Source organism: Rousettus aegyptiacus, unplaced genomic scaffold, assembly GCF_014176215.1.
Source record: "Rousettus aegyptiacus isolate mRouAeg1 unplaced genomic scaffold, mRouAeg1.p scaffold_m13_p_3, whole genome shotgun sequence".
Lineage (NCBI taxonomy): Eukaryota > Metazoa > Chordata > Mammalia > Chiroptera > Pteropodidae > Rousettus > Rousettus aegyptiacus.
Window position 1 is genome coordinate 139217700 of NW_023416306.1, and position 264916 is coordinate 139482615.

At 36.9% G+C, this 264916-nt stretch overlaps 6 protein-coding genes, 1 non-coding gene and 3 pseudogenes across 12 annotated transcripts; 5 read left to right on the top strand and 5 right to left on the bottom strand.

The window, feature by feature from the left end:
* Nucleotides 1–2984: 2984 nt before the first annotated feature.
* Nucleotides 2985–41595, bottom strand: GCH1 (GTP cyclohydrolase 1). Of its 3 annotated transcripts, none has more exons than XM_016132813.2 (6): nucleotides 41102–41594; nucleotides 19722–19831; nucleotides 17692–17747; nucleotides 6428–6459; nucleotides 5401–5480; nucleotides 2985–4116 (listed from the first exon to the last, which is right to left on the bottom strand). In XM_016132813.2, the coding sequence occupies exons 1-6, from the start codon at nucleotides 41439–41441 to the stop codon at nucleotides 3841–3843; spliced, it is 894 nt and encodes a 297-aa protein (XP_015988299.2). In that variant the 5' UTR covers nucleotides 41442–41594; the 3' UTR covers nucleotides 2985–3840. The 3 variants fall into 3 exon arrangements, with proteins under 3 accessions (XP_015988299.2, XP_015988297.2, XP_015988298.2); XM_016132811.2 differs by having other exon boundaries at nucleotides 2985–4386; nucleotides 5396–5480; nucleotides 41102–41591; XM_016132812.2 differs by lacking the exons at nucleotides 2985–4116; nucleotides 5401–5480; nucleotides 6428–6459 and adding an exon at nucleotides 9616–11519 and having other exon boundaries at nucleotides 41102–41595.
* Nucleotides 7139–7257, top strand: LOC118600560 (annotated as a pseudogene).
* LOC118601255 lies at nucleotides 37205–37323 on the top strand (annotated as a pseudogene).
* Nucleotides 41596–63262: 21667 nt separating the features above from the next.
* On the bottom strand, nucleotides 63263–111681 carry WDHD1 (WD repeat and HMG-box DNA binding protein 1). Of its 3 annotated transcripts, none has more exons than XM_016132819.2 (26): nucleotides 111572–111681; nucleotides 111257–111361; nucleotides 106213–106324; nucleotides 102096–102247; nucleotides 101328–101439; nucleotides 101118–101168; nucleotides 100098–100193; nucleotides 97531–97623; nucleotides 96602–96708; nucleotides 96229–96370; nucleotides 93233–93440; nucleotides 90760–90947; nucleotides 88886–89070; nucleotides 86650–86891; nucleotides 84359–84496; nucleotides 82674–82830; nucleotides 77393–77507; nucleotides 76619–76750; nucleotides 73764–73990; nucleotides 73546–73664; nucleotides 72990–73046; nucleotides 70281–70324; nucleotides 69711–69881; nucleotides 68960–69090; nucleotides 67136–67274; nucleotides 63263–65412 (listed from the first exon to the last, which is right to left on the bottom strand). In XM_016132819.2, exons 2-26 carry the CDS (start codon nucleotides 111331–111333, stop codon nucleotides 65215–65217), a joined length of 3393 nt encoding a protein of 1130 aa, XP_015988305.2. In that variant the 5' UTR covers nucleotides 111334–111361; nucleotides 111572–111681; the 3' UTR covers nucleotides 63263–65214. The 3 variants fall into 3 exon arrangements, with proteins under 3 accessions (XP_015988305.2, XP_015988307.2, XP_036074089.1); XM_016132821.2 differs by having other exon boundaries at nucleotides 111257–111345; nucleotides 111572–111672; XM_036218196.1 differs by lacking the exon at nucleotides 106213–106324 and having other exon boundaries at nucleotides 111257–111667.
* LOC118600600 lies at nucleotides 89642–89755 on the bottom strand (annotated as a pseudogene).
* Nucleotides 111682–111743: 62 nt separating the features above from the next.
* On the top strand, nucleotides 111744–128278 carry SOCS4 (suppressor of cytokine signaling 4). The gene is made up of 2 exons (XM_016132822.2): nucleotides 111744–112032; nucleotides 123251–128278. Exon 2 carries the CDS (start codon nucleotides 123343–123345, stop codon nucleotides 124666–124668), a length of 1326 nt encoding a protein of 441 aa, XP_015988308.1. The 5' UTR covers nucleotides 111744–112032; nucleotides 123251–123342; the 3' UTR covers nucleotides 124669–128278.
* A 2816-nt stretch (nucleotides 128279–131094) lies between these two features.
* MAPK1IP1L (mitogen-activated protein kinase 1 interacting protein 1 like) lies at nucleotides 131095–145089 on the top strand. The gene is made up of 4 exons (XM_016132810.2): nucleotides 131095–131296; nucleotides 137499–137520; nucleotides 138220–138924; nucleotides 139903–145089. The coding sequence occupies exons 2-4, from the start codon at nucleotides 137503–137505 to the stop codon at nucleotides 139912–139914; spliced, it is 735 nt and encodes a 244-aa protein (XP_015988296.1). The 5' UTR covers nucleotides 131095–131296; nucleotides 137499–137502; the 3' UTR covers nucleotides 139915–145089.
* A 47686-nt stretch (nucleotides 145090–192775) lies between these two features.
* On the top strand, nucleotides 192776–204904 carry LGALS3 (galectin 3). The gene is made up of 6 exons (XM_016144890.2): nucleotides 192776–192904; nucleotides 198604–198625; nucleotides 199264–199656; nucleotides 201460–201548; nucleotides 203061–203226; nucleotides 204577–204904. The coding sequence occupies exons 2-6, from the start codon at nucleotides 198608–198610 to the stop codon at nucleotides 204730–204732; spliced, it is 822 nt and encodes a 273-aa protein (XP_016000376.2). The 5' UTR covers nucleotides 192776–192904; nucleotides 198604–198607; the 3' UTR covers nucleotides 204733–204904.
* Nucleotides 204905–207234: 2330 nt separating this feature from the next.
* On the bottom strand, nucleotides 207235–243918 carry DLGAP5 (DLG associated protein 5). 2 transcript variants are annotated; one of them, XM_016144888.2, is made up of 19 exons: nucleotides 243772–243918; nucleotides 241678–241916; nucleotides 235715–235908; nucleotides 233438–233500; nucleotides 232263–232347; nucleotides 232055–232177; nucleotides 231211–231281; nucleotides 229003–229280; nucleotides 227984–228111; nucleotides 227452–227575; nucleotides 225834–225919; nucleotides 224948–225108; nucleotides 220685–220774; nucleotides 217844–218063; nucleotides 214971–215157; nucleotides 213191–213251; nucleotides 212359–212602; nucleotides 211552–211598; nucleotides 207235–207614 (listed from the first exon to the last, which is right to left on the bottom strand). In XM_016144888.2, the coding sequence occupies exons 2-19, from the start codon at nucleotides 241913–241915 to the stop codon at nucleotides 207468–207470; spliced, it is 2547 nt and encodes an 848-aa protein (XP_016000374.2). In that variant the 5' UTR covers nucleotide 241916; nucleotides 243772–243918; the 3' UTR covers nucleotides 207235–207467. The 2 variants fall into 2 exon arrangements, with proteins under 2 accessions (XP_016000374.2, XP_016000375.2); XM_016144889.2 differs by lacking the exons at nucleotides 241678–241916; nucleotides 243772–243918 and having other exon boundaries at nucleotides 232055–232179; nucleotides 232264–232347; nucleotides 235715–235792.
* On the bottom strand, nucleotides 230560–230633 carry TRNAG-UCC. Its single transcript has one exon. It is a non-coding gene; the product is annotated as a tRNA-Gly (tRNA).
* Nucleotides 243919–264916: the final 20998 nt, after the last annotated feature.

Sequence of the window (264916 nt, forward strand, 5' to 3'; positions counted from 1 at the left end):
ACTTGTAAATAAGTCATAACTACATCGTTAGGGAGAGAACAAAAGACACTCTTAAGACTTGGTGTGTCACTTCCCTCCCCACCCCAGGTCAGCCAGAGCCTCAAACACTTTTACCATCCAACCAAAACCTTGAAATTCCCCAGGGATAGGCCCTCAAATTGATGTCACATCCATGTGAGTCACTATTTCTAGTCCTATAATAATCCTTATACCTTAACCAAAATCTTGGCAGCCAAGAAACCCACCACACCGAAGCCAAGGAAGCCATGTGGCAGCCATTTTAAAACTGAAGCTTGTGCAGAAAGGACAAACCCTCCCCTCTTCCCCTGCCCCCACCTCAATAAAAAACTCTGTTGGTACCTGCATGGGTAACTCAGAGTTACAAAACAAAGAATTGCTGTGTCAAAGTTAAAGTCACAGCAGTACCAAGCCAACCTGAGCTGCCTCAGGAGTAGGAGTTCAAGGACATGGAGAAGTGTTGCAACAGAGAAGAAACCTTTTTCCTCTGCTTAGCTGAAGTTTCACTTCATTCAGACATCCACAGACATTCTGGTAGTTGGTATTTCTTGAGGTAAACATAAGGCTTCTCCAAAACCAAATGACTAAATAAATTTTAAAGAAAAGTTAGGGGAGAGGGAACGAGAAGTGACTCCAAAGCAATTTACGCATTCAATGTAATCTCTACCAAAATCCTAAAGGCATTGTCTGCAGGAACATATAAAAAAAAATCCTAAAATTCATACACAATCTCAAAGGACCCTGAATAACTAAAACAATCTTGAGAAAGAAAAGCACTTCCTGATTTCAAAACATATTACAAAGCTACAGTAATCAAAAAAGTGTATTACTGGCATAAAGATAGATATATAGACCAATGGAACAGATAGAGAGCCCGGAAAAAGATCCTCGTGTCTAATCAGGTGATCACTAACAAAGGTGCCAAGGTGACTCTATGAGGAAAGGACAGTCTCTTCAACAATGGTGTTAAGAAAACTGTATATACACATGCAAGAGGATGACACTGGACCCTTACCTTACACCATGTACTGACCAAAATTGACTCAACATGGATTACAAACCTAAATGTGAAAACTGAAACTATAAAACTCCTAGGAAAAAACATAGGGGACGTGGGCTGGGTAAAAAAAAGTGAAGAGACAAAAAGTACAAATCAGTCGCGACAGCATAGCCACGGGGATGTAGAGTCCAGCAGAGCGTATATGTCGATATTATTGTCATGGCTGTGTGTAGTGCCAGAGGGTAGACATTACATGGGATGTGTTCCTCGAGAAATTAAAAATGGATCTATCTTTTGACTCAGCAATTACATTTCTGGGTATTTATCCAAAGAAAACCAAAACACTAATTTGTAAAGATCTATGCACCCCTATGTTCATGGCAGCGCAATTTATGATAGCCAAGATATGAAAGCAACCTAAATGCCTGTCAACAAATAATTGGATAAAGAGGTTATGGTATATGGAATATTACTCAGTCATTAAAAAAATAAAATCCTACTATTCGCAACATTATGGATGGACCTAGAGGTTATTATACTAAGTGAAATAAGTCACACAATGATAAATACCATATGATTTCGCTTATATGCAGAATCTAAGGAACAAGAAGAACAAATCAATAGAAAACGGACTCACAAATATAGAGGACAATCTGGTGAGGCCAGAGGGGAAGGAGGTTGTGGGGCTGGGAGAAAGGAGTGAGGGGTTAAAGAAGTACAAATTAGTAGTTGAAAGATGGTGATGGGAATGAGGAGCACGGCATAGGGAATGCAATTAGCATTAATGTACTGGCTAGGTGGAGAGCCAGGGTGAGCTCTTCTCTAGAAGAGGGAGGGAAACTTTCTTCCACTTCCTGCTCTCCTGGCTCCCTGCCCTGGCCTTTCCTGTCCCAGCTGCTCCCACACAGAAAGCAGTGCCAGTTCTCAGGAGGCTACAGTTCCCCAAACTTAGGCTTGGGAAAACAGGAATGTGGGGACCTCACAAATTTCTCCCTCTTATCCCGGATCTCCCCTTCCCATTACCTCAGGAGGGTGAGGACAGTAATACCCAAACTAAATACTAAAAGAAAAAAAGAGAGCCTGGAGCTAATTTGTCCTGCCCCAATTCTAATGAATTGATGGCTAAAAGAAACCCTCAGTGAGGGTGCTTTTGCTAAAACAGAATACAAGGAAAATAGTCAAGTTAATTGCTATGTCTATTCTAATGGTTCAAAAAGAAACTGCTTTCACAAGAACAAAGTTATAACATTTTAATAATTTAAATAGTTCAGGAACTTACACACACATACATAAAATTCAAACAATTGAATGAATAGTGTATTTAAATGCACCAAATTCTTAAAAATTCCCAAAATAGACTCAAGGCCATGGATATGAAAAAGTTTTACCAGAGTCAAACAGACAAGGTAATTACTTTGCATTTACCAATAAGATGACAGCCTGCGGATACATTAGACTTTTATGAGAACATTTCTGTGAAATATTAAAGCAAAAATTCATTTAAAAAGGAATACAATTAATCTCAGAAAGATAAATTTATAGTTAACAATTTCTTTGGTCCTCCAAGACACACCTGTTTTTACTTTAAAATACCAAACATGAGTTGAGGGCTTAATTCTACCTCTAAATGTCTAAATATTAAGCAGGATCATGTTTATGTTAGCTTCAATTTTTAAAGGAACTCAAAAGTAACCACCATTGTACTTTGGAAACTCCAAATATAGAAAAATATAGGAAATAGAAGAAAGAATTTTTTAAAAAATATTGCCCCATCATAAGCCAAACAGCAACAGGAAGGCAGAGATGGGACTGCCAAAGTTAAAGGAAGCATTATAGTTAAGTCTTCTTAAGGTACTGCATGAAATACATTTGAAAATACTATTCAGCCAAATAAAATCCTCCATGGAATCACTAACAGTGTTTGCGTTTTTGCAGGAGAGTTGAGTTTTTTGGTTTTTTTTGTTTGTTTGTTTTAATTGGGCCTAAGTTGCCCCGGTAGAGGAAATTTTAAGATAATTATTAATAAGGCAATGGCTTCCTGGACTAGAAGACCTAGACCACTCGAACAGTTACACTGAAGACAAGACCCACGTGGACCACCAGGGAAACCAGCATGGGAGCTTCTGGCATTTTCCAGTAATTCCAGAAAATTACAGTGTATCTTCACAGACACCAAACATACAGGTGTCACTAGACTTTGGACATAGCTCGCAATGCAGTTCACAATTAGTTCATTCTGCATTCTTTCATGTTTGTGGAAACTATGGTTTTGTGGACCTGAAAGTGATGGATAGTCTCCAAAGTTTCTCAAATTCTTAGAAAAAATTTTTTGATAAGATTCAAAAAAGTTTTGAAGCCTCTGCAAGGAACACATAAAGTAAGCTCCCAAGAAACTTCAAATGGTAGAATTTTGAGGACTAGTTATTTGTAGTGTCAATGCTAAGTCTTATAAAATAATGGCTTTTAAATAAAGGCAAAGGTATCTACACTTTAAATGGTGTGATATTCTCATCAAGGCACAGAGAGTTAAACATCTAAATCCCTGTATGTTGACATGAGAATAACTCGTAAACAACTCCAGGAACTAATTCCCTATATGTGATTTTAAAAAGAAGGTAGAAATGTGCCTTTTTAACTCACAGTAAAATTAAAGACATGGATATTTCACCACCTTCCCTTGGTGACTAATGTTATAACTAGACAGTTAAAAAAATAAATAAAAAATGTCACTGGAAGTTTAATAAACATGATTAAAGTGAAGCCTGCTGGCCTTTGAATTTGCAAAGTAATGCTGCACGCTGTACGATAAATTATTTTAAACGCTAGAGCATTTTTGTTTGGGGAGTGATAAAAGCAGTGTCTAGGGCATAGTGTTCTCCCATTCCTAACACTTCTATGCTTGTGAACCAAATTAACATATTATTTGAAGAAAATACATGGGTCGTTTCCTTCCCCAGCACCCTCAGGTTATCTGAATGGCAGTGATTTTGTGCATTTAACTTAATGCTATTGGCAGTTTGCTTAAACGTTGCCACTAAAAGGTGGCAAGGAGAAAATAGAGGGCCCACCCCTTTATTAAATATTTTTATTTGAGTTGCAATAAATAATTATTAAACACAATTAGTGACAAGGAATAAGTTTCACATCTGTTACAATTGAGAATGGAATATACAAACAATTGAGACCAACAAACGATGCTACTAGAAGCATGATCTGCAAAGCACATGGCGCACGCTGAAGTTCAGCCCCTGATGAGAGTGAGAAACTCTTCTCGAGTCTTTGGATCTTCCCGGAACACACCCAACATTGTGCTGGTCACAGTTTTGCTGTTCATTTTCTGTACCCCTCGCATTACCATACACATGTGTCTACAAAACAAGCCAACAAAGGGGGTTGAAAGAAATAGTTGCTGGTTTGGTTTTTGAAATAAAAAGCAGACCAAAGACTTTATTTAACCTCTGTTCATAATGATCAAGTTTGTCACTTCTTAGACAAATTTTATTTAAAAAAATTTTTTAAGTTTCTTAGTCTTATACAGCTTTTATTTTTATTAATGGTCAAGTCCTTAATGCATCCAACAGGATGGCTGAAGGAATGGAATATTCTTCCTAGGTGAAAATAATACAAGGGTCTACAGAAGTACAATAATGTCTAGATAAAAAGAAATCCAGAGTTCATACTTGATCTATCTTTAGAACCAAGACAGCACTATGCTAGCTGAGGTGTTCAGAGAAATTCTGAAGTACGCTGGTCTCACCAGGCAGAATCCAGAGGGTGGGGACCACAGTGAGCTTAAGCAACCTGGTGAAGCTGGGCGCCATAAACAAGAGAGTCTGTGCCACTCCAGAGGAATGGATGAGAACTTTGCCCACAAAATACGTGCAATTCTCATAATGCATTCTAACTTAAAGAAGTGTCTTCCGTTGCCCTTCGTACCTATTCTTAGCTCTCATTTTTAAACGCGTGGCAAAATATTAGAAAAACTCTGCTTAGAGCAACAAAGAGCTGAAGAAACCAAGGGAAGACATAAAGCTTTACTTGTGCTAATTACTACCTCTGAGCTTATGACTCACTACTCTTCCACAACCCTTACTGATAGATAGATAGATAGATAGATAGATAGATAGATAGATAGATGATAGATAGATAGATAGATAGATGATAGATAGATAATAGATAAAAACAAAACCCATCTCCCACGCCTTGGTTCTCATACTGGCAACACGGTAAATGAAAGAAGTGAAAGGGCTTCAGGCTCAGAGATGGAAAATGTGACAGGGTCAATGTGTGGCATCATCTGGTACTAGAAAAAAGAGCAGCACTGAATTTCATTTTCATGCACCACTGTGACATTATTAAAGGCAAATATCAACTCACGTTGCTTCAACCACTACTCCAACTCCAGCAGGTCGCAAGGCTTCTGTGATTGCTACGGCAATCTGTTTCGTAAGACGTTCTTGAACTGTGGATGTGACAAGGAGCTCAGTTTAAGAGTCTGACACAAACACCTGAAAGCTTTTGCTGCCTTTATAATATGTGAAATCTTAAAAAGTAGACTTCTGTGATATTTAAAAGCCAAGATATACCAGCTTCTACCAGTTTGCTTTGTCGGCTGCCTGGGCCACCAGGGGCCCCAGTTCAATTCCCTCCCCTGCAGAACAGGTGCTGAGGAGAGCTCAGGAAGCCTTGGCCCCCACCTGCACCACTGGAGAGAACAATCTGATTAGAATGGCAACTCTCTCTCAGGTGTGCTGTTAAGAACAAAGAATATTGATAACAAGCACCTCCATGGAGCTAGAGCAGAGCAAATGAATGAGCAGAAAGGGGCTACCCTCTGATTACTGAATTGTACTTACAGCAATGATGAAAACCAACGATTTAGCCTAAATAACGCAGTTCCTGTGCTGAATACACAGCTAAACTTCGAATACATACATTCACTGCAGCATTACATCTATTTGAAAGCTGACAAAATTTCCAAATGTCTATCAGAGCAAGGATCGGTTGATTAACTCAAGCCAGCACAGCCATGCAATGAAATGCTGAACAGCTTGCAAAACTGATGAGATAGTTACGTGTATATGGGAAAAAATGGTCAGGATTTGCTAAGTAAAAAAAGAAAAAGTAGGGAAAAAAGATAAGTGAAGCCCATTACCTATAATACAAGCTCATTTTTAATGTAATAAAAATAAATTGATTTTTAAATGTTGGTATAATATAAAACTGTGAAGGAATGTACGAAAACAACAATGACTTCTGGAGGCTTGAAACAGCAGACTTTTTCTGTTTTATATTCCTATGAGGTTTTAATTTTTGTAAGTCATGTATTATACCTATAATAAGAACAAAAATACCTTTTCCTTTAGAAAAAAAAAGTTTTTCTGTAAAAATAATAGTTTTAAAATTTACCTTGTAATCTTCTACTATAGATTTCTACAATCCTAAAAAAAGAAAGAATTGTTTTAGTTAATCATAAATTATTTGAAGTGAAATTAGTGAGCCTTCCTCATAAGACTAAAAGGACTTTACTGAAGTAATTGTAGGGTGTGAGCAGGGGATTAAAGCTCGTAGGAGGATAGAAAGATACAAAAACTACAGGAAAGAAGAGAGAAGGCCTGAAGGAGACCACCAACTGTGACACAGTGAGCTTCCCTTTGTCCCCAAAGAGAGAAGGAGAATTAAGAGTACGGTTCACTTAGGAAAAAACACAATTAGAAATGAGTGATTTTAAAGATCCCAAGTCATCAATTGTGGGCCACGTCTCAAGTGTTCTAATTAATCATATTGTTTAATCAGAGCTTAAAGTTCAAGTTAAAAATAAAAAGACTTATTTGTTAAGTAATAGGCAGACCATAGTCAAGTAGCAACTAAACCTATTAGGATAATCAGATTAGCACTGAACGGACTTCTTCAGACATCTCTGTATAAGATGGATCTATATAAGCACTAAACATGATTAACTCCCTTCAAGCAAAAACCATAATGCAATCTGTCAAGTGATGATTTTCTCCCATCAACATCTTTCACTCTAGTTGTGAAATATAAAGATGGCCATGTGACTCACCCATTTTAGAATAACAAATCATATTAAGAATCTTTCCTTTAAAATTTGGCTTTTTAGTCTATGGCCATGCTACCCTGAACAAGCCTGATCCCATCTGATTTCGGAAACTAAGCAGAGTCAGGCCTGGTTAGTACTTGGATGGGAGACCACCTAGGAAGACCAGGTGCTGTAGGCTTAACAAATAAGGAGTTGTAAACTGACAAGGTCCTTGCAATCTGTGAGGCCAATTAAGGGTTGCCTCGCCTCCACAAATCCTCCTAAGAATGGGGAAGTAGGAACTGATCGGAGAACAATGCGGTGTTGAAATGCAAATGATTATAGCTGGGTGTGTGGAGTGGAGATAATCTATGGAAATGCAAAAGATTATAGTATGATGTGTAGTTTGGGTGGGGATAATCTTATTTGAGCCAGCAAATGTGTGCTCTTGTAAAAAAAAAAAAAAAAAGCAACTTGCAAAAGTAATATCGCTCTCTACTCCATCATCAGTGGATATTAGGCCTCCCAATCCCAACTTTCTGTCTTCTTTCTTTTCTCAATCTCCCACAGTTCCCACTCAGGATTATTTTCCAGGGCCATGCTGGACATGGCAGGATTTACCACTTGCTGGACGCAGCTCCTACTATTTATGATTATGTGGTGAATGGGGTCCCTATGCTCAGAGGGACCCTATTCCTAGTTTATCCGTTTTTGTTTTCAAGTAAGTAGGTGTTGAATTTCTATCTTCTCAACATTAAAGATATTTGTATAGCTTCCCTGGTTAAATATATTTATATTGTTCTTATTCTTGAAGACAATTCGTTGAGAAGTATTTGCTGGGAATAGAATTCTAGTTTGACATTGATATTTATCTATCTTTCGACATTGTCATTGACACACCAAAATTGTCAGTCTAATTGCTGTTACCTTATAGGCAATATTTTTTTATGTGGCTGCTTTTATGATACAAGTATGTGTGCTCTGCAGGTTTCCATATTGCATCTAGGTGGGGATTTAATTTAATTTGTTCTGCTTGGGATTTATTAGGCTTCCTGAATCTGAATGTTAAGGGGGGAAATTTTTCAAATGACCAACTTCTACTTGCTTGTTTAATGTTTAACCAGGGTGTAGTTCTAGAAGACATTCTGTGCAAAAATATGCTAATGTTAAGGGTGTAGTTATCGTGCAAAGATATGCTAATGTTAAAGCGTAATTATCATGTGCAAAGATATGCTAATGATAACTTCTGCTTCTGTAAACCTGCTTGCTTGTTTGATGTAGTTTTAGGCTTTATAAACTGCCTCCTCTGGAAGCTAGGGGCTGATTCTCTAGTGGGGAGAGTCAGTCGCCAGCCAGCTAATAAAAGTTCATAATTAATCTCAATTGGCTCCATGGGTCTTAGATTTGAATGCGCCACAATATGAAAGACTGATATTTTGCATATATTCTGGAAATATTTTCAGCTATTACCTTCTCTAGTATTGCACCTAGTATTGCCTCTATCATCTCCTAGAATTTTAATTAAGGGAATGTTAGACCTTCTCAGTCTTCCATGTCTCTTACATTCATTCTTTCCACCCATCTCTGTGTTGCATTCTGTACAGTTTCTTCAGAACTTTCTTTCAATTCACTGATTATTTTTGGCTATGCTGAACTGCTATTCAATGAAAGGGTTTTGGGCTCTGAGTTCAATCACTTTTTTTTTATTTAAACGATCTATTTTTAAGCAGGCTTCAAAAGTAAGTTCTTGATCCTTAAAATACAGCTATTTATAATGCAATTATGAGTAGTGAACATTCCTTGCACTTAACTATAATGCAACAGATGCAGTTTCCTAAACAATGGACAATACTCTTTATTCCACAGTACCACGCCTCACATATTTCAGCAAAAAAAAAAAAAAAAAAAACACTAATTCTGAATAGTAAAGACATCACCCAACTAATTAGGACAGTTAGTTTTCTTTAAATATTTTTTGGGAAAGGGGACACCTACTCCATTAGAGATCTTTTATTTCTTTACACCTATCATGCCATGAATTCGTAGGGAATGGTCCCAGCAGCGCAGGCTCTTTTCCGTTGGTTCTCACAGAGTGTGCTTCTCTGGGTGGAGCACACTTTTTCTTTAACTTTCTTCTTTTATCGATCATTTCCCCTCACACGTTTCAGGAAGCTGTCTTGGCTCTTCCATTGCTTAATATGCTCAATACGTACATTAATTCTCTGGGAAAAAATCTTGCCCTTGTTTGTTTACAAGAATGCCAACTGCATGCTGGGTAACATTGTAAAGTCTTCCAGTTTTGCCGTGGTAACATTTGTGGGACATCCCTGTTTGAACAGTGCCCGTTCCCTTGATGTCTACAATATCATCTTTCTTGTAGATTCGCATGTATGTGGCCAAAGGAACAACTTCATGTTTTCTAAAAGACCTAAAGAACATACAGCGGGTACCTCTCTCCTTTCCCTTTGTGTTGGTCATTTTGGCAAATTACTGATAGACAGTGGTTCCGTCTGAAAGGACTATCACTTTTTTTCAGAAGTTATATTTGGTCCTTTTCCCAATCCGCCTGGCTAATTAATTATTTCTCTGTCAAACTTTCAGTACTCTTATTTTCTAACATACTTGTTGTATATTCTGTATCTGTTAACTTCAGAATTTGCCCTCGTTGGCCATTTGTTTCAGCTGACTCTGACCTATGGTGGCTTGTTTTCTTTTACTTTTGATGAACTTATACTCCTTGGAACATCATTGATGGGGATTCTTTGAAGCATGGATGAAAGTGCATCAGAAAAGTGTTAAAAGTGCATCAGAAAAGTGTACTTGTTCCTGCTAGATATTGGAAGGCTACTTTTTTGGTGACATTTTAAATTATTGGCTTGGTTTTTTTGGGGACCACACAGGTCATGTGAATTCTGACCCCAAAGCCCTGTGAATGCATGCATATGGCCTCTTTTTCCTGTTCTCCCCAGAACAAAGCTAATAGGTAAGTATCTCTCCCAATTTGGGGTGGAATAAGTAGTACAAAACCCTGACTTTGGCTCCACTGCTGGCTAATTTCTGTGGATCCTCACTGAAATTGCCTTAGATTTTAACCAATGTGTGAAATGTTCATACACATTGTATCTTAGTATGGTACACCAAGAGGGATATCATTATAATATAGTTTACTCTGCTCCCAGAATCAGTAGTTCTCGATTTTAATCTAAACCATTTTTGTATTCTTGGAGTAAACCTCCCTGGGTTGTAATGAAAACAGTACTTATAGCCTGTTCATGTTTTTAAAAATATATTTAGGACTTTGACAACTACATTCATAAGTTAGTTTAGTCCATACCTTTTCAAATGCTAGTTTTATCAGGCTTCATTATCAGGGATAATGATAGAGCTTTTCAGGTTTTCCCATTTCTTGATTTATGTGTAAAGCACGGGAATTCGTGGTTACTTGAAAGTTTGAAAGAATGTCTATTAGATTGACTGGGTCCAGCCCCTTCCTCTCCCGCCACACTCCCAACATTAATTTGACTTTTTCTAATGGTTACTAGTTCATCCAGGTTTTCTAATGCTTGATTTATTCCTTTCTCTCTCGATCTTTGTTTTTTAACTTATTCTTAAAGATTTAAAGTTTTTTAAAGCACGTTTTAAGTTACCTAGTCTCTCATTCCAAGATATAAGTATTTATCCTCTCAATCCCACCTCCAAGCAGCTTTTTAACCCATTTCCTGTCTGCCCCAAGAATACTTGCTAGCTGCAGCATTGACCCTGAGATAACTCACAGATTACAGTCCTAACCTTACCCAAAAATTTGTCAAATATCTCTCATGCTTCTCAGATAATTACATCAAAACAGGACTGATGTAGTTAGGACAGCTCATTTCGACAGAAAACAGATGCCAAATGATCTGAAAAAAAGGGACTCTAAAGAGGATGACTATAGCCAGATTCTGTGGTAAACTTATGGTGCCGAAATGGTGTTGACAACAGCAGGTGACAGTGCTGTCAACATTCCACAATGATACTGTTACCAAAGTAGACAACAAAAATGGAAAGAAAACTAAGAAAACCACGTGTCATTGCGGATTAGAACAAGAATATGGGAGCAGTGGACTTGGCTGATCAGATGACCACTTCTTATTGAACTGAGCTCAAAAGGCACAAGTTTTAGTATAGGAAATTCTTTCACCACTTTCTAAACATTACAATGCTGAACTCCTACATCCTGTTCAAGAAAGACAATCCTGAGCACACAATCGGCCATGTAAACTTTCAGATTGAAAGAATGCTGGAAAAGCATCGCAATCCAGGGCAGCAACATCTTCGAGGTCATCCAAGCTCTGATGATGTCACACCACTTCGCCTGTCTGGAAGACATTTCCCCAAGAGCATACCACCAGCATCAGGGAAACGGAATCCAACTGGTCGCTGCAAAGTTTGCTGCTCGCACAGCAACGATGGCAAAAAGATCTGGAGAGAAACGGAACATGTTTGTGCGGAATGTGATGCTCCGCTTTGTGTTGTTCGGTACTTTGAAATTTACCAGGCGAAAAAATTATTAAATACCGATCATCATATACATATCTGTTACATTAGGATTAGAGACCAGTTATGTTTAGAAATACCTCCAGGAACAGTGTTTATGTTTTATTTTCCCATTGAAACCAGTCAGATTTGCTTTAGCTTCAAAGAGTGTGTTTATGTAAAATTAACACTGGCAGCGAGCTGCACTTTTTTTTCTAAATGGGAAATGAGTTTAAAATGTCAGCTTTGAGATAGAATCAATATAAAAATTGTAAGATTTAAAGTGTCCATCACAGTGATTTGAGATACACACACACACGTGTGTGTGTGCATATATATATATATATATATATATACACGCACACACATTGTGAAAGAATTCCACCTATCTAGTTAATTAACACACCCATCTCCTTACATTTTTTTTTTTATGAGAACAATGATCATGAGTACAGATATCTCTTTGATATCCTGTTTTCATTTCCTTTGGTTATACACCCAGAAGTGGGATTGCTGAGTCATGTGGAAGTTCTATTTTTAACTTTTTGAGTAACCTTCATACTGTTTTCTATAGTGGCTGCACCAATGTACATTCCCACAGTACATAAGGGTTCCCTTTTTCCAACACACTTGTCTTTTGGATGATAGCCATTCTAACAGGTGTAAGGTGATAGCCCATCATGGTTTTGATTTTCATTTCCCTGATGATTAGTAATTCTAGCACCTTTTCATGTTGGCCATTTTTATATCTTCTTTGGAGAAAGATCTATTCAGTTTCTCTATTTTTTTTATGGGATCATTTGTTTCTTTGCTTAAGAGTTGTATGAGTTCTTTACACATTATAAGATGTATGATTTGCAAATATTTTTCCCAATTCTGTAGGTTGCATTTTCATTTTGTTGATGGTTTTCTTTTCTGTGCACATATTTTTAGTTTGATATAGTCCTACTTGCTTATCTTTGCTTTTGTTGCCAAATCCAAAACTCATTGTCAAGATTGACGTCAAGGACCTTACCCCTATGTTTTCTTCTAGGAGTTTTATGATTTCAGGTCTTAATGTTCAAGTCCTCAATCCAATTGGAGTGAATTTTTTAAAGAATAAATGTTGAATTTTGTCAAATACTTTTCTATATCTATTGAGATGATCATGTGACTTTTATCCATTTTGTTAATGTGGTGTATCACATCAATTATTTTGCCGATGTTGAATCATCTAGGCATCTGTAGAATAAATCTCACTTGATCATGGTGTATGATCGTTTTACTGTACTGTTAAGTTTAGTTTGTTAATATTTTGTTGGGGATTTTTGCATCTATGTTCATCAAGGATATTGGCCTATAATTTTCTTTTCTTGCACGATCCTGTCTGATATAATATCTGGGTAATAGTGATCTTAAAAAATTAGTTGGGAAGTTTCCCTCTTCTTCTATTTTTTGGAAGACATTGAGGAGGATCGGTATTAATTACAAAATACAGCTTTGCACATATTGGTGTATAGTGTTTGCACCATTTTCTATCATGTCAAAAGAATTTAAAAGAATTTTAGCTTCCATAGCTGGGTTTGAAAAATAATTTTGTATTAATTTCTTGTTTTCTTTTTACACAATCAAGTTTAAGTTTGACCTCTGGAAAATTTTACTACTCTGTATTGTATGTGTTTTTTGTCCATCTCAATCAAAGATTGAGGGGTAATTGGTGTTCCCACTCACTCCTCTCAGGTTTGTCCGTTTCTCTATGCATTTCAGCCAGTTAAACTTCATCCAAATAAGAAGATCTGTTTTGTCCCCTTTGATACATTTTGTCTTGATTTATTCTAAATTTTTATGGGTTTTCTTTTTTTTTTTAATAAATGGAACATAGTTGGGTACTGGATTTAACCCAATGAACGTCTTATTTAAATAGCCTGCTGACTGGTCTTAATAACCTGTGCTAGGTCCTCTGTTTTCTCTTTTGCAGTAAGTTTTCTCTCATCTTCCTCTGGCAACTGGGAAAGTAACCTGGTGACATTTTTGCAGGAAGAACTAATGAATGGTATAATTTAACCCTTGTAAATCTTAAAATAATTTTTGATGCCTTCATATAACCTGATTTGACAACCTTGACTTAAAACCAGGCTGCAAATTCTCAGGTGTGGCTAGAACAAAGAGCAAACAGGAGACAGAGGCGGATCACAGTGGGACTTGTTAGCTAAAGTAAGGAATTTGAACTTTATCTTAAAAGCTATGGGGTGCTAGGAAGGAGCAGTATCATCAAATCCACACTTTAAAAAGAACACCCTAGCAGTATATGAGAGCAGATTTAAGGACCCTGAGAGATTAGAGGCTAAGAAGAGATAGGAATTTAATCTATAATCCAGGAGGAACAAAAGAAAAGCCCAACAGAGGAAGGCAGCAGATTAGCAAGAAGACAGCGAGGTAATGGGAGGGACATAGGGACTTGGCAGGAGGTCAGTAAGCATGCAACAGCAATGGATGGATTCCCCCTCACTCTTTGCCCTAAAATATAGTCCAGATGGTTTAAATATAAAAATAACCCAGAAAACATGAGTTTATGATTACATTAATGTTTTTAACTTCTTTACGAAAAAATATTATAAAACATATTATATTTTGTAATTATTACATAATTACAAATTATATATATACAAAATTATATACAATAAAATGGTACCATTTTTCACTTATCAGTTTGGCAAAGATTGAAAAATGTGATGAAAGTGTTGGCAAAGTGTGCAGAAATACACATCATTTATCTGTTATTAGAGTATAAATTGATAAAATCTTTTTTGGACAGTGATTTGGTAATATCAAAAATTCAGGTACCCTTAATCCAGCAAATTTATCCAAGTACTTTATCTTACAGGTAGGCTCAAAATATGCAAATATATAAGAATATATTCACCATTTTTTTTGACAATGGCTTCAAACTATAGACTATACTTAATTATAAAAAAAACTGGTTAAAAGAATTATATTAATCAAAGAATTACTGTGTAGCCATTAAAAGGAACTTGGACTTTTTGGTCTAAAAGATGTCCAAGGGATCTCAATGTAAATTAAATTAATTAAAAAAAAAAAAAGATGTAGTACAGAATGTAGGGTATGATTACCCTGCCTTTTTGTTGTTGTTTTTGCTTTGTTTTGTTTTGCTAGTTTTAAAGAGCTTTATGTTTGGGTTTGCATAGAAATTTTCTAGAAGAATGGTAAAAGAAATATCTAGTTTTAACTCTGGGGAATGGAAATAGGAAAGAAAAGCTTTCCCTTTACTCACTCATTTGTATTTGAATTTAACTGGGAAGTATGTTACTTTTACAATTGAGAACAAGGAAAAAAGAATGTTCACTTTGCAACCTAATGTCCACCCTTTTTAAACTATCTCTCCTTCAGCCCTACCTAAATCTCTTATTTCGATCAATCAAATCTGCTCCCTACCTCACTGGAATATATCTTGCTCCTACACTCCTATTTACCTTTGCCTATGCATTAACTATACCTATAGGAACTTCTCTTCCATTTAGAATTCTGCTCAGCCCCCCACCTCTGGGTCTCCTCAGCACTACCAGGCTACAGCCATCTTGGTTCCTCTGACCTGGGAGCTCCAACTCAGCCTTTCTCTGGCATCTGCTGCCTCATACTCTGGCCCTCCTTGAGGGCAGTGGCTATGTCTTACTTCTCTCTAGCCCGTTCACAGTTGGCGCTCAATAAATAGGTTAACCATGGCTACCTGAGGTGCTACAATTCAAAATTCAAGATTTAATTATGTTCGCTCAATTATTCTAAGGCAAGAAGATTAATACATGTTCAATGGATTCTCAGCAACAAAAGGAATCTCTATCCAAGCTAATTTTACTCTAGTATTCTACTAGAGTTGAACCAGATCAACTCACTTCTGGTATTTTCTTGTTACTTAAGGCTTTGCTGTTTGATATTTGACTTCTGTGGCACTGAAAGGTCATTCATTTAAAGGCAAGCATATAACAAACTCCACATACAAGAATAAAATGAACGGTGAAGTTTTGCAAAGACATTGAGCTTGCTTTATTACCCTTCATCCTCTAAATATTCCTACGTCTTACAAGGAATAAGCCGTTGTATTAAATCTTAGTCTTCTTTTCCATTTAAGAGACTGCATAGTCAAATTTTTTTTACAAAATATCAGAAAGTAACGAACTCATTCTTTGGCTTAGTGTTCCATTTTTCCCCTTAAATTTTAATCCTATTAGTGTAAGGACAAATCCCTAGGCTAATAATCAACTCCTTTGTATTGTTTCATCAAAGCTTAAATATTTGAGATCTTTCACTAGGCAAGGAAATAACCAAAGATTATTCCCTTCTACCCCCAAGTTACCATTTACTCTAAGATCTCACTAGATCATTCTAGAACCCATTTCCATAAAATGTTAACTATGGTCTAGCCAGAGTGGTCTTCTAGAGAAGGCTCCTTACCTTAAGACGAAGGCCCAGTGTGGTCTACCAAGCATTTTCACAATATGAAAACTACCCACTACACATCTTTCACAAACAATCTGTCACAGGCATCAGCAATACCAGATTTTCTATAGAGGAAAGGTCTATAGTTGGCAATAGAAATTATGGTAGTATTAATTACCCCCATCACTACCAATACTCTTTTCAGTCACCCCTTTGGCACTGGCACTGGGTACAGATCACTGAAAGGTGGCAAGATGCTTCCAGATTTGTGTTAAGAGCCTTATTGCAGTGAAGCAATTACAGTGATGCTATACTAACATCCTTTCATGGTGCCAAGTAGCCCTGCCTGGTGGCAAGGTTGCTGACCAGGAATAAGGTCAGAAACTAAGGGAGTTAAATTTTTCTCCTCTACTTACTTTCTCTTTAATCCCTAGAGGAAATGAATAAAAAAGTGGACATGAAAACAAAAGTAAAAAGAACAGCTATGGAGAGCCGCTAGCTGTCAAACTGTTGGGTGGTTTTTACAGATTCCAACGCAGAATTGAAAAATATCTAGACCACTATTTCATGACGTTGGTGAATCCCAGAGTCTAAGTGGAGAAGAAGCAGAAACACATCAGAGCCGCAGAACAATCAGTTGGTCAAAAAGATTCATTTACTCCAATTTTGATATGGTCACTATACCCTCAATCGAGCTATCCAAACTTGGCTTGGTTATTTTAAAAAGCTGGTGGTAGGGCACCTGACATATGATCATCACCTATTCCTTCATTCTGTTCTTAATTCACAACACACACACACACACACACACACACCCTCTCAGTATTTTACCAGGACTTACTAATTCTATACAAATTACAATAGGGGATATTTAGGGGTATCAAAATATTGGTGGATGGGTGTATCAGAGCTATATGAACACTAACCCTCAAGTTTACTTCCAGTTAAACATAGATTACCATGCTTGTATATCACCTCTCCTTTCTAAAACCCAAATAAAAATGGTAGCAAAGAAATTTTTTAAAAGGCATGACCCATGGGATAAAGAATGGAAACGAAAACTATAGCAGAAAGGAGAGAAATGTAAGACAGGGGAATAAGCATTATCTTGGAATAGAGCTGAGAAAGCCAAGGAAGGCACAGTCTTGTGTCTGCAGAGGCAAAGAACCCAAAAGTGGACTGGCCCTGCAGGACGCCAGAGAGATGACCGGAAGTACCCAGGTACAACAGAAGGCAGGACTGAGGCCCCAAAGAGTGGTTTGATTAAAAGTCTGAAAACGGTGAAGTATAGTTAAATCCCTGCCCACATTTCCTCTCTCGCATCTCTTTTTTAGCCAAATCTACCTTAAAGGACAGGGAATGAACTGAATACACCCTTGGGTGCTTTCTAGTCAGGGAAGGCTCTGTAGAGAAAGGTGTGAGCTAAAACTTTAAGGATGGTCAGTGGAAGAAGAGACAGGTGGTCAGGGGAAGAGTAGACAATGGTGGAGTGAGAAGAAAAGGACATTTGTGTTTCAGGTCCTCTAAGTCCTTTAAGTCTGTCTCTGTGGCTCTATAAACTTTAAGTTGCAATGTGATTTCCATGTTAGATTCATACTTGTCAAGAAAGAAAGCCTGATGAGATTCTCACTGTGTAGGAGCAAGTTCTATAAACCTGTTTTCCTACTCACCACACAGTCCCACTTACCTCGCAAGTTTGCTCAGGCCAAGGACTTGTTTGTTAGGAAGATAACCGATATGGACCTTCAGAAAAGAGACAGAGATCGTGAGCTAAGTAGTTACAAAATAATAACGGGGATGTGAAGTACAGCATATGGAATATAGTCGGTAACATTATAATAACTATGTATAGTACCAAGTGGATACTTGGCTCATTAAGAGGATCACTTCATAAATTATATAAATGTCTAACCAGGATGCTATACACCTGAAATTAATATAAAATAATATTGAATGTTAACTCTAATTGAAAAATAAAAAAATTTTTTAAAAAGTGAGCTAAGTGAAAATACAGTGCTTTCCCATGACAAAATAAGGAAATAAGGAAACATAATAAGTATACTTTTTATATAATTTGATACAATGAAAATACATCTTTAAGACATCTAGAAGACTTAATACAGAAAAACGAAGCCCTTATATAAGCATTTAAAAAATTACATAAATACAGTAAAATGAAAAAATTAAGAATGACACTATTAATAAAATAACAAATTTGAAGTATAGTCATGGTGAAGTTAAACTCTAGATATAATTCTTAAAATCTTTCCTCTATTGAGGGGAACCATTCTCAAGAAAGTACAAATTATCCTGTGGCAACATTAAAATGTTATTATAAAGCCTCCTTTATGATAAGGGTCAAAACTACAACTATAAATATTGCCATTCCACACAGCACTGCGGCCTTAAAAGCCCTCCCTGGTCGTGGAGCCCTACAGCACAGAAAGAGGGGCTCCGTGCCCTTAGTCGTGCGTGGCAGCCTCATTGCTAAGCTGCTGGAGCATACCATCTTCCCGACAGGGGAAAAAGGACACAGATACAAATGTGGCTCTGCAAGAACCTGGATCCTAAGTTCTTACAGAACCTCCTATAAGGCAAAGCCATTTTTATAATCTTAATAGGCAATGATTAACATCTAACATGTAAATGTTACCTCCCTTTGAGCCATGTATTAAGTATGAGAAAACATTAGTTCTCCAAAAAAGCCTAGTAAAATAAATGGTGATTTTGGGGCTAACAAGTAATATAAAATTATAGACTCATTTGCATCGTGGTTTGCCAGCATTTATTGCATGTGTTCACCTAATATTTACTGTACATTTGAATAACCGATCTAGTAGTACTTAGTGGTTTTTCACCTACTAGTGTTATGTTTTGGAGGTTTGAGAATACCAACTCATAGCCTTTCTTGTTGGCAGAGGGAGAAAGCTTCCAGGATACTAATAATGCTCTATTTCTTGACCTGTGAGGTGGTAAGGAATATCCATGTGACGAGTATATTTTCCTGTCTCCTATAAAAAATTTAAAAATAAAACACTTCAACAAAAAATGTGAAGCAAATGTTAACATATTAAATTTAGATGATGAGTATATAGGTATTCATAGCACTATTTCTCATAAATCTTCTGTTTGGAAATTATTTATAAAAAGTTTTTAAAAATTATGATGCAGGAGGAGAAGAGAACAGAAAACTCTTGTTTCTAAACCCACACGTTCTCAAAGGTATGTTTAACTAGAACACGCTAGATAAGATTATCTAGTTTGCATTAGATTCATTTTTCCTACTATAGAAGGGCTGGAAACAAACCCACTAATACTATAACCTGTATCACAAGAAATTCTGTAATCATTACTGCTCATGTTATATTTTACAAAAGTCTATTTTGGATCAAACATTATTTAGTCAAAATAAAGGGTAAAGGTTTTCAGAGCCTGCAGCAGCTATCTGAAAGAAAAAGAGACTTTAGTCTCATTAATTTAACCTACTAACATGGTATTTATAATGAAATGGTTATCCTGAGGGCCTTTTGCTTTGTTTTTATTTTGTTAATTTTAAGATGCTAGATTAGTCAGATTGATCAAGATTAAACATTTAAATGTAATTCTAAATATCCGGAATATTAGGAATTTGGTGACAATTATAAATATAATTATCCTAATTTTTAAAATTTCATTGTGCTTTTTTAAATTGTTAGGAAACAACAGAGAAAACCTTACCTTTCCAACAAATGGAACTAGATGATGTTCACACATGGAAAACATATCTATGTCCTTCACAATCACCATCTCATCATGATCTTCATCAAATATAGCATCGTTAAGGACATCTGAAATCAGAGGCTTGCTTTAATAACATTTCCAGTTTTATGGAAAGGTACAGAATAGAAAAACTAACAATCTCTACGGGCAAATATAAACTGACAGTCGACATAAAGAAGAACGTTAATCCTAACTAAAATATCAAGGGAATTCAAATAAAAACTAATTTTTTTCTCCTATCAAAGTAGTGACATTTTTTCCCTTAAATGATGGAAAAAATCCTTATGATATAGCATTACATAAAAAATACAGGATTACAAATGTATTTGTTGCATGAAAGGGAGACAGGAGAGCAAGAGAGGGAGAGAGAAATTACGTGAAACAAGAGTGCCTATTTCTGGTGATAAAAATGAATGCTTTCATTTTCTTTCTTACATTTTCTTGTACCTTATACTTGCTTTGTATTGAATAAATAGAAAACCATATCTGACGGTGAAAAAAATCCTTAACCCTCTGAGTTCTGAGGCCAGATCCAGAGAGCTGTAAACTTTACCTTTGTTATCGATCCCCAAATTATTTTCTTCTCTTAAAAAGTTTCTACTTATTACGTGTAAGCATCAGGTTTATCCTAAAAAGTTGCCTTCCTCCCTTCCTAAGGAAATAAATGCCACAGTTTTTATGTATATGCCCGCCCAGGTTGGCTTGGGTGAGGAGCAGTATCTTGTTTAACCTGTGGATTCTGGCATATATGGCCAGGCATACAACAGACATTTAAAAGAAGAAAAAAAAAAGTTTAATTTTTCAAAACTGCACTGATATCTAGATAGCTCGGCCAACTAGATACACTCAAGACGCCTAGCTGTGTGAGTTCAAGGACCTGGGAATTCCCAATCTACATAGTATGATGAGACAGAGAAGGAAGGGAGGGAGATGAGTAGTGCTTTGTGGCCACCTACAGCTATTTCCCCTGAGAAAGGCGGGCTGCAGAGTGAGTCACAGGGAAGATGTGCAAATGTCCACCTACACACCGTGACCTTCAGTGGCTCCATTGCTACTAGAATAGAGGCTTTCAGATACTGAGTCATCATTTAACCAGTTATCATCCTCTGAGTCAGGCTATTCAGAGACACATTTGACTGTGTAGTAGAAAACTCATTACTGGGGTGATCAAATAGTGAACATGTGGGGCTTTGACAAACAGACAAACACGACACCCTCGTTAAAAGAGGCTGATAAAATACAGCAAGGAGAAGGCTCAGTGCCATTCTTTAAGTAAATACTTCTTCTCCAAAAGCAATTTTCTATTCTGAATACTCTGCCCTAACCTTCAGTCATATTTCTGAAAGAAGTCCAAAAATAGATCCTTAGTGTTCCCCAGAGTATCTTGGATTTCTCCAAGACTTTAATGCAACATTATTGCCGTGCATAGCTTACTAAAAATCTTAGTCACACAAGGAACTTTCCTGAAAGTAAAATCAAACAAAAAATATTTCTTAAAGGACAAAAGGGAATCGTCAAATGTAGCAAGTATTCATTTGTTTTCTCTGGCAAAGAATGAGAGCATCCCCATTCTAAGTTCTAACAACAGCCATATGGCCCGTGTTAAAAGCTGACCCTCAAGTTAAGCTAACTTAGCATCTGGCTCCATCACTATCTGTTGGACCTTGGGCAAGGCACTCTGCGTCTCAGTCTTCTCATGCCTATAAAATGGGCCTGAAAAAAATATGTACTTCACAGGGCTATCCTGAGGATTAAATGAGATAATCCACATGTGTTTGAACTATCAGGTGGAGTCAGTAGTAGTTGATATTATTATTATAATTATGATTGAGCAAGTTACTAAATTATGTGTTATGCACATTAATCTACATAAGAATTTTTAAAGAAATAATTTTATTTTAAGAAACAGACTACAGAAAAGGAAAAAAATAGTAACTTTACTTGAGAAACCTGGCATACACTACCTTAACCAAGTAATCAAGGTTAGCTTCACCAGTAATAAGACATATTTGATACTGCGTAGCTCCCGATATGATATGATAAAGATACATCACCTCCATGGTATTCTTCCCCAAAACTGATAACTACAGTCTAATCACCAGACAGATTCACATACATTCTACTCAATACCTAAATGAGTACTCCAAAAAAGACATGGAAAGGCTGAGGAGCTGTCACAGATAAGAGGAGACTACAGAAACATGACAACTAAATGCATTGAAAAACCTAAAATCCCAGTAAAGTCTGACGTTTAGGTAACAGTACTGTACCAATATTAATTTTTTTAAAGTATAAATAACATTAAAGAAAGTTGGGAAAGGGTATATAGAAGCTCTCTGTACTAGCTCTGTAATTATTCTGTCAGTCTAAAATTATTTCAAAAAATAAAAATAAAATTACTTTGAAATAAAAGTTTAAACAAAAGCAATAGAACAATGTCCAACAACTGGAATGTATAAACAATGGAGCACTACTCAGCAATAAAATGGAATAACTACAGATATATGTATTAACATGATTGAATCTCTAAAGAATTATCTAAGTGAAAGCAGCCACATACATACAAAAAAAACTATGAGATTCTAAGAAAGGCAAATATAATGACAGCAAGCAAACAGATGGTTTGCCGGGGGCCAGAAAAGTAGGAGAGAGGACTGGCTGCAAAGGAAGCTCATTTGGGTGATGGAAACAGTATAAGCCTTCGTTTCACTGGTGGCTATGCAACTGTGTACACATTTGTCAAAACTCAAATAGCACCCGTAAAGTTGGTAAATTTTACTGCATTTAAGTTATACTTTACTAGGGCTAACTTTTAAAAATAAATTTTTTAAAGGAACTAGTACACAATGCAACCTTTCGTGTAAAGAAAGTAGAAAGGGGGAGATACAAACATATACACGCGTATATATCATTACCTTCAAAAAGAAACACTATAAGAATAAACCAAAAAGCTAACAAAAATAATTACCCATGAAGGATGAAGCAGACAGGAGAGAAGAGATACGGACGGAAAGAAGACGTCTTTAAATGTAATTTGTTTCTAAAGTTTTGACTTTGAAATCATGTAAATGTTTTACACACTCAAAATGTAACCAAAAAGAACAAAATTAGTGACCTTCATATGTCTTAATTAATGTTGTGTGTGGTAATGAAACACTAATATGTTCTTTACATCCCGTTTCGTTAAAATGAACTCAGACTATAAACTTGACCTAGCCAAATCATTTTTCTTCAATAATAACGTTTCCATATTATGTTTATTTATGTTTTGCTCCAACATATCTGAAAGCTACCATCTGTGGCTTAATAAAAACAAAACACTATCACAGATTGTTTTAATTTCCTGCCTGTTATCAGCAGCAAGAAGGTAACCCTGGAAACAAGAATTTATGGCATTCTATTTCCCACTGTTGGTCATAATCAGTGAAGGCAACCAAAGCAGCCTCTAAAAGCTAAAGGTTCACCTATAAGAATGCCACACACACAAAACGCCTAAAAATATACCTTTCACAAATAACCCCTCTGGGCTGCCATCTCTCAAGCATTTAGTTCCTTCCAGAAAGTAGAGTAAGGCAGGCCCACAATATAACCCCCAGTACCTATTTATACAACCTTTGAATCAGGGAGTCTCTTGTTAAAACACAAATCACTGGACTCCATCCCAGAGCATCTGATTTAGTAGGTCTGGGTGGGCCTGAGAATTTGCATTTCTAACACATCCCCAGAAGATGCTAATGCTCCTGGTCTGAGAACCACACTTTGAGAGTCCATATTGTGATGTATTTCATGTTTTATGCTGCTACATAGAATCTTCACACCTCCAAAACATTCCTATTCAAACAAAATACATAATAAGAAACAGAATTCTGCTAGAGTAAAGGGGTGGGGGAGGTAAAAGGAAACTCCTGGGAGATATTCCCCACCAAAAAAAAAAAAAAATTCTTATCTAATCGGAGTTTCTTTGGAATGAGTGGTAATAGCACTATCTAGGATGTTTGGGGATCTGCACCAAAAATTAGAGTTCTCCGAGGAAGCCAGAATTCCACACTAGGAGGACAGCATTAAAAAAGACTCAGAACATTGAATAGGCATCCATCCTAAGGGGTAGAAAAGAGAGAATGGAAACTGCCTGTTGGTTTTATAATCGGAGAGAACAAGACAGAGAAAGCAAGACCTAAAAAGGCACCTAGCCTCTTTTCTCTTGGCTGGAATCAAATCACCTCAAGGTGATAATGAAGATAAGCCCCCTTTGATTTAGTGGAGAAAGGTCTGAATCACGGGCCCAAATCCTGCCAACACCAGAGCCGCCTCTACCAGCATAAAGCACATATGTCATTCCACCTCCTGGCATCACTGTTTTGTGTGCTAATTTCTCCCAACCCTGGAAGTAAGCATTGTAGCTTAAGGCTTTGAAGTTTCCACACAGTGTCCTGTTTGTCATGCATGGCGCCAGAGTTAAACATAGATCCTCCATTTTATCCAATTAATATGTCAGTCTTTACCCTGTGATTTACTTCCTTAAAATAGATTTAAAGAAGGGACTCCAAAGATACTCATGTGGCCAAGGGAACATAAGAATTCTCAATGCAGCATTATTGGTAACAGCAAATATTAGAAAGTTAAAGTGCATCAGAAAAATAATTACATAGTTTGGGTAACGTCATACAATAAAACATGACCCAGCAGTGAAAGTGAGTGAAGCTCAGCTGCATTTATAATTTCTTGAAACGACGTCCAATGAAAACAGCAAATATCAAAAGCAGCAACAGATATATACAATATGACCCATTTAAACAAAGTAGAAACAATACTACGTGTTGTTTCTGGACATACACATAAAATGAAAGTATTAAAATAGGCAAAAGAGTTAGAGATCAAATTCAAGATAGCGGTTAGCTCTGTGAATGAAGGGTAACAGGATCAGAAAGTGATAACTCTGACTATGAAGCTTGATTTGTATTTTTGTAAAGCAATTTTAGCAAAATATTAAGATTGGTTAAAACTGGACGAATGTTGATTAAACTAGTTCTTCGTACTTTTTCTTGCATACTTCACATATTCTGTTAATAAAAAGATTTTTTTTTTAATTGAGGTGTCCTGGAAAAAAGCAAGAAACTGGGGTTACCTTTGTACAGAGGGACTGGAACTGAAGGAGAATGACACAGGAAAGACAGCCCGCTTCTTGCAACCCCACAAACTCCTTCAGAAGCCTTCCCAAATCACAACAAAAACAAAGCCTTCTGTCCTGAGGGGGGCATTAAAACTTTTTGCTTTGTACCTACTGTTTGAAAAATTTGTCCTACAAGAACAGCAGCAATGTTAAAACAAATTAAAAGAGGGAAGAAAATCATTATTTCTGCTTTCATTTCTATCATGAGGCTTCACCTCTTGTTAGCACTGCCAACACTCACAGCTTTTTGCACTTAATAAGAGAGAGCTAACATTTGTAAAACTTGGCCAAAATAAGCGTGAACCCAAACATTCCACAGACTGACATAATGGCAGAATCTAAGATGAGTTTCGACAACCATTCACACCATCTGCTGGAGCAGGCAAAGCTGCTGCACAGCTCCATGAACTGATTTCCTACACTGCAAATTTGTCAGCAGGAAAGATCCAACGCATTGTAAAGAAGGTAAAAGTTTGGTTATTTTGAAAAATGTCATTCCTGGCTGATAAATTCTCATGTTGCTTTTAAACAATTAAAATATAACTAAGACGACATAGATGGACCTAGAGGGCATTCTGCTAAGTGAAATAAGCCAGACAGAGAAAGACAAATACTGTATGATATCACTTCTATGTGGAATCGAACAAAGCCAAACTCATAGGAATGGAGTAGAGTGGGGGTTACAAGGAGCTGGGAGGGGGAGGGAGATGGGGAGATGTTGGTCGAAGAGTACAAACTTCAGTTAGAAGATGCACAGCTTTTTGATTATAGTTAATAATGTATTACATACTTGAAAGTTGCTGAGAGTAGATCTTAAATGTTTTCATCACAAAACATAAATGGTAATTATGTGATATGATGGGAGATGTTAGCTAATGCTATGGTGGTAACCGTTTTGTCATTTTGCCATAGGTAAGTGTATCAAATCAACACGTCATATACCTTAAACTTACCCGGTGTTGCATGTCAATTATATATCTCAACAAATCTGGAAAAAATATATAGCCAAGGCTATTAAAATAAATGTACTGGCTGCCCTCAAAATAGTAGTGATACTCATGTTTCATTTGGCAAATGTAGTACCCATGAGCTATTCCCATCCTTTCAGCTGGCCTTGTCATGGACATGACACCTATTGGTGAGGGACAGTTTTTTGCATATGAAATTGTATTTATTAAATAAGATGTTTTTTCCTAATTGTAGCAGTAATGTTCATTGTAATTTATATACAAGATACTAATATACTGAAATGAAAAAAAAAAAAATGGAAGCAAATCTACCCAGACACAATTAATTAACTGGTTTACTTAGGAAACCACATGCACAGTGGTTCAAGAAGTAGAATGGTAAAGTAGGAGGAATAACTTAAGAGAGGCCAGAGACCTGAGTTCTCACTCAAGTTTTGTGCAGAATGTGACCTGGGCTATGGAGTCCTCAAGGTAAGAGGATGGTTTTGGAGGAGGAGTTTATCCCACTGTTGGAAATCAATGCCAAGTTACAACAGAGTTACCCACTTGTCCCCGTTGGTCAGCTTTAAAGATGTGCATAGCAGTGGCTAGTGGCTTTTTGTACTGAGGTGGGGAAAAGTACTTGTTTTAAACTATTCAGATTTATTCATAGATGAACCTGAAGGCTGCCAATCACATATATTAACTCTGAAAGTTATCCAAGCCAAAGAACTCTCATTCTAGTCTTAATTTACTACTCTGAAAATTTGTGATAGACCAAAATTAGAGCCTTAGAAGGCTATCAAAGGAAGGAAACAGAGTGTATTCAAGCAGTAAAAAAAAAAAAAAAAAAAATGCACACTTGCCAAATTTAGTTTTTTAATTGGATCATTTCGTATATTTTTCACAATCCAGCTGTTAAACCGAAAATGGAATTTACAAAACAGATGGTGGTAACAAGGTCTGGATCACAGCAGTTCTAAAGAAAGAACATACCAATCTGATAAACTATCTATTTACTTCAAAAGCCTTTAATGGGTTCATCCCTTATCATCCTTCATTCGCTTATACCATGAGATTTCATATAGAGTGATGTTATGGAGCTATCTGTAATCCTATCCAATGAATAAATACCAACCGGGTGAGCAAGCCATTATCATTGGTGACAAATGATTAAGAGGCACAGAATCATCTTTTAGAATAGTGTCTTTCAAATACGGCCCATCATAGGGAGCTTTGGAAAATACAGCTTCCCAAGTCACCCTGAGAAAGTTTACTAGGTGTGTGGATGAACCCAGACCTATGACTTTTAAAAACCAATGTTATTCTGATGACCAATCAGGCTGGGAGCTTGGGCAATTCAGGAGAAGGAGAGAACGAGGATGGAAACAGACCTACTACTGGCCCTAATTTGCAAGGCTAAACATTGGGAAATATAATTCCTCACCATAAGTCCTCACTACAGTCACCAAGTCAGAGGGTGACAATTCCTGCAGAACACTGTGAGGTCTGCATACCAGCTAAAAAAGGAGGCTTGGAACAGAGACTGGGGCTGAGGGGTGGGATGGATGACAAGATTTTGACCCTTGCTCTCTGACTTCCAGATGAGAGCCCTGATCACCGGCCACCAGAAGTCTGAACGCGACCTTCCAGAAGGATGGACTGAAGTGGGAGAGCCCAGAGGGAGAAAATCCGAATCAGGAGCTGCTGCAGCCCTAAGCTGACAAGACCTAAAGTAAATGACAGCAAAGGAACTGAAGACAGCATACCTGATTTCTTAAAAGAAAAGGAAAATTAGTTATAAACATGGGAGTTAAAAGAGGAGAGGGTCAAGCTAACTGCCAGGCCAGGAGAGCAGGTAAAAGAGCAGCCTGACGCCCACAGGTTGTTAGAAGCCAGACTTGCCATATATCAGTAGCAAAATACTGTTTTATCAACTGTTTATTTGGTTTATACAAGGGAAACCAGTAATTTAATGCTACTTTGACCTTTGCTTTTTGAAATGAAACTTAAACTGTTTCGAGGGGGAAAAAATCCCATTAAATCTTCAAACTAATACAAGGCCTTTTTTTAAAAAAGGAACTTCTCTATAGAAGTTTATCCCAGGAAACCAGAATCACTTTTCAAACCAAATGGAGTCTTTAAGTCCTCAAGATCCAAACATTTTGTGTCTTCTGGCTGTTATACTGAATGAAAAAAACAGCGTTCGTTGCTAAAAATGTTTCCCTTGAATTTAATCACTTCTTTAGACCTAACTTCCAATTTCCAGGAATATGAGGGATAAACAAGTTACATGGAAACAAGAAGAAAATAATTAGACAAATCCCAAAGGTGGGTTACCTTAAAGGACAACTGACAATCTCTGATAAATCAGTGTCATGTAGCGGGGTAGGAGTAGAGGAAAGCAGGAACTCATCTAGATTAAAACCTAACAATCAAATGCAAATATATGGATATTGAGTGGTTCCTCATTTGAACAAATCATTAATAAAAAACATTTGGGACAACTAGGAAAGTTTGAATATAGATTAGTTATTAAATGATATGAAGGAATCAACATTTAATTTTACTAAGCATAGTATACATGGTTAAGAAGAAAAACACTTAAAAACATTTCACCTTTAAATACACATCTCTGATTTGCTCTCAGTGAAAGCATAGATCATGCTAATATGGCAAAATGTTAATTTTGAATCTAAATACCTCATATACAGCTGTCCATTACACAGTTTTGTCTATTTTTGTGTTCAAAGTTTTAAATAATAAAAAGTAAAAGCAAAATAAAATGTGATGATCCTAACAAAGAATGTTAATTTTCTTGGTATTACCAACTAATTCAACAATTTCTGTTCTAGTTGCTATGAAGCCTTACTAAAGCCTCAAGTGCTAGTATGACTAGCAACTGTTTATTCTTCTGGTACAGAGTGTCTGTAATCTCCGGAGAGGAAAGTCTTTAAATAAAGGCTTTGTATAATCAAAGGGGCAATAGGTTAGAAGACCATAGACCCCAAAGGGCATACAGATGAAGAACCTTTTCAAAAATCTGCGTCACAAGAAAAACAAGAGACCTGTTACCATAGAAACTACCTGAGCAGCGTGAATGTTTCCAAGGAAAGCAGCACCTCTACCAAGGAAAGAAGTCTGAGCTCCTTGCTAGGACCTCACCTGTCAGCTGCTGAAAGTCAACAGCATGAGCGATGAAACAATATCGACAAGCATGCCCATACTACAGCGGCCTCAGTGTGACAATTCAACTCCTCGTTCAACTGCTTCTCCTTGTAGACTAGATCCATAAGTCTTGAAGTGGCTTGTCTAAGCTTATAAACTAGTTAGCAGGGATGCTGTGACTAGTACAGACTAGTTGTTCTTTCCATTCTGCCAGGATGAACTTTGTTGACACACTAAAATAGTTCAAGAAACACCAAACAGACCTTAGGATTATATCAGTGAACAGAATTTCTAACACACTAAATATGAAGCTGAAAGACTTATGCCACCCTCTTCTAAACTACTTTACTTGTAAAGGACCCCACCCTCAAAAAGCTCAGTGTATTATGGTGGAGGAGGAATAGAAAGAAAGAGTAGGTTATTAAAATGAAAGAAAAAACAGTAGAGATAAGCATGGCTTCCACTGAGGCAAATCCCAAAGGCACTAGCAGCTGGAGGCGTCAGCTAACTACTCCTTGGGGCTGAAAGGCTAATTGTTTCTGATGGGCAGTCAGAGTGGGACGCCTACAGCAGTTCTACCTTAAGCTGAAGTTCAGCAAACTCCCCACCGAGTTCACAGCCTCTCAGTTGAGCTCTAGCACCCAGCACATTCATTACTGCTCAAGAATATCTTACTATAAATGCAGACACTACACAATAGGTATAACTGTATTTTAAGCTACTTCAGGGAGAAATGCCTTGTTTGGGTTGTCTGGTAATAGTCTCTGTTGAGCTGGGCTCTGATTTCTACTTAGAACAACAACAAAAACTGATGTATATACACAAAACACACCATTCCTTACAGCAAGGGTATGTGCACTTGGCAACATGCTTCAATAAAACAGCATTTAGACTAACTCAAAAAATTCAACCCAGAACTCAGCAAGAGCCAATTTCTTCACCTAAACCTGGTTGCTTATTCACCAAATTCTAGATAGGCAATAGCTACCTAGATAAGTGGGAGATGTGAGGGGGAACCCCTCAAGGTTAGCAAACAAACCCTGAAAAGATGGTAAAGAAAAATTAGAGAAAGGGAATAGATAATAAGGGCCAAATATTGCAGAAGAACAAGCCTCATATAGGACTTATGACTCAGTCTCCAGCTCCAACAGAGGAGTTTTTCAAGACACACTATGCACTAAACTGAAATACTAAACTGCCCTTCATAAAGAGATGGTGATGAAAGATTAGGGAAAAAACAGGCAAGAGACTAGAAAACAACAAAATGTCACAGCCATGGTAAGGAAAGACAAGAGAAAATCAGTCAAGTGTTTTCAGAAGGAAGAGACCTATTCAATGTTAATAAAATACTTTTGCCTTAATAGATTGGAGCCGGATAAGCTAGGAGGCAAGGCATGCAGTTAAGAAATTACTGTACTTCAGGGAAGAGATGACTAAACATCAGAACAAGAGAAGGTAAGTCGGTCTAAAGATACTCAAAAGTACATGTGTCAGGATTTAGAGCAAGAGTAATCAAGGGGATTAATGAGAAAGAAGAACGGTCAAATAAAACAAATGACCAAATTATAAAAGCCAGACCAACTAGCAATGTGTGTTCAAGTAAAGTTCATTAGGAAAAATGACTGGCCACGATGGACTTTAAAATATCAGAGAAAGGAATCAGCCCTTATGTCTTCCATGCTGATCTTTAAAAAGTTTAAAATAAACCTAATTGCTTTGAAAGCTTCATTTAATTTTAACTCTATGGTATAGTCAACTACGGATATTAGTGTATTCTTTTTATTCCAGAACACTTGGACCATAATCTTCTCCAACATGCACTTTATGTAAGAAAGAGAAGAGAGGAGAGGGAAGGGGAGGGAAGGGGAGGGGAGGGAAGGGGAGGGGAGGAGAGGAGAGGTGAAGGAAGGAAGGAAGGAAGGAAGGAAGGAAGGAAGGAAGGAAGGAAGGAAGGAAGGAAGGAAGGAAAAGGAAAGGAAGGATAAGTTTCCTTCTGGATTCAACTCAAAAGCTATCTCCTCCCTACTCATCTTTGGTTTTAAGTCTCTCTGCCTGAAGCATCAGTGTTCCTTCTGACCATACAGATCCCATTTGCTCCTCTTCACAGGAACTTAAGTGTCTAGGCCTTGCTAACACAGGCCATGGTTCCTTGACAGCCAAGACCAGGCCAACAGATTTTGCTGCCCCTTTAACAGTTAGTAATAGGGTCATTCATAGAGCTTATATTTGATAAATAAATATACACAGATAATACATCTTCAATTCTAAGTATTTCTTAAAATAAAGAAATAAAAAATGCAATGCATGTAAATTTAAGAATATACAACATTCTACAGAACGAGTTACTGGCTCAAACAAGGATTAAATTTGTCTCTTCAAACTCTGAATGATGCTCATGATGAACTCTGAACACATTATGCTAAGTGAAATAAGCCAGATATTAAAGACAAATATGGCATGTTCTACTCATCTGAGGTACCTACAATAGTCAAATGCATACAGAAATAGAATAGGAGTTGCCAAAGGCTAGGAGAAAAGAGGAATAGGGAGTTACTGGTTAATACATAGCATTTTGGTTTAGGATGATGAAAAAGTTCTGGAGATGGATGGTGGTGATGGCTGCACAACAATGTGAATATACTTAATGCCACAGAACCACACACTTAAAATTGGTCAAAACGGTAAATTTTATGTTATGTATATCTTACAATGATAAAAAGCAAACAAGTAGAAAAGACTATATCATTCAAATGAATGCACTTCGACAAAGTTGCAAATATGCAGTAGGGAACACAATTTGGATATGTTAGCACAGATGGAACATAATTATGTTGTATTAGGTTTGCCTAATTGTTCAAAAGGAATTAAAATAAATTTGTATCTCTGAAATTTATATGCCATTGTAGTTATATATAAAGTTACTTTAAATCAAAGGAAATATTAATAATTTATAACTGCATTTAACAAAAAAATATGAGCCCTAAAAACACTTATTTAAAAATACTTTTTTGGAAAAGTTTCCAAACAGTAAAACCGTTAAAACAGACTCACATTTATAAAGTATAAATGACCACAACATAGTTAAATGTGCTTAGACAAAATATGTAAAATTTTGGTTTTCAAATATTTCCCTCAAAAGAATAAATAGGGAAAACTATGTTAGTTATTAATTTACCTTACAATTGAATGTAATTTGGCTAATTTTTTTGCAATTACTCATGAATTCCCCTAGTCAAATACTTTATGAAATATCTTCACAGGATACAAACAAATGCCTCAAAACTAAAGCTACTTGGCTTTCTCTTTACTAGAATTCAGGAAGAAAAGCAGAATTCACATGTCTTACAATTCCTCATATATTAATTGATTCTTTATGTGAAATTCTAACATAGGCGCTTAAAACCTGAGGTGGCATGATGTCAATTAGAACAAAGTACTGCAGGCACACACATCTGAGTTCCACTCTGTGACCTATGACCTGAGCCTCCTCACCTTTCACTTCTTTAAAATGAGAATAATTTCCAAGTTGGCAGGAGGATTCTAAAGATCAGGTGTATGCAAGCTGGCCTGGCTTTCTTAATACTTGGTTCCTATGCTTTTCTCTCCAATGCCTAACGCTTTCATTCACCGGCACCAAGCACATCACTGCCTTTATAGACACCAAAGAGAAACTCACTTGATCCTGATAGTCAGGAAAAAAATACCTCAATTTTTTTTTTAGTTTTCTATAATTTGTTAAATTTAGATTTCTATAATTTATGAAATTATAGAAAACCCCTAACGTCCTACAATCTGACTTCTGATCACATTAAGCTATTAAAACTACTAACATCACCTACAAATCAAATTCCCGTACTCATTGCTAACATGTACAAAATGTCCATAGCGCTTCGTATATGCTGGGCATTTCTCTTAGAACTTTATGTGTATAAACTCATTTAATCCTTATGATAACGCTGTAAGATGGATGAGTATTAGTAAAAGTCCAGTTTTATTTATTTTTTATTTATTTTTTACTGCTAAAAAAAATATTTTAATTTTAAAAATGCATTTCATCTTAGTATCCATACTTAAAGATGAAACAGTAAACTTTTCAACTATTATCCATAAAATTTTACAGTGATATGATCCATCCATGAGAAATAAAGTCAAGTGTTTTTAAATGTTTTCAGCAAGGCATTGCTGAAATGCTAAAGCCCAGTTTTAAAAATGAGGCAATTGAGGCAGAGCTGTTAAGTAACAGAATCTGAAGCCAGGCATTCTGGCTTAAGTCTACTAAGTATCATGACCTCTTCCTTCTGCTCTTCGTTCCTTTTAAAACCATTTTCTGCCAACACTTGCACTCTTGAATGTCCTGCCTCTGATACCTCCCTGTAAGGCTGTCTCTGCTGCTTCCTCTCTCACTCTTCATACTATGTCAATGCAGACATCTCCTAATGTTTAGGCCACCCATCTCCTCCCTTCACTCATTTCAGTAGCTCAGACACTCTACTAGCTTCAACTGTCAACTTTATATTGATAATTCACAAATTTAAATCTCTAGCGTTAAGCCATCATGCCATCTCTTGGCCCTTTTCCTGTACATAAATGCAAATTCTAACTCTCCTTATCTCAAAATCTGTCCAGTTGCTTTCAGTCTATAATAAAACACTGTGGAATTTCATGGTGTACTATTTTATTATGTCCCTGGATTCTGTGGATCAGGAATTCAGGCAGGGCACAGAGGATATGCCTGGCCTCTACATCACAATGTCTGGGGCCTTAGTGAGGTTGACTAGTCAGCTGAAGACTGAAATCACCTGGAGGTGTCTTTACTCACATGTCTAGTGCTTGATGCTAGCTGTTGTGTGGGACCTTAGCTGGAGCCATCAGCCAGAACACCCACCTGTGGCCTCTCCACATGGCAGAGTTTCCTTACAGCATGGCAGCCTCAGAGTAACAGGACTTTTTACATGGTGGCTCAGGGCTCCAAAGTCTCCCACATTCTTAAAACACTTTCCAATTAACCAATCCCACAGTTCCTCCCGACCACAAAGGAAGCAATACATTAAGCATTGGGGGTTTTTTACATACCTTCTTATTTTTTATAAAAGCCAAGGCAAAGCAGGTATTACCACTCTTTACAAAAAAAGGAAAGATGACAGTTATGTTTAGAGGCATGCTGATAATTATACAGGTAAATGATAAGGTCCCATTCAAACTCAGGCTCTTTCTCTACATGATAAAGATTATAATGAAAATTAAGCTTGCAAAATATATATATACTATTTTTCTCTAATTTCAGGGTAAAAGTTTTCACTAACCAGATTTTTTTCTTGCTGGCTGCCCATTAGGAAGAGTTGTATTTATTTTACTCCTAGATTTCAAACGACTTTGTCAAAATATTTTTAATTTACCTATTTGAAAATACATGCACATATTTCAAAAATAAAAACTGAAAATACAGTGAAAAGTCTTGCTTTTACTCTTATCTGCCATCTTCCCAGTTCATATCCCTAATCAATATGCATATCCTCTAGTTCTTAATGTCAGTATAAACATTTTTGCCCCTACTCATCTTTTTCCTATAAAATATATATGGTGCCTCTGAGTCAGTTAGTCATTCCAAGGGACTAGACATTTAGGTTGCTTCCATTCAAGGCCTCAGTAAACAACCTTGAGCATACATCATTTCATGTAGTCAAGTATCTATACAACATAAATTCCCAAAGGCAGGATTTTCAAGTAGGAAATATACATTTGCATTTGATAGATGTTGCCAAATTATCCTCCATAAGGATAGTTACATTCTCAAAAGTGTATTTGTTTCTCTAGAACTTCAGTAACATAATGCAGTATCAAATTTCTGGACTTTTGCCAATCTAACAAGGAAAAAATGTAGCTTAGAGTGGTCTGTGTGCATTCTTATTGAGGGTGATGTTAAGTGTCATTCCATGTATTTCAGAGTCATTCATATTTCCTTTCCTGTGAACTGTCTTGCCAAGTTTTCAATTATGTTTTTGGCCTTTCTCTCACATTAATTTCTAGCATCTCTTTTTATATTAGTTTGATCATCCTGTTGTCTATGATATGAGTCGTATTTCTTCCCAGTCTATCACTGATTTCACTTGTGTTGGTGAAATGTCACATTTTCACATTTGACATGTGAAAATTCTTAGTTTTTAAATAGTGAAAGTTACAATTATTTTCTTTTATGGCTTCTGGATTGAGTCTTAATTAGGTAGATCTCCACTGTGGAATTAAAGAAATTAACAACCTCATTTCAAATACTTTTATTTACAACTTTTATTTTAATTAGATTTAAATTTATCAAATAGTTGCAAAGAAAACCTAAAGAGTTCCCACATACCTTTTTTCTAAAACTCCAGTTAATGAATTCAGAAGGAATTAAAGAACCAAGCGTCATCATTTTGCAACTTCTAATAAATACTGATCTAGGCAATCGTTAATGCCTACTGGAATCAGTAGGTGAAAGGCTGGTTAAACTGAAATGGTACAGCAATAGATTAGGATGAGCTGGTCCAAGGATCACCCGGTGATGTAGATTCAGAGGACAGCCTGTCCCTGGGAGAGGTAACAGTGCCTCTTCCAGCCCTCCCTCCTGCCTACAAGCTGCTGCTCAGTGGTGAACAGTAACCAGGAGAGTTGCGTACACTCATGACAAAGTAGGTACACCGTGGAAAGTAAGAGAAAGGTGTACAAGGCACCTTTGAAGAGAACCAACAAATTCTCCAGAACACAAGAAGTTAGTATCAATCCACTCAGGAAGAACCAAAAAAAATAATTTTGGGAACATAAAGTACCAACTTATTTTATATTTTACAACACTTAAGTCAACGCTATTAACAATAGTTAATATACAAAGATATACAGTATTCTGTTCACAATCATAGAAAAGTAATAGTTTCAAAGGAGTTTGTTTCTATCCAAAACAATCTAAGTACTCGCTGACATATGCTCTCTTCTAAAGAAATAAAGATTAGATAAAGGCCATATATGGCCAACCCTCAGCCAACATTATACTAAATGGTGAAAAACTAAAAAATCTTCCAAGATCAGGAACAAGGCAAGGCTACCCACTATCACCACTGTTATTCAATATAACATTGGAGGTCCTAGCAAGTGCAATCAGGCAAGAGAAAGATATAAAAAACATCCAAATAAGAAACGAAGAAGCCAAATTGTCACTATTTGTGGATAACATGATTCTCTATATAGAAAACCCTAAAGACTCCACAAAAACACTACTAGAAACAATAAGCAAATACAGTAAAGTCTCCAGCTACAAAATCAACGTTAAAAAATCCATAGCATTCCTATACGCTCATGAGGAAGCATCAGAAAAAGAAGGGGAAAAAGGAATTCCTTTTGAAATTGCAACAAAAAGAATAAAATACCTAGGAATAAATTTAACAAAACAAGTGAAGGACCTATATAATGAAAACTATAAGACTCTATTAAAAGAAATTGAATGAAATACAAAGAAATGGGAAAATATTCTGTGTTCTTGGATTGGAAGAATCAACATAGTTAAAATGACCATATTACCTAAAACATTATACAGATTTAATGCAATCCTCATCAAAATCTCATCAACATTTTTTAAAGAAATAGAAAAAAAAAATCATCAGATTTATATGGAAGCAGAACAGACTCCGAATTGCCAAGGCCATCCCGACAAAAAAGAACGAGGCTGGAGGCATTATTCTGCCCGACTTCAAATTAGACTACAAAGTGACAGTAATCAAAACGGCGTGGTATTGGCAGCAAAACAGACACATGGACCAGTGGAACAGAATCAAGAGTCCAGAAATAAATCCATATTTATATGGGAAAAAAAATTTTGACAAAGAAGGCAAAAATATACAGTGGAGAAAGGAAAGCCTCTTTAATAAATGGTGCTGGGAAAACTGGAAAGCCACCTGCAAAACAATGAAACTAGACTGCTGCCTATCACCACACACCAACATTTATTCAAAATGGATTAAGGACCTGAAACAATAAAATGCATAGAAGAAAACATAGGAACTTAACTCAAGGACCTCGGACTTAAAGGAGATTTTATGAATTTGACCTCAAAAGCAAGGGAAGTAAAAGCTGAAATAAATCAATAGGACTACATCAAACTAAAAAACTTCTGCTCGGCAAAAGAAATCATCAATGGCCATGCCACTCTGAACACACCTGATCCCGTCTGATCTCAGAAGCTAAGCAGAGTCAGGCCTGGTTAGTACTTGGATGGGAGACTACTTAGGAAGATACGGTGCTGTAGGCAGAAAAAATAATAATAATAAAACAAAATGAAATCATCAACAAGGTAAAGAGAGAGCCATCTGAATGGGAAAATAAATTTGCAAGCAACACCTCAGATAAAGGCCTAATATCCAAAATATTAAAGAACTCATGTAACTCAATAACGACAACACAAATGATCCAATCAAAAAATGGGCAGAGGATCTGAACAGACACTTCTCCCTAGTGGACAAAACAAATGGCCAACAAATATATGAAAAGATGCTCAACATCGCTAGCTATTAGGGAAATGAAAATCAAAACCACAGTGAGATATCATCTTACACCTTTTAGAATAGCTATAATCAACAGGACAAATAATAACAAACGTTGGAGAGGATGTGGAGAAAAAAGAACCCTCATGCACTGCTGGTGGGACTGCAAATTGGTACAGCCACTATGAAAAACAGTATGGAGGTTCCTCAAAAAACTAAGAATTGATCTACCATATGACCATACTGGGTATTTACCCCAAAGACTTGAAAACCCATATCCAAGAAGACATTAGCATACCAATGTTCATAGCAGCATTATTCACAGTGGCCAGGACATGGAAGCAACCGAAGTGTCCTACGATAGATGATTGGCTAAAGAAGCTGTGATACATATATACAGTGGAATATTACTCAGCTATAAGAAGAGATGAAATACTGCCATCTGCGCCAACATGGATGGACCTTGAGATAATCATGCTAAGCAAAATAAGCCAGACAGAAAAAGTTGAAAATCACATGATATCACTTATATGTGAGATATAAACCTAAAAACAACAAATGAGCAGGACAAACAGAGACTCATGGACATGAACTATATAGGCTAGTAGTTACCAGAGGACTATAAACTAGTAGTTACTAGTGGGATGGGGGAGGAGGGGTGAGGTAGATGGGGTAAAGGGAGTCAAATACAGGGTTCTAGGAGAGGGTGAAGTGGGTAAAGAGTATCAAATATATGATAGCTGAAGGAAACTGGACTTTGGGTGGTAAACACACAATAGAATACAGATGTTGAATGATAACGTACACCTGAAAATTATATAATTGTATTAACCAGTTACCTCAATAAACAATTAAAATTTTAAAAAAGATATAAAGATTAGAGATTGTGCAGGAATTTTTTCTCTACTGCTCTCTTGTATATTTTCTACAGATTTAAAGTATCCTTCCTTCTCTCTCCCACCCAGGTTGGAGCAAGGCCTAGACTACCACCATTTCAGGTCACTCATTGTTCTCTCCTCTCTGTCTTCTCTTTAACCAGGTACCATTTAAGAAATTGACATTAAATCCTTAAGTGTGATCCTCTAGAAGCTTTCAAACTTTTAACTGCAACCCAGAATAAGACATACATTTTACATCTGAAGCCAGCCAGCACACACCAGAAAAAGTCATACCTGTAAAACCTACACAGTTTCCTCAAAGCATTTACCCTTACTACACGCACTAGATGACTGATCTCCATTCTACTCCACATTGTTTTTTATCCTGGTGACCCAAGTTTTAGGTCACAACTCACAGTTTGAAATACTTAGTAGGTAAGATACATGGGTACATCTCTCTTGGTAGCAACCTAAGGAAGTGGATAAGAGCTCTACCTTCAGGCTGCTTGGAGTCAAACACCAGCTCTACCAGGAAGCTCTCAACCTTTCTGCCTCAGTTTCTTTGTCATGGGGATAAAAGAACAGTGTTACCTCAAAACTGAGCATTAACCAAGACCGTCCACACAAAGTACTTAAGAGTATAAAAATTATCCAATTAATGGCTATTAATAATTCTTAAATGGTCTGTGGACGTTTCGTTGTAAAACATACCTGAAATTCAATATTTTAACTATTTTAAAGTGTACAATTCAGTGGTGTTTAGTAAATACATGATGTTGTACAACCATCTCTCTAGTCCCAGAAAATTTTTTTTATCACCTCAGAATGACACTCCATACCCATTCCAACCTCCTTCCTAGTCCCAGGCAACAACTCATCTGCTTTCTGTCCCTAGGTCCACAGACTTTTTAAACAATAAGGTAACATTTGACAAGAAAAGTCTTCCAAGGTAGAATAAATAGAGTGTTCCCTGGAGTCACTGGTCCTATGGCTCACAAAACAAATTTCTGCTAACCATTTCTTAGGTAAGGGTACCTTACTAAGGGTAATTCTGTGACCTGTTTTGGGGTCAGAAATTCATCTCTCCTGTGAATTGTCACGGCAAAATTTCCAAAGTCTGACAGGTGTGGTGAAGAGACAGCTTTCAGTGTCCCCAAGAGACAGAACAAGCAAGCCTCATCTTTGAAGATGTTTCTTCATTATGTCGTGGAAAATCATCAAATGATTGAATATTTGCCAAATGAATGTTTACTCTTCATTCTTTGCATTTTGAAATGCTGCTTTTGAAGCTCTAAACTTTTACTGTCAACTCGCAAAAAAGTGAACTTGGACACATTTCTTGGCTTTAGATTGTAGTATCATTTCCTTTTTAGGTCCCACCCATCTTATACTCTGATTTCCCACCCTTCCTTTGGGGTGTGGAAGACTGGGCAAAAATAACTTTGTTCTTCCCAGGACTTACTCAGGAGTTACCCAATCAGGGAAATAACAGAGTCACCGAGGCTACCTTGCAAAGCAGCACTGTCGTTCTTTGAAAATTTGTTAAGACTTCTTAGGCCAAAGAAATAAGACACAGAAGATGTGAACTGGAGAACAACCTTGACGCTGGCTACAAAAGTCTTTCTCTCTTTTCTTCTTTCTCTCTCCTTCCTTCTTCTTGCGTTCTCTGTTTTTTAATTGAAGACCAACAGCGCTCGCTCAGAAAATAGTCAGCCCTCATTTTCCACTCCCTCTTCACCCGCCCACCTTAAGTCCCCCAGTCCTGAGTGAAAGCCTGACCCTGGGTGATGTCACTGGGCCAACCCGGCTTATTTGGAGTGTATGTGTCCGGAAGTGGGGCGGGGCGGTGGGGGGGGGGGGTTGGGAGCGGGTTATGAATAGAGAGTGGCAGGGAAGAGAGGAAATAGACTAAATAGTCCGAGTCCAGGGAGGCACTTTATTGCTTGGGGTTTTGGAGAGGGTGAAGGTGGAGGCTTTAGGTAGCAAACTAGCCCAAGAAATCTCATACCTCAAATTGCAGGGAAGCCCGTGCCTAGAAATGTACCAAATGCTGGAAAAGTCCCGAGCTAGAGTTAACTTGATATGGGCAAAAGAGAATTACAACTTTCTGAAGACACAGGTGCCCTGGCAAGTCAGTGAGAGTGCAAGTCTCCGGGTTTGCGGTAAGGATCACTCAGAGCGCTCCAAGCACAGGAAGCCAAGGCTTCACCCCGGGCCTGTCAAAAATGAGAACGTCAAAAGATGACCTGGGAAGCTGTCACTTCACAAGGGCTCAAGTGATCTTTATCGTGGGTCCAGAACGTGCCTCAAGCATCCTGTCCTGGGCTGCTCAGTGACCGCGGTCTCGTTGACCAGGCTCCGAGGGCTACACGAAGGGAGCAGGGAGGGAGGACCCCGCAAGGGCAGCTGCGGCGGGTCCCTGAGGGGAGAGGCTGCTGCCTCTCAAGGCGCCCGAAATGCGTCCCAGGCAGGGCCGTCTCCTTCGAGGACAGTCGAGCCAGCGACAAGAGCGGAGATCAGAAGGTGACAGCACTCGGCTCTCTCTGCCAAGAGTGAGGCAGCTCCGGAAAGTTCCCAGAGCCCGCGCGCGCTTCGCTCAACCATCCCCGACGTCCCGCGCCCCGGAGCGGCCCACGCCCGCGCGCGCGCGTCCGGTGGGCGCACTGACCTGAGATGGTCTCCTGGTAGCCCTTGGTAAAGAACTGCATGGCCATGGCCGCTCTCAAGGGCGTCTTGAGCAGCCCCTGCCGCTGGGGATCCTCGCCCAGAGAGCGCAGGATAGACGAGTAGGCGGCCGCCAGGTTGGGGAGGTTCAGCTCGTTATCCTCCTCGCTCCGGGGCCGCTCGCCCTTCCAGCCGTCCGCCGGCTGGGCGCTCTTGGTCTCCGGCCGCTGGGGCTTCTCTGCGGGGTGGCTCGGCCCCGGTCGCGGGGGCTCCCCGTCAAGGCACCCATTGCTGCACCGGGGGTCCCGCGGCTTCGCCAGCGCTCGCACCGGACCCTTCTCCATGGACCCGCCGCTACCCCTCGGGAGGCTCCCTGGGACGCTTCGGGGGCTGCGACTAAACTTGGCCAGCGGCCGCAGGCAATCGGTGGGGGCCGGCGTCACCTGAGGAAGGTAGGCGATCGGCCGGTGACACTGACAGGAACAACCAGTGGCTCATTTTTATGGGCCAGAGGCTCGGCCCGCGCCCCGCGGCGCCCTCATTGGTGGAAGCCGCTTCGCGTCACGGCGCCGGCCGGGTCCCTTCGCCCTGTCCTTGGCCGGGCGCCCGGGAGGGGGCGGTGCCGCGGGAGGCGGTGCTGCGGGGGCGGGCCGCGGCGGGACCTCGCGGGGTGCCCGCGGGACAGGCGGCGGGTCGCGGGCCGTGCCGTGGACGCGCGTGGGCTCTCCCGGCGCTAGCCGCGGGGAGCAGGTCGGACTCCTCCGGTTGTTGCGGATGAATGGAATCCCACAGGAGACAGGTGTCTGGAGCTGGAACCTCGGCGGGGGATGCGCCGTCTAGGCCCCTGGTCGACCCTCTCTCCTCTTAGGGTAAAGAGCACTCTGCATCAGCAGTGCTCTGATCCCTCCGCCCTGGGAGAGGTGAGCAAACAGGTGGCCTCGCGGGAGAAGAGACTCGGTTAAGCCGTGGGTGAAGAAACCAACTCTTACGCTTTTAGGGCCAGAGAATATTATGACTTGAAACTCTCGGGTTCGTTAGTTTAAAAGATGTGCAGTACACCTGCCACCTAGAAGAACCCTCTGGCCGCTTATGGGAGTCTTTCTATCTAGGAAGATTGCACTTGTGGTGGCCAAAACTTTGACCCTGGAGAAACTGATTTGCAAGCAAAGCTAAGCTCCTTTCTCTTGACGTCGATACAAATTGTGAAATGTTATTGATCAAATGGACCGACCCTTAACTAGTGACATCTGCTTTCTGGTTTAAGATTTAAAAATGAACTTTTTCCTCACTTGAGGGATTATTTCATAATGCCAAAGGTGAGTTTTAAAACACGTATCAAATTATCTTATGATTTGCTCCAGAGAGTTTCTAATGATGATTTTTTTGACGTATAGACAAGTACTAAAAGGCTTAGAGATCAGACATGACGGGAGGGAAGTCCCTGGAATTACTCCATACTAATAAAGTAGCTCAATTCTCAGAATTAGTAATTCATATTTATTGGATGTCTGTTCCAGGCATAGCCCTGTTCTAAACGTTAAGGAAAGAAATGTTGGAATGTTGGCCTCCTACACATCTTTAGGCTAAAAAAGAATATGTGTATCTGTGAGTTTTTAAAAGATAGTGAAATAATTTCTATATACATTAAATAAAAAATTATATAAATCAAGAAATATGAACATTCTCCGGAAAGCTTCTTTGTCACTCTCCTAATATTTATGTGAGTTTTTCCCTTTTGGCAAGCTCCTGCAACCTTTGTTCGCTTTAACGGCTCTGCCCACTGTCCACTGTCCACTGTTTCAAGCATAGTTGAAGACAACATTAAAGGATGGCCTTATATGTAACAAATGAAAATAAGATACCAAGTGAGATACTTTAAAAACCAAAGAGTAATGTAAGATATATCCACACAAAAATTTGTACATAAATTTTCATAGTACCATTATTCATAATAGCCAAAAAGTGGAAACAATTTAACTGTCCATCAGTTAATGAATGGATAAACAAGGTGTGATATATACATATACTGGGATATTATTCAGGCATAAAAATTGTTATATCCTATAACATGGATGAACCTTAAAAACATTATACTAAGAAGAAAAGGCCGAAGCAAAAGTCTACATATCATGTGATTCTATTGTATGAAATATTCGGAACAAGCAAATGCATAGAAACAGAAAGTAGATTAGTGGTTGCCAGAGCCTCAGGGAAATGGGGACTAGGGAGTGGCACTGATAGGTATGGGTTTCTTTTTGGGGTGATGAAAGATTTCCTGGAATTAGTGGCGGTGACTGTACAACTTTGTGAAAATACTAAAAGCCACTGAACTGTACTCTTTAAAAAGATTAATTTTATGGTGTATGAATTATCTCAGTAAAAAAGTTTCTCTTAAAAAGTAAAAATATAGTTTGCAATACACAGACACATGTAGTCTTCTAGAACAATATGTTGTAGACAAATTTAAAGCAATGTTTAATACCAAAATGGATACACTCCAAAGATAAAGACAGCTTCAAAAATAGAGTTTTTCAAGCATCCAGGCAAAAAAAAAAAAAAGTTGCCTAAAAGGGTTTGGGAGTGAGGACGTAGCCTCTAATTTTTCCATAGCAACATCCATTGCCCCCTCCCAAAAGGCAGGAGACTACTTGATAGCTTTAAGGAAAGTAAGTTATACTCATTCACAAAAGCATTCAGGTATAAGAATATACTATCTCAAACATGTGTGAACTTAGAAAACAAACTACTATAAGTCCTTAATGAGAAAACTTCTTGACATGAGATCCTGCTAATTAAGAGATAACCAAAATAAAGAACTTAAGAATGAAGAATTTTAAATATTTAAATATAAAAATAATAGTATAAAGTCAATACTAAATAACTTTGATAATCATTCCTACAAAACAGAACATGAACAGTATTCACCTGGACAATATAAGAATAACAATACAATTAAGCAAAACTAAGCATTGGGGAGAAGGAGATGGGCAGTCTTCACCTTTCATAAAAAGGAGTCAATAATATTTAAACTGAAATGTAGTGAAAAAAATCAAACAACTCAAACCTCTTCATGGTTTTCATAATTGCTTTTATTTTAACTTTAGAGAGGCTGTTAAAAAATATATATTATTGTTGGTGAAAAACAAATATTGTGATGGTTAATTTTATATGTCGACTTGTCTAAGAGATGACCAGATAGCTGGTAAACATTATTTCCCGGTGAGTCTCTGAGGGTGTTTCTGGAAGAGATTGGCATGTGATTTGGTGAATTGGGTAAAGAACACTGCCCTCCCCAATACAGGTAGACATCATCCAATCCATCGAGGACCTGACTAGAACAAAAAGGCAAAGGAAGAGCTTATTCCTTCTCCCATCTGCTTGAGCTGAGACATCCATCTTCTCCTGCCATCTGACATCAGACATCCAGTTCCTGGTTCTCAGACTTTCCGACTCTGGTCGGTACTTATACCATCAGCCCATCCCACTTTCTGCCCCCTACCTTCTTCTCAGGCCTTTGGACTCAGACTGAATTACACCATGGCTTTCTTGGTTCTCCAGCTTGCAGATGGCAAATGTTAAGACTTCTCAGCCTCCATAACCACATGATCCAATTCCTATGGTAAATCTCTCCATATATATCTATACAGAGTCAGCCGTCTTATCCACAGACTCCTCATCTGCAGGTTCAACCAACTGCAGATCAAAAATATTCAGGGAAAAAAAGTTTATGTTGTTGCTGAAGTGTACCATGTAGTTAGGCCTACAAGAGTTGCCTCTGCACTGACTTTTTTTCTGGTCATTATTTTCTAAATGATACAATATAACAACTACATAACATAATTTATAGAGCATTTACATTGCATTTAGTATTGCAAGTAACCTAGAGATGATTTAAAGTATATAGGCTGATGTGTGTAGGTTATATACAAAAACTATACCATTTTATATAAGGGCCTTCAGCATCTGTGATTTTGGTATCCTCAGGGATTCTGGACTCAATCCCCCATGAATACAGAGGGAAAACTGTGTATCCTATGGGTTCTGTTTCTCTGAGTAATACAGATTTTTCAAAATCAACCCTTCAGATCCCTTTTCTTCTGTTAAGTTCAAATAAAATCAATGTGTTTCTATTAAAAATAACATTTCTACTATGATGCTATTTGGCAAAGGGTTTCAACCAGCTTTTAGTGAAGAACTGGAATTTCACATTAGAATGCCACTACATGGTATTCATAGTTACCAATCCAAAAAACTGTATGTGGTTCATGCACTGGCTCCTTTATCAACATGGTGACCATGGGCAAGTTTCCCGACGACCTTAAGCCTCAGTTTCCTCTTCTGTAAAATGAGTATTATAACAATAGGATCTTTCTCATAGGCTTGTTGTGAGGGCTTAAGATAATCTGCGTAGAGAGTTTTGCAACTAGACACATAAAAATTGAGCAATAAATGTGAGCTGTTAATAATAGCAAAGGTGTTTATAATACAAAAAGAATATTTTAATTATAGAAAGAACTCTTGAAAAAGATGAATACTCAAGTGTTGATTTACTTAAGGGACCCTAAGTACAGACCAGAGATATTTAGTGTTATCTCTTATCATTAACTGAAAATCTGATTTGAAATAAAATATTTCTGAAATTATAATGTAAGTCAATAAGAATATGATTTGTTTCATGTTTTTCAGTACAAGTGGTTCCCAACTTACAATGGTTCAACTTATAATTTTTCAATTTAGTGATGGTGCAAAAGTGATACATGTTCAGTAGAAACTGTACTTCGAATTTTGAATTTTAATCTAGTGATATGCAGTACGATATTCTGTCACAATGCTGGGTGGCAGCAGCAGAGAGCCACAGCTCCTAGTCAGCCACGTGATCACGAGGCAACCAATGCTCTACAGTGTACTGGGTTGCCCATGTTTTTTGGGTATTGTGTTGTGAGCAAGTTTAAGGTAGGCTAGTCTAAGCTATGATGTTCAGTAGGTTATTAGGTATATTAAATGCATTTTCGACTCATAATATTTACAACTCATGATGGGATTATGGAGATATGACCCCATTGTAAGTCGAGGAGTATCTGTAATCGATTGTGTTAAGTGAGGCAAAACTGTATTGTAAATATTGTGAGTTTGGCACTTTTTTAAAGTACATTGTGCAACCCCTGATTGTGGAAGTACAGAATTATACCTCAGATGATGCATATTGCTGAACATTTCCTATTAAATGCCCACACTTTAAGTTCTCAACCAAGCATTGTGAAATGGCTCAATTCAACAAGAAAGGTTGTCAAACTCCTATATACTGAGAACACTGGACCAGTGCTCTGTCAACTGAGACAAAGATTATCTGGACACTAACCAACATATCTCTGCAAAGAGCACCATCTCCAACACAGCCATGTCTGACGACAAGACTGACCATCCCATCCACACATATCCATGGCTCGTGCCTTCTCCCTGATCTCCTCTGTAATTAGCATGGTAGTTATTTCCAGAGGAAGTCTAGTTTATCTAGAGTTCTGTAGAGGATTTGTTTTCTAGTCAGCCGATGCTTTCAAGTGATGATTTAACTGTCAATGAAAAATAAACAAAAGGTGTTGCAAATTCTTAAGATCTTAGCAATTCATGGAACCTCTGTTGTTACTGAATGTATCTCTCAGAGTTGCCTGTGGAACTGCATTCTAATGGCATACATCAATCAGGTCTTTCCTGAATGTAATTGTAGTTTTTCTGATGCCAAGATGCTGTTTAAATGTTTCCTAACATCATTCATGTCAGTGATGGAACTAAATACATCTTAAAATACATTTTAAAATCTCACTAACTTGTTAAATAACCAAAGAAAGAATCCTATATAAATAGAAAATATCTTTATTACCAGAAAAGGTGTCTAGGAAGACACATGTGAATCTGTAATGATCCAACGTTTCAAGACCATGGTCAGTCCTTTGCAGGATAGTGTCTTATAAGCCAGCTATGACCTGTCATCAAAGAAGTGCCATATAGCAAGAAGAAGCCCTGTACTGGACGGACCCTTGGTTTCTGGCAGTTACTGCTCAATGCCTACCCAATATTTTTCCTCTCCTTTTTTTACTGAAAGATCTTCAACTTACTTCAGAGAGACAGTATGCCTGGACTTGCCTAAAATCACATTTTTTAAGCTCCCTACAGCTACAATGTTCTTGTGACATAGTTCCGTCCAATGAGTTATCAGTTGCTGATTGGTAATTCTGGGAAAGGCCTTCAAAAGGGTGCAGATAGGTGCTCAGCTGCTGGGTGCCTTATGCCCTTCACCTGTTTCTCTTGCCAAGAGGGCAAGAAGGCCATGCTAGAAGTAGATTAGCTGTTTTGTGCCCAGGAGACTACAAACACATGACCAGGATGACTGAACAGAAAGATCGGAAGATCCCAAATCCCTGATGATACAGCAAAGCAGCCATTCCAGCCCTGGACCATCTTCCTCCAAGCTCTACATTACTTAAGAAAAATGAAACAACTTATTGAGCCACTAGTGTTTGAGTCCCTGTCATTGGCAGCCAAGCACAATTACTAAGTGATACACAATTTGCTACCTGTGAGTGGAATGCTACAAGTAAAATGGGAAACTAAGTATTTGGGCAGAGGGCTTTAAAGGTCGACCAGTTGAAGGCTAGCAAGCTAGTGGCCCCTGTTTGGGCAAGGCATGGCATTTGGTCAAACCGTTCTTTGCTGTAGCTTGCTTGCTATACCTCAGTCATCACTGTGATGAGAGAGTAGGAAGAGAGATGGAACCTGGGTCGAGTCATTCTAGAAGAGCCCTGCTACTGGTTAAGAAGAATGATCCTTTATCTTTTCTTTGCCTTTTACATTATAGAACACATTCTATTTAAGGCACATAAATGAGAAGAATAATTTCAAGTTATCTTGCATGGTGGCTGGCATATAAAAACCATTTAATTAGAATTTATTGAATAACTAAATGGGAAAAATCTTATCCTATCCACTTCAGAATGTACATAAATAAGCACCCTGCTTTTGTTGGTTTTACTATCACTTATCTGCCAATTTATTATGCCTTGTTCCAAGAAAGTAAACACTTGACAGATTGATTAAATAATTAGGTTGGGTTTTCTGATAGCAAACCCTAGACAAAACTATAAGACAATCATGATAACTAACATGTCTTTTTCCCACCAAGACTTACCAAATCCTGCACTTTTTTTTCTAATACTTTTTTAATGTTCTTTGTGTGCTAAGCACCGATCAAGGAGCTTTATTAACTGATTTAATCCTCACTACAACCTTATAACAGAGGATTATTTTTGTAATAGTTCCGTAGGTAGGAAACTATTATAATAGTTTTATGGGTGCAGAGAGCACGGAGAGGCTAGATAACTTGTCCAAGATCACACAATTAGAATCAGTTCGTGGCAGAGCCAGGATTAATCCAGATGTTGTAGCTCTTAACTACCATACTTTAATGTTGCTTTAGTATATATTTCTTCATTCTTCATTATCATTATCATTACCTGACCTTTAGGTTCTGTGATAGTTGCTTTTGCCTGATGAATATGGCTTTTTAAGGCTTTGCTCTGTTAAGCTGTGTATTTCTTCTTCCTGCCCGTGAGGAGGTAATTCTTGGGTTCAGGCCTTGTGGTCCCATAGAAGCAGGCTCTCTATAGGAATGATTAATTTATATTCAATGCTTTTTTAAAAATTGTAACTTTCTTTTTTATTATAACAGTGAGGCGTGAATATTTGCTTATTACTATATTGACTAGTGTGACAGAGAATTCTAGATTTTCATGTACCCATTTGTCCTAGGGTAGGAGACAAGGACCGTTATTCTCATTTTACAGAGTAAGAAACTGGTTTTTACTTGCTCAAATTGTTAACACACATTACGTAAATATGTAACTCTTAAAATTAAAAAAATGCTTGTCTCTCAGTGGCCCCCTGTGCTGCAGTCGTAACCATGCACTGGGAAACCCTGTCCTGAACCAAGCAACAGCAGTTTGGGGGAATTTCCTTGGGCAGCAGAAGCTTCTGGCCCATTCCTGAGCAGTGCTATCCTTGACCATCAAAAGACTGACCACCAAGAGCTGTGGCCCAGGAAGCAGCAATGAGGCAGAGTGGGATCTAAGCTTTGGAGGAGTGATGGAGCTGCCGGCCTTAGGGAGACCCAGTTAGCTGGACAATGAGCCTCTCAGTGGCAGTCAGATGGACTGAAGATATATTTTCCATATCTCCCCCAAAACAGCTCCTAATTCTCCATTCGAGTATAGTTCTCTGAGGAAAGTGTTCTACCTTGACAAACAGGGGTTGAAGTCAGGTTAAATTCGATTTAGAAAAATAATGTGATTCTTGCCTCCAGGATTGTGGAATAAAATTCATACCCCTCTAACACCTTTGCAACATGGGTACCACAATCCCCATATATAGATGAAGCTCAGATGGCCTAAGGGATGCCCCCACGCTCACATAGGTAGCAAGTAACACCGAGCTGGCTCCAACCCTGAAAGCCTCGTTATCCCCATTTGCTCCCATTTTGCAATAGGCATCACGACACAACAGAGATGTGGTGGTGCGCTCTACACACTTGTATTTTCCCCTAGTATGTGTTAGGAAAACAAAATTTTTTCACTGACAAGATTACATCCAATTCTATTTCCACAAACCGAATCTAAAGCCGTGTCCAGTATCTTTCTGGGCTCACCCAAAAAGAAGTTTCTTCTTGGTGTTTATTTTAATATTTTTCTCTGATCACAAGAAAATTATCATTTGGCAGCTATGGTGAAAAGAGTCCAGGCTGAATTCTGACAGACCTGGACCCCAAATCCTAATTCTATCTTTTACTGTGTTACCCTGGGGACATAGTTACCCTCTCTCAGTTGCAATTTCCTCACTTGCAAAAAGAGAGAAATTGTTTTGAGAATTAGATGTATGCAAAGGACCTTGTAAATAATAATTATGATGATGATGATGATAATGATGATTATAGAAAATAACCATTCCTTTTCCTTTCTTCAAAATCTTCCTTCAGCTTTAATACAAAATAAGATCAAGCCTTTCATCTTTAAAAGGGCAAAGAAAAAAAACTAAATGGTGTTTGTGTGGCTGCACCTGTCTGTTCACTTAGTGTCACCATTTCCTGGGAATCAATACGATAATTTGCCCCTGGACATAGTTTCCCAGCAACACACATCTTGAACCAATTCAGGGGAATTTCCTCTGTCATTATGGTCACCTGGCTCTTGCATCAAATGGCTCCTTGCAACCTTCCATAAATATTAGGATTATGCTTGCTCAAAGGCAATGACCAAATGTTATATTTGTACACTGGTTTTCTTGGGATTTTATAATACTAAGCAAAGAGCTGTCAGCTGAAGCCATCACACTATCTTTGAAGGAAGTTGGGTGTGTATTTTTGTGTCATGCAAAGAGAACAGAAAAAATTTATTCTCAGAGTTTTCTGACCCAAAGGAAAAGGAGTAAGCCCTCAGTGAATCCTCAATAACTACTGTTGATCAGGAGAGACCCTGGAAATAACCTGACTTTTCCTGCATAACAGTCGACTCTGACATTTTCTTTTCTGTCCACTGGGAGTAGGCTGGCAAGTACTGTCAAGGAAAAACTACAGTCAGGTTATTGCCAAACCATTTAGCAAACACTATATGAATTTTCCTTTTTGTATGTGTAAATATTCTTCACTTTAAATTCTTTTTATCCTTCCATGACTGCTTTTTTAAAAAAAAAAAAAAATTATGTCATTTTAATCCCTGCGGGCAAGACATTTACTTTGATATTCTTTAAGTATGTTTTTGTGATGGCTAAGCAAACACATTTTTAATAATGGTATACAGTTTTTTTAATTTAAAAAATGACAACAATTATTTTTGATAGGATTATAATCTCACCACAGTGTTATCGATTGCTGTATTTCTTTTTAATAGTTTTCCCTATGTACTGTCAACATAAGAAACATCTAAACCTGTAGAGAATTTTTATGAGTTTATTTGAGACAAAACTGGTGATAATTGGGAAGCAAAATCTCAAATGCTCTGGAGAATAACAGTTTTACAGTTTCTTTTATATATTTGGAATCAAGAAGGGAATGTAAGGAAGATTCCAGGAGTGTGGGAGAAAGCAAGGTGAAGAATAGTTAACAAAGTTGGTTACCGGAGGGTAGGGCGTGAGAGAGGAGGGGGGAGGTAGACGGGGTAAAGGGGGTCAAATATAGGGGAATGGGGGGAGGGTGAAGTGGCTAAAGGGGATCAGATATATGGTAGCTGAAGGAAACTGGACTTGGCGTGGTAAACACACAATAGAATATACAGATGTAAAATGATAATGTACACCTGAAAATTATATAATTGTATTAAGCAATGTTACCCCAATAAACTTAATTTAAAAAAAGATTGGTTATTGGCTCCTTCAAGGGGTCTTGAAAAGAGGATTACTTCTGGCATTTCAAAGGTGTGTTAACCTAGATGCGTAAGAACAAAGAACAGGGCTGGCTTAAAAATCTCTGAATAAAGAAATTGTAGGCCTTGGGCATGACTGCCCACCACAACCTGCCCAGTTAGGAACTTATGATTTATTATAGCACCGCTTTTTTGTCCACAGGATTTATTGTGTTAAACAGAAAACCATAGGCCCAAAATGGCATCACTTATGCTGAAAGCCCATGACACCAAACCTACATTTAATTTTTATTTTTTATTTTTTTAAATTTATTTATTTTAAAATTTTTTTTTATGGTGACATTGGTTAACGAAACCCAATGTTTCAGCTGTACACTTTAACAGTAAGGCATATATATATTTACACTGTGTGTTCACCTCCCATGGATTTCTTTCTGTCACCACATATTTGACCCCCTTTACCCCATCTTCTCCCCCCTCCCTCTGGTAGCCACTAATTTATAGTCCATGTCCATGAGTCTCTATTTGTTTGATTCATTTGTTGCTTTTAAAACCTACATTTAATACCTGATCTAGTTGAGGTTTCAATTTCTCCTAGAAACATGACCAGTCTGGAATTTCCGGAACAACACTAGTGAAATCATCTGCCTAGTGTCCTTGCCTAAAATAATTTACTCTTTTAATTTCTTAGCTGCTCCCTCTTCCTGTCCATAAAAACCTTCTTTTGTGCAACTCATGGAAGCTCCCTTCTAGCTGCTAGGTGGAATGCTGCCCAATCCATGAATTGCTTAATAAAGCCAACTAGATCTTCACATTTCCTCGGGTGAATTTTGTTTAACAACTGTAAACTATTTTTAAAAGTTTATAAAATATCTTGTATTGGGAAAGGGAAGAAAAATACTAGATTTTTTTTTAACATTTAATTTTTAAATAATTTTAGATTTAAAGAAAATTTGCTAAAATAGCACAAAAAATTCCAATATACCCTTCTACGAGATCCCATAAATGTTAATATTTTACCATGGTTGCTTCATCATTCTCTGTTTTCTTTACAGCCACTTCCTTCATGTGAACTGGGATATTCTCTATCATACTTATTTCCTATAATTTACAGCTCAGCATATGCTTTAACTATGCACATTTAAAATTAATCAAAATGATACACACATATGGTCAAAAAATCAAATAGAAAAGATGATCTTTTAACGGAAAGCCACGGTTCCACCCTCAGCTCAGCTCCTCAGACGCAATATCTTTTAAACAATCTTTTTTGCTTTGGGTTCTTCCCGAACCTACACATCTCTAAATAATAGGCTTCTACTGCTGTTTCTTACTAATTAACTTTAGACATTTAGTTTTAGCTTCTTTCTATGAAAGACAAGAATGTATCCCATTTTTTCCCTCTCTCCCATCGTGATATCACTATTAGTTCTTTCACTGGTCATCTCTGTGTCATCAGTCAACGTACTGAAGTCCCCATTTTTGTTCCAGCCACCATAGAAAGCAAACTGGTCTCCCATTTTGTAAGCAGAGGATATTAGCACTCCAATTCCTCACCCTCGTCTCTTTCTTAGATTGTTCCTTTGCTTTTACAATACCAACTTATAACATTTTCTTTCTGTTCTATATCCACCACTCAAATGCCCATCATTTGTTTATGAGTCATCTGACAAGGTGGAAAACTAGTAAGAATTTACCTTTCCAGGACAATGTAACCATGGGTCACTGCAGAGCAAGCAGCATGCTAGGAGTCCTTCCCCCCAGGGCCAGGATCATGACCAGCTGTCATTTAGTGAAGAATGTTCCCCCAGGTCAAATACGAATGGGGATTCTACCTTTTATCTCCACCAAATCCTTTAGTCAAATCTTTGTGTTTTTCTAACTTCTCACTATCCCCCGGGGTCAGGCACTCCTGGCATCTGTGTTTTGTCTCTAGCTTACTCCTTCCTTCTCAGGCTGTGTGAGCATGCAGGACCCCCTGAAGTGCTGGAATGTGCTAGCTACTCTGTTTGTCCTTAGAAAATTTTCTCACTTTCTTTACAGCAGCCTTCCTCTTTCATGAGCTGTCAAGAATGAAACGACTTCAGATTTCACATAAATTCTAGATTCCTGTCTACTGAAAATTTTTAGGATTGCTTAAGGCTGGACTGGAACACTGCAGAAATAGGCTATAGCGCAACTAGCTCTCTTCCTTTTACCTGTCTGGACCCTGTGGTAATAGGTTTCAGCCCTTGAAATAGACTTGCACTTATGCTCCTTGGTTCTGGCCCCATATCTGACTCCTGTCCTGACGCCTCTCTCAGACTCCATGGGGCAGAACTGTGCCTCTCTCCTCGTGTATTCTCCTTTGTTACTTTCTCAATGTGTGGTCCAGACCAGAACAGCCTCAGTGGCATCATCTGGGAGCTTGTTAGAGATGTAGTACCTCATGCTCCACCCTAGATGTACTGAATCATAATCTGCAGTTTGATGAGATTTCTTGGTGGTTCCTTTGCCAATTAAAAATTGGTCTATAGTTTTCCTGTCTTGCTTCATTAGGCATCTTCTTTTTTTTTTTTTTTTTTTGTCTTTCTGAATTTATTGAATTTTCTCATGCAGGGATGTCCCTCACCACCTTCACTTCATTATCAATTTTGTTATTTTATTTTCATTTCTTTTCCATTATTTAATGGGATCTCTAGTGGAAAAGGAAAAAAAAAATTTTGTGTGGTCAGTAAATCAGCAAGCTATTTGACAGTTTTCAGACACAGGTTTTAGGACATTAGAGTAAAAAAAAAAACAAACTTTGCTATACCCTGTTTTTATTTTGTTGTGTTTTACAGCTATCCTCTTAATAAAGGCACAGATGTGGAAGGGATAACAGATGTTTATGGTCTTGATGGAACAGTTCCTCATGTTGGAGTCTCCTGATGCCCTTGTACTAATTACTTTACACCTGGAAAGCTCAGAGACACTACTGTCTGTAAGACTGGCAGCCACCATTCTGCCAGAAATACCGGCATTAAAAGCATATTGGAAATCACAATTGTGGGGAAAGAAGAAACTTTCCTTTACCCTCGTTTCTTTTGACTGGTCCAATAATCAAATAAACATGAGACAGATTAGTAAGAGAAAACAAATTTACATACATATGTAAGGGGAAACTGAGTCAGAGACCTCTCATACATGAGAGGTTTAAAGACAAAAAAGGAAAATGAGGTATATATGACATTCTGATCTAAGAATAAGGTAAGGCACCTTGGGGCTTCAGAACTTAATTGCAGGGAGAGTGTATGTCCAATAATTAGTAGGTTAAGAAGGTTATCCCTGATAATACTCTATTATGAGCCAGGTCACTAACTCACATTCCTATAGACTGTTAAAAGGAGGAGGCAGAGTTTCTCTTGAGCTTGCAGGGTCAGTTGCCTTCAGATCAAAATACCCTGCATGCCACTGAGGTACATCTTGGGGTGGCTCATTTCAAAAACCTACACAATAAGGAAAGGGAAGGGAATAGCTCAGAAGAGACATGCAAAACTATATTTCTTTGTTGTTCTGAGCATATTTTTATTTTTAGCATCACACTGCTACTGTAAATTCATCCCAGCCAGTCATCCAAGTATTTGTGGAAATTAACTGCAATGTTATGAATGTTTTACAGATGGATGAACCAAAGCTGATGAGAAAACAAACTGGTTCTGATCTTTTCACCATTTTGGAGATGAGTTTTATCTGGCTGAAAATAAATGTTTTCAATCAGAAACTGTACCACATACAATTTTTTTTTTTCCTGCCAGAAACTGAACACTCAACTAAAAGTAGCTTAAACTGCTGGTTCTCAAAATTGGCTGCACATTGGAATTGCCTAGAAAACCTGGCTCCCACCTGGTTTCGTTGGTCTGGGGTATGACCTAGGCACTGAGAGTGATTCTCATGTGCAGCAGAGTTTGAGAACCATCGGCTTAAACAATAAGGACACTTACTGTTTCACTTAACCATGAAGCTGGTGGTGACATTGTTGCTATGGCTCAGGAACTCAGTAATGTCATCAGGTACTTCAATGTTCTCCTTAGTCATTTTCGGCATATTGTCTGACAGTGTCTCCACTCTCAGACACAAATGGCCATTCTAGCTCCAAGCATAGAGTGTTAAACACTTTAAACCACCTCATGCTCTCACTTGTCTTTGTCAGCAAGACAACTTTCTAGGAAGCCTCCCCACCCCCAAATTTCTCCTTTGTTTCATCATAGCCACCACAGACCGACTGCTGGCAAAGAAGAATGGCTTACATCAATTACCATATCGCTGTTAACAAAATAAGAGTTCCATTAAGTCAGGTGAGCAACCAACAGTATATGTCTCTGTAACCTCATTATCCAAAACAAATTAGCAATAACTCATCATTAACTTGCAGGATATCAACAGGCTCAATTGGACCCAATATTAGTTTTTTATTTTCTTTTTGGAGCAGTGCTATTTGTAAAAAGTAGTATTTCATGACCTTAATTCTTTCTTAGAGGTCTTCCAAAGAACAAAGAAAATTTAATTTTAAAAATAGAACAAAATCCTTTCTATCTTGGTGATTAACATAGGTCCATGGATACTTTTATAAATCTAAGATACATTATAGGAACTTACTGATCTTATTTTTCCTACTTCATGTATTGTCATTTTATCATTTAAGGAATTCTTTTATCATACTCTTCATACTTTTCCCAGCTATATTTTAAAAAGGAATTATGAGAAAATGAAAACATGATGAAATTGCCTAAACGGAATAATGCAATGGTTAAAAAAAATTGTTGCACTTCAGTTTTCTTATTGCATTGACTAAAGTATTGCTTCATTTTTCACGAAGGAATAGAAGAAGACTTGAAGAACTATCTTTATAGGTTGCTTTAAGATTTCATAGAACAAGAATTCAGAATTTTTCATTTTCCATCCATAATGGGAAGAAAAGGGAATTGACAGAGGATGAAGTTTCAAAATTAGCCGATGAATCAGAAAATAAATGCAGAGAAACAAATACAAACACTCTAGACTCTAGTGATGGTGGAATTGATCATATAAATGAAATCCAATTATGAGTTTTCAGATGATATAATAGAATATTCTCAAACTCAAGAATTAGTAAGTGGTCTATATATTTCTAAAGATGACAAGGCAGTATTTTTCATCCAGTTAATCATTCAACAGAAAGCATATCATCACCTAATATTTTTGAACAAGAACCTGGTCCATCTTGTTTTGCTAATAGGATGTATGATGGTATTCTTTAATCTTTTTTTTATTGTTTGTGTGTAAATATTTATTTGAAACAAAGGTTTGCTATGCTTAAATTCTTGTTAGCATTTCTAATGAAGTTTTTCTTGATATATTGACAAAAGTCACTCAGATTACCCAGTTGTGGGCTCAGAATCTTTTATCAGTGTCCACAAGAAAAACATATTATCTTGTTTGGGAAAGGCGCTGTGCCAGGCTATGAAGATACATAAAAAACAGGTCTGCTCTTGAAGAGCTTATAACCCTGCTGGGCGCCAGGAATATAAATTCTCTCCCATTAGCTACAAATGCCACATTAGAGATTTTTCATTGCCAGTCGTAGGATATAGCCTATTCCCTACCCCACCCCCAGCTTTCCCCAGTGTTAACATCTTACACAACTAGCAGAATATTGAAATCAAAAAACTGACATTGAAACAATGCGCACAACGTATTCAGATTTTACCAGTACAGACCTATATGTGTGTGTGTGTGTGTAGCTATATGCAGTTTTATCACTTGTAAAGCCTTGTGAAACCACCACCATAATCAAGATACTCAACTTCAACTGTACTATCACAAGACTTGCCCTCCTTACCCCTTTACAGTCATCTCTCCCTCCTCCCCATCTTTAACTCTGGCAACCATTATCTGTTCCCCGTCTTTATATTATTTCATGAGTTATATAAATGAAATTATGCAGTGAAATGGAATAAGAAATCCTTTTAAGAATGGCTTTTGTCATTCAGCATAAATCCCTTGAGGTTAATCCAAATCGTCGCATTTATCAATAGTTTGTTCCTTTTTACTGCTAAATCGTACACCGTGGTATAAATGTGCCATAGTTTAACCATTTGGCTATTGAGGGACATTTGGGTAGTTTCCAGTTTGGGGCTATTAAGAATAAAGCTGCTATGAACAGTCATATATAAGTTCATGTGTGAAAATGTTTTCATTTCTCTGGGATAAGTGCTTAAGAGGGCAATTGTTGGTCATATACTAAGTCCATTTTAGTTTTGAAAAAGACTGCTAAACTATTTTCTAGGGTGACTGTACCACTTTCAACTCCCACCAGCAATGTGATTGTTTCTCTGCATCCTCACTTGTATCTGGTATTATCATCACTAGTTTTTATTTTAGCTGTTTTGATAGATGTGTGTCGTATCTTATTGTAGTTAAGTTTGCATTTCTCTAATGGCAAATGGTACTGAACATCCTTCCATGTGCCATCTGTATATCCTCTTAGTGAAATGTGTGTCTTTTGCTCGTTTTCTAACTGAATATTTTGTTCTGAATGCTGAGTTCAAGAGTTCTTCATATATTCTAGATATATCCAATGACTATTTTTTAAAATTATAGTTTACATACCCAGCTATTTTTAATCAGCTGCTATAACATTTGAGGGAGCAATGATGTCATGAATAGTCTCTATCTCATTGAACCACATTAATACTCCTCCCTTTTTAGCAAAACCATCTGTATCAATTCCAATCCAGCTGTCTTCAGAGAGGAAGACTCTGTGGGGGCCAGGGTCCAACCCTGGGCAAAACATTTTGCCACTGATCTGTTCTACACTATTCTTTAAGAATTACACTTCCAGCTCTTCTTCCTTCTTTCTGTAGATTTTGTTATCAGAGACATGAAAGCAGCTGAGGTAATGCTGATGTGACAATTTTTGTTTATAGTTTTTCACCCTAACTTCCCACTTTCATTAGATGAGTTTCCTCTGCTCATTCATTTCTCTGCTTCCCCACTTTAGCTTTCCCCTGCTACGGCCATGGTACTCACCTCTACAATCCTATGCACCTCAGTTCCTCTGGTTAATTGATTCTGCTTCTGTGTCTAATTCCAAATTTCTGGGAGATTGGACCCCTGAATATTGGGGTCAGTTATGCATTTCTAGTGTAGCTGTGGCCTGGGGAAGGGATGGCAAGGGATGTGGGGGTATCCTTCTGGGAATGAGGCCCATGAGGTCCTCTGAAAAGGGGGCTAAGCAGAAAATTATTGTCATCTGTATTACAAGGACCATAGGAAACAGGAAGTCAAGTGATGTTAAGTAGTTCTCAGAGCCACAGATCCAGTGGTAGAGGCAGGATGCAAAGCTTGAACCTATCATGCTCCAAAGCTCGTGCTACACTGACTGTATCAACCACTCCACCAACATGGTTCCTGCCCTTGAAAAAACCTGGGTCTCTGGGTGAGATCAAGTATCCGCAGTAACAGTAGAGACACATACATTCCAACAGAAAACCATACCAGGAGAAAGCAATAGACAGATCGATTAATGAAATACAATTTACAATGAAAAGAACAATAGCATTATCCCCATTTTAAAAGTTTTGCAGTAGTTTAAATTTATGCTTATTTTATTATCCTCCTCATAAAAATACTTGTGTTTATGAGCCCTTGGGAGACATAGTTCAGTGACATACAAAGTCAATTCCATAAAGTGACAGAAAAAAACAGAATGGTACAAATCCCTCTGAACAAAATACATGCTTTAATTTTGTCCTTTACTCAGCATTAACTGATTTTCTAATGTTAAAACGGTATATTCTTAGGATTGAATCAATGGAGTAACAAGAGTGTCTTTTTTATACAATGTTGGATCTGGCCTACTCAAATTTTACTTAAGAGTTTTCATCTATGTTCATGAGTAAGACTAGCTTATAATTTTCCTTCCTGAACTAACCCTGTCAGTTTTTGATATCAAGATTATGACAGCTGCTCTATTCAATGTATATAAGCTTGGAATTTTTAATTGAGTGTTGACAGAACTTGACTCTAATTTCATCTAGCCTAGTGATTTGAGAATTTTAAATACAGACTTGTTAAAAATTGGTTATAACCTGTTCACATTTTCTATTCGAATCAGTTTTATAACAACTTTAGAAACATAATTCACATAACATACACTCACCCACTTACGTGTACAATTCAGCAGTTTTCAGGAAATTCAGAACTGTGCAACACCACCACTAATTCCAGGACATTTTCATGGCTCCAAAAAGAAACCCAAAACCCATGAGCAGTCATTCATTCTTTCCTCTTAACCCCTAGCCTTAGGCAACCACCACTCTACTTTGTCTCTTTAGATCTGCCTATTCTGGACATTTTATATAAATAGAATCACCATATACAGTCTTTTTGACTGGCTTTTTTCACTTAGCATGTTTTTATAGTTCATCCATGCTGTAACATGTTATCAGTACTTCATTTCTTCTTTTCGCCAAATAATCTCATTGTATGGATACACCACCTTGTTTATCCGTTCATCACCTGGACATTTTACTTTTGGGCTATTGTAAATCATGGTGCTCTAAATAGTCCTGTACAAGATTTTGTGTGGACATGTTTTCATTACTATTGAGTTTACACCTAGTTGTAGAAATGTTGGGTCATATGATAACTGTTTAACGTTTTGAGAAACCGCCAAACTACCAGTTTACATTCCTACCAACAATGCCTGAAGGTTCCAATTTCTCCACATCCTTACCAACGCCTGTTATTCTCCATCTTTTTCATTATATCCATCCCAGTGGGTGTAAAGTGATATCTTTGTGGTTTTGATTTGCATTTTCCAGATGGCTAAGATATTTAGCACCTTTTCCTGTGCTTATTGGCCATCTGTATATCACCTCTGAAGAAATGGCTATTCAAGTCCTTAGCCCATTTTTAAATTGGGTTATTTGTCCTTCTACTACTTTTAAGAGTTGTTTATATATTCTGGATACACATCCCTTACATGATTTGCAAAATTTTTCCCCATTCTGTGCTTCCTTTTTGTTGATGGTGTTCTTTGAAGCACAAGATTTTTAATTTTGATGTTGACTTCATCTATTTTTTCCTTTTGTCGCTTGTGTTTCTGGTGTTATATCTAGGAAACCACTGCTTAATCCAAGGTCACAAAAATTTATGCCTATTTTCTTTTAAGAATCTTAAAAGAAATTTAGTTTTAGCACTTACATTTAGGTCTTGATCCATTTGGGATTTTTTTTTATGTGGTGTGAGCCAGGTGTCTAATTTCATTCTTTTGCATATGCCTGGCCATCCCAGCACGATTTATGGAAAAGACTATCTTTCCTCCATTAAACTGTCCTCACAACTTTGTCAAACAAAAATCAGTTGACTATAAATGTGAGAATTTATTTCTGGACTCTCAATTCCATTCTATTGATCTACAGGTATATTCTAATGCCAGTACCACACCGTCTTAATTACTGTAGCTTCACAGTATGTTTTGAAATTGGCAAGTATGAATCCTCCAATTTGTTTTTCAAGATTGTTTTGGCTATTCTAGGTCCCTTTGAATTTCCATATGAATTTTAGGATCAGGTCGTCATTTTCTGCAAAGAAGCCAGCTGGGGTTTTGATATGGACTGCATTGAATCTATAGGTCAATTTCGGGAGTCTTGCCATCTCATCAGTATTAAAGCCTTCTATGAACACAGAATGTCTCTGCATTTATTTAGGTCTTCTTTTATCTCTTTCAGTATGTTAAGCAGTTCGAAGTATAAATTTTGCACTTATTTGTTAAGTTTATTCCTAAGTATTTTAGTCTTTTGGATGTTTTGAGTCAGTTTTAATAACCTTTAGTTTTTGTTAAGTACTTGGTTTATAAAAATTTATTGTAATAAAGTTATTTAAAAGTCTTGAATCAATCAGTGTTCAACTAGAGACACAACCAGTAGGTGATATATATATTAAGAGATTTATTGCAAGGAATTGACTCACACAATTGTGGAGGCTGGTAGGCAGGTCTAAAACCCTAAATCTGTAGGGTAGACTTCCAGGAAGGGCTGGCTGGGAATCTCAGGCATGAGCTGAAGCTGTCACTACAGGTATAATCTCTTCTCCCTTATAGAAGCCTGTTCTGCTCTTAAGGGCTTTCAGCTGATTAAATCAGGTCCACACATATTATCAAAAATAATCTCACTTAAAGTCAACTGACTATGGACTTTAATACAATCTATAAAATACCTTCATAGCAACACATAGGTTAATGTTTGAATAACTGCCAACTATAGCCTCTCCCATTGACACATAAAACTATCATAAGCCTCTCTCTTTTTAAAGTATGTACCATTTATAGTTAATAAATTCTTTTGCATTCCTAATATCAATTATTTGTATTTCTCTTTTCATCATGATTCATCTTGCCTTTTTATTTTTCTAATTTATTAGTCTGTCAAAGAATCAACTTTTGGCTTCTGATTCCATTATGTTTATTTTCTATTCCATCAGTCTCTGCCCTTTACGACACATTTCCAGAGTAGATAAAAATTAGTATCAACCACAGGACTACTACCAGCAAAAGGCCACATTTAAAATTTAGGCTTCAGTTGTTTTTTCTTTTTTAAACATCTCTATGGAGCATGAATTTGGACTGCATACCTATGTGGGGGCGGGGGGTGGAGAACACGCACAGAAAAAAGCCTAATGACACACACCCAAATGTGAACAGTGGTATCTCTGGTTATTAGGATCAGAGGTATGCTTTTCCTCATTCTTTCCCATATTAAAAAGTATTTATTTCTAGTAATTAAATGCAATGCAGGAATCTTGGTTGATCCTACATTGGGGGTAGAGGGAAAGCTAAAGGGCACTTTGGGAGAAACTCTAATATGAAACATATGTTAGGCAATAATATTCTTGTGGTAGGTTTCTTTGGTATAATGATAGAGTTCCACAGAAGAATGTCTTTGTTCTTAGGGAATACATGTAGTACTGAGGGGTGAAATGCCATGATGCTAATTTCAAATGGTTCAGGAAAAACCCTGTTTATAAAGCATAGAAGGCAAAATGTCAACAATAAGTCGATTTAGATAAAGGGTATATGTGTGTTCACTATCCTATTCCAAATTTTCTGTAGGTTTGAAATTTTTCAAAATAAAAACCTGGGGGAAAATTATATACTTCTATAATAAAAGAGCTGGAAAACAAAAAAAAGCCTGTAAAACAACCAGTCACTGATTAAGATGCTTTCAACATGATGGGCCTCATCCTTTTGTCTAAGGGCTCTGCGCCATGCTAGCGACAGTGGCTCACCAGGCTGTTGCACTGATAGGAGAGGCTGTAGATTACCACAGTCCCCACAGCTGGCAGGCGTAAGCCAGTGCTCTCTCGCTTACTCTCTGGAATAATTAGATAATGTCCTTTTCATGAGTGTAAAGCTATAAAATAACACTCTGATAAGTTTTTGCTATTGGAGACTAAAGTTAAGCACATTAACAACTTTCTACAGTACATAATAAGCTCAGAATAGGCAATATTATTGATACCATGATAGTGGTTTAGTATTTTAGTAAATAACAAACTAATATATTAGTTTACTTACCTTTTCATTGTCCTACCATTAAGCCTTAATTCTCTGAAAAAAAAAATTTTTCTTAAAGAGGTTTAACCTTATACAGCAAACGAATAAGGATAATGTTACTTGGTTTCAATGTTTTAATGCATAAGTTAAACCAAGTCAATACAAAAACTTTCCTTCAGCCAAATAAAACAGGAGACTAAAAAAAAAACGTTTGCAAATCCTTGGTATTACCAGGTTCCTAGGGATCTGAAACAGAACACTCAGGGAGTACACCCTCGAACATTATGAACTATGTACCACAGCAAGTTAAGGGAATAAAGGACATGTCTACAAACATGCTTTCCAAAGTATTACAAGTAAACTGTTACTTCAGGATCTTGAAATCAAAATTAATTCACTCTGAATCAAACTAAATGGCAAAGAAAGGTTCAATAGCCAATAGCATGATAGATGACATTTAAACATCACTATGTGCCAGGAACTAAGTGCTTTTATCTCATTTAAGTCTCACAACAACTCTATGAGGCAGATACTATTATTATACCCATTTTACAGATGAGTGGGCAAAGGCTAAACTTGTCCAAGGTTATTCAGCTGGTATCTATTGTGGTGGGTTTTCAAACCAGGGTGGTCTGGCTTTGAAATCTGTGCTCCTAATCACTGTGCTATAATCTCTCTCAATACCAACAACTAATTTAAAAATATGAAATGTATTTATTCCTTCCTAATCTTAATCATTATAAGGACTATCCGTCTAAATTTTCAACATTTTGTTCCTTTCAATCTATAAAACTATTCGATTTTGATTTTATTATACTATTCACCCGTCCCCGCCCCTGTATCTTGCCCTCATTAAGTCGCTGCATGTATGTTAAGCTCTGCTTAGAATAATAACCAAAAGTGTATGAAATAATTAAATCTTGTTTGCTCAAAATAAAAGAGGAGTTAAACACTTTTCGTAACACTTTTTTTTTTTTCTTGACTTCCAGAGTTTGGCTTTATTTTGCAGTACAGAAATCATTCAGAGCCATTTTGAGACAGACATCATTAAAGTAGAGGCTCTGTCAAATCAATACTGCATTACAGCTCAGTCTGTTGAAGAAGTCACACCTGAGACAAAAATGGCTTCTACATCTACCTGCTTTATGATAGGTTTTGTTCTCCTTTGCTCTCATCAATTTTATTAAGTTAAAATACTTCACACAGGCTTTCTCCAAAATGACTCTCAAAGTCTGGAGTTTGGTTAGAATTTTAGGCCCACGTAAAACCAAACTTGTGGCTATGCTACACGACAGAACACAAAATGTAAAACTTTTTCCCCTAACCCTTTACTAGTACTGATCAAGGCTTCAAAGACTTGCTCAGAAAAAGTACTATTGATGCTGATAGCCAGAGCACATTATCAGGAGCATTATGCCCTGGGCTGTGATCCTATCAAAACACTATCTTCGGTATATAATGCATAGCAGGATGGGGATGATGGAGGAAATTATAGATATAAATATAAAACACACTTTCTAGAAACATTCCCATTTCATGGAAATACAATGTTAAGGCCATATCAAGCTAAATATGGAAAAGCAAAAGTTTTATTTTTAAAAAACTAGGCTATACAATTGAAAGCCATATACAAAAAATTTCTAAAACAAAAATGTCTCATCTACAAAATTATGTACATAACTTAGGCCCCATATTAAAAAACATGGTCCCCTAGGTCCCAATTAGACAAAGAGAGCCATCTATGATAATGCTTGGGAAGAGATTACTGTATCTGACATAAACCAAAAGAGGAAATACCAACAAGGTATTTCAGTGCTTAGAGGTGTTAAGACCTTGGCTTTGATGATTTTGAAGGTAAGAAAATCAAACTGGCTTCCACTGGGACATGCTAGTCAAGTCGGTGACCACAACAATCACAATGCTTCTGGGTGGCCTCAATTTGGGGGCAGAGCAATCTGCAGAGGTGATAGTTTTTACATGTTCCCTGCTACCTATACCAGTATAATTACTACATTATAAAGACAAAAACTGTCTTTAAACTCTTTTTAAAATATACAGCATTTTCTAAAGATTTTTTAAAAGTCCAGATTTATCAAAGATGAGCAAAAAAAAAAAAAAAAAAAAAACCCATTACTTTCCTAAGGCCACTTCCTTACTCTATTCCTGCTTAAATGCAAAAGCTGACAGTTTCTGATTCGTAGAAAGATCTAAAGGTTTTTGCTTTTTAGGCAAATTCAGATTCTCCGTTGCTTTTTCTTTCTGGTTTTCAGTTTCTTGACTTTCATCCACAAATTTTCGCTTCTTTGTTTCAGCAACATCACTTGCAGTTTCTCCTTTCGCCTTGGTAGCCCATGCCTTTAGAAAAATATTGGAGAAAAGATCTTTATGCAATAACAAATAAATAGGAAAAAAATTATTTCTTTACTTTCCCAGGTAACATAAAAGTAGCATAATTAGCATTTGTTAAGCTAATCATTAAGGAGTCTCACTGTTAAATTTCTTACTACTTAATTGCAAAGCACATTAAAAAATTTACATTTTATCTCTAACATTTCAATCTATACTCAGCTTGTATTTAACCATATCAAGTGCAAAATACTAAACCTCCAGGTATTTTTTAAAAATGAAACTTTTCATTTTGAGATTGTAGATGCACAGGTAGTTGTAGGAAATAATACAGAAAGATTCTGTGTACCCTTTACTCACTTTCCCTCAATGGCAGAATCTTAAAAAATCAGGATATTGACATCAACACAATCCCCCTTTTTACTTCTACTCATTTGTGTGAGTCTGTATGTGCATATTTAATTCTATTGTAGGTTCTTGTATTTACCACCACATTCAAGATACAGAATAGTTACATCACCACAAGGATCCCTCATGCTGCTCCGACTCCTCACCCAGGCCCCAACTGCTGGCAATCAGAACTCTTCTTCATCCCTATCACTTTGTCATTTCAGGAATGTTATACACAGTATATATTCTTTTGGGATTGGCCTCTGTTCACTAACCAAGAACCTAACAAGTTTCACTCATTTCATGTCTTAAATCTCTCTTAATCTATAATATTTCCTCCTCCTCCTCCTACTTTATTTTCTTTCCAGTTTATTTATTGTAGAAAAGGGATTCTCTGGGCTGTAGAATTCTTCACATTAATAGACCGGATATAAGCAAATGTTTAAAGTTTATATATCTTAAAAATATTGATTACATTTCTAAGTATTCAAAAACACAATCACAACTTTTGCCAAGTTGTTTCTTCTGCTGTGTAAGGTCTGATGTATTCAGCTGCCACTTTAGTTAATTCTTTTAGAATTTCTATCCTTTTATAAATACTTACAAAAAATGAGAAACATAAAGTTGCTATGAGATTCTAGAGGAGGCTAAAAGTGGTCAGGCCAGTTTCTAGCTTCCTAATTTTTTAATACTTTTATTAATAGAACCCAGTTTATTGAGGCAAGAATCTATGTCACTAGGCCGCAATGCCACACACTGTCATTCCTAGGGAAGTGAAGTCTGAGATTTAATTAATATACCATCACACACATTGCTTTCCGTTGCAACAGAAAGCTGCTCCTAGCCTTCCTTCACATGGCAAATTTATATGAGAGGTAACAAGTACAGGCCACCAATTCTAATTTCCACAGAACACCAGCTCTCCCCCCAAAAGCAGTATTCTCATTTAGTATTCATTGTACAGTAAATAGTATTTAAAAGATTTCTGCTTACAAGGAACCTAATAGTCCAAAAAATGTGAATTAACTTCATTTTTACTTAATAATTGTGTTTTCAATTTATAAGTACTGCTTATTCTTGGTGTAGTCCACTAACTTGTAATATGTAGGAACTTATACAGATGTAAACAGTATACCTGCCCCCAAAATTAAATATTAGCACTAAATAATAACTATTACACATCCATATGTTCAGGGCTGACATTTCAGTTAATTTCTTCTCCACCAAGCTTCCTCTTCCTCAAAAATATTCAATTTTCAAAAAGAGAAAAAGGCATTTTCTATAAGGATTTTTAAAACTTGGGAATTCACTAAGATCTCAGTCTCAGCATAATTAACCTTACCTTCCTTTCTTCAGTTGACAATACTCTAAATAGAAGAATTCCTTTTTTTATTATGTCTGCTTCATCTGATAAGTCAGGATTGTCAGATAAAATATTACTTCTGTTTTCTTCTAGCCACATCTGGAACCCAGTCTTTGGCCTAATAGCACAATAATGTGAAAAAATTTTATACTTAACACATAGTTTAAAGTGCTATATAATTTTCCAGGTTAGTAATTAATCATTAGTGTTTGTATACCTAAAGAGACACAATTAATTACACTTGTTAATATTCATATTACATATTACTTAACCTGCCTGGAGACTGCAGGAATAATGAACCAAAATATTCTTTGTCAGGTCAATTCGAAGGGATTATTCACACTTGTATTTTCCAAGCGCAGCAACCATGATTTCTGCACTTTCAGTTCTTATAATGTTGACAGGCTCAAGGTCGCCAATCTCACTTAGCCCCTCTGGCCCAGTAAAATTCTACCATGTAGCCTTGGCAAGCTCTTTCTCCATTTCCCAAACCAGCTATTTGAAATTTTCAGAATTCTCTTGGGCTCCTTACCCATTCTCTTATCCTGGCTCTCACAGCTGGCCTGGGAGTGTGGGTACTTTGTTGTATCACCATTACATAAAACATGGACATAGCACATTGTCAATTTTATAAGATTTCACTTCTGATACGAACTGTCTTTAGGTCACAAGTGAAGGTTTAATGCAAGTATATTAATAATTACTGGGTGCTTTTTCTTTCCTGTATAACCAGTTCCTAGCATAAAAAAATGGAAGCACCTTAAATACAATTTTCACTGTTTAATTATCTAAATTGAATTCAGAATAAAACAGGAAAAATAAAATGCATAGCTACCCCCTCAGATCAAACTGGTTAACATGAGATATGATTATATGATACATAATGCTAAAAATGAAATGAAGACTTTTCAATTTAACTGATGCATTTTAAATAAATCTAGCAAAAGACATCAAAATATTTGGTAACATACTGTAAAGGTGGACAAATAGGATCTGGACGAACGGGAACTCTCATATTGCTAGGGTATATAAAATGATACGACATCAATGCTAAACAGTATGGCAGTATCTATTAGAATTATAAGTGCACATTAACTTTATCCATAGAAGAATCCATAGCTATAAGTACATATGAGAAATAACTTATATAAAGTTATTCATTGCAATACTATTTGTATTAGCAAACAATCTTTTTCCACTAGTGGAGACCTAAGCAATTATGATATATCCGTTCAATAAATATAAAAAGATTACAGAAACTCTGTGTAGTAATGAAATGAACTGCAAAAGCTATTAAGTGGAAAAAAAGCAAGAGATAAAACAATGTATATGGTACCATTCTTGTAAAACTAAAAAAACCCAAAAAACAAAAAAACAAAAAACAAAAAACAAAAACAAATAAATATAAGTGTGTGTCCGTGCATAGATTAATTCTGAAAGGCTCTGTAAGAAACTTGTTGCTGTGACTGTGGAGCGGGGAACTGGATAGATAGGAAAGATATTTATTCTTCATCACACATCTTTTTGTATCTTTTGACTATATTTCTCCCATGTAACTACATTAGCTATTTAAAAAATGGATTAATTATAAAATATAGTATTTAAATTTAAAACACACATATAATTTGCCAAAGCACACTTTAATAAATAATGTAAATAGACACTAATCAATATTTGTAGCTTCCTTCAATATATTATTTATAATAATGAATAACGAAGCTGAATAATTTTGTCTTGCTCCTTCAGTATGCCTTTTTTTGGGATACTGAATCTTGAGCATACTAAATTTCTTTATGTACTAACCTTTGATTTTCAGTGTCTTGATCACACATAGCTGAGGTTTCAGATGATGAATTTTTAGGATTTTCTTCTTTTACTTCCTCAGTCTTATCAGTTTCAGAAGTTTTTTTCTGAAAATAGGATGCTGCAGATGCCTATAAAAACAAATATCATGAAGCTGCAAGAAAGTATAGTATGATTTTACATGTTACAAGCAAGTTTTAAAAATGTGGGAAAATATAATTATTTAGAATTCTTATAACAATATGTGAAGTCTTGAGGTTCTTAACTGGAAATAAACATGCAGATACACATAAACTGCAAAAAAAACTATACTTCAAATTCCATGTTATCTAAATGAATAAAATTATATGAAATGGAACAAATAAACAATAATATATTTTACTGATGTTAACTTTGGGATAAAATACCAAATCTGACATAAAATCTGGGAGACGAAATCAAAATACAGAACAAGGAAAGATAAGAGCCAGGTCGTCTACCAGTGTCACCATTACACAGGGATATGCAACAGAAACATCTGGGAAATTTTCTTCAAAACACGGATAAATGCCAGAGTCCCTAGGGCCCAGGTATACATATTTTTAAAAAGTGATTCTGAAGCAAAACCAGAATAGAGAACCATTGCCCTCACTGGACAATTAGTTACATACAACTAGAGACTCCTGTCCCATACCTGAAACAGTGAACAAACTGCAGTTAGACAAACAGATCTCGTGCTGCTTACAGCAGATATGAGTAGTTGAAATAGTACCTGCTTAGACTTTGGCTTTGGAACTAGAGGCTTTATAACTGGAGACTTTTCATTATTTGTAGCTCGATTAAATGCAGTAGATTTCTTGTATGATTTGTTCATATTGTCTAAAATATTAGTAGAACGTGCTGAATTCACTGAGATGGTTGGCTCTTTGGAACTGGCTGATACCTAAAGAGCAAACTCGTGTTAGCATTTTATACTGAAAGAAAAAAATCCTAGGAGATTTCATTTTTCCTATAAATTTGTTAAATCTGTATTGTACTCTCATTTCTAGAAATGAATACATTTGGCACAATCCAAATTAAGACTTTTGATGCACATATTCTCAAATACCACATCCCCAAGAAAAACAGGGAGTATCTTTCAAAACTATAAGCACTTAAAAGACAAGGAGAAAATATAACTCTTAGCCCAGGTGTGAAGCAGTGCTGCTTTTGTCTTTGTTTTCACAAAGATCTGCTCCAGTCTTTAATGCCTCCAAGTCTGGGGAGGGTCATTGGGTGTTTTGAAAATATTATTCTGTATCAAAATGTATTTAAATAATAGAAAATATTAGAAAGAGTTTACCTTAAAGGGGTTTACTCGTCCTTGGTTGCTAGAGGTAACTGCACCTTTCAGAAGAAAGAAACCCTCACTTAACAGTGATAAAACACAGAAGACTTCTGACTTCTACAATAATAGATGAAATATTTTAATCTATATTGTATGAAAATGAATGTGCTTTGTAACTTTAAAACGTTTAACTACATATGACCTCCTTCCATTTCTAAGACAAAATAAAAGCTTTTAGATGGGAACTACCCCAACTTGCCACTATAAAATATACATAGTATATAAAGATCTAACCTTTTCTCTTGTTAGCATAGAAAAATGGTGTCTTATTTTAGCTAAGGCTAGTAATTAATTCCTCTCCTGTGCTCTCAATTCGACCCTTCCCGCTTTGTCAAGAAACTTGTGCTATCAATGGCTACAATATCTTTGACTTTACCCTTTTATTGATTGCTCAAGTTTCCAACTTGAACAAACAAAAAACCAAATCCTCTCTACCCCACAACCCCTCAGCCACCATCTTATTTTTTCCAAAGTATTTTATTTTTTTATTATTAGTTTCAAGTACATAATACATTGGTTAGACATTTATATGAAACAATCCCACTGATTACTTTTATCTTCCCTCTGGCTCTCCACCTAGCCATTACTGCTGACTGCATTCCCAGTGCTGTGCTCCCCATCCCCATGACCATCTATCGACTACTAATTTGTACTTCTTTAACCCTTCACTACTTTCTCCCACCCTCCCAACACCTCTCCCCTCTGGCAGTCACCAGCTGTCTTCTGTATTTGTGAGTCTGTTTTCAATTCGTTTGTTCTTTTTTGTTCCTTAGATTTCACGTATAAGTGAAATCATATGGTATTTGTCTTTCTCTGACTTATTTTGCTCAGCATAATAATTTCTAGGTCCATCAATGTCATTGCAAATGGTAGGATTTCATTATTTCTTATGGCTGAGTAATATTCTATTGTATATATGGACCATAACTTCTTTATCCAATTATCTGTCTATTGTTGGACATTTAGGTTGCTTCCATATCTCAACTACTGTGAATAGCACTGCCATGAACACAGGGATACATAAATCTTTACAAATTAGTGTTTTGGTTTTCTTTGGATAAATACCCAGAAGTGCAAGTGCTGGGTCAAAAGGTAGATTCATTTTTAATTTTTTGAGGAACCTCCAGACTGTTTTCCATAGTGGCTACACCAACAGCCACCATTTTTATCACCTCTCATATAAAGCCAAATTTCTCTAGTTCTGTCTACATGGCTATTCCTATTTCCTCACCGCTCTTATGTTCCAGTTCCAATATAATAATGGACTCTAGCCCTACTAACCTACAGAATCTGCTCTTGCTAAGAACCTGATAAAACTCCATCTGGCCAAATCTGGTGGATACTTTTCAGTCATCATCTTATTTGATCTTTCAACAGCATTCCACCTAGCGGATCCCTTTCTTCTTGGTACTGTCTTCGTCCTTGACTTCTGAGTTACCACGTCACCCTGGCTTACCTTCTTCCTCCTCTCTGGTCTCATTCCCTTTCGATGGTTCCCCTTCCCCATCTCTCTACTACCTGATGTTTAAATGCTGGGGATTCCCTGGGCATAAGCTCATTTTTCTTCTCACTTTACATCTTCCCCCAATGCTCCTTCACCCATGCCCATGGTTTAAATTGCTATACTTATGCCAGTAATTTTCACTTTATATTTCCATCCCAGAGATACTTCCCCAAGTTCCTGACCCAAATATCCAATAGTAATTCATCCTTCTGCTATCTAAACCTGTGTCTCCCTAGTTTTCCTGACTCAATAAATGGCACCATAATTCACTCCAGTACTCAAGCCAGAATCTGAGTCATTCTTCAAATCAAAACTTCCACACTCTCTACATCATCATCGGAAATACCTCTTCAATGCTTCCTATTCTTTCTACCATTACCACCGCTCCAGTCTGAGCCACTATTCAATCCCACTTGGACTGCCTGAGTGGTCTCTACGTGCTTTCCTTTTCTGAAGTGTGCCAGAAAAGGCTGTGCCCCCGCTTAGAACCTACAGCCTCCCAGCAACTCTAAAACGAAGATTAAAATCCTTACTACTGCCTATGTGGACCTGCACGATTTGGCTCCTGTCCATTGCTATAAACCTCAGCATCACTTCTTCTTTGCTCTCTGTGCTCTTCATACCACTGTTAGTCCTCACACACGCTGTTGCTTAAGACTGCATGCTTTTCCTCTGCTTTTGCTTCCATCCACCTCTGCCTTGCCGATTCATTCATCATTCAAGTCTCTGCTTTAAACACTCCGTAAGGCCTTCCTGGGGCCCCAACCCATCGCCCACCACTGAATTAAATGATAGCCACTGGTTATCTGCTCTTTTACTACTCCGTACATGTTTTTAAAGATAATTTTTTAATCAAAGTACTATATGTACATAGTCTGAAAAATCAACTGGTACCATAATTTTTATACAAGGATCAACCGTGCATATCTGCTTGACTTCTGTATCCCCATCTAATCAAATACCTGATACTCAAGAAGCATTTAATAAATACTTGTTAAATGACCATAGTTTCACAAAGAACATTTCTCATAAAAAATAACAACAAAAGAAAAAAAAAAAGAAACAGGCCTTAAAAGGTAAGGTGTATTTGAGTAGATGTATCACTTTAAAGACTACTTGTAAAATTTACTTGATATTACGAAATCATAAATTTTTCTTACCTGGCTTAATAGCTGGCACATCACAGGAATTTGCACTTTTTGAAAATGGGTTCTGTCCTATAGTATAATTATGATAATATAATGTAAACAGGAAGATAAACATATCCTCTATAATCAACAATCAGATGGCAAAGATGTCTTGAAAAAGTATGGATACGACAGTCTCCCTCTATCCACCAGGGATAGTTCCAAGCCCCTTCATGGATGCCTGAAACTAAGGATAGTACTGAACCCTATTTACACTATGTTTTTTCCTGTACATACATACCTATGATGAAATTCAATTAATAAATTAGACACAGTAAGAGATTAGCAACAATAACTAATAATAAAACAATTAAAACAATATCCTATAATAAAACTTATGAATTGTTTTCTTCTAGAATTCTCCATTTAATTTTTTGGACCGCAGTTGATCACAGGTAACTGAAACCATGGAAAGCAAAACCATGGATAAGGGAGGACTTATGTATTCAAATTTCCTAGCCAAGTAAATTGGGAAAAGCCCCACCCATCACATTTTTCACCTTTAAATTGTCTTAAAAATATACCTTACCATGCTTATGTATTTCTGATTTTTCTTCTATATCATCAGCTTCTCCAGTGTCCTCTGCTTCTTCTTCAACTTGATTTCTGAGCCCTGGCTGATTCCATTCTGTAGCAGTATTACTGTAACTAAAAGATGATAATACTATTCAATAAAGAACTCTATGCAAAGACCAACTTAATATTCAGAATAGTAAAGGAAAATTCAAACAACTGAATATTTCGTACCTAGCATTCAGCTTTTTTCTAAAATCTTCTTCTTCTTCTTCTTCTTCCTCTTCCACCTGAGTTGCTGCCAATTCCGCGGCCTTCTCTATAGCCACTTCACTAAGTCTTTGGGCCAATATTAATCTCCGAGAACGAGAAGCATATTTAATGGCTAAATTCACAGCATTTTGAGTCATCAGATCAGCAAGTTCCACGCAACGAAATTCCCTTTCCAGTTTACAGGAAAGCTAATCCAAAAAGGAAAAAAAAAAAAAAAAAAAAAAAAAAAACAATCAAATCACATTAAGTAAAACTTTTTTTAAAATAAAGGAATGAAACTACTAGTAAAACTGAGAAAACAGTATTCTAGATACCATATTTCACTGATTGTAAGATTACATATTTTAACATCTCCGAAATCAGAAAGTATCTTACAAATGATGGTGTGTCAGTTTAATTGGAAGCATTTTTTTTTGTCTCTGTGGCTTAAATGAAGAAACTAACGGTGCATTTTACAATTAATAGTAGTTTAGATTCAATGAGATATGGTATTATCACTTCAAGCTATTAGTTGCAAGGAAAGTAAGAGAATCATTTAAAATTCAGATGTGGTTCTCCTAACTTTGTTTTCCTACTCTAGGCAAACAGAGCTGCAAATGCAAAGAAGGAATGAATTGTAAATGACTTATTTATTACCTTGCCCAGACTTGGCACGCAAATGCTACTAAGTGAATTTGGATGGGGGTAAGTAGATTTATCCAATAGTTTTTAAGTGTGATTGCCTATGGTCTCCAACTACCAGAAAGTTATAAACTTCTAAATTAACAAACAACTTTCTTTTTCTTGCTTTATTTTTCATACTTAACATTTAAAAAAGGCATTTATTTATCATGTGTTAGAAAACACTGGCTAGTTTTCTTTTGGTATGAACTGTGACAACTCAAAGTAAGGCAATTCGAGTACAATGTGAGGAAAATTAATACTTTGAAAACTATTAAGGGCCTCATAATTCATAGGGTAGAAGGATTATTTTGTTATTTTTACATCCCATGTCTGATCCATCACCACAGAAGCTTTAGATATTCATCTGCATGTATTCCTCAAATTTTCTAATATCACTTATCTATAAGCCATTCTTCTCAATCAAAGTGGTACTCTGTCTCAAGCAACACTTAGAAATAAAAGGGAGTACACTAAGTCCTCACTTAATGTGGTTGAAAGATTCTAGGAAGCTGTGACTTTAAGCTAAAAAACATATCACAAACCAATTTCACCACAGGTTGATGTAAACGAATTAAGTTCCTACTGCATATTTCTAGTCACAGAAAACATCATTAGACTTCTAACTAAAAAATCCAAAACACTTCTAATATTAAACACTGAAATAAGTGTGTGCTATACATGTATTTAAGGAAGATTAATAAAAAGGTAATTGTTTTCAAACCTGCTTATTCCAGTTTAGGGTCAAGGGTGGCCAGCCTAGCCTAGCAACTCAGGGTACAAGGAAGGACCCTATCCTGGACAGGACACTCTTACGTCATAGGCTGTACTCACACACACACCCACATTTGAGCAGAGTGGGCCGATTCAGACATCCAGTTCATCTCATGGATGTGGGAGAAAATCGGAGTCTCCGGAGAAAACCCAAGCAGACATGGGGAAAACATGCAAACTCCACATGGGCAGTGGCCTCGGCCAGGAACTGATTTTTTTCCTTATCAGTTATAACATATTGGCACTGAATGAAACAGTAGTCAAGGATCTGCTGTAGTGTGGGTCTCACAAACTAGGCTGAACTAAAGGCATTTGCAGGGAGCCAAGCATGCTGAAGAGGACCGGTCCCCAAAGCCACCAGCGGCCTGCTCCAGAGGAAAAGCTCCTCTATGGCTAAATAGTAAATAAATCAAATATGTTTCCTTAAATGTGCTGTAGGAAGTAAAAAGGTCTAGTCCCCAGACCACAAATGACACCATATAAAAGGAACGAAACTTACTCTAAATAAACTAATTAAATTGCTTTAATACTAAACTCAAGGCAGTGTTGCATAGAGGTGACAATAGTGAACACGCCTTTTGGAGACTAGTTACAATTAGCTTTGCGGTCTTCAATATCACTTTTTCCTTCAGAACCCTTTACCCTCAACTTTTAAATGAAAAGTCTGGACCATTTACTCTCTCCATAAATACCAGGGTCCACTACATATCAGATACCATGTCAGTGCCTGGCATGGCCCACTGCCTTCAAGGGGCTTACAGTCTAGTGCATGATAAGCAGATAAGAAATCACATTACACTCTTCTTCATAAACCAACCTAGAATGAGGATGCAAGAATGAACCTTATGTTTCAAAAAGTTCATTTATCTCCAAAGATAAAAGTACTTACATATTCAAGGCACCAAACCTGGTCACTGGCTAGAGACAAACTTTTACCATACACTGTTGCCTTAGAGGATGACAAAAGGCAAGCATATCTAAAAAGTCTTCTTAACGTTCTTAAGACTGCCCACTCTTAGAGGTTTAAAAGTCCAGAAACTCTATTTATTGCACATAAGAGCAGGAGCTACAGCTCCTGGTTCCAAACTTTATTAAGCATCAAAATCACTTGGTGGTCCTGTTCAAACAGTGCAGTGGGCAAAAGCAAAAAGGGAGGTTGCCTTGGGACAGTTTATTACCACCTACAATCTTAGATACAAGGTAATGTTTTAAATATTTTAAATGCAACATTAACTGGAAAACAGAACTTTTAAGAAAAACACCACCAGATACAACTTAAGAATTGTATGTTGTAGAACTCAGTGCTAATTCACATACCTTTAAGAGATTCAACCTTAGAAAAGCATTTAACTTTATTTTTTTTGTGTATTTATTTTACTTACTGCAAGCATTTTCATTAAAAGTTCCTGTTGCTGTTTGATTGCTTGATTTTTAGTGCTCTCTTCATATTCATAATCATTTTTAGCTAAATAATCAAGGTGGTTGTGAAACAGAACTGAACGCCAATATTGTTCCTACAAAAGTAAGGAAAACACTGTTTAGAGTCAACTGTCAGCTTAAGACCAAGCAAATGTTAAATATTTATCTTAAGATACCAGTTTCTGAATAAAATATTTTCTGAAACACTCCTATCGTTTATTTTACAATTCAAATTCTAATGTGATACTATGCCTTGACTTTATCTTCTACCCTTAAAAAAGGGGGAGAAATATAGGGTTTTAAACAGTCTCTTAGCTCTTATAATTAATGCTCAGAGAATTTAGTAAGCTACTTTTTTAGAAGCCAATTTGCTTCTTTTTTGGAATAACTGACTGCAAGATTTCAAATGACTTTCGATGATGCAGGGCTAGGACTAGGTTGAAGCAAGCCAAGTGCCTACAGTACAAAATTTCTGGAAGCACGTCCTCTCAGGATTTGTGGGGCCCTGAGAATGAACGCTTTGCCCTAGTGAGGCACTGACGGGTCCTTGGAAGCAGTGATGGCAATCAGGTGCCCTGATGATCAATCAGTCCTCTTTCTTCCCTGCTACCTCTGTCTATTTCATTATAAAGTAATAAACACACAACACTGGCCACTGGGATAATTTTTAAATGCCTATGTCACAGGCAGTGAGCGCATTATCAAATTTAGAGTGTCAGGGTAAGATCTCCACATACCTCCATTTGTCCTTTTTCTGTTCCAATCTGACAGTAAGGAAGCTGAAAGGATAATATAGCTACAGCAGGGCGTGGAAGGGTGGGAGGAAACCGAGAACCTTTACAAGGAATGCACCTGTCAGTAAAGAAAAAGTCTCACCATAAAAACTGATATTTATAATATTAAATTAAATTTAAAATATGAAATTATTCATTGCAAATAAATGATTTCACATATCTCTTTAAAATAATGACATTCATATAAATGAAATAAATCATCTTACTCAAATAAACATTAGATGGAATAGTAAAAATCCTTATTAGGTTCAAAACTTAACCTCTAACATAAAATGTGAATTCTTTAATTCAAACTACTAAGTAACTTGATTCTTGGGAACAGGCATGCAAGAAATTCCTGAGAACAGCCTATATCCTAAGGAAGTTAAAAACTGTTAACTAATATATTCCATTTGATATTAAATCTGTCCATAATGGAATATTTGGAGATTCTAAAAAGACAAGATAAATAATAACCAGCGATCTCTACTGTTCCCTACTGAGTTTGATTTTGTATTCTCTAAGACCATGTCTTCTAAAAATCTCACACTGCCAACCACTATCTTTAAAAATACTCTCAACATTGTTATATATTCTGCCAAAAAAACTGAAGCCATCAGACAGGAATTCCTGTCACCTTTCAAATACCAAATCCATCTGCATTTGCCTATCTTCTTCCTTCTCACAATAACTGATGGAATGTCTTATCTTCCTATTTTAGACACATGGTCTAAAAAAATCTATCACTTTTTTTGAGGATATCATTCCTTTGTCTCTTTTTTTTACTGTAAATCTCAACCTGTTTACTGAATTTATTACCAAAAGATCACAAAATGCTCTAGAATTGCCCAAACTAAATAATTCATCCTCCTTTAGATTCCACCCCATCTCTGCTCTGCTTCAAAGCCAAACTTCTTGAAGCGTTGTCTACATATTATGCTTTCATTTCTTAATTTCCCATGCTCTCGGCACACCCCAGTCAAGAATTTAACATTTTGTCGTGTCACTAAAACCACTATTATAAGGGTTACCAATATCTGCCATGTATCCAACTTAAGAAGTCTTCTTGAACTTCACTTCTAGCCTTCTCTGATTCGAGTTACTGAACTGCCTCTTTCATTTAAAAAAAAAAAAAAAATTCAACTTACTTAATTTTTGAACATTTATATGCACAAACTACAAAAAAGAATACAGAGAAGGCTCCTATACTATCCACTGAGTTTCTTTCTACCAAACAACTATCATTAGTTTCCTTTTTATTCTTCCAAAAATTCTTTGGCATATATAAACAATACAATTATGCGTTCTCTCTCCCCTTTTACACAAGTGGTATTCATTCCACTTAACACATCTTGCACCTCGTTACACAGCACATCCTTACCCTTTTTAAATAAGAGCTTTATTAAGATATCATTCATATACCAAGAGTTCACATAGATGTACCACAGCCACATCATATTTGAATGTATAATTCCGTTTTTACTATACTCAAAGAGTTGTGCATCTATCACCACTAATTCCAAAACATTTCATCACTCCAAAGAGAAACCTCACGCCCACTGACAGTTTAATCCCTATTCTCCACTGCCCACTTCTCTGCAAGCCCCTGGCAATCCCTAATCTACTTTCTATCCCTATGGATCTGCCTCTGAACATTTCATATAAATGGAATCATAATATGTGGCTTTTTGTGTCTGGTTACTTTCACTTAGCATAACATTTTCGAGGTTTAGCCATGTTGTAACATGAATCAGTATTTCATCCTTTTTTACAGCCCAATAATATCCCATTGATGGATATACTACATTTTACTTATTCACTTCTCACCGGGTGGACATTTGCATTGTTTCTACTTTTTACCTAGTACAAAAAATCTACAATGCGCATTCAAGTACAAGTTTTTGTATGGATATGTTTTCAATTCTCTTGGTTAGAAACCTAGGAGAAGACCGCTGGATCATATGATAACTCAGTGTTTAACCTTTTGAGGAACTGCCAAACTGTACCATTTTACATCCCCACTCAGCAATGTCTGAGGGTTCCAATTTCTCTGCATCCTCACCACCACTTGTTTTTCTCCATTTTTTGGATTATAGCTATTGTAGTGTACGTGTAAAGTGGTATCTCTTTGGTTTTGATTTGCGTTTCCCTAATGACTAATAATACAGAATATCTTTTCATATGTTATTGGCTATATGTATATCTTTTCTGGATAAATGTCTATTTGAAATCCTTTGCCTATTTTTAATAGAGTTGTCTTTTGTTGAACTGTAAGAATTCTTTATATATTCTGGATACACATCACTTATCACATACATGATATGCTTCACCCTTTAAAAAAAAATTACATAGTATTCTAGTGTATAGGTGTACAGAATACATTTCTCTATTCTTCTATTGGAATTGAGGTTTCCAATCTTTTACTGTATTAACAATCACACAATGTAGGATATCTTTTACATATATCATTTCCCACATTTGCTAGCAGCACTATTTCCTAAACTTTAACATACACACAAATCACCAAATATCTTGTTAAAATGCAGGTTCTGATTCAGTAAGTCTGATGTGATACTAGAGATTCAGCATTTCTAAGAAGCTGCCTGGTTATGGTGATGTCCATGGACCATGCTTAAAAGTAATATTATTAGGTCAAAGGGCATATGCATTTCTAATTGTTTGTTCTTTACAAATTATCTTCCATAGGGATTTCAACCAATTTGTACTCCCATCAGCAATATGCAAATGTGATTATTTCCCCAACCTCATCAACTCTGAGTGTTAACAAATTTAAGTATTTTTTCAATATGATAGGTAAAAAGAGTTCTTTATAGTTTTGATTTGTATTTATCTTATTTTAAGTGAAACTAATTATCTTTTCATATATTGAAGAGCCATTTTTATTTCCCTTCTCACTATTGCCTCTTTCTTGAAACAGCCTCCATTTATAGTTTCTGTTATATGACCCTATTCAGGTGATGTTTCTCTGACATAGCTAATCCTCTTTTTTTTCTCATTCAAAAGCTCCTACTCCAATACCTGGCCTCTAAATGTTGGAATTTCTTAGGGCTGGATTCTGAGACCTTTTTTCCTCTCTTCTTGCTAAGTCATCTTATTTATTACAATGACTCTGAATATCTTCTATATTCTAGTGACTTCCAAATTTATATCTGTAGCCAAAATTTCTTCTCTGAATTCAAATTATATATCCAATACCTTCTTGATAGCTCCATTTGGATATTTTTTGCAGACATTTCAAACTTAACACAACCAAGAGAGAATTCATTTTCATCTCCCTTATTTCTATAAACGACATGACTATTCGCCTAGTTGCTTTAACCAGAAACATGGGTGCCATTATTGATTCTACCCTCTCATTCCCAATCCCCCGTCTAATGGCAAATCCTACTGTTTCTATCTTGAATCTGTTTCTCTTCATTTCCGCTGCCCCACATTAGTTCCAGCCATTGTTCTAGCTCAGCTAGATGACTGTAAAATCCTCCCCAGTGTTTCTCAATGACGGCACTAAAAGCATTCAGGAAAGAATAATCTGCAGTTGAGCAGGAGCATCCCACACATTATAAGATGTTTAATAACCCCCAGCTCTAGCTCTCTAAATGCCAGAGGAACCCCTATCATTGTAACAACTAAAAACAACACTCTACATTTCCAAACATCCTCAGATGAGGGGATAAATTCGCTTGCTAAAAACTGGTCTCCCTTCTTCCAGTCTTACCTCTGCCAATACACTTACCATAAATAATTGCCTTTTTCTAGTATAAATCAGATTACCCCATTCCTCTGAATAAAAACCTTGAATGGCTTCCTGATACCCATTCAAATAAAATCCAAACTTCTCCATCATGAACTATAATGCAACCTATATTTAACTTTTTGATATCACCTTGAACTTAGGCCTGCCACCATCCCTTGACTCTTAAACTCTAGACACATTTATATCCTTTCAATTCCCCAAATACATTAAGTTCTTTCTGACCTCAGGGCCTCTGTACATGCTGTTTACACTACATGGATTGCTTTTCACTCCATTCTTCCATAAGAGATTCTTTGGCCTCCGGGTCTCATTTTAAATACTACCTCAATTGGGAGTCTTTTGTGGTCACTCCACCTAGAACATGCCCTGTTATTCTCCATCATGGGTCTGGCTCAGATTAATTAATGGCATTTATCCCAAGTAGTAATAAATATTTACTTGTTTCTGTTATCTGTCTCCCCAGGCTAGAAGCTCTATGAAAGCACGGACCTCTTTAGTCACCAACTACCTACACAATGTCATTGACAATCTTTTAGACCATGAAGATATCGGATGTCCAAAAAGAGGAAAACCTTCAACACGACATTGAATAGAGACTGGACTGAGAATTCTGTGCTTGCAGTAAAATACTAAATTTCTACTAGTCCTCTCCCCTATTATAATGATTGAGCTAAAAATCTCAAAGAGCAGCTAAATTATGTAAATTCAACTCTAAATCATAATTAAACATAAAAGGCTGTAATAGAAGATAAAATGCCATGTTTAATTCCCCTCCCTGTCAGGATGAAATGATGCTATAGTCACACTAATAAACATAATTTCTATTTTGTTCAATAAGTTCAAAGTCAAGCAACTGGTTGAAAACTTTGAAGTGAATATAAAACAAATTCCTGATTTACCAAATGTGGAAAAAGCAAGTAAATGAACTAAGATGAAAACGAATAAAAAATACAATTTAAAAAGAATTTTCTCTACTCAGCCATAAAAAATGAAATCTTACCATTTGCAACAAATGGATGAACCTAGACAGTATTATGCTAAGTGAAACACATCAGACAGAGAAAGACAAATGCCATATGATTTCGCTCATATGTAGAATCTAAGGAACAAAATAAATGAACAAAGAAAACGAAAACAGACTCATAGATAAAGGGGAAAAACTGGTTATCGCGAGATGAGAAGGGGGGTTGAGAGGCTGGGTGTAAAAGGTGAAGGGATTAAGAAGTACAAATTGGTAGTTACAAAATGTCACAGGAATATAAAGTACAGAATAGGGAATATAGTCAATAATATGTTAAGAGCTAAGCATAGTGCCAGGTGGGCACTAGACTAATTGGGGGGATCGCTTCATAAATTATATAAATGTCTAACCACTATGCTGTACACTCAAAATTAACATAAAATAATATTTAATGTCAACTTTAGCTGAAAAATGTATTTAAAAAAAAAGCGCATTTTCTAATAGCCTACCTCAGTTGCTGGGGATTTTCATGGATACCAACAACCCAGTAGTGATCAGATTTTCCTTTGCAGTGTTCTCTTGTGTTACATACAGGAGTCCACAAATTGCCAAGCCCTCTGTTAAGCATTCGAACAATGCCTTCTGAATCCACAAAACATGGGGTACCTATACATCAACAAAGTAACAAACCACTTGGAGATATAGCTACATACTTGTTAAATAAATACTATTTTAAAAATATATACCCATCGTTTAACTTTCAATTCAAAAGTAAAAACAAAAGAAGGCAAATATTCCAAGTTAATTTCTCACAAAACTTTATAAACTACATAGAGTTAAGATCCAAGTAAAGAAAGCGGGGGGAAAAAAAGCCTTCTATGACTGAAATTTACCCAAGTGGAGAGAAAAAACTAATAGTTTCAGTGAAAACTATGCCACCTGCTGGAATAAAGCAATATTTTAAAAAGCCATTTTCAGCAAAAAAATTAAACTTGACTCTGAAGCCTCCCAGGTTAAGAGAGACTTGGAAAAAGACCAGACCCTGATACGAGGTGAGGATGCAGAACATCTGTCTTTTGTACTCTTCTTCTTCTATCTCTTTCTTGGCCTCATCACTGTTATGTTCCCCAACTCCGAGGGAAGCAATTCTTACTTAAGAAACAAGCAAGCAACCCTGTTTCCCACCTACTCTGCTCCTATCTCAGGAAATGCACCGCAAATTCCTTAATTACCCCTTTTCTTATCTCTGACTTTACAGCCCTCTCACTCTACAAATAAGTTTTCTCGGAGTCTAGATCTAATTGGTAATTAAAAAACTATATGATGGAAGTTATTGGTGGTCACATTATTAAAGCATAAATGGCTAATGATCTCCCAACAGAACATACATCCAGAAATGGTTGATATTTTTAAAGATAAAACTAGAGTTTCTAATGATGTAACTGAAGGTCACGAATCTCCAACAGAAATATTTAAGCCAGGACATACGGTTAACGGGCTCCTTAAAATGAAGTACTGAAGTGTCCTTCAAATCATCTGTCATATGCCACCGTTAAATTAGTTTACAACAGCACTGTCTGACAGAAATATGTGAGCCACAGAGGTAATATTTAATTTCCTAGTGCCACATGAGAAAAGGGGAAAAAAGTAAATTCTAATACTATATTTTATTAAATCTTATATATCCAAGATGTAATTTTAACATGTAATCAATGTAAAAGAATTATTGAGATTATTTTACGTTCTCTTTTTCATACTAAATCTTCAAAATTCGAAGAGTATTTCACACAGCGCATCTCGATTACAATTAGCCACATTTCAAGAGTTCAGTAGCCACACGTGGCCAGAGGTTACTGAAGCAGACAGTGCAGCAATAGAAAATTTCTGATTTTTGTGTAGAGTCTGCTGAAATAGCCACAACTTTATCATTGATTTGTATCTCTTTGCTATCTTAATAAACTTACAGGAAACTATATTTCCACATTGTAAGTTTTCTAGTCAAAATTCACATGAAGAGATCTTGTACATAGAACAATAGCTACCTTGCCTAACAATTCGTTTCCAGTTTTGCCAACATATTAAAATAAATTTAAACATAAAATATAGATAATATGTCTAAAAAGAAATTATTTAGGAAAAACAATGAAACAATTTTCTTCTTAAAAAAATGTATAAATAAATGAATTTGTCTTGCCTTCAGCTGAAAATCCAACCCATACAAGGTAGGATTTCCTTGTAAGAGGAAGAGGATCGCCATGCAAAATTTGTTTTTTCTTTTTCCCCAGCTCTAGCAGTTGAACGCCAAGGCACTGATCCCCATCAAATCCTATTCCTAGTGAAAAAATGTAAATATAAATCAGGTAGCAAAGGTTATTTAGCTATAATGCAGTCTAAATTATTTTCTGTGAATTGAATTGATTTTATTTCTTAGATTAACTAGCACCACTCTTTATTGATAACCTGCCTGAGGTACCATTCACATATCAGAACCAGAATACTATGTTACATGGACTATATAAAGTGGTTATAAGTGGTAATTGTTCACTCAAGGAATATTTACAGAGAGTTTACTTTGATAAGGCACTGGGGCTGCAATGGCAAACAAGACGAAGTCACTCTTCTTGTGAAATCCACATTTAAGTAAAAGAGGACAAAGAAATGAATTTAAAAACAAACAAGAAAAAACAAAAGCTTCTAAGTTTTATCGAAGAGTTAAAATAATAATGTGATACAGAGAGCCAGACTGTTTACTTTAGATTGGATAGTCAGAGATGGCCTAAGAAAGTAAAATTTAAGCTGAGATGTCAATTACAAGTTGGAGGCAGCGGTCCAAATGTTAGGAAGAGAAGCACTACAATAGACTGAGGGAATAGCTAAGGAAAAGGTCCTAAATGGGGAACAAACTTGAGTCTGAAGAACATAAAGAAGCCAGTATGGCCAGAATGAGTAATGAGAAAAATGGCAAGGGATGAGGCTGAAGAGGCAGGCAGAGGTAAGATCATGTAGAACCCTGTCAGCTGTGATAAGAAGTTTAATTTTTATTCTAAAAGCAACAGACATTCATCAGAGGAATCTGAGCAGAAGAGGTTCATGTTTTCATCAGATCACTAAAACTGCTCTGTGGAGAATGGATTATGGAATGCAAGAACCGAAGCTGAAAGACTAGTTAGGAGGCTTTTACAATAGCCTAAGAGATGTCATCTGGGTTAGACTGGTGGTTTAATGAAGGTGATAAAGAGACAGATTTAGAACGTGTTATTCCAAAGTACTGGTATGATTACGATCTTACTGATGGAGTTCATGGGGGTGAGGGAAAGAGAAGAATCAAGGATAACTCTTACATTCCTGGCTGGAGCGATAGCACACCATTTACCAAGACGGGGTAACTAAGTAAGAACCAAGTCTGAAGGGAAAAAATATATTAAAAGTTTTATTATGACCAAGTTAAGTTTGAGATGTGTATCAAAACTCTACATAGAAATTTAGGAAGAAAGTAGGCAAGTCTGGAGACACAAAAGAGTAGAGCTGGTGATATTAATTTAGAAATCACACACACACAATATAATTAAAGCCATGGGCCATGATAAGAGTCCCAAGGATAGTTCCTCAAACTGCATTTCTTGACCTATGAATCATGAAATTGACTTAGAGTTGCAACCAGCATTTAAAGAAAAATGAAATCAAAGAGTAAATATTTCCCATGACACTTTTACTTCAGTTACATTTGCAGATATGTTCACAACAGTGAGGTAGAACAATTTCTTACTAGAGCTAGGCAGTCAAAAGACTGAAAGTTCTTGACCTAGAGAGAATACTAGAGAAGAGAGGCTATGACTAGACTAAGTCCTGGAGCACACCAGCTAAGAGGTCAGCACAGGAGAAGGGGCCAGCAAAGAGTTGACGAAGTTAGCAGTGACAAAAAACCAGAAGAGTGATGTCACAGAAACCAAGAGAAAAGAGCATCTCCAGTAGAATTATTTTTTAAAAAAAAGAATAAAGAGAGCTTCAGTAACCGTGATAAAATCAGTCTGAGCATAGCGTGGGGACTAAAGAGAGAATATGAGATGAGGAAAAGAAGGCAACAACTTTTCAAAAAAAGTCAGATTCGAAGTTGTTTTGGCCCTTCACAGTAGAGTTAGCTTAGCTTCTGAGGCATTTAAACTCTGAAAAATCTTATACAGACATAAAAGTAATAACTGAACTCTACCTTGAAATTCTTTCTCTAATACAGTTCTTCCATAAATAGTTTTCATTTTCATTGCTATTAGTGAATGACAAAATTTGATACATTCAAAGATTATACTGATTCAAATGCTATAATAAATGCAAAAGGAGGTGTTATAATCCAAAATAAAAAAGAAGAAGGGAGAGAAGGAGGGAGGGAGGGAAGGGGAAAAGGAAGGAGGGAGGGAGAGAAAGAAGCTCAAGTAATTTCTATTTACTTCAAGTCATGGTAAAATTATACGCATGGAAAAAAATATCTACCTCTATGATAAACAATGAAAAGCTGTTCTCCATGTCCTGCCATTGAAACCACAGGCCCAGGAAGACTGAAGACCTCTTTCTGAACACCTCCAATAGTAAACAATCGAAGGAGCAGGGCGCTAGTGGAAGCAGCAGCCCATCCCTGACCAAGACATATGGCTTCAACATCTTCATTCTGAGGCATGTCTACTATCCACTCTTTGCTTGAATCCCAAGAACTAAAGTGCAGGCAGTGAAGCTTGCTAAAAATGAAAACAAAATAGAAACAATCAAACTTTCGTATTTGATATTTCATATATATAATCATGATATCCAGTAACAAAACCAAATAGTTCATTTTTCTGTTATATACAAATAGTATAAGAAATGGTTTTAAGGAATTATGAAATATACTTAAAATTAAGTACTTTAAAATCATTAAGTTATATTATTGAAGAATATTTAGAGATACAGGAAAATGTTTACAATATGTTAAATGAAAAAAAAAGGCTAAAATCTGCAAAGCAGAATCCTAGGTTGTAAATACACAAAATATCACAACCAAATTTTAAAAGGAAAGAAACTTCAAATTGGTAGGCAACATTGCCATAAAAAAAATACGAGAAAAAAAGAAAAAATCACATATAATCCCACCAGCAAGATTATCAACTACTGCCCACATTCTTACAAATAAAGACAGATACACATATATATGTAAATTATTAAACTTAGCTTCAAAATGCAGATAGCAAAAAACTGGTGATCTGAAGCAGTACTGACTTTCTGAACATAATTTAAAAATTCAACTTTAAGATGAAAAGGTAATATGGTACATGGCTATCGAATAATATATCTAAGAAAACCAAGAGAACAGTATCTGAAATCAAAATTGCTCACGGGAAGAAAAGTTCTAGTAAGATATGCTGAGTTTGAGACAGAGTTAACAGTGATTTATTCTAATAAACTGATTTAATAAACTGATTTATTTTAATAAACTACTAAATTGATTTTACAATGTATAAATTAGGAAACCAATTAAAATATTAAAATGACCTAATATATGAAACTAATATATATTATATGTCAACTATAATTGAAAGTAAAAATTTTTTTAAAAAATGACCTAATACAGTTTTTCTCAGGCTTGAATATGTGCTCAATCACATGATTCAAAAGGTCTGGGGTGGGCTCTGAGATTGTGTTTTCGACAGGCTCCCAGGTGACCCCGCAGCTTATGCACCACATTTGAGCAGCAAGGAGCTAATATATCCAATCAGAAGAATTTGAATTTCAAATCACCTAGGAGTTAGTGTATAAACATTATAATTGGCTGAAGAAAAGAGATCAGAAGAGAGCAATCTGGATGGAATACCTAAATACTAGTAAAATACTTTTCCTTTATTAAAAAAAATATGTACTCTGCATCCACTGGTTTTCCATATTTTTCATCTATTGATTTGTCTATCTACCTACCTAGCTACCAACAAAATATCTAAGAAGTCCAAAATATATTAAAACAAACAAAAAAAATCAAGCAGATGAATAGTACTGATAACACTTTTTGGTGTTTTTTTCTATTTTTAAAGAGAAGTTTCAAATCTAATATATAGTGACAAACAAAAAAACCCAGATAAGTAATTGTCCAACACTGGAACTGGGTTCATTGCAAAGGGATATGATAAAAAATATCAAATATTGTATCATATGGGGTGATAAAAAATATTTTGATTATAATGGTTACCTGAGTATATACACATTTGTCAAACTTATCAAACTAAAATAGGTGCATTTTATTGTATATAAATTATACCTCAATATGTAAATTTAAAAAGGAAGGTTGATACAAAAAGAAATCTGGAAGGACACATATCATATTGTTATCAGTAGTTATTTCTAAGTAGAATTCTGAGGGGAACTTTCATTTTCTAAAAATTTCTGTACTTGTTTGTTTAAAATTAATATATATTATTCTTATAATACTAATAAAAGCAATACAATGTAAAAAATAGTCCCGTTTGTTTTGCATTACAAATCATGTCATATCATTTTGACAAGTAGTTAGAGGATGTAATGAGGGGACAATTAGGCAAAAACACATGTTCTGAGGTATTACTGGTATTATTAGCAGTGAACTCTTCTTTCTGAGATTCCACACTACAAAAAGTATCTTTTGTTTTATTAACTTTTTGTATTGAATTTCAACAATTGTATCTAACATTCAATAGTAACAAATTCTTCCTACTAATCTCCAATTTACCTTGCTAGTTCATCAGTGCTTTTGCATGCCAACAAAATAGCTTCATGGGAAAGATCTGCTACTGTATAATTCAAAGTGTTCGATAAGTGTGTTGCGTGGTGTATGGAGGTATCATGAAACTCGACGTCTATGGCATTGTCTTGTTCATCATTATAGCAGCGAATAATTCCAATAGAGTTCCAAACCTATAAATATGTAAGGTTAAATACAAATCTGAGAAAAACTGAAGCTCCTAGAATCAGGCTTAAATGGTACAAATGAACAAATATTATAATTCAGTCTGTATCTAGTTTAAGTTATAGCAGCAACCACAGTTCATCTACTTTAAAACAGTTTCAAGTAACAGTAGTAACATCAGAGCTACAATGACTAATTATTCTTTTTTAATTATTCTTTTTTTAAATTAATTTGTTTTTATGGTGGCATTGGTTAACGAAATCTGGTAAGTTTCAGCTATACATTTTAACAATAAAGCATATATATATTTACATTGTGTTCACCTCCGGTAGTTAGATTTCTTTCTGTCATCACATATTTGACCCCCTTTTGCCCCATTTACCTCCCCCTCCACTCTCTAATTCCTTATGAGAAGATATATATATATATATATATATATATATATATTAGGAAATGAAATATTTCATTTAACATTTTTTAAAATTTTTGAAGAAATATTTTAGGAGAGGCAACCCTTAGTTGACCTCATATATTGCAAGAACCTTGTCAGCTTACAATCCTTTATTTTTTTATTTTTTATGCCTATAGCACCTGGTCTTCCTAGGTGGTCTCCCATCCAAGTACTAACCATGCCCGACCCTGCTTAGCTTCCGAGATCAGACGGGATCAGGCACGTTCAGGATAGCCGTAGACAACATTTATGTTTTTGAATTACATGTAAAAAATACTTTGTAATTGGCCTTTGAACAACCAAACTATTAAATCCCTCGAAAGGAGTATTTTGAAAATTTATTTACTTATAATTATGAATGTAAATGACAGCATATTTTTCTGTTCCAAATAACTGGTTTATATTACAGGAACAAATATATACATTTTAAGATAAAATAAATTGATACCATTTTGGAAAATTTATCTTCCACTAATGTACACTATAGGCTCACACTAGCCCCTTGCACTTCCTTTCCTCTACCACAAACATAACTTTATGTAAATAAAATAGGTGGCAATAATCAAAAATTGACTTATTACTTGATACTACCAATTACTGATTACAAAGTTTTAGTAAAATAAAAATCACCTTTAATATTTACACACAAATTTATGCTAGGCCTAGACCTTTCAAAAAGGAGAACAAGCAAAGTCCTCAGTGAAAAACCTCAATAACAAATAGAAATATTAAATTTTTTTAGCTCTCAAACTTAAGACAAAATGATAATATAGTTATTCATCCATTCAGGAAATATATATTTAATGCCTAACCTGCCATATCTTAGTCTATCAGTAAACAAAACAGAAAAATCTTCATTTTGGGGGAGCTTACATTCCATGGGATGGGGAAAGGAGCAGATAGCTTTTTTTTTTTCATAGCCTCTATCACCTATAGGAGCTGCCTTCTAAAAATCACCTTCTAACTAGTATTTTGGAGTCAGTATAATTTCCTACATAAAAACTAAAATAAGAAATAAGGTTTAGAGGTATAGCCAAGAGGTATTAATAAGGTTCAACTAAGACTAACACTGTGAATTAACCACAAAATAAATCAATCACAAAATTGAAATCGACCAAAGTGTTCCAGGCCAGTTAATAGAATTTTTTAAAAAATATTTTTTACCAAACAAATTAACTATAGTGAGATAAAATCCTTAAAACCAAGACAAAACTATTTAAAAGTTAAGTGTAAATCCAAGGCTTACCATGAATCTGTGAGTGAGATGCAAGGGTGTAGAACCTGACTGAAAAGGTTTTTGCCGGGGAGTTGGCAAAGGCCCATCATAAAATTGCCTTTGGGGTGTTGGGACTGGTAGATTGTGAATGCTGTCTGCTTGATCATCTTCCTCCTCTTCTTTAAGATGACTAGAACCAGTTTTTAGCATTGTAAGATCTAAAATACAATGGATTATAATTAGAGAATCATAATCAAAGACCTGGAAAAAGAAAAGCATTAGGAAATCTGATAACCTTTTCCATTCATACCTATTACTAATGTGCTATTTGCTCCTTTCACTGGGTTAACATTTGCAGTGATGGTGCAAAAGCAACGAAGAGTAAAACTACTGGTGCCTTTCCACTAATCAAGGCAGGGACACCAATCTGTATTAGTATTCAATGCATTGTCAACCACCACTCAATTGAAGTAAAAACATTAATTTTATTAAATCTTGATCCTTGCATACATTCTAAAAAAAAATGTTCTGTGTTGAAATGGAAAGTATACATAAAGAAGTATGATGGCTATCTCGAAAAAATAAAAAACACTGTGCAACTGAGTTGTAAGCTGGATTGATTTTTTTCATGAAACACCATTTTTACTTGAAAGGATGCCAGATAAACTATAATAATGTAGACTTGGCTATCTAGCAATCATTTTCTTGAAAATGAAACACTGATAGAATTTGTTGGCAATGATAAAATTTGAGTTTTCAAGCAACGTCAGAACACTGGAAAACTTGTGTCTGTCACCATGAGCTTGACTGCTTCCTAATACTTAAAAACTTCCCATGAGATTGGTAATGATATGAACAAATATAATTTTGGATGTTTCAATATTAGGAAGGTCTGCCAAGCTCAGCAAACCAGTATTTTCCAAATTACCAATGTATATGTTACAAAATCAAACACAGTAAAGATTCATTTGAAGTTCAAGTTAGATCAATAAATTTTAATGTAATAGAGTAGAAAACTTCATTGAATGTTTTCAGATTCTACATGGCAAGTAATCTTTAAGAAGCTTTCATCTATTGACTTTGGGTGCAGTATCATAGAATATACACAATTATTTAAATAGGCTATTAAAATGCTTCTTCCTCTTTGAACTACATATTTGTGTGAGGATGATTTTTCTCCATATACTTTCGGCAAAAACAATAATGGCAGTAGAATGAATACAGAAGCAGATGAGAGCATCTAGCTATCTCTACGCCAGACATTAAAAAGATTTGCAAAAAAGGTAAAATGCCACTTTCTATCATGTTGTTTTTCATTCAAAAATATTATTTCCTTACATGAGTTTACTAATGTTATTTTAAAGTAAATATTTTTAACATTTCTCAGTAAATAACAATAGTGATAACTCCATAAACACATGCTTTTTGGGGTCCTCAAAATTTTTGAGAGTATCAAGAGCTTTTGAGATCCAAACATTTGAAGACTTCCGTTCAATAAACCCTGTACGATTTAAATGCAGCACAATTTGCCACCATACACTGGCATTTTACTTAACATTCAAATGTGTCATTTCAGCATTTAAGCTGTTTCAATAGGCACTTTATTTGAATGTTTTGATTGCAATCTCAATTTAACAGATATAGTACTATTCAGGTTATCTATTTCTTCTTGAGCTAGCTTGGTAGTTTGTGCTCTTCAAGGAATTTGTCCACTTCATCTAAGTCTCTGAATTTATGGGCACAAAGTTTCTCCTAATATTCTACTATCCTTACAGTATTAACAGCAGTATTGTCTTACAGAAACATAACGTAAGCTACATAAGTAATATAAAAATTATCTACTACCTATATTTTATAATGTGAAAAGAAACAGGAGTAATTAATTTTAATAATATATTACACTGAAAATATATAATTTCAGCATATACTCAATTTAAAAAACAAGTAAGATATTACACATTCTTTTTTCAGTGTCTTCAAAATTTGGTTGCATTTTACACATACATTACTTCTTAATTTGAACTAGCCACATTTCAAGTGCTCAATAGCCACCGGTGGCTGCTAGTGTGGCTACAATATTGGATTGTGCGGGTCTGCAGGACCTATCTATGGTGATGACCTCTTTTTCATCACTTAAGTCATTTGTGTTCTTACTTCTTAATCAGTCAGGACAGAGGTTTATCAATTTTATTGATCTTTTCAAAGAAATAGCTTTTGGCTTCATTGACTTTTTAAATAGTTTTACTGTTATCATTTTCATTGAATCTGCTTTTTATTATTTCCTTTCTTCTGCTTCCTTGGGGTTTAATTTCCTCTTTCTAGTTTACTAAACCACAAACTTAGCTCATTGATTTGAAACCTTTTGTAATGCTATAATTTCCCTCTATATACTGCTTTACCTACATTCTACAAATTCAATAATGGCTTTAAATAATAGTTTTAACAAAAAATTGAAAATAGTAATCAACAATATAGATCATGGCATCCACAAGTCAATTCATACCAACTGAGTTTTCGTCATCTTCCAGGAAGTGACTTCGCTGTCTAGGACGACCTGAAGCCAGCATGATGTCATCATCCTCATCATCATGTATAATACCTTTTGAAAAAGAGGGGGTTTCGACTGCATTGTCATTTAGAAAATCACCAGCATTACTCGTATCATCTCCATCAAAAAGATCATTGTAATCCTTTTCCACTCTGCTAGACACCTTGAACAAATTAATACAAATTATAAAAGTATTAGTGAACTAAATGGATAGACTCAATTACTCAAAAGGCAACCTTTTACTATTTAGTTATAAACTCTATTAAGCAAATGCCCTGATAAAAATAATTAGTAAATGTATTTATGAGGATTGTATTTATATTTATATAAGACCTAGTCCTTACTTTAAAGGCCTTATAGTCTATGGATGGGGTAGGAGTATATAAAAGACACGTAAAGAAATACTAGATATACCCAAATATAAGGCAAGATTTTATTCTTCAAAAGTCATTCCCCAGAAAAAAAAAGTCTCCTACAATTCCCTAATTATAAGGTACTCTTGTGTTCTAGAAAACTGATGTTTAATAAAATGAAAGAACAGAAAAAAGATATTTCTAAATTCATATATTTAAACATGATTTCACATGAGTAATTAAGTTAATAACTACATGCTGTAAGATATACAACTATTTCATTTACATAAACTAAATGTTCATGTATTCAAGTTGGTTGACAAATATTTTTTTTGGATTTTCTTAATAGAAAATGAGAGTTTTGCCTTAATTGATGGTGAGGGCCATAAAGTGTTAGAATTGTTGTGACAGAAATAAGTACTATGAGGAAGAAGGAGAAAAGTGGACAATTCTGGATAAAAAAGAGTTAAAGGTTTTTATAAAAGGTGATCTTTGAACTAAAAATTATTTCTCAATTTACTTTTTGTTTTTTATCAGTTATACATGAATCTAAATTAGTCGAACACTATCACAAGGTTTATTATAAAAATGAAAATAGCCCTCTTAACAGGTTCTGCTTGTTTCTTTTGATACATTCCTCCATCTTTGTTAATAATATTCTAGGTTATTCTGGATTTTTCAGTTTAAATTATTAGTTATTTTATAGATCTAATTTCCCTCAATTAGGGAAGATGAGGATTCGGTGCCACATTCCAACGACCCTTAACTCTAAGTACACATGCCCACTATTTTCCTACCCCTATCTTCCCAATATAGCTATATCCCCATTTTGGTTAGATCAATATATAATATTTAGATAATTATGACCATGTAAATGCTATTCATGGCTGAAGAAAAATAATAAATGGTAATGCTTATAAAGTGCTGAGCTAGAGAACTTTCTAATTCTTTACACATAATTCATTTAATCCTCACAATAACTCCAGGTGGTCCGCATTATTCCTATCTTCATTTTATAGATGCAGTATATTATGGTCATTTTTCCTTTTTCTTTTACAACTTTCTATTTTCTTCTGAAATTAAGGTCTTTTTCTCTTAGACAAATTTCCAAAGATAACTCTTCCAATCTCCTGTCTGAAAAGCATAAGAGTAGCTAACAATGCTCTGAGAGTTAAATATGAAAAGTGAACTGGGAATTTCAACATTTAAGTATATATACTTTTATTCAACCCTTTCAGCACAGTATTCCCCCTTCATTCAATACCACTCAGCTGTACACAATGTCCCCTTACCTTTTCTAAAGAAGAAATCTCCAACATTCTGCCAGAATGTGGACGGGGGCGAGAGAAGAGTTACATAGCTGTGCACACTGATGTTGAGAATGGAGGGATCTGCTTGTTTATTAAACTAACCCTCTTGTTTTCAGCTCCACTTTCAGAAGAACTGAATGCTACCAAAATTGTGAATCTTTGAGGAGTCAGCCAGGCAGACAGAATTGCATCTCAGCTTTCCTCCATTGAGGTTTTAGGACTCAACTTTTTAAGAAAGTAAAGTTAGTTTCCAATCATCCTTCTGTTTCCAGCCTCCGAAATTTTGTTACCATCACCACTTCAACTGTCCTCCTTAGCCTTATGGGAATGTATATTTTTAAAAATTCCTTTAATGAAGTTTTGATGGAGATTTCAGGTTATTGGGTATCTGAGCAGAAATGAATATATAAAGTCTGTAATCTTTAACTGGACTTGAAATATGAACAGGTATATCTGCCAGGCAAGGGGGAATAGTGAACAAAACACAAGAAGGTATAAAACAAAGTGGCTTGTGTAACACAAGCCTTCAGTAAGGCAGCATAGCTAAGCATAAAAGGTATATGGGGAGCTCTAAGAGTTAAGGCTAATTCAGAGCCAAAAAAAGTTTGTGGTCTAACCTACGTTACGGTTATTAACTCTAATTTTTATCTATAAAACATTTTACAGGCATACCTCATTTTATTGTGCTCTGTAGATGTAGTGTTTTTAACAAATTAAAGGTAAAGACCTTCCATCCACAAAAAGATTATGACTCACTCAAGGCTCAGAAGATGGTTAGCATTTTTTTAACAATAAAGAATTTTTAAGTAAGGTATGTCCATTGTTTTTTAGACATAATGCTATTGCACACTTAATAGAATACTGTATAGTATAAATGTAACTTTCATATGAAGTAGGAAACGAAAAAATTTGTGTGACTCACTTTACTGTGATATTTGCTTTATTGCTGTGGTCTGGAACTGAACTTGGAATACGTCTGAGGTAGGCCTGTATTTAACTAATAATGCCCAGAACACCAGGATAGTAAAATAGTATTTCACAAAGGTATTCCTTGGAAAATCAAAGAATATTAATAGCCATTTTATGGAGGGGAAAAAGTTTCTTAGTAAAATATACTTGGGAAACATTAAGCTAAAAAAGTTTAAACAGTTTTCTTTACTATTATCATTACTGAGCATCTAATATAGTAATATAAATTATAATTTTCCAAGAAAGTAGTTTGTTGTGTTTTCCAAATCCATATGACCACAGAAAGACTTTGAAGAAACTGTTCTACATTACTCATTACCTTACTGCTTGATATTTCTCCACTGGGATTACAAACATTCTCTAGGAGCCCAAGGTTTCCTTCCGCATCAGTATAAGCTATGCGACTACAAGTAGGATGCCAGGCTAGGCCACAAATTGCATACCCTTTCTCATGTTTCACCCTAAAAATTAAAAAGTATGTTCTTAAAACACCATCAAGAAAAATATAAACTATACATTTCTTTAGGTAAATTTTAATTAGAAAAGGTTAAATGACTTTTGACAACTAATAGCTGTACGTTTGCATTTTCACAATCTAATAATTACAGATCTGTAATATTTCATAAGACAAACAAAAATCTAATTGAAATAAGCAAAAAAAAAAAAAAAAGACAAGATATATTGAATCATACCTTTCCAAGCAATCTTTGGTTTCCACATTCCAAACTATAATTAAACCATTAACACTCCCTGCAGCTAAATATTGCCCACAAGGAGACCAGGTTACTATATTGAGAGTCTATAAAGAAAAAAAATAAATAACAATTCTGTATAATTTGAAACTAAACATTTACGTTACTAATTCAAATTTTTATAACCCTTATTCTATATATTCTATGTGACTTATATAGATCTGACATACAAAAGACAACTAAGTTTGCTTATATCTTAACTTTCTTTTTCAGGAATTTTCAACTACCACTAGAAGCTATTATCTTATGAGAAAGTCATATTGACACAATTTTAAAAGCAAAATCTAAAAAATGCTATTATTCTGGAAAGAAAGATAGCACAGGGTATTCTCTTAGCAGTCACCATCAAGATGAAGAGAACTAGTAAATAAAATGAACCTTAGTAAGCCATTGATGAATTATGGGGCCTCTGTTTCCTTAACTGCAAAATGGGCATGTAAGTGAATAAGCGAGAGAGTGAGAGAGAGTAAAAGAGAAAGAGAGAATGAGAATATACACCAACCACCTTTTCTGCTCTAAAATTCTCAAGTCTATGATCACAAGTCTCAGTGAAACTTATTTAACAAGAATGGTTAATTACTCATAATTTGAGAATAACTTGTTCCAATACTATGCTAGGATTAAATTTGACTTCTTATAAATTAAGAGATTATCTTATCAAATTTCACAAAGAAGAAAGGTCAAATAGGACCTAGCAAAGACCTATCTACTGTTGAGTTATTCGCTAAATGAAGAAAGGCTGAGGACACAGCCTTAAACTATGTGGAGTTGTTCTCCATTTCCAAAAATATTAACTGCAACATTATTTGGGCAAAGTATACATTAAATATTCTCTTTAACTTACTAAAAGTGTCACTTACAAAACCTACCTGAGAGATAAAATTATCTGAAAGATCAAACTGATTACTCCAACTTTCTCTTCTATACAGTTTAACAGATTTTTCCACAGGAATTGCCAGTAACTAGTAGAAAAGATAAATGATTTAAACGAAAGTTTACATTAAATTAAATTTAAAGAGGGGAAAAAAGTGAACATTCATCCAAATAAGCTTACAAAACATAAGAGCAAATTTATATTTTAACTAGCAACTAACAAAACTTAGAATATTACTTAAAATTTTGATAAGCAAAGACTCTTTTTTTAATTGAAAATCAGTACTTGTAGTTACCAGTATTTTTAATACTACTTCTTAAGGAATCTAAGCCCTTTCGATTTAAAAATTCATCTCATTTATTGGAAGGAAAGAAATATAGAGCCAGAATACTTTGAAAATCTTACAAATAGGAAATTTATCTTCCTATGTGTTCTTCCAAAAACATAGATTAGTAGAAAAATAATTTTTTCCATTTTTATAAAAAATATTATTTACAAACAAGAAAACTATGTTAATTAATTTTAAATTAAATTAATGTTTATAATAAGCAAACAAAAAACCAAACTGGATTCCCCAACTATTACTTTAATGCATAATAAGGTACATGCTTAAAAAAGATAGTGTCACTTATGAAACTTACGAGACAAAAAGAGGTATCCCTCCCATACCTAAATTCTATTTTTACTTTCCTAAGGCAAATATAAGCACAGACTATATAAGAATGTATATGGACATATATGCAAGTTAACACACATACAGTTGATAAACAGCAGCATTCTTCTATATCTACTATTCTACAGCTTGGTTTTTTTTGCTTAACATATCTGAAGGTTATTCCATGTGAAAACATACAGGTATATCTCATTCTAGCAGTTATATAGAGTATTCTATTTCAGAAATACAGCAATTTATTTAACTTGCTCCCTATTAATGAACATTTTAGAAGTTTCCAATCTTTTGCTACTATAAACAATGGTGTAACATTTTTGTTATACATACCCTACAGTGCACATGTATAAATATGTTTATAAGATATATGCCTAGAAGTAGTACTATTGGTCTTTTATTCTGATAAGAATGACCACACCCTCTTCACATAGTATATAATCAGACTTTTGATCTTTGAGCAGCATCTGATGAATGAAAAATAGACTAACACTATAGCTTCGCTCTGTATTTTTTAGGGTGAAAAGTTACATACATGTTAAAAGCCATCTATGTATCTTTTTCTGTACACTGTCTTCTCATGTCTTGTCCCTCTTTCTACTGGAGCCCCACTGATTTGAAGGAACTTTGTATATTAATGAAATTAGCTCTGTCACATTGCTTCAAATATTTGTCTGTTTGTTATTCGTCCTTTGACTCTGAAATATATTTTATCATACAAAAATACTTTTTATACTGTTAAATTTATTAATCTTTTCTGAAAATTTTCACACATATAGAAAAGTTGAAAGAATGTAGCGGATATGTGCATCTCTATAAAGATATACCATGTGGTAGGAAGCCTCCAAGATGGTTCTCAATGATTCTCACCTCCAGGTACTTATGCCCTTTGCCAATATATTTACTAAATTTCCTTTTCCCAACCTTTACCATACACTAAATTTCCATATACATTGGATTCATTTCTCTGTTTAACAGATATGTCTATTCATGAGTCAGTAACAAAGTTTTAATTCCCATAGCATCATAATATGTTATATATATCTGTCTGGATTAGACTTCACTTTTTTTAAGACTTTTAGTTTTCCACATGGACTTTAGAATCAGCATTATTTGGTCTCCCCAAACATCTTACTAATATTTTATATTTGAATGTTGTCAAAACTAGATTAATTTGGGGAAGAACTAAACATTTATATCACAAATTCCTTTTAAAGCATGAGATATAGTTTTCTATTTAAGTTTTCTTGATAGTATGTTAATGTTTTCTTTATACACATCTTTCATATTTCTTACTAAGTTATCCCTAGTTATTTTATCTTTTTTGACAAAATTTTTTTAAAATAAAAGTAAATGTATCATTTTCTCCCACTACATTTTCTAAATGGCTATTGTTTGTACAGAGGATGGTTATTAGTTTCAAATATTAATTTGGCTTACAGCTAGCTGCCTTACTGAATTTTCTTATTATTTTCCCCTCAACTGATTTTCTTGGGATTTCCTCATACACAAACATTTCATTTGTAGATGAGCATTCTCCTTCCTCCATTCAAACCTCTCATGCCTTTCCATCATCTAACTGTATCAGCTAATACCTCCAAAATGTTAAATACCGGCAGTAAGAGTGGACATAACAAGACTGTTCCTGATTGTTCCACTAAACATGAATGTAAATATAAAATTAAATTCATTCATGTGAAATACATTCTTTAAAGAGAATCTTTAAAAAGTTTAAATGTTTGTTAAAGCATTTTGATATTAATTAGTTGGCTTGGGGCTCTAAAATTTATAATCTAAATGAAAGAATTATAATTTAAAAACTATCCTAACATTAAAAGTTGATAAGAACTGAAACAAATAATTTTTTAAAAGACTGAGAAATAAGAATCACTTACCTTCCCACTTTTTGGTTGCCAAGCAAGTCTGCAGATGGATTTTGCATTTATCACATCGTTGCATTTTTGCAGCAGTGGCCAACTAATAGCACATGTCTGATTTTTTAAAAAAGAAAATTTATTTCCTTTTTTGAAAATCCCCGCCCCCCAAATATGAGGAACTGAATACATTTAATAAGTGGATTCTTCAAATTGACATATAGTTCAGAAAAAAGCAACTTAATTCACTTTAATCTAATTATAATGTTTGAATTATCTAAGTTACTTTAAGTCCTTCAGAGGTATAGAGTACAAGTCTTAAATAATTAAATTAAGAGTATTTCCTATGTAGAATAGCAAATGACATACTCATTAAATAAACATTCACACACACACAAACACAAACCCAATATATTAAAATGTTAAAGTGCCTACTAAAATGAACTTCGGCAATCTCTAAAAAATTACAGTATCAAAGTCAAATCTTCTAAATAGTTCAATAATGAGGGGAAGGAACTGTGGCTACTGAGGCATATCAATGAGGGATATTTTTCTCATCGGCCACATCTTTAGAAATGCCAAGCCTCTCTGATTGCCTGAGGAAGAATTAATTGTTCCCTCAGCCAATTTGAAGAGCACTTTATTTATACCTCCTTTAAAACTTTCATCAGTCTCGATTAGAATAAGATGTTTTCGTGACTCTCTGAATCAAGCGTGGCCTATGCTTTATTTTTGTATCCCCAACAGATAGTAGTTTGTACATATATAATAACTGAATTTCCCCCATTGACTTACAAAACCTAAAAATGAAATATAAATCTATCATTTCCCTTGTGTTTGAGTGCAGTACAAAAGCAATTAATCTTCAGTCTATTTACTTTTATATTATTATGGAATTTGACCACAAAAACGATATCTAATGCTACTCGAAAAAAACTATAAAGAAAAATAATAATTAATTTGGCTAAATAATACAATATGTAATACTCAATATATGACAGAAATGGGCGAAAAGTTTTACATTCAAATTGATGAGATTACCTGATCTGAAATTTGCCATACTCTGACAGATCCATCACAACTAGCTGAGGCCTGCGGGAATAAAACAATAGATTTCTCTACAGTCACAGACATAACACTATATGATAACTGGTTCAATTAATAAATCAAACTGGGTGAAATTTTCTGCTAATTCTCTTATAATTTAAAACATTCAAGAAAAATGCAAAAAGAGAGGGAAAAAATTATTACCAGAAAGATGTCCTTAGGATCAAAGGAAAGACTTAAAATAGGGGCATCATGTCCTCGAAATGTTTTCTGTTGGCTGCAATCCATCACATCCACAACTTTGACTAGAAAGTCACTATGAACAGTAAGAGTAATGTACATGAACAAATGCTAATACAAAAGACTCTCCTAAAAGCTATGACCTAAATATTTCTAAATCACAAGAAGGTCATTTCTTTATAGCAACTTGTGAAACCTGATGCCCAAATTTAATAATTTACCTTTCAGTTTTGCTCTATAAAAATGCTAAAAACACAAGTCAAGATTTCTCATTATGTTAAAATACAAATATTTCCTAAATGGCTTCCTTAGTTACATCTTAGGTTTCTATTATTTGCCAATCTAATTATAATCACAACCATTTTTAAAAGCACTATACCTTTTACTCTACCTCAATAACTCACCAATTACATTTTTTTTCTATGACAAATAAACACCGAGGAAAACAGCAAAAATCCTGATTGTGCAGGCCAAGTTCACATGAAATAATTTTTAAAACTTTGTATCAAAGTATCATTTTTCCCAATCTTTTAAAACAAGGAATATACATATCTCAAGCCACATAAAGCAAAAGTTTGTCCTCAAAACCTTACTAGATTTGAATATAAAAATTAAATGAACAAAAAAATAAGAAGAATTAGAAGGGGAAATCGGAAAATGTTACCCTGAAACCAGTTAGTAAGGCCTCCCTGTTCTAACATTATTTCCTTTCCTGATATCAAAGAGCCTTACTTAGATCCAGCAGCAACTTTTGTACCATCCTTATTAAAGACCACATGGTTTGCATTCGTGGTAAAGCGAGTCAATATGCCATCTGGAACTCCTTCAGGAAATGTGTGGACTTGAATAGTATTATTAGATACTGCAGTGACCAATTTTCCATTCTAAAAGAAAAATAAAGGTAAAAAACATTGGCAAGACAAATCCAAATAGATTGGGAGTCTCTCCACAGTTAAAAATCCTTAAAACAAAAAGCTTACAAATGTAGTTCACATCAAGAGACAAGTTATCAATGTATAACTTTCCTGAAATATGTATTTACAAGAAAAATTTATTTGCTTCCTTTAGAAACCTTAATTCTCCCTTCACCAGCCAAACTTGTAGCCTCTGATTTTCTTTTACTTCTGGTGAGAAAAATATTTAATACTAATTTTTATGGATTCCCAAGTGTCATTAAAAAAGAAAGGCAGGAAAACTTTTCAGAGAAAACATAGCTAGTCTCAGTGACAGAAGAGTACCTTGGAAGGATGGCCACAATGGCCACACTATAGTTTGCACAACAAAATCATGTCTTTTTGGGTAGGGTAAAGTCTAAATGCAGAATCCACCGTGCCTTCTTAAAAACTCTAAATAAAAAGAAAGTTTTAGGCTCTGCAAATGATCAGCAGATACCACTACTTTGCAGAGCTTTTAGATAAGAATCAAAAAACCAAGGATTTGCACCAGCACTTTATCACTTCTCCAAAAGGGATTAAGTCCCAACGGATAAATTTGGTCTACCAACCCTATACAAGCTTTGATAAATCATATGGTCAATTTATTAATTTAGATTAAATGATAACTGCCAAGAGAAACTACTCAAATTCGTTTATGAATATGCTGTATCAAATTGCAATAGGTCTCAGCCATATTTGCACACTTAGGACCCTCAGCCCATTTATAGCAACTGTTCTCACTCCAATGGAAAAAGAATTTGGTAATAACAACATGTCATGATATAGCAAAACTTGGGAAAGTATATACATCTGTTCAAATTACAGATAATTCAAATTTGAACTGTAATATACATTTATCTTCAAGTCCAATTACTGGAAGACTGGTGAAAAATACTGTTTAGTAACTCCTGTAAGTAAACAGTACACAATAAACTAAATTCATAATGTTGAAGATAAGCTAATTTAAATATGATAACAAAAAACTATAACCAACTCAAAATACTGATGATGCTAAGTGTTCTTTGGCAAAACTGCAGAAAACACCAACTATTTGTGTGTGTACATGTACAGAAATTTTGCAACCTGGCTGTGCTTTTCTTGCAGATTCCATAGTAGAATACTGACTAAGCATCCTCACTTAGCTCTAGCAAAGAATTTTGGTTATTCTTTAATAACAAGTTGACTAGCCTTCTGTTCAAATTTAAGCATATAATGGTACTCACTCACCCAGGAGACCTGAATAAAGCGCTTGCTTCGAAGTCATTTTCCAACAAATGTACTGGGAAACCAAATCACTATCAGAACTTTGTCAACTGGTAAAATGTTTTTTCAAAAAAAGAATCCAAACAAAGGATCGGAGGTCTGATCAAGATCTGGTCAACCATTCTCCTTGGTAGGTTAGAAGTAATGGAACCCAGCACAGGATGACCTGAGACCCAGCCCACTGAGTTTCATACTATGTCATTTGACCTTTCTCGGGGCTTTGGTTTTCCTGAGAATAAAATAGGGATAATTCCACATATCTCTCCAAATCTTTGTTCAAAGATCTATACAATGTAAAATACCTTGCAAGCATTAACTATTACTACTCACAAATATATTGACTCATCCCAGTTTAATTGTTTTTGGAGAGTGATATTTTCTCTACTTTGTTCTGAAATAAAGTATCTAACTACACTTCCCAGTACTACTGAATCTAAAAACAGAAGTTAGTGTTTATAAGCATTTTTATTATACATTAAATACATTGCAAAATTGTCAACTTTGCATGGCTATTTGGTAATGCCAGTTCACTGAAGTCTCATAAACTCCATTCCTAAAGCCAAAGAAAACAATGTAGCACTGAGGGACTTACAGTGGGTTGAACAGTGCCCCACCAAAACCTGTGTAAGTCCTAAGCCCAGGCACCTTGAACATGACCTTATTTAGAAATAGGGTTTTTTCAGATGTAACAAGTTAAGGATCTAAATACAGTGATTGGTGTCCTTATAAGAAAAAGCAGGGAGAACTGAGATACAAAGACATGGAGAAAAAGGAAATGTGTGCATTCTAATATTGATATATAGTATCTATTTACTCTAAAAAATGTTCACACAACTGTGTATAATACTGTGAAATACAGAAAATATATATATTGGTCTCTGCCCCCAGTTTCTGGCACAGAGCTGCTAAAAGTGATAAGAGTGCTATGAACATCTTTTGTTCTAATATTTTGTCTTTGACCCTGGTTCCTGACACAGCTCCGAAACTTCTTGGAATTTCCGGAGTTACAGGAGTGTCTTTTGTTCTAAGAGGCATTCTTCTGGGCTCCTGGATAGTTTCTGGATAGGAGTTAGGCACCAAAATGATCAAGCCATATTAGAAAGCTGGACCATTCAACCCCACTCCCCATCCTCCCTAAGGGAGAGGGGTTGGAAATGGAGTTGATAATCAATTGATCATGCCCATGTGATAAACCTTCCATAACAATCCCAATAAGATGGGGTTTGAGGAACTTCCAGGTTTGTGAACACATCCATGTACCTATTTGGAGGATGGCATACCCCAGCTCCACAGGGACAAAAAAGCTCCTGTGCACCAAAGAAAGTCCTGTGCACCCTCCCAGACCTCTCCTCTATATCTCTTCATCTGGCTGTTCATCTGTATCCTTTATCATACCCTTATTTATATAATAAACTGGTAAACATAAGTATTTCTGAGTCTTGTGAGCTATTGCGGCAAATGAAATAATCCAAGGGGCGGAGGGTCACAGGAACCTGCAATTTGTAGCTAAGTTGAATGGAAATTGAGTGTCACCTGGAAACCTACTTGTGATTGGTGTCTGGAGTGGGGGATAGTTTCATGGGACTGAGCCCTTAACCTGTGGGATCTGCACTAACTCCAGTTAGTGTCAGAAGTGAAATGAATTTAGGACAGTCAGGTGGTGTTACAGAGAATTACTTGATGTGGGAAAAAATCAGCACATCTGGCGCAGAAGTGTTGTGAGCATGGTAGCAGTGTGAGTAACAAAAAAACAAAAAACAAACAAAAAACCAGAAACAAAAGAGAAAAAGAGTGTTTTTCCTTTACAAATACTTCTCCAAGCTCTCAATACCTCTAGGATTAGCAATATTTTTCATCCTTGCCAATCCTATAGAGAAAAAAAAATTGTTAATTTGAATTTCTTTGCTTATTGAGATCTAGCTTGAATTTAATATATGTTGCTCACTTATATTTCTGGTCGTTTTTTTCTCCTAAGAATGTATTTTCAATTATATATGATCATTTTAAAAAGCATATCTAAAGTATCAAAAGACCATTTCATCTACCTCAATGAGCCTAAATTTGAAAAAAAAAAATATGAGACCTATGGAAAGTTTTTCTGTATGAATACAATCCACACAACTTAAAATGCTTCACAAATAAAAAGCTTCATGGTTTTTAGTTGTCTGGTTTTTAAAGTCCTTCTGAAAACATTCTCCAAGTAACCTACATTTCGCTCCTATATTTACTTAACATAAAATATTAGAAAAGTGAAATTATGTAAATATCTTGAAAAAGTTAACAAAGCATTCCTCTTCTCTAGAACAATTTCTCAAATTATTTGAATTAGTGAACTAGAAACCTGAAAATGCCAGTTTTCCAACAAAGGGGAAAAAAAAGAACATTTAAACCTCTTAAAAGTACATTTTCTTGTATATTTTTTAATTGGTTCACCATTAATATCCATTAATCACCTTTAATAAACCATTCAGATTTTACCTGTAAAAATTTGGGGCAAGTTATAGCATTATTATAAATTTTAAAATAGTTCATGAGAAATAAACTAAAAGGTACATCTATATTCAAAGCTTACAAAAACACTTTTCATCCAAGCATAAAAATATCACGTGGTAGTACAATTTCAGATCAGTTGCTATAATTGTGTTTAATACCTTCAGAGCACATGAATATGCCTTTTCTCCAACATTAATGGACTTAGGATCATCATCATCCAAGTCTTCCCAAATCCTCACATCACCATCACTTCCACAAGTCACAATACAACTGTGAAGGAAAAACTCATTAAAAAAGTCATCTAGTTTCAGGCCTATTTTTGGGGGGGAATGCTAGTTATTGTTTTTTTTTCTTTGTTTTCAATAAAACCGAGGTATGTTTTATTTTACATTCATAAGCCTCAGTAACAAAAATTGCTAACCTCCTATGCTGTAAAATACAAGGTGAGTTTAATGTTTTCTACAGTTCTTCCTGACATGACAGTCTTTAAATTATTTGTAATAATGTAAGAAAGACGAATGTGTATCTCTTGGAACAGCAGGGACCAGGTCTACCTTGCTCACCATTGTGTCTCTAGCTCTAAACAGTCTCTGATAAATAGAAGCCTTGATAAATGTTTCTTGAATGAATGTGAGTTCAATTATGCAAAGCTAATTATGTAAATGGATATCTGTATCTCTTAAATCTTGTTTTAAACCTTGTCTTCCAAGTGCTTTTACTCATTTGGTATGTGTACTATCTAGACACATACAAAAACAAATAAAATATAAAAATAACTTGGAAAATGGCAAAGGGAAGCCACAAAAAAAACTATGGGTGTTCAGAAGAAAAAGATTAATTCCCACTTGGAAAATCAGAAAGGTGGTATTTACACTGGGAAGTTAATGGACAAGTAGGAATGGCTATACTGAGACAGATGAAAAGGACAGTTTTAAACAGTCAAAACATGAACCAAAATGTGTAGTAAGGCACGGGGGACAGGGAGGGAGGAGGTGTTACCTGGGGCACAGTCCAGGAAATTGAGAAAGAAAGTGTAGATTGGGGTCATTCTATTTAGGATAACCTTAATGCCAGAGTAAGGAGCTTGGATTCTCCTCTACAGGAAATAAATAGGAGGACATAAGTCTAAGTTTGCTGAGGACATTTCTGTACTATGTAACAGCTGGTTTCCTGTTTCTCTTTGATTTTTCACTTTAAAACATTATTTGTATTAGTTGTATCAAAATTGGTTGGAGTGGGTTTGATAGAGCCCTTCTTTGCACTTCCTGCTTCTGTTATGATCTTGTTCAGTAACATAACACATGCAACGAAGAGATCTCACTTTAGGTAAATTTGAAAGACAATCGGTGATAACACATCTCCCCTTTCCATTCTTTTCTTGATGCAACATAACCCATCCTTCCAAAGACAACAGGTATTAACTGATAACCAAAGTGAAGTCAGATGTGAGACCCTAAGGAAAGTGTTTTCTTTCAGTATCCAATGGTGATAGGAGAAGTATTTCATTACTGCCATCTCTACTAACTATTTGGTGTATCAGGCAGATGCACCACAGGAGATGTACAGAGGTACGGGTGCCAGTTGGTAGGGCAGTGGAAAATTATAGTGAAATATAGTGGAATTAATGAGAACTATATATAAGAAATAGTTAAGCAGTCCTTTGAAGAACTTTTAGAGTAGTATGAACATTCTTCCTGCAGTATTATTGCCATTTACTAATACTAATTTTATTATAGGCTATGCTTTTTAAATTGTGCAAAAAAAAAAAAAACTTTCAGTAGCAATGAAAAATACATCAAGTAAATACTAAAAAAAGTAATACTAAATTTCTGCTTCTCAAGCAGTTGATAGTGAAAGTGTAACTTGAACAAAATATTAATTGACATTTACTAAAGCTATAGCAACGCTAACCACAGGAAAGTCAGAAGACGCAGGACTCCTAAAGAAGCATTTGCAACTACTTCCTAAGTTAATAATTATCTTGAGATTGCTTGAAAATTATGCTTCTACAAATTCAGAAAGTGAGCCTGCATTTTGTCAAGCTTGACTTTTCATAATAATTCAGTGTTGTCCAATAGAAATCTCTGAGATGACAGAAATGGTCTACATCTGGCTACTGAGCAATTGAAATATAGTTAGTTTGACTGAGGAAGCGAATTTTTAATTTAGTTAATTTTAATTAATTTAGATCTAAATAGCCACACATGGCTAGTGGCTACTATGCTGGACAGTGCAGCATTAAAACAAATGACAGCTGTTCTATATTAATTTTGTTCATCTTTCATTCCAAATTTTCTAGTGCAAGTATAAAGAAATGAAATGATAGTTATTAATGTGTTCTTTCCATTAGTAAAAGAACTTTTCAAACACTTAAATGATACTGGTTTCATATCAATGTCATCAGAGGTTTTATATAGAAAGTCAGCAGGTTAATTCCAATAATGGTTTAGTTTTCTCTTCAGTTAATGGAAACAAAACTTCTGGAAGTTCTGTTGAAACTGAAATATCGGACATTATTGGGAATTCCAACTTCATTTGAAAAGTGCAATGCCAATGATAAAATCCTTAATTTTTACAGTCATACAGTGTTATAGAGCACAATACTGTAGCAAAAACAATGTTCGTACTGATATATAAAACACAAATGTACTTGGAATTGTAATTACAATTCATAATTGTGCTCAAATGAACTGTAATAATGTACCAATCAAAACAGTTGTCATATCTCATACATTCCTCTTTCTGCAGATCTCCATCTCCTCCCCACTCTCAACTAATGACTTCACTTCCTATGTCACTGAGAAAACAAAAGCCATTTACAGAAATTGTCCACATGTTCTCCCCAATCTTCCTAGGTGCTCCTTCCCTCCACCTATGAATCTGACCATGTTCCTCTTGTCTTTGGCCCATCTCTCCTTATGCACTATATACTAGCCCCTCACACCTACTCAATGACATCACTCCAGTAAGTCTCCCTCATTCTGCTAAAACATCAACTTATCCCACTCTATTGGATCATCTCCACTCATACATATGCTATAATCTCTCTCACCTTAAAACAAAGCATTCCCACACTCCTATCCGACTACTCTCATCTTTTGAGTGTCATATTAACTCTAATTCCTCCTTTTCCATTCTCTTGAATCCACTAAAACAAGCTTTTCAATCTTACCACTCCATAAAAAAAGCTCAAGATCTCCATGGCCTCTATATCACTAAAGCTCATGGTGAATTTTCAGTCCTTGACTTGAACCACCAGCAACATTTGACATACCTAATTATTTCCTCCTCAAAATGCTTACTTCATTTGGCTACTAAACAGTATTCTTGTATCTTGGTTTTCTACCTTTTTAGCCACTCCTTAGTCTCCTTAACTGGTTCCTCCTTTTCTAACTCGTTCTCTAAGTATTTTGGAATGTCCCAGGGCTTAGTCCTTGAACCGTTTTTTCTTAACTACATTCCTTCTCTCCCTAGGTGATTTCATCCAAGTTCATAGTATTAAATATCTCTATAATGACAACTCCCCCATTTAGATTTCCAACCTGGACCTCAATCCTGAATTCCAGGAGACATCAACTAAAGATGTAGATTTCTCTCTCTAGTTCACATTTCTTCTCTGAGCTTTCGATCCATTTATCTAGCTATCTATGTCTCTAGTTGGATACTCAAGAAATCCTACACTAACCATGTCCGAATGCGAACTCATAATTTCCATTCGCATTCCACCTCTGAAGTATGCTCTCCTCCAAGCTTTTTGGATACCTGAAATGACACCTTCATTTCCCAAAATTTAACATAATCACAGATGTTATCATGGACATCTCTCTCTCCTTCATTCTTTTTATGTAATTCATGCTGTTGATTTTACCTTTTAAATATTTCCTGAATGCATCCTACTTTCTCCATACTTGTCTAATTTAGTCTAAGCTTCCATCACTCAGTCAGATTAATACAGATACCTTCTAAACGTCTCTCTGCATCCACTCCCATTCCTTACCAATTCATCCTGCATGTATCTTCTCAAAAACAAGAGTCTGATCATATGTCCTCTCCACCTCAAACCTTTGATACCTTCCTACTGATTTTATTATAAAATCAAGGTTCCTCAATAAAGCCCAAAAGGCCTTGGGTACGATGCTCACTGCCTACCTTCCCAGATTCATCGCTTGCCAATCTCTGCATCTCTCTCCACATTTTTAGCATTCCTAGCTTTCTTTCAGTCCTTTGAGCATACCACAGTCCCTATTCCCTCTGGGCCTCTGCACCTGGTGTTCTGCCTTCCTCAAAAGCCAATACAACTACTCCATTGCCATCGCCATCTATCTCTTTATACTTCTTAATGCCTACGCAGTCTTCAGAACTCATTTCAAGAAACACTTCCTCAGAGAAGCCTTGCCGGCCTCTTGAAACTAGATCAACTTTCCCTCATATAGGCTTATCATTGCATATATCACTTAATATTTCTAAGCATAATTCTAAATGTACATTTATTTTTATGATTTATTTGTGCTCAATGTCTGTCAATCTAAAAAGACCTCAAAGTCAATGAAGGAAAAGGTTGCTTTTTTGCAAAACTGTATCTCTAGCCCTCAGCAGAACAGACATGCAAATACTTTTAAATGAATGAATCAACACAGACGTGTTGGTGGAAGCCACGCAATTCCACACAATTGGACAGTGCTGCATACAAATGGGACTTAGAAAGATAAAAGAGACCAGAATAACTCCGGGAAAACATCGCTATTTAGGAATCAAGCAGAGGAAATAAATGAGAAAATAAGCCATCAGAAAATTAAAAACAAAGAAGGTAAATAGTATTACGAAAATCAAGGAAGGCTAAAACACCAGAAAGGCAGAACGGGCCACTTAATTTGGCATTGATCTGACAAAATAACTAACGATCTGACAAAATAATAATGTGAGATGCAGAGAGAAAGCGGACAAAGGGAAACTGTCGGAAAGCTCACATCTTTCCAACTCCCCTAGAAGCAAGATTTTACACTGGTTAACTTTTTCGATATCCTTAAACTACCATGTCGGTCCGAATCAAACGATAAATCTAAAGAAAATATATGCGTCATTTTCAAATAAGATTTAATCTTATTTTTCTATATTTGTATGAGTCATTTTAGGCTGACCTATAAGAAAAAATGTTCTAATATTTGCACCTGAAATGTTTTTTTGTTTCTCGAAATATCTTACCTCCCAGAATCATCAAAACAGACATCCGTGTGTCCCTCTGTATGTCCGTATCTCATCGGCTTCTGTGTGGCAGGCATCTTTTCCTTTACCTACCCGCAAAATGTTCTATAAAAGCCAGTGTTATTTTAAAGGAGAGGAAAGCCAGGGGCTGAAGCGTAAGAAAGGGGGTTAGTCTCCTCCCGGGCACGCTCTCAACAGCCCTTTCCTCTCCCCACCCGAGTGGCCCAAACCAGAAAAAGCGGACAGTCTGTGGGACAACAAGCGAGGAAGAGGACACGCTTCTCTTTGGCACGGGCAGCGGGAGGAAGGACTCACTAGGGTGACCGAGCATCCGAGACAGAAACAGAGGGTAGGCAAGCGCCCGCGCAGCACCGCTTCCCGCGCTCAGGCGTGCTCGCCACACTGCGCCTGCACCGGCCCGCCCACGCTCAGCGCAGGTCTGGACCTGGGTCTGGTCGCGGGCTGGTGACGTCAGCTTCGCGCCGGCTGCAAGGAAAAAAGCCGGTTGCTGGGAGAGTGAGGAAGAAAGGGTGGAAGCCGAACACGGAAGTGGTGGCAGCGCCTGGGAAGCAAGTGGAGGCGGTGACCGCGACGTCTGAGACGAAAACCCAGCGCCAACGGGTGGGGGCTTGCAGAGAGGTATCCGCCTTTTAAGACCTACATGAGGTACAGAGGTGGCCGGGCCTCTCCTATCCACCTCAGCGAGCACCCAGACTGATGGCGATGGTGATGGCGGCAGTTACTCGGACAGCCCCAGTTAAACTGCTCTCGGAGAGGTGAGTGGGGGAAGGGTGGTTGCTGCCTGGCCTCGCCGATTGTGGTCCGCTTCTGGCTTCCAGGCTCTTGTCACATGCAACCATATCGGGGTCTCTGAACGGGTCCAAGCCCCTTCTTGGGGCCCGGCTGCAAAACGAGATCTTTGGGCATCTTCTCTAGAGAAGAGGAAGAAGAGGCAGAGTGGTAAGACTATCTCAGATGAGAAGGCAAAAAACCTAAGGGTTTTATTTGTAGCTCTGACATTTGGTAGGAGTGTGACCTTGGACAAATCACCACCTTTCTGAATCTTGTTTTTTTCATCGCTAAAACAGTGATGATAGCTGTCTTGCTCTGGTAAGGTTCCAGTGTTAATGTAAACAACACAAGACTCAAATCCTGGCTGTTTTTAGGGTAGGGGAGCATCACGAGACCCTTCTAAAGCCTTTAATTTTGGCGTCCCTCGCGGACTCACCTCATTTCTACTCAGTTTGCGGTCCCTTAAGATATGGTGTGTACATTAATGCTTAATCTTTGGAACTCTTTGTATATATCCCTTAAGAAGAAAGTAACTTGGGTTTCCCTGTTCAGACCCCACTCAAAGTTCATTGAAGTGCGTATTGGGATCTAAAAGAGAAGCTAGAACTAAAGTATATTGTTGAATACTTCGGTCCTTGCGATCTGTGCTAGGGTCTTAGCTGTTAAATTTATGCTTTGCTTGTCTTCATGTTCTCCATATTGGTAGACTGGTCTCTGATGAAAACCTTCACAATAATTGTGTGTGTGTGGTACCCACCACCTAGTCTCAGTTATACCTAAGTTTTGACGTGTGACATTTTCCCATTGTAGAGATTTCCCCATTTTTTAATTTTGTTCCATTATGAAAGGTTCTTTGCAAACGCAATTAAGACAAACAGGTATTCTTACCGTGGTGGCGTTGCGTAAAGGGGTTGTTCTGAGTACTGGGGCTCCAAATAGGTCTGCTAGACACTGAGGTTTGGTATGTTAATAAAGAGGAGGAGTGATTGGCTGAAAATGAACTTGGGATTTGTGGGAAAATAACCAACCTATTGTTGATTTCCCACTAGAGCAAAAGATAGTTGAGACAGTTTATTCCGAATGACTTAATGTCATTTGGAGATCATTCTTTTTTTAGATAGACTGATTTATAATTTATTTATCCTAGTAAATATTAGATAGACTGTAGAGTTCAAGCTGAAGTCTAATAATCGTCTCTGTATTAAATAAATCATGAGATTTCAGTGTAGTACTATTCAGAGCTTAGCATAAGAAGAATCTGCAAATTGGAACAAGAGTTATAACAATAAAATACCCTAACTATAATATCTAATACCATGTGACTTTAAAATTGTGAATGGTGTCCACACTATTGCCCTTTCACTCTGCCTTAGCAATCAAGCCATTTGATTCATAGGTTAAAGAAAAATTTCCTTTACAAATTTCACATGTATGGAAAGAGCTTAGCCTTAGAGTCAAGCAGCTCCAGGTTTTAATTTTGACTGACAGTTACTTGTGTGACCTTGAATATGCTTCTTTACTTTATCTGAATGTCAGGTTCCTCATCTCTGAAATGTAATACCTAACTCCATCAAATTGCTAAAGTAGATAGAATATACTCATTAATGTATAAAACTAATTATTATTGTCTCATGTTAACGAGGTACTGTGGGTGGGCATTTAGATTTCATTTAAAACGTAGTTGGTTTAAATCATTTTTCAGTAACATTTTTCAAATATTAAAAGATGTAGTCTTTTGCCTGTATGTTTCACAATTTTGTTTGTTTCAGTCAAATGCTTGCATATTTTAATGTCTTCAGTGAGTTCATGGTCTTTTGAGGAAAACAAACATTGAATAAGATGTAAAAGATGATAGTGCAGTAATGAAACTTGTGTAACATAAATGATAGTGAAATTGGTTATTTAAGATCACATAGTTTTTTTAAAAAAAAAAACAACAACAATATAGTTGCCACTGATGTGGCTGTCAAAATTTTCCAAATGGATTTATTTATTATTAATAGTGCATGTCTCGTAGGGGTGGGGAGCTGAATGAACTCATTGAAAATGATGCCAAGGTCGCAGATTCAATTGCAGTGAAGGTTAGTAGGCTTCGCTCTATTGTGACCACTCATAGCTCCCTTAGACTCACAAATATCGATGTTCTCAAGAGCAATAGAATGAGAAAACATGATAACCATCCCACTGATGGTGGTGTTATCTATATAAATAATATGTAGAGAGTTCATTTATCTAGGAGGCATGTCAGTGTTTCCTTATGGAAGGAATTTTAAAAATACCTTTCCAATAAAATATGTACTTGAAACAAAAATCATTAATCCTGTGAAAGACAAGGCTGGAAGAGAGTATAACAATAACAGAGGAGAACAGAGTATTAGAAAAATAACATTGAAAGCAGTTTAGAAATCTGAAGGTTTTTTTAATCTCTGAAATGTTCCGAAACTTACCTGTCTTAAATTTATTCGTGAGGTAAATAATATTTGCGCATGCGTAAACCTCCTAAGGTACCTTGATTCTCTACCCTAAAAACAGCCAGGATTTAAGTCTTGTGTTGTTACATTAATACTGGATCCTTACCATAGCAAGACAGCTATCATCACTGTTTTAGCGATGAAAAAAACAAGATTCAGAAAGGTGGTGATTTATCCAAAGTCACACTCCTACCAAATGTCAGAGCTACAAATAAAACTCATAGGTCTTTTGCCTTCTAATCCGAGATAGTCTTACCACTCTGCCTCTCCAACTCATAACTGTTGGCCATGAAACTTAGACTTCAATAAAATGTACCAGAACATAAAAGCAATTTTATTTAAGTCTAGAGGCACTTTATGCTAGTTTGTAGGTAAAACTTGTTCCCAAGCTTAAATGTAAACATGTATAATTATTATAAAGTAATGAAAAGAATAATCTTTAATCAGTTAAAATTTTTGGCTACTGTTTCTGTTGAAATCTATTTATTTACTAAGCTTGCAAAAAAACTACAAATATTTTATAAAGATCAGTTATATATACCCATGTTTTTAAAGAATTTAAAATGTTTAATAAAGTTTTTTAAAAGATCATGTTTATTATCAGTAATATAAAGTGCTTTGTGATAGTTTTGGAAATGCTAAAGCTTTTTTAGCCTCTGTTTTTTGATGTTTTTGTGCAGATTTTCTAGCCTTATATGTAGCCTTTGTTTTATCTCTTTCCTTTTAATCCTAATTTTGCCACTTTCTCACCTCATTTTTAGAAATTAGCTTCTACATAAAAAATTATGAGTAGGCAACAAATACGTATTTTCATTCATTAAGTTCAGTGTGTGCTGTCTTCCTACATTTTAATCCTGGCAGTGATAACATGAGGCAGCTGGCATTATCCAGATTTTTCAATGGAAATACTGAAGATAAATGAGATTTTTAAAAATGAGGTTACTAGTAAGAGACAAACTTTTAACTTTAGCCCATGTTTGATGATTTAGCAGCTCATGCTATTTCATCTGTAATGTGCTTTATTTTTAAACATGATATAGTGAAAAACCGTTGGTTGTCATTTTTTTATGGATCTTTACAATTGAAAATTTTTCTCTTTAAACTAAATTGCTCTTATAGGAAAATAAAGACTGCAAGGAAATAAGCCATAATGTCTAAATTGATTGCCTAATTGAATTATAGTTGACCCTTGAACAGCTCAGGGGTTAGGGGCCACATTCCCCACCCCCAGCCCCCGTGTACACATTTGAAAATTCGCACATAGCTTTTGACTCCCCAAAACCTTAACTGCCAAATAGCCTACTGTTGATGGCAAAGCCTATTGATAACATAAATAATCTATTAATACATATTTTGTATGTTATATGTAAACTAGAGAAAAGAAAAAGTTATTTAGAAAATCATAAGAAAGAAAAAATACGTTTATAGTAGTGTCCACATTTATTGGAAAAAATCCACGTATAAGTGAATCCATGCAGTTCAAACATGTGTTGCTCAACTGTCAACTGTATAGTTTTTTCCTCTTTTTTAAACTTTTCTGAATGTTCCATGTATTTTATAATGAGTATGTATTATATTTCTAATAAAAATTATAAATCAGGGGAAAAATACTTTTTATGATCTAAGGTGTTATAATAATATACCTTAAATATTCTGGTTTCTAAGATTCTCTTAAGATCCTTCCACTTGTAGAAGTCTGTTTTCTGCCTGCCAGCTCTTAGTTTTTACTCTTTCTTCATTCTAGATTAACCTCTTTCAGTTACAGAATACTAGACATTTCTCTTTAGCATGCTCAAAAAATATACATTCATTTTAATATTAGCCAAAGTTAAATGTTTCTCAAAATTTGTTCCACAATAAGGATTTGTGGTAAGTTAAATATAGAAAACTGGCTTAAATAGGTTTCTTAACTAAAGGACCTGTTGGAACCTTTCGCTAAATATTCACTGTAATCTTTCAGAGGGGAAGCCTTTCCCAAACTTGTTTGACAAGAAAACTCCTTTTTCTCTGGAACATGTATTAACATTTTTTAGAACTAGTGTCCACAAGACTATAGATTGGGGAACACTGCCATAAGCAAACTATTATTAGGAAAGTAAATGGAAAAAGTGGAGAGAAAAGGAGCACTAATCAATGATTCCTTTTATTTTAATCCAATTAATACCCATGAGCCCTGGCTTGGTAGCATGAAAAAAGGAGATACAGTTGACTCTTGAGCAACACAAGTTTGAACGGCACAGTTCCATTTATATGCAAATTTTTTTCTGTTATATGGGAAATTCTTTTGGAGTTTGTAACAATTTGAAAAAACTCACAAACCTGTATCCTGGAAATATCGAAAAATTAAGAAAAAGTCAGGGATGTCATGAATGCATAAAATATATGTAGATACTAGTTTATTTTATCATTTACTACTGTAAAATATATGCAAATATTATAAAAGTTAAAATGTTATCAAAACTTGCACACACAAACACAGATCACACATGATGCCATCCACAGTGGATAGAAATGTAAACAAACATAAAGATGCAGTATTAAGTCATAACTGCATGCAATTCACTGTAGTACATACTGTATCACTGTAATAATTTCATTGCTATTGTGGTGAACTCAAGTGTGGTAAGAATCCTCTTAAAACACTGTGTGATGCTAATTTTGCTAATTTCTGCATCAGTAATTCATCTCTCCAGTAAATTGTGTACCACAGTAAAAAGTGATCTTGTGTTCACAAATATTTTTTATCGTATTTAGTGTAATACCATATATCACGATGGGACCCATACGAAGTGCCACTTAGTGACCTTGGAAGTGCTCCTAAGAAGCAGAGAAAAGTCATGATAGTACAAGAAAAAGTTGAATTCTTGATATGTACTGTAGATTGAGGTGTGCAGCTGTGGTTGCCCATCATTTCAAGATAAATGAATCTAGGGTAAGGACCATTGTAGAAAAAAGAAAAGAAAAGAAAGAAATCCATGAAGCTGCTATGCCAGTGGGCACAAAAACCTTGCGCTTTTTGCAAGATACCTTTTTACCTTGTATTGTAAATGCAGCTTTTTTTGTGGATGTAAGATTGCTATAAGGCATACCTATAGACTGTAATATGATCCAAGAAAAACCTGTCATTATATGACAACTTAAAGCAAAAGGAAGGTGAAGGACCTAAAGCCTGGGAATTTCATGTCAGCAAAGGATGGTTTGATAATTTTTAGAAAGAGTTTTGGCTTAAACAATGTCAAGATAACAGGAAAAGCAGTTTCTGCCAACCAAGAAACAGCAGATAAGTTCCTAGACACCATTAAGAAAATCATTGGGAAAGGCTATCTGCTTGAACAGGTTTCTAATGTGGAGGTAAATAGACAGCACACCAGAGGAATTAACAGAAGACAACTTGATGGAGATGAGTGCTTCCAAACCAGTGCCAGATGATGAGGAAGGAGACATAGAAGCAGTGCCAGAAAATAAATTGACATTAGACAATCTGGCAGAAGGGTTCCAATTATTCAAGGTAGCTTTTGACTTCTTTTACAACATGGACCCTTCTCTAATAACAGGCACTGAAACTGAAGCAAACAGTGGAAGGATTGGTACCTCATAGAAACATTTTTAGAGAAATGAAAAAGCAAATGTATCAGACAGAAATTACAATGTATTTTTGTAAAGTCACATCAGAAATGCCTGCCCCCTCTCACCTCCTCATCTGCCTCCTCCACTTCCAACTGTGCCACCCTTGGGATAACAAGACCAATTCTCCTTCCTCTGCCTCTGCAGCCTACCCATCATGAAAATGACAGAGTTGAAAACCTTTATTATTATCCAGTTTCATTCAATGAATACTAAATAATCATGCTGTATAATTAATAAGCTTACCTGTTGTATATGTGTGTCTTTGTGTGAAACTCTAATAACTGTACAGCAAGAACTGTATGAACCATTTTTTGTGTCATCATCATGATCTTTATCACCTAACTATTCATCGTGTAGAACATCATGTACAAAACTTGTATTATAAAGTGGATAGCCTGTCCTTATATTGGTGATGTTTAATATAAAATTGGTAATGTGTTAGTTTTCTTACTGTTTTATATCTTTACTTTCAAAGAATTACATTGTCATATAGTATGCCTCTCTCATAATTGGAGAAACAGTTTATTAGCCTATCTTCACAGATAAATGGTTTTTAAAAATATATAACATTGTTTTCAATACTGTATTATGAATATGACTGTAATACTGTATGCCATAAAATTTTTATAACCATTCATTAGAATATAGGCTAAGCTACTATAAAGCAATCATATTGGTTATACAAGGCTACCATAAAGCAATGGTATTGTTGCTTCTATGTTATCAGTGCATGAATCTTTATATCTGTAAATAAGTATGAATTTCTTTTACACATTATCTTTTCATTTTTGTTGTCTAGTGTTAGAAATATATATAACATCTACATTTACAGTGTTTTGTGTCAAGTATTGATGGAAGTACTGACAGACAATTCACCTTGTAAACAGTATTGATAAATATAGCATAGTACTGTAAATGTATTTTCTTTTCCTTATGATTTTCCTTTACATTTCTCTAGCTTACTTTACATGTACAGTATATAATACATAAGATTTATAAAATATATGTTAAATGACTATTGATGTTATCCGTAAGGCTGCTGGTCAGCAGTAGGCTACTAACTAGTTAACAATAATTAAGTTTTTGGAGGAGTCTAAAGTTATACATGAATTTTCAACTGTGTAGGGAGTCAATGCCCCTATCCCCTACATTGTTCAAGGGTCAACTGTACTTTAAAATATGTACTGGAAAATAAACCTGTATTGCTTTTATAATGAGAAAAACCATTATTTTAGTTCATAGATTTTTCTCATACAAACAAACCCATTTTTCATATTTTTTCTTTAACATTACAAGGAATTCATCTGTTGTCTACTATCCAATATATTCCATTTGTGGAGCATAAACTCAATCCAACTCAAATATCAGACTGTGATCAAATATCAACAACTGTGACCCACAGAATTTAATTCAAATAATCACAGACTTTTTTAAGAATGCTTCAACAAGTTTGAGGACACATAATGGCAAGTAAACTTTGGAATCATGGATTTGGTAAGGAAATTCTGAGGACTGCATTACAATGAGAATAATAATTTATTCATGAGTTCTTTATATAGTATAGTGAAGTATTTATAGGATCAAATTTATTTTAATACAGTATTTACATGAATTTTGGTCTTAGATATACATTACCATTATAGGCATAGTAGTTATTCAATGAATAATAAATACAAAAATGATCTATCCATCATAGAGAATATAAAAAATTTTCCAAATAAGTGAAGTTATTTTAATTGTGGGCTTTTTAACTATTTCTATAAAAATCTTGAATTAAAATCACCTTCCAGGCCTTATTTGGTAGAAATAACTGAATGTTATTTAGATCTTTCATTAGTGTACAATGGCCTTGTTGGGTAGTCATACCATTAACACTGTTATTACAATTGGTAGTAGAACCAGGAACTAAATGAATTTGGGAACTGAATTTGGGAACTTACTTTTTTGAAAAAAAAGGCTTTTATATAAACTTGCTTTTTAAATATTTGCCTCTGGCTTATTAAGAATAGTATTTTTTTAAAGATGTCATTGTGTATTCCACAGAGCAATGTAACTTAGCTAGCTGCCTTCATTAAAAATTAATTCTTGAATCAAAGGCCAAAGCAACCATCTCCCAAGGAATACTTTCACCTTCTTTAAATAAAAAGCAAGGGGGCAGGGGGCGAGCTTCTTTGCAGCTACCAACCAAAATCTTTTATTTGTCTGCACCTTTCAAAGCATCATCTTTGATTTCTATACTACATAAAAATGGTAGTAAAGCCATCTTATTATTTTGTATCTCTTCTATACCTCATTTATACAAAGTTTCTATAAAATTCCAGAAATACCTGAAACTAAAACATTGTATGTCACTTGTACCTCAGTTTAAGAAAAAAGAATTGATGATAGGCTATTTGAATTTTGGTTTAATGAAACTTCGGGAGGAAATGAAAAAATTCTTTTTCCATGTATTTAAGTGTAAAGATGTGAGGTTTGTGTACCTGTTTGTCATCTCATAACAAAATTATGTAATAAAGGAAATTCTGACTTCTTTTTCTAAAAAGATCTCTCCATAGCTTAATTTTTATTATGCAGTTTTTCAGTATTTGTTAAGATGTTGCCCATACCATCAAGTGTGACCAGTTTTGTTTTGTTTTGCCTTTCTTAATTTATCTGCTAAGTAGCTTCTGAGAGCCACTTGTTATCCCAGGAGTCCCAGATAGCAGCATCTACATGTCTTTTCTCTTTGGCCATTATACTCCTCCAGCAAAGTATCTTCCAGTCTCCTATTAGGCAGTCTAAGGCTGATCGCTGGAGTTCTGGGAAGAAAGGGAGCAGGAAACTTTCATTCTGGTTTAGTCTGAAGCTTTCCCCTCTACCTTTGATATGCCTATTATCCGAGGTCCTAAACCTCTCTTGTTCAGTTTCTCCAAATAATAAATATCTCATCTACTGTTTAAGTGTGGGAGTAAAAACCAGAGAGATCTAACTGCTCTTTTGGAGATTTTCCACATACCTTCCCGTTTTCCACCCTGCTTTCCACCCACACTTTCTGTAGCACCTAGTATCTCTGGTTCTGGACTTTGCCTGCTTCAGCTTGTTTCTCATCCATGTTGCCTCTGTGCTTGATGTCACCTACCTCTCCACTGCTGAGACAGTTATTGCTCCTCTATTTTCTGTCCTCGTGTTTTATGACCCAGGTTATAGATACCCACCATTTTCGTTGAAGTTTGTGTTTTTATTTCTCATTTTTTTCTTGTTTTGGACTGACTGCTGAGAAAGTGGAACAAAAGATTTTCACTGGTCCATTTTCAAACCAGACGATTATTTCTTCTATAATCAGAAAAAAAGCAGTTTTTATTTTGAGGGGAAATAAGTGACACTACTCATTAAGAAATTTAGTAATGGAAAGTGGCAGTTATAACTAAAGGAAGGATTAGAACTGCTAAACGATTTTATAGGAGATTTGGTTGTGTTTGAAGACAGAAATTGAGAGAAAAACTGAAGTGTGCCCTGGTAAAGGTGGGAAATGTTGTTATTAAGAATAGAGGTGGAGAGCTTAGCTGTAGTATAGAAATTAAGATAATGATTCAATTTCCAAAAACTGCTATTTTGATATTTTTTTAGTAAGTAAAAGTGCCAGGTATTTCAAACCTTAGATGATAATGTTCACATTTTGGAACTGAGTAAAAACGCTGAAATTATGTAATATTAAAAAATATCTGCTTGGGGCTTCCTTATTATTTTTTTTATCTTAAGAAAATAAAGTATAAGCTCTTAGGCAGTAACAGGTTCGTGTCTTCTAATCTATCACTCTTTGTTTTCTTCAGCCTACTTTGTTGCTTCTGCTTGTTTATTTTTGTTCAGTAGAATTTAGCCAATGAACAACTATAGCATACTGTTGAGTGTAATTTTAATGTATTAAATAATGTTTCTTTCAAAATTAGATTTTAAAATATACCAGTGAGCTCACTAAATTAAAATAATTAGTGTAATCATTAGAAATTGAGTACTTTTATCTATATTATTAGTTCACATTTTTGAGCCTATGACAGTCCTATTTGCTACTGCAGATGTTCATTTCAAACCCTACTGTTTTAAAAATAGATTCAGGTGTCTCTAAACATTTACTTGACTGTTGGGATTGTTAATGTTCCTCTGACATAATCAGAAACTTATAATCAGAATGTTTAGTGCAATTGATTTTCTTAGTCACAGAATTCAACGTTAATTTTAAAACATTTAAAATTATAGAACTTCTTTACCAAATTCTGGACTTAAATCTTAATCTACCTAAGAATAGTTAATTCCATCTACAACCAATTATTTCTCTTAGTCTTAATAAAACTCATCATTTTATATTGTAAATTTTAGTATACCAAACCAATTTCATAAAGGCATTGCATTATAAAAACTTATCTGTTTTTCAAAGTTATTAAGACAGATGGAAGAAAGTGTGTGTATATGGGTGTATGTATGAAGTAACAAAATTTACCCAATTCTATATTTCCTAAAACCTGCTTAGACTGATAATGAAGTTTACCAGTTATTGAAATGAGTTGACAAAACTACATTGGGAATGCTTGCATGGCATTTGTACTATTCAGTGGTGATTGTTTATTTAATAAATTTGTGATAGCTTTTATAACTTAAAGTTTCATATTTTCAATTAATAAGAATAAAAACCAGGAGAGGGAAGTGAAGGAACTATAGGGTGGTGGTCCTCAAACACTAGATTATAGATTTCTCACTTTCTTACAAAGAATTCACTGGTCTGCTATGAAATAAAAAATAGATAATAATAATAATAAAGGGAGAAGAGATTAGCACAAGATGTACCTCAAGACTAGAAATTATTCACATTTTAAACATGTATGTTAGCTGAGAGGAAGCTTGGCTTTTACTGACCCACATGGAAAATTAGCTGTGGGAAAGGAACTCTGATTCCTGATTTCATGACACTATGAAATTATTAGTTTATGGTAAAGCAGATTATATAAGTACTCTTTCATGTACTAATTACACTTTTTTATCTTTTGTCTAATTGGGGCTTAACATGTAAACTATTATATAAGATGCAAACAATGTGAACAGCAGATGATTCATGATTTTTTTCCCCCCTTAGGTATATCCAGAAAGTGCCCAGAAGAAACTTCCTTCCAGAAAAACTGAAAAAACAATATTTATAACACTGGAATTTGTGGCTAATTTGTTAAAATGGCAGAAAATAGTGAAAATAATAGTAAAGATTTAGATGTAAGGCCCAAAACTAGTCGGAGTAGAAGTGCTGACAGAAAGGATGGATATGTGTGGAGTGGAAAGAAGTTATCTTGGTCAAAAAAAAGTGAAAGTTATTCAGATGCTGAAACAGTGAATGCTATAGAGAAAACTGAAGTTCCTTTAAGGAGCCAAGAAAGAAAGCACAGCTGTTCATCCATCGAGTTGGATTTAGATCATTCCTGTGGGCATAGATTTTTAGGCCGATCTCTTAAACAGAAATTGCAAGATGCTGTGGGACAATGTTTTCCAATAAAGAATTGTAGTAGTCGGCACTCTTCAGGGCTTCCATCTAAAAGAAAAATTCATATCAGTGAACTCATGTTAGATAAGTGTCCTTTCCCACCTCGATCAGACTTAGCCTTTAGGTGGCATTTTATTAAACAACATACTGCTCCTATAAATTCCAAATCAGATGAATTGGTAAGCACAGACTTGTCTCAGAGTGAATTGAGGGATGATCAGCTAAAACAAAGAAGAAACATGGAAGAAGAGGTGACCTGTTTCTCACATCCCAATGTTCAGCCCTGTGTCATAACTACCAACAATGCTTCATGTAGAAGTGGTCCTATGACTGGCTCTGTGATGAACTTGGTTTCAAATAACCATATAGAAGATAGTGATATGGATTCAGATGATGAAATTATAACACTTTGCACAAGTTCCAGGAAAAGAAATAAACCCAAATGGGAAATGGATGAAGAAATCCTGCAATTGGAAACACCTCCTAAGTACCACACCCAGATTGATTATGTCCACTGTCTTGTACCAGACCTCCTTCAGATCAATAACAATCCATGTTACTGGGGAGTTATGGATAAATATGCAGCCGAAGCTCTACTAGAAGGAAAACCAGAGGGTACCTTTTTACTTCGAGACTCAGCACAGGAAGACTATTTATTCTCTGTTAGTTTCAGACGCTATAGTCGTTCTCTTCATGCTAGAATTGAACAGTGGAATCACAACTTTAGCTTTGATGCACATGATCCTTGTGTCTTCCATTCTCCTGACATAACTGGGCTCCTAGAACACTATAAGGACCCAAGTGCCTGTATGTTCTTCGAACCACTTTTATCCACTCCTTTAATTCGGACTTTCCCCTTTTCCCTGCAGCATATATGCAGAACAGTTATTTGTAACTGTACAACTTACGATGGCATTGATGCCCTTCCAATTCCTACTTCTATGAAATTATATCTGAAGGAATATCACTATAAATCTAAAGTTAGAGTACTCAGGATTGATGCACCAGAACAACAATGCTAGATCAAGGGTAGGAACATGGAGATTTCATATTTTATTTTTCTTATGCCACTTTGAACTTTTCTACAAGGGCAGAGTTCAAAATAAACCTCTGCCCTAAATTTTGCTCCCAGATCAGTTTATTTTTCTTATGATACACTAATTGTTTAAACTTACACACTAGGGGTTAATGGATGTTTTTGACCAGGTGTTTGGTTTTTGTTTTTTCTTTTCTTAACTATAATTTGCATATGATCCAGGGATATTTGAAATTTGGTAGCATTGTACAAGCAGTAACCTATTTTCATACTTTGCTTTAAAAATAATTCTGTATCCTTTTCTATATGTAAAATACTTTGTGAAGCGTTGGCATTCCTATACATAAAACATAGTTTTCCCATCTCCCTTTTCAGAGTTTTAAAATTCTTTAGTAGAGTTAAATGTGTTATAATTCACAATCCATACTAATGTAATTGCTCGTAATTTACTAATAAGGATGTTAAAGGTAACTAAATGGCTTAAAATGACACTTGTGTTTCTATTTTAAATATTAACTATGAAGCAGGATTACGAAGTTTGGTTAATCTGGTCAGTAAGAATCAAATGAGAGCATTTTAGAGGTGAATTTATTCCCCTACAATGTGGCGCGGTCATTTGTTATTCCTTGAATAGATTTTTCTCGCAACTTGGATGAGTTACCATCTTCAGAACATAAATGTTGTTCCTTTTTCACTGGAAACTTTAATGATAACACTGTTAGTAACTAGTAGTTACTGAAGTACTAAAGCAACTGTGGGGTTTTTCTGTATTTGCTTATGAACTATTGTTTCTACTTAGCCCTTTCATAGGAATTCTGAGCCTGTTATTTGGAGAGATGCTACAGTTTAAAAATAGCCACAAATTTCCATTGGTAACCAAAGAGAACCTAAGTAGTTTTTCATTATTTTAAATAAAGATTCAAGAAATAAACATAGAGCTTAGTATTCAGAAACCTTAATATTGTTTTTGGTCTTCAGGTTTCAAATAATTATTCCTATCTTCAGAATTAATGTCATTATTATGAGAGCATTTTGAGAGCTAAATGGCCTGTACCATACTGAACAGTACTGGGCACCACCAGGTGTAATTTTTTAAATTTACTATCCCCAGAACAGAAAAGGATTTTTAGAAACATTATCCCAATAAAATAAGTGGAGTGATATCTGAATCATCCCCTTTTTAAAAAAACCGATGAATAATAAATTTCCTAGACAGTTATTTCTTCTCATGAGCTGTATCCCCCTTTGTAAATTGGCATTTTTAATATCATAATAATCGATTTCTTGATGCTATTTTAGCTCTAGTAGGAAGCTACTTTTACCTGGGTCAAAAGAAATTTGACTCAAATTTCTGAGTTAGAACAGATGTTTCTTAAGTGCCATTGCTTTTATGTTGAAATAGCAATTCCCTTTCCTGCAGTTCTGCTGCTAACATAAATTTGGCATTTTTTAATTATAGTGTTAAAATAAATTATTAACAATCGCAAAATTAAACCAAGAAAATCTATTACTATTATCTTCTAGCATTTTTTTCTCGGTGATCTCAAGATTGTCTTAGTTCCAGTGAAGGGTAGCTACTAAATAACACGTCTCTTCGCAGTGATGAGGCTCTGATATCATATCAATGTCAGGATAAATATCTCTTCTAAAGGTGGTATTTCCATTTTACAAAAGAAAAGTTTCTTACTACCTCATCTTTATCGTGGCACTTTTGTAGATCACTGAGAAGCTTATCTTATTTACTAATATAACACTTCCTAAATATTTATCTTTGGTGAAAGAAAATAGTATGGTAACACTCTACCCATGGTTATAATTTTTTATCAGAATTTTATAATGGGACTTTCTGTTTCTGTGAAACAATTATTATTTTAAATATTTTTCTTTTAAAAATAACTTTTTATCAGTACAGAAAAACCTAAGGGATGATAAGCTAACAAATATTCTGTTAAAGGGTAATTTTATAAAGAAAAATGAAGCATAATTATGTTGTCTTTTATAAAATGGTAAAAACTAGTGTTTATATAAAAAGATCTAAGTAGCTTTTCATATAGTCAAACTGGTTGTGATATATTTTCTTTGGCTTTCTGATTTTTTCAACTTCAAGGTATTAATAGCTATTAACATTTTCAAAATAACTGCCATATATATAGCTTTGAAGTAGACGATCTAATAAGAGCACGGTAGAGACTCATTTACTCTGAATGGTTTGTATTTTTCTGTTGGTATTTGCTACAGTGAAAAGAAATCTGGAAAGTAGAAATATAAAGACTTGAGAAGGGAGTTGTTCACCATGAAGGAAAAAGAAAAGTAATAATAATTTAATTTTTAAAGCTTTAAGAGATTGGAATTTAGAAAGGTTAAGCCGTTTCTCAGTTATTTTGTGAGGACACATTTGGTAGAGCAATATTCAGAAAATAACTTGTTAAAAAGTGTAATTATTGGAATATATAAGTAAAATGAGTATTGAGAGGAACAATGTGGGAAGATATGTCTAAGTATCCGTTTTGTAACTCTAAGACATTGTGAGCATTTGAAAAGTGTCAATTCTAAAGAAAGCATTCAGCATAGTGGAAATGTGTAGAGCTCATTGTTAAGAGGATGAGGCTAAAAGAAACAAGATAAAATATTAAAATTAAGAATTTAGGCATTACCTCGGGGAAAAGCCTTGACAGTGAAAGGAAACTACTTAATTGCTAATAGCTAGTCTGGACCAGACACAACTGCGCTTGGGGAATCATCCTGCACTAATCAGGAAATAAACTTGACTTTTCTATTTCTCTCTGAAGCTCTTTAAGACATTACCCCGCCCTCTTTTTTAAAGCTACAGCATCTAACTTCATACTATAATTCCTGAAATATGCTGATGTATTTTTTAAAGTTCCTTGAGCATTTTTTTTTTTTACGAAGAATCATACGTAATCTTTCCATAACCATGCCATTCACTTAAATAATTCATAGAGGGATGGTTTAATTTAAAAGAAGACCTAATAGGAAGAAGATTAAAGGAAGCTTTTAGTCAGCCTGTGGCTAGATTTATTGATTGAGCAGACCTGTGTTCTTTCCTCAATTTCAGCTAATGGCAAACTGTGGTTAAAGAATGACTTTCAGTTAAAGTTTTGACTTCTTAAATATAAAGAATGTTTTTGGAATTAGAAATCCTTTAAAAAGTAGAGCAAATGTGGCAAATAAGACTCATACAAATTCCATTTCTTTTTATAAGAAAAACATAAACCGTTATCATTTATTCATGAACCAAAGCCATTAAGATAAATCAAGTTGTCAGCTTCCTGTCTCTCTGAAGTTTGGATCATTTTATAGATCGACATAATAGAGCACTTCCTTCCTGTGAAACAAAAACCTTAAGACCTAACTCATAAATATACTCTTAGTTTTCATTAAAAATATTTTTGTCACTTTTAGCTATCATCAGAGTCAAGTTGGTTATGTATTTTGGTAGAGCAAATGTCACAGGAAAGTAGACATAATAATTGTATGACATCCTGGAGACAACACAAGGAAAACAATGTTTTAAATTTAAAATAGCCTGTGTTAGGTAATTTAATGCCCAAATGAATAAAAGATTTTTAAGTCAAGCAGATCATTGTTTCTACGTTGGGGAAAAAAGATCTTTACAATTGGTTTTATTATGAATTTTACATTTGTTTTTATGTCTAAAGAATGAACAAAAAGCACAAAACGTTTTCTTTTTTAATAGCCTACTAGAAATGAGCACCACTACAAGAATCTGTACTACTCTAATACCTTAAGATATTGGACACCAAATAGAGTTAACTTTGAAATGGATTGGCTTCTTGGTAGAAAGACACACTAATGACTATAACCCAACAAATTATTTCAAATAAAGCCAGAATGTTTTTGATTAGCTTTTTTATTTTGAATACTCAATCCTAAATCCTTTGCCTTAATTTCTTAGCACATAAAATGTGTATAATAATACTTGTCACTTGACTTCTGAAGGTTTATTCTTCAGTTCAGAGGTGACCCTTGGAGTATACTTGAAAATAATTTCGACACAGCTGTTAAGTACTAATGTGGTAATAGGTTTTCAAAAGTATCCCCTTAATGGACCCTCCAGATTCACATTCACTTCTTTCAGTCTGTAGTAGGCTTTCTTGACCTGATAAGACGATAGAGAGAGCAATACAATTTGAATTTATGGTTTAGACTCCACAATTAGATGAAGAGTTGCAATTTCCTCCAACTTCTAATAAGGTTTATGTAAAATTGATTGATGTTTGCCTAAGCTATTTTAAAAATGGATTACATTTGCAGGAAGTAAAGATACAGGCATACCCATTTTATTGCACTTTGCAGATACTGGGTTTTTTAGAAATCGGAGGTTTGTGGCAACCCTGTGTCAAGCAAGGCTATTAGCACCTTTTTTTCCAGCAGCATTTGTTTGCCTTATGTCTCTGGTCACATCTTGGTAATTCTCAGAATATTTCAAACTTTTACATTATGTTTGTTAGGGTGCTATCTGATCCGTGATCTTTGTCAAAGCTCAGATGATGGTCAGCAGTTTTAGCAACACTGTACCTTTTCATTAAGCTATATACTTTTTTTTTTAGACCTAATGCTATTGCAGACAATATAGTACAGTGTAAACATAACTGAGCCTGAGAACCCAAAACATTTGTATAATTCTCTTTATTGCAGTGGTCTGAAACCGAACCTGCAATATCTCTGAGGTATGCCTGTAATCATTTTGCAGTGGTTGTAACCAAATCTAAGCTTTCAGACCTGAGAAAGTGTAAAACTCAAGGAAGTTTACTTAAATTATGCTAACTTTGCTAGAATTGGATAAATTCCAAGTATGATCTTGATATATACTTGAATATACAGTTTAGTAAATTCACAAAGCTATTAGTACCCTTGTCAGTGAGGCTTGTATGATCCACTCCTTACCCAAAATCAAGACCGTTTCCATTTTTATTTTTAACCCTGAATTGATTGTTGTTAGGTATGAGTTCAAATAAATTGATCCAAATAAATTTATTTCTTCTTAATTAAAACTTCATGTACAAAATCCAAAGTCTTTGTATTTTGTTTTAAAACATTGTATGTCCTTACCTCACACATGGAACTTAGAATCTGAAGAATTTAATTCTATAACCTTACACATTTTCTAATTTATAATAAATGCCTTTTAGTTTTTAGTCATGTCAGTTTGGATCTTCCAGAAGCAGATGCCAAGATGTGATTAAATGTGAAAGAGATTTATTGGGGGGAGGGGGGAGGTACGTCTATGAAGGATAAAGGGGAAGAGAGCAGAAGGTGGGGAAGTCTTCATATCACATTGCAGGTATGACTTCTGTGAAAGAAATGGGAGGATTGGGTAAGGTGGGCTTCATTCGGCAGTGCAGTTCTGAAAAAGCTAGGTGGGGATTTAGTTCCCAAGCAAAGATCCTACATGGGATAGAAATGACCTAGCTCTAGAATTCCCACCATGCTCAGTTAATGGCTGGGAGCATGGGAAAAGCTGGAGGATGTCATTCACTCACACCCATGACCAGACTTAGGGTGATGTGAATGAGACATTCAATTTCGGCACAAAAAATTTTGGCCAAAACCTCGGTAATGGAAATATTTTGGTGCAACATTTTAAAATCAGGATGATCAAAATAGCAAAATTTTAAAGATAGCACTATTTTACTGACTTTTCCCGTTGCCTCAGACTTCGTGGCTCAACACACTGCTGATTCACTGCCTCCTCAAAAGGTAGGTTTTTCACACTAGTATATAAGAATATTGCGTACTTTTACATATAAAACGTGCTTATATGTAATTTTTTTTGCATATCATATAATATGACATTACTCGCTAGCAGGTTCCTTGATCTCGGGGGCCATGTCACAATCTTTTGGGCCTGACACTGTAGGTACTTAAAGGTTTATTGAAAAATAAACGTGGGGAGAAGAGGCGTTGAACAGGAAAAAGCCGCAGATAGCTGTTCCTTCAGTTAATTTCAATTTGTCGAGCCATTCGCAAACACCTTCCTTGTCCTGAATTAGCTGGCCCCAATTTTGGCCTGAGGGTCCGTGTCCCCAAGTTGGGCCGCATCCACACCCAGCCAGCTTTGAGGTCTGGCTGTAGAAACCGCTGAGCGTTAGGGCATCTCTAGAACCTGCCCTCGGGCCACTCCAGGACACAAATTAGTAATTTCCGCCAGGCTGCGCAGAACGTCACCAGCCACAGGCGCTTCCTGTGAGTGCTCAGAACTCCGGAACATCGGGGAGCTTTCCTCTCGTCCACGGGAGAAAACCAACACGGCGACCGCGTCGCTGGGCCGCATAGGGCGCAGTGCCGCCGAGGGCCTGCGGGGGGCGCGCGCGGCCCGGCCCAAAGAGGGCGGGGAACGTGGGGGAGGGTGGTGCGCTCGGCGCTGGGCGCTTCCTGTTCCGGCGCCAAGCGGAGCCGCGCGCTGCTGGTGCTGCTGCTGCTGGTGGTGGTACTGCCGCCGCTGCTGCTGCCGCCGCCGCCTCCGCCGCCACCGTCGCCACTACTGTCGGGCTCCGGTCGGCTCTTCAGCGCCCGGTTCTCTTGGATCCCTCGCCGCTTCTAGACCTTGCTGCGGGCTCAGGTCTTGCCGGGTGAGGCGTCTTCAGCGTTAACTGGGGTCGTGGAGGAGGGCGAGAGGAGCGTGCCCGAGCAGGAGGCGGGCGCACTAACGGAGGTCTCTCGAGTTGCCTTGCGGACGCCGGGGTTAAGCGGTTTTCTCGGTCATCTTCCCCGGAGCTGTCGGCTGGCCCCGAATCGCCCCCGGGGAGAAGGCGTCGGAGGCGAGTGACGTCGCGCCCGACGGGTTTCTCCGCGCTTGACGTCAGGCGTGGCCGGGGGGGGGCGGGGCGGCAGGGAGCGGGCCCGGCCCTTCCCCCCACCCCTGCCAGGGCGGGCGCGACCCGCTCGGAGGCCGGTTCGCTCCGGTTGATCCCGGACTCCCTTTGTTCCTTTGGCCCCGAAGGGGTGAGAGCCGCTCACCCTGTGGCCCCGACCTCCCCCATTAATTTCTTATAAAAGGGAAGAGCTAGGCCTCGATGGATTCTTGGAGGAATCTTTGACCCTCAAGATTATCTGCGGTGTCACAACGTTCTGATCTTTAGTAGGGGAGTTGCTGACAAATCCGTTACATGAATATCCATGACAGAAACTGCTGAGTTCTATAATCGGTTTTCTAAGATTTAGGGGCGCACATTATGCATGATAGGTTATAAATAGCTGGACCGTTTTCCTAATTGAAAACTAAGAATAGTGCTTTTTGATATTCTAATGTCGAGGCATTGCATCATACCTGACCAGAAAATAGTTTTTACAGCATTAATACTAAAGAAATACACACACGGTACTCTTGGTGGTTTCGAAGGCCTGTTTTGAAAACGAACCCTCATTTCGTTCGAAGGTAGCGTTCATAAGTCTTTCAGAAGTTCTTTGTTCAGTAGTGTTCATTGGGCAGGAAAAACAAATTTTTCTTGTTGCTGATGTTTCTGAACCTCCTCTTCAAAACTAGTCTGTCTTAGAAATTTGAATCGAGTTACGGATATCGGCATGTTCTTTTCCTCCAAGAGTAATGGAGAGCATTCTCTTAACCGAAATCCTTGGGGTCAGTGTGTTTTGGAATTGAGAAATCTTTGAATTTTATCTTTAGATTTTAGAATAGTGTGCGTAGACTAGAGATAACACCCCCAGTGTCGGGCAACATCCCCTAATCCAACGTTAATATTCGTGCAGCGATAGGTGTGAATTAATGGAAACTATAAATAGCCTCAGATCAGGTTTTGCCACCAAATAAGTTTTATGCCAAACTTGAGAACGGTTCTTTCATTTTCAGAGGTTTCTGAGTTGTGAACCGCAGATAAAGGTTTGTGGGTCTATAACAGCAGTTGTAAATCTAACATTTGTTGAGTTTTTGCTGTGTGCCAGGCAGTGACCAAGAGACTTGTTTATGTTAAGTCTCACAGCAAACCTCTGAGGTGGATACTATTCCTGTCTGCTTTAACTTCTAAAGTTTGGAGAGCTCAGCTCTTCCAGAGCTAGTCAGTAAAAAGCTGCAGTTTACCTAGTCATACTTTTTCTCATGTTTACTCTTCTAACCATATACTGAATGCCCACCCACTGTTTTCCAAGCGCTATTATTATAGGTACTTGATTGAGGAGTCCCATTTAGTCCCTCACACTACTGGCTGGTTCTTTATAGTTAAAGAAACTAAGATTCATTCAGGTGAGCTGACTAAGACATTCAAACCTTGGTCTAAAGGCTCTCTGCTAAGATTTTCATATTCTTCCCCTTTCTGTAGTACAACCAATCTGACCTACTTGCACTATTATTCACAGATCCTCTCTTGCTTCCCTTTCAGCTTTTACACAGATTGCTCTTCTTTCCCTAAGTCCTTTCTATCCTACCATCCACTACTCCCAGCTTTTTACTCATTGTTCTTCTAGACTCCAAAGGCACTACTTCTCAGGATTCCTCCCCTGATACCTTCCTTGATTGCTTTAGGAGCTCTTTGAGGTACTCCCTTAGTGCCTTCTGCTTACCTCAGGTAACTATTTAAATAGAAGTTCACCAGACACTGTCACCTCCTTATTTGTTCCATACAATACTATTCATTTCCCCAAAACCCAACACAGTGCCTAGCACATATGTCCCAAGAAGTAGCTGAATAAATACAGAAAATATTTCTGAAGTGAGGTGGTTCAAAAGTGATTTTTTAATTATCTTTTAAAGAAATTTAAAATGTTCAAAAACTTTCAAATTCCCAATTTCTTGAGTTGCCCACATGTAAGATAGAATGTATCTGATAAGAGCCAATACTAAAAACGCATATATTTTAATTCAAAATTTATATTTTAGTACCATCCTCCGCCCCAATCAAAGCAATGCAGAAATCTTGATTTCTCTTGGTTTCTCTTAAACATCTTACATATCTATAACACTTTATAGGTTATTAAATATGTTATTTTCAACTGTCTCTGCGCTAGCAGGAATTATAACTGGCAGTTGAGAAAATGGTCTCTGGCTAAGCTTGCCTTTGTCAAAAGAGTCAGGATTGATGTCTACGTTTCATAACCAAGCAGTCACTCCACCACAGTTCAAAATATTTCTTGTCCAATCATCACAAATTTATGAAGTTCAACTTTCTTAAACCTCCCTGAGATTGAATTACTGTTTTGACTCTAAAGGACATGGAAGTTACGGAATTATTTTACTTTTCTAGTGTATGTCAAAAGAAATTTTGTACTCTCTTTAAATTACTATTTTGCTGCTCAGTTAAATGAATGTCTTTCAGATGATGCATAGATCCTGCCATGAAGTGGTAGTGGAAAGTTTTGGAAGGAACAGCTTTGGATAATTCCAGAAAGAAAATGAAAACCAGGGAGGGAGGTGGGGCATTCAAAGTTACATTAATCTCATCTTAATTAGCATAATCCAGATGTTTTAGAATAGTTTTGTAGAAAATCTAGATTTTTTTTTTTACATTCTGCAACTCTTCTCATTGAAACACTAATATTCTGCTTGTTTTTTGTTGTTTTTTTTTTTTTTACCTTTTTATGATGAAAGTATCCCCCAAAATGTAAATTGGAATGTTTCCAGTTAATATGCACACTGTTCATTCTAGGCATGGTGGGAAAGTTACTTTACTATGTAGTGTCATAGAACAGGAAGTAACCTATTGCTAATACTTTTGGTTAGGGCTTTGTTATTTTAATCATAAGATTCTAGTACTTCTTCTATCTTCCAGGATTTGATTTTGAACCTAAATTTTTGAAAGACAGAATTGTGGGTCTGTTTAAGACTCTAACTTACATGTGATAACATATTCTATGACCAGTTAACTTTATATATGGTTTTGGAAAAACTTAAGAAGAAAAAGAGTAATTCTGAAAATCTGAACAGCAAGACCATGTAAAATTGAATGGATTGCTTTGTTAATTCTCAGCTCCAGAATTAATGTGAACTTTGATCTAGAATCATTTTCTGTTTCAGAAAGGCTCACCTTGTTTGAAAATCATATTAATCTTAAGTGTACTTTAAACTCATCATTCACTGATTTCTTAAGGTGTTAGTCCTAAAAATTTACTATTATGCGGTGTAACATTTTAGTATAAAACAAACCTTAACATGGAGTTGAAAGGATAATTATATTTGCTGTGGTTTTTTTCACATTTGAATAAAATGTTTTTTCACATTTGAATAAAAAGCAAGGTTTAGCAGTTGACTTAGTAGGCCTTATGTTCTGTTTCATCATCATGCCTCATGATAACTAAGTCATCCTTAAAAATAAACTCTTATGAAAGGATTGCTCAATATTAAATAATCTGTACATGTAATTAATTGTGTCGGATCAAAAGAGGAAAATCTGAGATCAATTCATTAGATGCCAGAAGAGCTTCTGAAGGAACTTACTGTCTTCTTTGATTTGTTTTAACTAGCAAAATAGGGATAAAGCAACAGACATATATAGAAACTTCCCTAGTGTGATTTTTTAAAATCTCAAACTAAAAATGTGAATTACATTAAACATTAGAAATATTCCCAGGAGAGTTGAGAACAAGACTACTGTGCTTACCACTTAACATTTCATTGTTTAAGTCCTAGTTGATGCAAAAAAAAAAAAAAAAGTTGTGTGTGTGTGTGTGTGTGTGTGTGTGTGTGTGTAAATGGGGAAAAGAAGACAAAATTACTTTTTGGCAAATGCCATACTTTACCTGGAAATCCCAGAGAATTAACTGAAAAACTATCAAGAATAAAATAGTTCAATAACGTCATTGCTTAAAAAATTAATACACTAAAATTTTTAAAAGCCTTTTCCACATATGAACCACTAGTTAGAAAATACAACGTAAGAAAAGAGCCAATTTACAACCACAGGAAAAAGTTTACCAGTTGGAAATCTCAGAAGAAATGTGTAGGAGACCTGTTTTTTTTTTTAAAAAAAAAACAAAAAAAAACTACCAAGTGATAATAAATGACATTTATGGGAGCTAGGAAGACATACCTTGTTCTTGAATGAGAACATTTGATATTTTAAATATATCGAATGTTTTATAAATTTAATGCAGCTCCAACCAGAATACCAAGAGATTTTATTTTATTTTTTTACCAAATGATGCGGAAAAAAGAAATGAGAATGTTCGGGAAAATGTGAGGAAAAGGTAGTAATCATAGGGCAACTGACATTTAAATATATCGAAAATATAAAGCTACCATAATTGAAATAGGATTCGATGATGCTAATTAGTAGAGAAGCATAGAGTCAGCAATACCTGTGGGAAATTATAGAGACCTGTTGGTTAAGAGGCTTGGCACTAGAGTCGGACTGCCTGGGTTTGAACCCCTTCTCTACTGGTCACTAGCTCTGTGACTTTAAACAGGTTAACTTGATAAGTTTCCTTTTCTCCAGTTATAAACTGGAGGTTATAATAGAATTTGCATCTGTAGGGCTCTGGGGCAGTTAAAGGAGATTGTGCACTTAACACTGTGCCTATTCCATAGTAAATGTGCAATAAGTATTACTTGTTAATAGCAGTGGAATGTGTTAAGTGTAGTTTATCAGTTAAGAAAAGATAGGTTATTCAGTAATTATTGTTTGGAAGAAGAACAGAAAGAGTTTAAACAAGTTAAACCATAAAAATACTTAAAGAAAACATAGAGTGAGTTTGGGTTTTTTTCTTAATCTTGGAGTAGACAAGGCCACATGTAGTTCGGAAAGATAGATATATTTGACTACACAAAATTAAAAACATTTAAAGTGCCCCAAAATACCATTTAAAAGATCTACAGATAAAAGGAACTTGGGATAAAACTTTTTCTCTCGTGTATGACAGCTCATTTCCTTACTGTCTTACAAAGCATTTTTTTAAAGATGTGTGCTACTAATTGGTAAAATAATCAAAAGCAAAAAGTACTTACTGTCTTATTCTATTTATATGAAGTCAAAAAACAAGCAAAAACTAAGAAAGTGATTGCTGGTGGGATAGGGAGTTGATTGGAAAGGAGCGTGAGTAAACCTTCTAGAATAAGGGAAAGGTTCAATATCTTGGACAGATACAGTTATCAGAGCTTGTTGACCTGAGCACATAAGATCCTTACATTTTATTTAGTGCCAATTACATTTCAATTTTAAAGGTGATACAGGTAGTCCAAGGACATGAGTAAATTCACAGAAAAAGAAGTGTAAATAGTGTATTAAATTTAAAAGATGCTCTACTTTCTACTTAAATCTAAGTTAAAACAAGATGCTAATTATTAATTTATCATAATTGAAAATGTTTATAAATTTAAAAATAAGTAATGCCCAGTACTAGAAGAGAAGTTAGGGAAAAAGTAGGCAGTGTAAATTGGCCAAGATCCTTTAAATTGGCATGGACTTTAGAGATGGAGTTTAGATGACTACTATTGCTACCTGTTGACTGGAAATTTTATGTCTGGTATTTTTTCCTGGTAGTAGACTCACACGCGAGCAAAAGATATGTTTTCAGACATGTTCACATTATCATTGTTTCAACAACACAAAATGCAAACAGACTTAAACTTGCCATCTGAATGTGTAAACTAAATTATGGATCACTTTTGTATGGTATGCAGCCAGTAAAAAGGGATGAAATTGATAGAGCTGTATGAACTGTTATGGAAATGTTTCCTATATAAAGAAAAACCCTTTACATGAATAACCAAGATTCCATTTAAGTAAAAATAATGTATGCATAGAAAGTTTATTAAAGAATATAAGAAATGGTAAACACTGGTTTTGAAATGTTCCATCTTCCTTTCTTTCTTTCTGTTTTTGTTTTTAGGAAAATGTCTGATGAATTTTCGGTAAGTTGATGCATTTATTCTTTGTAAGATTTTTGACCCTTAAGAAAACAAAATAGTCCTCACCGTGGGGCCATACATCTTTCAGTTTAAGAGAGATGCTTTTTGTGATTCTTGGATTTTGGTGGGGGGGGGTAGTATGTGATTTTGATAGGTTATTTGCCTTAATTTACTTAGCTATAACATTTGAAAATGCATTCTGTAGTATTTATTTCTTTATGAATCCTTACGTAAAAAAAAATGTAAAAATTATTCTATTCTCTTTTAACCTGATATTAATAGTAGCCAACATTTATTGAAAATTAAATACTACATACTACATTAAATGCATTATATGAATTATCTCATTTAAGCCTCAAGTTAATTCTAAAACTGTTTTTCAGGAATGCGGTAACTAAAAGTTCAGAGTATATAACCTGTTTATGGTAAAGCCAGGATTTAAATCCACAGTACATTGATTAGTTGTATTTAGAAAACTTGAGCCTCTGAGGAATTTGCATTGTAAAGTTGATATTTGAGGTAACCCCACAAGTTTTGTTTTAAATGAATTGTTTTTAAACTGCACAGCTTGACTTTTGAAGTTGTTATAGAGGTATATAATCCCTGACCCTATAGCTTACTATCCTTTATGGGTTTTTAATCATGTTTGGCATGACTTGTCCCTAAATAAAATCAGTAAGACATGCCTGTTTTGTATTCCAGTTGGCAGATGCGCTACCTGAACACTCCCCTGCCAAAACCTCTGCTGTGAGCAATACAAAACCTGGCCAACCTCCTCAAGGCTGGCCAGGTTCCAACCCTTGGAATAACCCAAGTGCTCCACCTTCTGTGCCATCTGGACTCCCACCAAGTGCAACACCCTCCACTGTGCCTTACGGACAAGCACCAACAGGAATGTATCCCTCCGTGCCTCCCACTGGACCACCTCCAGGACCCCCAGCACCCTTTCCTCCTTCTGGACCATCATGCCCCCCACCTGGTGGTCCTTATCCTGCCCCAACTGTGCCAGGCCCTGGCCCCACAGGGCCATATCCTACACCAAATATGCCCTTTCCAGAGCTTCCACGACCATATGGTGCACCCACTGATCCAGCTGCAGCTGGTCCTTTAGGTCCATGGGGATCCATGTCTTCTGGACCTTGGGCACCAGGAATGGGAGGGCAATATCCTACCCCTAACATGCCATACCCATCTCCGGGGCCATATCCTGCACCTCCTCCCCAAGCACCAGGGGCAGCACCACCTGTTCCATGGGGTACTGTTCCACCGGGAGCTTGGGGACCACCAGCACCGTATCCTGCACCTGCAGGATCATATCCCACACCTGGACTCTACCCCACTCCCAGTAATCCTTTTCAAGTGCCTTCAGGACCTTCTGGTGCTCCACCAATGCCTGGTGGCCCCCATGTAAGTATTTAATTTGTTATTTAATATGTACTAATAGTCATATAAGCATAACTGAACAATCGTCTCCAGTTTGGGATGGAAGATTAGCAAGCTTTTAAAACTTTAAAAGAAGGGGAATGTGTGTGGGATTGTGTAAAGAGTAAATATCAGATTTCAGGTAAAGCATTTAAAGGGATAAAAACACAAATTAGGTGCTCCCAGTACTAAAACTGGAAAGAGAAATTTCCCAAAGATCCTTGAAGCCTTTGTAAGGTAGTAAGCATCGACCTCATCAGCATCCTTGAGGTAAACTCAGAGATGTGTTACATTGGACTTCTTAAAAACATTCCTCAAGGTTTTATAGCATCATACCAAAGCACAGTTAAATAAAAGCAATTTCTGCCTATCCGGCTTGATATAGAGGTAGATTTTTGGGGCATCTAGGGCCGTGAGTATGTAATATTGCCCAACTCTCATGCAACTTTCTGTAGTGTCTTCCAGCCATGGTTTGGTTAGATCCTTAGCAGCATTCAGCTTAAGATTATACCATTCTTCTGCATTTGTCAGTTATGTGTGTAATGCTTCATGCTTTATTGTCAGCCATGCTCTAGTAGGGTGTACATCTTAATTGAGGAGCCTGTCTTGGACATAGGATCAAATAGAAAAGCACCCCACTTCTGTGAAGTAAGCCAAGTAAGTAGTCAAACACAGTCAAGCTTCTCCTTGAGGAAAAATGTCTCTTTACTATTAAAGTAATTAAATCAGACATCCCACCTCAACTGTTAAGGGAAGGAAATCTTCACAAAGTGCCCCCTGGGGCTTCCTTTCATTAGTGTAACTTCCTGTTGTATATATTCTCTAAAAATTTCATAAAGTGCCAAAATAAGTGAGATGACTTGCTCTTTGGCTTTATTAAGCAATAAGTCTAAGCCGCAGCCAGGAGTTAGTAAACTCCATTTACAAAATCTAGAAGTTTACTTTTTTTTTTTTCTATTGCAGTCTTACCATTAAGTTAACAGTGGATGAAGAGATGACGCTTTGCTTTTTGAAGTACATATATATGCACACGAATGCATATATAAAAATTGCTGGTTTCACTATTCTTAGAGGGCATTCATGAAAGAACAACTCTTGCACCTCTCAGAGAAGATATCTGCCTCTTGTACTTGGATGTATAGTATATCAGATGGATACAATCAGATAAAAATGTAAAGTAAATCAAATGTGATTTTTATTCGGTTTTTATGGAAAGTTAAAGTAATTATATTAACTAGCTCTTTGATACAATTTGTTTAAAACAAATTTTGGATCTGTTTAAATTATGAAACTGCATATTTAAAAATCTAGGATGATGTGGATTATTGTTAGAATCTGCAACCTTATGGGCAAATTATTTCAAATATTTTTCTATAATCACTTTTCCCCCTAAACACACTTTGGAAACATTCATATTGTTGTAATTTAAACAAATGATGATGCCTCAAAGATCTTGAGCTGCTCTGTAGGATAAATAAGCCTGATCCTCTTGTTTTGGATATACATTTTAAAAGTAATTACTGTCAGATGTTGAGTTCATTAGCCTGGCAGTATTCGTTTTTACCCTTGAGATTTTGGTAGAAATGTTTCATTTTGAGTTCATCTAATTTGTTTTATTTTTAACCAAGTGGGTCATACAGCTCTAAAATCTGCCATTTATGGAAACTTTTTTCTTTTTAATACAGGCCAATACATATGTAAATTATGTTCTTAGAGAATTGGTGATCTCTTTGTATTGCTTTAGAATAGATTATGAGATGTCCATATTGCTTTGGGAAGAGCTCAAGGAAGGTAAATAATTCTCTCCTTTGTTTTGAACCCCAAACTAGAGGAAACCCTAGGAGTTGCTTCATAGTGACAAGTAATTGCATTCCCACAAAACACTCTTCTACCCAGACTCTTCCATATAGCCCCCTCTCCCTCAGTTCTTTAGGAACGTATCCCTTAATTCCTCCCTGATACGGAAAACTGGCACGCTAGGGGTCTGTCGTAAACACATATAGCAGTTATGTTAGAGAACTTTAGTCACACAGGCATAACTGTTCACTCTGTACAAGTGAGATCAAAATATGTATCTGTCTTTCAGAGTCCAGTTAAGCTGTCATTGTCTTCTTGCACAGTTCTCTGGATCTGTAAAGTGCTTATGGCTAACAGTTCAGTTCTGTATTTGTTGACAGGTAAATAGGTAGAATTAAATGCCATCTTTAAAAATTGTCCTCTAGCTCAAACACTGAAAATAATAAAGTGTAGATCTCTGCAATTGAATTTGAAGAAGTGTGATTGTATTACTTAAATAAGTTTTGTTTGTAACCACTAAAATAGCCCCTGTAATTTTTTGGCTCCTTATCTTTAAATCAGATTCTTAGATTTGGGATAGAACTGACCACATTATTTGTGAAATAACATTTTGAAACTTCGAATATATCCATTGGGTTACTTAAAATGTGTTGTGAATTTCTTGACCAGTATAGGAGAGATTTATGCCGGAGCTCTTGTTTTTGCTTAGAAATAAAATATATAGTGGTTTATTTTTCTTATAGTTAAAATGTCAAGAATGCCAAATGCTGCCAGTTTAATGGTTTGATAGCTACCTCCTTTTAAGAAAGCAAGATGGCCACCTTTGAGAGGAACATCTCTTTTATGTAGATGATAGTCAAGCTTTGATAATTGAAACTAATTTGTTTAGATATTTGCTTACTGGTAAATGTTGTTAGATGGCTCTTACATAGTGGCACAAGTGGTCTTTTATTTACTTCCTTGCAAGGACAAGTGGCAGCTATCTACAATACTTTAGAATCTGTCATCCAAGTAGCCTCCAATTTACAAGGCAGATAGCCTTGGAAGTTGTCATAAATTATCAGTCATTATCCTGTCAGCTAACTCTGGAGGGATAAGATGATAGGAAAAGTAAGATAGCAAAGATCTCTCTCCTTATGGTTATTTTGGTTGTGCTTCATTGGGATAACTTGACAACTCTGGCTTTAGATGCATTATGTAACATAACACTAGAAAAGATAAGGTTTGACTAAAAGAAAAGGTAGCAAGTTTAGGAATCTATATCGTGTCCATTTATTATCAAAGAAAATCTTTTACCTAAAGGATTTGTAGGACTATAAACACAAGATTTGGAATTGCTGTTACCAATAAGTATATCAACTTTGCTAGTGATCCATACTGCTCAGTGTGCCCTAGACAGTACTGCTTTTTTAACTTTTGCTTTTCAAGGACTTTCCAGGTGGTATTAGGAATTTTTTTTTTTTTAACATAAGAATTGAAAGCAAAGGGAACAGAATTTGCTTTTATATTTGTAATTCTTTAGAGAAGGTTCTTAATCCTCTTGGGTACTCTGGGGCAAAAGTATTGTTAGGGGTGGAATTATGGAGGAATGGGGAAAGCATCTAAGGAAGATTTTTTTCTCTTTACAAGGGAATAATTCACTTTCAAAATAAGTCATGCTAGGCTAAGATCAGTTTACGGAAGACCTCATTACAAAATATGTTTGGTCTGAAAGAAATATGAAGTGTGGAATATGCTGGTATTTGGACTTTCACAGCAAGAATTTTAAAATAAATTTGATATAGTTGAGATATGTTGAAGAATAGTGTTTTTGGAGTTAGAATGTTAGACTTTGAAATGTTGAACTCAAAAATGACAACGAAGAATTAAAATGTAGACCTTAGTTCCTCATTCACACTCTTGGTTCTCAAGAGTCAAGGCTCCTTAAAGGAATATTTAAAATACCTTGGCTTGTTTTTACTAAACTCTGCCTGACACCTTGTCATGCTTTGAAGGTAACTATTGACAACTCTGACTCCACAGCCCTGTTTTGTTTAAAGTGATATATTGATTATTTAGAAATAGACATTTTTTAATTACCCAAGGGAATCCTTTCTTCTTTGTTCATTTTATTGTTTATTGTTTTCAGGAGAAAATAATAAATAATAGGGTAGAAAAGAAAAGGAGTAAATATTTGGCCTTAGTGTGTCACACCACTACAATGGAATGTTGGAATATTTTCTGTAAAAGGAAGTCAGTTGTGCCCATGATATTTTACCTCATAAATAATTAGTGCTACCTGTATGTACTCAGATGTATAGCTTTTGAAACTGTGTAGATGAACATAGCTCTACTCAGTTTCAATTAAAATATCTTACCTAGTTTGCATTATTGATCAGTTGCTATACTTCTAAATAATTAATGCCATGTCTTCCTTCCTCACCTGAATAATCTAGTGCTAACTTTATAAAATGCAAGGGTTACAAACCCTGGAAATTAAACCTAAACACAGAGTTAAAGTTTTTGAAAAGCAGAAGGCTAAATTCAGATGAATCACACTGATGCAGTGCACTATGCATAGAAAGTGGTGGGTGGCTTTCAGGGAAGACTATAATTTAATCTTAATAGAGCAATATTTAGTACTGAAGACAGACACTGTTCTTTTTATTTTCAGAATTCTGCCAAGAAAAAAACAAATGCCAATAAAATAATCAGTGTTAAAGAAATGACATGCAATCTTTTGGCTGTAGACTACATCTGAGAATTGCATTTACTCAACAGACACTTAAATTTCTGTGATCCAGATGCTTTCCCCAGATGCCAGAGATAGAGAGATGAAGAGAACGCCTGTCTTTGGGAGGCTCACAGTCTAAGGGTGGTGTTACAGAATTCATTAGTACACCCATGATTAGTTTACATAGATAAACATTTTGGAATTGCTGCTGGTAGAAAGTATTGACCAGCCTTTGGGCATTTTAAAGAGCAAAGTATGGTATACCCTTTTTTTTTTTTTTTTTTTAAGTAAGAAATTAATGTGTTACAAGATTGTACTTTCGTCTGTGCAACTTTTCAAGTATGCAAAATAATGGGATGTTTTTCCCCTTCACTTTTCCCCTGGTAAAGGCACTTGCACTGCCTGTCACTGATTAGCAGATACTGATTTGTTGCCATTAAGTAAACTTGACTTCTGCGTGCTCTGTAAAGGTTTTTTGTATTCTTTTTCTTGATATTGTGATTTTTTCATTGACAGTAATGACAAATTTAATGTATGTAATTGTCTATGCATTTTAAGTTAAACTGCCTAAAATGTGATTTGAGACATATACATTTTTTTTTGTATTATGAACTATAAGCAATCTGTTTGAGACGTTAGGTTTTATCACCTGCTGCTGTATTTGTAAACAAAGACAAATGTTGCTTTAAGAAGTAATTATAATTAGGAATAGTCTATGGATGTAATACTTGATATTTTTTAAGATAAACTTGTTTGCCTTTGTGTATTATACCTGAAAACGTTTTTTAAAATGTATTTTCATGGTTTCACAGTTTTTCTATGTATTTTATTGTTTAGGCCCAATTCTGGGCTTTCCTGAGCAACTCCAGAGCCTAATTAACTGCACATTTGTCATAAAGAATGGAAAGAGGGCCTGAGATGCCCCTCTATGTATGACCCACGTTCACTAAGGCATTTATTTAAATATGCTGTCTGGGAACGGCCCTTCTTCCACAAACCGTCTTTCAGCAACATGATGTCCAATGTGAGGGTTTCCTCTTCTTCCTTCAAGGCCAGGCTATTCTTTGTAACCAGGTTATCTGTATATACAAAGTTAGGGACCGTCCCTTATCTGCCCCTGCTGCCACCACCCACACTTTCTTTTATGAAAGATGGTTCTGCTCTTGCCTTAACTGCTATGCCTTTAGTGAGGGTTACGTTATTAAATTTGGTATAGTTTGCCATTTCCTTTCCATAGGAATTTGCTAGCCTTTCTTCAACCCCAGTGCCAGGAGGACTATGAATAAGTGTATTTGTAGTACTTCCTACTTTGGAAAGGGAGTTCTGTTTTTTGGCTTATAATTGGACAAAATGCAACTATAAATTTTTAAATTGCATTGAGTGTCTTATTTCATATCCCCTAAAAGTACCCATCCAAAATGGAGCAGTGAAATACAAGACCATTCTGGAGCAGAGCTGTTTGTTCCCCACATCATTAAATGACATTTGCTTTAACAAACATGTCCTTCCCTGGGTATTTGACCCAAGCAGGTTCTTTTTTTTTTTTTTAACCACCATTTTGAAACTTAACAATCTTTTTACAACAGCTCTCTAAAGCAGTATAGAATCCTACCTAGTAGTTCACTTATTTTAAATAAGAATACAACAGAATTTCAATACCAGAAGAAAATTTGGTCCATCCCAGAGAGTTTGTTTCTATAGCATGTGAACGTTATTCTCATTTGGGCAGCTTTTTATATCGATACATTAAACAGTTTACTTTCATGCTGTTTTTCCAGTGCCCTGGGGTTTCAGCTGAGGCAGGGACCAAGCAGGTAGGGCTTATTCCCTCTCTCCTCCCTTCTTTCACTAGAACAATTCCACTCACTTTATGTATTTTCCTCCCTGTCTTAGCTATTTAGGGTTGCCATAACAATATCACACACTGGGTAATTTTAAACAAAAGCAATTTCTCACTGTTCTGGAGGCTAGGAAGTCCCAAAATAAAGACGCTGGCCAATCGATTCCCCAGTAAGGGTACTTCTTGGTTTGCAGATGGCTACCTTCTCACTGTGTCCTCATCTGGTAGAAAAAGAGGAAACAAGTTCTCTGTTCTAATAAGGGTACTAATCCCACATGAGGGCACCTCCCTTATAAACTTGTCTAACCTAACTACCTTCCAAAGGCCGCATCTCCAAAAAGTCGTTGAGATGAAAAGGTTTGTTGCTTTTAAGTTGTAAAAACTGAGTAGATGATCATGTTTCCTAGTTGAGGTTTGCTAGAATAATCATATTCACAGTAGAACAGAATCTTGAGCCATCTAGAATTCTAAGCCATGTTTAAAGTGTTAATGTCACATAAGCAGTGAGGAAATTTAACATTTTAAGTGTTTACTGTGGTCATGTTTTTTGTTAGGCCTCATTTTTTAAAATGGTCGTTTAGACTAGCATTCCTGAAAAGTTAGGTTAAAAATTTTTTCTCTTACAGAAATAAGGAAACCTTTAAAGAGGTTAAGTAAATTCCGAAGGTCATACCACATCAGTGATGGCATCTACTCTTTTGTCATCAGGACTTAAGGTTTCTCCACTAGATTATATTTTGCTCAGGCCTCCAATACCCTTTTTATGCAGTTCCTTGATTCCCAATCCAGACCCTTGCTTTCTCTCTTACACAAGACATTCTAATTTGTTCTTATCCTCTTAAGAAGCCACTGCCCCAAAGCAATGGGAAAACTCTCTTTCCTAAGATAACACTTAACTGGTTAACTTTTTAAACTTGAGCTCATGTATTGTCCTAATTGTCATCTAGCTTCATTTCCTGGAAGCTAGTAATGAGAGTTCTGTACACTCTTTGTACTTCAATTCTAAACACCCCTGCTTTTGAGATGCAATCCCGAAGAAGACAGAATTTATCTAGTTGACAATAATAAACATGCTGTCTCAGTTATGCCTCTCGGCAAACCTCTAAGACAGGCAGTTCTTACCCCATTCTATAGATGATGAAACTAAAGATAAGAGGTTCTAGATTTTATGTTGCGCAACAATCCCAGGCGTGACTGATAGCAGAGCTTTTGCTCTACGCCACTGCACCACAGAATTGCTGCTTTCCTAAAAACAGGTTCTCAGTATTAAATATGTGTTTCTGCCATGGTTGCCGTAGTGCTGTAGTTCTGCTTCCGAAATTATATACCTTGAAAGTCAAATCCTGCTAACATTTGAATGTTATATAGCGAATTTTTCACACGTTTTGTCATTGAATGAGTTTCGTTGGATATTCACTTTAAAAAGCTAGTGTTTATGTTTGGATTGTGTATCTGTCGTTTAGTGAATAAGCATAGTTCTTAAACTGCTAACTTAAGTTATATTTTCATAAAGGCAAAGGGGTAGCAGTTAAAAGTAGATATAAGATATGAATGAGAGAATTATTATAAAAGGTACTGAATGATCACACCACTAGTTCCAGTCGTACTGAAGACACACGTTGGGTCTCCAGCTGCCTTTCAGTGGGAAAGGTTCACACAAGGCTGTCAGAATGGCTGAGACAGAAGAGGTCTCTGCTGGCGGTGGAGGAGCAGCCAAGATGTACAGGAACTGTACAGAGGGATGGGAGAGTCCATGGGGGATTGTGCCACGTAAGGTTCGACAGTTCTTTTTTTAAACTTGCCAATGCAGGACATGCTAAGTTAAAGCATCTTAACTGTTGCTTAGTTACTGCCAACATACAAAAATCCCAAGTACTATACTTAATGAATACCTGGATCCCTTGAATGCCCAAAGAAATCTTTACAAAAGAGACCAAACCACATAACTAATGATCAGGACTTGAACTTGGGATTTTTACAGAAGGGGTATGAAGAGGATTACAGTAATGTGAAAGGGAGAGCCTCATTACAAATTGCACAAGATTTCTTATCTGTAAGGTGGTAATAAGTCTCCATCTCTGGCGAATCTGTAATAGAATTTGGATCAAAATTCTAGAAGGCAGCCCTTCATGGTCCAGTGAGCAACACAGTTGCTGGGGATTTAGGAGACAGAATTTGTAGCTTTGAGCTCAGCTGTGCAGTGTCATTTGGTGCAGTTGGCTGGCTTCCTGTGCTCATTTACTTTATCTGTAAAACAGATGATATTGTTCCAAGTACCACAAGGGGAAAAAGTGGAACATTCTTCTCTCTAGACAAAGAGATCTATTTAGTGTTAATAGCATAACTAAAAAAAACACGCATCTAATATCTATATGAATGTTCCTTTTTACCAAATTGTCAAGCTTGAGGGCTAAAAGTTACACAGCATGATAATACATTAATATTTACTGAACACCGAGCTTGCACTGTAAGTGGTCATATATTTCAGTTTGCTTGGAACAATTTTGGTTTATGTTGTCTAGATGTAATTATTAATAGCACTCTCATTGCATTCTCAAAAGTTGCCTGGTTTTAAGGATAAATTATTTGGTTATTCTAATTATAACAGAAAAGAATACAAGTGAGGATTTTCTGTGTTTATCTCCTGAAATAAAAAAATCATCCTAAAAAACATGTTTTTAGCATAAAAGTTAACCTTTGATTCACATATATTGTTTAAGGTGCTGATTATACTGCATCTTTTAAATGTGAAGAAAAATACCCATATCACTTAATTGCAGCCATATTATAGTCTTCAGCAAATCCAAAAAGCAAGAAGGGAGCACATTCCAGTCAGAACAGGAAGCCAGGCCTTTTTTGAGTTAGAGAAGCTAGATAGAGAAGGAAAGATGGAAATAAGATTTCCTACTTCTCTGGGCATCTCTGCAAGAGTCTCTGCTTCATGGCATAATTGTCTCTTCCCTCCTCTTCCCCTATTCCGAAAGCAATTTCCCTTAAAGCTCCAAGTTTTTTCCTAGCTTAATCCTCATAAACTAAGTAGCACCAAAAATTGTGTCCAGTTTGGGGGAATCTTTTAGCTGCTGTGTACAAACACTATGAAATCCGTGATGGAGCTGCATTTCATTTCCTCCAGCCCTGGGCAGACGTGAGTGTTTCTAAATCACGGTGATGGTGGAGGGGAAGAGACAGTGAAATTATTTCATAGGGTACATTAGCACAGGGAATAAATGATGAAAACTTGTTAAACCACTTGAGAAATGCCTTGGTGTCTGGGGTACGTTTTTAAATACTAGAACCTATAGCTCTCCTGTAAGACTTAAATGCTTCATGAGTTAGCACACTTGTATTCATCAGGCTGTTTGAGTAGAGTATCTACTGCCATGACCAAGTTCTCTCATGTAGTTACACAATAGATTTCTTGCATGTTGCAGGAAACTTTTTCTTTGGTGCTGTCGTAATGACCTACTCCCTCTTTCTGCAGTTTGAATTCTGCCCATCACCATCTGTAGCACCCGCTCAGCTTAACATTGTGACGGCCATGGCCATAAAAATACATATCTCCAGCTGTGGCAAAAATTCTTTTTGCACATTCACCACAGTTTCGTGACACATCTGTCTTCAGCACACTGTTATGCTGCAGCGGTTATGAAGTTAGAATCGGAAACGGCTCACTTGAAAACCTCAGTTTGAATAGAGAGTGAAACCTCAGAGTACCTCATTTGGTTATCCATTTGCCGCTAGTACCTTTTATAACAGGACTCAGGAATCACATCTAACTTTTTCATCAGAAAATTATCACTCAAACAACTCATACTTTTTTGTGTAATGAAAAACAAGTTAGCATTCCCAGGGAAGGGCTGGAAGAGGGATGCACTTGGGTAGGGGTATGTGGAGGGCCCCATACAGTCTGATGATATGTTGAGTTGGATGATGGCCATACATGAGTATTCCTTGTATTTCTTTAACTCCAAAGACATGTAATACTCTTTCAAAAGTATAATTTATTTATAATTTTTTTTAATATACAAAGTCTGAGCAACTAGTATTGAAAAGAAACCTCCTTTTCACCCAGACTCTTTGAAAAAGGTAGACAGGCCTAACTTCAGTGGTGACTGATTCCTGAAATGTGTGGCAGTGTGAGGTCATGCCTCCAGTCAGCGTATTTCCTTTATGGTAATAACTGAAGATTTCAATCGCTTTAGGAAACAGATGGTTGTCACTAAGAACACAGAAGCATAAAGGGTCTGCCCAGTGCTCCACTCAGTCTAGTGTGGAGTCTGACAATGGCACCAAGAGATTTTTGTGAGAGCATTATTGTAACATAATCCCAGCATGCCGAACCCAGCACTAGACAAATGGAGAGGGGATTGTAAAGCTTTCCGTTATATAACGCATTGTGTTGAGCCAGCGCGAAGAAATCACAGAATGAATTGAACCTCCCAAACAGGCGGCGACAGGAGGGGTGATATGTTTTATGGTTTTTGCACAATTTTTCCCCTTAGGAAAACAAAGTGCGGTGCAGTGGCAAAGAGCACAGGTTCCGGAACCTGACCAGCTGCATTTAATTCCTGGCTCCACTACTTACAGATAGATCACAGTGAGTGAGATATTTAACCTGTCGGTGCCTCCATTTCTTTAGCTATAAAGTGAAGATAACAGTAATTCCTAACTCCATAAGGTTTTGAGAATATAATGAAATCATCCATGTAAAGCACTTAGTGCTTGACATCATAAGCTCTCCACAGAGGGAAGGCGTTTTTCTAGGTGTTGGTCCTGCAAGGGCGTCACAGCTGAGCAGAAGAAAAAGTGGGCAGGCTGTTTTCATCCGGTGTGATGGGACCGGTGCAGGAGGCACAGGGGACCCTGAGAACACCCAAGGATCACCTAATAGTTAAACAACTGTTATGTTTTGAGCACTAAGGATGTACCATATGGTGTCCTAAGGGATTTAATCACTCTGCCTCAGTCATCGCAACAGCTTAAAGCCAGGAGTAAAATTCAGCTCTGTCAAGGCAGGGACCATTCTTTCTGATGCAGGTCTACATTCGTGCTTCAAAGTACTTTGCGCTTCAGTAAAAGCCCTGTCTCAGAGTTTACTAGAAGGAGACTGCCCTCCCCTCCAGCTACTTGGCTCCTAGCCATGTTTTCCTAATCACATCCATAGGCTGTTTGGCTTTGGAGAAGGGCTAGAGAAATCTCAAGCCCAAGTTCTGAGTATGTGAATGAGTTCTGAAAAGAAACTAATTGAAGGTGTGAAGCGTAACTATTCTACCTCTGAATGGTATGTTCCCAGCATTCCAGAGAATGGCCCCACACTAGAACAGCTTCCTGTGCATTATCCCCAGTGACGTCAGCAGCATACTTGGGAACACAACTTGCTTCAAGGCTGCCCGCAGCCACACCATTCCTTCTTGGGTTCTGGAGAACACATGAGCTATTCATTAGAGTCTCAACCCCACTAAAAACTCTGAAAACCTCATTTTTAAAAAATTAAATTTATTGACATGACATCGGTTAATAACATTACATAAAGTTCAGGTGTACAACAATTCGACATCCGTATACACTATTGCGTGCTCACCACATGAAGTCTAGTGTCCTTTCATTGCCATATATTTAACCCCCTTTACCCATTTTTTCCTTACCCCTCCTCCCCCGTACCCCAACACCTTATATTTAAAAGGAGAGTGCTGCTTTTCCCAGGCTCTTTTGCTCCAGATTACATGAGAGACTTTAGCCTTGTGCAGTGATGTTAACTACTATTCTGATCAGTGAATAGATAACAGGCATTTCTTGGAATGAAAGGATAGGAAGATCTGAACCTAGGACAAAGGGAATTAAGAAGACTTTGACCTAGGACAAAGGAAGACAGAACGGCCTTAAATTAAATGAGCAAGAATAGATCAGCATCAAGAGTTTTCAACCATTCAGCAGGTATTTATTGACCACTTTATGCCATGTGTTAGTAATTCAACAGTGAACTAGCCAAGCTATTTCTGCCCTCATGCAGCACACGAGCTCGTGGGAGAGACAATCATTAAATAATATTAATTATACTTTGTGATAAGTGATGGGGGAAAAATAGTATATAGGAGTCAAGTAAAGCTCGCCAGAGAAATGACATTTGCGCTTCAATCTGGAGGCGGAGCAGGGTTTAGGCAAGAGACAAGTTGGGAGAAGGACACCAAGAAGAGAATGCAAAAGGGGCAAGAAAAAGGCATCTCTTGTGTGCAGGAAGGAACGGGCCAGGTGTGGAGGTGCCTGCCTACATGTTGATGTAGAATGGAACATAATAGGGTAGGAGACCTATGATTGGCTGTACTTCTTTTCCTTCGTTTTGTCTACTAGATTAGGTTAGCTGTCCTCCCATTGGCAAATGCAGAGAGCTCCAGTAAACTCAGTTTCAAGTTTTTAGAATCCTCAGCCCTGCAGGGTAACCTTATCAGGGAGATCTTTGCACAGAGCTCTGGATTCCATGAGGTCTCATTTTCCCAGCCTAGTGTAAGAGGAAGTCTCTTTTTTATCATCTCAATATCTTTCAAAGTGCCCGATTATGCAGCAGTCTATAAAGCATTTGTGGAAGAATCAACACATGTCTGCACTGTGCCAATTAGAGGATTGGGCATCACCCCTGGATTTGCCCCAAAAGGGAAATTAGAGAAACCCTTGAATGAATAATTTGGTCAGGTCACACCCTGAGTAACTTCGAGGTCTCTGTCTGGATTCTTGCAGTTTTCTTTCTAACCCAGAAAAGCGGTATGTTCATACTTGAAAAGGTACATATATGCATGTACATGAAGGTATGTCTATGGCTGCTTTCATCAACATCTACATTTCTCAGCTGTCTTTAAGGCCACGCACAGAGCAATCTCCAACACGGATTGCCCAAGATGTTCTGCAGAACACTAATTGCTAAAGATGTACCTCAAATAAAGGGTTCCATGGGTCAGTAAGTTTGAGGACGCTGCTCATGATATCCAATCCTGGAAAGGCACCAACCACCACATTAGTGCATTAAGGTGCTAACACGTCCTACAGTAAAAAACAAATAAATAAATAAAAATTCCCATGTGTGTATACAGGAACTCTGAATAACAATGGGGTATTCCTGTTGTTGAGGATATGGAGGAATGAACACTCACACACTGCTGGTGGGAATGCAAAATAGTACAAACAGTTGGAAAACAATTTGGCAGTTTCTTGTAAATGTATACATATGACCCATCCATTTCACTCCCAGGAGAAATGCAAGTATACGTATATGCAAAGACTTATGCACAGATCTTCATAGAATTTTTATTTCCAATACCTCAAAACTGAGAGCAACCCAAATACTCATCAGTAAGTGAATAGATAAACAAATTATGATATATCTGCTGGCAATTGATACACTCAGCGACGTGGATAAATCTCAAAATAATGCTGGGTAAAAGAAGCCAAAAAAAAAAAAAAAGCATACTATATGATTCCATTCATATAATATTCTAGAAAGTGTAAGCTAACAATGTGTAGAGGTGGAGAGTAAATAGTGATTGCCGGAGGACAGGGAAAGGGGTGACAAAAAGATCCAAGGAAACTGGGAGTTTATGAATATGTTCATTAACTTGGTTATAGTGATGGTTTCACAGGTGTATACATGTCAAAACTTGTGATACTGTATACTTTTAATATTCACAGTATATTATATGTCAGTTACCTCAATAAAATTGTTAAAAAGATAGAATAGCATTTTCCAAAATAAACAGAGTACCTAATATTAAAAAAAAATATTTTTAAAAAATAGCTAACATTTATTTAATATTTTTTATAGCTAAGAATTATTACTCTTTTTCAGCCTCCCAGTACCCCTATAAGGGAGGTATTATTATTTGCATTAAGTAACACACTCGAATCACACCAGCCAGTGAGAGGCAAGCCAGAACTCAAACCCCAGATCATCTGATTTCATTACCCACAATTATAACCACTGTATAACCTGTTTCCAAGAGGCCTCTGAGGAATTTGCAGTCCAGTGGAGAGGCAGACACCACCCTCCAACTTACAAGAGAGTAAACGAAAGGAAAAGAAGGGGAAATATTAGTGAAGATAAAACTAATCTCTTGCTGGGTTCCAAACTGGACCACTGACCCAACAGCACAGCATGGGCAGTGCTCTAGAGTCCTGATACTTCTGTCAGGCTCCTGGAGAAGGGCGGGGATGGGGAAGGATGGGAGGCCTCTTCCAAGAACAAAGGAGATGGGGCTGTGCACACTTGGTTCAGGCAGCTCCACCAGCAAAGGCTTCTCCAGTTTCTGCCCACGTTAAAGACAAAACAACTAAGCAGGCATTCATTGCCTTATCCCCTTTCAGGAGTCCTGAGAGAAATCTTAAGTGGAAAGCCCTGAGATTTAGAACCTTGAGTGAGTCTTCTCACAGCTCAGTAGTTCCATTTCCTCATGCTCTCTCCTTGCCTGTTTTTATGGTTTTCCCAAAGAGTCTAAAGGTTCTGGTGGGCATTCATGACATGTCTAGTTAGGGTGACTTTACTTCTCTCAGCAGTTCTCTCAACTACAAGGAAATAAAATGAGATTATAAAGCAACATCACTAAATCACTAAAAAAAATCATTAACTTTGGATGCCTTTATATTATGTTACATTTCTGATTATAAAAGTAACTGGTTAATTATAGTTATTTTAGAAAACACAGACTGTAAGGAAAGAGTTTACACAGCAGGTCTGGTTGCTTACTCCTTGCGTGTCTCCAAGGGACCCATGATTTACCCTTGACTACCTACTGGGAATGTGGCCCGTAGACATACCTGCTTGTTAGGTTGCTTTGCACAAACATCGAGATCAAGGATGTATAACTGGTTTCATTGTTAGGGTCCTGAGTTTTATTTGCTATAGCCAATTACATAGCAGAATATACCTATTCCTATAACAGCCTTGGACTCTGAGACTCGAACAGGCTTCCATGGGCAAATACATTGCACACATGTCCCCATATTTAACAGAAACACAAAGACCATCCTATGTGGCCTTGGAAAAGGAAGGATATCAGAAGCCTGTGTTGAACCTCTCTGGACCCAATTAATGCATACCATTTTCCTGCTGCTTTTGCTCTGTATCTTTTGCTATAATAGATCTCAGTGAGTATATAACCTGATACTGAGTCTTGTGAGTCCTTCTGGTGAATCACTGAATGAAACACAAATATTAAAAAAAGAAAATCTAAATTAAACAAAGACCTTCCACCTAGAGATAATCATTGGCTAGCTTCAAAAACAGGTTTTGACCAACCAAATCTTGCAAAAGTCATTCCAAATTGTGAGAAGACAAACCTTCTAACTAAACCAATAGGTTGTATTGTAGAGAAAAGACTAAATTTTATGGAGGCCTCATATGGTCTTAAAAAAATAACTTGACTGTTTTAAATGATTACCAAGATTTACTGAACTTCTGTGGCATAACAACGGTTTCACCTATCACTTATTCCTTAATTTAGAATCTAACTTTTAATCTCGATCGGGTTCCTATGACACTTAACAAATAGCTTTATAATGTCCCCAGGAACAGGCAATAAAAAGCAAAGGCTGCCTGTACATCAGAATTTGGGGAGACAAGGGGCAGAGGAGTGAACAAGACTAGCTACCCTTCCGTGGACCCCTCCCTCTTCTCTGACAGCTTTTCAGTAACCTTAATAATTACGAGTAACATTTATTGAGTACTTACTCTGAGCCAGACACTATTCTAAGTTTTTTCTAATCTTCACAGCAAACTATTCAGTAAATATTACAATTTTATTCTCTATACAAATGAAGAAACCAAGGCTAAGTATGATATGTAGCTAGTTCATGAAGCTAGTAAGTAAGGTAGGAGTAGGACTTAAACCTGAACTCAGAAGGTCAACTGCTATACTTAAGTTCACTGATATAAAATGGGATTTGGACCAGGTTTTTGTATTAGGGTTCTCCAGGGAAACAAAACCAATGGGATATATGAATGCGTGTGTGTTATTTTAATATCTATTTTAAGGAATTGGCTCACGCGATTGTGGAAGCTGACAAGTCTAGAATTTGTAGATCAGGCTGGCAGGCTAGAAATTCAAGGGAAAGTAGATATTGAAGTTTAGAACACGAAATCCGCAGGCTGGAAACTCAGGCAGGGTTTCTGTGTTGCAGTCTTCAAGCAGAATCTCTTCTTTGGGAAACCTCAGTTTTTGCTCTTAAGAATAAAGGCCCGCTCACATTGTGAAAGGTAGAGAAAGTCTACCAATTTAAATGTTAATCACACAGAAAATTAACTATCACAGTTTTGATTTTTCTTTTTTAAAGAGGAGAGGGAGGGGTGGATCCCCAAAATTGATTTACTCAAGATTAAGCCCACGATGAGCCAGCTCCCCAGTGAAAAACCAGCCGCATGAGTTGGCAGTCCATGCAAGTGTGGCATTGGCCAGAAGAGGGCACTGCCTTCTCCTAGCGTAACAATCTGCATGAGGATCAATAGGATGGAAGAAATTTTGACACTACTTTCAACTAATTATTATTTTTTTACAGCCCCAAAGTTCACCTTTTTGTTTCACTGTGAAACCAAAGCACCTCACCGACAACAGTCAAACTTCACGTTCAACAAGACAGGGAGTGATCTCCTTTGTCTTTCTTGGTGCATGATAATGATAGTCAGGCAGAGTCCGACTGGTTTTTCCAGATCAGGCCAACTCTCACTGATGCTGGGGGAAGGAGGAAGCTGGACCATTTGGTGATTGAAAGAACTGAGAGGACCCCTGGGGCTCCAGGCATTTGAGGAATCTTCTGGTAAAATATGGAGGACAGGCTTGGGAGGTTACTCGTTGTGTCCGCTGGGTTCAAAAGAATAATATACTACTGGGCCCTTTGGCAATACACGGTCTGTCTAGCAGAGCAATTAATCTAATCTCTGGATTCTGAATTTAAAATGGAAATTCACATAAGTATAGTTATTCTTTAGTTCTCATTAATAATTAAAAATCTCCCTCTTCTGCTTCCATTTTAATGACAGTTTACATTCATACAGCTTGAGACTTTACAGAGGGCTTTCCCTTCCCATGGCAAGTAAGAGCAGGTACTAATTATTTCCAATTTACAGCTGAGGAAACACAGAGGGTAAGTGGTTTGCTCTGGCTCCCCTGTAATCCAAGCCTGGGAGGGGACCAGAAGCCTGGGGCCTGATTTTAGCTCTGCATTCTGTCACCTGTCAAAAATACATTCCTAACTCTCATTCGCTGTGTTTCCAAAGCTCATTAAAGCTGAATGTATGCAAACACTGTGACCCAGCAATTCTACTTGTAGGAATGTTTGCTACAGAAATGACTGCGCTGAAAGATATGTGCAAAACTGCTAGAGCAGCATAATTTGAAATATCCCGAAACTGAAAACAACCCCAAAATCCCGTTAGCATAAAATAGGCATATTTCTGTCATGGGATATTGTATAATATTGGGAATAAGTGAATAAGATCTACACAAAACATGAATAAATTTCACATATATATAGTTCAAAACCGGCATAATTAATATAAAATATTGAAAGTCAGCTTGTGCTTATACTTCAGAGGACTAGGAACTGGGAGGGAGGATATGGGAGCCTTCTGGGGTGCCACTAATATTCTACTTCTTGGCCTAGGTAGTGGTTACCTGGGTGACATAGTTGAGTGTATTCACTTTGTACATTGTTCATCGATCTGTACCTTTATGATGCATGCACTTTTTTGTATGTGTGTTACACTTCAATAAAGAGTTTAAAAATCCTGATTTGTCTAAATAAATTACTTTTCCATGAGCAAACTTTGTTTTTGCTTAAACATCCCAAATGTAGCTTATCCCTGATTAAAGTGGATTTGTTTATTCTGCTCTGACAGTGACCACACCACCATTCCCTGAAGAGTTTCTAAAGGGTTGAGAGAGCAGGTCACCATCTGCCTTCACATTTGTGTGTGCAAGAACATTTCAGGATGGCTGCCACACAGGAAATTCATCCCCTGCCTCCAACACCACAAACATATGTTCTTTCTTTGCGTCCAGAAAGTAAGGAAGAAGGAAACATTCAAGCAGAGTATGCCAAACACAGCAAACATCTCACCCAAATGACAAAGCTCCCCTGCATGTCCCATTTTTAACAGTCAGTGACACTCGCACTATTTTGTAGGAAAAGCGAGAAATCTAACCCTTGGATCTAAAACGTTCAGATGGCACCTCTAGATGAGAGAGACCAAGAGCATGGGGTAGCAACCCGATGCTCAAAATTCCATGGCAGGCCCTGGTGAAGTCATAAATGAAACCAGATTTCCTGTTTCCCAGAGTACAGCCTGCTTCTCATTAGCCGTTATTGCTTCTTGCAGGACCAGGGTGCTCGAAAACCTTAAAGGACAAAAAGTACAACGACACATTAAATCAAGGGTTGGCTCTCTCCATCTGTGGGCCAAGGACATTTGGTTCAGAGCTAAAACACACATACACACGCACATGCACACGCACGCACGCGTGCGCACACACACACGCACACATGCACACACTCTCCCTCACGCCCTCTGCTGCTTTGGAAAGCTGCGAGCACCACTTCAGCTCCTGTATCTTCTACGTCAGTGATTCACTGTCGTTTCGGTCCCACACTCCATCATCCCAGGGTCAAAAGAGGAAGAATCTTAAAAGCCACTTTTATCGATACTCTCACACTTTCTCCAGCTGGATTGCATTTGGAGGAGCTAGCGCTCTTCCTTTTCTCCAAATGCCCAGAGGGACACTAGCTGTACTTTTTGCACCTTTCCATATTATGGTCGGGTTATCAGAACTCCGGCGCCTGGGCTGTAAGATATGCTGTGACTCCCACAGCAGAATGATGGGGTGGATGAGAGCAGAGGCCAGGAATGAGCCAAGGTGGCGTTCTTCCAGGGTCTAAACGAGTTCTGGAGGTGGCAGAGATACTCAAGGTAGGCATAGTTGGAGCCCAACAACAGGAGTTTACTAGCAGTGGCAATAGTCAAAGCCAGGTAGATGGCACACAGACATATACACAAAGGAGTTCATTGCAGTGTTGTTGTTACAGAGGAAAAACGAGAAGCAACTAAAACATCCAGCAATAAAAGTGTTAAATCATATGATATCCTCATATACTGTGGGTTATCATGCAGCCATGAAAAAAAATGAGACAGCTCTATATTAACTAACACAAAGTGGGCTGTCCTATAACATTAAATGATAAAGACAAGTTGGAGTAAACTATATAGAGCATGATTCCATTTATGGGTTTTAAAAATCCTGTACATATGCACAGTTTTACACACACTAGCATTGGTAAATGGACAGAAAAAGGTCAAGAGTACACAATAACTATTATCAGTTTACCCCTGGAGAAGGGAATGGAAGTAGGGAGTGAGGGGATCTTTTCAACTTTGCACATTTGTTTATGGTATATCAATAGTTCTTTTGTAATTTAAAAAGATTTCGGAAACTAAGGCCATAGTAGTGGGGTAAGGAGAAGGCACATTTAGGTGGGTCCTGGGCAGCACAGCCGGAGGCTTCTGTGAATCAGGACTGAGGGCTGGGAAGTGGACTCGGAGTTAAGGGAGAGGCTCCAAGCTCCTGGTGATGCATGACAGGCCCATTTTTCTCTTGTTTTCCCTCTTTGGGGCCGTGTGCTTTCGTTCTCTGAGTCACGTCCAGCCCTGGCAGCCAGAGGAGCAGGGCCCCTCCCTAGGAAGGCCCAGGGAGAATGGCTTGGGTCAGCTTGGCCCTAAGCCTTAGGAAGAAACCTTATTTTTTTTCCCCAGTGCCCTCTTTCTTGTTTTTGTTTTTGTTTTTTGTTTTTTTTTTTTTTCCTGAGCTTTTGCTATCACATCACAAGATCTCCAGAGGCTGAAAAAAAGGGACCACAGCACGTGGCCAACTTTGAGTCTAGCTTACTATTGTTCTCCACCCAGACTCTACCTTAGAATTGTCTGGGGAGCTTTAAACACACACACACACACACACACACACACACACACACACACACGCCTCAAATATAGACATACACATTGAAATATGAAATAAATGTCTTGGTATAGTAGCAGTTGACCAGTGCTGGGTAAAATCAAAATTTTCATCCATTCTGGAATGACTGTAAATTGATTAAGAGCCTTTTGGAAACAGTTGGACCAATAATAAAACTTCTGAGAATTTTTCTTAATGAAATACAAAACACCTTCAATAAGGAAAATTTATGTGAAGATTGCTCTCATCGTATTTCCTTTTAGAGTACATAAAAATGGGAAATGAACTAAATGTTTAACAAATGGCAGGGGAATGGTTAAATGTGTGTACGCCATGGAACATTTCATAACAATTAAAATTGTAATGAAAATTTGTAATGATAAGTAAAACTGTACTAATGACAGACTTGTAACTTTTTTAGACAAAAGTACTTTTGTACTTTTATAAAAGTTCATTTCAAAAGAAAAAAATAAACATACTCAGGCATCATCCCAGCCTAATTAAATCAGAAGGTCAGAGGGTTGGGCCTGGACATCAGAATTTTTGTTTTCCTAGTTGATTCTAATTGAAGCCAAGGCTGAGATAGAACCAATGGCCTTGGATTCAGATGAGACCTCCCAGTTCATCTGTGGCCCAGTTCAGCCCCTCTGGATGGAGTTCCGCATGAGGTACTAAATTTCCCTGGCCTTGTCTTTGCATATAGCGACTCGTGGGTCAGGTAGTAGCTCCAGTAAGAAGCTAATCATAAATTTGGAATCACGACCAAATATATTTACATTTTATCACAACTTGAAGGTACACTCATTAGAAAGTAGATGGTTAAAATAATCTAGTTAAGAATAGAGGTTCTAACTGGGTCAGGACAGCAGTGAGAGTCAAAGCAGAGGCAGATCCTATATAGCTGGGCCCCTGAGCAAATGTAGGAAGCTAAGGAGTTGGAATCAAATTCTGGAATGTATGTGGTCTGTTGAGGAGGGAATCTAGCCATGCAGAGCCCCTGTTTGGCTGCCTGCTGGTGTCAAATTCCAGTCTCGTTAGTAGGGATAAAAGCAGAAAGTTTAGAAAGTTTGTCACTAGGAGATTCTGACAAGAGATACTTGTCTACGGGGCTCTTTACAAGAAGGTGCTACAACCGATTTGCTGTTGGTCTGAAGAAAATAAATGAAAATTTAATAGGAGAGAGAAAACTCAGGAAAGGCAGACAGCAAAAGGGATCCATCAGCAGAATATAATGATTCCATTAAGGCTCAACATTCTGAGGACCTCAGGGAAAGAGTAACACAGCGATGTGGCATAATTGGTGGGGTCATCAAAGACCCTCCTGCTCATGAATGTCCTCCTCACTCAGGTTCTTTATTGTCTGCAATTCCACTAGTAGGTTAATTCCACTAGGATTATTAAGCATTGCACATTCGTTGTTGTTCTAAAACACAGACTCCTGAAGGGGATAGTAACGTTTTGACTTTGCAACAACTTGGTGGAATTAGTTTATGATTTATGCAACCAATTTGAGTGCCTACTCTGTGCTTGGTGCTGCACTAGGAACTGGGATACAGCTGAAAGAAGATCTTTGTCAAGTAGCTAAGAAGACTTGATTCATTTCAGGAGTATCTACCGGACACCTGTCACCTGACAGGGAGCTGATGCCGAGGAAGGAGGAAAACAGAAAAATGCATGACACTGTCGCTTCTCTTAAGGAGCTTTAAGCCTTTTGGGGGGAAATCCAAGCACACAAAAGACAGAGCATGCAACTGCTTATTAAACTGCTAATATAATCAAAGGCCAGCATGAAGAGCGGGGCCAAGTGCCTGCATGTCAAAGAGTCTTTTCAGATGCTTCTCATGATCAAACCACACTAACCCTTTTTATTAAGGAGCCTGGAAAAGCTTTTGGAAAAGAAGCTATTATAACACCACTTTTTCTAAATATTAACATGGGCGTGACTTCCTGGTTCTGCGGCCTCATCTTAGTTTCTGCCTTAAACCATATAGCTCCGCCTAGGCTGAGCTCTACTAAAAGGGAGTTATTCATTAAGCACTTGAAGAGTGTATAGGGGCCCACCCACCTTCTCTGCCTGTGCCCCCAACTCTGCCCACTTGCCATGTCTTGGTAGTAGACTGAGTGATTTCACATTTACTAAACACCCACAAGTTACATGACGTCTGTCCATCGTAGTCATGTTCACAAGACACCCTCATGAGAAAAGCCTCACCACTGCTGGCTCCAGCTGTCACTAGGAAGGGAGGACTGTGACAGTCACCCAACAGGAGTAAGGAGCAAGATTTAGTATCAGAGGAACAGATGTAACTCAGAATCCAGGCATCAAGAAGGGCCAGACAGGGTGTTATTGTGAAATCTTGAGGAACTGTGACTTTTTATGAAACCATCATTGGTAAATTATGTTATCCTTGAAGCACATTCCAGGCTAGAGATCCTTTGAGGCTGGATTAAAAGCCCAGGAAAAACGAGGAATGTAGACTAGTGCAGGAACCAAATCATCTAGCCTGGAAGAGAGGCAGACTCCCCGGCATCAGGAATGGGAAGAGACTGAAGGCCGAACTGGAAATCGAATTTGGGAAATCAAAGAACAGACAAAACACAGCTTAAAGCCAGACACTGAGGTGGCACAAGTTTCAGTGTGGGGAAAGCACAGAGTAGGGCACAGAATGAAGATGGAGGTTCAAAACTAGGGGAGCTAACTGAGACTACAGACTAAGCAAAATATTGGAATAGTGATTACCTCTGGTGGTGGAGGGACTGACTTGGAAGAAACACAAGGGTACTTTTTGAAAAGATACAGAGATGAATATTCCATATCTTGAAAGAAGTGTGGGTTACACAGGCGTTTCTATTTGTCAAAAGTTATTGAATTGAGTACTTAAGATTTGTGCATTTTAATGTATGTAAATTTTACATTAAAAGTTGTGAACAAATTGAACTCTCATTAGGTTAACTTTAGCACTGCTATGGATTAGCAATTCTGAAACTATATTCTGTGTATTAGTCAGCTAGAGGCTAATGGGAGCTGGATTTCTCACTGTTGGAGAAGTTACAAATGTGGAAAGGGTGTTTTTGCATGGGAGTTATCAGCACAACTATATACCTATGTCTAATCAAAATCTCTCTGTCTCTCTGTCTCTCTCTTTACATATATATAGATACACACACATATACACACACACATATATATGTATATATATATTTCTAATACATATCTATGTCTTTATATTTATCTATATCTCTATATGTGTTTGCGTGTATAATATTACCCAACTCTGTCTGCTAAGAGGACCTAGAAGCAATGACACACCAGTAGGAATGAGCATATTTAGCATTTAGATGGTGGTTTCTAAATACCATTTCCTACTAAAGGAACCAGGGATCCTTGAGAAATTATTTATCCCAGGGCTAGGGCAGGGAAAGCAGGGGTTGAACCTAGAACACCTTGATTTATGCCAAAAAATAAGGAAGTGTTAATAAAATGCATCATGAGAATATGTTGAAAACCCTCAGAAGCCAGCTAGAAGGGGCTCCTACTGGCCAAATTGGAGACTATTTGAGCATGAAAATAAATAGTATTTGTAATGAATTATACCCCACTGAATAAAATAACAATCCATATAGACATAAGCAAATAAACACATAATAAATGGAGGTAAAGGGAAATGTCTTTAGTACAGTAGAATGCCAACAAATAAATATAAAGGGAGTGACAGGTAGAAAGTCATCAACGGATGACTAAAACTGATGAGTAAAGTTTGATAAGAAATAGATAATTACAGAGTTGCAAAGCCTGCTCCCACAAATTACTTATTAATTACAAAGAAAAAAATAATAACTTCATAGTGGCAGACACCTTAATCAACTCATCAAACCTAACATCACTATATTGATATAAACTGATACTCAATATCATGCGCCTCTGGTTAGAATGCTTAGCGGAGGACACACTTTCAGTTCTGTGATATTCCACCCAAATGCATAACCTGAATCTAATCATGAGGAAACATGAAGCAAACCCAGATTGAAAACCATTCTACAAAATAATTGGCATGTAGTCTTTTAAAATGTTGGGGTCAAGAAATGCAAAGAAAGGCTGGAGAAAAGTTCCAGAATAAAGGAAAATAAATAGGCATGACAACTAAATGCTGTGCATTATCTTGAATTTCATCCTAGACTTAGCTGAAGGGAAAAAAGTAAGGACATTTTGAGGCAATTGATGAAATAGATAGTAGTATTGTATGGATGCTTAATTTTGTGATTGTGTTAATTCTGTTGTGAATGTCCTTCTGGAAAATACACACTGGAGTATTTAGGGGTAAAGGGGCTAGACATCTCTAACTTACTCTTAAAAGGGAGAGAGAATAATAAAGCAAATAAAGCAAAAATGCAAATAAAAATGCAAACAAATAGATCCAAGTTTGTTGGAGTTATTTGCACTAGTCATGTAATTTTTCTGAAAAATGGAAATTATATCAAAACAAAACAAAGCAAATGAACCTACAGCTGTGGTCAGGAACCAGGCAGCACCAGGCACACCACAGCAAGGAGGCCTGTGCTTCCTGCTGGGGCCAGAGCCAACCCAAAGTATGGCCATTCCAGGGCCTGCAGCAGGAGACAGATAGTTACCATTCCTGGTAGGCTTAGTTAGCTGTTTCACGTAGTATGTAAATTATGTCAGGGAGTAGACTACAAACTGGGATGCAGTCCCTGGCAGAGCCGTCATGTCCTTACAGCAGAGAGACCTTACAGCTGTTTTGTGTCAGGTGATTCACAGATGGCATGCAGCAGAGAAGAATCATTGGTAAATGTGTGAACTGTGTTCAGATGTTATCTCTTTTCATAAAACTAATCATTGTTTAAGTCCTCTGCTTTTGTTATAATCCATTAATAAATAAACGTGTGTTGGCATTTTTGCAAGGAGGGCTAATTTTTAAAAATCTGGCAAAAGAAATCAAGATGAAAAGAGTTTAAGGTGAAATCAGTTAACGTTTTCCCATTTAGTAACAGTATAATTAAGACAGTTTCCCAAAGAGAAGCATACATTTACAAGCAAACATAATTCACTAGCTTCTCTTCCGCGGAACTCTACTACAGCACAGTGATCTCCTTTTCTCTGGCCTCTCTTTTTCGTGTCCAGATTCTGAAAATCTCTGAATTGCTAATTATGTGATTTTCTCCAGTTTGCCCCCAGAGGTTTAACAGTCAGAGAGTTTTTTCCAGCAAACTAAATGTCTCACAAATCAAAGACCAATTAGCTAAAAGTAAAACAGACTTCTTCACACAATCCCTAGTAACTGTCTTTTTCTCTGAGAGGAAGCTGCTTTACCAGCTCCTTTCAAAGTTGATCCCACTAAGTTCTTCCTAACATCTAACTTATACTTCCTAGGCTGGGCTGGGAAAGGGCCGAGAGTGATTGCACTGTTAGAAAGTGGAACAAATCAGAATTTGCCTTCTTTTTCCCCCTGCCTGCCTGACTTTTAACTCCCATCTCGGCTCACTTCAGGGCAGTGCCCTGGCCTGGGAAGTACCTGGACAACATTGGCGGGGGCGCTGCCCCATGAAGGCCTGGAAAACACAGCTCATTAAAGCGAGGTTGAGTCATCAGGGTGTGGAGGCTGTTAGGTCACATTCTTGCAACATAACAAGCAAACAGAGTACAGACAGAGATTCTATAAAACTTTTTCAAGGCCAGTTCAGGAAAGCACACACCTGCTCTGCGAGAGGGAAATCAAAGATGAGCTGAGCCACAGCTCCAAATTCGGGCCAGCCCGAACTACATGAGGTCAGGTTAGCCCGTGGCTGAACCAAAAGAGCAACTACAAAAGAGACCACCTGAAAATCAAATACTTTCTGGGGTCTAAAGGCTTCCGCAGAGGTAAGGCATGAAACTTAAGTCATAAAAAAGGCTTCCCATTCGGCAGTAACCTCACATAGGGCATCTCAGCAAGTCTCTTACCAGACTCTGGTCTCCAGCTTTAACTATTCTTGGTTTTGAACTCTTAACTGTACAGAATTCACCAGAACAGAAGGTATCCCTTCACATCCCTGAGGACCCAAGCCCAGGCAGAGAGGAGTGCTTTGGAACTGAGACTGTTTACAAGGTATAATCATTCAGAGCTCTGAAACTGGAAGATGAAAATCCAGTTTATCAGGGATCAACAGCATCTGAGAGGCAGGTTTATTGGAACCTGAAGGCTCACACAGACAAGTCGAGGCAGGCCTGACTTGTACTCCTCATAGACTGACACCATTTCTTTGAGGTAACGATCTGAAGTGAGACACCTAGCCCTGAGACCGAACTAAATGTTCATCCTTATGAGTAAATGCTTCTGATAGATCAAATGGTGGGAACCCACAAGAGGCAAAGAATGCCAAGACCAATACACTGGTATGATGGTCACACCCGTCTCCAGTGAGGACAACACTTCCGCAACAGGACGTCTCAAACCTAGCTTTTAATAAGCCCTCTTGACCGAAGTATGGGAAATTCTGCCTTCTTGCCTTTGGGTGTTTTTTTCCTCCTACTTCTTGAGCTGGGCTGGGGAGAAACAAATAAAGGAGAAACTCAGGAGGATGGAGCAACTCCTTCCGTCCTTTGACACATTTCTGTTCTGCTCCCGTGGTGGTGGAGCCAGGACCTAGACTGACTGGCCTGATTCACTCACATCCCGGTCATTTTCTCTCTAAAATAAGCACATCCGCTTGTATTGACTCTTTCCATCCGGGCCTGTGGACCTTTTGGCAAATGTGTCATTGGCAGCAAGAAGGGCCAGGTATGATTGTGGATGGTGAGAGGCAGGTTCATTTTTGCTTCTGGAAAAATAAGTCAATAAGCGTGGCTCCCTGCAGGAAGTCAGATCCTCTCTAAAACCAGTATACTTTACTGCATTATGGGATACGGAGGAGATGAGAACTAACATTTATAAGTGCAGTAGACACCTTGGTTATGTTCTCACTTAATCTCCCAACAACTCTGAGGCTGATGGCATTCTACCCATTTTATAGACTATGAAACTTGGGCTGTGTTTTTGACAACATACTAGCTGTAGGACCTTAGGTAGCTGGCAGAGTTAGGATTTTTAAGTCACATTGGTACACCCTGCTCTCCAAAGATCATATATACTGTGTTATGGTCATCTCCGGTCATCCAGCACTTCTAAATTGTCCATGAGTTTTCAAAGATTGCCAGGAGTGAGAGTGTGAGGTTACTAGTGATTTGAATTTCATCTTTTAAATATGTTTTATTTGAATTTTGGATTTTAAATATACTTGGATTTCATTTTAAAATATATATTTAAAACTGTTTTTTAAAACTATAATTAAAAACACAAACACATTACTGTATTATTAGCTACCAAATTACAACACAATGGAAACCAATGACACATAAACTTGTGCTGCCAGATTCTTGAGCAAATCTTGGGATAAAACTTTCTGGGCCCTCCCTCCTTTCCTCTATTCTCCCTTTATCATCTCCTTTCCCCTCTCCTTCCCTCCCCTTTCTCTTTTCTTCTCTTTTATCTCTCTCTCTCTCAGGACTTTGAAGTGTATGTTACCTACTGTTAAATGCGCAGTTCTTAAGTGTACAGCTCAGGAATGTCCACACATCTACACTCCATATAACCACTACACATATCAAGATATACACAATGTCCAGCTCTCCATAAAGTTAGTTCCCTTGTGTCTCTTTCAAGTCACTACCACCCCTCCCCCATCATTAGTCTGATTCTATAACCACAGACTAAATTAGTCGCGTGCCATTAAATGGGAAGGTTATGGGTCCATACTGGCCCTTTATGTCCTTTCCAAGAATGCTGAGCTCAGTTAACTGACTCACAGGGCTCAGAAACATGCATTTGGTCCATGAGGCTCTTCTCGGGCCTCAATGAGTTTACACAAGCCAACATGTAAGCTGCCACGTGGCTCTACTGCTTATAAAAAGTGTTTTGTATTTCATATCTGACTTTTGCATCTAGGACAAGAGATTCAATGGTCTTAATGATGATTTGATTTGGAAATTTAAAAATATTCTGGTATTCCTTTTTCGAACTTCCGAATCAGTTTAAAGAATAGACAGATGCTAAATATGGTATCGGGTTGGTACTAGGCTTATTGTGATCCATTTGTAAGTTATATAAAAGCCTAATCGCTATGTCGCACACCTGAAACTAATATAATATTGTATGTCAACTGTAATTGAAAAACAAAATTAAAAAAAATGCAACACCTGTGAAATGTCTGTTAAAAAATGACAAGGCAAGCTGTTTTTAAAAAATATTTGTTTATTCTTTGCAACTAAAATAATAAACGGAAGTAAATTAAATGCTGAGCTTGATATAAGGTTGCAATGGTTATACCTACATTAATTATTTCAAATTTTGGTATTCATCAAAACAGTAATTTTTCCTCATAGATTAACTTTATAAGACTCAAATGCTAAACAAATTTTAAATTAATATATACAAATAAATTATTTTTAAAATATTTTAAAATTAGGGTTCATATAAGATTTGTCTGAAAAAGTTATACTACTAATGATTTGCAACCCACATCCTAGGTAGGACATAATTTGGACATATGGATGCGATGGCCCTTCAAGTAGCTGGATTTTTCTCTTCTTAACACGCAACTTATCTCAGGCTTACATTCTTCTGGACTGCCCATGTTCTTTTTCAATCCAGTTTGAAGCACTTTCTCTATTTGTGGGTGCAATGGAAACAAAGTAGTTAACACTCCACCACCTTCACCTGGCAGGCCTACTAAGTCAGGGTTTAAAAAGCCGCTTTCTACGTGAAAACCCATATCCAAAAAGATAATCGCACACCGATGTTCATAGCAGCATTATTCACAGTGGCCGGGACATGGAAGCAACCGAAGTGTCCTACAATAGATGATTGGCTAAAGAAGCTGTGGTACATATATACAATGGAATATTACTCGGCTATAAGAAGACATGAAATACTGCCATTTGCGACAACACGGATGGATCTCGAGATAATCATGCTAAGTGAAATAAGTCAGACAAAAATGTTGAAAACTACATGATATCACTTATATGTGGGATATAAACCTGAACAGAAAAAGCGAACAGAGACTCATGGACATGGACAATGAACTAGTGGTTATCAGAGGGAAGGGTGTAGGGGAAGAGGGAGGAGGTAGACAGGGTAAAAGGGATCGAATAAGTATATGGTAGCTGAAGGAAACTGGACTTTGTGTGCCCAATAGAAATACAGATGTCAAATGATAATGTACACCTGAAAATTATATAATTGTATTAACCAATGTTACCCCAAGAAACTTAATAAAAAATTTTAAAAAATTAAATTAAAAACTTCTTTTTGCAAGGGCTCGCGTGCATGCGTGTGTGTGTGCTATTAACAGCATTGGGAATTGCCTGTTCTTGTTCCCTGCAGGTGAAAAGTATTTTATTTTTGTTTAAAAAATGAGACCATTCTCAAAAAAGTCAGTTTCCTGAAATAAAAGCGAGGGAGGAAGCCATGGGCCTAAGGGCAGTGAGTCATCAGAAGGCAACTTGGAGAGAGCACAGGGTGCTGGCTCCTGATGGGAGAAGCCTTGTTAATTCCTGTAGGGCTCAGGTCAATGGGCTGAGCTGGACATAGGGCCCTTCTGACGTGGGAAGAGAGCCTACTGAAAGGTCCAGGGGGCGGATGTACAGGACAGTGGTCAGTGGGGGCTGTTGGAGGTACATCTAGAAGGCAGACAGGTCTGAGGATGTTGGCTAGGGGCACTACGCTGCTGGAAAAAGGAGGTCTGAAAGTTGTTTGAACTGTGTGAAGTTGGACTTAGGCTAGAACCCACCCCAACACTTGGTTAGGTGACACACCACAGACACGGTGAACAGGGGCCTGAACTGGACCATGGAAACAGGCAGGACTTCCAAGATGCAAAGTGGGAGAGGAGAGTGGGAGCAGATGGGGCAAAACTCTACAGTCACCACAGGAACCTGAGGCCCCAAGAGGATCACAGGCTTCCGACCTGGATTAGATTCAAGTAATTGCTTAGTAGAGGGGCCGAGAGACAACCCAGGGGGTCTAACCAGAGTGAAAACTGAGAAAAAGATTCTGAAAGAGGCTGCACAGCCCATAGTCAGATGACGAGGGCAACACAATCCTACCCCCTGCCCCCGCTAAAATTGGAGAGCGTGACTCTAGCATCCAATCCTGTAGGCAGTGGGTGTGTGGGAGGATGTTTTTTCTAGATAAAACTTAAACTAACAAGGAATTAGGAAAGCAGGACCATGAGATACCTGATCCCACTCGTGACATCTCCAGTGACTTGCTCTAGGCTTTGCTGTGCTCAACTGACCCCTCACTTGCTACCTTTGTTGCCTTCTGTTTCTCAGTAGTTAGCAGTCTCCAGCAGTGACTAATACTGGTTAAGAAATCAGACTGCTTAGCTTCATAATACAATTGGCCACTTATCAACTGTGTGAACTCAGCCAACTCTTTAAATATCCCTGAGTTTTTATTTCTTAATCTGTTAAGTTGGAATAATGATAGGACTAACTCACGAGATAAATATTATTAAATGAAATCATGCATGTAAAGACTTAGGCATAGAGTAAGGGTTCAGTACACGTTTGCCTGGTGATAGTGAGGGTAGCAATAATAGTAGCAGTAGAAGTGATAATAGTGACAAAGCAAGTGGTGATTGTGTACTTGTTTCAGGGAAGAGAGAGTAGAAGAGAAGCAGTAAATGGTGCCCTACTGGCTTGGGGCCCCGAGGAATCTTAGAGGAACGGCTTCCTACCGTGGTTAATCTCTGGGCATCTCCTCATTCCAGGTGGTTCCCTTAAGCCTGCCCACAGCTTTCAATGTCCTTTCTTCCTTCAGGTCTCTGCACTGAAACCATCTCAATGGGTTTTTTCTCTTGCTGGGAACCTGACTGATCTGGTACCTGATGATGTTATGTTGTGTGTCTTTCCATCAGTCCTTTGTGCTGTCCTCAAAACAGCCCCTTCTCCCTCCTTGGCTATGGGCACTAGCATTCTCCCAAGCACCTGAGCGTGAATTTTAGTCATCCCCGAGTGGTTCTTCCCTCTCCCTGAGCCCCCTCTATCCACGTCTTCACATTCTGAGGCTCATACCCCTCTTGGTTGTCTCTCAGCCCCTCTACTGAAAGGTTCTCATGTTCTCCCCCTATTTTCCCTTCCCACAGTATCTCCTTCCCATTTGGGTCCTTCTTACTGCCTACTTGGACTATTACAAGAGCATTCTAGACTTCCACCCTCCAGATTCCTCCTCTGCATTCCCAATTCAGCCTATGATTTGCCAGATTAATCTTCCTAAAACTGGAGTTTTCAAACTCTTTGGCTATGACTCACAATAAGAAATATCTTTTACTTCTTAACCCAATATATACATACAAAACTTACAAAGCAATGCTGCACTTTGATATTTTTTGATTCTTGACCTATGAAATTGTCTTTGTAACCCACTGATGGATCATATTCCACAGTTTGAAATCACCGACTCATTGTAGCTCTAATTATGTCACTACCCCAGTGAGAGCTTTCAATAGTCCCCATCTTTGACTGAATTTGCTACAAGCTGTTTAATCTGGCATTAGAGGCTTTTATAGGATGATCCCAAATTTTTATCTAAACATTTCTGTCCCTTCCTCCATTTATATCATTTAACCTTTATGAGCCTTAGTGATCTAATATATCAAATGGGAAAAATATTTCCCCAACTATAAGGCCAAAAGTAGATCAGATGATTCATTTGGTTTCTACAGAGGAAGAAGGCTATGATTCTAGGTTTGTAAGTGCCCAAGATCCAGTAAGCAAACATATCTCCTCTCTGATCTTTATACACTCCCATATCTGTCTTGGCTCATGTCGCTCTCTTTAGCCATCTTCCTCTAACTCCCTCTGTCTTCCTGTGCTGAGATTCCATCAAAATTCAGCAAGAGCAAAGGGCGCAGGAAGAAAAGGGCATACTCCAGGAGTGCAATTAGTCCACTAATGGTGGAGCTACTGAAGCTAGTATGTTACACATAGGTGGGAAAAAAGATGAATCTAAAGAGGTAGGCTAAGCTACGTCATGCCAAACTGACACTCTCAGACTGAGATTTCATCTTAATTTAGAGGTCATGGGGAATCATTAATAGTTTCTGAGCAGGTACAACATGAGCAAAAGTGAGGTTTAAGAAGACTAATTTGCCTGGAGCCGGGCACATAGGCGGTTATTTCAATAGTAAAATTGGCATAGCCTAGATATAGTTGATATCAGGACAAGCCAGACCAGGAATTACATTGAAGCAGGCAGCATCTATCAGGTTCAGCTTTGCCCACAGGTGAACATCCTGACGAGCAGAAGGAACAGAGTGTTGAGCTCTGAGGGGCAGACTTGAACAGAGGGCCAAGGAGGTGCCGGGTTTGTGCCAGCTCTGGCAACACAGCACAGGGACACACAGCCAGGACCTGGGACTCGGGGCCGGGAGACTAGTCTTTGAGAGGGCTAGTGAGAGTAAAGCATCTGGCGGAAAAGAAAAGGAACCACCTTTTACTCAGGCACTTGATGGGACAGTTTCTCTGCCAAGCACGTTTGCACACTGATCTATCTGCCTTCGAAGCTTAAAGTCCAAATGACACCAAACTGCTGCCAAGGGCTCAAAGGACTAAAAGCAAATTCTCTCTTCTCCTTGGACCTAGCACACTGCTCATGCAGAGTAAGCCTAGATAAATTTTTATTGGGTTGAATTGAAAAGGGATTATGGTTCCTAGCACCCCACAGATATCACTGCCTGTTTGTCCACCTTCTCTGGTGATTCTTGGTGTCCTGGGTGTAACACTGTTTACCTGAAAAAGCCTGAATACGAAAACTCTGTGGTGGATTATGTCGATACTCTGAATTCATTAACCTAAATGCATTTCTAGGCGAAAGGCTTAAGGTGCAGCTGCAACGACGACCGTGTGTTGAATGGCCAAGGAAGAAATGGCCATTAGTGTCATCATATTTGTTTCCTCTAATACAGAGAGAGAAACCAGTACTATTATTACTTCTCTTTTCAAATGCTTTTTTTCCAGATGTGTCACAACCGTCTTGATCTCCCACCACCCAGGGTGCTCGGGAGGTGGATAGAGCCACTCGAGAATTAGCCAGTGTTGGGAGGAAGCAGGGTCTTATGCTGGAGATGCTGGAGTTTGTGAGGGTTCCATCATAGTTCTGGCAGTCCCGCCATGGATGGGAGAAGCTGGCTGTGGTCCCTTTGGAGCAGCACACTCCTGGGGGTGAACAGGGGGCACCTGACTGCCAGGAAAAATGCATAAAACTCTTTCTCTTGGTAAACTTTCCATAAGCATGCATTAGTCAGAATCCATGGCTCCTAGTTACTCAGTCAACACTTACTAACAGTTCCTCTGCCAGCAAGAAAGCAGAGGGAAGGCAGATCCATTCCATTTTTGAGGCTCCTAGTCTACTTTTTTAAAATGTACAAATGGCAAAACAAGATTGAAAAATCATAATATATTTCAACATTTGTGGTTTTAAAATCAAAATTGTATGATGACTATTGTCTTCTTTCCCTTCTGTAAGTACGACTTGTGTCGGAATTCACAACTTCATTTACAGAAAATGCAAAAGTCTAAACTTGAGGCTTTTTATGAATATGAGATCTGGATCTCTTGCCCCCCAATCCCACCCAGGGCTCCCCTACCAGGCCCTAGTGCACAGAGGACTGAACTACTTCTCATTATGGCTTTGATTAATGCCAGACTGTCCACTGCTTCTATTCAACCACAGAGGCTCTTTTTGAATTTAAATCAAACCTAGAGCTTTGATTTGCCTCAATGGGCTACACCCAAATGCAAGACTCTGTCATTCTCTGAAGCAAGTCTCCTGGGCCTTGAGAGCCTTTACTGCCAATTCAGGCAGTAAACCATGCTACTTGGCTTACATGTATCTATGATTTCTCTACACGCGCTAAAATTGTGAGAACGCCCTATTTCTAAATGCGTGAGCACGCTCACCTGTCACAACAGGAAAAGAAGGGATTCCCCAGAGAATGCCTCTAAACTCACTAAGCCAGGAATAGGAGGTGCCCTGATGTTCAAACGCAGAAGCACATGATTTAATTTCCACTGTGATAATATGAGGAACTGCCAGCATTCTCCTTTAAAAAACAGCCAAGAGAATATAACTCCAAACACTAACCCATCTACTCTATAAGATTTTGGCTATAGGGAGCAGTGGCCAGAAGGAACCATTTTTGGGGAATTCACTTCTTCGCCAGCATAGGGACACAAACTGGGGGCTCCTGCAAGGCCAGCAGACCTCTGAGTCAAAAACCTTGCTGGATTTTCCTTCCTCAGACCTTACCTCTAAGAATTTTAAACCTGTTTTGAGAGAATTAAGGAGTTAGTACTCAACTCTTACAACCCCCTTGAAAAACAGGGGCACTGATTCTTCTAGAAATGGGGAGTCAGAGGCCCTGGGGTCTGTTCTGTGTCCTTGAGTGGTGGACCTGATTCCTGCCCCAGACTTCACTGACAGTTAGAAATTTAAAGAGATGGTGAGGAATGGGGAGTGACACAGTTACAGAGCTGTCTAAAGAACTCGGTAACCTGGAAAGTATTGACGTAGAAAAGTGCCCACTCTTCAGAAAAAGCAGATAATCAGACAAGAAAGAGCAGAAGGAATAACATGGAATCTATAATATTATTAAAGGCATAAACATATATATTTTTTCATATCAATCTCATCTTAATTACAAAGAGGTACAAATATGATGATGTAGCTGCCACCATTGTTGTTCTTGGCAAACAGCTATGTAATTTTGTTTCCTCACAGGCTGTGGCAAAGTGAAAACATTTTTTTTTTTTTTAATTTTAATCCCAAGGGGTAAAAAAGACACAAGTGGAAGGAAGTATTTTTCCTAAACCTGATCATACTTACATTTGAAAAAGTAGAGCACCTCCAAACATGCTTACTTCACAAAGTTTCTGCCCACCAGAGAAATGTGAGAAAACAGAGCCGGTTACTCTGTGTTTATCCTGGTGTGAGCTCTTAAAAGAAGAGAACATTATAAAGGAAGTACCACATTCATGATTAATTACTGAGCTTTGGAAATCCTCAGTCACACGACTTTTAGTGTGTGTTTCTAGAGGAAGTAGGGACCGTTGCCTTCCCTTTGTTTGCCTTGAAGAGTGAAAATTTTGGTATAGATTTTATATGAATTCTAGTAAATTTGATCATAACTAGTTCTCCATCTCCTATTAGCAAGAACATTGGCACTTCGTGAAAAGAGATTCTATTCAGCTACTTATTCACTTTATTCAGCATGTATTCATTCAGTGTCTGGTGTTTTACTGGGCACTAGGGATAAAATAGTGACCTCCAAAAGACAAAGTTCTGAAAACAGTACGGAGAGTACGGAGATTCCTCAAAAAATTAAAAATAGTGTTCCCGTATAACCCAGCAATTCCACTTATGGGTATTTATCTGAAGAAAACAAAAACACTAATTCAAAAAGATCTATGCACCCTTTGTCCACTGAAACATTATTTACAACAGCCAAGATAGAAAGCAACCTAGGTGTCCATTGATAGATTAATGGATAAAGAAGATTTACACACACATGTATACAATGGACTATTACTCAGAAATAAAAAGAATGAAATCTTGCCATTTGCGACAACCTGGATGGGCCTAGAGGGTATTATGCTAAGTGAAATAAGTCAGAGAAAGGCAAATACTGTATGATTCCATTTGTGTGTAGAATATGGGGGAAAAAAAATAAATGAGTAAATGAAACAAAACAGAAACAGACCTGTAGATATAGAGAACAAGCTGATTGTTGCCAAAGGGTGAAGTGTAGAAGTTTGGGTAAAATAAAAGAGATTGCTCTTTGGTCTAGTGGTAAGAATCACACCAACATATATAAAATTATACTCGGTGCTAAGTGCTTATTTTTTCCCAGGAAGAAATTTTCCTCGTTCTTATTTTTTGAGGGAATTATTAAATTTATTGAGGTGACATTGGTTAATAATTTATTCCCTCTTGCCTCCTTGTATATCACCCGCTTCTCCTCTTCAACTTCAACCTCCTCCTGTTCACCTGACCCTTCTTCCTGTCAGCAACATGCTCTGGTTTCTCTCCTTAATCTTGCCTCCAAACATCTTAAAAGAATAATTATAAATTCTTCACCTTCTTTTCAGTCACAAAAACATGTGAGTTGGTTCCCATCCACACTATATTCCTTAAAATGCTCTCTCAAGACTGGCAACAAGGATATCCCCACTGCTGAATCCTCATCGCAGCCTTCATTGTTGCTCTCAGCCTCTCCACAGTATCTAACACCCCTGACTACCTCCATCTGCTGATGTTCACTCCCTATCAGAGAGCACTCTCCTCTTTCTCTTTATACCGCTGAGGGACCACTATTTCCAGGGGTCCATCCTCAGACCTCTCTGTCTTCTATCCATTCTAGGAGATGGCATTCACTTTCCAGGCCTCAAAGGCACCCTTTCTAATCATAGCTCCAGTTTGAGTCTCTGCTGAGCTCAGACCCATACTCCATCTCAACCTGTACTCTTGGATGTCCTGCTGGTCTTCAGATCTGAGGATATGCAGAACAAAACTCATGGTTTTCCCTTCCACTCTTTCTCTGTTCTCTGTCACAATCAATAATGTCATTTTCCATTCTGACACCCAAGTCAGAAGCCTCAAGTTAGCTGTGACCACAGTTTTTCCCTTCTTTCAGACATTCTATGTGCCATTGAGTCCTGTCTATCTGAACGAGGGAGGGATGGCAAATAGATTTCATCTAATGTACTGATTCTGCATGATTGGTGGCTGCCTGGAGCATTGTGTTGAGAAAGATTCTGAGGAAGCATCTGACCTCACCAAGAAAAAGTAGCGTGATCAGTTATCAGTTCTGCTTTGTGGTGATACACATACCAAGTATTTGCCATCCAGCTCTAAACCTTCCCCAGTGAACAAACGGAGCCCACCCCTTCCTGTTTCCCATTGCCATTGCTCTGGATACTCCCGTAGAATATATAATAACCTCTCCTTTCATTCTCTCTCTTCTCCAATTCATCATTCACCCAGCCCTTGCTTCATCCTCTAAAGCAAAGATCTATCTAATCATGTTTGTTTAAAAAGCTTCTTACTACTAGGATAAAGTATATGGCATTAAAGTCCATTCCAAATATCACTACAGCACACCTACCCACTGCCATATGCCTGTGTGCTCCCAGATTAGTCAGTATAGCATTGTGGGTCACAGCATGGACTTGAGTCTTCCTAGCCTGGTTTCAAATCCCAAATCTGCCACTTACTAGTTGTATGAGCCCAATCAAGTTAGTTGAGTCTCTGTGCCTCAGTTTCCTCATCAGCAAAAGGAGGAGAATAATCATACCTAGCTCATAGGGTTGTTGTGGGGATTAAATGAGCTAAAAGATAAAAAATGCCTAGAAGACCTCCTGGCTTGTAATAAACCCAATTGAACGTTTGCTGCTATCTTGCTACCATCCCTGGCACACTGAGCCCCACAGACTTAGGTCAAGCTGTTTCCACTGGCACTGCCCCACCTTTCCCCACCCCCAGGAAGAATAAATTGTGCCTTGCTCTGTCCTCTCATAGCATGTGTCATACTCCTCTGCTCCAGGAGTTGCCACATTGTACTGTAGTTAGTAGTTTACGTGTGAGTCTGACCCAGTAGTACAGGGCTCCTTGAGGGCAGGGAACACGTCTTACTTTTCTGTCCTCTACTTCTACCATGGTGTAGAGACTAAATAATAAATAATAGTGGTCAAGATGGCATAGAAGGTAGAGGCTGTGCACGCCTCCTCTCATGACCTCACCAATATTATAACAAAACTATACAACAGCCTGAGGTCTGACTGAACAGAAGCCCTATACCTAGGGACAAAAACAACAGGTCACCTCAAACTGGTAGGTGGAAGAGAGACACTAAACAGCCCGGTCCCACAACCACGTGTGGCAATGGAGAATCGGGAAGGCTATTTTGGCTGCAGAGCCCCTTCCCCCACCAGAGGAGCAAGGGGTCTTGGCCACACACTGAGCTGCCCAGCCCAGGGTTCCAGGGCCAGGAAGAGAAGTCCCCACAACCTCTGGGGGTGGAAACCAGTGGAAGTTGCAGCCAAGTGAGATGGAGGGCTGCGGAAGCTGCAGATGTTCCTCTTAAAGAGCCCACGCCTGGCCTTACTAGCTGATGGACTCGCTAACTCTGAGTGCTGGGGCAGCTGCTCCAGGAGCACCAAGGACATACGCGGGGGCTGGAGGGGTGGCTTTCTCCCAGAGAGAAGTGCTGGCAATATCCATTGTTCCTTTGTTGAGCTCTTCCTCCTTCCAGCCTGCAAACATAAACACCATCATGTCTGAGTTGCCAACAACCCAGGTGATTCCCTAAGGCTCTGCCTCTCCCAACTTGTGGGCCCACCTAAACCACCTCCAGTGATTTATTCCATACAAATGGACTGTCTCGGCTCCTGCTGTGAATCTTCATAAAAGCTTGCAAAGCCCACAAAGCGTGCCCTGTACCTTTCGCTGAGCCCTGCACTAGTGGCAATGGGCCTTGGTTTCTGGCTTGGTCCCTTGAAGCACCTTTAAGCCCAGCACAGTGGCAGTCATCTATGGATTGCTTGGTGACTCTTACCAGGTGGTCCAGGCTGTGGCTGAACTTGGCCTGTAGCTAGAACGCCCAGGACTGTGCCACTGGACCCCATAGCACACCTAATACATAAAGCCATTCTACAAACATCAGGAGAATTAGAAGTCCTACCTAATATATAGAAACAGAAACAAGGAGGCGGCCAAAATGGGGAGACAAATGAAAGAACAGAACAAAACTTCAGAAAAAGAATTCATCAAAATGGAGACAAGCAATACACCAGACGCAGAGTTCAAAACACTGGTTATAAAGATACTCAATGAATATAAAGGAAGAGTAGATGAACTCAGTGAGAACTTTAACAAAGAAATAGAAAACATTTAAAAAGGCGATGGAAAGCATAATAGGGAACCAGTCGGAAACAAAGACTACGATATCTGAGATAAAGAGTACATTAAAGGAAATCAACAGAGTGGATGAAGCAGAGGATCGAATCAGCAACACAGAGGACCGGGTAGTGGAGGACACCCGATCAGAACAGCAACAAGAAAAAAGAATCCAAAATATGAGGACAGTTTAAAGGGCCTCTGAGACAACAGCAAGCATAACAACATTTGCATCATAGGGGTGCAAGAAGATGAACGGCGAGGGCAAGGAATTTAAAACCTATTTGAAGAGATAATGACAAAAGCTTCCCTAACCTAGTGAAGAAAATAGACATTCAAGCCCAGGAAGTGAAGAGTCTCAAATAAGATGAACCCAAAGAGGCCCATATCAAGGCACATCATAATTAAAATACTAAAGGTTAAAGACAAAGGCAGAATCTTAAAAGTAGCAAGAGAACAGCATCTCGTTACCTACAAATGAGTTCCCATAAGACTCTTTGCTGATTTCTTAACAGAAACTTTGTAGGCCAGAAGGCACAAAATATGCAAAGAGATGAAAACCCAGGACCTATAAGGAAGGTTACTTTACCCAGCAAAGTTATCATTTAGAATCAAAGGACAGATAGTTTCCCAGACAAGAAAAAGCTAAAGGAGTTCATCATCATCAAGCCAGTATTACAGAAAATGTTTGAGGAATTTCTTTAAGAAGAAGAAAAAAATATGTATCAAAAATATAAATAAAGAATGGCAATAACTACACATCTATCAAGAAGTACTTCAAGTGAGAAAGAATGAAATGCTCTGATCAAAAGATAAGGTGGCTGAATGAATAGGAAAAAAGACCCTTACACATGCTGCCTACAAGAGACTCACTTCAGATTAAAAGACACACACAGAAAATAAAGAGATGAAAAAAAATATTTCATGATGGACCTAGAGAATATTATGCCGAGTGGAGTAAGTCAGACAGAGAAAGACAAATGTCAAATGATTTCACGTATATGTGGAATCTTAAGAACAAAACAAACAAACAGAAACAAACTCATAGATACAGAGAACATTTTGAGGGTTACCAGAGGGGAAGGAAGTTGGGGCTGGGTGTCAGTGAAAAAAGGGGATGAGATTAAGAAGTACAAATGCGTAGTTACAAAATAATCAGGAGATACAAAGTATAGCATAAGGACTATAGCCGATAATATTGTAATAACTATGTATAATGTCAGAGGGGCACTATTTATTGGGCTGATCATTTTGTAAGTTATATAGATGTTATATAATCACCATGGTGTACACCTGAAACTAATATATTATCGTATGCCAACTATACTGAAAAATAAAAACTATTATTAATAAATAAATAATTTATCTCCCGAAATACAATACCAATAGCAAGTAAATTTTCTTTTGATCTTTTACTGCTACATCACCAGGAATCAATTATGTAGCTCTGACTTTTTCTTTGCCCCCAGGAACGGCTTTTGTTACCTTAAATGTTATAGTGCTCATTCTCATCTCCATAAACATAAACTGCACTTTTCATGACCTAATTCCATCCCCCACCAATTCTATGCTAGATTTAGAGCAAACAAACCAAAACTTGTTATTCGATTTAAGACCCTGACCTTTACTCTCGATGGGACCATTGGCAAATAGGTCTGAGGGTCCTGCAATCGAAAATGTCATCGCAGCTAATAACAATAACAAGGCACTTGGAGAACTTTGACTTACAACTTGGAATACGAAGCATTAGCCCTCTTCTGAAAAATACCTACCACTTTTCACTGCCTCATACTCTGGATGTGATTTAGAGTGTGTTATTGTGGGCAACAGGCTTCCATAGTTTATAGCAAACAGCCAGGCATAACCACATGTCTCTTTGCTTCTCTCAAGGTTTATGACCTTGGTTCTGCCCTTGTGGGTTTAGAGGGGTAATCCTCCTCCACGTTTTTCTTTTTTCCGCACAAACCAGATCTGCCAGTTCATTTCACAGAGACATTTACAGTTGCTGACTATGATGCACTGAAAATAAGGACAGCATGATCTGGAAGGATCTCTGAGCAAGAACCTGTCAGTCTTGTTCTGCCCCGCCCTGTCACTGCACTGGATTCTGTAGTTCTGTTTGCACAGAGAGCTCTGGGGCTCCACCAAGGCTAGAGATGCTTATCAATAGCTAGCGGCAGACACATTTTTCCAGCTGACCTCCCCTCTTCTATTTTCCCTAACAGACTGGCAGACTGGAAAAGATGCACCCAGTTTTAGTGAAAGGCTGAAGGAAACCCATAGAAAGGAAGCCTATGTGATTTGGAAGTGGGGAATATGATTTAAGGGGAGAGAAAAGAAGAGATAGAGTCTCCTGAGGGATAAGTGGGAAGCAGAATGACAGCGCTGGAGAATGCAGCAAGGTGGAAGCCAAACTCAGGAGGATTTGTTAAGGATGAAGACCAGAAAATTGTGAATCTGAGCAAGCCTAAGCTGAGAAAGGACAGGCTATCTGGCAGAGACGGTCCAGTCCAATGCAAAGTTCCCAGAACAGCCTTCCTGGGAGCAGGGAGTCTCTCAGGCCCCTGAGCCATGAGCACTGTGGGATCCAGAGGGGGAAATCCTGAAACATGAGTCAAATACCAGTAACTATGGCAATGGTACTGAAAGCCAGTTCTGTCTGGCTCTAGTCTGGAGCAGCACACACGGAAGACCCAGCCTCCCACAAGTCACATGGGCCCCAGTGAGGCCTCGTGAGGGCGTATGTACTGTTTAAGGGCTCACTAGTGGCAAGTGACAGAAACCAGCTTCAGCAAGCCTAAGCAGAAAAGGGATATTAAAAGGCAGGGGGTGAGTGGGGCAAGAGTGACATATAAAATCCAAATGCAGAAATGAGGCTAAGGCTTTGAAAGGGCCTAGAATCAGGAATCGAAATGCTTCAGGACCTCTGTGTGTCTCATCTCCCCTTCGTTTAGATTCTCAGTTCATCTCTGCACACCAGCTTTCTCTGCTCTTCATTTTGTGTGGTAGAATATTTCATGTTGTTCCCAAATTTCCATGATACAGATATAGCCACACATACTGACTGATGGATGGTCTCTCAGGAACCCAAATCCAAGCTCCCAGGTGAAAGAATCCAAATGTTGAGCATGTTTCATTCCCGGTTCCTGGTTCTAGCAATTCCGGCTGGAGTGAAAGGTCATGAAGTGCCAACATGGCTGCCGGGGGCCACTCCTGTGAGGATGACAGGGAGGGGAATTCTAAGCGAGGTAGGCAGGAGAAGATGTCCAATAGATGTCCATTCTATCACTTGTCTCTCTTGCCACTCAGTATTTTTCTTGTCCCCCCCTTCGCATTATTTAGGTCTCAGCTCAAATATCACCTCCTTGGAGAAATGTTCTCTGACCACACTAGCTAAATAACAATCATCTTCTCGCCACTCCTTCCCGTTCTCCATCTGTTATGGGCTAAATTGTGTCCCCTTGCCCCAAAATCTATATGTTAAAGTTTTAACCCCCAGTACCTCAGAATGTGACTGTTTGGAGATCAGGTCTTTAAAAAGGTAATTAAGTTAAAACTGAGTCATTAGCGTGGGCCCTAATCCAATATGACTGGTATTCTCATAAGAAGAGGAAATTTGGACAAAGAAATGTGCAAAGGAAAGACCATGTGAAGATACAAGGAGAAGGCAGCCAGCCATCTGCAAGCCAAGGAAAGAGGCCTCTGAAAACACCGATCCTGATTGCCACCTAGATTTCCAGAACTCTGAGAAAATAAATTTCTGTTGTTCAAGCCATGCAGTCTGTGGTACTTTGTTACAGGAGCTCTAGCAAACTAATATACTCTCTATCCCTTTCGTTTGTTTTACATGTCCTCAGAGAGGCAGTTTGTGCAGTTGTTGAATGCACAGACCCTGGATCTGGGCTCTGTCAACAGTAATGGCAGCAGCTGTGACAGGGCCTAGTGGGTATGCCAGAAGTTCTGTGGACGTGAAGAAGTGGCTGTGGTAGGAATGTGGGTTTTGGTAGTAGCTAATGTAGAAGGCAAGCCTGGAGTCAGGCTCGAGTGACAGACAAGGAAGGGCTCAGATAACCAGGGCTCGGGGCCTTTCCACCTGCTGTAGCATGAGAGAGATCTTTTACTCCCTGATGCTGCTGGCTCCCCATCTAAGAAGAGTGTGGAGGGTCTCCCTGCAAAGAAGGTTATGACCTCTACTGCATCACTAAGGGGCTCTACTTGCAGTGTGGTGGGGGACCTTGGAAACCAGCATTTGGCATGTCACTGTAACCAACCCCATTTCATTTGCTGACCAGGTTTTGATGAACCTGTTCATTTGGTGAGCTGGAAAGGGTGGATTTTGTGGAATGACTGTTAGGACCCCCACAAAATGCCTCTGAAATGAAGAGAGTACGTGCAGATAGCTGGGAATAGAAACAGCACACAGGCCTAATTGTTTTGTTCTGAATTTGGAGATGGCTCTCTCCTTAAAGCATAAATTGGATGCCCAGGGCATCCAGAATCTCCTTCCATCCCTCAGTCTGCCAGCCACATGTTCTACATGTTTCCAACTCAGACTGGAAACATGTTTCTAGCTGCTGTCGTCGGATAGATCCAACTTATCCAACGCCTGTCCCCTTGCCCCACTCAAGGTCTCACTTGTCACCTGGAAGTGTTGACACGATGTGGACACAGAAGGACTTGCCAGACTTGCCATCAGTCCCCCGGGGTCCAAATGTGAAAACTGGAAAGATCTGTTTGTTTTTCCTTTTCTGGCCGTTCTGTTTTCTGCTGTCACACTAGCATCTTCTGGGTCGCTTCTCATCTCTTTTCTGGTTTGTTCCAGGTTCACTTGTACTTTTATATCTCCAATGGTTCTATTCTTTCTCTATCTTTCCTTTCCAATTTTAATTTCTTATTAAAAATCGGCTCTGCTCTCTCCTCTAAAAAAGCCTATGTGACAGATAAACACATATATATATATATATTTTTTCACTCGCCCTTTGAGATCCTCGCTTTGCTCTCATTATTATCGCCTACTTTCTCCTGGCTTACTCTGACTCAAGTTCCCCTCACCCGGATGCCCTCTGGACCTTCTGGAATGCCACCATGCCATTAAGCTCCTCCTACTCCTCCTGGAGAGATGCTTATTCTAGGGCCCTGGATTTTTATCGAGGTCCCAGAATGTCTGTATTAATAGGAAGCAGCCAACCTATTGTTTGAGGGTTAACAGTGGGTTTGTCCCTTATTTTAAACAGCACAGGAATCCGTATATAGAAGTCACTTCACTCAATGATATTTTTCTTGATTTTATTAAGTTGCTCTTTACACTTATCTTGGAAGAGTTTATATAGGCTTTGGGTTGAGTACTAATGAGTCATTTACTGCATGTGTACCGATTTAAATTCCCAGGCACACCCTGATCTCGGCAAAACCCCTTGTTAACCTTAAGGGACATTGAAGTTGACACCAAGGGGTACATGGGGATATGCAAGTAAGAAAAAGGCAAAAAAGATGTCTGAGGCCAATACAGTAGCTTTATCTATTCCTGAAATCACCCAAGATTACCAGAAAGAAACGCTAGAGGGTGTTTTACCTTTTATTCTCATAACAGCCTATTAGCTATCTTTCTTTTTTTCTTATCAGCAACAGATAATCCTCTGAGGACATTGGTGCCACACCTCTTTATATGGTTACCTGACTCAAAGTCTTAAGATTTAAGGCATTTTCCTAAGAGACAAAGGCCATTCCTGTGACTAACTCCTTTTCAACACCCGCAGCTTAGTCATTTACTATGGGTAAATCCATTCAAGCAAACTGGTTGCTAGGTTCCCTCTTCAGAGAAGAGGTTATGTTTTCATAATTAGTCCCCAGCTATATACAGTGATTCATCCCAACTACATGGTGACTTTTGTGTAAATACAAGCCTAGAAGGGACAATGATGCAAGAACAGTATTGATGCAGGACAGGGCAAATTCTCCTGAGTCGGGGGGATTCAAGTCCTGCACCAAGAGAGAAAAAGGTTCTTGGCAGAGCATAACAAAGGGGTCAAACACACACCAAAGTGAGAGTCAAAAGGAAAGTTTATTGGAGAAAGGTTAACGCTCCATAGACAGAGAGTGCTCTCCTCTCAGAGGCAGAGCGAGAGCCCAAGAAAGACTCAGAGGGACAGAGACAATAGAGAGAAACCAGGACAGTGAGAGAGACAAAGTAAAGGCACTGAGAGGGACCCTGAGTGTTCCGGGAATTCAGCTTATATATCATTCCTTAGTTTCTATGAGTTATAGTTTAAAGACTTTGTTTACCCATTTTCCTTTGATATGGACATACAGTAGTTGGAAAAAGTAAGAATACTGTACCACGAAAGGTTTGCTGGCAGTTCTCAGCCTTCAATTCATAGGTTCCTCCTGGTTTTAGTAATAGGGAATGAATGATTTTATTTCATGTAGGGCACCACTTAAAGACTCTGTTTTTCCTGTTTCCCCTTACCAGGTGTGGGAAATGGGCCATCAGCAATCCCAGCAGAAATATTCCTCTGTTCTGCAGGTGTCCTCCTGGCCTGGCTGCAGGGCTGGCCAGCATATTGCCAGTCTCTGAATACAGCTTGATTTAACATTTTAGTTCTCTTGCCTCCTCTCTACATTATTCCCCTTATAGATTTTATTTCCTTATTCTTCAGGGGATGTTGAGGAATGAAGGTCTGCCTTCTGTAACTTCTTCAAAGCTGAGATAGGGCTGTAGTCCCTGCCTACTGGGAATAAAAATCTCTGGAAACCTATTCGAAGGACCCTGGAGGCAAAGAACGTGAGGTTGTTCCATCATCTGGAAGTGGCAGGAAGCCTTGCAGCTCAGAAGATATAAATTTAGCAAAAAGATGGAAAAGACAAAGGTCAAAAATGAAGAGCAGCTCCAATGAACTTTCCTGGGACTCTAACTCTGGCGTGTGTTTCGGATTTTTCCTTACGTTCCGCCAAGAATCCTCTTCTCTCTCAGTGCAAGACTTGAATCCCCCCGACTCAGGGGAATTTGCTCTGTCCTGCAGCAATACTGTTCTTGCATCATTTTCTTCTCTAGGCTTGTACAGACATAGAAGTTACTGTGTGCTGGGGATGAATCACTGTACAGCTGGGGGCTAAATATGAAAACATCAGTACCAGCCACTAAGGCACTCTCAAATTTATCCTAGAGGATGCCAAGGCACCTTCTCAATTCCATGGAGCCAGTCCTTTGTGTGCACATTTCCCTCCTATGGTGGAAAACTGGGTGAAATAATTTCTCTTTCCACAGTTTATTAATTATTTGGTTATTTTAGGGAGTACTGAAATTATTTAGGAAGGAACCACATTATACCTGGTTTTCTCTGTATTTTACATAAGCTGGTCCTTGTAAAGATTCTTTGTTCAGTGTTTTCCTAGGTGAGTTGCAAAAATCAGGACTTTTAGATTCTAATTCTAGATAAGCTTGGATAAGTAAAATCATTTTCCCTGACAGTAAAAATGAGATGATAATATTAATCTATTTCTTCCAACAAAAAGATATGATGAAGTTAAAAAGAGAGTATACATAACTGGAATTTCCTGTGCAGAAGGTATTAAAGAGGTGGCTGATAATTGCTTCTTAATGAAGTCACTTTGACTCTAGGTCTATTTATTCAAAATAAGTGGTCAATCTTTAGACAGTTCCCTGGAAAATAGACATTAAATTTTGTGTGTGTGTATTTTACAAACATAGTAACCTATTAATTGAATTCTTCGCTCTTAAAATTTTTTATTATTTTTAAAGGGCATTAAATAGTTAACTAGAGGGAAGAGCATTGAAAGAGATAAAATCAAACAGCCACAGAAATTTTTTCCAGTTCCCACACTACAAAATATGAAGTGCCTGCTTGTACCACTCGGAATCCTTAACACAGCAAAGAACTCTGCAGACAGGGAGGGGAGTAGATAAAAAGCAGGGGGAACCAACAATAAACAGTAGACCTAAGAAATAGTAAAGTTTATAACATGCTGGAAATTGATAAATATATGGAAAAAAAGAAAAGGGAGATCAGCAGCATGAAGAACTAGGGAAGGTTCATGCTACGAGTTTTAAACAGATGGTAAAATAGTAAACTCATGAAGAGGGTGACAGCTGAGCAAAGATTTGATAGAGGTGAGTTAGTCAGGAGATAATAGGAGAAGAGAATTCCATATACAGGGAACAGCCTGTGCAAGGATGCCTAGCGGGGAGTGAGTCTTGTGTGCAACGAGGAACAGCTGACGGAGGGCCCTCGTGGCCAGGATGGGGTGAGAGAGGGTGAGGGTGATAGGAAGGAAGTTCCAAGTTAAACCCCAAATTTAAATGTTTGTTTCCTCTCATTTCCTTAGTAGCAATACAGCTTTATGTATCACATACCCATTGTTCTCTGATATCACAGGATTCCAAGTAGCCAACATTATAAGACTACTCAGATCACCTTGATATAGGGAAGAGGCACAAGAAACTACACAAACCGACAAAATATTAAACCAGGTTGTATTCAGAGCCTACGACATGTTGATTGGCCCTGCAGTCAGACCACAAGAAACCTGCAGAACAAAGATTCCTGCAGATATTACTAACAACTATTTACCCATGCCAATAATGCTGCATACCCATCCCATAAAAGAAAAACAAAATCTTTAAGTCGTACACTACACAAAATAGAGCCGGCCATTCATTCGTTATGGCCAGACCAAGGGGAACCTACAAAACAAAGGCCAAGATTACTAGCATGCCTTTTACTCTGCATAAGCATACCTTGAAAGGAAAACACATATGAACTGAATCCCTTAAACACTCAGGCTCCCATTCTTTGTCTTTGGGAGGAAACCACGCTCTGTCTTTGAAGCGTTATTTCTTCTCTAATAAATTTTCCTTTTATCCCTAACTCTGGCTCCCACTTGCATTCTTTCCAGGGAGGAGTCAAGGCCCCTCCCTCTCTTGGTGTAGGACTTGAATCCCCACTTGGGGTGGAGGAGGGGCGTCCTGCATCAACTTACATAATTTCTAAGTTCAAAGGAACACTGCAGGCCATTATGAAACACATTATATTAATATTAATGTATCTTATTTGTTAGAGTTATTTATGGATAGATGGATAGATACAGATCTATATACCTAAATACATATTTTTTCTGGTAAAGTATAATTTTGGATTTTACTAATTTCTACCCTTCGATTACATTGTATCAGTGAGATTATTCCGCAATAACACTTCCAGTTATCCATTTTGGTTTCCATTTTGGTTTGGTTTCATTTTGGTGAAGTCATCATCCAAAACATAGAACACTTGTAGCTTTATCACTAAGCTACATCACACCACTGGCTGACCAGTTCTAGACAGGCCTCCACTGAGGTTATTTATAGGCTCCCACAGTGAGTAAGGTCCCTTACCCAGCCCCTCCCCCGCTTAGTGCACCCTGGCCCCACAGTTTAACCAGACCCCTCTCATGCTAACAAAGCCAGTGTACCAGCTGGGACTCAGCTATGAGATCTGCCCCTTGAGAAATGTCCACTACCTAGTTGAGGGAACTCCCAGTGACACAGTGGTTGTCCCTGGTGAGAACATTAATGTCTGTCCCAGGAGCCTGCTCTGGAAGTCTGCAAAGAGCCAGCACCGCCCTGGGATGAGTGAAGAAGAGGGAAGAATGGCTGCCTCGCACCCATTTCTTTGTCACTTGGGCCTCTGTGTAGCTTCTCTCAAAGCTTTCACAAAGAGAGCCCCATTCTTCTCTCCCTGGGCCTCCAATCCAGCAAAAGAGGCTGGACTGAGATTGGTTCTGATATTCCCTCCTTAGTCCTTTGCCCTTAGTCTACTCTCTAACACTGAATCCCTTCTTCTAGCCCCAACTCCAAAAGCTCCCAGACAGAGGTTGAGCAGATACAGAGGCTTTCTCACACATGCTATCAGCTGGACACGGAATCCCAGTGTGGGATGGGAAACTGTTCCTTATAATTGAAACTTTGGAATGGAGATAGTGACTCCTCTGTTGTCTCAGAGATAATTTCACTTTGTGGTTAATTATTCTTTCCATTTCTGAAAGACCCTTTCCAGTTTCTAAATCTACTGAATCTGATGGCAAGTTAGTGCTTTTTCTCTTTCTTTCTTCCTCCCCTCCCCTACTCTTCTTCCCTCCCTCCCTCCCTCCTTCCCTTTCTTCCTCCCTTCCTTCCTTCCTTCCTTTCTTCCTTTCTTCCAGTTTTGCTCTTTGCCTCAACCTGTTGAATGGTAAATATCCCATTTTCAAACACTGATTTCTCAGACCTCGATATACTCTCAACTTGATCTATGTTGTGATTTTGGTTCTATTTAGTCCTCTGTGCCTCAGCTTTTTCATCTTTAAAATGAGGATGAAAATACCTACCCACATATAGGTACATAAAGCACTAGGTATAGTACAAGGCACATAATAGGTTCTTCATGACTATTAGCTGTTATTAATACCTAACCTAACTTTCTTTTTTGATTTATATAGTAAAATATTTACCACAATAAAGTTAGTTAATGCATGCATCACCTTGCATAATTACGTGTGTGTGTGTGTGACATTTTCTTTATCCATTCATCCATCAACAGACACTTAGGTTGTTTCCATGTCTTGGTTATTGTAAATAATACTGTGATGAACATGGTGCAGATATCTCTTCGCAATAGTAATTTCACTTCCTTTGGATATATATCCAGAAGTAGAATTGCTGAATCATATAATAGTTCTACTTTTAACTTTCTAAGGAACCTCCATACTGTTTTCCATAATGGCATAATTTACATTCCCACCAGTAGTACACAAGGGTTACCTTTCTCCACTTCCTCACTAACATTTATTTCTTATCTTTTTGATGATAGTGATTCTGACAAGTGTGAAATGATATCTATCTCATTGTGGTTTTGATTTACATTCTCCTGATGATGACTACTGTTGAGCATGTTTTTGTGCACCTGTTGGCAATTTGCATGTCTTCTTTGGAAAAATGTCCATTCAGGTCCCTAGCCCATTTTTTAATTGGATTATTATTTGTCTATTGAGCTTATGAGTTCCTTATATATTTTGGAGATTAACCTCTATAGATATATAGTTTCCACATTTCTTTCTCATTCTGTAGGTTGGCTTTTCATTCTGTCATGTAGCTTTTTAGTTTTATGTAGTCCCACTTATTTGTTTTTGCTTTTGTTGCTTACGCTTTGGCGTCATATCCAAAAAAAAAAAAAAACCATTGCTAAGACCAATCTCAATGACATTTCTCCCTGCTTTCTTCTAGGAATTTTATGCAAGGCTTACATTGAAGTCTTTAATCCACTTCAAGGTAATTTTCATGAATGGATATCTGAACTTTAAAAAAAAAAATCTGTTTTGGACATCCTTGACCATTTTACTCAGCTGTTACCCAGACAAATTATACCAAATACAAAATACAACCTCTCTCGCAACCATCGATATTTGTTTTAACAGCCTTTCCTAGAGGGGTAGCTTTGTCCTATTCCTGTCTTTGCCAAAGTTACTTTTGTATTTAACTGTTCCCTCCATCAGGATTCTCCCCAGTCTTTGTGAAAACATACTTAGACTTTCTAAAAAGTAACTCATTATTTTATTTATTCATGAAGCAAATATTTGCTGAGAACCTACTACACACCAAACACTGGGTAGATGCTGGGGATGCAGAGGGAGCAAACAGCAAAATAATTTAGCTCTCAGTCTGCGAGGTATGCATCCACATCATAGTTCAGAAAGGGAATGAAGGCAAGGCCAATAACATAGAAGCATTTCACCCAGCATCTCAGAAAACTGGACAGGGTCCTCCCAGTGACACAAGTCACTGTGCACTTCCTGGGAAGGCTCTGATGCTGATGTTGCCGCTGGAGGGTGCTGAAAGAGCTCTGTTCTTTCCACCAATGCAGTAAAGAATTACGGATCAGCGAAACTTAGGAAAAGTAAGATTCATTAAAGTACGTTTCAAAAGAAAAATGGGCTATGCCAGAGATGGCCAAAGCCCTGGAGAATTTGGGAAGTGTACCTTATATTGGCCCTTGATGGGTGATTACAGGGGTAGCACTAGATGATAGGCATGTGAGGTCAATTGATTGACATTTAGCTGCTATATGACCCCTTGTCTATTGTGCATGCAGTTACCCAGAGATCAGTCTGTTTTAATTAATTAATGAACTTCCGGGCATATGTATGCTATTACAAAGATGGTATAATGAGACTAAAGAAGTTCAGTATATGTACTAACTGCACAAGCGCTTGTGGTTGGACTAAACAGGCAGTTATTTTTGTGGTTTTTACTTGTCTGTATTCTAGGATGTAATGGTAATTTATAACTGTAAAATGGGTGTTTCAGGGAGATCCTAAGGGTGGTCTCTGGATTGGGTCTTCATTCTGCCATCGCTCATGTCTCTCTGCCTAACATTTCCCTCCTCAAGTATTAGGAGACCTAAATAATTGGGGTTTTGAGGTGATGACCGCTCTAGCTACTTCAGGCTGAGAAGGGGTGAAGGTAGAGGATTGGGTCCCTATACTTGCTCTCTGTCCACTGGGGATGAAGGTTGTCAATAATCGTCTAAGGTTCTCAGTATGTTATAGGATTCGTTGACTATTCAGATTGGGTGATATCGTCTTTGGAAGGCCATCTGGAGATGAATTGCCTGGATTCTAGAAGATACAAATTGGACAAGGTGGTTTAGAAGGAGTGGTCCCAGGAGGAGGAGAATAAAAAGTAACATTAGAAGAATGACGAGCAGTAGAAGAAGGGATTGTAACCACCATTGTCATTTGTTGGCAAGAGTGCCAACACCAATGTGTTCTATCTTTTCCATGGATCTGAGGATGTTTTAGGATAGATGTAGACACTTGGCCTGACCAGCTGACATAGAAACAGCATTCCTCTTTGAGATAAACACGTTCCCCTTGTCCAGCTGTCAGAAGATCTAAGGCCCTCCTCTTACCATCAGCCATAAAGCTACTCCTGTCTCTGAAGCAGATGTTATCGAGACTTTCTAGAGGTTGATCAGTTAAGTCAGCCCTGGGGCTGGAGGAGAGGAAAGAGTTTCTTAACAGGAATGGAAAGGAGTATCCTCATCAGGAGATGGCAATAAGGTTGCCGGGTTCAAGCTTCCACAGGTAGATATAGTTAAACCAGGATTTTCTAAAAGTAAGGCCTAGTGTTTGAAAGGGCTACTGTCAGATAACCAAAGGTGGCTCTTACCTTGTTATAAACTTGAGACTTGATGGTTTCTATAAACTTGGTTGGGAGCCCCTGGAGTGAATTTAAATTTGTCTTTTCAAGAAGAAGAGAAAGAGTTCCCAGAATTCTTAGATGATGAGATCGAATTGCTTCAATAGTAACCTGTAGGTTGATATGTGGGCCCTAACAATTGGGTGAGGACTCCTATAGCAATGCTGTTCCTTTCATGCATATATAGTTGGTATGGCTTGGATGGGTTAGAGAATCCTAGGGCAGGAGCTATAATGAGTAAATCTTTAAGTTTCTAAATAGCCACCTGCTGTGATCACCCGCATGGAACAAAGTCTGAGTCATTCTTAACCTTTAAGCTGCCATATACGGATTGGACCATTAGCCCATAGTTGGGAATCCATAGCCTACAGTACCCAGTGAGTCCCCAAAATGCTCTTAGCTGTTTTTGAGTGGTCAGGTTCGGTAATTGTATAATTCCTTGAATTCTGGGTGTGGGGGGTCAGTATGACCTCCACACAGGAGAGTTTCTGCTGGACTACTTGGGCCTTGGATTAAGAAGCCTTATAGCCTCTGGTGGCTAAGAAATTTCAAGTCTGAATGGCATATTCTACAGCGTTGTCACAAGTAGAACAGAGAAGATCTTCCACATACTGTAAAATGGATCCCTCCGTAAGTTGTGAGTATTGTAAATCTTGAGCTAAGGCTTAGTCAAAGAAGTGGGTGCTGTCCTGAATCCCTGGGGAAGTATTGTCCAGGTCAGTTGCTGGTGGATCCCATTGGGGGAGTCCCATTCAAAAGCAAAAAGAAATTGGACTGTAATCTGAGAGGGATGAAAAAGAATGGATCTTTTAGTCTAGAGTAGTGAACCAATTAGTCACCAGGGGTATGGATCCCAGGAGGATATAAGGGTTGGGGACTACTGCCTAGTTAATTATTCGTAAGTCTTGTTATAAAACGGTAGGTCTGAGAGAGGATTTGAGTAAAGTAAATGCAGAAGTCACGAGAGCGCCCGCAATTCAGGCAGAAAATAAGGAAACACCGTTAAAGCAAGCAAAACTCCCTGAAGACGCACACACTACAAGCTTCGCAGACTCTCCCTATCTCCCTATCTCTGTCCGAGGAAAAGCATGGTGAACGCGGCCACCTTCCAGGTCCCGGAGGTTCGGGGCGGAGGGGCAACTGGAAGTGGCGTGGGTAGGGGCCGCCCTTCAGGGTGCCACCCACCTTCTGTTGAGTCCGGAGGGTGTCTTTTGCGCCCAGCGGCGCCCTGGGCTCGCCCAGCCGGTGCCGCAGGGAGAGGCCGGGTGGGCAGGGTGGCGCCCCGCCCCGGAGAGGCGGGCCGGCAGGGCGTATTTGAGGCACCGAGCCGCCGCCCCATCAGGAGCAGCGAGATCTCGCCAGGAGCCAGCCACACCCGGAGCGAGCGAGCGAGTGTCGAGGCGTGGGGTGAGTGGTGCTGGGACCCGGGGACCGGGCACGGAGACCCGACCTGCTGGCAGCTCGGGCCGGGCAGGGGCCAGGGCGCCGGGGCGGTGCTCGGTGCGCGGCCCCATTCGGAGGGCTCGGGCGGGCCTGAGCAGGGGCTTGACTTTCCCCGGGCCGGGGCGATGGGACGGACAACTGGGCAGGGGTCCATAGTCTTTGACCCTTCGAGAGAGGCACCTCAGGTAAAGTTAGCAACGTCCCACAGAGCCTTCACACACACTTCCTGGGGGAGGATGGGTGTGTCCGCGGACACCGGGCGTGGGCACGGGGCACCCCTGTGGCGTCTAGGAGGCTGAGCCACGCGTCCCGCCCTCCCGCCACTGGGCCGCCTCGGAATCGGTCGAATCCTCCTGCAAGAGAGTGGTGGAGGTGCGCGCTCAAGCTTGGTGTTAGAAACCAGGTACCCTAACCAAGCACACGGGGTGTACCGCCCAGGGACTCTAGGAAGGCGCCTTGGACTCATGACTTGGCTGTCCGGCCACTTGACCTTGCTGTGGGGCGCGAATGAATTCGTCTACCAGGCCGAGGAGCGTCCGAGGCTGCGGCTTCTCTCTGGGTGCTGATCCAACAGAAAAGGGTGCTGCCCCAAGGCCTGGTGGACACGTGCCTGGCTTGGCAAAGACCTCAAACCCTAAACTTCTGTGAATCAGTGACTCATCCCTGATCAGACTGGCTCATTTGGTCGTCGACGATCTCAGATCTGTACTGAGGATGTGTGGGATGTGGCATAATGTTGGCCTATGAGTGCAGAGCCCGTGTGTGTGTGTGTGTGTGTGTGTGTGTGTGTGTGTGTGTGTGTGTGTGTGAGAGAGAGAGAGAGAGAGAGAGAGAGAGAGAGAGAGAGTGTGTGTGTGTGTGTGTGTAAAACACGTTTGAGGATTTATTCTGAATTATCAGTTGTGCAAATAAAAACACTAAAGTGCATGCACTGGGAGGAGTAGGAGCTCCATTCCAGGGAGTCAGGGACACTTAGATAGGTTGGGCTGTTACTTAGGTTTTAGGCCAGCCCCTTAAAGTTAGTGATGCCTGTTCTAGATATTGTGGAATACTTGTAAAGCGACTCCTGGGAGTTGGGTTGCTGGACAATGAGGACAGTTGGCCCTTAGTGGCCCAGTCTGTTTTCTAGGATTCCGGTAACGGAATGGAAGACAAGCTCAGTTAATTCTGAAGAAAATGACAGCAATAAAAACTGACCACTTGGGCACAAGGCATGAGAAAAAAATTTTCACCAACTTCCAGAATTCTGAGTCATTTGCCTCAAGTTTATAATGTTTATCTTTCATACTAGGAAATTATTTCCCTAAAAGTTAAAATTAATAATAAAAATTAATTTGTCCACAGTGGTCTCCTTTTTAGACATTGACATTGACTTTGAATCCCTAGATTTTCTCATTTCTTTGATCTTTATCCTTGATCTTTGGTGATGCTCCCTAAATTCATGTTGGGGTGTTACACTTAGAATCAGCACTACTCCATATTTTGGGGATACTTTGATGATGGTCCTTGAGTGTACTTGAGACTCATACTAACTGATCTAAAACAGGCTCTCTTTCCTGTGATGGTTTGGGTCACAGACTCCTGCTGAGGATAGTTAGGTAACATTTTATCTGGTGCCTGAACTAGTTCTCATTAAATTCTGAGTGGTAAACCTAACAGGGTAGTAGTGCTTGCTGTACGCTTACAATTTGCTGCTAAGTATCATATGTTATCTCTTGACTGATGTTCAGCTTTTCCATAGATGTGGAAAAAAATCAGTAACTGAGAGGCACAAAGTAACTTTACCTTTCTTGATGCTGAGAAACTGATGAGAAAGAAATACTAGTAAAGGACCAGTTTCCTTTATTCCAACTCAGCATCGTTGAATTTGACTTTGGAAAGTGGACTTTCTCCCAGTCCTGCTCCAGGCTTAAGCAGGGGCAGGAAGTAGACTAACTCACCTGTGTTCTTTGGGGAGAAGTGTGGGCATTGCCTTGGGGTTCTGAGGAAATACATTCACGATCTGTTTCCCTTACGGCTTTGTGTAAAGATTGGAGGCCCTTTGTAAGCATAAATTGCACAAATGCTCCTGGGAACCTGGGCAACTGTATTAATTGCTAGGTGGGCCTGGAATAGCATAATAGAATAGATAACCACTATTCATTAATGGGAAAGCTACAATTAGCACAAGCTTAAAATGATCAGCCAGAAAGGAAGGAAGGAAAGAAGGAAGGAAGGAAGGAAGGAAGGAAGGAAGGAAGGAAGGAAGGAAGGAAGGAAGGAAAGAAGGAAATGGTCAGCCTTCAGACTCATGTTTAAGTTTCTTATTCCAAAGCAAACTCAACTACTTCCTGTAGGTTTTTCCAAATGTGAAGACCCAGGTAGTATTTCCTTTATTTTTGTTTGTTTGTTTTTTGTCTCTGATATAGTGCTTCTTTTCTGGCTCTTCAAAATTCTCTAATTCTGGGAATGCCAGAAAGGAGTTCATATATCTGTAGCATTTACAGAATGGGAAGACTCATCTAAAATAATAAAGAACTTTTCCAGGCAAGTAAGGAATATATTTATCCAAGTAGATGTTTTTTGTTGTTGTCTTTATTTAGTTTTTAAGTTCTAAGGTTACTAACCTTGATTTCAAAAGAGCGTTGGTTCTAACTCTTTTCGAAAAAGAGATCCAGTTTTGGGGAAGTACACTTTATTGGTTTAAATGTGGTTATAATTAGCAAAATGACTGTGCAAAATGGCATCCTCGTGTTCAATATCACTGCACACTGGATGAGTCACCCAGCTAGTTTTCTGACAAAAACATGATCTCTCTTGAAAGTTGTTTACAATTTTAGCATGTTATATAGTTCTGAAAGAATCAGATAAAACATATCTCAATAAAGGAATTAACACTTTTGAAAGACTATACTTTAAAATTTCAAAGTGTGAGGTTTTATATTAGTGTAAAATGAGCCCGAATTAGAAGTCAGGATGCTTGGACCCCGTTCCTTGGCCTGCAAATAACAAAATGACTTTGGGCCATCACGTTAGCTCTATAAGCCCCGGTTTCTTCACCTCTGAAGTGGGAATATTAACTTTCTGCTGTCAGTATTGTAAGATTATTATCAGAATCAGAATAGGTAAGGAATGTGAAAGTGCTTTGTAAACTGAAAAGCACCACGAATGCAGGGCGTAATTATTCTAATTGGCTTGTATAATGTGTCACAACACAATCCAAACTGTCATCCAAAGAATTATGTGAAACACAGTGGAAATAAAGTAAAATCTGCCTTGTTTCTCAAATATTTTTGGTTGGGTTGGAAAATAAATTGAATATGCTTCAGCAGAGACTTTGAGAAGAATAAATGTCAAATTTTGGAAATGTGCTCTTTTTGTGAGTTTCCAATTGGAATCAGCCGTTAAACACATCTTAGTTTGATTGGAGTTATGTCAACAGATTTAGCTAGTTTTAACAATCGAAACTATGTATTTTTTTATTGACCTGTGTATGTACATATATGTAGGAATACACATGCTAATTAGCCTAGACCAGTGGTTCTCAACCAGGCATATTTTGCCCTTTCCCCTACTTCCCCTAGGGATATTTGGAAATGTCTGAAGACATTTCCCGTTGTCACAACTGGTTGGGGGAAGAGAGGGTGTGCTACTGACATCCTGTGTATGGAAGCTAGGAATGCTGCTAAACATTCTACAGTGCACAGGACAGCTGCCCCCACAACAAAGCGTCTGACCTGCAATGTCAGTGGTGCCGAGGCTGGGAATAAGCGCCTATACCACAGGGATATTCGAAAGAAGTCAGAATACCGATAAAGTTATTGATGGGTCTGTTGTACGTTGCCCCGGAATGGAAGACAAGTTTGTGTAACCAAAGGAACTAGGCTCTCTGCCCACCATCAAGTTCAAAATTGTTTTCTACTGGCATTCAAAATGAAAGAGGTTTTATTTTCTTGATTTACGAAATGTCCTTTCTTTTCTTTTTCTGTAACAGCTCTTTCACGTTCCTCCTGTGATAGCGTTTTGAGGAAGGTATCACAAGTGGAGAAGTATCCAACTCTTGCTTTAAAAGGTCAAATACTAATAGGAAACGCAGTGAACGTAAGCCCTGGGAAAGTCACTGTGACTACCCAGTAAAATTTCCAGCAGTTTCCCACCTTGGAAGATGATCGCAGTGATAACCTAATTGCTTCCAAATATCTTTGAGAATGCCCATGTTAAAAGTGTGCCAAAAATAAATTTTTCCTGTGTATGTAAATGAAGTACACATTAAGTTCTCAGAAGAGCTCTGATTTAATTTTTATTAGAAAATTTAATATTTTACATTTTTAGGACTTATCAAGTTGTCACCATTTACTGACTCTTTTGGGACAGTGCTTTTTCTTGAAATGATTCAGTTAATATCACAAGTGGGCAATTCAAGGAAAAGGAGATTCTGATTATTTAAAGTCCAGGTAATTCTGGCCACAGCACAGGTAACCCTGAGCTGAGAAAACTCGCCCAGGCCTCAGGAGTCTGAAGCAGTCCTCCTTTCACTTGCTGGAGTGTCTGCGGGAGGAGCAGGTATCAAACACCCTGAACAGCTGAGGACGTGGTACAAGTGGAGGAGCAGCAGAAAGCAGGGATGATGTCTCAAGGCCATCCCTTGGGGCGGCTTTAGGCAAGGCAAATCATCTTTGCTCTACCCAAAAGATTTTCTTTCACATTGCCAAACTTTTTTTTTTTTTTTTTTTGATTTTAACAATAGTTATACTGCCAAAGATTTCATTTGGAATAGCAAGTATCTTAAAAAAAGAAAAAAAAAAAGAAAGAAAAAAGGGCACTTTAGCGCCTTTCTTTCTTCTTCATTGCTTCACATTCCAATTTCACTCTCTTTCAAGACTTAGCTCAAACAACATCTCCCCTCTTAGAAGTAATTGTTCTCGTTGTGACTTCCCACCACACAAGTCTAGCTCAATGGTGTCCATCAGTTGGGGTCCCTGCTAGCCTGTGGACCCTGTAACCATACAGATGTTTGCCTATCCGCCTTCTTACCCAGACAGGAACCTACACGGTACCTGTGCAGAGCAGGCATAAATGTGTGCAAATGAAGGAATAATCGACTGGTAGCAACTATATTTGGAGGGCATTGTCTTTTAGATCTCAGTGAGAAGCAACCAATTCTGTTTTTCTCCTAACAATGAGAAGAAGGCATGGGCTGTTAGTGTGAACGGAGGGGGACGTAGGTGATATTAACAGGCAGAACCTTTCGTAAGAGGTGGTAGAAAAAGAGCACAGGAAGGAAAATGAAGAAGAACCAAAGGTAAACCAGGACTGTTTACATTTGTTACCTAATAAAGGGGCAGACCCTTTTCTTCATTGTTCTTCTCCCTTTTGCATTGTATATAGCCTGTTTGTCCCTGGATACAGAACACGTGCTAGTGTGATTAGAGTTTAAAGTTATGAGTTACATAGGGTTTGGTAATCTAGCTGGAGTGCATCCCCGCCCTTGGATGAGACATTTCTGTGGTTCCACACTATTGCTTAAGTGTATTTTGGAAATAGACTGGCTTGTGCTAGAACATCTGTAAATTGACTAGAATCACACAGTGAACTATTTGTAATGTGAAATTTAAATGGAAACCTGTGAAATCTTTTTGGATCAAATGATAACTTCTCTCTTTTGGTTTTTTTTCTCCTCTCAGGAAAATGGCAGACAGTTTTTCGGTAAGCGTTTTATGTTTTCTTTCATTCTAATTCCACATAGGTCGAGAGTTTAGTTTCTACCATCGGACTTTCTCCTCCAACGCTCCTACCACATGGCTTCCTGTGGCTTCACCTGACCAGTGAAGGCTTGTTAGCTGGAGCCTTGTTTTCTAGCAACAGATTTGGAAAGAAAGCCAGGCAGAGCGAGGCCTGGGACATGCTAAGGGTAACTCATTGACCGAAAGGCCTAGGACAGAAATGGTAGATGCCATGGGCCAGGAGCTGAGCAATAAGCTGAGAAAAGTGCAGTGCAGTTTGAGCATCCTGACTTTGTGATTGTTTTTCTTATGTCAATTAGAAAATTATGCACTTTTATATAGAGGATGGATAGCTTCCGACTTTAGCAAATTACAAAAAATGCAACCCTCCACAATCTGAGAAGATGAGAGAGATGTACCAATAAAGCATATATAATCCCAAAGTCTAATTTAAGTCTTTGGAACTCAAAACTATTTGATGGATGGGAAATTTTTTGTCGATATGTATTTCATACCTTCACCATATCCCTCCTACTTTTTAGATCACATATTCCTGTTTTCTTGAAAAATCTGTTTTTGTGAATGTTTTCATCCAAGAATTGTTTATATTTTTCTTTCCAGCTTAATGATGCCTTATCTGGGTCTGGGAACCCAAACCCTCAGGGGTGGCCTGGTCCATGGGGAAACCAGCCCGCTGGGGCAGGGGGCTACCCAGGGGCCGCCTACCCTGGTCAGGGCCCTCCTGGCTCCTGCCCGGGACAAGCCCCTCCTGGCGCGTACCCTGGACAGGCCCCGCCTGGAGCCTACCCCGGACAGGCCCCGCCTGGAGCCTACCCCGGACAGGCCCCGCCTGGCGCGTACCCTGGACAGGCTCCTGGCGCTTACCCTGCTTATCCTGGCCCCACGGCACCTGCTTACCCAGGCCCAACTGCACCAGGACCCTACCCAGGGCAACCAGGTGGGCCTGGGGCCTACCCTGGTGCCGGCCCCACTGGCGCCCCTGCTGGACCACTGGTAAGATGGAGTCAGTCATTTCATGTACTTGATTGTGGCCAGGACAAAGCTAATGAAGAACATGGCAGTTGTCTAGGGCAGTTATGCCATCATTTTGCAGTGCTCTGGTTAGGAGCCAGTTCTGGGTATTGCCCTGCAGAGGGCCTCAGGGAGATCTGAAGCTTTAAACTCACTGCTTACAGACACTTTTCAAGGACCAGCCATGGTGTAAGTTGGTGCAACAACAAAAAAATAGTTATATTGAGTTTAGTACATGTACTGTTAAGAGACGCTAATGCATCTTTTGAAGGTAAAGCAGCTTTAATATATATCAAGTTAAGATCATAGTAATGGGGAAAAGTTTGGTTATTATTATTAATAAATACTGAGTAAGTAACATGTGCCAGCAGTGTGCTTCTAAATGGATGATCTCATTTAACCCCATAACCACCCTATAAGATACTGTTATTAGCCCCACTTTACATATGAGGAAATGGGGCAATAGAATTATGTAACTTGCCCAGGATCATAGAAGATGTGGGGGAACAAAAGTAACATAGTTTTGAAAAAGTTTCTAAAAATAGTTTTGTGATCAAAGTATTGTATTTTCATTTATATTAAAACACATTTTAGTAAATAAATTCTAAGCGTAAAACCTTAGACACAGGTCCTTCCCTTCTACACTTTAGATGAGCCAATAAATGAACAGATATGAGGAAAAAGTTCAGTAATAGCCTGAGGTCAGACCCTTTCAGGACTGTGTAGAATAAGGTACAGGTAGCATCTGACCTGCTTTTAGGTCAGCTTAAAGTACAGAGAAAAACTTTTGAGGCAGGCATGGCATTGGGCAGGACTTAGACCACAGAAAGTCAGTCAGTCCACTGCAGACGGAGGGGGCCACGGAGGCTGTGGAAAGGAAGAGGCAGATGGGAGAGAGATTACAGAAGAACCTTGGGATCTACTGGTTAGGTCTTAGGAGTCAGAGATGACTCTGACTTTCCAAGACAACTAGAGCACCAGCCAAGAGTCAGCCCTAACCAGGAACTCAGGAAGGAGAGTGATGGGGACAGGAGAGACAATTCCAGTTAATACCTGTTGGATTTGCAGTACCAGTAGCAAATTCAGAAGAAGGAAGTATGGAACTAGTACAGATTAGGGCTAGAGATAAAAGACTTGGATGATAGATGGTAGATGAACTCAGGGGGAAAATTGTGAAGGGAAAAGAGAAGAGGCCAGAGATAGAGCTTTGGGAATACTTACGGCACCTTGAACGTAGATGGCCAATAAATATTTGTGGAATGAACCAGGTAATGAATTAACTGGAAGGTCTTCATTCCCCAATATTGAGTATCTGCCATTTATAAAGTACTCTGCTGGTGCTGTGAGTAGAATGTATGAGAGAACCCAGAAGTTCCAGAATGTGATATGATGAAGTTATTATATTATGTGACAAGGGTCTTAAGAGTGGCACAAAAATGTTAATGTTGATTGCAAGGTCTAGTTTAAGCCCTTTCAAAATACGGTCTTAAGTGAATGAGCTGTAGACTGGGATGACCCTAATAATATGAGCTACTGTGCTCCCAAAAGGACTATGTTATTCCCTTGGCACCTATTAACCGATAGCTTTATTCTAGATTATAAATTATGCATGTAGGGAGCTTTATTTCTTCAGACTCTGGGCAAGGTGGCCCAAGAGTCTGCAGAGATGGCTTAAGTTAGAGTTATGTGTTATTCACACATATTAATAGTGATTGAACTTTAGCAATGTCTTTTTCTTTCTTTTCCCAAGATCTTTACTGATACACATTATTTTCTCATCCCCAGGCTGTGCCTTATGACCTGGCTTTCCCTGGTGGAGTGATGCCTCGCATGCTGATAACAATTCTTGGCACAGTAAAGCCCAATGCAAACAAGTAAAGAACAAAATTTTAAAGTCTAATATATTTGTTAATTGGTTTTTGAATAAATGCTGATCTATTCTGGAACCTAATAGGATTTTAAAAACTACACATTTAGAATCTTAGCTATACCATAGTATGGGATGGGATATCCCAGAAATCAATACGTTCCCACCAAGGGAACAAAGTTTCCCTCGCCAAATCTTCTTGTTCTCTCAGAACATGAATAAAACAGAGTTCTACTTTGTGAGGACAAAGAGGAAGAGCAGCAAAACCCATGCTGTTGGTTCTTCCTGACAGTGAAAAAAGCCTTAGAATTAAAGGCGAGTAGTCTTTGTAGAGTCCTTCTCCACAAGTCCTATCACACAGAACCATGCTGGTATCTTTGCCTTATTTAGGATTATTGCACTAGAAACTTCAGCTCCAATTATACTAGAGATGTAGATCGAGGCTATGGCAGATCAAAACTAATTTTGGCTGAAATGGTTAAAGTGGTAGTAAGCTGAAAAATTTGTTGCTTTGTCCTGCAAATTTTATGAGGAATTACAAGAAAAAAAGAGTGCGTAAGGTGGTAGACATCACATTATTTTTCTTCCTTTTTAATGCAGAGGAAATACAGCCAATGGCTATTTAGGCAAATATAATTTCTATTGCCATTGACTATGTTGGTCCTTTCCCTGTGAATTTAATCACTGGAAGATACATTTGTGGTTATACCTGTTACTGGTTGAATCTTAATATCCAGGGAATTGTTATGAGTCTAGAGTGCAGATCTTGCTTTAAAACAAGAGCAGCAGCTGATTCTGATGTTAGTGCTCTAGGGAGCACACATTGAGAACTGAGGTAGGGGGTTAGTACTTTGACACTCAGAGGACTCGTGTTTGCATTAACATCCAAGGAGATGGAACAGGGTCAGAAAATTAACCCAGTACTTTCATTAATTCTACTTCACATCATAGAAAGTTGAACACATTTATTGTCATGATTTTACAATTTAGCAACAGGATCCTGATCATTAGCTGTGTAATCTCATTCTTTCAGTTTTAGGAGGACTAGGTTTCGATTTAGGAGGAAGCCAGGAATTTGATACCTCTTATTTATGTGACTGGCTTGTCTTCAATAGGTATTAAAAGCAACTTGGCAGGGCAGGAAGGAGGTAACCATTATTATCTGCAATGTAATGCATAAAGTCCCTCAAACCTTAAACCTCTATAAGGTATCCTTGAAGAGTTTTTGTGAGTAGAGGGAGTAAAGAGGGAATTATATCTGAATAAAATGATGTAACCAAAGACAACGAGGCAAAAAAGTTTAACGGATTGTCTTGCTTAATTTTAGATAGTATGGTAGTACATCGAATACTTGGCCTAGTATACTTTCCAGTTCAAATCCATTTTCTGCTTTGTTTTGTTTAGAAAATTTTCCTGTATTTTATAAAATGATATGCTCTTTAGAAAATTACATGTTCCTCACTTGCTACAAATAGGCAATTTGAATCATTTTTCTAACTCTGGTCTTTGGTTTAAACAGAATCACTCTTGATTTCAAGAGAGGGAATGATGTTGCCTTCCACTTTAACCCACGCTTCAATGAGAACAACAGGAGAGTCATTGTTTGCAATACAAAGACGAATAATACCTGGGGACCAGAAGAAAGACAGATGGTTTTCCCATTTGAAAGTGGCAAACCATTCAAAGTAAGTTATTGCTCTTAATATGTATTGATAATGCATATTGCTCATGGGGAATCGCTCTAAAACCATGATGCACTTGAAATGGATTTTTATCGGCTACCCTGGGACATCCAAGCCAGTACATCTCCCCATCCAAGGGGACCAGGCTCAGCAGACTGGAACATGGCCGGGAGTGGCACACTCCCCAACTCCACTCAGGCCCCTCACCATCGTTGCTGTTATCACCCGAGTTTAAGCTTTTCTAGAGATGAGGAAAACAACATATTTTATTTAAAAAAAAAAAAAAAAAAAGGCTATTTTTTAACTTTATGGTACAGTTGGACTGAGACTTAGTTCCTTAAAACAACATAATTGGCATGGCAATTGAAACTAAATTTTTTTAATTCTAAATTTAATACATGCTTATTTTATAAAAAAAAATGTGTAGATTTTTAAATTAACTAAAAAGTCCTCTGTCCTTTGCCCCTTCCCTATCCTCACAAAGTCTGCGACTTGGTGAATACCTTTCCAGTATTTTCTATGACATAAGCATACTTTGTCCTTTTAAGCACTGCTTCAACAAGCATTAGGTTCAGTGCTGGGTTAGAATTGACTGTAGAGTGGGCAAAAAACCCAGCTGGACTTTCAGCTACTCAAGGGCAGAGACTAACAGGAACCATATTCTACATATGGTACACATCTTTCAGAGTCAGAACAATGTTACCTAATGTTATTTCATTGTTTAGGTATGTGATAATTCAACCGGTACCCTATGGATGAAATTTTTGAGTACTGAAAGATTTCAAACAAATGAAATCTGGAAAGGTTTATTACTATACTATATTATACTATAATAACTATCCTTTTAAATCTTGGCTTCATAGAATTTTAAAGAATGTGCATGCTTAACATTTAGACATTGCCAAAGTGCTCCTTCCAAAAGGATGTGAGGATCAACAACACATCCACTAACTACTGGAAGAGTCCGTTTCCCCTGCTCTTGCCAAAACTGGTTATTACCCATCTTCGTAATACTTGCCACTTTATTAGGGGATTCCTATTTCAGTGTTTATTTTTATTTTTGCTTTTAGGTGCTTTAGGCCATACAAAAACTTTAAGTTTTTATGTAGACACTTTATTAATCCTTTCCTTTATGGCTTCAACTACATATCCTTTTAACAATTTTATCATTTTGTCTTTGTTTAAATCTTTCAATAATCTGGAGTTTACTTTTGCTGTAAAGTTGCCTTTTCTGGGCTTTAATCAGTTCCACAAATGATCATAAAGATGAAATGTTGGACATCCTGAGCTTAGGCAAAACTGGTTTTGAAATTAATGGGCATTCCTAACAGTTTTGTATATGTGCCATTTCAGATACAAGTACTGGTTGAACCTGACCACTTCAAAGTTGCAGTCAATGATGCTCACTTGTTGCAGTACAATCATCGGATGAAAAATCTCAAGGAAATCAGTGCAGTGGGAATTGCTGGTGACATCATTCTCACCAGTGCTTCGCATGTAATGATATAATCTCAAAAGGGCAGATATTTTTTAAAAGAAAAAAAAATGAAATTGAATGTAAACCTTATACTTTTCAATTTCATGTTCACTATGAGTGAAAAATTTTATCTTTATTCATCAATGTCCTTCTTGTAAATCATTCATATAATAAATATTCTAAGAGTTACCTGTTTACATGTAATTTAATTGGGGCAGTTTATTCTTGATAATGCACAGTGAACTCAATGGAAAAAGAAATATGTAGCACTATTAATACTGGATTAGTCTCCCAAAATTGTATATGCTTCCTAAATTATTTTTTAAGATAGCAGATAGGAGTAAGTACTACCACCAAATTAACTTTTCTCTTCCTGAGCTTCATATCAATCAGGAGATGCTACAAAGAAATCATTCTCCTGTTTTCTTAAGGACATGAGAAAAAGCAGAAAGCATTTACATATAAATGAACTATGACTGATAGGCAATTGCTATTAGCATTCTGGTATATTTCTTTTGATTTCTCTTAAATCCTATTTTCTCTAAACTATACTTCGCTGCTTTCAAATCGGTTTTGGATACTAATATGAGACCACTTCCCCATAGGTTTTCTTGGTTTTTATGAAACCTCGATTTAGAGAGGGAAAAAGTTGTTTATTAGATATATAATCAGCTTAAAAAATTTAAAGCTCCCATTGTCGACATTCTTAACCATGTCTTTCTGCCCTTCCCATCATCAGTAAAACCAAAGAATAAAATCTCAAAACCAGGATGTAGTTATACAACTTCATTCTAGAAAAGACCAAAATAGTTTCTATAATACGGTCTTCTCAAATACTGTAATTGTCAGAAGTTGGGTTCCTCAGGAAGCAAAGAAATTAGAATACAAGAAGTCGAGGGAATACTCTTGCAAACAACAGCCATAGGAACAAGAAGGAACATGACTGGAAGGAGGGAGTTCAGCATTGATGGCTTAGCCCATGATACACGGGTTCTAAAGCTGAGATGATCCTTGAGAGTAGGCAAGAGGGGGATAGATCCTTATACCTACATTTCAGTCAGTGAATACAGGCCACCTGGGAGACAGGGCATGAATTTGGGTGAAGTGGCTCTCTTCACCTGAGGGGGTTCTCATATGGCGTGAGCTGAGGGCTACCTGCGCGCTTCCAGCAACTGATGGAGTACATCCTTCATTCCTCTAGAGGGATTTGAGCGACACATCACAGCATACTTCTAAAACTGTAAATTCCCCACCTAACATTCTGCTCTTGGTTGTTCTACACCTATGATTGAAGGAAAGAACATAAGCTTTGGAAAAAAAGAGAGAACTTGGTTTATATAAAATTACATAAACTCTCTGAGCCTTGGTTTCTTTGTCTATAAAATGGGTGGGGTATGATAATCATTTGTAGGGTTACTGTGATCACTGAATAAACTTTCTTTGCAAAGGGGCTATCATATGTAGGTCCTCAATATATGGAAATTCCCTTTCAATTTTGGAAAGCCTCTTGTTTTATCCAAGGAGCTTTTCTTCATTTCATCTTTAAAGATTTTCATAATTCCTCATAATTCTGTAGTCTAATAGTCTAAGAACAGACTATCTAGTTGTAGGGGACATTGATGGCTGCCTACCCACAATCCATTCCGTGTGTCATAATAATTGTGGTTTTATTCAGGTATAATCCCAGATTCAGTAGGGAATCATTAGTTTAAGCCAACCCCCTGCCGTTATTGATCTGCAGATGGAGATGTGGCATTAGTTGGCCTAACCAGACCACAGAGAAGGACATAGCTCTGATTACCATCAGCGGTCATATTATGATCCCCAAAGGACCTAGCCTTAGAGGAGTCCCAACATCAAGGATGACAGGAATAAACTATGACAGAATGTTGGACCTTGATGCCATCATTGAACTGTTGATTATAAAGTACCCGGAATCACTTTGATGACTTGTGAAACTAATTCTTACTGCTAAGCCAGTTTGAGTTCATTTTACAATTATATAGCAGCTTAAACTTAGGGAAGTTATCTATAAAGTTCCTACTTCTTGGTCAACTCATTTGTAGAAATAATTGTACCTGGGTCTGATTAAAAGCTTCAGCTACTCTGAAAGTCCTTGGTGTCTTCTAAAAGCTCTATAGGTAAGAGTTTCATAAAAGTATTTCGAACACACTAAATGATTGATGGAATTTTCTTCAAAGGAAGAAGGCATTTCCTTCAGAGGCTGTCAGTTATATCAAGGGGAAAATGAAAAAGTCAAGAATTTAATGAGCACTTACAATAATTTGACGATTTGAAACTATAGCACATAAAATGACATCAGGAGCCGGAAAGCTCAGCTAAAGAAACTCAGTACATTCAGGAAAATGCAATATGCAAAGCTGTTCAACAAATTTAAAAGTTCAAACTTAAAGTATAAAAGGATACAAATATTTCTATCAAAATCTAGTGTTATATTTCGATTAAGCTGAAGTGTTCATTAGCTCTGAATACATATTCTTAGCTTTAAGCTTATAACACTTTAAATAAGAGAGTCAAGGCATAGTACATTTTTTATTCTGCATGGTTAATGTACAAAATATCCCCACTTCCCTTGAGAAATAGTATTATATCTAAAACACATTTCAATGAATACTGAACATTAAAACATTACATGGCACTATATAAATGAACAGAAGTGAACAAAAATACATACTCTTCAACTTTTCGAAAATCTGAGAATATACCACAGCATTGATAATTTGTATGAAAATGTTTGGAATTATTTTTAAATTAAAAATTCTTCAGGTTGTTCTCCACTGAGGGGCCTTAGAGGTGAAAAGGTAATCAGGTTACCACCAAAGGAAATGTGTCTGGCATGTTCTCCGAGTCTCCTCTCCACGTGAGTAAACGGATTACTGCAGGTTAGGCCTGGCTAGAGAGTCAATTCAGAGAAGTCACTTAAGGAACCATCAAGAATTTTACCAATTAAGTCTTCAACATTGTAAATTAATAGTAAATTAATAAGATAACATTTTTCTACATAACAAATAACATGATTGCTCCACTTTCCAGCAGATCTAATTTCAAATATATAGCATTTTTAAATTGAAAAGGTATATTAGGACTACATGCCTAAAAACGATTAGTACCACGTAAATGGACTTGAGCGGCATTTGCAGGATGAATAAAATCGAGGCCACATATGCAGATTTCACAAACCCACCCTAATCCTCATATATAATAGCACTTAATAGGCCTTTCACTAAAATGTGATCCTGCTGGGATCCTTTTTATTGTTCTTCTTCAAGCCCTACTTCAGGTTCAAATGATGCCAGCATAAGTAATATTTTGGTCTAAAATAGGTGAACCTATTAAAAATATATATATATATATAAAAAATTCTAATATTTATGGAAGAGTTCATAAAGAGACTAAATTATAAAGTACAAAAGTTTATCAGCAAGATACTATATAACTGTGAAACACTTTTAATCATATTACTAATATATTAAAAACATTATGATTCATTAATTTCCAAATTTAGTTATAAATATCCTATATTATCAGAACCATTCATTCAGAGTTTAGATCTGAGAACAGGATTAAATCAGGTGTATATAAATTGGCCTTATACTAAAGTCCATACTAAAGTCCCTGGCTGTGCAGGTCTCAGTCTATGATTAAAGAAGGCTAAGATCAAGAAAGAACAGAGTGTGGGTCACAATAACCCACTTCATTCTTCTCTGGAGACAAAGAGAGCCCAGAAGCCTGAATGCAAAGAAACTATCTCTGAAAGGTAACGAAAGTCACGATATACAGAGGTCCTGAAGGAATTAGTGGCTTAAGGAAGTCAGGCATTTGCCAGTCTTCATGAGGTTAACAATGGTTGTTTGATCCTACACTTGCCTTAATAAATTTATTTTCTGAGATCAAAGATTAGCAAAACCAAGGCCATTCCCTGACCAGTTTTGAGATTTTTCTTGTCTTGAGTGAGGCCTGTGTTGCTAATGAATGCCCCTCTTAGAACCACTTTTGCTGCATCCCACAGACTTTGGTATGTCATATTTCTGTTTTCATAAATCTCTAGGTATTTTTTCAATTCTATTTTGATTTCTTTGATGACCCAGTTTGTTCAGTAACATGTTGTTTAATCTTCATGTTTTCTGTGGTTTTTCTAGTTTTATTCTTGTGATTTTAAATTTCATATCACTGTGGTTGGAAAAGATGCTTGATTTGATTTCAATCTTGAATTTACTGAGATTTGGAAACATGTGGTCAAACCTGGCGAATGGTCCATGCAAACTTGAGATATCTATTAAGTTCACCTGGTCTAATACATCACTTAAGTCTGATATTTCCTTACTGATTTTTCTGTCTGGATGATCTATCCATTGCTATAAATCTCCCATACTGTTTTGTATTGCTTTCATTTTCACCTTTTAAGTCTGTTAATATTAGCTTTATACATTTTGGTGCTCCTGTGCTGGGTTCATATATGTTTATAAATGTTATAGCTTCTTGCTAGATTAACCCCTTTATCATTTCATAGTACCCTTCTTTGTCTTTTATTACGATTTTTGTTTCAATGTCTATTTTTGTTGTTTTTGATAGGAGTATGGGTTCGCCAGTTTTCTTTGTTTCCAGCTGCATGGAATATCTTTTTCCATCCCTTCACATTCAGTCTTTGTGTGTCCTTATTTCTGAAGTCTCTTGTAGGCAGTAATATAGATGGGCCTTGTCTTTTTATCCACTCGGCCCCTCTGTATCTTTTGCTTGGTGAATTTAATCCATTTACATTTAAAGTAATTGTTGATAAGTATGTACTTATTGCCATTTTGTTAATTGTTTTCTGGCTGTTTTTATAGATCCTCTCTGTTCCTCTCTTCCCTTGTGGCTTAATGGCTTTCTTTAGTATTATGTTTATATTTCTTTCTCATTTTTTTTTGTGTGTGTGTTGACTCTAAGTTTTTTCTTTGTGATTACCAGCAGGTTCACATATAACATCCTAAGTATATAACAGTCTCTTTTAAGTAGATAGCAACTTAAATTTATACACATTCCAAAGCTTCACATTTTTGATCCTCTCACAGGTTTTATGCTTTTGATAACACATTTGACAACTTTTTATTTTATGATTCCCTTAACTAAATATAATAATTTTAGTTAATTTTACTAGTTTTGTCTTTTAACCTTCACACTTGGTTTTTAAGTGGTTGATCTACTACCTTTCCTATACATTTACATTTTCCAGTGAGATTTTTACTTTCATGTTTTTCTTTTATTAATTAGCACCTTTTCTTTTCAGCTTAAAGAAATCCCTTTAACATTTTTTGCAGGATCTTTTTAGCTGGAAAACTTAATCTCTTCTTCAATTCTGAATGACAACCCTGCTTAGTAGAAACTTATTGGTTGTAAATTATTTTCCTTGCAGTACTTCGAATATATCATGCCATACCCTTCTAGGTAATAACGTTTCTGCTTTATCTGTTTTCCTTGTGTGTAATAAGTTGTTCATCTCTTGCTGCTTTTAAGATTCTCGCTTTACCTTTAACTTTTGTCATTTTAATTATAATGTGTCTTGGTGTAGTTCTCTTTGCATTCATCTTATTTATTTGTCTTATTCTCTGGGCTTCCTGGACCTAAATGTCCTTTTCCTTTCTTCCCAGATTAGGGATATTGTCAGCCATTAATTCTTCAAATATTTTTTCTGGTTCTTTTTCTTCTTTTGGGACCCCTACGATGTGAATATCATTCTACCTGATGTTGTCCCAGAGGTCCATAACGTATCCTCACTTTTTAAAATTATTTTAACTTCAGTTATAACTTTTGTTTGGCATTTTTTAATATTTTCTACCACCCTGTTGAAATTCCCACTGAATTCATTGATTCTTCTCCTGAGTTTGGTGAGCATCTTTATGATGATTACTTTGAACTCTTTATCAGGTAGGTTGCTTAGCTCCATTTCATTGAGTTCCCTGACTCATTTTGGCAGTGGGCCCTTGAAAATCTCAAGGTAAGGCTTTACACTAGAGTTGTTGACCCTGGCTAAACATTAAAATCACCTGATGAAGGTCCTACTCCAGATCATTAAAAAAAAAAAAATCTGGGGGCAGGGCTAAAACCAGTGCTATCAACACTTAGTAGGCATTCATGCTACAGTGCCAGCACTCATGAGTATGAATCAGACAGCTCGGCCTACAGAAAAATGTACAGTTGATAAGGCAAATAGATTACTGAAATTATGTTTTAGGACTATATTCATATTATTCTCTTAATAAGATATTGAATATGTACATTGTATGCACTGTATGCCTATGTGCACCTGCGTCTCTATATAAAGTAACATGCACGAGATGAGAGCTTTTACGGGATGGTTTCACAGAAAGGCTAATATTTGAAATAGACTTAGAAGAAAGAGGTCACTGAAAGTAAAGGCTGGGGAGCTTCCAAATAAGTAATCTAAAAGGAAGAGAATGAAAATAACCAATGATGGGTAAGACAGACATTATCTCCCCAATTGTATGCTTCAGATGAGCAGAAGCCCTGCATTATATTTTTCTTATATCACTTAGAAATACCTAACATAATTCAAACCACATATTAGATATTCGAGTGTTCAATTTGTCATAACAAATTTGATAAATAAATCAGAGGGAAATAAATCTTCAGAGTTTACTACTAAAACACACTATATTTTAGAGTATATATATGTGAAATTTTGTTCCCATTTTGATAAAAATAATGGACTTCAGAGTAAACAAAACAATGACAAATTTTAAACTTTGCACACAAATTAAAAAGTAATATTCATTTTATATAAAAAAAAATCTAGACCAAAGAAACTTTTCAAATTAACTTGGAAAACTTACTGAATCAAGAAGATGGCATTCAGTAGTGAGGCTTTTATCAAATAATACTGAAAAACAAAAAAGAATTATTTTTAACTTTTTAAAGACAAAAATATAGCTCATCTTATGCTATACCATTTTTTTAAATGTGATTGAATTTAACAAAACCCTCATCTTAATTTCAGTATAAAAAAAGTTTTCTATAAACAAATCTCATGCTTGTAACAGTAAAGGTACCCAAAGGATGCTAGATGAAGAACACAGCTGGAGTACGTTAAATGTCTGGCTAAGGTAAAATTTATTTTGCCTTAGGCCCCAGCCAGAATAGCACCATAGAGTAACAGATGAAAATACGTGAAACTATCAGACATTATAACAAAACTGCAACAGTCATTTCTTATTGCAGAACAATCATAACAAAGTAGGTAGGAACAAGCATTAGGGAAGAAAAATAGGGCATTTTGAAGAAAGGTTTGAGGACATAATATTGAAAGGAGGAGGACCAAAAACACTTCAAGGAATTTTTTTAATTTTGAGTTTTCACAAATGATGCAGGATCCCAAGTAGTTAGTTCTCATGTAAAATGTTGCTTATATCCAGCACAGATCAGTATCTGTTGTTGATTTTTAATAAGTCTACCTCAAATGGTTTGGGGTGGAGAATGAGGTACTACGACATAAACTAATTCTCAGAAATATTTACTGTGACTGTCCAATTTTTCAACCTTTATTCTTAGAAACTGATACCAAGTTATTTAAGATAAACTAGACATTAGTCCCAGTCCATTATTTAACAAAGGCTTATGTAAATATATTTTTAAAATCTCACCTGATTGAGAAGTTTTAGTTTCTTCTTCCTGTGAGATATTATGTGAGGACATACTTTTTTCAGGGCTACCCATCAAAACATCCTGTGCTGTAATTGAAGAATTTAGTTCCATTCCCTCTACAACATCTGAAATTTCTTCCTTTTTGTTAGTATTAATATCATATGCCACTTCACCAGCATGTAGAGGCAAACTCGTTCCTTCGCTGGGTAAATAATACATTTCAAAGTTTATCTTATTTATGTCCTAGAAGTAAAAATGATTATTATGTTTAATTAGCAAACATTGGAACAAATAGAAAAAGTCTTGTTGCTATTACAAATAATAAATACAAAAGAATGACATTCTGAACACAGGCTAAAGAGCATTGTAAATCCTACTATCTTGCTTCTTAAACAATTAGTTCAGATAATATGATAGCAATAGTATGATTGAAGGAAAGTTTCTCAGCTTGAACCTGTACTCCGCCTCAGAAATTGGCAAACATTTTCTTTGAAGGGTCAGATAGTAAATATTTTAGGCTTTTTGAGCCATAGAGTCTCTGCCCCAACTAGTCAACTCTATTGCATTGTAAAAACAACCAAATATAATACATAAACAAAGAATGTGGCTGTTATAATAAAAGTTTAAAGAAATAATCTTGATGTGAGTTGAAGAATACAAAATGGCAGTATAGTGTCAAACAAGCTAAAGGCCTTTGAAACAAGAACTGTCATTTTATATGACCAATATAGATTGCCAGCGGAAATTCTGGGGACGTTCATGAAGTTACTGTACATAATGACAAAAATAGATAATATACTGGGCTATCTAGTACACTAGAATAGGACTTACAGGGTTTACTTCAATTAAATCTTGTAATCTAGGACAATGAACATCTTCTATTAAGCAGTTCCTGAAAAAAAAAACAAAAACAAAAAAACAGCATTGTACTCAGAAAATCAAACATATTGCTTTCTTTTGATGTGCATTTTGAGATTATCCTTTATGGGTCAAAGATGGAGCTTGGTCTAAGACCAGGTCTGATCTGAATAGATTAGTGTAAAACTATAGCTACTACAGGATATATTTGTTGGCCTTAGACAACAAATATATTCTTTCTCCAAAATCTCACAAGCCTGTTTCCAGGCTGGTCAGTTCACCAGCAATCTTTTGAACCTCCCCTAAATCCAGAGTTACATACTCGAGAATGGTTAGGAGACAGCTGACTTCTGGGGGGTGTTGAAGCAACAACTCCATTACTGTATACTAGAGCTGGCTATATTTACTTGTTAGTTACAGCACATATTCTAATCCTGAAGTTCTTAATTGGTATTTTATGTAAAATATCTGCCTCAACTTCTTGCAAGTCATGGTGTATGTGTGTGTGTGTGTGTGTGTGTGTGTGTGTGTGTGTACACACACACTCAATTTTTCTAGTTTTCAGCTTCACTCTGTCTTCATTGAACGAAGTTGTTCATTTGTAAGATGCTCTCTTTCAGGACTATTTTTGGGAATTAAGTAAAAAAAATTTTTAAAGACTACCTGTAATAGCACTTAAATACAACTATGGATCTTCTTAGTAAAAGATACTAAATACAAGATACTAAACTACAAGATATATAAAGTAAAATAACCTACATTTAAGAAATGACAATAAATCGGTATTTTATAATCCATGGATTTCTAGAATATTTAAAATATTTCAATCCCTATAAAGGCTAAAGATACTTTGGTTTACACGAAAAATTAAAAATTCTTATTCCATGAAGTATTTAAGAATAACTTTTGTTTCCCCGATTTCAACTTATAGGGTGTTCTTCATATTTTTGACAGCCTTGTTTTCTGCGATGACTGAGCATTCAATGTTGTCCCATCTCCAAAATGATAACAAATCTAACAGTCCCCTCTTGGCTCCAGACTACAATTTTATTTCCTACTTATTTTAAAGTAATATTTTTCTTATATTTCTGGCAGAGGCAGTACTGTGTAGTAGAAAGAATTTAAGCAGCATTCAGTTTCACTGATTATAAGCTGAATCTGGGTAGTTTGTAATTTTTCCAGTTTTCTCACTTGAAGAATGGGGATATAGTACCTCCCAGGGTTGCTACAAGGAGTAAATGAGGTGACACATGCTAAGAACCTAGAACCACAGCTAGCCCATAAAAATTATTCGGTATGCATAAGCTCCCCCTTCTCTACGCTCTGCCACCTGTCGAGACACCAATCTCAAGGTATCCTTCATCAAGGCAGGTAAAAAAGTGCCTGCCTCTCGATGACCTTGTAGAGCGGCATCGGCACTGCTGTTGGTAGATGATTTAACTGAGGTTAAGTGATTTAATTAACTTGTCCCTATATTTCAAATCTGGTATGTCATACAGCTGGTTTTGAGCTCAGATCTGTCAAACACCAAAGTTGCAGTATATTTAGCACTGAAGGACACTATATTGTTTCCTCTTAGTTCTGCAGAATTAACTATGGCTATCTAAATATGACTATTACCAATCTGAACTCTTAAGTCTCAGTTTCTTCATTTATAAAATAGAAGTATTGCCTATATGTTACAGGGTAATTGTGAAGTTAAGTAGAACTCAATGTCACCTATTAAACTCTTGATGACACATTAAAGAAATACCTGTTTTCAGGAATATTTGAAAGTGAAGTCTTCTTATCACCATGTTCACTTCCGGTACTCTGAGGAGTCTCTGGTGATGTAGTTTTTCTTAGAGGGCCCACCTCAGCCTTGATCTCAGACACAGCTTTGCTTACAGACTTAGGTGTTCTAAGCCTTTGGGAAAGATGTTCAGAAGAGACAGAAAGTCCTAGAAGACGGAGAAATCACCTCAATCCCAAAAAGTTCTTTCATTCACTTTTCATCGTAACTTGGAAAACAGTACAAATTCTTATTCCCCTACCAACTACCCTATTTCTACTGCAAAATGATGTTTGTTAAAGTCAAACACCCAGTTAGATAGTACTGAACACACACGTTAGACTCTGCTTCCTCTCAACATCCCACCACTATAAGCAGTAAGAGATAATCTTGAAAGGCAGAATGCTACAAGGACAAAGGAAACTAAAAAAGAGACAATAACCAGAAAATTTTGGAAGCTGTAATGTAGATAGGTGAGTGGAATCTTACTTGGTGAACTTGAGAAAATAAATCCTAACTAACCAGTGAGGGAAGATGAGAGTCAACCCAATTTATACCACAGCACTCCTCAAAAAAATAAATGGTCTCAAGTATCTCTGGAAGTGGAGATGAAAATGGAGCTAAAAATAAGAAGATTGGTTCAGTCACTTTAAAGAACAGTTAGAACCCAGGTTTTTTTCCTCATTCTGCACAGCTGGGCAAATGTAACCTTCCCCTTTCCACCACCAAAATCAGAAAACTTAGAGGCTTATTTCCCAATAAAGGTGAAACAGAGGGTGTCTGGTTTAGGTGATACCGGGTAAGATTGATAGATGGGTACTATATGGAAAACAAGCGGATTAAATGACTATTTGCAAATAAACTGTGGAGACACTCAGATTCCCCCACCCCAACATGGCTCCTGAAAGACTAACAGCCAGAATTAACCCTCCAGGCAACAGATTGAAAGAATGTTCTCTGGGGAATCTAGCCCATGAGAAAAGACAAACAGTGATATGCAAGTTCCCTGCCTAATGTTGCAGTTAAACCACCCCACAGTGAAGACCATACCCACTGCTGCATGCAGAGCCCTGCTCTTAACCATGAGCAGGCAAGGAAAGTCTTCAATGAGAGAGAGAGAAGCCAAAACCAAACAGATGAAACTACCTTGGAACAACAAATAGTGATTACGTAGGGGGAAGAAAACATAAAAACAATCATTACTGTCCTCAGAAAGATAAGACTGTGTAGTTATGAAACAAGTACAGACAGTAATAAAATATTTGGAGGATGAGAAAGGGCTCTCGGGAATTAAAAACGTGATAGCCAATATGCAGTTGAGGCAACTCGGAAAGTAGAAGAAAACAAGAATGAGGAAGAATGATAAAAATAGTCTATTTACCAAGAGAAAAATGTGTTTCTGGAAGAAAAATCAGAACCAAGAAGAGTAAACCAAAGAAATAATTCAAGAAAAAAACCCTATGCCTTGCTTAGAGAAGGCCGTAAACAACTGAAGAGTACAAGACTGTCAAGAATTACTAATCGCTATGTTGTACACCTGAAACTAATATTACATTGTAAGTCAACTAAAATTGAAAAAAAAAAAAGAATTAAAAGTAGTTGCTTGTAGGTAGTGACAAATGGGATGAGAAGAGCTTTTGCAGGGGACTTCTGCTTTGTAACAAGCCTCATATAAACTATGTGTTCTATAACTAAAACTCAATTTAAAAAAGATCAGATTTTGTCATAAACCTTAATCTCCCTATAGTCACGAGTGCAGACTTGGGTCCATGAAAGAACAGGCAGTGATGAGCTCAAAGCTGTGGAAACTGCTAGAATCCTTGAGAAGTAGCAAGGAGCCATGTTACCAGCGGCAAGGCAATTCCTGAGTATGCAGGGAATGCGGCTGCTTCAAGTAAAGGAAACAAAGCAAAACTGAACCGGGTGTGACACCTAAGCTGACAGAGAGGTTAAAATATACCTAAAATGATAAATTTACATTTTAATATAAATATAAGAGAGCAGCTCAAGTTTTTAGAAAACTTCCTAGTAGACACAGTAAAATAATACCGAGCCCTTCAGCTGATTAGTACTTGAAGAGGTTTTGGACCCTTGCCCCTGGAAAACAAATATCTAGCACTGAAGAGCACTGGTAGTGTCTACTGAGATATAAGGAACAGATTACTTCAACCGCAGCCTCATGTTCTATGGTTTATAGATAAATAAATTCAATCAAGATAAATAAATTCACTCTAATAAGGACAGTTGGTGAAAAATTGCTATTGAAAAATACAACTAGAGTTAGAATAGTTTCCTGAAATGTTAAAAACTGGTTTCAATGGATTATTTTGAAATCAGGAAATTAGTATATTGTGTTTCAAAAAGATCTGAGCAAAAGTTTTAATACAAATGGAAATAAAACCAACCCCTCTTCCATAAGTTTCATTTAAAAGCACAGCTAGAGAGGTACAGATAGTTTTATGACTAAATTTCCTTTGAATCTTAAGTTGTAATCCAATTTCTAACTAACCTGAAGAAAATAAAGAAAATCACCGAACTTCTCATGCTCCCATTATATCCCTTACCTCTTGGGACCCTGTGATCTACTTCACAGGATTATGAAGTTAAGTGGTAATAACAGATGTGAAATCACTTAGAAAATATAAATGCAATTTCAGAATATCTGTGGCACCTAAAGTAATCTTATCATACCCACTGAAATGCGATTTGCATGTGTTTGTATGTGAGCTAGCAGTCTATTTTCCAGAAATAAGAAAGAGCTTATAACCGTTCATGGGAAACCTATTTTTTACTTCCTATACAACCTCCCATTCAACCAAATAGTTCTCTTAAATAGTCTCAGTAGAAAAACTAACCTGAGAACGATTTAACGGGACTTTCAACTCTGAAAAATCCAGCATCAAACACAATTTTATCAACTTCCTTTGGCATTACAGAGGCTGCTGCCTCAGCATGTTCTTCCTGCTTAATTCTCTCTCTCATTGCATTTTTTATCGCAGCTAGGCGATTTCTTGCTGCAATTCTTCCACTATCATCCTGTTTTGGTTTACTTGCTACACACGAGACAACTTTTTTCTGCAAAAAGAAATGATGACATTTATTAAAGCTACTCATTACCATCTTATAAGAAAAACAAAGCATACATAAAATATTTCACATATTCGTCATACACTCACTTATCAAGTTCCTAGTATATGCTAAAAATGCTGAGGACCAAAGATAAAGGAAAAAGTTCCTGCCATCAAGGAGCTAAGAGCTAGATAAGGACACCAAGAAGGATAAATGTCACATTAGAGACAAATTCAGAGAATCGTAGGAAAACATATGGATAACCCCTAAATCAATCTTCAAAAGCATCAAGAAAGGCTTACAGGAAGTAGCACTAAGCTGAATCACAGTTAGCCAGGCTTAAAAACATGAGGTAAGGAAAGGGCTAGGTAGAAAGGAGAGCAAGTTTACAAAACCAGAATTGAAAGAAAGCAGAGAGGAGTTGGCAAGAGATAAGCAACAGCTAGATTATAAAATCCCTTGCATGTAACCATTTTAAGGAGCCACATTTATACAGAGGACAAAAAAATAGAGATTATTGATGATTTTTAATCAGGAGATTAACAGTATTGGATTTGTGCTTTACAAAGGTCACTATGGTTACAGCCTGGAGAATAGATTGGAGGGTTACAAGACAGGAAAGAGACTACTGCAATGGGAAAAAAATGATAGGTAGTTAAACTGAGTAAAAAATGGAAGAAAGTAAAGATATATTTAAGAGGTATGATTAAGAGGACTTGGTGTATTAAAGGTATGTGGGGTGCAGATGGTGAAATAGAGAAGGGAAAAAAACAAAAAAATATCCAAGTGTCTATCTTGGACACCTAATAGGTGTCCCATTCTCTGAGACAGATACATCGGTGTGTGTGATTATTTCGGTTTAGGATATACTAATTTTAAGCTATCTAGAGCAAGAATTTAACAATAGTGTGGTTTGAAATATAGATTTGAGAATCACCACAGGGTGGGTAAGACTGCACAAGAAGAATATAGAAGGAGAGAAGAAAGTTGAGGTAGGAATTCTGCATATCACACACATTGAAGGGATAAATGGAAAAACGGAAACTTGCAAACATGACCGAAGAATGGGCACAGAAGTAGGAAGAAAATCAGTAGAATATAATTTTAAGAAAGAGCAAGTAGGCTGTATTTAACACTGCAAAGGGATTATTGTATAATTGTCTAATAACTTCAGCAACTGGTAAATCAATAATCTTGATGATACTGTTCTAGAGGCACAGAGAGGGGTGAAGCTGAATTACAGTGAGTTAGAGAGAGAAGACTCAAAATGAAGACAGAGTATAGGCAGCTATTTCAGGCAGCTTGTCTGTGACTGGGAAGGAAATGGGAACGGAGTAGAGATAACTAGAGGGAGGTGTAGACATCATAGGTTTAGTTGTTTTTTGTTTAATGTAAACAAAGAGAAGACCCTTAAACATTCCTAAAACTGATGAGAAAGAGGAAAAGGGAAAACAATGATAACTAATGGAATGAGAGGTCAACGAATAAGAGTCAGGAGGGAACGGTATCAAGTACAGGTGAAAGATTAGTTTTATTTGTTTGATAATCTTAACAGTAGCCTATAAAATAAAGTAGGGGAAGAGAGACACCTGGTGATAAGAGACAGAATTACAAGGCCCTAATATAATGCTATGCTGTTTCAGCCATTATCTGCATCACTGATGATATTAATATTTCTAGGACTACGTACTCAGTAAGAAATACACACAGTGGCTTGAAATTGTTCAAGTATCCTTTGTTGTTTAGTAGATTTGAGATTCATTCAATCAATTCCATCGCTAACCTCGGAGTCCCTGACATGAGACTTCATTACTAAAATAATTTTATAATAAGGTTCTTTCAAAACATCTTCAACAGATTCAAAACGGAGTTTTTATTTGGATTACATAGTATAATAAAGTACCAATCCAGAAACCGGATTTTATAAAGGCATTTTTCTGAAAGAAAAACTGGCAATGTTCCAAGGTGGTTAGAGAAGTATTCATTTGGACCAAAAACTTTGAGTTAAAACATTGCTAGAAAAAAATTTGCTATGAATAGATAAGAATGGAATTTGTCATGTTAATAAAGCCAATTTTACAGAGAAAATAGGAAATTTTACAAGATAGACTAAATGGAAGAAAGCAGATGGTCTAAAGAGCCACTGTTCTTTCCTTTTTAAGAAATTCTTTCATTTCAAAATGTATCACACAAAAGAGTATATAAAACAAGGGCGACATGACCAAATGGCTACGAACATGGATTCTGAAATGAGAGAGTGTGGCCTGAAACCCAGCCCCACCTCGAGCAAGTGACTTAAACTTTCTGGGCCTCAGATTCGTCAGTTGTGAAATGGGAATAATAGCACTTACTTCAGACTATTGTTGTGAAGATTACATAAGTTAATTCATGCAAGGTACTTGGAAAAACATTTGGTACCTAGTAAGTATATATAAATTATCTATAGTAGTAAAAAATATATATAAGCATGGTTTAAAGAATAAAACAAATATGCACATACCTACTATTTAGCAACTTAGAAGCTCCTGAGGCACCCTAATTTAATTTCTGAAGCTAAATGTTTTTAAAGTTTAAAAATAAAAATTCATTAAGGTAGAAGAGTCTTTATTATAAAACCACAAACTTACCCGAACAACCTTTTTGTTTATAGTATTGTTTTGCCATCCAGATTCCTCAAGTTTGGTTAGATTGTTGAATTTTTTGTTTACATCTTCTATCTGTTAATAAAGCATAAATTTATCAGATTAATGCTAACCATATTAATATTACAAACTAAGGAACTGAGGCTTCAGAAGGAATTGAGTGACTTGGAGTGGTGATATATAAAATTAGACTAAGTCATTCTCAATTTAGTATTCAAATCAAGAATTCTTAGGTAAAATTGTTCATTATTATTTTGGTCTTAAAAATCTCCAAAATCTATGTAAAGGATGTCATATGAATAACTCTCCTAAATTATTTTTGATCACTAAAATGGTAGGAGAGACATCCTAAATGACACAATGTGAACTCTCTCTCTCTCTCTCTCTCTCTCTGTCTCTCTCTAATTGTTTATCTATGCTTCCCAGTTTTGGCAATTAAGAATAAAGCTTTTATAAACATCTCTGTACACATTCTTGTGTGGACATATGTTTTGAACTCTTTGGAGAAAAGACCAAGGAGTGTAATTGCTGAATCATATGGTAAAAGTACATTTAGTTTTATAGTAAAATGCCTAACTTTCTACCAGAGTCTGTACCATTTTACATTCCCACCAGCAATGAATTGAGAGTTCCTGTTGCTCCCCATATCACCAGTATTTGGTGCTGTCAGTGGTTTGGATTTTTGCCATTCTAATAGGTATGTAGTGGTATCTCATTGTAGTTTTAATTGACAATTCCTTAATGACATATGATGTTTAACATTTTATTTTTCATATGCTTACCTACTGTATATACCTTCTTTTGGTGAAGTATCTGTTCAGTTCTTTTGTCCATTTTTAAATCAGGTTGTTTGTGTTGTTACTGTTGAATTTTAAGAGGTTTTTGTCTATTTTGGAGAACAATCCTTTATTAAATGTCTTTTGCAAATATTTTCTACCAAACTGTGGCTTGCCTTTCCATTCTTTTGACACAATCTCATTTTAAAAGATTCAAATAATGTACTAGCAGGATGGGAATGTATGATACCCATTCTTCTGGTATGGCCAGTCTCCTGTCAGTAGTTTGGTAAACATGCTTTGAGTTCCTTTACTATGCATTTATACACATTGGTACTCTCAACCTCTCAAAAAATTTAAATGTCAGAAAGACTCAGGATTACACTTATGGCTAATTGATTTTCCAAAAAAGTGCCAGTGAAGTTCAATAGGGATAGTCTTTTCAACAAACAATACTGGGAAAATTGAATATGCACAATAGATGAATTTAAATTGACTCTTCCCTACACCACATATAAAAATGAACTACAAATGGATTATAAACCTAACTGCAAGAGCTAAACCTAAAACACTTTTAGAAAAAAACATAAGGGAAAATCTTTGTGACCTGTGGCTAGACCAAGAGTTTTTAGTTATGATGCCAAAATCACACTAAAAGAAAAAAAATTGATAAATTGAACTTCATCAAAATTAAAAATGTTTGCATTTCAAAAGACAACATTAAGAAAATTAAGACAAGCCACAAACTGAGAGAACATATTTGCAAATTAAATTTCTGATAAAGAACTGGTATCCAGAATACATAAAGAACACTTACAACTCAATAATGAAAAGACAAGCCCAATTAAAAAATAGGTCAAAGATTTGAACAGGCATTTCACCAAAGAAGACATGTGAATGGCTAATAAGAATATGAAAAGATGCTTAACATCGTTACTTATTAGGGAAATGCAAATCAAGGCTACAATGAGATACTTCATACCCAATAAGATGGCTATACTAAAAAAGACAGACTATAACAGGTACTAGTGAGGATGTGGAGAGATAGCAACACTCATACATTGTGGATGGGAATGTAAAATGGTTATAATTACTTTGGAAAACAGTTTGGCAGTTTCTTAAAAAGTTAAAACATAAATTTACCATATGATCCAGGAATACCTAGATATCTACCCAAAAGAAATGAAAACACACGTCCACACTAATACTTATATGTGAATATTAAAAGATTATTCATGACCACCAAATAGCAGAAACAACCTAAGGATCCATCAGCTGGTGAATAAAGAATGATATATCCATAAAACGGACTACTACTTAGCAATGAAAAGAAACAAAGCACAGAAACAAGCCACAACATGGAGAAAGCTCAAAAATATGCTAAGTGAAAGAAGTCAGATACAAAAGACCACATATTGTATGGTTCCGTTTTATATGAAATGTCCAGAAAGGGCAAATCTTCAGTGATAGTAGCTCCGGGAAAGGGAGTAGCAAAAGCATTGATTACACGCAGGCAGGTGGATCTTTTTGTGGTAATGAATTGTTCTGATGGTTGAACGACTTTGTAAATTTTACTAAAAATCATTGAATCACTTAGAATGAACAAATTTTGTAATATAGATTATATCTCAATACAGCTCTTTAAAAAAATAAAGGCCTCATGAGCCAACTTGGAGAGGCTCCCACTAGCCAAAGCTGGGAAACAAGCATCAATAAAAATAAGTGTAAACCATGTAAACGCATTGAATACCTTTAAATTCATAAATTAATAATGATACTAAAAAACATTAAATTGGTCATCATTAAAGAATGCTAATGAACCAACTCATTATTATAAGAACTGGTAAATATATTAAAACTGGTCATAAAGTTACGCTTACATTATTATGGCTATATTAATACTTATTCACATCTGGGCCATATAGTTACTGGGATTGTTGTGTCTTCACTTTTTTCTCTAGACTTAAAAATTGTTTTGCTTTTCGTTTAGTTTTTTTTTTTTTTTTTAATGTCTCTACTATCAATTCTCCTCTAAATTCTGCAAATACAATTAAATTTCTTAATACAATTACAAAAACAAATCTATCAAGAATTCTATTCAGACAGCTTCACAGAGACAGTTCTTACAAAGCCCTCGTCTTCCTGCTCCAATTCGAACTACTGTTCCTGAAGCTTGCGGCAACCTTCTTGACTCACCTCAGTCACGACTTCCTTAGCCTTCTCAGAATCAGCCCCACTTCCTTCCCTTTTCTTGGCTTACTTCCTCATTTTTTTGAGGTACATTCTCACTTAGTTTTCTGAGGAAGATTAGGAGGTAAAACTTGAGACTATATGTGTCTTAAAAAATATGTTTCCACCCTCATACTTGATTGGCTGTGTATAAACTCCAGGTTGGAAGTTATTTTTCCCTCATAAGTCATTGTCCTACCAGTTTTCAATGCTGCTGTTGAGAAGCCCAAAGCTATTCTGATTCTTGACCCTTTGTATGAAACTTGTTTTCTCTCTCTGGAAGCTTCTAGAGTTTTCTCTATCCCAGGAGCTGTACAATTCTATTTAATGATGTGCATTAGTGTGTGTCTACTCTAACTCACAAGTTGGGAACTTAACAGGCTCCTTCAGTCTGAAATTCAGGTCCTCTAGTTCTGGGAAAAAAATTTAAACTATTTCATCGATTATTTCTTCTTTATTTTTTCTGTTATCTTTACCTGGAATTCCTATTATTTGGATATTATACTTCCTAGACTGGTCCACTTAATTTTCTTATTTTTTCTCTCTTATTTTTTTTTAAATCTCTTTTTGCTCTATTTTATGGGAGATCGCAACTTTATAATGAATTTTAGGCTTCTGCTCTCATAATTTTTAACTTTGAAGAGCTATTTTTGTTATTCTCTGAATATTCTTTTTTCTTGTTTGCCAGATAAAATGTCTGGTCTCTTTCTTCCTATTTGCTTTAGCCTCTTTGTTTCAAGTTTGAGGATTTCCACAAATGTAGAGTGATTGCTGGCTACCAGTTCCTAAAAGAGTATTTTATAATGCTTATTTCTAAAATGAGCTCAAAATGCAAGAAAGTCTCATCTCCTCCCACACCTTTACTGATCTTCCTAGTAATTCCCTCTATTATAGCATTTTTTACATTAGATTGGAATTACATATTGTGTCTGACTCACTAATGAAAATATAAAACTCCCCTGGGACAAAAAAGGTGCCTTATTAACAACTCCTACTACAATGCCTGGCACATAGTAGGAACTCAATAACTGTTAGGTAAACTCATGAAAAGTTGAGTACAATTTCCTTTTCCAACCTATACAGAAATTATTCTAACAATATGGGTGATAAGGAGACATTAGTAGTAAAATTTAGACTGTACTTTATAGTACTATCTGATATCCCATTTAACGTCCAGTATCACATTAAAAAAAAAAGAAAAAAGACTTAAAAGTTAATGTATTCAATATACTTGACCACATACCTGAAAACTAATCATATCCCAAAATCCATCCAGATCTGTACAGGTAGTCTCCTTTTTACCTCGTTTATATTCACAATCATCCACCAGTCCCTCAAACTGTTTGAACCTTTCTTTCATGAGGAGTCTTGTTTGGCCAACTGCTGTGCGAATAAGATCTTTAACTGAAGGAAATAAGAGGTTTTTAAAAGTTAAAGGGCAAAACAGGACCTTTATTGCAAGCCAACCAGATGATAAGAAGACCTCACCCCAAATATCCTAGGGCTTACAGAATCAAATTCTTACCTTAAAGTAAAACCGAAAATAGCTACTACAAAATATTGTCATACAAATACTGAATATTAACTATCTACTTCGATTACTGCTAAAGATTATCAATATTCATTTTCACACACATTACTACATAGCAAACAGCATTCTACCTCTCCTTGTATTTTATAAGAATGAATCTCAAAAAACTCATTGCATATCAGTATTTAAGAAGGGCTTTACACTGACCACACACAAATGATTCTTTCTAAACAGCATCCTATACAAGTAAGTTAAGAAACTTTTCAGAGAATCTGTTCTATGTTGATTTACATAATTTTCTTTCAGAAATTTTGTATAATTAAACACTACCAGATAGGGATGTCACTCATAGTCATATCAAGAAAATCTAATAATAGACAAACATCTAACTCTCAGGAATGATAGTCAATATTCTAGTTATTACGATTTTTAAATCGTTTATCATTTTAGCACAGAGATGTTAGATATGAAAATTTGTTGCTATTGTGAATAAAAATGGAAGTATAAAGTTGGATAACACTAGATTTTGATGTTTCAAATAAATGTAAACATATTAAAATAAACAAAAAAAAGACATAAAAAAAACACATTCTCTCACCATCATCTGGAATGTCCAATTCAAGCTTCCTGTCCCACTCAAGGCAGTATGAACTTAATTTCTCAGTTTCCGACTGGAGAATATTTCTAAAATTATGACATACAACTTAGTTTTACAAACATTTCTCACACTAACATCTGAGTATTAACATTATGATACTTATACAATATTAATTTCCCAGAGTTGATACTTAACTGTTCAGTCTCGAATTACAGTGATAGGATTTTACAGATTCTCTCTAAACATTAGTCTTTGCCTATCCAAAGGCAGTGGTTCTCAGATGAAGTCAATTCTGCCCCCAGGGAGACATTTGGCAATATCTGGAGGCATTTTTGATTATCACAAACTATAGGAGTGCTACTGGCCAGGGATGTTACAAAACATCGAACAACACACAGGACAGCTTCCCACAAATAAGAGTTACCCGGTCTAAAATGTCAGTAGTGCAAAAGTTGAGAAACCCAGGCCTAAGGTAAATTTAATCTGTTTCTTTATTCAAAGCATCCTAGCAGGAGAAATTGAGGCTAGTTTTTTCCTTGTAAAAAAAAAAATGTAGCTGTTTATATCTAGTGGCATAACAGAGAACAACTTAATTAATGAGAAGTGAGACCTGGCTTGGATCTGACGTTACTTGAGTAAATTGCTCATTTTCTCAATGTCTCAGTTGAACAACACAATGGACTAGCTAATCTCTAAAATCCCTTACAATTCTAAAACCTCATGTCCTAAAAACAAGTTGAAATAGCTCTTAAATACATAAAACGATATTCAGAATAGAGCAAATGAATATTAGAAATGTAGCAAGATAATATATCTCATTTATTTAACTGGCAAAGCTCAAAAAATTGTTAACATTGCATTGGAAAAGGTATGAGAATTTTCCAGTTATATCCACTAGAGAATAATGGTATGTAATCATCTCCTGTGTGATGTGGAGTTTTGGTACCTTTCTTCAATTGGAGCCCTCTTTTGTTTCCAAGGCATTCAAGTGAAACAGTTAAGGTTTCCCAAATAGGATATTAATCTTCACTCTTCACAGTTGGGGGAAAGATAGTCCTATCTCATGGGGGCTGAAGAGCCTCCTACCTTCTTTTGTATAATAAACATTAACTTAGTTTCTTTGTGGGGTTAATACAGGTATGAGAAAATAGGAACTCCCATACTTTGCTATAAGGAATGTAAACTGAGGTCTTTATAGACTTGCACCTGAGAGAACTCAAAAGCATCCAAGGTTGAGTGACAGTAATAGAGTGAACCCAATGTAAATAACCAGTAACAGTGACCTATTAAGTCAATTGAAGTATATCCATATAATTGGACACTATATGGCCACTAAAACACACACACGAAATAATAACATGAGAAAGCTTTTCAAGTACTTCAAGATGGATTATCTCCTACATTTAAGAGAAATTGAAAACAGAATAGTATGTTATTGTATACATAAAAAAGAAAAAATGTTTACATTTGTCTACATATGTATTATCAATCTCTGGAAATCATTCAAAGTCAGTTTCCCTGAAATTCGCCTATTATATTAAGTTAAAATAGTTTAATTTTGGTTTTAAATGTCTAGACATTAATACAAAATTCTCACACCAGGGACAAATGGACAAACCTGAAATATGGCACATCATGCTGTGGCTGAGGTACCTGGTCTTCATGTGTTTCAAGTGATGGGACTTCATTTATTGGAAGGCCATTTGAATTTTTAGTAGTTTCATTTTTATTTAAGACATTTTCTACAGATTAAAGAAAATATTAATATATACATTTCAAAGCAGCACCTCTTAAAATGACATCCCCTACAAGACAAATTGTTTTAAATCCTTCGAATTTTTTCAATGTTGAACTTAAAATTTTTATTTTTGCATCAATTTCATGCAACACATCTCCTCTAAAGTATCTCTTCGAATTTAAGTTTATTCCCCCTCTTTGCAGTCTGTATTCTTCATTCCGGCTCTCTCTCTCCCCGCCTTCCTCTCTCTCTCCTTTCTTTCCTCCCCGCCCCCCATCTTCCCCCAGGCTTTTCCATCTCTTCTGACCCTGAGATTATATCCCTAAATAAGATGGTGAAGAGGGCTCTAAAACAAACCTCTGATAGATCATAATCTAGAAAAGCAAGAAAAAATTTAATCAAAATGCCATACCTTTATTCCAAACTGTTAGAGAATCCAGAGGACATTGCAATTTATTTGAATCTTGATGCACTGTCTTGGCAGAGTAAGTTTTAAATTTTTGTGCCGAAATTTCTTTTGTTGCTTCTTGAGTCTTATCACTAAAGATAACAGCAAAAATACAAAATTATGTTGCTTTTTAAAAACATGGGATAAAATTGAAATGTTTCTATCTTTTTCTAAATGTGTCTAATTCTATACAGGAAATTTTTAAACACCTATAAGTGGGAATGTCCATCTTTACTAACTGTAATGAGATCCAAAGATTTTGAAGATCTCTTAGTAGAATATAAGCACTTACTTGTCCTGGATGCTGCTCAGCAGTTTTTAGTAAATCTGCTGCCAGCTGGTCTTTGCAAAACAGCTTTGTCCTTCCTTTTAAAAGATTCCGACTGATTTTTTCCCCCACTTTGCAAGTTAATCATTTTTGTCTTTAGTTTTTCTGAAGTAATACTCAGCAAAAAAAATACAAACAAAAACCCAAACCATGTCTGAACTATAGTATTACAGCAATTTTTCCTTTCTAAAAATTTATTTCTAAGTATTATAATAAAGTCACATATTAAAGCAAAAAAAAAAAAAAGAAATGCAAATTGCACCATGAAAATAGTAGCAACATACAGGAAATTATCAAAACTGTCAAATACGGTCCCTCTCTGTGCCTTTCCTCTGTCTTTCTCACTGTCCTGGTCTCCACTGTCACTGTCTCTCTATCCCTTTCACTCTCTGCCTCTGAGAGGAAACCACTCCATTTGTAGTGTGTTTTGTCTCTTCTAATAAACTTTCCTTTTGACTCTAAAAACAAACAAATAACAACTGTCAAATATATTACTGTAGCCTTCTGAAAAATTTTTTTAGAAGACCAAATTTTCATGATTTATAAATCACATCATTTATTTACTAAATAATAACTTTAAAAAAGTATAGGAAAATCGAAGAAAGGCATTTGTTATCCACCTTAGCAAGAAATCCATTATTAATATTATTCTTACACTTCTGTTTTTAAAGGGGTCCAGGCGTAATTGGGTGTCAAGAAAGCACTGGCACTTCTGGGAGTCATAGGTGTAACTTGATAGGTCTTCAGACCATCTAGTGGCTGAAACATAAAATCTTTGGGTGCAAAGGAATTCTTCCCTTTCATTTTTGAAGTATTTGTCTTAGGTAAGTCTTCCATTTTTGATAAGACTCCATCTGGATCCACTCCATTTTTTGTTGCACTGGTTTGTGAATCCAAATTATTTTCTTCACTATCGACTTGAAAAGAAATGCCCTAGATGTGAGTAAACAAAATAGAGTGAGAATTTCTCTTCTGAGGATATGTTTGACCAATTTTGACAGGCCTGAAAATGTAAAAGTTGAGATATATGTTCATTTACCTAATTTTAGAGACAAAAACAAATACAATTAAATATATACATGGAATCAGAAGACCAGCTGCACTTAACCATTGCTACGATCCAGAAAGGGAGAGAATCAGCCCTTATTTAAAAAACTAAATGATAGGTTTTAGGTATTACAACAAATTAAAACATATGAACATTAAGGTGGAATAATTTACTCACCTAACAAATCTTTTTACTTAAATTATGTTGGTAATTACAATGATTTGAGAATCAGAAATCCAATGTTTACTTAATGAACATATTGTCAAGGACCAAATCTTTTATCATATGAACAAGAATATTTTTCGATGTGACACAATAAGATTACTCTTATAAGATGTGAAGTATATTTTATTTTTTTTAGTCAATTTAATCGTTACTTTGAAAATTGTATTTTTAACTGAGATAAATTGACATATTAACATTATTTAGTTTCAGGTGTACGACATGATTCAATATTTGTGTATATTGCAAAATAATCACTGCTATAAGTCTACTTAACATCCATCACCACTCATTGTTATAAACTTTTTCTTATGATGAAAAACTTTTAAGATCTACTCTCTTAGCTACTTCCAAATATACAACGCAGTATAATTAACCCTAGTCACCATGCCATTCGTACATGATATCCCAAGGGCCTACTTATTTTATAACTGCAAGTTTGTACCTTTGACCACCTTGACCCATCCCACTCACCCGTTTAGGCATAATTTTTAGAAGTTTTTATGTTTCTGATTTTTAACAACACATGAACTGAAACCAGAGTTATTTCAACCTGGACAAGGTTTAAGGGTAACACTGTCCCTGAGGTCAGCGTGGGATTGAAAGTAAAAACTAGTGATAATCCTTAAAGAGAAAATCAATCTCAGGGGAGGAGCTATGAGGTACAGCTGCTTGTCTGTGAAGAGTCAGCCTATATTGCCTTCATGGAGGGTCTATGTTTGATTTTTGGTAAGGATCTAGTCAGGTTTCTTACACTTTGGCATGACTTTTTATTCCCCCACTCCCTGCACTGCTACTTCCACCCCTGACCTATGGATGTTGCCATCTCCCCTTTAGAACTGGATCTCTGAAGGGGGGGTGCCTCCTCCCAAGTGCTCGCGCCTGGCGCACTCAGAGGGTCTGGTGCACCCAGTGGGCATGGCACTCCCGGGGTATGGTCTGTGGCTCCACCTGGGGCATGAACCCAAGACCTTCTGTGTGGAAAGCAGACGTGCTAACCACTACACTATGGAGCCACCCCCAAGTTTTTTTTTGTTTTTTGTTTTTTTTTTAAGATTATGAAATTGTAGCATGGATTATAAACCAAGGGATAGGGTCTTCAAAATGGTGGCTCTTTTTTGAAGACTCTATTAGGCCCTATGCAGAATGTTAGCTTATTCAATTCTTAATACTAGCCTGTATAAGTATTACACGTTAGAGATGGAAAATCAAACTCATAACTTGTCCAAGGTTACATAGCTAATTGGAAAAAGAGACACTATTCAAACTCAGGCTTAATTATATCCAAAGTCAATGCATTCCACCCTACTCCATTAAAGCTAATTCTCATATGAAGGTTTCCTTTAGCTGTGTTTTGATTATATTTTTCTATCTCCTGTTAACCATATTATGTTTTCTCTGCCTATAAATCTCTGAAGTAAGACACCTGAAAAACAACAACAGTAAACACTTATGCTTCTTTATGGTTCAAGAGGTTTTAACACACATGTAGGTTAATCTCTTGAAGCAGTTCTGCATGCTTAATTTCAACTTTATGAAAGTAGCAATGAGATTTTCAAAGAAGCTAAATTTAAACAGATGTGTGTACTCTACCTTGTCACGTTTAGTTTCTATATTTTTGGCAGGTCTTCCTTGATTTGTTGCCTTTCTTTCTGCTTCATTATCTAAAATAAAAATGAAATAAGTCATCCATTTTGATTAGATAGAAAATGCTGCGTTTAAAGTACTAGGTAATTTGAGAAAGGAAAAAAAAGGTAACAATAGGAATGTGTATCTTAAAGAATTTTATGATTAAAAGTCATATTATAAAATAGGATAAAAAAAGATAAAATTTCCTGCTAAGTATAGGCCACATGTTTTCAAAACAAAATATGGGTATTGAAGTAGTTTACCTTTTACCTCTGAATATCAAATACATGTTTATTATAGAAAATTAGAAAAATAAAGGAAAGCACAAAAACAACAATCAAAAAAAAAAATCATACATTACTCAGTAATAATTACTGTTGATACTTCGGAGTACATTTTTCCCAGTTTTTTTCCTATGTTCACATATTCACATACACATTTTGGAATTGTGATCATACTGTTCAGGTTTTGACCTGTTTTTCTTTCCCCATTTAACATAATGTGAACCATGTAAGTGTTTTATCATAATATTGTTTTAAGTGGTTACACTGTATTCCACCAAATGGATGGACTATAATTTATTGGGCCTATTAATTTTTCACTTTGAAGCACTGCTTATACCAAGTCAGATACTTCGGTGTTTGAGGATCCACTGTATGCTAACTGGATGTCAGGCCACAGAACCAGAATCCCCCATTTCCTCCTCTCTTACTCAAAAGAGGTACATGATGATTTGAAAAACTGAACACAAAAAACCTCAAGAACCAAAACTTTCCAGTTCAGTCACTATTTAAGAAATAGTTCTTACCATTAGTAGCTCTTGTCACTGGCTTTCTAGTTGTAGTAGAAGAGACTGTTCTGGCAATTTGCTTTGCTGCTTGAGTAGCTGATCGAGTCATTCTCACCGACGTGGGCATTACAGGCTGTACAGCTGTGGGAAAAAAATAATCATATCAAATGCTTTTTGTTATTATTGCTGTGGCAATATCAGAGCTTATGATTGTTAATATTCCTACCTTTTTTCTCTTTGTCCAACACCTTCTTTTCAGAAGTTTGTCTTTGATTAGGTCGAGTTGCTCGAACATCACTCCCATTATCGATCTGTTTGAAAGATTAGGTGCTATGTGATTTAATTGCATAATGAATCAAACCACCACATTTTTTCAACTGTAAATTGACTCCTCATGGGGAATCTGACTAATGTAAAATCATCCAGCAAAAAATCCGCTACCCCAAATAAAATGGGAAAAAGAAAAAAAGTTTTCCATTATATAAATTTTCCTGAAAGCTTATTTAGAAACCTAAAATTTAGAAAATGCTAATAACCTAAGGTATGAAAAAGAGCTGACTATAATCATCTGAGAATCCTTAAACATACCAGGCATGTTTTCACTTCAAGACCTTTGAATTCTATCCAGAAACTTCTTTTCCTGGCTAGAGCTCTTTGTCATAGTATACTCTTCCACTTCCTTAAAGACTTCATTCAAAATCCCACCGTCTAAGTGAGGCTCAATCAGAATTCTACTCTACATCTACTGTGGTACTTCCTATCTTCCTTCTCTCTTTTTTTCATCTCCTCTATAACACTGATGACCATTTAACATAGTATATACTTATTTTATTGCCTAGCTCACATGAAAACAGGGAATGTTGTTTGTTTTGTTCACTACTATATCTTAGAGCATAAAGGAGCATGGTAGTGACTCAAATTTATTGAATACATGAAACTAAGCTACTTCGCCTGGAAAAGAAGCACACTACTTACCCCTTACCCACTTCACTTTAGTAATAACTGAATAACTTTGCCCATAATGGTGTTTTAAAGACCTATAAGTTTATAACACCCACCTGTGTGCTATATATTCCTATCTGCATTTTATGGTGACATGGAATGCATAATAGAAGCCCAGTAAAGAAACAAACAAACAAACAAACATGCTACTAAAGACAGAGTTTGGCATAGATCTCATAAAGGGATGTCTGGGCAAAAACTATTTTAAGTAAACAGTTCCTTAGCATTTAGCCAAAACTGCTCTATGTCATCATGCTAATAACAGTGATTTGGGTACTATTAACTCTAGTAAAAATAATCACTATATTTGAAGCTGATATTAGATTAAAAATGAACTTACTCAGAGAAAAGAAAGCACAACTAGTCATTTTAGAAACAGTTATCTACTATCAACTCTACCTTAACCAGCTCCATTTGGTCTTTGGTCCTTGACCTTGTCATCCGTACAAAAGATGGAACAGCCTTAAAACAGTCGAGAGAACATAAATTTTTAAAAATAAACTTGCAAGATTACTTCCATGTCTCATTACAAAGCAAAGTTCCCATTTTAAAGTTAAACTATCTGTAATCATTTATGGTAAAAAAAAATACTTGTTAACTTAAATTACTATTTTTTCTCATCTGGCTTGATTTAAGTTATATTTAATAGCTTAAAAATGTACTCATGTTTCTCAGTGAGAGAACGAATTTCCAACCATGTTTTCTAGGTATTAAGAATACTCGTTAACGTGATGAGCTGGCCCTATTTGGAAGGGGATAGATGAACAGACTAGAGAACTGGGATATTGTTTTTATTTATGAAAAGATACTGTATAGCTTACTCTCCTAGCATGGACAATTTGCCTTCAAATCTCATGATTATGCCCTTGTCCATTGTCGAGAACAAAATGGAGAACGGATGACAAAATATGGAAAAAATCCAGCATGAGAAAGACTGATCAAAAAGTGGTAAGGTTTTTATCAACTCTGCAAATTTCTTAAAAAGCATAATCAGTCTTCTCTTCAGATGAGAAGCCATCTTCTTCACCAAAACCCAGTGAAAACCTACATTGAACACATTAGGCTTTTCTCTAGTGTATGACGGAAGCAAAATTCAAAAGTGGCAATTATCTAAACAGAATAAAAAACAATTACTGGTGAATTTATTACTTAGCACATTGATGTCTCTCCCACTATATATAACACTTTGTAAATTGTTGTTTACGTTTAGACCAATGATTGGTATCCTGCATATTCTGAAAAGCCAAATTAAATCTAACCCCTTCCAAGAGGTCTTCTTTGATGTTCCTCAAACATAAACAGTTTCTCTCTCCTCTAACATATATAGAATATACTTATCTATATCTTTCCCCCTTGAGCTATGTTCCATTAATTTTGGTCTCTTCCACATTATCATAAGGTCATAACACAGAGTAAATAAAGATCCAACAGATGAATCAATGAAATTCATGAAGCCAAGAAAACTAGGCAATTATCTTGGGCCTTTATGTTATTCAATTCTTATTTAACTCAGGAATGTGTATACAGTCAACAACTTTCAAACATATATTTAAAATGAGAACTTTATACATATCCTTAAAATAGCAAATCATCAGTCACTACCTAATTTACAATTCCAGCCTCTTCTGTTCAAACTTCATCTTTCCTGATTCACTAACCATTCTCTTCCTTTAGATCACCCCTCCTTTAGCTTCTATGCTCTATTTTAGCTTTCCTGCCGCTCTGACCAGCCCTCCTCAGCCAATAACTGACTTCCACCTACCTGAATGTGCTCTCTGGACCTTATTCTTTCATAATTTTATATATCCTTATTGGAGTGATTTTGTTTAATACTGCAAGTTAAACACCCAGCCACACTCCCAAAATATTCCCAACAGATCTCCATCCTGATTTCCAAATTTTATGCCACTGTCTGTTATCTAAATGGCCCAAACAGGTTTAAAGGGCCGGGGTAGGGGCGGGGGGCAGGAGGTGGGGAGCAGTATTAAAATGTACCTACTGAAGCATTATCCTTGCCTTCCTCATCTTTTTAGCAGTAGCGAAATTCATATGGGTTCAAACTATTATCAGAATCATCTTCTCTCTAACTCTTAAATTTCCTTTATTCCCCACTATCTACTTGGTCACCTATCAAATTTATCTCTAAAGGTGTCTTACATCTATTTCTGCCTTTTAAACACACCGCCCAGTCCACTTACCCTGTCTCACTCCTTCACAGAGTCTTTTAACTGTTCTTCCATAAATGCTTCCCTTTCCAGACTACAGTCTTCAAAACTAGGGTAATCTTCCTGCACTGTTAATTTGATAATGGTACAACCTCATTTAAAAGCCTCTCTTGACTTTCTGTATCCCACAGAATAAGCACCAAATCCTTCAGCATGGCATCCATTGTTAAGCCGGGCTCTACTCTCTTTCCCAGTTTTATCCTATTTCTATCTACATATAGCTACACTGAGAGATCTGATTTTCATTTTCTGAACTACTATTAATGTCATTCCCACCTCCCACCAAATTAGTTAAGTGAACAGAGGGACTAAGGGAAACCAGTTATTTTAGCCATTTAATCTCTTAAGGAATTCCTTCCCAGCCTTTTGGCTAAAGTCAAGTGTAATCTTTTAAGAAAACTCTGGTCAAAAGGAACTATTCCTCTATGTCAAGTTAGGATACTAAGTTTACCTTTTTTGGCTCAGCTTTCATAGTATTCTGGTTTGATAAAAGAAAACAAGGCATATCGGGTCTATAAAGACCCACTTTAAATACTCCTCGTTTAGCTTTCTCTCTCTGCTCTTTCAATTTTTGAAGTTGCTTTTCTTCTTTGTATTTCTGGAGCATTTGTTTCCGTTGATCACCTAGAAGAGTTTTCGCTGACCCTAAGCAGAAAAAAAAAAAAAAAAAAAAAAAAAAAAAGCACCAACTCAGTATACAAAACATTTCAGAGAAAAAGTTATGCAAACATCTAAAAAATCATTTTGTCTAACTTCAACTGCTACTAAGAGATGCTTTTGGAAACTTCTTGTTCATTCCTTAGCACACTAACCACAAGTTATTTCAATCCCCATTCTTTTAAAATCTCTATTCCCTTTGCCTTCACTTGTTCAAATATGTATTAACTGCTTACTACATACTAAACATGTATTATCACATTTCTAAATTAAATTCTTTGAGGACCAGTCTCTAAGCTGACATCCAGTGACTCTCGCCCCCTGGGAGCCATGCCCTTGTGCTATCCCCTCCCTCGCCGAATAGGACTGACCTGTGTAACCAAGAAAGTACTGTGGAAATGATGGAGTGTGACTTCCAATGCCTCATTAAAGGCATTCCAGCTTCTGCCTTGTTCTCTTGGATCACTTGCTCTGAGGGAAGCCAGAGGCCATGTAGAGCCTTAAGGACACTGAGGCAGCCCTATGTGTCTACATGACAAAGAACTAAGACCTTCTGCCAAAAGCCAGAAGCAACCTGCCAGTCATGTAAGTGATCTTAGAAGCCAATTCTCCAGGCTCATTCAAGCCTTTGGATGCATTCCTGGATGATATCTTGACTACAATGTCTAGAACCGCCTGGCTGAGCCACACCTAAATTCCTGACCCACAAAAATTGTGAGAAATAATAAATGATTTTTTGTTGTTTTAAGCCACTAAGTTTTGGGGTAACTAATATAATTTTTTCTTTGATATTAAAAGCTACTTGTCAGTGTCTCTAGCTCCCACCTACGACTCTCAACGTATGTTTCTACCTACATATTCTATGTTTACGTAAACTGGTTTGAAAAATTTGAGTGGCTACTATGTGCCAGACAATCTTACATAGTAAGAAAAAGTAAGAGAATTTCTGCCCGTGAAGTGCTCACAGTACCAAGGGGAGGTGAACACAATTCAGTTTGGTTTAGCAGGGATTAAAAAGTAGGAGAATGTGCATGCCAGGGAATCAGTATAAATCTGGGGAGATAAGGAAAAGTTTTTCAGAAGAGAGAAGACCTGAGAAGGGTTCTGAAGAATGAGTATATGTTTGTCCACTAGGTAAGGGTTAAAAATGATCCAAATATATAGCTGTACAACTCAGTAAATTTACTAAAAAACCCATATATTTAAAGGGATGAATTTTATGGTATGTGAATTATAGTTCAATAAAGTTATTTAAAAAAGATAATCCAGGCAGAGAACAGAACGTAGAAAAGCTCAGAAGACAAAGTAGTCAATCAATAAAAGCCCTATGTCCCCAACTTCTCTGATTGTTCCCTTCATCTCCTGATGTAACTGAAACCTGGCTTTCCCCTGAAGACACTGTTTACCTAGTTTTCTTCTCAAGTAGTTGATTATTTGACTATCTTTTTTCTTCCACACTGGTAATATCACTGAGCCTAAAGGAGGAGTGGTGTCCTTATCACTGCTTCCCAACATTTCTTCCTCTTCAAAGATCCCAGTTTTATATTTCATGTCATCAGATAATACTATCAAGCACCCCAATTTGTCATCTATAGACCCTCCAGGTTTCTCCCTTGTGCTCTGAAGGCTATATAGCTCCTAGGTCATTGGCACTGTCTCCAACACTATTCTTGTACAAATCTTGATGACCCCTCCAATTCCCTGGCCCCTCAATTCTCAGGCTTCCTTTCCTCCAAAGATCTTGCTTCTACTATACCTCAGCTACCCATTTCCATGGTCACATCCATACCAGTATTTCAACCTTTTCATATTGTGGAATACATAAAAAATAGCATTTACAAGGCACACTGGACTAAACAGAAGCTGTTTGTGATCAAATGCAACCTGCCAAAAAGGGGGCTCTAATCAATCCAGGCCCTGCTAGAAACTTCAAGGGCTGAAAGGACCAATAACTTGTCATATCTGTATTCATCTAAGACAGCTAGGCACTTGAGACATCATTATTATCAATGAATTACTGTACTTCCTCCATAAGCCCAATTTCAAGCAATTCACTGATTATCATCTTTCCGACAACCCTTTGGCACCACCAAATAGACCTACACTCTATTGATCTGCATATCTTTTTACTGTCTCTTACCTTCCTTGTGTTCTCAAGTTTCTTCTTATCCAATTTAGATTCCATGATTCATCATCATCATAATTTTTTTTTTTTCAAGTCCCTCACTGTCTTGCACCTTGGCCAAATTCCATCTCTGATTAAATGCCACTTTCTGGTTACCTCCTACCTACAATACATAACTGAATGGGGTTGGAAAAATACACTGAAGCATGCTACCTCATCTCTATTTATAACTATAAACCTCAGTTGGACCCTGTATTTCCCATTTGTTCATTAAGCTCTCATTCTACTGAATTACTATTTCATACATTATCCTCTCCTCGAGCCTTAAACAGATCCTCTCCCGCCTGCATTCGAAGTTCCCATCCTGGCATCTGAGCTCATATCCTTTACCTTCACTTCTAGCTGAGCCCCTACCTAAGGCCAACCTCTCCACCTGGCTTTAGATGCTATTCCTTCTCACCTACTCAAGGACATTCTTCTGGTAGTTTAACTATTTGATTATACTAGTGATTATTTTACTATCACTCATCTATTTTCTCTCTATACTGGGTTTGTTGCCATCATGAAATTACAAACACACAGTAATTCCTCCCAACCCACATCCCCATAGAGCTACTTGCTTCATTGGTCTATTTCGGCTTAAGACAACATTCTCAAGAGAGTTATCTCTATCTCTATTTCCAATTCTTTTACTTCCATCCTTCTTCACTGTTTTTTTTCCTCAGAATTAAGAAAAATTTCAAATATACACACAAGTAGGGTATAATGAACCCCATATACCTATCGCCTAGATTATATAATTATGAACATTTTGCTGTACTTACTTTTGTCTGAAGTATTTGAAAACAAATTCTATTCACAAAACTTCACCCATAAATATTTCAGAATGCATCTCTAAAAATAAAGACATTTTCTTTCATAACCACAATACCATTATTATACCTAACAAAAGCAGTAATTCCATCTTATCATCTGTTATAGGCACTAAGTTTAGAGTTCCTGTTTCAAATAGGTTTTTATTGGTGTTTTTTTTTAACCATTTGTTCAAATCAAGAACCAAGCGAGCTCCACATATTGTATTTGGATATCTTTTAAGTCTCTTCATCTAAAACAAATCTTCCTCCCCATCCTTCTTTTCATGTCATTATCTTATCAACAAAAGCTAGTCAGTTGTCCTACAGAATGTCCTGCACTCAACATTTGTCTATTGGCTTTTTTCCTGTTTTTGGCTCATTCCTCCAGCCCTCATGTTTTCTATAAACTGGAAGTTATATTTAAGGGTTTGATGAGACTCATGTTCAACTTCAGGGGCAAGCATATATTCTAGGTGATACTGCCATTCTTGAACACATGCTAATCTGGCTTTCATTCCCTGAACTTCACCCCACCAAATCCATTTATCCAGATCACCAGTGACCTCTACAGTGAAGTTCAAATTCTCATTTCTAATATTACCTGACCTAACAAGAAGCACTGACATAATCAATCTGGACGTCATCTTTGATATGCTTGCCTCACTTGGTTTCTAAGATACCACTTTCCGATTAAACTCTTTATTTGCATTGCTCCTCGTTTCTTTGCTAGTTTCCCTTCATGTCCTCACCCTCTAAACGTTGGAATGCTCACACGTGTTCTCTCCTTTTTCCATACCAAATCTCTAGATAACCACATCCAGTTTTATAGTTTCAAACACAGTGTAAAAGTTGACAACTCCTGAATTCACATCTCCAGCTCAGACCTCTCCCTTGAAGTCATCTTGTATATCTAACTACCTTTTCATCATCTCTTCTTACACAGGCATCTCAAATTTAACATTGAGATGTTAATCGAACTTTGAGTCTTACTCCCCCATCCCCAAATTGTTCCTCCCTCAGTCTTTTACAATTTAGTAATTTAGTAATTTATAATTTTAGTTGCTCAGGCCAAAAACCTTGGAATCGCCCTGACTCCTCTTTCTTCATCAATCCTAAATCCACTCCATTAGGAAATCCCATTAGGTCAGACTCCAAATATATCCAGGATGCAACCTCCTATTTTTTGCTGCTACCACTCTGATTAATCATCAGCCATCAACTAAATTATTGCAGTAGTCTCCTAACTGGTTTGCCCGAGGCCATGCTTGTCATCCTACAATCTATTCTCAACAGAGCAGCCAAAGTGACATTCTGAAAACATAAATCAAATTACATAAACTCCCACTAATATATTAATGGTTTCTCATTTCGCTAAGAGTAACAGCCAGTGTCTTTATAATGATAGCCCTTCGGGCTCTACAGGAGCTAGCCCCCCTTGCTCCTTCTTCTATAGCCAAGTTCGCCTACTTGTTTTCTCTGGAACATACCAGGCCCACTCCCACCTCTAGACCTTTGCAAATAAACAAAGGCTATTTTAATAGCATATTGACAGGGACAGACTTTCAATGGAGAGATCCGGGTCAAGGAACAGAGTGTTGGAGAGGGCAAGAGTAGAGGCAAGGAGCCGACTTGGGAAACGGTAACATCAGCTCTTCTCAGACAAAAAATCTTGAGGTCTTCTTTAAAGATCATCCTATATCATTTTATGGCCCAGTTTTATTTCCTCTCAACTCCTAAGAGATGTCATTCTTTACTCTCTTCTCGACAATTAACCATATCCTTTAACCTTCAAACATGCACCGATCACCTTATCTCAAAAATAAAATAAAAATAAAATAACATAATATAAAATAAAATAATAACCCTACAACACTTTTGTCCAATTATTTTCTCTTTCCTTTAGAATCACAGTTCTATCCTCTGATTTTATTATCAAATAATAAATCTGAAAGAAATATTTTAGTCCAACCCCCTCTTTTATAGAATCAATTAAGCTCCGTTATGTTGACTGTCTTGTACCTGCCATATATTACACTAGTCCTGGAAAGTGATAAAATCGAAGCAGTGAACATTTAAACAACTTCACATCTCATTTTTTTCTATAAAACATCCAAGACTTTACCTCTTTCTGTAATTTCTTCATCATTTATCCTTGCTTTATTTCACTGCAATCTAGCTCCTAGTGCCTTCTTTATAAGCACAACTAAATAGGAGTTTAGTGACTCTAGTTAATGCAAAAGTCACTTTCCAGTTCTCATCTTTCTTCTCTATAGCATCCCTTGCCTTCTACAATACTCTATTTTTATTATTTTAATCTTTTGCGGAGATCATTTTTCTTCTTTAGTTGTTTTTTTCCTTCCTAACAACACCAAACTCTTTTAGGAAAACTGCAAGAAAAAAATTCTTTACCCTTCTTTCTAAGAAATCTTTCCATTAGCAAAGTGTCCTTATTTCATAGATTCTTCAATCAGTTCTATTTTTATGTCCCTTATCAGTTTATCTTGTCAACACTTATCTTACCTAAACTCCAGAAAAACTTTAGAATTCCTATAAGACAATGTACAAAATAAAGTGTTCTAATATTCCACAGATGAATGGCTCTAGCCTAGCTTAAATAGTTTTAGCCTAGCCTTTACCTTAAATAGATAGTAGAAAACATCAAGTTACTCAAATGGTCTTATAAATTTCCACTCTTCTGGTCAGGGTTTTTTTAACCTCAGTTATTAAACCAACATTTATTCACTCTTCAAAGCACAATTACAATAAATATTTACTCACTTGGCTTCACATTGGCCTTTTCTGGAACAAGCTCTTGAGACGTCTCATCTAATTCAAGAAGAAGTCTACCTTCCAAGGTTGGAATGTTGACATCTTTCAAACCAAAGTGTCTATTTCGTTCATATTCCTTATGTCTGTTTTCTTTCTGAGACAGTGATTTCCTATGAGCAATTTTAGTTCTAATCATGTCAGTGCTTAAATCCTTTCTGTGTCGACTGGCAAAATGCGATGAAGACATCCTGTCAGGGAAAAGAGAGACCAACTTAAATGAATTTTCATTTTATTATTGAAAAAATTAAGATCCCAGTTTGCCTACAGATCCAACCTCAAAACCGTCTGAAATAAAAATACCGAAATACAAAATGGAATACAGTAAGGAATGGGAAGGAGTTTATAAAAAAATAAGACATAACAACCTATTTTGAAATTCTAAATAGGCCCTTGCTTGACAGATGAAGTGAAGCAAGGAAGCAATGATCCATAATATAAATAAAAGGCTCTAGGATTACTATAGAGGACATTACAAAATAATGTGAAGTAAAGGTGAAAATAGGGAAAATGAGTGGAAGACAGTATACAGAGTAGTTTCTTAACATTCTCCTGGTGAAAAACGCAGGTGGCCTGACATTTTTTCTCTAGCCAAAAATCAAAACAAACAAAAAATACACAAGATGCCTATTATTAGACAAGGAGGGATGACAAATAGGCAGATGGATATACAAGATTAAGAAAAAGAAGGGTTTTCAGAAGAATTGCCATAGTGATATAGAAGGATAATCATAATTGTTTGACCTTGTGAGGGTAGAATAAAATTATTTTTGGCCATATAAGAAAAATATAGTTTACTTGATATATATCTTTTTCATAGAAAGATCCTTGAGAATGTATTAAAGCAACAAAAGGGAGAAGGACAGAAAAGGATGTCATGGATTGCAAGAAACCATGGATCCAAGTGACAAAAAGAATAAAGTAGAAAGTCTAATTTCTCTTTATCCATGTTTTCTATACCTATGCAGCTAGTATAGAGAACCACCAAGCCAAGCTAGAGAAAAGGACTGGTTTTCCAGAGAAAATTATTTCTTGCCAGTTTGAAAGAAACGAAACAAAACAAAACAAAAAAAGAAAAAAAAAGAAAAAGAAAAAAAAGAAAGAAAAGGGGAGGGTCTGCATTAGGAAATTTAAAAAATTATAAGCACACTACTCTTCAACAAGAATAACTAAGAAAATCCAGTAGAAAACTCCAAATAAAATAAAAATGTGCAAAAGAAATGAAACAATTAAAATGTTACATGATTTTAAGCAATCAATAGAGTATTAAAAAATGAGAATTCCTCTGACCTGAATGCTAGTAACATTTTCTTTTAAGAGCCCAGGGGAAGTGACAAAGGACTAGGTTTTTCATCAAGAACTCTCCACTATTTGATTTGCCACCTCCCACAAGTATTAATTTGCTAAATATTAAAGAAAAAGTAAAATTTATGTATTACTTTAAAGTGTAACATAGCACTATACACAGCAGACAGACAGAAAGAGACCTAATACTAAAGGTATATTTAATTATCACCTAAACCCTAAAAGCCAGTTAAGTATTATCACTGCTATACAAATGAGGTAAATTAACTGCCCACGTTGGCACAACTAAAAGGTGGTGCAGCTGGGACACCAAACCAGACAGCCTGGCTCTTCACTTAATCTAAATTTCCTTTTTTGGCTGCCTGGAGTTCCTTCCAGCTTGAAAGTCTAGAATGCCTTAGTCTTGCTTACCTAGAGGTTCTCAACCCGGGCGTTTTTAGTTGTCATAGGATCTGGGAGGAGCTACTGAAATTTAACCTCCGGGCCAAAGATGCTAAGTACTGACCCGCTCCAAAGGCCAGTTATGCCCCAGTGGTGAAACGCTGACTGCTACATAGATCAGGCAACAAATATTTAACCTTCCTGAGGACTGTGTCATCAGCTTCGGGGAAGGACAGTTAACTTGGTCCTAGAGGAGCCTCCCCCACAAAGCGGCATCCAGCTCGCAGCTGTCGGTCCTCAAGATTCTTCTAGAAGGAAGCGGGCCAGCACCCTCCCTCCAGCTCTCCAGCACCCACCTACCTGAGGTAGCTTCTAGCGTGAAACCTCAACCAAACCAAAAGTAAAGGATCTCTCGCAGTCTGGAAGACCACCGCGGCCCCCGAAGCAGGAGCACCAACAAACCGAGCCTTTGCAAGATTCAAACTTCCCGCACTGAGCCTCTGATTGGAGGGATTTTAACAAACACTTCCGGGAAATGTGCCCGCCTCTTCCCTATGACGAGGCTGAGGATTGGTTTGCTCCTTGCGATATTTGAATTGATGGAAAGGTAAATGGACGGTTCAGATGGGTGTGAGCGGAATCAGTGGGCGTGTCAGCGACGTGATATTGATGTGGGGCGGAACAGTGCGGACTCTCGGGGCTCGGCGAGCTGCTGAGCGAGTGCCTGGGTGGGTCTTTGTGTGCGGGAATCCGTCCCGGAGCTCCCAGCGCCCCGCGGGTATCGGAGGAAGGACGAAGGCACTCAGACGGAGAAGGAACTCAAAGTTTGCAGGCTTTTTAATGCCCTTATTTTGTTATACAAATCCAGCAGAGCTTATTGGAATGTTTTCTTCATTTAACGTTTTTAAAAAAGGGCTTCTCACACCAAATTTCTTTTTATATCGTTTAGGTTACTTTTCAATGCCACCAGTCATTTTTTTTTTCCTAGTCTATTATTTTTTTATTGAGGTAAAATTTAAATACAACGAAAAGCAGTTTTCTAATGTACGATTTGATGAGTTTTGCTGAATGTAACTACCACCTAATCAGGATATAGAGAATTTCTGACACTCGAGTTTCCCTAAACCCCTTTGCAATTTCCCACCCTTTAGGCAACCATTCCTCTGATTTCTATCACCTTCAAAATAAAGGTGGTAAGTACTCTTTTTTAAAGATTAATTGATTGCTTAGTTTTTTTTTAATTGAAGAAATGATTTTAATTTTTTTGGTAAGTACTCTGTAGTGTTTGTTTTCTCTCAGCTTATTGTTTTCAAGGCTCGTCCCTATTGTTGCCTGGATCAGTACTTATTTTTATTGCTAAAAAGTATTCCATTGAATACTTTCTTTATCCATTCACCTGTTGATGGACTTTTGGATTGTTCCAGTTTTTATCCTGTTATAAATAAAGTTGCTTATAAACATTCTCATACAAGTCTTTTTGCAGACATGTTTTTTTCTCTTGGAGAAATTTAGGTGTGGAATTTCTGGGTCATTCTGGGTGTGCTTAGTAAGAAGTTGCCAAGCAGTTTTTCTTAGTGGTTGTACCATTTTACACTCCCATTAGCTACCTGCAGGAGTTACAGTGTTTCACATGCTTGCCAACATTTAGAGTTATCACTCTCATTTTAACTCTAGTAGATGTGAAATGGTATCTGGTTTTAATATTGTACTTCCCCAGTCACCAGTGACAGCATCTTTTCATGTGCTCATCAACTATTTTTATATCTTGTTTTGTGAAATGTCCGTTCAAGTCTTTTGCCTGTTTTTTTAAATTGGAGACAATCTTTTTAAATTTGGTTGTCTTTTTAACATTCATTTGTAAGGGTTCTATCTATCTGGCACAAGTCCCTTGCCAGGTTTATGTATTTTGAATATATTCTCCCAGTCTGTGGGTTAATAATAAGCTTTTAATTTTAGAATAGTTTTAGATTCATGGAAAAATTGCAAGGAAAATAGAGTTTCTATATGCTCCACATCCATTTTCCCCTTTTATATTAGTATGGTACGTTTGTTACGAATAATGAAATTATATTGATATTCTTAACTAAAGTCCATAATTTATTTAGAGTTCCTTAGTTTTTACCCACTAATATTTTTCCATTTCCAAATACTACATTACATTTAATCATTATGTTGCCTTAGGCCCCTTTTTCTGACAGTTTGTCAGACCTTTCCTTGTTTTTGGTAACCTTGACAATTTAGAGGGGTACTGGTTAAGTATTTTATAGAATGTTGTTTCATTTTGTTTTGTTTTTATCTAATGTTTTTCTCATGATTAGACTGGAGTTAAGGGTTTTGGAGAGGAAGACCTTAACAGTGAAGAGCCATTCCCATCATATCACATCAAGAATATATAATATCAATATTATTTATCACTGTTAATTGCTAGGCCTTGATCACTTTTTGAGGTAATGTTTGTCAGGTTTCTTCCACTGTATAATTACTATTCTCCCCCCCCCCCTTACTGTACTATCCTCTTTGGGAGAAAGTAACTATGGTCCGCCCACACTTAAAGAGCGAGGAATTATGTTTTATATAATTGAGGACAAACTCTGAACAAAACCTATTTGGAATTATTCTGCATGGGAGACTTGTCTTTTCCCATTTGTCCCGTTATTAATTTATTTAGTCACATCAGGACTGTTGAGTTATACTCTAATACTACTTTATCTTGTTACCATTGGTAGCTCTTTTAGTTTGTTCCTCTGTCACTTTTAAATATCTCCCTCATTGTGGGGGGTTTATTTTTGTTTATTTGTTTTAGTACATAGTTCCTTATTTTCTGGCCCGACAAGATAACTCCAGGCCCATCTTGTATTTTCCCTGCCCCACTGCTAAAACCAGTCATTTTTCTAAGAAGACCTGGTTCCTTTCATTGGAGAATGTTATGAGAAACAAGACCTCAGCACTAGGTGCACTCCTTGCTACTGAGGAGTCTCACAGTTGACAAAGTGAAGAAATATACCTGTCTCTACTAACATATGTGTGTGTGTATAGATATATACACGTATATATATATATATATATATACGTGTATATATACATATAAATGTTTCTATAGTAACCATCTATATTAGGCTAATCATAAATTTATGCTGATGTACCCATTACCATATGGATTATTCTAGCCTCTCCCCTTGCTTATCTGTAACCTCCCTCCCACTCCAGCAGTGGAAAACCTGACTCTTAGTTGCCTTTTCATTTCCCTCATAGCTTCAGTGGTGAATAGAAGATTTTCAGTTTGATGAAGTCTAATTTATCAGTCTTTAAATTTTTATCTTTAGTGCTTTATTTCCTCTCTAAGAAATATTTGCCTACTACAGGTCATGAAGTTACTCTCTTATGTTTTCTTCGAGAAATTTTGTCATCTTAGCTCTTATGTTTAGGTCTGTAGTCCATTTTTAATTAATTTGTGTGTGGTATCTCCACTCTGTTTATTTGTTTTTTTGTTTTGTTTTGTTTTTTTTACATATCGTTTAGCGTCATATATACTTGAAACCTGTAGAAATGGCTATTTGTGCGTAGTTACCTCTGCAAACCCTCAGATGATTTTCTTAGTTAAAACTGCAGTACCTTAGATTTTCTGGCTCGTCTTGTATTTTCCTTGCCCCATAAAGAAATACAAAACAAAGTGCATAACATATGGGAAGGACATAACCTTGAAAGTTCAATACATTTAGCAACCAGAATGAGATTGGCAGTCTTGGTGAGAACAATTTCAGCGGAGTGATGGTGGCAGAAACCATACTGCAATGAATTAAAGCTTCACTGGGAATTGTTGAAACAGGCAGGGAGGGTGCAAGTGAGCAATCAGAATTTTTAGTGATGAAAAGGACTTTGAAGATTAATGATTTGTACAAGAGCCCACAGCTAATTAAATAGCAGAGCCAGGACTCAAACCTAGGTTTTCTCATCCTCCCGGCTGGACACAAGGCTTGTTTCAAGGTTTATTTGAGAATGAAAGAGTAGCATAGCCTTTGGAGTCAAATTGATGTGATTTAAAATTGCCGCTTTACATTGGGCAAGTTTTCTGCACTTTCAATCTCTATTTCCTTATCTACCTCTTATGGGTGTTGGGAGGATTAAATGAAATAATTAGTTCCAGTTCTGCTTCCTACCAAGATGCTGACAAAGTAAAATCACTGGCTCCCTCCTACTAGATCAACTTCAGAGGCGCCATAGAGGGAAAAAAACACCAAGTTATTGTTAACGTTCAGGAATGTAAGCAGTCTTCTTTCGGCTTTGCCCTGCAGTTGTTAGATGATTAACCTTTTTTTGTCTCTTCCCAAACCTGTGGCCTGTTATCATTTAATTTAGGGCAACTCCGAATTTTTTTTTCTTGTTAATTTTACTGTGGTTATTAGTAAAATTTCAATTGCATGTGTGACTCACATTACATTTCCATTAGAAAATGCTGTTATAGTTTATAAGAAACTTTGCTGTTTGAAATGTCAGTGAGAGGGGACCATCTCGCTCCTCCCAGAAGAATCTGAGCACAGGGAAGCAGCCGCAGTTTCCAGCCCACAACTTCAAGATAAGAGGTATGCAGTTCAAAAAATAACTTTCCTACCACCTTCCTAAATTCTTCTGGCTGGGCTAATAATCGAATTAACATGAGACAGATTAAAGAAGAAAATGTCCAAAATTTATTATGGACACATGAGGGGGTGCCATAAGAATATAAGACTGGAGGAGGTATTGGGCCCTTGAAGTTTATAATATAAACATTTAGAACTAAGGAGAAAGGGAGGCAGGGATCTGGAATTTCAAAGGGAAAGTAGGCAATTCACAGGTAGAAAGAGCAAACTTGATTAATAAATTCTTGCTGGGCCATCCAGAAATAACGGGACATAGAAGGATGTCTCTTGCTAGATTTCTCCAATTGCTGCATTTAGTTTATATTGATGCTAAGGGAATGCTCCCTACCTTTAAGTAGATTTATCTATCTTAATTCCTTTAGGCAGGTAAGAAGGAGGATCGAAGATTCTAAGTCTTTTGTTTTTTAATAACCAGCTTAAAATCTATAACCTAAAGGCCTCTTTTGAGGTAACAAAACATTGGTCCCCCTCAGACGTTTTAAACTATAGTTTCCAAGGAAACAGTTAATCGGATTAGAATATTTCTAACTGGAACCTAAAAAGTTTCCAAAGGGAGGAGGCCAAGGCCATGAAAACAATGTTTCTTCTCAGCCTATGTATTTTTCCTTTAGAGTGATTACTTTTTTTTTTTTTTAACCAGTTATATCCCCAGTTTTGCTTTGCTCCTGTTGCCTGCAAAATAAATATTACAGAGAAACCTCAATTGCTAAACTCTCTGTTTTATGACAGCACCATTCTAGAGTGGATCCCACTCCTCCTGGTCCCTTCTCAGAATCACTTAGCATGGGTCCCTCTGAGATAAGCCTCTCCAAAGTCCCTTGTGCTCAGACCTGCCTCTCCCCCGCCCCACATACCCCAGGGGTCCCTGAAAGAGACCTCAAGCTCTCCGTTGCAGCAGCAAGTGAATAACTAAACTTTGTTTAATTATAAGTGCGTTCCTGGTGGTCTTCATCTTGTTAACCAAAAGTTTAATTTCCACTACTGAAAGTTTTTCTTTCACAAAAAACAAAACTGGCTTATTAGGCCAGTGCTAGCCCAAAAAAAAAAAAAAAAAAAAAAAAAAAAGGAGGGGAAAGGGGGCAGAGACCAGTCTTTGGGCGTGGAATCTAAATCGCTAGGTAGGAAATACAAACATGTCCATCATCTTGGAGTTTTGTGAGCATTTCTGTACATCAAGTAGGGGGAGAAAGATATAAGCCATTCTAAAAGGATTTACATTGGCAATAGACAAAGACAATGGGAGAAGGTGAAATGAGGCTAGGTGTAGCAGAGCCAGCAAGGAAGCAGTGTCCACACCTGTGCACTGGCTGTGGGCAGCAGATTGAAAAGTTCATGTTTAAATAAGTAGAGGCTCCTAGGGTTCTATGGCACCGGGCTATTCTTGCTGGCTAGTCTCTCTTTTAGGTAATCAAGGAAATAGCCACCTGGAAATTAATCCAAAGTTCCTACAGGTATACAGGAATGGGAGCAGTCTTTTGTCAGAAACTGGTCTGCAGCTATTTACAGGCTAACTGTTCTGTCTCCTCTCACTCTCTGGCTGCTATAATCTAATTTAGATCACCTTAGAATTTGTTTTCTTGTCCATCTGATGGCCTCCATCTGTAGACCTCTTAAAATGGAGTCTTGAAATCTTGAAATTAAATTATCAAAAAGAAGGAAGGAAAAGCATCGATTGATTTAAAAATATCTGTAATGAAAAGACTGGAAAGCCATTTCGGAGTCCAACCAATCTGGGCCACAGTCCTGGAACTGCTCAGTTTTAGTTCTTAAACCTCATTGATGGGGATAATACCAATATCTACTTCATAAGGTTTTTGTGAGAGTTAAGTACCATACCTAAAGAATGCAGCATAGAAGCTGGCATATGGTGAGTACTTTATGGTAGTTACTGTTAGATGATCACAAAAGGGGAAAAGTTAGAATGAAGCTCAAATCCTGTGGGCATTTCTCTTTTCTCTGGCCCCACCCTGAGTCTGGCAAGGAAGGGAGTAGGGATTGGGTCACAAATTAATCAGTTCATTTACTTTTAACAGTTAAAGCTGAAAGGAGGGTGAAATCCTGCATTGGCATTAAAGGATGAAGAAAGTACAGAAAAAGGATTCTCCTTTTCAAAATCTGTTTTCTCATGTCTTAAAGATGCTCTTACTTTTTATGTCTAATAAACTTTTAATAGATAGTGGCTCCAGAATCCATGTAAATCAAGCTTTGGATTAGCAGGCTACTAAGATGAGTGTGAAGTTATGTGGAAAGTATGTGGGTTTTGGCCCCACAGACTTGGGTTTAAAACCCAACCCTGCCACTTTTTAAATTCACAAGTCAAACACCACATATGGCCATGGGCAAGAGACTTAATCCTTTCTGAGCCTCGGTTTGGTAATAGTATCTTCCTCACGGATTTTAAGATAAAGATAAATTATGTAAAAGCACCTGGCAAGAATAGATTTTCAATAAATGATACTTTTAAATACTACCAATGATAACAACATTAGTAACAATATTTTTGACTTCACCAATAGAAGTTAAGTAAGTATACTTTTAATTAAAATATTGAGAAATAAAAGGCAAGAGATATTGCTATAAAAATTAATAAGAATGACAAAATTTAGCATTAGTTGGTTACTGATATAAACTGGTAGTCTTTCTAGAAAATAAACATGACATGTTTTCCAATCAGTCTTACTTGTCTAAAGGGTGATTAAGATTTTACTTAATTCATAACTCTGTAAGCCATTGTTTTGAATCAGCAGCCCCCCCCCCACAAAGGTTCATTTTCAAATTTAAAAACAGTAGAACTCATTTAAACTTTTCTTATCCACTTATTGCTGTTTTCTTCCACCAGTTATAAAAAACTGTTGATGATTCTTCCCTTGGAAACTGAGATAATGCAATACTTCTACAAATACCACATTTATGGCATAAATGCAATAAATATATTGATTGACATTTTTATTAGGTAGAGATTTTATATAAAGTGACAGTGATTTCATTTTTTATGGTGCTGTATATTCATAAAATGTGATTGAAAACACTTTTTAAAAATCTTTGTAAAATGTAACCGCATGCCTCCAGAATCATCTCTCAAAATGTCTAAATACAGAGTTGACCGATTATAATTGTTTAAAAGTTATGCACACATATTGACAAAACCTGGAAGGAACTGTGTGGTGTAACAAGGTTATGTGAAACTTTCTTATGTTTTAATTCCTACCAGTGTTGTAATAATGGTTTTTGTACAATATATAGCTTAAAATTTTCTGCAAGTAGCTGAATCTAACTATATGTCCCTGAAGATCTAATTGTTAGATTTTTCAATAATTTAAAAAACACATCTTCCTTTAAAAGAAAATGTTTTAATTTATTGCTGCATAATTTGGTTTTATATATTATATATTACAAATAGATCATTCTCTTCTTCTTAGCTATTTAAGCTATTTTTAAGTTTCCTATTATAAATAATCCTTTAACACCTTTAAAATGTCAATTCTCATTTGAATTTTTTATATCACAAAATTATTACTTTATTTCTCTAGTCTTTATAATGAGAAAGGGGAGTGGCATAATTTTTACAAACTTTTTAGGGGAGGGAAAAAACAAAATATTAAAAATAAATAAATAAATAAAATGTAAAAAAAAAACTTTTTAAAAACTCGAAGAGGTTAAAATACCTGTTAATGCAAAATGTATACATTTACACCCACCACTCCCACCTGTCGATCTCCACCGCCTTCTCCATCTAAGTGTGCTCCCTGTCAGTGTGTCCAAGTTTCTGACCATTTTTTAAGAGGAAAATCTCAGACGGGGAATTACTGAGGAATAAGAGGTCTAATAATTTAGATATTATAGAACATTAAATTATTGGCAGCAAAATAGAAAAATTCAAATTATATATACAGTATATATATTCAAATTATATACGTAAAGAAACATTTGCACAAAAGAGAAAGATAGAAAACCAAGAGTTGGGGAAATGCTGGTAATTAATATGTCAGATGGACATTTGGTATCTAAAGATAGAGAACCAGTAGTAAATTTCTTTGGACAATAACTAGCATCCAGTGGATAATACGTTATAGGGGAAAAAAGAGAGCTAGAGATGAAGGCATTTGCCCAGTTCCTGAGGAATTTACACTGTAATGTGTGTGCTAAGCCCATGTGCTTAACGATTATAATATCTAACACTTTCTCATATTTGAGATTATATCTATTTGTTACATTAAGTTTAGATTTCATGACTGAATACATAATGTATATTGATAGAGAATATACTGTACAGGAACTGTGATTCAATTTAACAATATTTTGAAATATACTCTTAAAATTGGTTTTACTGTTTCAAAGGATATGATTATTTTTGTGACTCTGATAATAGAATGCTTTTAATGATTTCTTCTTTTGAAAGACCGTATACTCATTAACATTGCTTTGTCACTCTTATTCATTTTTGTTAGTGTTTCTTTTTGGGTAAATTATTTGTTCATTTGTATAAAGCTTTGAAAAAACTTTTTTGGAGGATGCAGCAGTTAGTCAATTTTTAAATTTAAGACCTAGTGCTCATAGGCATATTTTAATGTGAGTTCTTTATTAAATATATCTTATAAGTATTAATGAGGCAGTGTGTTAAAATAGTTTTATGTATTTATTTTAATTAATCTAATTTTTGTTGGGATAGCATTGCATGCAACAATAAAAAATTAGAATAAAAAAGGTTAAAATGAAAGATAAGTCTCCCTCCTCGTCCCAACTCTCCCCTCCTCCTCAGCCCCTAATTCATTTCCCAGAAATCACTCCTGCTTTTAATTTAATATTATATTTCTTCATTTCAAGTTTTATAAAATTTATACAGATGCTATTAATATTTCACAATGAAAGATTAAGAATTATTATGAACTAACTACCTTTCCACCTCTGCTTATATTTGATTTTTTATTATGTTCATTTTTATTGCTTATATTTAATTTTATTATTTTCTAGTGGTTGCCTTATTATCTTTAAGTACTACATTTAAATGTTTCATTCTTGATTTATCAAATTTGATATGGATTAGGTACTCACAATGAAAAATGAGACTAATACCCTTTTTTCTAACTTCTATCTACCTCCCAGTTTTTCTTAGTTATATTAATATGTGTCTGAATAACATTATATGATATTAACTTATATTTTCCTGTTTCCATTTCTTTATTGTATCACTTCAGGGGAGATATCAGTTGGGGAGAAAAGCAGAATTAGCCTGTAAAATTTTCCCTAGGTTATTTTTCCATAAACTGAAGTTCACAGAGGAGTGTAGGATTTGAGGGAGAGAAGCATGGTGACTTGGAGAAGCAGGAGGTGGGGAGAAGCTTCTCATCTAGAGATTCCATGAGGGTTAGGTAGTGGTGAGAAGCTATATGGGATTCAAACCCTGCTCCCTGTTGGAGCCCTGAGAAAGGTGGAAGCCTTAGAAGAGAGAGCAGTGTTAGGTATCTGGAGAAGGCAGGATCCCAACCTCAGCCAAGATTCCCATGCTACATGTGGGGCCCCAAATGAACAAACATCTGCTGCATTGGAAAAAATTATTCACTGAGGATCCCAGTTATCTGGATGTACAGATTACTAATGGTTTGGCAACTGTGTACCTTGATGAGACCCAGGGAAAGAAGAGAAACCCCAAGAATGTCTGTGATTACATTTCCTATCAAGCAGGTTGTACGAGGGTAGTGGAGGGAGAAAGGGGATATTTCCCAGAGGCAGACATTAAATTGTAAACAATAAAGTGACATTTTTTGCACACTTGAGTTTGTTGGCTGAGATTCATACTTTGCCATGTAACTTTTTGTCAAGGTTTATGACATTTATATGCTAATCTGTAATATAATTATTAAATCTCCTATGCTTTAGGCATCATCTAATACTCAAAAAAAAAAAAAAAACCAATAGACAGCATGTATGATGTTACGGTTACATAAGTATTATTCACTGTAACCAAATATTGTGATTGGACTAAGAAGGAAATCGAATCCTATGACATTAAAACTTTGTTACTTAAATCTTTCCTTCACTTGTTCTAATTCTTCTTAGTTGCCACCATTATTGTGAAACTTGATGCCTTGGAGTCCTATTTTTGTGCTGAACTCAAGTAATTTTTTTTATGTAGGGAGCATGAATGATAAATTTTTAATTCCTAGATGCCTTAATGCTTAATTAATAAAAAACTATGTTCAAGAAATTTTTCCTTTAAACCTTAAAGACATTACTTGCCTTTCTTCTATAGTTTTACTTGTTGTCTACTTGCTCTAATATAGATTAAAGGAAGCGAATTAAAGTCTCTACCTCTATTGTTTTTTATTTCTTTTTGTATCCCTATAGGTTTTGAATTATGAATATCGATCCGGTGCATAGATTTTATATCTTTATTGTAAATTCTGCCTTTAATATTATAAAGTGTTTTGTTTAATACTTTTTTTGGCCCACATTCTGAAGTTACTACAAGTCTGGCTTTGATTTTTCTCTCAGGCCCTAATATTCTCACCAGGAAGCATCTTTAATGAATTACACTGGTAGTTGCTCCACAGTCAACTCCTCTCTTTAAATTTGCTGATGCTGAGCCTGGAGCTTATCTGAAGCTCCTTAGAAAGAACCTGGCTTGCCCTCGGTGTCCTGTGATGCAATTTCTTCTCTTGATGTTTTTAAGAAATTCAAACCCACTTACTTTATATTTTCCAAGGAGTACTCAGAATTTCTGGCACACTGATGATACTCTAATCATGTTTTACTGATATGGCTTTGTGCTTTTAAAAAATATCTGTCTCAAAATTTCAGTGGGAGGTTCGAGGGTGTGGGATTAATTATGTGTCACAGTCTACACCTTGACCTGAAATCTCTCCTATGAGATTTTTAATAATAAGCTCCATATTTAGAGGAATAAAACATTGTTTAATGTCCATCCATTTCCCTTTTCCCCTCTAATTCTTCAACACACATTGCATGTGCAGACAAAGTAGTTTATTATTAATTTATACTTTTCCTTAAGTTACATTAAAATTCTCAGTGCTTATGTTCTCTTTTATCCCCATCCCAAAAATGCAAAATATTGGAAAGACCTATGATGTATCACTAATGAGCATTCAAACATTTCAATGTACATTTTAGGAGATATTACTGTTATGTAGTCACTATAGAATGACATAATTCCAAAGGGAATTAAGCAATTTGTACTCAGAATACAGTATAATAATGAAAAAAAAAAAAAAACCCAGTAAGTTCAAAGGTTTGAATAAATTACTTGCATGTAACTTTATTCTTATATTTTCCATATAGTACCAGCTTTGAGGTATTTTACAGTTAGTGGCTAATATTTGCAATGTCATTTTTTTCTTTATATGTTAAATAAGGGAGCAGGAAGCGATATATTTGACTATAAATATATATGAAATCATTATATACTTGATTTTAAATTCTCCTTTTGGAAGATAAATCTTTCTTCTCTTTTAATAGAAACATTAGGTCATCTGCTTTGTTAGCCACATTAGAATCTGTATTACCACTTTTCATTTGGGAAATCTAATTGCTTCAGCCCTTTTTTAAAGGAACCGAGTAGCAGTACAGCGGACTCACCACGTGGTGGCACCCGAAAGCCCCCAAACCAGCACCATACAGAGCTGTATGAGGCATGTGTCCAAAAATTTAGGCACACAGCCATCCTGTAGGTCGCAACTGGAAATAGAGCTTTAAGACAGTCATATTACAAGGATGCTGGAAATGTTTTATATATTGATCTTAGTGGTGGTTACATAGGTATATACATTTGTAAAGATTCATCAAGCACTCTATATAATCTGTGGATTTTACTATAAGCATATCACACTTCAATAAAAAATTAAATGACTATAAATGAGAAGTATTTTATATAAGCCACCTTAGTCTTTATCCTATTATCGAACACAACAACAAAAAATTTTAGAGGGAGCATTGCAATTTAGGTATTAGCAATTTCCCTAAAGAGTATGAGACTATTTTATGATAGTTATTTTACCTTATTGCAATAAATTTAAAACATTCTAAAACTGTCAACTTTAAACTTTAAAATTGTTAGTTTCAGTTTAAACTGCACCATCAACAGCACAACAAATAATTTTTCAATGTAAGAATATCCCCATGCAATAATCTGGTCCCATGCAATATCTGGGGCATATTCATAATAAAAAGTAACTCATTTTTTTATCTGAGATTCATATATTACTGAGCATTCTGTACTTTATATGACAGCCCTGATTATGTGGCAAGTGGTGTAGGCAGAGGCACTTCTCAGTGGCTCTGTACATACAGGACCCAGAGGAGGGTAAAAGAAAGAAAAGAGAAAGAAACAAAGTCTTAAAATAAATTAGCCTGACCCTAAGCCCCTATTTGAACAACAAAGTAATGAAATTTGCTTAGTTAAACTATTATTGCATTAGTTTAGAAATGAATTAATATAACACATTCAATAATTTCTATCAACAAAAAGCAATACTTGCAAATGTTTAAAAGAGCCATCAGTGTTTCTCCTAAAATTTGTATATTTCTCACATCAGCTGCTCTTCTGATTACTTTGGATGAAAACGCTGTGAAAGATAACCTTGATGATGCTCATAATGTAACTAAAGTTTTTCTAGTTTATAGCCAATTATAAGAAGTACGAAGTTTCGAGGTAGATTGTTTTGTTTCCTACAAATATTTTTGATAGGCTATCATGAGAACCCATCTTAGACCTAAAAGACAGGATAATGAATGACATAGACATAGTTCTTCCTATGGCGCTCAGAGTCTAGGCCCTAGGGGACTATAAGATAGATAGGTAGGTAGGTAGTTAGAAAGAGATAGATAAATAGATGATAAACATAGATGGATGATAGACAGACAGACAAATTATGTGCACTAGATAAAACATCCAGCAATAGTGGATGTCTGTTGTTTGCTGCTCAGCAACCCTCTTCTTTTGGGAAGCCATCCAGATCCAATTCTATGTTATTTAGTTGGGGGGTATCGACCTCAAGCTCATCACCATGTTTGATGATGACTGATTAAAAAATGGGCATATTATCCGATTAGAACTGACTGAACCCTGAGAGGGAGTAAATAGAGGCTTCTGGAAAAGAGAAACATTCATTCTTGCCTTTGGTAATGGTCTGTATGTTGCTAATTTGAGGGAAGCCAGCCAGATGCTCAGGGCTGCCAAGTACACACCCCTAGAGGGTACCATTCACATGTGCAAAAAAAGATAAAGTCAACACCCAGAAAAAGCATCCTGGTGACATTGTGGAGTCCCGATTCAAGATGAACCTGAAACTCCCCACCAATTTTTCAGTTAAATTGAGCCAATAAATTTACTCATTTCTTAGGACAGTTTGAGTTCAGTTTTCTGTCATTTGCAGCATACTAACTGATGCAATGAAAGTCACAGAAGAAATAAAGGTTTCTTTCCCATTCCCAGCACCCAGTTTCATTCCCTAGAGATAATCATTGTTACATTTCTTTCAGACATTTTTTGGCACAAATATGTATAATGTATGCCTTTTCATGCAAATACTAGTGTATTGTACATATGGTTCCACCACTTGCTCCTTTAAAATTTATGTTGTGCTGTGGACATCTTCATCCGTCAACACACGGTATTATTCTGTAAGCTGGATATAGCATCATCAAATGTCTTTGATTGATGGAAATTATTTTTCCTTAATTTTTTACTATGATAAACAATACCTTTATACATATATCTTTGTGAATTCATGCAACTGTAACCAATAGGGAAAAATCCTAGAAATGGAATTGCTTTTTTAAAGGAAATATAACTTTCAAAATTTGCTTTTCAGAATGATTATACCAATTCACACTCTTGAAACACATGAGAATGTTTCTCTTTGCCATTGCTAATACTGTGTCAAACTTAAAAATTTGGTCAATATGACAGTGAAAAGCAATATAATTTTCTTGATTTGCATTTGTTTAATGAGTATATACATACATATGTGGAGAGAGTCATACATATTTAGGCTATTTTATAAATTCATTAACTTGTGAGGTCATTGAATTATGATCAGATACATATTATATATTATATTATATTCATGTCTGAACCTTGTTGCAGAAAGAATTAAAAGACATTTAAACAAATCATTGAATAACCTTTAATAACCTTTAGTCCCTTGATATCCTGAAACTTCCACCTCATTGTTTATTTCTAACAAAACCCAATTTAGGCTTAGCCTAAACAAGGGATTCATCTGTGATTTTGACAAGCACCTTATACAGTATACTTCTATGGATTTATACTCCCCCCCCCTACAGATCTATGTTTCTTCTAAAAATGTGTGTGATATAATTTTGTAAAATTGTAAACTTTCTGTAAATTGTATTGTACTATGCATATCATCCCTCAATTTGTATTGATTAATTAGCACAACTTCAAAATTTATCTATTGATATACATTTATTGACTTTATTCATTTTAACTTCGAATAATATTTCCTTTTGTGAATTTATATTTTCTATTTTAAAGTTAATACACATTTAGCTTATTTGCCTTTGGTCTGCTAGTAAAAAATAATTATGTTTTGGACATACCTCCTTGTGCACATGTCTGAGAATTTATCCCGTGTATCTATCTGCAAGTGAAATTGCTGGGTTGCGATTTCTGCACATCTCTTTACTGGATATCGACAAATTGCCCTTTGAAATTGTTGTATCATCAATTTACACTTTGCCCAGGAGTAAACAAGGGTCCCTGTTTACCCATATCCTTTCTGTCCCCGGTATGTTAGTTTTAGAGTTGTATGATTTTGATAGTAGTATAGTTTATCAAACTATTGCCTTATGGCTCCTAGCTTGTGTGTGTGTATGTGTGTGTGTGTGTTGTCATGTTTCGAGGGGTTTTGAAGTGTATGTGTCACGTTTAGTTTTAGTAGTAAATGGTTATTGCAACTTAACTTGCAAATATAGTTTTGTTGTTGTTCATTTTGTTTCACAATTTTGAAATTAAAAGAGAATAATGCTTATAGTCCAGAAATCTGGCAATCCTGCAGCATGATTGATTCTATTTAGATTATATGACACTTTGCCTACCAAATATTAAGAGGGGCTCACAGTAAAGTGAAATTCAGAAAACTGTGATTGGGAAAATGTGCTAAACACTGTATGTAATAGCTTACATTGTTCATTGAAAGAGGTTTTTGCTCACTGCACAGAACTGGGTTATCTAATGCAGCATTAGTAACTGTATCAGGTCTAAGGTAAATAGTTAATCTGGAGGATTCCAGTACTGATGTTTATTTTTCTCATCTTTCTTGTCTTACTTCCTTTGAATAATGTTCACTTTCTCTTCCTTATCAGGTCAATCTTAAAGTTTCATGAAAATCCTATCTGTAACAAAATTCAAGCTAAATATTTTTTCAGGGCAAGCTTATTTAAGGCATTAAACTTTCTCATGCCAGCTCGACTAAAAATAAACTAATGCTCCAAACCTATAAGATAACCAGATGTGACATCTGCTGAGCTGTCCTGTATAAATAAGCGATAAATTATAAAGTGAACAAGGTGTGTAGCAGGTGTGGTAAATCAGAATGTCTTTTTGATATAAACCAATGATATTTTTACTTCTGGAACAATCAGAGATTTTTAAAATTTTACACGTTCAATCATTTTTTGTGAAATATATTATTTCATAATAATATAAAATCTAGTAACTTTATTATACTATCTCTGGGCATGTGTGTGTGTGTGTGGCAGGGGAATAGGTTTCTTTAACCATCGACTATCCCTAAATGAAGAATTTTTACCTCAAAGTTGTACAGTCCTCTTATGTGTGAGATTTCCCTTGCAGAGAGCCCAACTACTTTAGAAAAGTTTAAATCCTCCATGGTTTTAAAAATTTCATGAGTTTTAGAAGGTGGCAAAGTCTTTACACCCTTTTTGCCAGACCTGGGTTTTTGAATTTAAAAAGTTAAAGAAAACAAATAAGTCTTCCCTCAAGACACATAGAAAAACATCCCTAGTTTACAAGCCTTCTCAGACTGTTATGGTAAGGTATCCATATCCTATTCTCTCCACAGCAAACTCCAAGGCACTCTTGGTTACAATTTGTGTTGCAACATTTCTTACTTATGCATTACAGTAGACTCCCTTTATGTGTGGTTTTGCTTTCCAAGGTATCAGCTATCCACAGTCAACTATATTCAAAAGTATTAAATGGAAAATTCCAGAAATAAATAATTCATAAGTTTTAAATGGTGCGCCGTTCCGAAGAGCATGATGAAATCTCACGCTGTCCTGCTCTGCTCTGTCCATACGTGAATCATCACTTTGTCCAGCGTCCACACTGTACATGCTCCCCACCCATTAGTCACTTAGTAGCTGATCTCTGTCAAGGTATCACGGTGCTTGTGTCCAAGTAACCCTCATTTTCATTAATAATGGCCCCAAAGCTCAAGAATAGTGATGCTGGCAATTTGGATATGTCAAAGAGAAGCCTTAAAGTGATTTCTTTAAGTGAAAAGGTGAAAGTTCTTAACGAGGACAGAAAAATAATCATGTGCTGAGGTCGCTAAGATCTACAGTGAGAATGAATCTTCTATCCATGAAATTGTGAAGAAGGAAAAAGAAATTCATACTAGTTTTGCTTTTGCCCCTCAAACTGTAAGTGTTATAGCCACAGTGTGTGATAAGTGCTAAGTTAAGATGGAAAAGGCATTAAGTCTGTGGATGCAAGACACGAATAGAAAATGTGTTCTGATTGATGACAACCTGTTGCACCAGAAAGCATTGAGCCTGTATGATGACTTCAGCAAGGGTCCCCTGAAATGAGTGATCACATTCACGTAAATTTTATTATAGTATATTGTTATAATTGTTATTAATTATTATTATTTATTTCTTATCATGCCTAATTTATAAATTAAACTTTATCATAGATAAGGATATATAAGAAAAACAGTGTATATAGGGTTCAGCACCATCTGCAGTTTCAAGCATCCATGGGGGTCTTGGAAAATATCACCCATGAATAAGAGAGGAATACTGTATCTTTTGGTTGCTTGATTATTGGAACTCACTGCTCCATAAATCTATGCCTGCCATTTTCCTTCTGTCTGTCTGCTTTCTTGGTACCTCATGCCTACCTTTCGTGGACTTCAGTTCTCAGATGAAAAGGGAAAATTCAGACCTGAAGGGAGAAATGACTGCTGTTTTAGGTGATAAAGATGTTGAATTTCGAACAGCTGCTTGGGAAAACGGGCATTTGTTCTGAGCAAGAAAGATAAGTTCTTCAAGGCCATTACTATCTCAGACTAGGAATAAGATCCTATAGGACACTTAGTTTAGTTGTTTCAAGATTGACTTCATAATACTTTTTCTGAATGTTTAAATCTCATCATTATTAGCCCATCATTTTTTGTTTCTTTTAGGACATTTTGACAGCACTAGTCAAAAGTGTGCAAATCTTTTTAGACGAGATGAAGCTACATGTAATTATTCATTCAATTGGTGAGTGACTGCTATCTTCGGATACTACTTATATATGGTGAATCATAGACCTATAAAACCTATATTAATTAATAATTAATATATTAAGATTTCTTTTTGTAGTTCCTACTAAATACTAAGTGGGGTTAATTTATTAGCTTAAGAAAGATGGTTCACTGTATTTTAACTGCCAAGAACTGAAAATATTGGCTGAAAGCATTGGCTGAGCTTTGCTCCTGCTGTGAAATCTCTTATATGTGAAATGTAAATATACCATCACATGCCAATAAGCACAGGCCTTTTAGGAAGTCGTAAGGGATCAAAGACAAAAAGAATTTAATATGGCAATAGATGTATTCACAAGATCCCAAATAAGTTAATTACTTGTCCTTGTTTAAATATTACCCTGAAAAAAATTTTTTCTCAGCACATACTGACTACAGTTTGAAGAAAAAAGAACATAATATAGCCTTTGAGTCCTGAGAAGAACAATTGTAGTCAATGTATTTAATGTCTTCAATTGCTTTTTATTATCATCTTGATGACATATAGGAAAAAGTTAATAGATCCTCTCTTTTACATCTGGAACTTATAAATCAATACTGTTTAGTAGTATGTGTCTTTCTGTAGTCACTAATAAACTCATAGAAGCTGGCAGTTGGTATTAATCTCGTCCTAATTAAAGAACATGCTGCAAATTCATCACTCTGAAGGAGACCAATGGTGTTTAATATATTTCTCTGATCCTTTTTTGCTTTATTATCCGTTTAACAACCTATAATGATTATTCAGTTTGTCATACAGAGTATGGGGTGAGAGAAAAACATGGGATTGAAGGTATACTGTTTGGACTTGAGTCCACGCCTTTAACTATCTGTGTGATGTCAGCCATGTTACCTAATCCCTCTGAGCCTCAGACTCTTCATCTGTGAAACAGTCATTCAGTTACCTCACAAGACAGTTAACGATGATTAAATGAGATAATTGAAAATTTCAAACATATTCCAAAAGTGAGAGAAGAGGATAGCACCCCCAGATACCTGGACACAGCATTAGCAATCATCCATTCATGGCCAGTAATGTTCAACTGTATTCCACTCAGTGCACCCTCTTCCCACGAAAGGAATGTCATCAAACGAATTCCAGCTATCATGTAGTTTCCATCCTTAACTATTTTAGCATGTATCTCTAAAAGGCAAAAATCTCTTTAAAAGCATAACTATGAAACCATGATTATACTTAAATATCCAGTCAGCGTCCATTTCCTCAATTGTCTCATAAAATTTCTTTATAATTATTTTGTTTGACTTAGGATTTAAATAAGGTCTACACATGACATTTGGCTGATCTGTCTTTTTTTAGCCTAATCAACAACTGCACTGTTCAGTATGGTAGCCACTAACCACATGTGGCTATTTAAATTAAAAAAAAATTAACTAAATTAAAATTAAAATTAAAAAATAAAATTAAAAAATTCAGGTTCTTGGTTGCAACAGCTACATTTCAAGTGCCAAATAGCCACATGGATAGTGCAGGTATGGAGCATTTCTACCATTGCCCAAAGCATTATGGGACAGAGCTGAACTACAAATCTTTCTTCCCTGTTTTACTCCTTGTAACTTAATTATTGAAAAAACCCAGGTCATTTGTCTTATAGAATTCCCCACATTCTGGATTTTTCTGATTGAATGCCTTTGGTGTTGTTTACTGTGTTCCCTGATCCTCTGTATATAATTGGTGGTTAGAGCTAGGGACTGAAAAGCTATTCACCTGTTTCTTTAGTTCAAGTTCCACCATGTGACCTTAAGCACACAACCTGACCTATCCAAATATAGGTTCCCTCATACGTGAAATGGGAAGAGTAACAGTACCTATACCAGAGGGTTGTTGTGAAGATTAAATCAGAATTAATATAAAGTGCTCGGCCCGGTACATAGCACATAGTATGGATTAAGTATATATTAGTTACTACTTGCATTGCTACACTTGTTATTAAGCTGTGGTTCTCAAATCCCAGTCTGTGGATTGGCTGCATCAAAATTCTCCGTGGACTTTAAATGAAAAGAAAAGCATTCTAGAGATTTTAATTCTGTAGGCTGGAATATGGTACCAATAATCTAAATTTAGAACAAGTTTTTTCAATAGATGCTGAAAAAAGATTTGATAAAGTTCAATAGCTCATTATGATAAAAGAAATCAATAAAGTAGAAATAGAAGGGAACTTTCTCAACCAAGTACAGGCCATCTATAAACTTTCTCCAGGGAGCTCACGTTCCTTTATTCCTCCTAAAAAAATTACTTATACCTGTTACCATGTAGCGAGGTCTGGGATAGTTCAATGTCTGGGCCTGGATGAGTGAGACTGTCTTCTAAGTCTGCGGTTCAGTTTTTAGAAGTCCACTTGCCCACAGGTATATGCCATATTATCCACTCTAGTCTTTATTAATAATAAAAGTGATACTTTGCCTCATTTCAGCCCCAAATGCCTTAGACTCTATATTATTTTTCAGTTGGTTCAGAATGAGGGCAGGGAAGAGGAATGATAGTTATTGATCCCCTCACAGAACCCAGAATGAACTAATAGAAGGAATAAGTTACAGAAAAGTTTTAGACATGCACGATAGTCATCCCCAGAGTAATGATTAGAAACTTAGACTTTTTTTTTTTTAAGTCGGAAAAGATCCTAAAGATCATTTAGCAGCTGGATTCTCACCCACAGAGGTTAGGTAATGTGCACAAGACTACTCAGTCATCTAATGGCATATCAGTACTAGAATACAAAATTTCTTCCAGCCCACTGTACTTTCCACCACACTGTTCTGCTTCCTTAATATGCTGGGATATAAAATAGTACATTATGCTATTTTTTAAATCATTTTATCTGCTTCCCTGAAGATCAGAATTTTGTCATTGTTATAGATGAAGAAATAATTGCACTTAAATAATTTTCCCATGGTGCTAGGGCTTATCAGACAGAGGTAGCACTGGAAATGAAATATAGTATCCTAATTTTAGTTCAAAGCTGTACTCATGAGATCATTTTTTTTTCCTGTAAAAATGTCAAGCTGAAATAAATAGAAAAGTGGGACACCATGGAAATACAGTCACCATGGCAGAGTTTCTGGTTCATACGTTAATTCAACTGACAATCTCTGGTTCCTTTTCTGGCATGATGTCATGGTATGTTGTGGTATTAAAATTTCCTCTTATAAGAATAGAAGGAAATAAGTAGAATGAGGTGTCACTGCCTAACTTCAAAGCCTGTAATCATAATTAATTAGGATACTCACTGCCTCCCCAGATGTGTAAGGTGCAAAGGCAAACGCTTAGACAATAAAACTAAAGTTTAGGCAAATTTCTAGAAGCAGTTCATTTATAGAGTAGAGTAGTAGAGTTTA

Bases quoted from the DNA above. Each gene is read 5' to 3' on its own strand.
- GCH1 (XM_016132813.2), bottom strand. From the start codon at position 41,441: ATGGAGAAGGGTCCGGTGCGAGCGCTGGCGAAGCCGCGGGACCCCCGG. The intron at 19,832-41,101 runs GTCAGTGCGCCC...CTCTGATTTCAG, and splicing joins CTACCAGGAGACCATCTCAG to ATGTCCTTAACGATGCTATA. The intron at 6,460-17,691 runs GTAAGTGGGACT...TTCTTTTTTTAG, and splicing joins GGCCTGAGCAAACTTGCGAG to GATTGTAGAAATCTATAGTA.
- WDHD1 (XM_016132819.2), bottom strand. From the start codon at position 111,333: ATGCCTGCCACACAGAAGCCGATGAGATACGGACATACAGAGGGACAC. The intron at 96,709-97,530 runs GTAGGTTTTGTA...TTTTCTTTATAG, and splicing joins CAGATAATTTTATCTCTCAG to ACTCTCAATATAGTAACCTG. The intron at 82,831-84,358 runs GCAAGACAAATT...GTTGATGTATAG, and splicing joins GGTTGGATTTTCAGCTGAAG to GTACCCCATGTTTTGTGGAT.
- SOCS4 (XM_016132822.2), top strand. From the start codon at position 123,343: ATGGCAGAAAATAGTGAAAATAATAGTAAAGATTTAGATGTAAGGCCC.
- LGALS3 (XM_016144890.2), top strand. The intron at 199,657-201,459 runs GTAAGATGGAGT...TCTCATCCCCAG, and splicing joins GCGCCCCTGCTGGACCACTG to GCTGTGCCTTATGACCTGGC. The intron at 201,549-203,060 runs GTAAAGAACAAA...TGGTTTAAACAG, and splicing joins GTAAAGCCCAATGCAAACAA to AATCACTCTTGATTTCAAGA.
- DLGAP5 (XM_016144888.2), bottom strand. From the start codon at position 241,915: ATGTCTTCATCGCATTTTGCCAGTCGACACAGAAAGGATTTAAGCACT. The intron at 220,775-224,947 runs GTATGTGGTCAA...CTTTATTAACAG, and splicing joins GGGATATGATTAGTTTTCAG to ATAGAAGATGTAAACAAAAA. The intron at 218,064-220,684 runs GTAAGTTTGTGG...TTCTTTTTGCAG, and splicing joins TAAACAAAAAGGTTGTTCGG to AAAAAAGTTGTCTCGTGTGT.